The sequence below is a fragment of the Poeciliopsis prolifica genome, unplaced genomic scaffold, assembly GCF_027474105.1.
Source record: "Poeciliopsis prolifica strain line A6 unplaced genomic scaffold, Auburn_PproV2 SCAFFOLD011, whole genome shotgun sequence".
NCBI lineage: Eukaryota > Metazoa > Chordata > Actinopteri > Cyprinodontiformes > Poeciliidae > Poeciliopsis > Poeciliopsis prolifica.
In genome coordinates this window covers 369,011-657,368 of record NW_026562386.1, presented here as the reverse complement: position 1 = coordinate 657,368, position 288,358 = coordinate 369,011, and the positions used below count along the sequence as shown (strand labels likewise).

Genomic DNA, 288,358 nt, shown 5'->3' with positions numbered 1-288,358 from the left:
AGTGGCTTCAGAACCACTCTGTAATCCGGTCGTGACCAAGCCAGAGTCCAGACTTGAATCTGACTGAACATCTCTGATGTGATCTGAAAATGGCTCACAGATGTTCAGCAGAATGGAATGGAAGAAACTGCCTCAAGGTAGGTGTGCTAAAATTGTGGCATCAGAATCAAAAAGACATGAGGCTGTCAAGATGGATCAACAAAATGTTAAGCGAAGGCTGTGAGTACTTACATAATATTCACAGCATAAGTATTCACATATATTGATATACTGGTTTTGTATTTTTAAAGGGGTAGTATTATGTATCCTATAGGAGTATAGTGCCGTTTTACAGCACAATCGAATATCTTTTACTTTCAGTTGTTATAAAAATGCTATGTATCAAATATGACTTGAAAGAAATTTGAAATTGCAATTTAATGTCTTGAAATTTAAAAACCAGCTCTTTCTGTAACTTTGTTTTCAGGAAGTCATCACAGCACCGTTCTTCTATTAACCTTTCAACAATGTTTGACAACCCCCTTAATAAATTTGAAAAACTTTTTTTTAAAAAATCTTCCCACATTGTTGTATTTGGGTGTAGAATTTTGAGCTTAAGATGGGGTAAAATATGGAACAAGTATACTTTCCAGATGCAGTGTGTTCATGATTCAATATTTATCGTCTTTGGAATCCACATTAAACTAGTCTGTGGTAGACAAAATAAAGGATATATTTTTTTGGACACCTGAGGTTCTTTGGAAAAAGTAAATAAGATCTTTTGTTTTATACTTCGGTTACCGTTACTGCTTTGCATTACTGTAATACCACATGACATAAAAGCCTGTCCATTACTTTATCAAATTAAGTTATTCTAAAATTGTAGACCATGCATTCAAGACTCCATGAACCTTCCTACCATAGAAATATGGTGAAATTAGATAATGACACTGCCTCTAACCCTCACCACTCTCTGAATCATGAATGCAGATTATTGCCATCAGGTTGGGGGATACAGGGCTCTACAATTTAATGAGGATAAACTGAAAATGCTTTCATATATCAGTCAGTCCTGGATCTAAACAGAATATTTAACAGTGTGGATTCCTATTATTTTCCTCATCTCACGATCCATATGTTGCAGTTCTGTCTGTATATATGTTTACGGAACAAGTCTGCAAACACTATTCCTTTATTGTTCTGAGAGTAATGGAATATCGGGTTGTATCCCGCAGTTTAACAACATACTCTTTACCAGGACAGGGTGAGAAAGTTTTTTGGGCTGCTGATGAATCCACTAAACTTGGAGTGCATTTTTACTTTACTCCTGTTTGAGAATCTGTCCCCTAAAGACAACATTGCACAGACACTACGAAGACAATATTTGGCCTGTTCCATCTCTCTAATTCACTCCCTGCACATCCATATTTCATTCAGCTTTGGCTTTAATGAAACTCATGGCAACCTTTCCACCACTGCAGTCTCTGAGCGCAACCAGAAAAATCATAGTTTTGGGCAGTGGCCTTCACACAAAACAATACAGGAGGCAATGATTTCCATCAAAGTTGGGTGGAGAAAGTGAACGAAGCCGAGAGGATTCAGCTGTGCTGTAACTGCGGAGGCCATCTGCCTCGAAGAGATTATTTCTATCATTAGTTTACCTCAATCGGAAAAAAACTGTTTCTTTAACAGCACAGGTGTCACATTTCACAGACAATGCATCAATAATTTGTATAAATACTCATGCTTTGCTTTAACTTACTTCCTTCTTATGCATACATAGCTTATCTGTCATTTTGAGAAAAGGTTTGAATTTTATTGGAGTGTTTTTGCTTTAAAGAATGCAACTGTAACAAAGTAGTGCAGAGAGTATATTGCCATATTGAAAACATTGCATATAATTTGTTTACTTGCAGCTGTAAAGTATGGTTAAAGGATTGTGCGCACATTTTTAACAACACTGGTACAAGATCCCGAAATATCTCACTCTGTAGGTCTAAAGCTTGACTGGCAGATGATATTTCTGATGGCTGACATTATATCTCAAAGAAATTGCATGCTGTTCTTAAAGTAGTTTGACTTTTTAAAATAGTTGTTTTCTCAATCAACATTGAATCAAAATTAAAGTTAGAAATAAACAAAACCCTTCATTCGGAAGTCTGCTTAGAAACTGCAGCTCCAAGAAGGAGCTGTGTGTGAAAAGAGGGACTTGCCTTCAGCAATCGTTTTGCAAATAGAATGGCATTAAAACAATCAAAACAATACTTCAGGTATGCTTTTGATGAGGGAATAATAATATGACATGTAAAGCTCAAAAAAGCTGATTTTACATAATACTACCTCTTTAAAGTCAGGAAACCTAAACATTCTAAAACCTATAGCAAAAAAAAAAAAAAAATCCAATTGTCATTTTTATTGATTTTCACCTCAAATAAGTTATTTTGAAATTCACTTTCTGGGGACAAGTTTCCTCAAAAGCATCCAGGAGTTTTTTATGTATGGATCATCATGAAGTCTGTCATGTTCTATGGCTGTAAATTGAAAATACTTTTTTCTTTACTGAAACTATGAAATATGTCTAATAGATCTGGGGTGAACATAGTCAGCAGTATTACTACAAAGATCTTTTATGAAGGGCAATAATTAGAATATTGGATTTAAGTGAAGGATCAACCCAAGCTGAGGAAAAAAGACAAAACGGTGTTCCTGCCGCCCAGCTACTACAGACGGGTTCAGGAGGGAGTTAACAGCTAGACCACTGAGGCTACTTATAATGTTGTAGACACAATGTTTGTCAGGTAAGAAATGAGTATCCTTTCCTGTAGTTTTTCTCCTTCCCTGTAAGTACAAAAAGTCTGCTGATCACTTTAATCAGTCGCTGGTTTGTGTCTGAACCAAATAAAAGAGAGAAAGTTTGGCTTAATCTGTTGTATGATTATATGTCAGTAACTTCTATCTACCACTTGAATAGCAGTCATATTCATTTTGTGTTTCAAGTTTGTGGTCCAAAAGAAAATGCAGACATGTTCATTATCCTATTACAGCTGCTTACAGTGATATGATGTAGAGGTTGATACAAAAAGAAACACCTTAACCTATCTGAGAACATTAAATGGATGTAGTTCACATTCAGCTTTCACTGAAAGCTGGTATATTTAGTAGTATAAATTAAAGCAAAAATAAGTGGCACTTAAAACTTGACATTTGCAATCTTTTGCAAAACAAATTATCTAAAAGGTCTTTCCATTTGAGAAATCTTTCATCCTTCCATTAAACCAGTGTTGCAATTTAACTTCAGCATGCGACAAATATGTAAAGCAGGGCCATGCAAAACCCATTGCCAGTGGCTTAATCATGATTTTATTGTAAAGCTCTGGGTTGAGGAATTCATTCTCTCACTCAAAACTAGTGAAGTTTTTTTTGCCAATAGTGTCTAAAAGTGCAAAACTTGTTTTGGACTTCAGCTTCATTTTTTCACCAAATTCTTGCCTTATAAATTGCAAAGGATCAACATTTTATTTATGTGTACTCCCATTAAAAGATAAAAATCACAGTGTTTGGGGCTTTTGTCGTGAGGTTTGTTGCATTATGAAACAGAAACGGAAGACTGTTATTACTTGCAGGTGAAGAGTGCCATTTAACAAGAGAGAGTTTTCATTGAAGTTGTATATGTAAAGAAGAAAAGTAGCAATTAAAATGGGGGAGAAGCGGAAAGCAGCATCCCCTGAAGCCGCGTCTTTAAAGAAGCAGGCTCAGCATAAGGTATTCCCATTGCAGATAAACGCACTCTTTCCTCTCATGATCAAAATATACACTAATGCATCATTTTCTACCAGATAGCACGAGAAGAATGAGCTCAAATTATTTTAAGTTTTTGTTAATTACTTTTGGAGCCTGAAGCAGCCTGTGCTTCTGAATTGCCGGGAAACTTTGGAATCGCTCGGTCAAATTAGCTGACTTATAATTCATGCACTTATCACACAATTCAAAAGCAGCGCTTTATGGAGCATCCCACACTTTTATCTGTGTGTACACCTCCAACATGATCACAAGCTCAAATGATATTTCTGCCAACACTCATCCCTTAAATTAAAAAAGCAGTGGGTGTGCATTTCTGTGGGCATCACCTAATACTTCTGATCTCAATGAAGCATTTACAAAGGATTCTTATAACTCTATCTTTGCCCATTACAGTATATCAGCTGTTAGCCGAACATTGTATTGTAATATGCACCACAATACAGATTTCTCCTGTATGTGGCACATTCTATTTTTCTTAGATTTGAACTTGCAAAGACAAAACCGTAATTGGATGAATTACGATATGTCTGCTGAACTGCAAACAGGACATTTATATTTTTGAGCCTAACAGTTCTAACATTTATTTCTTGTCAGCTTACAGCGTCATTTGAGTATGATTTAATTTTAATTTGACATCAGTGGTTTATCCTACATAACTGAGTAACACCCCTACATAGTATGTGCAGTCTGTTCTTTGCCAGGTTATTTATTTCTGCATTTCTCTTCTGTTCTCTTTGCCCACATGGACTATATTTTGATATGACCAAATTATCAAAACAGCTGCTCTCATGCACATATTTGTGTTTTCATCAGGAGGAAGCAAAATCGGAAGGACATTTTTTACCTAAAGCCAGCCATTTTGTAAGTTCAGGCTCTACAAGATTGGTTGTTTGTCTTTAATAAATCAGAATAATGATCAAAAACATATCAACTGAAAATATTGTCAATTATGTAAACAAATATGCTCATGCAGGCTATGCTCACCTGTGCCAGCCCTACTGTAGTCGAATAAAAATAACATCACAAGACTCCAGTAATAACAGAATAGGGGGTGAATATCTATATGTTTTGACAGTTAAGGCAAAAGCCTTCTGTTTATTTTGTGAGGGAGAAGATATTGTAGTCAAAGAAAAGAGCATACATTATCACATTGTGTGCTTAACTTTAAACTGCAACTGTACCTGCATAATAAAAATAAATCTTTGATTCATGTTAATTAAATTAAGAAGTGAAAATTAAATAAAATGATACTAATTACTCAATACAATAAGACATAAAAAATGTTTTGAATTCACATACTTTTTTTAAAACTTTTTTTTAAAGTTCCAAATCCATTGACAAATTATTGAACCTAAAATTTAATTTGAAGCATCCGGTATGACATTTAGCAGCTTGAACCAGTCCAATATCCTCCATTTACACAAACTTCGATGGGTGAAAGATCTTAATGACCCACTAAGTTTAAGGCCTAGTTTAATCATACAAAGGTAATAAAAGCTGCAGTGCGTGTTATTCTTCACTAACAAAAACATAGAAATATGTGTACTGTATTTCTGTGAACAGATGGCTCTTAACAACCCAAGGAGGAGCTTACTGGAAAATATTGTCGGGTTCATTCTGTATGCGAGGTGATTCACTTTCTGCTGTAAAACTGGGTTCTGAGCATACCTGCATGACAATAATATTGTGTAATACTTTTCTGCCTTGCTTATCTTGTGGAAGCACAGTTTTAAGTAAATAATACTCCAGTTCTGTTGCGCATATCTATCACCAGCTACGATGTTTTTGGACAATTTGACAAAATGTGCTTCACAACTCATACTGCAAATGCAACTCCAATGTCACAGGAATTGCTCCGCCTCTCGCCCGAAATATCTCACTGGAGGTTGGCACCAGCACCCCTCCTGACAAGGATGTAAGAAAATGGATGGATGGATTATTTGATCGCTTGGGGGCTCTCAGACTACAAATAAGACACTGAACTGTTAGCAAAGTATAGAAATAAAGATGAAGATAATTACGTCACGGCAAACAATGTCATACTCCAGAGTGTTCAATGGGTTTTTTCTTTAGGGACACCATATGCAGAAGGTGCAGTCTTCAATGCAGCTGTCCCCTGTTTGATTCCTGACCACTTTAAGCATGTCCTCCTCTTCTCTCTCTGCCCTTCCTCCCATCCAGCTACTAATGAATGAAGGATCCTAGAGTCACAAAAACCTTTGAAAAAAACGTACTCCATCCTGATGCCTTAGTGGTGCATAAAAGTGACACACTTTCTTAGATTTGACAAGACTTTGTTTTACAAAATGTGGACTGAATTTTCTTATGTTTGGACTCAAGTGTGTTAAGAAAAATATATGAAACTCTACAAAAGCAGATTAAGTCGCTCCTTAAAGGGCAGTCTCGATCTGGTGAACTATAGCTACAGACTGATATAGTCGTTTTTGTCCTTTTTTTCTTCAACCACAGACACCTGTGAGTTGCTTGAAAGAATCCATGATAGGTTTCACATTTTGTTTCAGCTTTGGGTGACTTCGGTAGAGTACAGGATGGATAGGTCACCAGTCCATCACTGATCAACACAAACACACCGGACAAAAGGCCATGCATGCAACACTCAAACCAAATGGGAATTCAGAAAGATTAATTGACTGGATTGAGAAAAAAAGCCAAAAAAAAAAAAAAAGAGAGAGAGAGAAAATCTGTGTATGAAGGAGGGAAACATGTAATCTCCATGCAGAAAGACCTGAGGCCCGGAGTTGAACATTGCTGCAAAGCTACAGTGCTACCAACTGTGCCACTGTACTGTATCTTCGCAATGATCAGAAGTTGGCCTACTATGGTGCAGCCACACCAGCAAGAAAATGATCTCTTAATCTTCATATTCTTACATATTTACGCATATTTCGGATTCTAGGGGTTTCCAGATGAAAAATGTATAAATGTGTTTCAATTAAAGACTGTATGACAAAGTATTTACAGTACTTAATTTTAGCCATACCTCTTTTGGCAGAAGCAGGCCCGTTTTCCTTAGTCTAATACTGTGTTTGATGCACACACAAAAGGAAAATGACCAGTAGTCGATTTTCTCTCCAGTCAGCTTGGGTTCTGGTTGTTGATCCATGGTGTGTCCCTTCACATTTCTTGTGGCATTTTTATATTGTAAGTGACTTCTTTTTTATTTTTATAGTTTTAGAAAGACGTTATTTCTTTTCACTCCATATCTTTTCACCAACATTTACAACAATATATCCAGCAAAGTTCTACATTATTTTGACTGATCCTGGAAAATAGACACAGGATGGCAGCTGCACTAATGTCAAAAGTTGTATAGCTAATAAATAGAGCTTTCTCACCCTTCTAATAATATTGTTGAGCTTTAAAATAAAAAAAATGTATATATTTTGCCAAAATGCCAGGTGTTTACATGTATACCAGCTCTTTTGCTATACACTGAGTTGATGTATGATGTATTCTCTATTTACCTCTATACAAACTAAGAGGGCCTTGCAGATAGAGTAGTAAAACTCATGTTAATGTTTTGTGGCAGTACTTTGAGTGTCTTGAGAAACTTGAGGCCCCCGCCCTACATCTGCCTGCAGCTCAGCCACTGACAGAGCTGTTAATGTTCTGCAAAGAATGTGCAAATTGCAGAAACGAGTCCAAGTGTGGGCAGAAAACACTTCTGGTACTTAGAACCAGTGATGGAACAAATTTGGTCAAATTGGTAAAGTGCCCAAAGGGGGGAGGGAGATGTTCCACAGAAAACCAATTCCAAGCTTGGGTGAGCTCAGGATTGTTTGGAAACTCTCCAATCTGGGGGCCTGCATTGAATTGCGTGTCAGGCAGAGACTGTTAAATAAGATTAGAATAAGGACCAAGAGAGCAGCAAAGGAAGCACACAGAATTGTTGAATCACACTTACTTTCTAACAACCATATATCACCTGTGCCAGTACTAGAAAAATGTTACATGAGCTAACATGTAAACTCACTGGTTGTTGCAGGAAACATGAGGGGTTTTGTGCTTTTTTGTGCATTGTGAGCTCTGTTTGGAACCAGCCCTGTTTCCTGCTTTGATTTCCTCTTCATAGCACCAATTAGGCTATGCCCACTCCTGGAGGAGTTGAGAAGCTGACGATGGATATGTCATGGGATTGCATGATCAAAGCAGGAAGAGGAACAGAGAAAGAAAGGATTCTCATTCAGTTTCATATTTATTAGGCTTTCAGGAGACATGTTTTACAGCTAGTAAACGCAGTCACTTTCAAAAAATGCAGTTCAAATCATAAAAAACCTAATGCAGCCCCTAGAATAAAATGAAAAGAAATATTAGCATCTTTTGATGAGCACTCTGGCGAGCCGAAGTGACAGAGAGATCTTGAAGCCTTCAAATACTGACTGATCCTCCTGCCTTGCCTTTAGTTCAGTTCATCAAGGGCAGTGAATCATTATGTCAGAAACATTTAAAAGGTTTTACTTATGGCTCCCGTCGAAGTGTTATTCTGAATGACTTTGGACATGATAATCCCTGCAAAAAATGAAGGAGCATGGGTGATTTGAGCTTTTTTTGCCTCTTGCAATTTAAACTGGAGAAAGTAATAGGTAAGACTGTTCAATAAAAATTCCAAAATACATTGGAATTGAAAAGTGACTGTGTTCACTGTATAATTACGAACTAAAACCACTAAACAAGCAAATGTAAATTCAAATCAGCTATAGAGCTGCTTGTCTTTTTTTCAAATAAAGCTGCAGAGCACATTGAGCCATCATCATAAATGTTTCAGAGATAGCTACAAAGATTTTATAAATTTAGAACAAACATAATTTATGGGTTTAACTTTATGCAGTTAAATAGAATCTAAAAACATGCACACAACACTTTGGAATTTTAGAAGAAAAAGACAATGATTGGGTCGGAAAGATGAATGTTCTGTCTTGTGTCATCCCATCTCATTATGGTTACGAATCAGACTGGAAATTTGGGTTTTCTCTTGTTATCATAGTAGAGGTAAATACATCCACCAACCCAGAATCTTTATTTAAATTTTATTTTATTGTTGGCCACTATTTGGCCACTTTAGAGAAACTGTTTCTTTGTTTGCACAAGAAAATACTATTTTTAACAAAGGTGCCATCATTAGATATCTTACCAATTAAAATAAAAAGTCAGTTCCTCTCTTTTATTATATGCAAGTTTAGTTAATTACTTCAAACCTACAGAATACATATAGTGATGCTTAAAATTTTATTTTTTGGGATGTTTATTAACTTTGTTAATGTGGAGCTTCCTTCTAAATAAAGACTAAAAAATGTGAAATCAGAGATCATATAATTTAAAAAAAAAGAACAAAGCTCAAATGCTCAAGATGTGAAAAGATCCTAGCATTTAGTTGCATGTTTTTGTCAAAACTTTGGAAATTATACAATCCCAATACAATGCTGCAATGCCAATACAAGACAGACCAATTATATAGACATACGGTTTCAAGATTATAATTCCTTAATCTTTATAGTTTCACACACAGCACCAGTTGCTGATATTCCTAATATCAATGCAACATGTCAATGAGCACAACCGTAAAATATTTGTTTCTCTATTTATATTCTATATTTAACCAGGACGGATAATTATGAGCAAAAAATAAAAACAGCTAAAAGTTAAAGCTTGCTTTATTTGAAAATAACTGAAATGATGATTCAAAGTAGAAATATAAGTAGGGTTTGTGTGAAGTGAGTTTATGGCTAAATTCAAGGATGTGGAATTAATAGGCCACCTTTCCTCCAATCACTCCTGACTTAGTGCTATTTGACTGAGACAGATGGGGAAGGCAAATCAAGGCAGCTGAGTGGAGAGCACCAGTGACAGCACATTAGAGCCTCTCAATGAACTGTCACAAGTGCATAGTGAAAGTAAAGTTTGATCACACGTGGCTGCTGTCCTGTCAGACAACCTTAAAAGCAAATGGGGGCTAAGTGCTGCGGAGGTCTGAATGAGATGACAGTTGTAGCCGGTGCAAAGGCAGGACTTCAGCACGCCATCCTCAGTTCTACGAAAGGACAATGAGGTGAGAAGGACTCTGGCTCCATCTCTCACCATGAATTCTTGTGGTGAAAAGGTTTGACAAAGTGTCAGTCTTCCACATCATTTAGGAATGGGTATGAACTTCTCTGCCCCATCTGGGGTAAAAAGGTCATAGGCCTAATTAAATCTTCACACCTGCATTGATCATGCACAGTTTTATGGAAACATCAAAAACACATTCTGTCGTAATTTCTGTGAATTACAGGCTTTAAGTTTTGATTAACACAACCTTACAAAAGATATGTTTCTAAATGGTGTTTGCACAAGACTTTTAAAATGGAAAGTGTGCAGGTTAGAGCCTGCAGAGCCTTTTGTATATAAGCTTTATTCCCCCCCCCCATCATTTAATTACAGCTAAATCTGGTCGCCCAGATGTTATCTTATAATTTGCACATCTTCCAGACAGCCCAGTAAACTGACCTTTCAGCTCCGTCAAGCATTTGAACAGGGAAGCATATCACTGGTTTGCTCAAATGTTTGTGAGTCTTATCCATAATATATTTGTAATTCCCCATTATTATTTCATGTCATTAAGTTATGATAGTGTTCTGTTATGAAAATTTGAATGTTACATCAGACACAAAAAAAAAACAACATAAATTTGGTCTCAATGAAAAGTAAATTTAATACCTTCTTGTAGGTTGTTACTTTTAAAGGGTACTTTTAAAATATATTCAATTCAAGGCTGGTAATTAGCTGGTTTGTAAACTGTCTAACTCAGAGGAAAAGAATTAAATAACTGAAGGGAAATAATTAATTGCGTTACCAGGTAATCAGTGCAGTTCTTTTCTTGGGGACCCTGGGAGGTAAATTATCCAAATGGGAAAATTGCACATGTTCCTGCTACTTGCTTTAGATTTTCTTTTTCTGCTGCTGATGGTTTGTAACTTCTTTATTTGTTGTGGGTTTGATATTGCCCTTTGCCGGGGGGCTGTATTATTCCTACCGGCACTGACAGTAGGTGTTAATAAAGTTTATAAACTGAATCATCAGACTCAGGTTTAAAGAACAAAAGGAGTGAAGTGATCCATTATGATCAAGTATAGTCAAGTATGTTTTGGGGTTTATTGATAAAGAGCTTTGTGGCTGAGTGGGTGAAAAACAAATGAACACTGCTATATATGGACGTCCGTTTTAATTTGTTAATATTTGCTGGTCTACCAAACCAATTAGATGGTTTGTGAAACATAAGCACCTGTCTGTGCTTTGGACATAACTTGTGTTTTGAATGAGAGTGATCATGTAAGTTTGACCACATGTTGATACAATGGTTCCATACATTTAGTCCATCGCTACCGACTGACCAGAACATCTTTGTATTTCTGGTTAGACAACAAACTAGAGTAAGCAACCGCATTAAGTAAATCTGCTAAGTCTGTCATCTTTCTCTGAATCTACTCATTTGTTTGGGTGTGTAACAGAAGCCAGCATTATCTTCCATTGGGTCTGAGTTAATGGAGATGGACCTGATTTGATACAAAGATTTTAATTATTAACACGGGTGATTAACCTTCCAGATCTTCTCATAACCTAGTTGCTGTTTCCTCACTGTTCTTTCTTGGGATCTCTTTGGATTCATTCTAACCACTGAAGACTGGGAACAACCCACAAGAGCTTCATTTTTGGATATGCTCTGATTAAATCCTTGTGTTTCCTCAATTTTCTGTTTCTTACACATCTACTATGAAGACATAATCTTCACTTGTTGGCTAATACTTCCCACCAGATAAGGGGTGTCATGACCATGGAGTTACAGATGTCGTTTGATTAATCTAATAGTAGTCACAATGTAGCTCCATCTATGTATTTTGATTAAAATTGAAAGAAAAGCTTTGCGATGACATGGCTAGGGATTAAAGTCATCTTTTTTTCGAAGAAGGTCTACTTTTCTCTGTGAGTTGACAAACTGCACAGTGAAATGTATCAAATACAGAATGTAACTCCAAGAGCAGCATGGTGCTATGTGGATATCTTTTCTGATTCTTCCTGAATTATTATAATTTTTTTAAGTGACATAAATTCATCTGTTTTATTCACAATGTCCCCAAGACGTCATTACTTCTCTGTAAGTGTTCTGCTAAAAGAAGATATCGGTGTTGACACGGTTTATGACCAGTCGTGTGTGGGATCAAGTTGTAAATTATAATTCATGCTTGACAGTTAACATTTTCTTTTTTAAATATGTGAATTAAGCCCATCTCTTGTGACATACAGGATGCATCTTTATGTCAGTGCACAGCTTGGTCTTGTTCCATAACACTATGTAACAATACATTTCATCTGCCAGTGCAGTACAAATCTGTCAACATGTCTTTATATTTATTACTATTGTCACAATTTGTAACTTTCGAAACAAAGGTACACACTTTTTCAGTATGTTGACATTAAAACCACAACACCACTCCTAAATCTGATAAAAAATAGTGAAAACTACCTTTAACAGATTTAAAATATGAGCTGGGTTATGGGTTTGATACACTGAAGACATTAGGGTAATGTGACATTTTGACAGCAATGAATGGTAATGGATGATAAATAACATTGTTTTTAACTCCGAATAATGAGGAAGCTACTATTATTATTGTGAGTAATAAATATTCAGACAATATATTATTTGTGCTAATTATTCAGGACTATTCTTTATATATGGTAATAAAATATATCTATTAAAGGGAGAATGAATGACCGTAAAGACTTTAGGTAGAAAATTAATTGAACTTTTTGCAACTGGTAAAATTGTCTTTAAACTGTATGGCCTTCGTCAAATCTTGTGCATATCCTTCCACAAGACTCTTACAGTTTGCAGAAGCGTCTCCAGACAGAACTAATGCAAGTGAGATTTGTAAACCACCTTGTTCACGTATACATTTCAGGTCTGCCAAGATTTTTTATGGGACTGACAACAGGGCTTTGAGGTCACCACTTTAAAATATTGACTGTAAGCCATTTTGTAGATAATGTGGCTATACAACATGAAATGAAGACCCAGTTTTGCAAAGTCTTTAGCTTCATAGCTGATGTCTTCATATTCTGGTTCAATTTTTCCACATTTTCTTTGCTCGTCTTGTTCTTGTTTGTGAAATGCACTAGTTCTTCCTGCAGAAAAACACCAATACAACATGAGGCAGCCACCCTAGACAATTAGAACTGGGTTCTTAGTTTTTGCTACAAATGTAACAAAGATCGTTATGGCTAAATATTCAAAACTCTCTCACTGGCTTCAATCCACAACTTCACAACATCTTTTGCTTTTGTTTTTGAGTTGATATTTTGCACCAAAATATGTCCAGACCACAGGAGCAAAATCTGTCTCCTTCATTAACAGTGTGAACATTACTCTGGTGTTTACACTTATATCTGTTGAGCAAGAAAGCATGAAATCTTCATACATAAAAAGACTGTACCCAAAAATCAACCAGACGTTTGAAGTGACATTACACTATCAGTATCTATATCCTTGATAAGCAATTAAAATGTAATTGAAAAGAGGGGCTTAATTATCCCGTTCAGATAGGTATTTATGAAATTTAACCCACCACTAATTTAATCTATCACTTGAAAACATCTTTTACAATGCAATTCATGCCTTAAAACTATAAAATGGGATTGATAGAAGTAGAATATGTGGGTGATGTTTCTTTGATGAAAACTTGGTAGCCCTCAGACACTTAACTCATATCTGCACTCTTACACTGTATACTACTTCAGTCTTCCATTAGTATGTGTGTTGGGGCCTGCGCCCACTGTTTAGCCTGGCGCAGAGGCACTTCTAGCTGTAAGAATTTGGTCTCCCACATATTCTAAAACCCACTTTCATTTACTTCCCAGTGGGCCAACATACCTTATTTCTGATGCAAAAGAACACTTTCATAAGTGTCCCGCTGGAGTGCGAAAACACACAAACAACCCCAAAAAACTCAAATGTAAATTGAACTTTGTTGTTCTTAGCCAATTTGTTTGGTAGGTGGTATCGGAGACATGAGCCATCTTTTTCCAAATGAAATGTTTTATCTACTTAAAAAATTTGCTACATGGGTGAGTAAGACATGAATGTGGTGTCGTCATTATGCCATTAAAAATGTAAACATGTCTAGAGGCCTTTTAGTGTCCCCTAGTGAAAGCATTACTTCAACAGTGATGCTTTCCATACTGACCATTTCACAGTGAAGCCCCTTCTGTCCTCCAGGGAGCTTTTCCTTAACAAAGACTGTAGGCTAACTCAAACGCTCTGAACAAAGGAACGAGCAAGAGAAAAAAAAAGCTCCACAAGATGGCCCATCTCTTTCTAGTTGAATGCTTTTAACGTCACTGTTTCTCAGACAGACATCACGCCGCGTTTAAAAGTGGGTCTAAACCAGGAGACACAGCCATTAAGAGCAATTCAACTGCATGAAAGTAGTGTCTGACAGGTCCACTCTTAGTGACAGATGCCATTATAACCTTTAAAAATGTGATACTGGCACTTTAAGGTTATATCATTTTACCCTTCAACTTTGGCCACCCATCTGCTGTATAATAAGGGTCCATTCCTGTACTTTGGGACAGTCTTTATTGGTATTTATTATAATTATTTTTAGACTCATCTTTAGGTTAAATGAAATTGATTTGTTTAATAGTGTGTTATGGTCTACATTTACAATATGCATTATTTGCATATTATTTGCAAACAAACTTTTTTTATACCTTCCAAATGTTTCCATTATCTCCATTTAAAACCCCAGAACGTTGTGCACAGTGTTTGAATTTTGATTCCTAAATCAGACCAAATATACAGAATGTCTGTATGTTTAGTGTTGTGGTCTTATAGGAAGATAAATCCCCCTACCAAGTTTCAAATCTTTTGCAACCTTCATTTTCTTCTGGGATAGTTCTGTTTTTAGCTCCATCCATCTTTCTACCAATGCTGATCAGCTTTAATGCCCATGTTCAAGATCAGCATTACCACAGCAATATGCAGCAAATGTGACTTGTGAGTTTTCACATTTGTCCTATTAGCAAATTATTCCATCTGATCTTGGGATTGATGCAGTTCCTCAAAAGTGGCTCTTTGCTGATTTTCCTATATAGGTTTCCTGTACTCATCTTGTCAGTGCAGGTACATGGCAATGTTATGGTAGGTTTGCACTCATATTAGTGTTTGGCTATCTATATAGCAAAACACATATGAAATATTTCCAGAATATTTCCAGACATATTTAAAGCATATATATATTTTAATCTAACCCTGGTTTAAACTTTTCCTCAAATTTCCTGACCAGTCAGCTTTGTTTCTTGCTTCTTCCTGTTTGTTGAGTAGTGTTCTATCTAAAACCTTTTAGACCTTCAGACAACAGCTGTATTTATACTGATATTGAATCACATAAAGGTAGGCCTTATGAAAGATGACTTTTAAAGACAGTTGTTTGTGCTGGGTTTTAGACAACTACATTCATAAGAGTGGTTAAATACAAATGCACACCACACTTTTCAGTTGTCTGTTTTTCTTATGAAAAACACAACTATTCATTATTTTATCAATGGAAGTCAATATGCAATTTATTAAAATTTGTGTTATGAGAAAAAAAAAAAAGAAAAAAGGGGCCATAATTACTTTTGAACTGTACATTCTAAATTTCATAACACAAAATCTTGCTTCGGATGTCAGTAATTTCACCTTGGGCTATCTGATCATTTTTACCCAAAGCTTCAGACAGAAAGTTTGAGAAACAAAATACTCCCAAAAATGTACATTGTCCCCTCAGTTCAGATGGTAATTATGACAGCCCAAGTTTAATCATAGAATCAGGTAGTTATTTTCTCAATGTCAACATGAAACCTTGTCAAAAAATGAATTCCGTCTTTCTCTCAGGAGATAAGCAGGCTCCAGTGCACCCAGCTCATTCAGAGAAAAAAAAGAAAACTAAAACTCGCAGGTCACAAGGCAGCGACTTGCATGTTTTCTTATTTTTTTTTCACCCCTCCCACCTCCGCCCCTCTCTCAATCCCTCCACCCCCCTCTCCTTCTTTCTGAAAACCACCCAAGAAGAGATTAATCATGAAGGGAAAACTCAACTTCACCCTCTAGCTGCAGGTCACAGTTCTTATTTCGTGTGGAATTGGCTTTCGGAAAGCAGAAGGCCTGCCTGGGGGGCAGGGACCTGATATGAGAGGAATTTGAGAATGAAGCAGAGGGGATTGATTAGCCCACTTCATATCCCACACTCTGTAAGCACAGTCCAGCTGCAATCTAACACACCGCTGAGCTGAATAGACAAGAGAAATTGGATTCCTTCCTAATATTTAACCTTCAAGTCAGCTCTAACAGCTGTTGATGGGTTGCTCTCCCAGGTAGTTACAAGAGGACTTTTTACATGTTACATAGAGAGAGAACAGCAAAGTGGGAATGTGATGACTTTTCTGTAGGTTATTCAATTACAATGGTGCAAAGAGCAGCTAGGCCATTCAAGCACATCATCTGCATGCCGCTGCACTGTGGGATTTAATTTTACACCTCTACTTGTCTGAACTCACCATTTGAGTGTGTGTGAGGGCACACACACAACACCGTAATATACAACAGCGCATGTGCACGCACGCACACGCGCACAAAAAAGTGCCTGTCCATGTATGCAGAGAAAGAGCAATTAATGCCTTAGAAGTTGAGTGTGCAGCTAATGGATGGATCATATACTGCCATAATGACTTACTTTGATGTTGGTCTTCAGAGTAGACCTATTTTAGACTGAGAGCAAAAAGGGCTCTTGGAAATATCCTGTAATGCTTTCATTCTTTTTATCCCTTTTCACAAGCAGATGTTCAAACAAAGAGCAGTGCCATCACTTCCTTTCACTTAGATCTGAAGAGTGTATGTTCCATTTCGATTGCCAGCTTCCTTGGTCTGTACTCGGATGTGGATCAGTGTATAAAAACGGGATGAGTTGACGGATAAATGGTGCGTTTCAGTGACTCTGCAGCCATATTAGACACCAATGAATATTAAATGGATTCATTTATGGGCCAGTTTGATTGTATCCACCCACAATATCTTGTGCCAGTCTTGGGGAAGTGTTGATAAGAGGAGCTGGATGTCATCAGGCTCTTTTTCTCAAGTCATTAAGCCATACAGTTTATTCCAAGCAAAGTGTTGCCCATTTGAATGAGCACATTAGCAAATGTCTTATGATAATTGAGTGCTTGAGTTGCAGAACTGCAGAATTGTATTCATTAGTAGAGTCACACATTTTTTATTAGCACCTTATTCTGTTCCAGGGCTGCAGGCAGCATTGCCTGACAACATGCAGCTTCTGCCTTCGTCACAATGAGGAGAAATTTAAGCAGTGAACTTCCATAATTAGGAAAATTGTTAAAAAGAAATCTGATCAGGGACTTGAATGTCCAGAGTTTTGTGTTTCCATAAGAATTTAGGTCAATTTACCAAAGCGTACTTCAGGCACAGGAGAGCAATTCAATAAAGCAGTCTGGTACAAATCCATAGATAAATGATGCTTCACATTCAATTACACTGAGGATTTTATCTTTACATTTCAATGATTTTGTCAATTAGTCCACATGGTATTTCTTAATTCATCAAGGACTCTGGCCCTGTGTAAGCAGTTATTAGATTAGCTGAGGAAGAGGAAAGAAGTGAGAGCAAGAGCAAGAGATGGGCTTTAGTTCCTTTTACCTAAAATAAATTCACCAGTAAATGAGCTACCCACACCATGCTAAAGCTCTTTGTTATCTTACAATGATCCGTGCTATTTGAAGGTTGCACATCTAAAAAGATGGCAAACAGTCATGTATTTATATAAATTTGACACATCAACTGTCATGCAAATAGCAGCAAAACAAATCGATTCACAAGGGAGCCCATGCAGAGACCTTGAAAACATACTTGCAACAGAAATTAATTGGATAGAAAATAACTAATTCTGACATTCCCTGAAGAGGGTCTTTTATCTTATAAATACTGGCTGCAAACTTGAGTATTTGTGCTCAAGTAACACAACACTGCAGATGATAGTATTCGTATGGCTCAGCCCCAGGGGCCAAGCACGACAAAGAATACTTGTTTAGCAACTGCATAACCAAGTCCCAACATGGGCCTGTGACTGTGCCCAACCTCACCTAGAAACCTGCTCCATTTGCATTCTGACTCTCCTGACACCAACCGACACAATCGGAGGGGATACAGCATCCTAAAGGTGCCATTGGAGGTTTCCACATAAATTATTCCGCTATTCCCTGATCCATCCTCCCTCTCTTCTTCCACATGTGCTCCTCCCTTCCCCTCATCATTTGTCCCATGGCTTCTTTACATCACAGTTCATGCAAAGGAGAAAGTGAATTCCAACTTTTTCCAACTTTTGCTGCCTAATTAGAATCCTTATTTACCTTCCTGAGGCTGCGGGGTGACCCAGAGTATCAGGCTTTTAAAGTCTTGAAATCAAATGTTTTGTTCAGCATTGAATCTGTGAATAAAAACAGCATTGTGAAATAAATTGCACCCTAAAGAAAACCTACTGAACTAATAGCCAACTTAACAAACCAAAGACATGTTTATGGCACAAGGAACAAAACACCCAGTCTTCCCCTCTTGTTTTGGTTTTCAAAGTTAAGAGACACAAAGGTAGTTTGCCTCTCAATGGCAGCTAGTTTACACTGTTGTTCTGTTAATTAAGGAATGGGCAGTTAATTTACCCAAATGGCCACGTGTGTGGCTGTTTGCTACCAAGGGCCAGATCATTAGCTGATTAGATTAGATTAGATTTTCTAATTGTAGTTTCTTTTCATTAAGACTCCAGTAAAAAAAATGAAACATTTGCAAATTCTTGTTTTTTACTGTTCAGTCTGATGAGGTTAATTCAAACTGTAATCCCTGTCAGTTCCAGAGGTGGAGCCATTTGAAAATATAATTTTCAAATGGTTATGCAAAACCATTTGAAAATGGTTCAAATTAACTTTCGTATCTTCAGAAGAAAAAAAAATGATAAGAAGAAATATAAAGCCTTTTTTTGAGAAAGTCGTCATAAAATTTATTTTTAAATTTATGGCTAACTAATGTATTTTGCTTTCAGTGACAGCTGAATTATTATTTTAATTTTTGTCTGCTCTTTCAGGAGGAACTGAAGTCGATATTTACATGTTGCGCTGTCTAGCTGTGCCAGTCGCCACAATTTTTTATTCATACAATCTTTGGAGTCTATTTTGTCATCAAGCTAGGCTTATTCGATGGTAAATTAAGTCTTTAAGTCTTCACTAATAAATATTGTAATAGAAGATCCAATCTAAAAAAAATAGCAATTTATTCTGACTAAATTTCCGAATATTCATTGCCAAATTAGATTAAGATTATGTTTATTACATGTAAAATACTGACTGCTTACAGTTATCCAACAACAAAATGTATTCTCAAAAATCCAAAGTATCCTATTTTCTCCTATCTTTGTATCTAACTTAGCAAAGGGAATACATGGGGTCTTGGATGGCACATCCTTTTCTATGGCCACAAATTTGATCATTAATTTACTTTTCCTAGTGAAACTTCATATACCCATGACACTTCTTTTTTCTTTTGTCCAATTAAATATAATTTTGAAGCTCTTTAAATCAGACTTCATCCGAATGCACAATCTAATTTTTCATTTGCTTTTGTACATGATATAAGACATCAAGTCAATAATAAATTAAATTACTTTTCCCATTCATTTTCTTCTATCTATAATTGATCTCTTCAGTTGAAATTCCGTTGTTCTTTTTATTCAGCCAGTCTGTGGAGAGTCTGCGTGACATCACTGTGAACAGGGTCTTTCCCTCAAGATGCCCCTGCTGGAAAGTATTCACACACACGCACACACGCACGCACGCTGACGCACACATATCCTTGTACTTTTATTCAAACTGAGGACTTTGTGTTGACTTCCTTTCATTTTAGTAACTGCATTTATGCCAAACTAAGAAATATTCCCCAACTCTTAACCATCACCAGTGTATTCCTAACTCTAGTCTTAAAACTTGATTCACACCATACATCTAAACCTAACTATTAGAGCACAGTAGACCTGTAAAGAAAGTGAGGACAAGAAAAAGGTCCTTACTTTCCACAAATGACCACCTTACGTTGGTAAATGCTGAAAAGCCTCTGACACACACACGTCCGCACACACACAATTGAAACTTTTAATATATAACAATTTGTTGTTATTGACTTCTATTTTAGCCTTAGTTTCTAAGTTTTAATCAAAGCATATTATTTCACATACACTGGAGAAGACAACCAAATAATCTAGAACACATGCTTAGATATTTTTATGTGTTTTGTACAACATAAATATGTCCAAACTCAATCGACAACGCTGTCCAGAGAGACAATAGAATTATTGTGATTTCTGGGACATGCAATTTTTAAATATTACAAGTTGGTGTGTTCTGAAACACAACAAACAAATCTAACTATGTAGCAATAATAATATTATTCAAGTAAAAGAAAAAGGTACAGTGCAGTAAAAGTACTCTTATAAGTACCCTTTTTTTCCCAAATATAAGTTACTCAAGTGAATGTACTATGCTGTCAGGCCTACTTACTGGATACCAGGGATCATGAACCAGTTTGACTACATAAAGATAATCAAGACAGTCATGTTGCCTTATGCCAAAACAAAAATGCTTCCTAAATGGCTATTCCAATAAGTCAACAACCCAGATCAGCAAGAATAACGTTATGGAGGAGCTAGTTTAACCCACAAAATGATGTAAAATGAAACTTGCCTGGTGACATAAACAGAGCTGTTTCTAAGACAAATCTTAGGAATGCAGAGGAATCGTATAATGTAGTCAAGTTGTTTTAGGCTATAATACCACTTCAGAGGTGACTGAAGTTGATCAATACAACACAACACAGATCTGAAGAATTTCTCAGAAACTGTAACTATCCAGCTAAATATCAATTCAGGGATTTACAGGAAAACACAACACAATAAGTAAACAAAAAAGAGACATTACATTACAGTGGCAAAATAAAGATAAGTAAGGAAACATTCCAATCCAGACTAGAATATGACTGAAGCTGTGTGCTGACTCTTGAACATTCTTACAGTGATAACAAATCTTTTTTTGTTTGTTTTGTTTAGACTGAAATGTGCTGTGTCCCAATGCATTTATCTGCACAAAATAAAAGCTACCGTAAGGATTTTTGAATATTACGGCACTTCCCTGCTGTCATTTTGAAGACAGTGAACAAGTTTGAAGGTTTGGAACTTATCTTTTTTCTATGTGGCTTTTTCTCCTCTGTGAGATTTGCAAAACATAAGGAAAAATTTCTGATTCAGGCTACAAAATATTACCAAACCATTTCTGAAGCTGAACTAAAATCTGAAAAGACGTTGATTTTTATAACTGTCTAAAGAGCAGCTTTCATTTACAGTGTGGCTGCTGTTGGATTTCTTTCCTAGTACAATTTTCTTATTCTTAAAAAAATACTTGGCATGATTTCTACAGTGTTCCATGAAAAGTTGAAGGACAGAAATACTGGACGTTAGTCAAACAACAACAATAACAAAATAACATAAAAACAACGGAGAGCTGTTAATGACCCATCAAGCAGATGCTTCACTGTAAAGTGGAACTGACTTGTGCGACACTAAATACCAGACCCGTGCAGTCCAGGTGTTCAACAATGGCAGTTTCAATTTTTACACACCTTTTAGGTTTATTGGCAACAGCTCATTAGTTGGTCCTTCACTTCTCCTGTGCATGAGTTGCACAAGGGTTTTGAGCATCTGGAGAATAATCTCTAAATTGTCACGTGGATAACATCTTAGCCCTCTCCCCAGCAGCAAACATGATGTGATGTGCTGGAAAAATCTTGTAGGTGTTTACTGTTTGGAATATGTTTCTACTCAAGAACAAGAGTTTTTTCAGTCACTCAGTAGGGAAATGCTAAAACGTGGCCACACATTGTCATAACGCTTATATTATTTATAGGGCACAGAATAAGACGAAAACAGTGGCAACTCTATGCTTCTGTATGATTCAGTAAATTTCTTTTTCATTTGGAAAAATGTATAAAGTTACTTCTCAATGGTCTGTCTTTAATTATTAAGTCACTCTTCTTTGTTGATATAAAACAAAGAATTTTCTTAGCGCTTTTAACAAACAGACTTTTGAAGTGTAATGTTAAGTCAAATAATATATTTTTTTTGTTTACAGTGTCTTATTATTAAACATTAGCAGTGGATATGAAACGCATATGAGGGGTGGCTACATTGGCACTGTTTAAAGATCCAGGTTATAGTAACCAGAAGAATATAGATTTGTTTTTTCTTTTTAATCAGAAAGCAAACTTTCTGCTTTGGAGAATATAGAAATAAGTACTAATGTGTCTACATTGGGTTGCAATCAGAGTGAACATCTGTATGAGTCTGTACAGAGCAGTACAGACAGTCAGGTTAATATTTAACATGTGGGTTAAAAAACATATACAACATGCTAAATGCTTGAAGTCATGAGGAATGTAGTCATTAGAGAGACAAGAAAAGGAACAAACAAATTGTTGTTGGCTAATGTTTACATTATTTTCAGGTCTAAAAAGATTTTGCAAGTTTTTATTAAAAGGATGTAGTTGATGGATGGACCATAAGTCCAATCAAACAAAATAGTGTACAAGTAACATTTTTGTAGTTAAAGAGAGAGTAAGAGGGGAGAAAAACAAAAACCGCTCCTCTGTTAGACTTGAATTGCATAGCATCTTTCTCTGATAGGCTGTTTCCCCTCCCAGTTCATCACTGTCAGGTTTATACAGTTATGTCATAGCTGACATGGTGACAGCCTCAGAGAGTGATCTAATATATGAATCATCTCAAGGCAATTTGTTTCAATGGTATGTAAAACAATCTATCAAACACATGCACATTGTAGATAAAAGAAGATTGTGCCTGTGATTGCAGCTTCAAGGTGCCAATTTAACTTGCGTATACAAATAAGGAGTATGTTGTCATTTATTTCAGAAGAGCTATTGTATATGAGGAAGCCTGATGTTAGGTGAACTCAGCAATGGTTACCTTACAAACAGAGACATGTCTGCATCAAACGAAAGGCACTTGCATACTTAAGGTCATGTTTTCCTTAGCACTCTTCACTGAAAGAGGTGCAAGAAATCAGTCAAAACACAAACACCTCTTTGTCAGGCTCTTAAACAGTGGTCTGAAACTGCAGTTATTGAGAACCAGAGTCCTGCAACTTTTAGGTGTGTTCCTTGTCCAGCACACTTGAATTAAATGACAAAACTACCTCACTAGCAGTCAGTCTACCTCCACAAAGCTCTTCTAATGACTTGATATTGGAGCCACAGAGGCATCTAAAAGCTGTAGGACACCAGTCCTAGAGGACTGGAGTTTGAAAACTGCTCTAAAACCTTGGCTAAATAATATGTAAATCATCAGAATTATCCCTAACTTGCTCAATACTTCAGGAAACATTTAAACCTGCTTTTACATCATTTTACACTTTGCCATTTATGCTTGCATATTGAAAAAAACCCCCCAAAAAACTCATTGTCTGGATGTCAACATGAGAAAACCAAGTGGATTTTGTGGAACAAACTGTCTTGTCTTTGGAGTATCAACTCGGGGCCAGTTTTTGCCTAATTATGTCACTCTAGCAGGGCATTCCGTTCACAAAAGTGTTTTTTGATTCACTGTTACCTCATCAGTTTGAGACGAGGAAGGAGTTCATAAAATAAGAGCTTGGATTTGTCAGTGGCCTTTGACCTGCACAGCTGACTCATTACTGTTTGTCACAGGAGAGCTGAACATTTCTGACAAGCATGTACAGCAGAAGGAGATCAGAAGAAGAAATAGGTTGTTTCAATTTTCTCAAAATGCCTTTCTGCGGTTGAAATGGACTGAAGGGACATCAAACACTCTTGGCTGTGTTGCTCTCAGAGGGGAAGACAGACAAAATTGTTTGATGCCATCTCAGACTCACCAGTGTTGGGGTTCAAAATGTAGCTTGCAATGATTATTAGCTTGTAGTGAGTATTTATGGCACTCACAATTATTGTTGTGGAGAGACTGAACAATGGATTTTCTTCTGCAAAACAGTGAATGGTTAGAAGTTGTAACATGTGCCAAAACAATGACCCTGTGCAGTTCTTTCAACAAAAGGAGAGGAGGGAGGGTGTGGATGTTTCTGCCTCCCTTGGGTGCAATCTGACTCGGATAAATATTTGCTGTGTGGTCTGAACATCACACAAAGCCATTGTGATGATCTTGTGGAGTTGTTGTGATCGGTGTAGGCCACCAGAGAAATGGATTCTAGTTTTTGAAGAACTTTCAGTTGAAATTATTATTCCTTTTTATTTCTATTGGCCTATTTGTCTCATGCTATTACTAAAAGGTTGAAATTCAATAAGAGAAATAAATGGAAAATATTATTGAATTATTTCAGCAAAAATATGATCTAAAAATTTCAACAAGCATTCAGAAATGTAAATCTGTTTTTAAGGGTTGAGATTTTTTTCACAAAATACTGCAATAGTAAAGTTTATTCAGAGTTACCACAGTCAAAAATATGTCAATTTGTCTTTAAAAAGTGTCACAGAAGATTTTCTCTGAAATTCTGCCCACTGACCCATGTTAGCTTGTGTTTTACCATCACACACATCCATCACAGCGTCCAGAATCATATCAATACTTGCCCATTTCCCCAGCTGAGTAGATCAATTCATTTAAAAGGAACCACAGCCAGACATCCATTGGAGAGATTAGTGCATATATTGGCCAGTCATCTGATGGAGGGTTGAAGGTTCATTAAGTCAATGGAATCCTTAATCAATAGGCAAACTTTAAGTCTAGGCTTTTATGGGGGACTTTGTGCTTCAGATGTATTTACACTGGGATGGCATGATGCACTGACGAGCCAGTTTCTCATTTCCATGATGTTTATATTGTATTTCGGTCTGTGTATTTTGTCCTTGGCAAAGAGTGGATCTCACAAAATGCTTGAAATATTTGTAACAGGATATTTCAACCAAATATTTGGAAAATGTTTACAGCTATGTTTCATAACCTTGCTGCTGTTATGAGATTTTGAACTCCTTTGGGTATCAGATGAGACTTTGTTGGCGTTCTGCTCTCAAAGCAAACTGGAGATCCTTGATGGTTAAACTCAGTTTGTAAGCATCAATTTCATGGCTTCATTCTTTTTCAGCATGGTCCAAATGACAGTAGGTGAAAAGTCAGCCCAGCTGGAGGGGTTTTGTAAAATCCAGGAGCTCAAGTTTCTTGCAGTCCGGCATATCGCTCTCCAGTTAAATCACGGGGCACGCTCTGGCTGTGATTCTTAAGTGTCACTTGTGTCCACCTGAATTATTGTTTGTGTGTAATGCAGGGGAAGAGCTGGGATGCAATGAGAAGTGGTTGTGTCCTCTGATTGATTGTTAAGTGTTGTCCAGGAGCCATTGCCAGACTCCACTTAACGGCCTGCACAGCAGAAAGCAATCAGTGGTTGTTACTAAGGGTCTCGTGGGGACGGCCCCGGTCATGATTGATCTTCAGTGGATCTCTAAAGATGTCTGAGAGAGCTGGGTTTCACTGGAGTGGTGTTCAGGTCAGGGGGAATGCCCTCCAACATCACAACTGAAAACTTTTCTCGGCACAAATAAAACTCGACTTTCTTTTCCCCCCCAATGTAACTTTCCTTCTGTGGAGAAAATGAGACATGCCACGAGTGCCTCTGCCATATGAGGTTTTTTAATTGGCATGACAAATGGTGGACACTTGCATACATCATTCATAAGGCATGTTAATGGCAAATTACTGCATGAAGCAGTGGATTATAGTCAAATAGTAAATCCCAGTGGATATATTGAATGTCTCGAGGCACTACCTGAAGACACAGAACACACACGCACACACACACGCACACACACAGCCAGCTGTAACACCAGGCAGCAGAGCCGTCTGCTCTCCAGTGGTGTGTCAATGTGTTCAGTGACCACAACGCCTGGTGTTAGTCTCATTACAGAGGGATCAAAGGGACATGAGCTTCATAGCAGCAGGGATTCTCTGCAGCCCCCCCTAGAAGTAACTCCTCCTGTAATCTCAAAGGTCATGTTTAGTCATTCAAATATAAAACAGCATCACATCACTCTCACCCATACAACCTGCTTGAGTTTTCTCCTAAGCAGATGTTAAGAGGAAACTTGGGGAAAAAAGAAAAAAGGTGTGCCTTAAAATTGAGTGTGTGTGTGGGAGGAAGAGGTCAGGATATGATTTAATTTAAACAGTTGTTAGCTTCTTGAAATACCAGCTTTTTATATGTAACAACTTTTAAAGTTGTAACAATATACATTATGATCACACTGAACCCTACATCCTACATGTGAAAATAAAAGAGTGCAGGATTCAATAGAATCACAAAGTAGGTATTACACCACAAAAAGTCTATTGTTATGTTGGTTTGATATTTGTTATGGTACATTGCTCTTGACATTCCTATTACTTTTCACACACATTTGCAGGGAACTAAACATTCACTGGCCGCTTTATTAGGAACATCATGCTAGTAACAAGTTTGGCTTCCCTTTGCCCTTGGTACAGTGGACATTTTGTTTTTACAGTTGTTTCATATTTGTCATAATATCAATTATGAGGCATTTGAATTCTTGTCATTTGGAAGTGAGGTGCTCAAGAAGTTTCCTTAGACCAGCCTGCCCATTATTCTTTGAGTCAAATTAAATAAATTCAATTTTAAGGGTCATCCCGTTATTTGTTTTAAGAGAAATCTGGACTGAATTTTATCATCATTCAATCAAAATAAGTTTTACAATGCTTAGAGCATATACAGCTGAACCACACTACAAAGATTCCTTAATACACAAGTTGACATTTATAAGATGTAATTAGATTTGTGATACATCATGTAAACTGGAAAAACATACACAATACACAAATTCAAGTTCAAAAGTTGATTTGAGCTAAACCCCAAAATAACTTTTTTTTGCAGATAAACTATAAACTGGGCGTTAAGGATGTTTTCTTAATGTTCAATAGTGTTTTCAGCTTTGTACATCATTGATGATTCATTGGCAATGTGGATTTCATTTGCAACAGAGTTGAGTAAGTCTTCTCTCTTCTCTGACTGGAGGTGGGGTTTGCTGCAGGATGACTGTGAGACTGACTAAAGTGCTCAGAAAGCTTGCTGAGCTAAAGGCAGGATTCGCTGTGATTGTAGAGCGATTGGTGGTTTTACATGTTGTTGGGCAGTCTCCAGTCACAGAAAAAAGTCACTTGACTGGTCTGAAAAGTTGCTAAATATAGGGAAAAAGTTGCTACGTTAACAACAGTGCTTTTCCTGATCACATGCTAGCTTAACAGTGTTGTGTTATTCACCAAAATGATTTGTTCAAATCAACAAATCGTCTTAGTGAACTGAAGCAAGTCACTGATTTGTTCATTTCTCTAGGTGAGGTCAGTGCCAGCATTGAATGGATTTGCATCCTGTGGCTCACAGAATGTATAATAAAGATTCACACAGGCAGTGACACAAGGCCACTCTAGCACAGTGTACTGCGAATCAGAACGTGATCCGATCATTCACTCACAGTACAGTAGGATATTGTGAGTGAGTCGCCTACTGCACACATCACGGTATGGATGGTGTCTAACCCCTGAATCAAATATGCGGCCATAATGCAAACCAATAAAATGGTTCAGTTGATGCAATATGCTTATTTTGACTGAAGACTGTGTATTATGCGAATGCATTTCCAGTCTGTCAAATAAACAAGCAAATGGTATGTTAAGATAAAGGAGGCTTGGGCTTGTGTGCATTTGCTTTTATGTCTCTTAACATAAAATTAACTGTTAGCTTGGAGAAAGAAAGTGAGCAGCACTGTGTTGGATGCAGCGCCACTCCAACTAGTACGGTGCGCAGATTGTGCTGGAAGAAGCGCCGTTTCACTCAACAAAAATCAACTGTGTGATCAGGTAAATGGATCATGCGAACTGATCATTTTAATGGACTGATTATACAGATTCAATACACTCAAATGAACATCAGCTCCCATCACTCTTGATTTTCCTCCTCCAGTCATCCCAACACATGATCATGCCCCTCAGTGTCTCCTAAAATGCCCACTTTAGTGAAACTTTTATAAAAATTGTCTGGGAGTGGGGTTATGCTTTTACATTGTGTTTAGTTCCACTTTAAGGTTCTTCAAAACAAAGTTATGATTTGTGAAACCTTTATTTGTGTGAAATGGGCATTCTTAGTCTCACTTGTTAATCTGGGGTGGCATTCTTGAAATACGTGCCACTGACCCTACTAATTAACCCTTCATCAATATCAGAAAAACAAACCGGTCAGCCCTACCTTTTAGTGTGAAGGCAGACGCCATTTAAATAGGCCCAAGTGGGCAGGAGGTGAAACAGGAGTCAAATGAGTACATAATGTGTAGCTCCAAGTTTTTTTTTTTTTTTTTTTTTTTTTTTTTTTTTTTTTTGTATTGTGGACAACAATTTAATTAGAGACGATCCTTCAAACTGATAAAACTTTATTAACAGGTTGTTTTTTTATTTTTATTTACTTTGCGTCTTTCCATTTTTATATATGTCTTGCTGCTATGCTCATATGCTATCTGCAATTAAAATTACTTGACTGATTCTTGTCACAAAACGTAGCCCTTATTCTTTCAAATGACACAGTGAGTGGACAATGATGGTGACAGCTAATAACACTGTGGTGCCAACAGCAGTTCCTCGGGATCTGAGCAGCTGTTCTGCACTCTATATTGGCCTGTTCTTCAAGGGAAGGGAAAAAAAGAGCAACCTAGATGAGAATTTTGTGCTTCAGTGGCTATTGAAAGATGAGGCAATAAACTGCTAAACTTGAGTAATCACACAGTCCCTCAGGAATTCCTCAAATGGGGATGGTCAAAAAGCTTGAAATTTGAGCCCCACGCACACGACCCGGGCTTTAACATTTGATGAGATTCATTATTGTACAGAGCTGAATACAAGTGTCTTTGATTACATGGCCCACCATTATATTTCCCTACCAGTGTGCATTTCCATGCAAGAAAGTCAATGGGATTAAAATCTCAATTCATTCCAGTCAATTCTCCAGTAACAAGATTTCTTTAAAACCAGGCAGAGAGGAAAATGGACTCAAAAGCGTTGAAACAACTAGACCATAAATTATAAAGATGTGCTATCTGTTAACTGAACACACCTTTAGCTTGCAGATGCATTATTATTTAATGTTCAGAGGAGTTGGTTTTATGTAAATTGGAGTCTTGTATTCTCTTCTGCCCCCTTCTCAATGCCAGGTACTTCCGAACCAAGCAAAGGGGAGAGATTATGCAAAGCAATTAACATATGAAAATAACGTATTAATATACTGTCTCTGAACTGTATCCAATCAGTTCCTTTTCACTGGCGTGTGTACAAAACAATTAAAATTAAATTTATACTGCTCTTCCTTAACATATTCTGCAGAAAATGGAATCAGTGAGCAAATGCTGACAAAAGTTTTACAGGCCTGTGTTTTTCCTTAAAGGCACACTGACTTGGAGAATATTTATAAGACGCCTTGCTAATAAATTCCAGTCTTTGTTTCTCCCTAATGATGTGTGCATCTGAGACAAAGCACTGAAATCCATAGCGGTAGCCAGGTGCTAATGAATGGCTTGCATTATGCTGTCCACTAATTACTACTGCACCATAAATAAAACACAAGACAATCAATTAGTGGTGGGTGTGTCTTTGTTAGTCACGGGCAGCAAAGATCCTCCAGGCCAAGGCTTTGCAACAAACCAGCCTCTTCAGGGTGTAATTCTGCAACAGATAGGATGAATTCAGATAAATCATACTCTGAATCTTAGCAAATGTGGACTTCAGGCAGTCTGGCTCAGACGGATTACAGGTGAATATTATCAACAAAAGGATAAATGAAATGTTTGGATGTGCATGGACTAGTAAGTCCCTTCCAATGATTATGACAACAGAAAACCTCTTAGCAGTTCAAATTTAAATTGGGGAAAATATCAGTACTTCTTCTCCAAGCTAACACATGGGTGATATGTTAACCAGACACCAACTGGTTAACATATCACCCTTCATCTGGACCAGAGCAGGCGAAATCAAAGTGCATTAACACTGCATGTAGACTGCACTAAATGAATTACACTGGCATTGTGTGGCCTCTGGTCCGGCCTATATGCGTGGTAGGACGCATAATTTGCGCATTAATGTAATTTACATTTTAACGCAGTCCTAAAAGTAAACTGATTAGTTGATAGCTATCTACTAATGTGCCAAAGGGACCTGCTTGTTACTTGCATCCTGGGAGAGGGCTGGGATTACGCATGACAAGGTTGGCCTTGCAGCAACATGGACAAAGAAATTATGCCTGCCAGGAGGACAGACAATGATCAAGTTTGGTAGTGTAGCATTTACTTCAAAAAGAGGCCGTTTTTCTTCTTTATTTTCAAGGACCTTTAAAAAGATCACACCAATAAGTAGTTTGACCCATAACAGTAAATCCACAGGATAAAATAAGTTCTCTGGTATAGTATCTGCCTTTAGAGCCTTTTTTGTTCCATCAACAAAAACGTGTAAGATTTCAAAAGTAGCTAACTTGCAAAGTAGTGCAGTCAACATATGCAATTCAAACCAAACGCTGCCACATTAAATGTCTTTTATCTCTGTCCCAGCAGAGTTTAAGCTCTTTCTTGGGACAAATTCTTGTCCCTGTGGATGACAGAAGTTTCCTTTCTAAAAAAAAAAAATTAAAAAAATAACTGAAAACAGTGCGACCGGGTTGCAGTCCCATGATGCAACGCTCCCAGTGGTTACATCTGCTCCATTCTTTCATCTTTCCCCATTGTTAGGTGGAAGCTGTCACATTAGGAGGAGAATCGTGGCTCCTTCCCACCCCCAAGTACCCCTCATTTCCCATTCCAGCAGTTGGCAGGGTGGCAGGCCTATACAAAGGAGCGTGCACCAGGAGCGCAGAGGGGAGCACCGTTAGGAGGAAAAACAGTTTGGGAATTAAGGTCATTAATTTTCCACTTTCAAGGGCTGCCACACAGACGGAGATAAAGTCAGCATAAATATTCTGCCGAAGTTTCTCCTGTTTTTCTCCTCTCCCCATTTTCATCGGCAGCCCATTTATCTCCATGCTGTCAATTAGAGGCAAAAGCAAAGAACTAATTAGGAACTGTGCAATTTTAATTAGCTGTTTTGATAATTAAACTAATTGGTTCCCTTGTGTTTCTGCAATGTGTGCTAAGAACTTTTTGATATCTGGGCAGCAGATTTTCTATCCGCTGGTTAATTAGTCACTTTTGCATTAAAAAGGAGCCTTCCTTAATAGCCTTAATTTGCAGTTGAAAAGAGAATCTACCATCAATAATTTGTGTAATTGGTAACCGTTTGATTGTAATTTAGAGGCATGGCCGGACAGCTCTGCATGTCTAATTCCTAATGACTAGGATTAAAGTTGGATTAGCTGTTTGGGAAAGGGATTCACTCTCCCCTCTTCCCTACCCACCAAGTGACACCTTGTCGACATTTGATTGGTCATGAAATTCAAATTGACTAGATTGAACAGCGGGGCTTATGCTGGTTTTATTACTTTCTATATGGTGAGCCTGTCAGGTTACATCAAAAAGATTGCAGTGATTCTTATTTTCCACCCAACACGTGAGCAGCTCCATGAAGAGGAGAAGGAAAAGTGGTTACAATTTATTATATTATGTGGTAAATCCCTTCTATCAAAGGTATTTATGTACAGCTGTGAGGGGGAAATATAGTCAAGATCAGCCACTAGGAGGAGCAAAGCTCTCAGTGTAACAAAGTGCATCAGGTCTCATTCCTACATGAAACTTCTTCATGTATCTCTAAGCTTACACTCTAAAACACAGGTGTCAAACTCCAGTCCTGGAGAGCCAGTGTCCTGCAACTGTTAGACGTGCCTCTGCTCCACCACACCTGAATAGAATAATTAGGTCATTAGCAAGTCTCTGGAGAACTTACACAAGAAGGAGGTAATTATGCCATTTCATTCCAGTGTGTTGTAGCTGTGGTGGCACATCTAAAAACTGCAGGACAGCGGCCTTTGAGGACTAGAGTTTGACAGCCCTGGTCTAAAATAACAAACAACTAAGTACCCCTCTTTTACCAATGCATTTTTTGGTATACATTTAATAAATGCTTTGTAAAAAATGACTTCTTGTAATAGCAGAAGCACAAAATAGATGCTTACAGGTGTCAGCAAGCATTTGAACACAGAGACTTGTATTAAAAGCATATCATTCAGCTTCTTGACTGTCAGACACAATCTCTATACTTTTACAAACCACAACCACGTCAGTAGTCTGATTAAAAAGCACGATTCATCCCACTTAGCCAGAATACAATTAAGGGACATGGCTTTAAAAGCCCAGCCCTGAAGCCTCTCCCTATTCCACATAAAAGGAGCACTCTCCACTGAGCTTTGCTTGTAAATATCATGTTTGATATGAGGTTTTAATCTGCTTAGCCATTCTGAACTATAGAATGGGCTCATCCTCTCTCTGGAACCTCTGTCCAATGGTTGTGTGCCTGAGGACGAATGGGAACACAACACAAGTGCGCTATCTGATTAGTTGGGGTTAATTACAGTGCACTGTTTTGTAGTGGTTGCATTTGAGAGCAGCCCATAAATAGACAGGCATGGCTAATGCATGCTCAGAAATGAATTCTAATTAACTGTGCATCAGAGGAGCCCGCTCAGGGCTTGTTGCTGGTATCCACTGACCCAGGTGTTGGATGTAGGGGAAGAGAGGGGGAGCACCCTAAGACACGGCAAGGAGCTTAGGCGTAACCCGCAAAAGCACAACTTATTGTGACTTAACACATGGGTAATTTGTATTGATGAGAACTACTTTAATAAGGGACCCTGTGAAACCTGTTCATGTGCTCTTATAATAATAGTTGAAGCAGTACACTGAATGGTCTCCACTTTCAAATGTTAAATGGTTATTTGAAGCCAAGCCCTGATGACACTGAACCATTGTTCCCTTTACTTTTTCCAGTTTTCTGTGTGATTGGATTAATTATGTGTCACTCACTCAACGCTATAGGTCAGCAGACATACATTCTCGGTCATAAGTCATCAATCTATGCGACCGTGGAGATGAAAAGTCAAGCGTGTCAGCCAGAAAGCGGTACAGAGAGGGATCAGACCATTGATTTCAGGGCCAAACCAATCTTACCACAGCTTGCTGCCTTGAGAACTGAAATTATCCCTATGGGCATGGTACAAGAGGCTTTGTGTCTTAGATTTGTAGAATAGGGCACACAAAATGTTAATTTGGGATTATTATCAAATGACTAAGTATATGCACTTTACACAGCAGGTCAAACTGCTGAAACTAAATTGCAGGAAGATTTGAAAAAAAATAACTTTTTTTGTTTTTGCTTTTTTGAATTTTCATCCTTAATTTAGACTGAAATGTCTTAGGTTGTGCAGGTAGAGTTGCAGAAGCTTTCTGCATCATACAGCACTGTAAATAAGACTGTCCCCTATTAATATTTTTTTTTTCTATTTTGCGTTATTTGTCTGACCAAAATCTTTCAAACATCTAACTATTTTAATATGAAACAAAGGTCATCTTTGCTCTAAAAATAGAATTTTCAGATTTTAGGGGGAAAAAAGCTATTGAAACCAACCTAGTGCCGTGTGAAAGGGTAAGGCAAGCCCCATTGCTACACTTTACATTGTTTTATTGAAACAATGTAAAAAATCTAATTTAAGCATGATATGTTGACACAAAAAGGACTAACAGATCGCAAGAGGAATTTCTTCATGCAAAACCAAGTAAATTCAACACCTGATAGGAAACCATGTCTTTGAGATTGGTTTGTCTGCAAGATTAAAAAATATATATTTCTAAGTCTTTGGGGCTTCAATAATCTAGAGAGAGAGCTTCTACACACCAATGGAGAAAACATGGACAAACTTGTTTCACTTTCAGGAGTGACAAGTTTACCAAATTTACTCTGAGAGCAAATCAGTGGACTTTTCCTGGTTACAAAAAACTCCATGTCATCATCTAAAATACTGAATGCCTAGCTTGCCTTGGTTAAAATCAGTTTGTATGGAGGCACATTCCTGCCATCATGTAAAGCAATCACAACGACAGTGTTAATATTAATTGAGAGATCACATAGCTCTGATCAAGGCTACATTTCCACCCACTTGTGGGCCCATGAATGTTGCACAGCGAGTGGTAAAATATGCTCCTTTGCCCCATCTGTATGCTCTCTCTCAAAATTGTGCTCACTCTCTGTTTTGTGTTTGTCAGTTCGAGGGAGTAACTCTTCTGATTGATGTGGTTGGCCAGAGTTTCAGTTGATGACAAGCACAGGACTTTGTCTCAGAAGAAGAGGAGGAAGTGGAGAAGGACAACGATGGCGTACTTTTAACACAGTGGCTTGAGATTCACAACACATTGGTGTGAAAAAATTGCACATCTCATATACAGATTAGAACGATATTTCTCATTATGAGGTTCTTCGAAGATCTGAAACATCTGATAGTTTTAAACGGTGTTGACAAAACAAGACAGGCAAAATAACACCTAACATAGTGCTGTTTATGTAGTGTGCGAGCAGCAACAATTGTTGCCATATTTACTCTGCTTGTGATTAAAAGATCTATGCAGGGATAAAAAAATTTCATTATGTATCAGTAGAAAGTCACTTAAGGAACACTGTCATAAAATATTTTTGCTATATTTGCATATTTTACCAACTTTCTCTTGTGCAAGTTTGAGACAGACATTTACCTCCCGAAGAGCAGGCAGGAAGTAAAGAAGTTTGGTCATGTGATCAGTCGCACCAGCTTTATAAAATTGACAGAGATATGTTATTTTATTTGAAAATTTAAATTAGCTTCCCATAACTAAAACACTTTTAGAGCTTGCAGAAGAAAAAAAATGTCTTGCAACAATTTCTTTTGGTGGAATTAGATGATTTGTTTTGGGATGAATGTGATGAAAGTTTATTTTAAAAAAAAGTATTAAAATAAAACAAAACACATAAATGGATGAGTTTCAAGGACAAAGCAATGCTGTTCAAAAGTACAAAAACCCTTCTCAGATTTGCCAAAGAACATTTTGATGATTGACCAAACCTTAAAGAAAACATTGTGTTGAAAGTTCTACTAAAACATTCAAGAGAAAGAACATCACAGTTAGAGTCAAGTGTCGTGGCGGTCGTGTGATGCTCAAACACACTTGGTTATGCAGTAGGCCAATGATCTGAAGTACATATGCAGATCCATCCATGACTGACTCAGTAAAAGAAATTGAAGTTTCAAGATTGACTTCAAGGTTTTAACTTAAATCTAATTGATATGCTCAAGAAGCATCAAATGTAGACGCATTTGTGGTTATTTCAAATGCCTGATGGCAGTTGTTGCCATCAAGGGTGGTGCAATCAGTTGTTAGGCTTAGGGGATCATTACTTTTTTCACATCGACATAGGTTGGTTTGGATCTGGTGCGTATCTCTAGCAGCCATTGGACAAGAGACAGGGTACACTTTGCACAGCTCCCCATCACAGGGCTCTTTGCCCAGTATGAAAATGCATTTCATTATCTGATGCATATGAGTAACAAAAGAAAGAGGACGCAAGAACTCTGTAAGAGGGTAAATCACTATACACGTGGCAGAAACGTTCACTTGTAGAGATGGAGTACTGATAATGCACTGAAACAATGGAATAACTGGTGCAAAACGTGACAGAAGGCAAGGACAGACTGAGCAGGCTCACACCACAGACAGGCAGCCTGCTGGCCGCTGACAAACCAGCGTTTTTGTAGCTCCACTCCGCTCCACTCTCCTAAATGGCTAATCTTTGTTGGATCTCACCCTTAATTGGTTAACAGTCTCCGCAGGGCAAGTGAAAGTGGTGCTATTTAAGGCTCCGCCACGAAACAGCAACACTTTCATCTTGGCAATAACGGGCAACAATTATATTACCAGATTCGAAACTGAGCCCTTCTATCGAGCCACTAATCAAAAACGCGGCCCATCTGTTGTGCTCGCCTCGCTTTGAAACGGCTGCGTGTATGATGTATGTATGATAAGTGCGTCTGGACGCTAATTAGCGGCTAAACAGACCGCAATTAGACGGTTTCAAATCTGCGGAGGAAAGTAGAAGTCGGAGAGGAAAACAATAAGCGCATTTTGTGTTGACTCAAAAGTCTACCAGGATGGAGCAGCATCACTCTCTCTCTTCCTCTCTCTCTCTGTCTGCCGACACTAACGCACACATCAACAACCCCTCCGCACGCACGTGCGCGTGCTCTCTCCCTTTCCGTCACGCGCGTCGTCCAGACTGGCAGGCATGCGCGCGCCCGTGCACGCACTCACTTTCCCTTAGCTGTGCTTTTGTGTTTTGTCAGAATTAATGAGAAAAGTTCCCTTGCCCTAGGGGTAATTAGTGTCCTTGGAGTTAAATAAGCTAATACTTAGACACCTCTGGCACAAGCAATTATGTTTGTGTATTGAATAATTGATTCAAAGAGGGGGGGAAGGGCTGCTAATCAGATCTGAGCATAATGAATTGATTTAATTAACAGGGGAATCCGAGGGTCTCTGGAAACTGCGCGCATTTATTCAGCGGCAGAGAGGCGAGAGCGCGGCACACAAACTGGGAGAGAGGCGGCGCGAGTTTGCTTTTAGCAGTTGTCAGATTCGCAATTGGATTTGTTTGAATATATAGTTGCCGCTTCGGAGCAAATGAGAAGACGAAAAGGAGAGCATTAACACCGAGAGGAGAGAGCTCAGCTGGCTCTCAGTCCGAGCGTGTGATACGTCCGCGTATGTGCACTCTTTTTACGCAGATATATTCTACTCTAAATTTATCTCGCTTTTCGTTTTTTCTTTTTTGCCATTTTTTTCTTACCTTCGCATGGAATTTATCAAGGGCAACCGAAGCGGTGTTTATTTGCGTTACAGTTCAGCCCGAAATAGGGGGTTCTCGTCGTGCTAATCGCCGCATTCCGTGTGCGAATTATTATTATTGACAGGAGGTGCAGAAAGCGATCCGTCTTTCCAGGTTTTCTCGCTCCTTTCTTTTTCTACACCCTTTTTTTTTTTTTTTTTTTTCTTTTTTCATGTTTTTTGGGAGGGGGGTTTAGCGAGGCGTAGTCTGGTAGAGTCAGCCGCGCGTTTCAAAGCCATTTCCAGGAGAAGCGGAGAGCAGACGGAGCGGTGCAGCCTGCTGGAGCCGAGGACGGATCGCCCGGGGAAGGACTCCTCGTTCCTCAGGACGATGGTGTTGGACAAGGAGGAGGGTGAGTAACATCCTCGGCAGCGGGATGCAATAGTAATGACAACAACCCGGGGGGTGACGGGGGAAACTACTGACATTTTTCACGCCTTTGAAGTCTTCCCCGGGTCTCGACCTCGTTCAATCGCGACGGGCTCCGGGGCTTTTATTTGCCCGGGCAGGGAAACGTTTCTCCACGAAAGTTCCACGAACGCACCGCCGCCTCCGAACCGCCGCTCAGTTTGGAGGAGTCGCGTGTTTATTTCAGACCACATTTGTTGTGTCACGTCTTTTTTAGGGCAGTGTGCGCCACTCCACGCACTCTCCTCTCCTCTTTGCTCCCCTCTCTTAAGTGCTTTTCGCGTCTGTGAAGTTGGCGAGGCAGCCTTTGACATCACACGGGATGGGAGATGACAGCGGAGTGCTTTTAACTTGATTGCAAATTATGGATAGCGCCGTGCGACGTTCGCTCACTTCCCATCGAAATAGGCCTTCTTGCATTACTTATCTATTTCAATGTATTCAGGTTAATGGGTGAGGCAGTCTAATTAATTTTAATTTGAATCAAACTTGCCTCTAATGACGTCCCATTTTGGATGAAATGCTCAGATGCACTTTCATTTATTCAGCATGATATCCACAGCAGCCTCACTGAAGGTTTTTATGTGTTCTGAAAGGGGGGGGGGGGGGGGTCGGACTCTCTTTATTCTGCACCTCTTTAGAGGGATTGAGTGAATATGGACCACCTGCTGGTATACACAGTCACAGCCTTCATGGACCATATACCACATCTCAGTATATTTCTGCTGCACACTGAAGTTTATCCGCCTCATATGAAAGTAGTGGATGCATTTGGAACACATTATTTATGATTGAAAATGGATATTTCATTTGTCTTAGCGCTTCATCCTTACACTTACACATCTGAGAACCAATAAAAGGATTGCGGTGCAGACATAAATTGGTCCGTCTGGCTCAGGCTATGTTGTGCTAATGTACTCAAATTAACTCAACTGTAAATTGGCCCCTTCTTCGGATGTCCATCTTGCTAAAAGTTCCCCATATGATTCACGATTCGGATTGCTTTTAGCAGTTATTGGCTAAGCAATATGGTAAATGTACAAGGTGATGCAAATGGCATTAGTGGGGAAAGGATGCACAGGAGCATGTAATGCAGTCAATACTACATTAACTACTGATGCCCAATTACAGAAGCAGGGAGAGAGGCTTTTAGGAGCATTAGGACTTGCAGAAAAGCTGAGATCACCTGCTGCTCATTGCCTAAAAGCTTCACCCTTTATTTGCTGGGTACAACCCAGGGCTTGAGCATATTTTCTCTTTTTGGCCAGGTTGTCAACACAGCAGGTTGGCCCTGGTCTCTTTCACTGTGGTGCCCTCTTAGCATTTATTGGCTCTAAAGTTGTAGGGTTGTCAATTCAACCTTCTTGTCTAATGTATCCTCTAAGTGCCTGCACAAATACACATGTGCAGCGAGGAGGGCGTGAGTTGGTGTTTTTGGGTGGCCACACAGGTGTGCGATGGCTCCGCGCTTCTTGATTTTCTCGTACACCGGTTTGTGTTTACACAAGCAACTTTTCAATTCCAGTTTCAGTAGTTTTCAGGAGAGAGTTCGCGGGGTATTCTACTGGTGTATTCAAAACTGCGATTTTAGGCCGCTTCAGTGTATTAATGCTGCTTGTCTGGTTTTAAACTTAGCACAATCTGCAACAATTTGAGCTGCAGAGGCCATTACTAGAAATTCAACTTTGTGGGACAGTTTTAGAGGAATTTGGGTTGATAGTTTATTGCTGGCCAAGACAAAAAGAACTCAATACATGAACTGAAAACTGCAGACATGCATCAGTTTCACACAAACTTATATAGAGCCAATGTGCTGCTTCGTAAGCTAGGGAAGTTTTTGACATTTTGAATGTCGTTTATGGCACCCTTTGCATGCAAACTGCTTGCTCTTTTAAAGGGTAATTAAAGTATGAACTTATAATTTAAACAATTCTGGAGAGAACTGAGAGCACTACGGATGACTGTAGAACGAAAACAGGCACTGCTCTTTGAAATGACCTAATATGCGGGCCATAGTCGATAATGAATAGCAACACATGTTCCAAAAAATTCTGTGTCAACATTTTACTTCACCCTGTGATATCAGGCTCCAATTTGCCTCTAATTTGAAAGGAGAAAAAAAAAAAAGCAACTCAGCCATTTTCTCCTTTAACTGTGAGAGAAGAAAGTGCGTGCACGCTGGAGGCGTATTTTTGCTGAATATTAACAGAACCACAGTTTATTTCCCCTTAGAGAAGGGAGCAAAAAGGAAAATCCTCCAGCTGCTGATAAGTTTCTGGTCACCTTTGTGGGTTAATTTAAGATCCCGTTATCATCCTGTCCACTGGAATTTCTACATTCATAACACATGTGATTGAAAAGCAATGCTTCAGCTGAATACAGGCTTGGCAATCTGTCGGCCGCTGTAATAAAAGTCGGGCTTCAGGCTCCGATATTTATTTTGAAATAATAAGAATTGCTTCATTCTTTACCAGTGTTGCCATGGCAATACTGTCTCGTAGCGATGTTATATTGATTTAGAAAGTGGACAGTAATATTTCTTTTCTGTTATTCAGTTTCTGAGGGTTGATTTCTAATTTCCAGCTGGAGATTACTTTTATATGTTCCTTAAGTCTTTTTTTTTTTCACTTTTTTTTTTTTTTACAGAGGAATGCAATTTGCTCTTTTCTATTTGCCATTTTCTCAGCTTATTGGTTCGCTCGGGCTTCAAAATTAAACTTGCCCATTTCAAACAGTGAAATTACGTCTCATTTTTCTGCTGTAGGCCTTGAACAGTATTAAAAACACACAGCTTTGTTTGATTTTTTTTTTTTAAGTCAGGAGCTATATTTCTTTATTTGTTTTTTATTTTCTTTTTAAAGGTAACAATGTCAATTTGCTCTACTGTAATTTTAGAGTAACACTGATTATTTTATATAGTTTTAAATTTAATCTGTGCAGATCTCTTATATCCATTGCATTATATTTATCTAAATCTACATATTTTATAGCAATACATGTAATGGATTGACTTACTACCAATGCACTTTTCAGATAACCCTAAAGCTGCTTCGGCTGCTCATTCTGGCTAAGCTCAGGAGAAAAATGTCCTGCAAAACCATATTAATACCATTTTCAGCCCTGAGTGTTTAATTTAATCTAATCTTAGTCTGATATCTCACAATTGCAGAATTCTCACTAGAGACAATTTCATCTCGTCACTACTAAACCTCTAGATCCCTATCAGCCCTGATCGTTCCACATTTTACGAGTGCGGCAGATCCGTATCATTTCCGTGATCTAAAGTGGAATTCAAAGGGACCGAATTGAGACTTGAGAGACACGTTTTAGTGTCTGCACCCACCTGCCTTGGATGTAAATGGCCGCACTCATCAGCGCTCTGCACAAACTCAATTATGCATTCTTGAGCTGCAAGAGCATCTTTTTTTATTACAGCTAGAAGCCACATGCTGGTCATATTATAATATACAGAGTCCCAGCAACAAGATGTGTGGCTGCAACACAGGTGGTGGAGAGCAGATCATCGCTGTTGGATCCTTCTATAATCTGGCCTACTGTTTTTATTCACTCTGAAGGATATTTTTAAATATAGAGGAAGTTTGGGTATTGAGTGAAAGAACATACAAGTAGTAGAAATCTTAAATAAAAAGTATTAGTCACATTACATCCTGACAGGCGTAAACAAATGTTTATATATAGTTAGTTACTGCTCTGCTAGAATCCGTTGGAAGAAGGTCTGACAGCTACCTGCCACTGAAAAGCTGACGCATGAGTTATGTTTGACAACACACTCTTGTCAAAGTGTTAAAAAAAAAGTAGAATACACAGACTGATGCTTCTACAAATGTACATATACACATCTCCTTCAACATTTCTCCATCTTTTTGTTACACGCTGTTAAGTTATTTATTGACTGCCTTCTGCTCTGACTGGGAGTTATGATCTACTCTCTTAAGGTTACTCTTCACTCCGTGAGAGATTTTTTTTTTGTCTGTCATCACAGGGGAAGAAAAAGAAAGCATGAGAAAGAGGGATGACCTGTTGCAAAGTTACTGAGGTGATACGTTGAGCTGATTCTTTAACTACACTTTAATCAGCAATGATTCATCAGTAGATGAGACATGTTTCTCAAATGGTGCTATAAGAGCATAATTCATATCTAAACTGGATCTTAAATCTTCTTTGCCCTGATGGGTCTTAAAAAAAAAAAACAGTCTATCTTAGTGATTTTGTGTACAGTATTGATTTGCTTTTTAAACAGTGGCCAAGAAAAATTGTGGAGTTTACACAGTCTGAAAACTTGAACTAACATGGTTTAGATTCACAAATACAAGGTATGACACCTTTAAAGGTGCCTGTGGAAATTTCTGTTTTGAGGGAAATGGTAGGAGGTGAATGTCGATCTTGAGAAAACAATATGTTTTGAAATCCAGCAATGGATATTTTTACAAAAGTTTGCCTGTTGTGACAAACATATGATAAGCCTTTGATAACATAATTATTCCAACAAAAGCCGAGGTGTTGTAAGTGTTTCATGTACCGCCAACATTTAGGTTGGCATGTTTCAGTAGGCGTTCTCGTCATTGCCGAAAAGATTTGTGAAACAGCAAAAGAGAACCAGACAGCGTGTTAGTATTCAGAGTTTTGTTGAAGTATTTTGGCTGAATTAGACACATGGCTGAATTATAGCAGTCGACTCTATTGTGCAATGTTTGTTTTAGGTAAGATTGAGTTCATTTTATGTATGTTTTGCAGATTATTTTTTGTACATTGAAGTGTCAAACAGTTTATGACTGAATATTTTCTTTCCATTTTCACAAGTGCAATAGTTTATAGCAGTTCAAAATTATAGAGGCACCATTCCAGTCCATGTTTGACTAGTTCATACATAGTGACACTATGTGATATAAGTAAAATATGACATTGAGATATTATTGTTAAATGTTTCAGTGACATGACGTTCTGTAAAATACTTATCAATTTTATAGTTACAAAAAATTAGTTTGTGTTGTAGTCCTACATTTTGACTGCTAAAGCCAACAAGTAATTAAAATAAAAACAGGAAGTTAACCAATACAAAACAAGCAACATTAACTATCAAAAATCTAAGTTATATTTTTATCCATAGCTCCTCTTACTTTTTAACCTTAAATTTTATTTGCTATCGCCCATTTGTTTTTGTATGAAACAGCTGATTTTTCAAACCAGTAACATTCTCTTGAAAAGAACACAAATCTTATCGGATTGAGATATACGACTGGCACAAAATCCCGTCAATGACAAGGACAAATCCCGTCAATGACAAGGACAATAACCAAAGAATTATTTTTCCTGACGATCAAGTCCTCCAACAAGATTAGCTATTTTGATGATACATTCAGTGTAATTGATCATTTAAAGAACGCATTTCAGGACACTAATTAGATTTTTCTCAAGATTATACACACTGAATATTTCACAGTATGATTTTATTTATTTTTTTGCATTTGTAATTTATTTAAGTTTCTTAAGGTACACTATGCCACCCACTGCCATAAATAAATTATTCTGGCTTAAATTCAGAGAATTGCAATCTGTCTTGTTTTGGCACACTTCAGTATGACACATCCAATATGGCCGTCATTAGATGCACAACAAAAGGTGCATTGCAATACGATACTGCCGATATGCAATTCTCTTTACACATTGTAGGATTTCCCAAAATACATTTTGGCCTCAAGCTTCATTAAAAAGTTAGTTTTGAATTTCTCACAGCTGAGTATGTCAACCTCCTGAACCTTCTGACAGTGTGCAGGTTTGAATTAAACTGTTTATTTTCTTAGCAAGCGTCCAGAACTGAGAGAAGATGTGTCTGGTAAGTGATTTTCAGCTAGCTTTACCTTGCTGGCCAACAAACTCGAAGGTGAATCAAGCAGCAGTAAATGCATGTTTAAAATTTATAGAAAATATAAATAATATTAATAGTAGTAGAACATGGCTAAAGTAGGCTTGTGTTGCATAGCCACTACATACATAACATTTTGAAACAGAGGTGAACAAATACATCCTAGAAACCATAAAAACAGAGTCTCAGCCCCATGCAGCTCCAGTCCTTGAGGGCTGCTGTCCTGTCAGTTTTAGAAGTGTGTCTGCACCAACGGATCTGATATTAAACTTATTCAGAGGCTTGCTAATGAACTATCATTTGATGGGGTGGTGAACCAGGGAGAGACCTAAACCATTCAGGAGACCAGGCCTTGAGGACTGACTTTGGAAACCGCTTGGTCCAACTTCACATTAATGAAAATTATCTTGTCCTTTAAGCATCTCATTCATTGAATCACATTACACCCCTGAGTTCAACTAATCTTTGGTCCATGTTCATCCAAACAAAAGAATAGTCAAAACAAGCTTAATAAACATTTATGCACCAGTAAATTACATGCAGGTGGTCACTAGTTTGACTGACACAGGTACCTGTGGACTAATAAAGTGTCACCTGCAGATAAAGTTGAATCTCTGTAGAGTCTTTAGAAACTTTGACAGGGAATACATTTTGTTCTGTCGTGTTCAGAATCTGCTCTCAGAAACCCTTCCCTTTGCAACTATTGTGTTTTCAAAAGTCCCCATCCTTGCTTTCTGTTTGCTTCTATGTCTGTTGTGATGGTAAATATCTCACAGTATGACAGTGTTAGCTGAGCAGCAGCACTTTGTTTTAGTGTGTATCAGGAGCTGACAACCTCCAGGGGTTGCTAGTGAGACTGTAAGTGTCACAATCTCACTCTGGACAAATGAGTAATGCTGTGTTCAATTTTCCTGGAGGTCAATTTAGTACTTTTCTTTTAAAACCAATTTAATTATCCTGGCATACAATTTAATATAGTCATCTTTACTTATCCTTACCTGAGCAGCTTGAGATGCAGGTCAGTGTAATTACACTTAGCCATAAGCAAGAGATGTATAAGTTGCATTTGTCTCATCACTTGATCATTTGTAATTAAAAATCAAATTAATTAATTAATTAATGTACACCATAAACAGCAAATTAAAATCTCCTTTAAGCTGTTTCACTCTTTCAACCACAAGAATTAAAAGCAAGATGAAGCTTTATGAGATTCTTGAGGTCTTATCAGTTATCTGGGTGGTAAATAGAAAAGCCTGGGGTCCCTTTTCATAAATAAGATCCAAATTGCAGTGGAATAACCTCTCCTAGCATGACCTTCAGTAAATAAAATCTTAAATAGCTAATTAAGACCTGTGTTTAAACCAGGTTTCTCAATGTCCCTGAGGTCTAGTAGATGAGGTTGCGATCATTGAAGTTGAAGATTTCATCAGCGATTAAGTGGGGTGTTTGTTGCTAATAATTTGAGTGGGTGATGCCATCCGCACACATTCCCAGTTAACTTAATGTGAACTTTAAACTTGTTTCATGGACATTCAGCTGCTCTTCCTCCATCCTGTTCTCTCTACTTTTCATTTTATTCCAATTCATTACACCAGATTTTTATGGCTGAATTACCGTCAGAGTTTGACCCGTAACAAGAATTACTCCAAGAGGGGAAAAAGTAGAGTCATTTCTTGTAATTAAAGATATAAAAACCATAATCATAATTGCATTTTGAATGTCATGAATGGCATTTCTTTGAGTTAGTGGAACAACAGGAAACAGAGCATAACATAGATTCTTTATAAAGGCCCTTCTGTCTAACTGTGCACCCACCCAGCCACCCTCATTATTTACCCTATCAGCTGTGGGAGTGGGATGCTTGAATGATGCGCTGCCAAATAACTGCCCCCTGTGGGGAATTTGCATTATTCACGATTAAAGAAGCTCACACAGTGCGTCACAGTATGGTGTTCCTCCTTCCCCTCCATTTTCCAACATGCTGAGGACCCTGAATGGCACACCTGTCTCCTGGCATATCCTTTGAAATAATAAGTGCATGGTAATTGCTGGGGAGTGGGAAGGATTTTGTACATCACTTCCTGACCTCATGAGTGACAAACTTTTAGAGGGGCTGCATTTATTCCTTTCTCAATGCATTTTTAATGTGGAGTAAAAAGTGTTGGTGCATTTTGTTCTGGACGGCAGGAAAGTGGCTATGACAGGTCTAATGGTTTTAGATTTATTTTTTTATTTTCTCGGGGATTGAGAGGATGGCAGATGTGATTACCTCTCCCCTCAAGAAAAGTTTACAAAGGCAAAGCAAAATAAATGGTTTCAGAATAAATTAAGTAATATTTAATTTATTTATTTTTTATTTTGACAGGGAGTTAAGGATGAAAAATTATTTTAGCATATTTTTTGTGGCAAATGATAGCTGCTGTTGACCAAAATAATGGCAAAAATAATTTTATTTTTATGTAGACACCATGCATTAACAAGAATGAAAGCCCTGAAGCACCTCCACTGATGATTGGATGGAACAAATCTTCCTTTTGCTCTGCCAGCACTCTGACAATCTTTCTTTGCTGTAAGAGCTCTCATGGGTTTATTCGTGGTAAAACTGCATGATAAAAATCACAAATGTTTTGTGTCCCGTCTCCTCCTCCTCATTCATCTTATTACCTCATTTTCTTTGCCCCATCTCGCTCCTTTTAACTCGGGCTTCGCTGTTGACAGCTTACCTTGCAGAGCTCCCACTGTAACCTACTACTGAGCAACCAAGTGCTGGAACACGTTGCCTTCTGTAATAATTTGGAATCTCTGCCAGTTTTATGTCTTAAAAAAACAGGAGCAATGAATTTAATTAGAAAGCTGTTGCATATCTCTGTGATACATTTCTTTTAATTAACCCCAAGTGAATAAATTAAAAATAATAGGGGGCTGAAAAGTGTGGAAAAATACCCTAATGAAGTTTTCCGTTAATTGGGATGAAGTCTGAAGCCAAACCGCAGAGAGCAGTGCACACCAGGAGCTAACAATGCCGTCTGTAAGCCCCAGAAAGAAAAAAAAAAACAGGGCCCAGGGCCTTCATGCTGACTTGAAGTGTAAGAAATGCACCTCTGACGTGATGGAAATGACTGTGGGCTGGGAGAAAAGGCAGTCCTGTTCTGGGCCGCTCTGCTGAGACTCCCCGTGCCGCGCTTGAAGCCGGGCCAGTGTTATTGCAGTCCTAATGCGGCTGACTCATTTGGAGCGGATCAGGAGTAATTATGGTAGGGAAAGTGGCTGCCGACCGTGGGGGTCAGGACACTTGTAACATGTGAAAAGAGCAATTATTCCAGGAGACAAAACCCTCCCTTATCCCGGCCGGTGCCAGGGTCAATGCAAGGGACGGCTGGGCTTCGTTTCAGCGAGGCTTATTAGCCACAGCAAGCTGCAAAGTTTGAGAGAGTGCATCTTGTTAATGAACAGCCCCCCTGCACCATTTCTGTCTGCTTTCTCTCCCACTTACTGTGGGTGTTAATTATGTCATAATCATAGCGGGCATACAGTCTCAGAAATCACCTCACAGACCCCAGCATTCATACACAACCATCTGGAAAAGCAGCATGCTGTACAGTAATAAAGAAGGCTCTTACAACAAATTATAAGGGGAACACAGTCAGCTTGAAATGTAATATTGACTTGGGCTTTTGTAAGAAACTACCTAATTTGAAGGGAAGAGTGTATGCATGTGTCTCTTTCTGTGCCCATGCATAGCTTTTCCTTTACGCCTTCCATATGCTCCAGCTAACGACAGGAACACGAATCAGTGGTCTTTGTTTATCACAGAGAACATTCTCATCAGGCTGCTTTCATCTGACATGTGTATTCCAGCTGATATTATTACCAGATGTCTTGTATTTTGTCTTGCAGACTGAAAAACATGTCTTTGGTTGAATTGCAGAGATTTTGGAAACTGATTTCCACATACAATAGCGAGACATCTGCATCAGATCTCTATTAACCATAGTGGCCGACACCTTGGCCCCGGGACAACATTTTATTTGGGATTGCCATGGCCACAGCACTTACAGTGGTGGCTGAAACACAAAGGACTCGAGTAAATCGGCGCCTGAAGGCTGTAATCCCATGAGGGCCGATTAGAGTTATAGTAATAGAGAAAAAACAGATAATGTTTTTACCATTCTATACAGCAATGAGTATTATTATTATTATTATTATCCAATATAATAATAATATGTGGATGCCTTAATCAGTTGCACCAGAGAATGGACTGTCACATTTTTCTAATCATAGGTTATTTGTACATCAAAAATCTGATTTTCTTTTTTTTACTTTTTGTTTGCTTCTCTAATAGTTTTTACTAAATCAAAACTAAGAACTACTACTTTTTTGTATATTAATGTGTTGACCAAAAGCATGTAACTGGATGCAATTTTTTTCTCCAGAATTTCATAAAAATTAGATGGTATAGGATGAGCTTTGATGAATAAATCGAGTTAATCTTGTAATAATTAAATTTTCAGTTGGATTTAAAGTTACTCTCAATATGAAAGAACATTTTCTTCTTATTTAACGCCTTACAATCCTAATGAAAATTCAAAATCAGAGTTGGCAGTTCAGACCTTAAAGGAAACTAAAATTGGAATAGGCCAGGAATAAGCCTGCTCTGTGTATTTCTGTAATTAAATTGTAACAAAATACAGAGACATGGTGATTTTGAGTCAAAAAGTATTAGAATTTTGCAAAAGCATTGCCTTTATGAACATTGATTATTACTCTGTTCTTAAGCAGAGCTAATTTTATCTGTTACTAAATGATTTAGGAAAACAGAAAAACTCAGTTTTATTTACCCAACATACTGTAACTCAGGAGCCAGTAACTTATTTTTTCATGTGTCTGTCCTCTTCACGCATCTGACTTGTCATTCACTTGAAGTGACCGTTGTGGCCAGAAGAAGAACCACACAGATAACAAGCAACTTAGTCCATTCCCACCACCTTGTGTTGGTCTTTTAAGTTATATTTATTATTATTGCCTGGAGCCAGTTAAGAGAAGACGTATCTAAACAGATATTGTTTAGAAAACATTTGAATGTTTGAATTACTGTTCAAAACTTTTACAAAGTTCCTCAATATAATGACTAATGTTGGCAAGGTTTTTGTAGAGTTTCTAGTTCATACATCTATTGTAAGATTTCTTTTGTGAAGCACTTATTTCAATTAATAGTTGACTGATGAAGATAATGATGACAATAATGAGAAGTGCAAGTGCTCCAGATAAATGCAGTCATTAAGTGAGGTGGTAGCCAATTTTACTGCAGATCTAGGTTTTTGTGTCTAACACTATAGTGGCTAACCCTGTCTCATTCAGTGCAGCTGGGGATTACAAATTATGAGGGGTCCTTCAGAGAAAGGGCCACCCAGGGCCAACTTCCACCTCCCTCCTAATTTGTCAGGAGGGGTGAACAGTTTTCGTAAGATCCTTTACCTCCCAATGAACCTGCAGAGTAGGCGTCACACCATGGAGTCAGAGCTTTTAACTAATCATAATGAAACACAGAAGCAGATGTAACTCTTTGTTCTGCTGTGAAAGGTCAAGATGACTTGTTGCATTGGCAAAAGGGACATTGGGTTCTGATAAACGCCATAAATTACTCAAACCCCATAAAAGATGCAGAATATTGCATAAACTGTTGGTGATGAATTGGTTTTGATGTTTCTTTAACTTTTGAAGCACAGCAGCAGAATTTCACAAGCAATGTTATGATTATTGTCAATGCAGCAGCAGATGTTGAATCAATAACCAGTCTTAAACAACTGACAGATAAGTAGTTGATTGTTCTCTCAGGATACATGGGAAACCTGTGTGTACATGATTGCAACATGAAGGTAAACACGTGCTTGTTTTAAACATTGGAGCCAACTATTCTACGAGGATGACACAAAAATGTGGCTTTGAGTCTTTTTACTTGTGCGATATCGCTGCAGTAACTGCATTTTCTTTTTCATTTTCCAAACATTTCTTTGAATGATCTATGCTGTGTATTTTCTCTTAAAAACTTCCAATATATACAAAAAGCCTACTGGACTGATTTGGTTTTTCTGATATCTGCAAAAATGGAAGTGTAAATAGGGTAAGAGAAATCGGATGCTATCTATAATGAAAATACATGCTCTGACAGGCCGCTTGGGCTGAGTAAAACTAACTGTACATATTCTTTGAAGATGTAATCTGGAAGAAAGAGAGAGATGACAGGGCTTTACACACAGCACTAATGGCAAATTAAATTCCCCCCTCAGGAAGGATATTTGGCAGGGCAAGTGCTGTCTCTCCACTTTGAGGGGTAAAATGCATCCCTGTGTTGGAGGAGCGAATTGTGATGTGGAGAGGCATGCTTTTGGTGACATCAAATGACACCGGAAGGTCAGTGGCACTTGTATCTGTTAAATGGAATGGATTAAGTGGAGGCTGCCTCTTCCTTTCATAATGCAACTTGGTTTTTTTTGTTTTTTTTGTTTTGTTTTTTTTGCTTTCTGGGAGTTGCCAGAATTTGAGGTTCTGTTCTACTTCAGCATTACGCAGAGCGCCCGGAGTGGTGACAGGTGCAAGAAAATGTCTCATGGCATTAAGGGAATTGAAAAGACATTTACTTTACACAATCACTTCCCTTCCTGTCACTGCTTTTTGTTTAGTAGGTTTTAGCTCCTGCTTGCTACACTCCTGTTTTCCAGAGGCTGTTTTCAGGGAAGACATAAAACTTATGTTTGTTCCCAGCGATGGCTCTTCAGGCAGTGTGCAAAAAAAAAAGAAAAAAGAAGTCTCTGCCACACTTCGGAGCAAAGAACCCAGCACGTATGTGTGTAGAAATAAATGTCAGACTAACTGCAAACACAGAACCTGGGTCATATTAGACACAAACTGTAGTGTCACTTTAATGATGCTGAGCAGGGTTTTAAACATCTAACGCCGGCTGTGAGCGGCACTCTGTAACTCCAGGATAGGTTAAGCTTTGTCCTTTTCAAACTTGATGTAAAACACACATGATATGTTAAAGGAATGTGTGGTGGGGCGGTGGTCTCAGCCAATTAGGAGTTGTTCCTCAGAAGGTGCAGGAACGACCTTTTTATATAATTAGTTCTCTTATTTAAAGCAAAGATTTTGAGTAGAATAACTAATTAGGTGTCATAAAAGGCAAATTAAAGATTTTTGTGATCCTTGAGGGAATTGCAGCTACCAGTTTTTTTTCTTCTTGCTGAACACAAGCTGAATCAAACACACACACACACGCATGCACACAAGCTCTTCCTCATTAAGTCTGTTTTTAGTTCTGTAGAAGCTTGACAGGCGAGCGCTGTTGGCATACCTGCAGAGAGCTCCCCTAACAAGCCATGAAATACAGGTAGGAGAGTCCGTCCTTATCCAGTGTAGCTTGAATTTGAAGCTTTTTTAGCTTCATTTACTCTGAACATTGGTATTTATGGCAGGTTTTGTGATCCTAACGCAGCAGCTTTAAGGGGTTTGTTTTGGGGTGGCAGGAGGGGAGCTGAAGAGCAGACTGGACACTAATTGATGGCTCCCATCACTAGCTCAGGACCAATTAGCCTCTCCTTTCTACTTCTGATAAAGAAAAAGAACAGCTCAACACCAATCTATTCCTTTCTAACATTTTAAACCAGTGCCATAAATTTGACTAATAAGCTCTACATTGCAATTCACTTCTTATGTGAAAAGGGAGGTACCTAATTAATTTGCTTTTCCTGTAAAATTGATGTGAGAACAGGGAATAGCTGCAAATCTACATCCAATAATGCATTTTTTTTTGAGTCCATTTAAGTGTACGTACAAATGTGAAGGAGTAAGAAAAGCTAGCCAGAAATGGGATTTTCCCATTCCAAACAGGGTTTTGGGAAAAGCAGTGTAAGGTCGTTTTGAAAGAGAGCAAACTCAATAAACTTAGCTAAGAAAAAACTGCAAGGAGAGAGGCAGTCCATTCGTATCTGCCGAGGTTGTTTCTATCTTTCAACAAAGCAAATAGTAGGTCTAACTGCACAATACATGCCGTCACTGTTGCCATTTCTTTCCTGCCAAAGAGATGCAAATAAAAACTTTTATCTGGCCCTGCACAGACTAATAAGTCAGTAACATTTTATATAAACTTTGAATGACGTATAAAACAGGCCTCTGTAGCCACTCAAACGTACAAAATGTTAGCCTAACCCCCCGTCACGCAGATGTCCTGCCCTTTTTTTTCTTTTTTGGGTAGAGAGAGACAAATGTGTTTTGAAAGTAGAGTTGCAAGTGGCATCCACTGTGTGTTCTTTTAGACGGATCAATAGCTCAGTGTGTGAGAGAGTGTCTTAAGAGCTGTTGTCTTGTGCTTTCAGCTGTGGCAGACCTGTTAGTGCTACAGAGGGGAGCTACGCACCCCTGCCTCCGTACCAGCAGTGGCCTGAGGGGGGCTTTTAGTCCAAACACAAATGTCAGCCTCACATAGACTATTAGTGTTTAGTGCAGTTATTAAATGGACTTTATTTGTCCTTTAGGAGGCTAAAAGGCGCACTTAAAGGGGACCTGCGTGACAGCAGGGCAATTTGCGAGTTTGGTAACTTAGGCTCGCTCATTGCGGACACATGAGTACAGATAAGTGTAAAAGGAGGAAAGGCTGTTATGCTCAGAGCACAGAGAGGAGAGAGCATTGTGTGTTTGGGGTTTGTGTGTGTGTGTCCCTCTATGAAACACAGAGTGAGTGTATGCTAAAAGGCACTTAGGCCATAACATATCTCACTGGGGTCTGGTAGCAGCGTTTTTGTGGTCAGAGGCTTTTTAAAAGGTTAATGTTAATCTATACCAAACAAAGCCCAAGAGGAGCTTTTACAGCCATGGACAGTTGAGTGAAATGGGTTTTGATGAAATGGTAGGTAAGTAACATACTGCACATCTTGTTGTAAATACCACAGTAAGCTAAACAGGCGTTGTGTATTTTATTCACAGAAATCTGTCCCTCTTCCTCTGTGGCCCACAGCCAGTGATCGTGTAACTTTTGTATTACAGCGTGTTCGTAGTCGAACAAGTGAGTCAAGGCGTTGTAGTCCAATGTGACCTGGGTGCCTATCTACATGGAAGAGTGTTTTCTTTAATGCATATGAAGCAGGTAGGCAGTGTGCCGTGGCCATGTGCGAACACCAGGCTTAGACGCCTCGGGAAGCAGCTGGCTTATCAAAAAAAAAAAAAAAAAGAAGAGAACACGAAAAGTCACTCGTGTTCCCGGGCCGTAAATCACGCGTGGCTGTTTGTCTCCTTATCGCTACAGGTGTGCCGATGCTCTCTGTCCAGCCCAAAGGGAAGCAGAAGGGGTGTGCTGGCTGCAATCGCAAGATTAAAGACCGCTACCTGCTCAAGGCCTTGGACAAATACTGGCACGAAGACTGTCTCAAATGTGCCTGCTGCGACTGCCGCCTGGGGGAGGTGGGCTCCACCCTGTACACGAAAGCCAACCTCATCCTCTGTCGCAGGGACTACTTGAGGCAAGAAAGACACACAATCACTTTTCTCCACTCACAAAAATACAAAAGGCCGTGTCATTACAAGACTCTGACATGTTTAAGTCTTTTACAGCTTCAGAACTATGGTCTGCATTTAGTAAAAAGTGATATTGGTAATCTTATTCATTAGTTCTGTTGCAGCTCAGCCCCAAATTGTTCATACACCTGGAAGATTTGTATTTGAAGTGATCTTTCAATTTATCCTTCATGATTTATTACTTGAAGTTAAATTGAAGTTTTGGAGTGGGCAAGCGAGAGTCCTGACTTGAATTTGATAAAGAATAAATAAAAAAGTAGGTGTGATGGCAAAAAGACCTTCCAAACTCAAAGCTCACCAACAAATATAAATCAGAGTACCAGTGGAAATATGCAAAAAGCTGGTTATTCTTTATAAGAAGGGATTGATATATCAATACCCTATAATATCAATAAAGATTTTCCTATTTATTATTTACTTGCACTTTGCTTATATGCAAATGATAGCAGATCTTTTTTCTACACTAATATTCCTTTTTTATTGTTCTTTCCTACAAATAAGTTTCACTTTCTATCAAAAAAAGCTCTTGGGTGAATACATTGTTAAAATCCAAATCTCCTTGTAGCATTAGTAATTTTAGTCTTAACTGTGCAAGTTATCTGTGTTAACAGGCCATCATATCATTGATTGTGTTTCATTACCTATTTTTTTTACATATCTGTTTATAATGGAGATATATTTAGAGAATCAATAGGATTTGTATATGTTTATGCCACTCAGGAAATCCATTATTATAATTGAGAATTCTTAAAAATTATTAAATCTCTATTTATATATATGTCAATTATGTTGACATAATGAAGTTATTTTAAATGAAATAATGGTCAAATAAACATGGCAATGGAAAATAAATCACTTATTTTTCATTTCTGTCTTCCACCACTGACAGCTGCACTGTAAAAGCATCTCTTGTTTGGTGGGTATTGTTTTCATGTATGTCGTTGTTTACGTGAACATGAAGGACCTCTGTCATGAAAGCTCTCTGTGTTGTAGAGGCGCTGAAGGCTGAGAGAATCCTCCAGGCAGGCTTGTTGCTTCACTTCCCGCCCCCCCAAACACACATACACACTTCTGATGCCCCTGCCATCTGCTTGTTAAATTAAACATGACCATTTCCTGGGCGTTAGGTCACATTCCCCACCATTTATCTGAGAGGGAATCCCCCTGGGACCGACTTAGGGATGCCGGTGCCCTGTGCCCCCCTTTTTCCTCTCCTCCAAACATCCCTGGCCAGCATTGTCTTCCCCCTCTCTGTATTTTCCTTCTGTCTATTTGTGTCTGAGCTATCTGGTTGTTATCTTTGACTTGCTCCTGTTTCCTGGTTGGCTTTGGATCTACAACTAATTTGAGAGCCTGGATTATTAAGAAACTCAATGATTTCACATTCAAACCAAAATTCAGCCAGAGGCCTCGTCCGCTGTAATATTATTATTTGTACTTGTGGTTCTTATCCCCATAAAACAATTTTGAAAGCCATTTTTTGGGATATCCTTGTAGACACCAGAAAGTGTGGAAATCCCAGCAGCCTATTTCAAGCAAGACAACTATTCCTTTGTATGCATGACACACTAGGTACCATTGACTTGTTTTTACAGGTTATTTAAGCTCTGTAAAAGCCTGTAATAGGACTTGCACTAGCACCTTTGTCTCTTAACTTTACATACTTTGGTGATTCTGAGGATAATAGCAAATAGTTGCTATTTGCTCGTTCACAAGAGGAAATGTAAATGTACAGTTAGGACTATTTTTAAAAATTTGAGGTGAACAAAAATTCAAAACAGTAAAGTGGAAATGAGAATCTATGCAGAGAATGGTTAGCTAGTGTACAAGAGTAGCCAAAATGCCATTAGTTAAAGGTGGTACTTGGCCAGCCCACCGTGAAGTGTTTAAAACCAACTTCGTCATACAACAGAACAAAAAATGAAGAACTGCTTCCTTACTTCCTTCAAAAGAAAAAAAAAGTTTCAAAGGCAAAGCATTGAGCTTAAAGCCCTCATTTAGGGCTCACAAAACAATCTAAAAACAAGACCCAGATGCTTCACTTTGACCTGAAATATTACAACATTTTTATAGTTTTCTGATATTGTACTAAGAGGTTTTGTTGTAGCCGTTACTCATTGCTGTGTCAAAGTAACAAGAAAACAAACCACAGTCATTTCGGCAATCACTTGTAAAGCTTGGAATAATTTTTCTTTTGTATCATCTGTGGTTTTTGATGTTAAAGTGCAGCATTTTCAAAACTTTGGTCACATACGTATTCTGCTAAAAAATCTATTCTTACACTCGCTAGGCTTTATCAGTCATATTCCCATAAAACTGTGGTCAGCTCAATAACATATAAACACATAATGAGAGGAAAAAAAGGAATTCAGTAAATAAGTAAATCATTTACAAAGAAATATGCTGCCAGCCAATGACAGTCATGTGGTGATTTGATTAAAACTCCAAAAAGTCTCAAGTTTACAGTGATAACTTAAGGTCGTCATTTTAGCATTGTGTTTTAATGTACATATATGCAATTTCAGGCTAATGATTTTTGTTTTTTGCCCAGTTGGATCCTGGCAGGTATTGTTTCCAGGGCAAAATTTCTACAATTTTGGATTTCAGAATACAGCAAAATCTGACTAATTTTTGAATTAGGAATTGAACTTGCATGTCTTTAATGAAGAAATCAACCCTGCTAAAAACATAAGGGATTATATCAAATGAAATTCTGACTCCAGGAACTCTTAAGATCTTAGTCTGGTAGTTTGAATGACTTTTGTACAAATGTATCCACAATGTTAAGCAAGTTAGCTAGTTAGTTAGCCTGTTGCCTCTTTAAATATTCACACAATGGTCACCCTAAGAAATCTTGCATACCTTTCAGGTTTTTCCAAAGAAAACAATAATTCATAGATGCTTTTCAGAAAAAAATGCTCTTATACTTTTATATTGTATTATGATTTCAAGAGTGTGTTCATTGGACATAAAATAAAAACTTTTCTGTGAATATCACAAATCAAACTAGAAACAGTATGAATGGGAGGTAAAAGCCAACCTCATTTGAAGGTCTTGTATCTAGTGTAGTTTATTAAATAAAAGCCTTGTTCGCTATTAAAGAAAGACAGTAAGATTTTTCCCCATCTCACCCATGGTTTTCAGTGACATTTTACTTTCATCTTAGCTCTTTTTCTGACCTGGAAAGAGCTTGTGGCCCACTTGAGAGGCGCTCAGGGACGTTACGTTGATATAGGCCATTACCATCCATCAGTCCCCACCCACAGTTAATGCTTTTAAGATGCAGTGAGAGGTCCACTAAGACCTGATGTTGCCCCCAGAAGGGGCAGATGGCGCAGATGAGGTTGTAATAAATGGGGAAATGACCAAGAGTAGGCAAAAATGATGAAGCTCTTAGTTTCACTTAGTAAAATACATCAGCTGAAAGGACAGCAACCCCAACCCCGAAGCTGTAAGTGCCTAACTGGCATAGTGAAGGCAGAAGGAAAAGCTTTCTCGCACATTAGACTGGTAAGATGTAGAGGTCAGACAGAGGATGAAAAAAAGGAGAGTGACATGTGAAATGAAAAGTTAGAAACACTAAAATAAGAATAACATTGAAAGAAGGGAGAGAAAGAGAACTTCCTGTGTGCCTCTGCTGCCCCAGATTGTCTAATGAAATCCATCCAACTGGCCTGCTCTTCAGCCTGCGACAAATGCAGAACACTTAATGGCCGAGATGCTTCAGATGAATTCTATTATGAAGCAAATTAAAAACCTTACCTTGCGTAGAGAGAAGAGGCAGTTGGAGAGACCAGGGCATTTTGAAAGTAGGTGATGCGGAGTCCAGCTGGTGCCAGTTTCCTTTTCATTCCCTCTTTTCTGAGTAGAAGACCAAGTCTACCTACACCTGCAGTAATGAAGTTAAATCTGTGCTCTGAATTAGTCTCCCGCACTTCATTAAATACAAGCAGTGGATCAAACACGCTGGTTATTTCTAAGGGGTTGGAACCCTGCCATGCTCACATTAATTTTTATAGGAGCTCCATCTGTGATTGTCCTTCAGTGGCATTAGCAACTTAAATTCACTCACCCTCTCCTGAGTCTTTCTTTTCAGCATGCACAAAAGAAATGCCTGCACATCTTTCTGAAAGTGCTTGCAGCAACTACAAAGTTCAGTTCCAAACTACACATTCTTCACTCTGTCATTTCTACAAGTATTTTTATCCAGCTGGGCAAATTTCATACTCAGACACTAGAATAAGAAATTAATTAGGTCTTTGTCTTAGAGCAATATAGTTATTGTGTGATCATCAGGGTTTGAGGACTGATATAATTTAGTCTTTCATTTCACCTACTACAAATGACATAATAGTCATCAACTTATCAAAGTGGGTTATAATTAACTGTAAGAGGAAAATGTGCTTGAGATAATGAACATCATAAGCTAACTGCACACAGATGGGGCAGCAGGAGAAAGATGATAACAGTATATGGGTGTGGCTGTTGTACAAAACTTCTTACTACTTTAGGAAGTAAAACAGTAGCTCTTATTCTTTGGAGGTGATGCAGAACAGAAGACAAAAGTTTACACTTTAGAAATGATACAATTGTTGGGGAAGGTCAGAGCATGTGATGCATGCATTAACAGCTCTCCCTCTTATAAAATCTGACAAGCCCTGCACAGTCTGGGAAGTCTCAAAGAGCTCGGAGAACACATAGAAAACTTCAAGAGCTGCAGCCCAAACTGAAGGAAGCAACGCAGAGAGGCAGCAGATACATTGCAGGAGCTTTCAGGGTTTGAAGTTAGCAAAGCGGCAAGTTGAAAGAAACAAAGAAGGCACACTTTTCTCTGAAGACCTGTTGTAATAACTCAATACCAGGCAAAGGAGAGTTGCTTTATGGTGCTGCCATCCAACATCACAGTATTTCACAGCAGTACAGGGCTACATATTTAGTTACTTGACAATGCATCTTCTAATGACTATTGTGGATTCTTATGTGTTGCAGAAAATAAATAAATAGGGACTAAACACAACCTGTTATGAGGCTGCTCAATATATCACAAATATTTCATCATCACAAAATATATGTGTGTGTTATTCATATCCATTCATATTAATTTTGGCTAAAATATTCCTAGAATTATAAACTTACATTTCTCATTCTAATGTGATGCTCAGTCATTTGGACAGAGCCTCACGGCAACAGATGCTCACACCAAACAAAAACAACATTACCCAAACTTCTAAAAGGTCAGAGAGTCATAAAAGCACAGATGACAAAGGGAGGAAAGAAGAAAACAGGCATATATCACAACTGAAGCAATCGTAGCAATAGTTACCAGTGTTAGTGCCGTAGCAAGATTTCCTAATATTACGCAGCCCTAATATATACCTTCTTGGATTTGATGTTTCAAAATTCTCAAAAAGATTCAGCCTAAACAAATTATAGTTAAAGTTTAATTTAAAAAAAAACTTTAAAAATCAAACAGTATGCATAAAGTTTAATATAATCATTCAGGGTAAAGACATTTATACGTAAATAAAGAATGTGCTACATGGATATTGGTATTAATTTCACTGCCACATACAGTATATCAAGTAGAAACGTTAACAATGGTAAACTTAACACTGTGTTCCATTTACTTTAAAGTTGTGTCACAACTAGCATTATTCTATTCCAGTTCTTTGTTGGAAAACCAGATTTGCTAAATGATGTTATTCAACGACCAGGCCAGCTGCTGTGGCCTGGTCGTTGAATAACTGAGGCAGTGTTTCCAAGCATTTTATACAAACAAACACTGCATTAAAGGTTGTATAGTTTATGACTGAATTTATGTAGTTGCTTTAATTCAATACAAACCATAAAAAGTGCAAGTAAGTAGGTGGTTACCATAGCCTTTGTAACGTTTTAGTCAAACATTAGCCAATATAATTCAAAGCTCTGTGGCATTTGAAATATTAAAGATATATAACATTAATATAACATATATGTTAAATAAATATAATATAATAGTAAAGGAAAGATTATTCAATACATGATAAAAATACCATCTTTACATGCGATGATATATCACAGGTAGAGATGGGTCCAGCAACATCGATGTGTCGGCGCGTCGGGGTTTTGTCAATGTGATACAGTTTGAAATGACAGTGGCGGTCCAAACTTTTTATTAGGAAGCGAATCTGTGAATGGGATGCATTTGCCAAAATAGTTCTCGATTTTGTACGGTACAGGATCAACTATGGAGTAGCCTCAAAGCAAATGAAAGGTTTCATAGTTTGGGAGCATTTTGATCTTGCATCAGAAAATAAGGTGTTATCACTTTGTTGTTGTTTCATCTGGTTCTTTTCAGTTTCTACTTATCTATCTGAATCTAAATTCAGCTGAAATTGACTCTTAGTTTACTTTCATATTATGTTCTGCAGGTTAAATGTTGCATATGTTTGACAGAACTGTCTTATTTAAATAAATCCACCAGGCATCAGAACGAAGTCCCAGATACACCTCGGATAAACTCAAGTATGCAGTCATTCTACAAATTACTCAGTTGCTTTTTATAAATTATTTTATATAATGTATTGCTTACCCCTTTTTTTTCCTACAGCAGGAGAAGTTGTGTCAAAAAAAACGTAATAGACTAAATTTCAAAATGTTGGAAAAACTTATTTTTTGAATGAAAATTTCTGGAAAAAACCCAGTCCACAAGCATCCTCATTCCAAACAAGTTCACTCAAATTTTCACTTCATGGTACATGTTCACATTATTTTTTGACTGCATCTAAAAATATCAAATATATTTAGAATTTAACTGAAGATATGATATAATACAATATATAATATACAATAAAATATAACGACTGAAATCTTATTGTATAGACTTGGTCATCTAATCAGTCTGTCAACTATGTTGCCTGTAGGGATTTTTAATGTCCAGCAGGTGTCAGTATTCAGTGACACAGTATCGACACAGTATCAATACAGTTTTGCTATGGGTCGAAACGCTTCATAATGCCTCATTTACCCATCACTACTCACGGGTACACACTCTGATAGATTAGGTCACATGTTTTCCAAAGCAGAATACCAACAGTTTGACATAAAAAAAATATAGCAAAAACCTTTAATAATAAGATTACGTTCTTTACTAAGTTGCCTTGATTGTATTCATTATTGTTAATTTTAACTTTAAATGCTCCATACTTGTGTTTTAATTAACTGAATAAACATTTTTGAAGAAAAAGGGGGCATAAATTTATATCTTGAAAATAAACCAAGCAGAAGCCAGTAAAAAAAACATGTTTTAAACATAGCACTCAAAAACCCTCAAAATACACAGATGTACTAGAAATTGGCGAAAAAAAAAAAGAAATAAAATAAAAATGGCACTGAATTGAAACTACTTTATGGGTACAGATGATTTTGACTTTGAGCTTTGAAATGTCAACTTCTAAGTACAAATGTGATGCAGCACAGCATGTTAATGTTATGCTTTACCTTATGGAGAAGGGTGAGCTTTGACATTAAACTAAACTTAACTTGTCACTTTCAATAAAATGTGTGTAGTTGTAATGGCTTATTATAAAAAATACATTGAAAATAAACTACTGTCCTTTTTTGACATTCTTTTCAGAATGTTTCAGGTTGTGGTGAGCTGCAGAAAAAAGTCTTTCTAAACTTTCAATTAACTTAAATTATCGACTGAAAGAATTTATTCAAAATATTAACGACAATAACTAACATATACATCATTAAAGAGTGATTAATTAGCAAACAAACTTGGGGCAGGTTTTTACACATAGCTATGAATAAGAATATTTTCAAGGATTTCATAAATCATACTTGCTAAAAAAACTGCTGTTAATTTTTCTCCTTTCATTTAGAGGAAAGTTATTCATTTAATCCAAATGACCAAAGAAATTACAGAACATGAGCCACTGCACTCTGACAATGCAGGGCATATTTCAGGACAATATGTGAAAATTCTTCACAAAGTAGGCTATTCAGGCCTCAAAATTAATTTCTCAAATGAAATGAAATGTTTTTCAAAAGCAATTTACTGTCTAAGATTCTTTGAAAGGTGCTCTTTTTATGTTGCATATTGGGGTTTGAAAAAGATTTATGGACATGCCATATTTATTTAATCTAAATCTAGACAAATCAGTCTAGTTCTTTAACATTTTAGTTTTTCTATTAACTTTTGTGAAGGCATGCATTTGTGTGTGTGTTCCATTTAGAAATGTATTAAATGAATCAAAGAGGTAGACAAAAGTCAAATAAATGTATAAAAACTATATATAGGACTGCGATACATCAGGCAGCAAATTATCTGTGAATGTGAAAAGCTGATGTGTTGAAAGCAGAAATAAAACAATCTAGCGTTGGAATCTTGAGCTGGGCCATATTCTGAATTGTAATTGCAAAAGAAGAATTGTGCAGATTCAACATAAAATACAAATATACCTAAAATACAAATATACCTAATCAGTCCACAGATGCAGCACAGTGACTCTCAGAAGGCTGGATGAAGCTTCAGTTTCTGTTTCTTCCCTTTTTTTTTTTTTATTTGCGTGGTAAGATGTAGTGTTTTCTTAGCTTTAAATCAATATCATTTGTTGTGTCACAGTCATGGCAGACCAAATGCAGCGCCCCCTCAGCTGTTACTCATGAGATTACTGCATTGGTTGTGTTTTCTGGCTGTTTATTGTTCTTACCAAAGGAGCAGCAGTAGAGGAGCTTGTTCTGTTTGAACAGTTTCCTCAGGCTGTAATCTTCTGTTAGTACAGAGAGCTCAATTGGCACATACATAGATGCCACATGATAACCCATACACCTACAGTATTAACTAAAGAGCTGCTTAAGTTCTTGTGTTTTGAACCATCTGAGTCAAATTTTTCGCTTACAATTTGAAATCAGACATTAGGCAATCTAATTTGCATAAAATAGATGGGGTTTTTTTTCCATTCAAAGTTCTGGATTATTATCAAGGATCTATACTTCAAATATTTTTATAAAAAATTTGTTGGTTTCAAAATAACTGTGGGCATAAAAACATGTAGATGTCTGCACAGTTTTGCAGTATATGTGTTGATGCTCCTGTACTGAGCTCCAAAATCGTGTTGAAAAAAGCCCTCCCAAAAAAAAAATAAAAAAACACTGTGCTGAATGATTGTAGAAGCTGCAAGGTGACAATTACCCCAAATCTGTGGCAGAGTGCTGTGTATGGAAGTATAACTTCAGCAAGCTGGACTTTCCCCATCTGGGGTTTTCACAAGTCATATGTATCAAGTGAACACCATGTCTGCAACCCAGCAGGTTGTGATAGAGACAGGTCACAATAATCTGTCTGGGTATAATAGGTGTCTGCATAGCAGTCTCTGTAACTGACCCAAACTCTCCAGGTTCTTCTAGAGCCCTTTTCCCCTGAGGGAAATAAAAATACATCTCCACTGGTCGTCCAGCTCAGTACAGTCAAGCCATCAGACTGGAGGTAAATCGAAGATACAACTAGAAACAACTAGCAGCATTCAATAAAGATGCAATTAAAGTACGTGTAATGAAAGAATTTAACAGCAGTGCTTCTAATTACTTGATGGAGCTTAGATTTTGGGGGGAATTTATTCATGTTTGAAGATATTTCAATGATGTGCAACACTCATTATATATTATAGAATTGCTCATTTCCTAATCCAAGATGTTCCAACACGAAAAAGTTCACCGACTTTACAAATTGAGCTTTTTACAGTTTATTACTTGGAAATTTGTTAGATATTTTTGAAGAAAACCCAAGATCAATCCACTTCCCCATGCTGGAGAGTTAAGTTCAACAGTAACGATAAATAAAGTTACCTTTAAAATTAATCACAAGTGACATCTAGACTTAAACTTCAATAAAATAAATCTGGTTGTGTGTGTTGTTTTTGTCTCTTGCAAACTATACTTACTTTTTAATCCAACCATAAAAAATCATAGTCAGACAGAGAAATGAGACAGGAAGAGCAGGTTTCCTGAACAAAGAGGAAGTAAGTTTTCCAACCTGAAGATTTATCAAAATAGATTAAATTATTCCTTATTTCAAAGCATGAAAGTTTTAAAGAATGAAATTCAAACATTTTGAGTAATTGGATGAGATTCAAAGTAAAATACGTATATTAATATTGATTTACTTGCAAGAATACTTACACTTGTGGGAACACTTACAAGTAAAATAAGTAACTAACTTTGGTATAAAATAATTACAATAATAACTTATTCTTGGTTTCTTTTCAGAAAACATCTGTAATAACTCACATTGAGATTATAAGAGTAACTAATAAGTTATGGTTATCATAATATTATAAATGAATGCTAAATCAAAGTAACAAAGGGTTATGAATGTGATTGTAACATTGAACTTGAAATGGTGTAAAACGTGTAACTGCAATTAAAGATCACTGATGATGTATTGGAGGTTGATGGTAGGTGAAAGGTTAGGGGGAAAAGGGGAACTAACAGGAGGGCACAGATGACTAACACCTTACTTGGAAACAGATTGTTGAACAACTTTGACTTTTCAAAGAAAGGTTGTGCACAAGACATAGACATAGGAGGACCGTTGAGCAACCCTGGGTCAGTAGAACTGACATCAGGACGTAATGTCTAAGACAAGATGGATATGAGATCATCTGTCCAAGGAGACAGCCAATGAAACAAGCACAGCAATGGTGCTAACCAATGCAAACGTCATAGGGGTGGATAAACCCTATAAAAGGTGAGTGCAAAAGAGGAATTTTTGGTAGGATTCTCCAGGCAGCTTTGAGCCAAGATCAAGATGGACAAAGAACTCTGGAGCTGAAGAAGATCCAGGGCCACAGAGCCAAAGACTGTCCTATGCATGGGGACCAACCCTTCAGTCCCGCAACATGTGGCTTCAAATCGCACTTCTCTAATCAGCTGGGTTCAGACCCCGAAGACAAAGACCAAGGCAAAGACAAAGACAAAGAGAGCTCATCAGACCAACAGAGATCCCTAACTGCATCGATCAACCTTCTCCTGCTGCAACACCTTTTTCATCATCAGACCAGTTCTGGGGTTTGAAATTACTCTGTCCGTCTCTCTCAAAGATTCCTTTTTAGTTCTTAGTGTCAGTGTTAGGGAAAGATAGGCTAGATGATTGATTTTACTTATTTGATTATTTCTGCTACTGAATTAAGCTGTACTAACCTTTGCAAAAATGCTTTACTAGTAAAATACTTGGCATAAAGAAAATCTAAAAGATGTTGTGGACATTCAATTAATGAGTCACTTCAAAGTTCTTTGATGGTTGTATAATAGCTATAATGTTTTGTTCTGGGGAAGAAAAAGTAGAAAATGTTTTATTGGTTGCTTGTAGCCCAAAACTAGATGTACAATAACATCCTTGGGACTCGCCCGAGTCACTAAAACCAACCTGGTTCAGTAACAAGTGCAAGTTGTAATAAAGAGAAAGAGCGATCATTAACAGGTGTGCTCTGTGAAACTAGTTGGCTGCAGGCTGCTCAGTCTGGCTAATTCACAGGGGGAAGAAGGGTGGGACATCGGGATGGAGATCATCAGAAACCAGGTGTGTCTTTTTCGATGCCAGCTCAAACAGAGTTTACTTCAGTTCTGGACAGGGTAAATCCCAGCAGATTCAGGAAACTCAATTCACTTGTTAGAGAGCTGGTAGCACATCTCCCCTCTCAGAAAAGGAAGTAGAGAGTGAAGGGGGGTGGAGAGGGTGTTGTCACACAACAGTTTTAACCGTCATTCTTATACTGAAGATCACAGTTATTTTTCCTCATACATTAAAGTTCATAGATTAAGTCTTTTGTCCAGTTTTGTACTTCAAAAACACAGCGGTACCAACAAACAACTGCTGTCCACTTATTATTGTAACTGCCCCAGCAACCTCAAACTGTGCAATTGTTTGCTGACTCATGAGACTCGGCTTGTTCACATTGCTGGAACACTTTCAATAAACAAAGTAATTGTGAGTTTTATCTCTGTCGAGTGAAAAGTTTACATCAAACAGAAAAAAAATGTGTGTATTGTGAGTATTGTGAGTACGCTTTATAAAAAGTCATCCTTTTTGTCCTGTTTTTGACAAGTTACAATGAGCAAAATCATTTCTCCTTGCTACATGTTAAATGATTGAGAATTCCCCCCAACACATTTTATTACTTTTTGTTTCCAAGTCAGAAGTTTACATACCTGTATCTTAAGTGTGTTGAAAAGTCCAGAGATAATTTCATAGTTGTTGCAGGAGGAACTGGGGTGCTGTACAAAAACACAAGGCACCACACAATCATAAAAGTGAAACAACAACGCAAGACATGAGTCAAGATACAGACTGGGACCTCATGAGTCATCCACATACATAGTAAGCCCAATCTGACAAGCTAGTTACAAAATGTTTGGAGGACAATAAAGTCAATATTTTAGAGTGGCCAACACAAAGTCCTTATCAAATTTTTTTTTGGCACAGCCTTAAAATAATATGTGTGAGCAAAGTTTCCAACAAATCTGATTCTTCTAGTTCTGTCAGAAGGAATGGGCCAACATTCCAGCAAACTGTGATGGGATGACTGTGGAAAAACACCAAAATGTTCTACCCAAGTCACATAGTTTGAAGGTAATTCTGTCAAACATCAAGAAAATTGATGTCGGCTTCTGACTGAGGAAGGTAAAATAATAAAATAATGTCATTATTTTGGCAATAAGCAATTGGACGCAAGTTTTGCAAACTTCACTGATGTAATACAAAAAAAAGGTTTCATGTTATTGAATATCTGAGGAAAATAAATGTTAATGCCTTTTTTTTCGCAGGTTATATCAAAATCTGTTTTCAGCTGTGACTGTTTTGATACATTCATCTCAAAAATTGTTAGAATATCATGAGTCAACTTTTGTGACACTGAAATTTTGGGGTTTTGGATCAATACTGAATGCTGAGAATTTCCTCAGACGCCTGACTAAGCAGAAGTCTTTGTGTCTCACAGGAGAAAAACACATTCTTTGTGTTTCAGAGCAGCCTGCGGGTGGCAGATGCCTACTGTATGAGAACACTGAAGAGTTGTTGTTTTTTTTTTCACTGAAGGAATAACCAAATGTAACAATATCTCAGTTTAACACCCTGTGAATCCCTCTCATGGAACATAACAACCTTTCTCCCTCTGTTTCGGTCTCTGTTGCTCCTCTGGGGCAGTGGCCCCTAATTAGAAGCAGAGCTGCTGGAAATACATTTTCCCTAACAAGGTGAAAGAAACTGAATGGGACAAGCATAAACTAGGCCGAATATCAACATACTGACTCATCTGTCTGAGCCTTACACGTTTGAGGAGGAGTGTTTAACATACTGCTGGAACAACGATCTGCAGTTGTTCTTAAGCTCTCTTGCAAAGCTGTGAAGCGGACCTTCTTCTGCTGCAGAATATATAAATCTATCTGGGCTCCAAAATCTCCAAATTAAACATAAGGGCAGGCACATGGAAAATGAAAATGTAAATCTGTCTGGGAATAGCATTTGAGTTTTTAAGCCCCCCTCTTTCTTTGATGAAATAAGAATCTCTTCTGTTCATGTTTATGACCTTTATCATTTGGCTCCAATCTAATAAGCCTAACTAGACGTATGCAAGATTTCATTTTGTTATTTTCACTTTTAAAAATTCAGGCAACTCTTCATAGATAACAGCAAAGGAAATATGGAGCTGAGGAGAATGGGTTGAGCAACAGAAAACCTCTGGAAATGAATGGCCATATTCTGGAAATGAATGGCCATATTCTGCAGTTTGCCTTTGTGTTGAAGCCTGTTTATGGTTAGAAACTGAAAAGTTAGATTATTTGAAACAGGTTTTCAACAATTTCAGCTTTTCTCTAAAGATAACTAAAACATTTGATCTGTAGTCAGATTTAGACATCCTTTTGTTGTAATTGTAACAAAACTACTGATAGGATGCCAAGAAACAGGCATGTTGTGCATTCTCTATGCTCCATCATATCATATTTTATCCTTTTCTTTGCAGTTGTTATGCTGCACATTTGTTTGCATTTCACGGCATGAAGTTTAAAAGGAAAGTATGTTAATCTCTCTGTCTTTTCTCTCTGTCTGTCTTTCAGGCTCTTTGGTACAACGGGGAACTGTGCAGCCTGCAGTAAACTGATCCCAGCCTTTGAAATGGTGATGAGAGCCAGAGATAATGTTTACCATTTGGACTGTTTTGCCTGTCAGCTTTGTAACCAGAGGTAAGAACGGAAATCATACCTGCAACGACAATGCATTTCAAACAAACCATGAATGGAGTAGGAAAAAGGCTCATAATCTATATTTTAGGGCATCTTGTACAGAAAGCAAAGGTTTTCTAGTACATGTTTTTTTGTTTGTTCAGTTGCATTACATCAAGCAGCTTGTAAATCTAGAAAAAAGATAAATTTTGGTTGTCTAATTATGTTGTGCATTTGTAATACCCTGCTAATTATTTTCACTATAACATGCTGCCAGCAGTCTGTCCCCATTTGTGGCTCGATATGTAAATCTTTAAAGCCAGCGGAATGTAAAATTAGCTCTTGTTCTTATGTATAAAGTTCAGACACTACAAAGGGACACATCTTGCTGCATATAAGGAGAAAATGAGGAGTGCATGTGTAACACGGTATTTCCAGGTGGACAGCGACCAATGGGAAAAATTGGAATGAGCACAAAGCCTATGGTATGATGTACATGGAATATGACATACCCTAATATTGCCTTTCCCCATTAATATATTGTCAGTAATGGCAGCAGTATGAGAGTGGAGCATCCTTTGCATGCTTGTCGCGAGTGCCGCGACCCTGTTCCTCCACACAGCACAAGCCCATTAACCTTCTGCAGGCCAGATTCAGTTACCATAGTGAACACCTGCTGTAAGGGAATTATGACTCCAGTCTCTCTTCTCAGCTGGCAGATATATGAAGCCAGGGCTCATCTGGCACAGCATTGCCATGGCTGTGACTGTTACCAGCTTTATTTACCGTGTTACCAGCCTGGCATATTACTGAGGCCAAGCTATTTTCAGCTATGTTCTTATCTCCGCTCCCTTTCAGTCACATTATGGAGCTGTTTCCAAAGTGTCACGCAAACAAACAGCAGCGCAGAGAGGGAACATCAGTGGGACAGGCTGCTGTGTGTAATTTTCACTCTTCAATTGACTCTGACTTTTGAGGAAAAATGATTTTGAACACTGCAGCCAAACTGTCTCTGAAAAAGCTCACCCCGTGGCAGGGCTTCCTCGCAGACTCCCGCGGCAACGTCACCGTTCCACCAAAAGAGAGTTGACCTGCTTTTCATCGGGTGCCAGTTCTCCTGTCTGTTTGCTTTCAAACTGGATTGGTTTATAATCTCATTTTATTTGAAGGCCCACATTTATGATGACCATCAAACTGGCCCCTAAAAGGTGCTTGATGAAAAACATCTTCATCTGAATGCCTCTAATCAAACAAACATCATCATTACCAATCAAACTCAAATGCTGCCCTTCAAGCCACATTTATCTCATGACCCCAGCAGCAGTTGTATTCATAACCCCCTGTTTCTGTCTTCCAACAGGTTTTGCGTGGGGGACAAGTTTTTCCTAAAAAACAACATGATTTTGTGTCAAATGGACTATGAGGAGGGCCAGCTGAACGGCAGCTTTGAGACGCAGGTTCAATAGTTCATGGCAGCCACAATCAGCTCCACACGTTACACACAAGATGGATGTTCTGCTGCACTTGGAAAAAGACAAGCGTCTGTCTGCTTGCCTGCAATACTTTTTAAATCCTCTTTATCATCTCCTCTCCTTCCCCCACCGCAAGGACTTTGTTGTAAATGTTCAACTTTTTGCCCCTTCCACACCGCACCAAGCCCCCAACCCCAACACTGAGCAGTTACAAATTTTGATGTACAGTTGTGCCTGCTAAGCTGAGCACTGTATTGCTTGTATGTTTTGTGAAATTTGTTTAAGGTTTTCTGTTTTCTTTTAGAAATGGTTCACTGGAGGGTATGTACAGTCTGTTTTCTCTGTATATATAAACTGGAACATTTATTTTATGAAATGTAATGCAATTTTATTACTAGTGTGAATTAAAGATTCCTAAATGTTCATAGTGAGTTTTTTTTTCCTCCTACTGAAACCAAAGTTGTTGAGGGAAGTTGCCCATGTATTGATAAAATCAAATATCAAAGAATGACAATGTTATAGAAGCCTTGCAAGAGATGGATATATTTGAACATCTCTTGTGATGCATTAAAGGTTTTATTACATTTTGCAAGCTTCTGATGGAATTGGAAATGTTTAAAAATGAAGTAAGTACGATTTTATTTGGAATAAAAGAATGATTCTCCAAACTGTGTTGTTGTGAGCATGCAGGTGTCGGGAAGTGAGATAAGCTGAGCAGCTTCTCTGTGATTCATGCTTCACTAATTGCCATCTGATTATCAGGGTGAATTGGCCTGGAAATGAAATGCAACAGCAAATAAATTAGAGGGGGGAAAATAAACGCTCATTGAGTTAGAGCTCACTCAAACTCATCATGAGCAGAAGCGCAGAGCTGTATTTAAAAAGTCCTTTTCCCAGAAGACTCTAAATAGAGATGCATGACACCGTCTGTTTATCTGATGAGGTTATTTCTGATAAACGCAACAGGAACCAATGCACTGTCAAATAATCATGATCCATCAAAAGATAATCCACTAAGTTGGCACATTATGTATAGCTTTATCAGTTAAACTTGACTGAAAAAACCTTGCAAAGCTAATGCTAATATGATACAATTAGCTAAGTGAACCTAACATTTAACCTGCAATTTAAGGCAGGACATAGTACCTTTTCTGAAGTTTGAACTTGTATTTGTCCAATACATTTTTGATTAATTTGTAGGAAGGCAGTTAACATTTTGGGAAAACTATATCTAGTTACATATTAAACATAAAATATCCAAGGGATTCACCGAAATTTTAATCGAGGCAGTTACCTCGTAAACACACAACTTACCTTGAATGAGCTGTTAACTTTTAGTTTTTTTTTGTTATACCAGCTGATCGTAGTCATACATTAAATAACTATGTGCACATTTTGATGTAGGGTTTCCCACTGCCAATAGAATGAGTTTTCTTACTGGGTCGTGCAGTTACCTTCTTGCATTATTACATATTGCATAGAAAAACAAGCATGACATGTGACAGCCAAATGGGAAACAAAGCCATTAGCGTGAGTAACACACCTGTTGAGTAAAATATTTGCAATGTTTTTACAGTGTGAAAACCCATAACATTTAGAGAGAAGAAACAACAATCTTATTGCTGTTCATATTGAGTGTGTGCTGTAACAGTCTGGATAGGCACTAGTAGAAATTAAGCTCACTAGGATTTACAAATTTCCAGAGCTCAAACATTTTATTCACCGCTGGTTCCAAAAATCCTCAACTTTTCCACCAACAGACTTGTGACCTCAGAGAGCGCTGGCTGACAAAGGGGAACATTGTAATAAGCCAATTAAAGCACAATATAATGAACAGCCTCAACCGATACAGATTTTTTATTGGTGTTGAATAGTGTTTACATCCACTTGCACTCCACCACATTAATTGAGGTTCACTCCTGGAAATTATCTCCAGCCCACGGTTTGGTATTAAGCCACCCACAAGGTGGTCCAGACCCTAAAATCAGGATCCAATATTTTACATGAAGACCAAAAAGTGACTAAATGCAGTTAAAAGATTCCCTTCACATAGTCTGACAGTCCTTGTCAAGCAGATCTCAGGGGTAAGGTCAGACTTGTGCTGAAAACTCATGGTCAATTAATTCAGTTAATGTAAATTTGATAAAAGGACGCATATATCTGCACAATCCAATAAAAACAGGCATTGTTAAAAATCCTGCTTTTATATATTATACATATATTATGCCTTTTTTACTTCTTAAAGTTCTTTACAGTATAAGCTTCCTTTATACTGTAAAGGAAGCTTTATCCACACAAACATTCGTTTAGTTCTTTAATTCTGTGAACTGAGCTCATATCCCTTATAAACCCTCATATCTTCAAGATGAAGATATGAGGATGAAGATATGAGCTTATATACCTTTGATAAACATTTGATTTATATATATATATATATGAAATCACAAATCATTTGCCTTTCAAATAGCCTAAGAGCCTCAATCATCTATGTTTGTGAACTTAAGCTTCACATAATTTATAAATAAATGTGGGTTTGAATGTATGGACAACGCCTTTAAAATGTTTAACATCCTTTTTCTTCATCCGTTATTAAACACTATACTTTGTTGGCTTTTTTCTTTTTGGAGAAAGCAGAAAAATTTTATGTTTCAAACCAGGTGCGGCATCCTGCAGGCGCTCCACTACCAGCAGGACACAGAACAGCAATATAATTCGCTAACACATAAATGAGGTGTGCAAAGAGCATTAATTAGAAATTCATTAAAAATTCAGACTCACTGGCAGGTGTGCAAATAAAGGATTAGGCCGCCATCAATTATACCACATAAGAGAACATTTTAATTGCAATTCCTGATTTACAGAGGGAAACAATCAGGCTTCATGCAATATGCCTGATTGCTCATTTCGCTAAAAAATAATGAGGAAAAACCTCACCAGGTAACACTGTCCTCAGCTTTATGTTGATGAGAACTCAGAGCACTGATTTTTGTATTGCTCATACTATGAGTCTGTCTGTCTCCATAAAATATAACAAGTCCATGTACACATAATTCACAAAGTGCATGAGAAATTAGAAAACATGGAGCACACCTGTGTGTTCACACACATAAATACACATCCACTGCAGTTTGGCATTCCCATCTGCTAGTGTTGGTTGAGAAGTTCCTGAGCAGCAAATGTTGCGCTGTTATGACTAAAGTTGGCGAATTCTCCAACCTCTCCTGTGTTCCTGATTACTGCATTATGGCATCTGCTTAATTAGCTTGGCTGGTGTCATGTGTAGCACCCGAGGGGGTGTTAAAAAGTGCCCTTCCCTCTTGCTCATTATCTGCCTCGATTCATGTGATGTATAATCTCTCCTGACAGGCGTTCATATTGACATAGGGGCAGCTGTCAGCGGAGCATGGTCATAAAGGGTGCGTGCGGAGTAGAAACCGCAAATAGACCAGATAGGTGGATAAGCTGCCAAAATTCTGCACAAAACTGGTGTTTCTGTGTTTTGTTTTAGAACCATCAGCATTTCTGCAGTCCTAATTATACCAAATTTAATTTTATGGTTGAGAGCACTTTGGGAGAAGAAACTGATAGCAGGCGATGCATTTTTGATTACAACAGGTAATACTGAAAGTAACGTCCTGCTGGGTTCTTTCCTGAATTGGCAAAGTGTCCAAGTCTTGGCTTGTAATCAGTTTGATCATTGCCATATGCGAAATGCTGATAATTATCTGCAAAACAGGTCCTCACAGTTTTTCCATGCGTTTTCAGCAAATCAGTTTCTTATTGCAATAAGGAGAGTTGGCATTCTTCATATTTATCTCATTCTGTCTCAGACAAAAACTTATATATTTTGCTTTTTAATGATGTTGGTTGGATGTCAAAGGATCTTCATTTAAAGAAAACCTAATGCTTTTTAAATGACAATGAACTATTTCAGTCTTATTTACTCTTTCAAGTGAACTGAATACCGACCAAAGTCATTTTTATGTAGATTTAAAATTTTCTTGACATAATATTTTAGCATTGCTGTGGCAGTGTGGGATGAGTAAACCTTCAAATTTAATATCCAACTTTTCAATCATAAAATCTGTAAAACTGACCCCAAATCAGATGAACAAGAAATACCAACCAGAACTTTAGATTTCCAAGGACACTTTTTCAAATTACTACTAACACACAAACTGTGGTTCAAAGTGTGTACAATTTTAAAAAAATAATAAAAATTGTTGAAGTTTTGCTTTGAACGTCTCACATGGACACATTTCTACTAGTAAATGGTTTTTTGTTTTTGTAAACATTAAAAGCTTATTTTTAATATCCTTCAGAAGGTCCAGGTTTTGAACTTTGAGTATCTCAAAGAGCACTGTGAAATCCATCATCTGAAAGTAGAACAAGTATGGCCAAACTACATATTAGTAAGACTTGTACTCTGTAAGACTTGTAGCTGAAATTGATGAAATTTGATTGAAGAACACAATTGTTTTGTGTGTGTGCATGTGTTTTTATGATGTAAAGTAACTTGCTATACAAAGGAACTTGTTTGATTATTATTTTGGTAAAAACAGAGAACAGATGTTAAGGGCCGACACTATAGCTGAAGGTTGGTGGATTTAAAAATAATAAGGTTACATTCTCAATTACACTTTTATTGTAAATGGTAGGAGAAAATCGCTTGGTGGGTGTGTTGTGGTATGATACTTTGAACTCGTCATTTAATTAGTATTCAATATATATTTTTTGCCTTCAAAGAGCCACATCTGTTTCAAAATGTGAAAATCACCGTTACCTGAGATAAATGAAAATGTGTGTTCATAATGGTCAAGTGACTATTATACCTCTTGAAACTAAGCAGATTTTTATCGCCTCTCACAAACTCCAACATATGTTCTATTGATGGCTAATGGACCTGTTTGTGCTATGAGCAAGAGACTGGAGAGAGCAATTAGTTACATGTGGCTTTGATTAGCACCAATTCTGCTGCAGAGCTTGAGGGAGGATAGAAAACAAAATGCTAAATTACTGCTGAAGCTCTTTGTGACAGAATGCAATAAAATGGAAGAAACTATTTAAATTCATGGTAATAACAGGTAAATGTGAACATGTTAACTGTAGCACTGTGCCCATGGCTAAGATTATGCATATTCTACCTACAAGCAGCTTGCGCCAAGCAGTGCATATAAAACTGAAATAAATGGCTACAGATGCATGAACTTGCCTGAAAGAGGTTTGCTTACTCTGTGATCTCATTCTTAAATGAAACCAATTTGCCTAGAAATTGGTTCTAAGGCCTAATGTTGAACTCTGCACATCAGCTATACAACACACACACACACACACGCCCACAGTTAGCTTTTCACACACACACACATGCACACACACAGTTTCACAGTCACACTGCTTCCACCCTTTCCCTCGCTGCAAATCATGTTTGACTTTGAAGTGCTAATTTTGGAAGTTTAGCCAATTTTTATTTGCTGCTTTGAAATGTATCCCCTAAGCTGCTGCACCAGCAATGAAATATACAGACCTTTACAATGAGGGATAAGTGACCAAAATGAGAAGCGGATGGTTTTCTTCCCAACATTATATAACTGTGAATAATCCCCACATGGCATTTTCTCCTGTGCCATCACAGCCTCAATTTATTTTTGGAAATATTATGCTTTTTTTTTTTTTTTTTTTTGCTTTTTTCTTTTTTTAATTTTTTTTTTTTAACTTTTTCTTATTCTAATCTTCCTAAAGTTGGAGCCAATTTAAAATATGCAATGATTATTACTAACACTTTAGAGTTAGTATATTGCAACAACAACAAAAAAAAAATACTTCAAGGTTAGGAGAGAAATCTAAGGGAGCTGAACTTTTGCTGAACCTCAGAAACAAAATTTACTGTGTATTTATTTGCATCCAAAGGTTAAATATAAGGTATTTAGTGTAGTAATTATCTTCAGAATTTCATGGATCTCTTTATGGAGAAACTCTTTAAAACAAATTAAGTAATTACAAGTATTAAAGACATTGAAATTACAAGTATACAGCTAGAGACTACTGAGCGTTATCCTTCATGATGGAAAACAGAGCCCACACAAGAAAACACCCTGTTATTGTAATAGTTGTATTTACCATTGTAATGGATGCAGGGGTGACCTCAATCACAAGCCTTTTTCACTACTTTTATTGGGAGCTGGAGCATTGTACAGTAAAATAAGTTGATCAGATTGGCTTCTCACCAAGCAGCCCAGCTTAATAATGTGGCAAGCAAAGAGCTAGAGGGAGAGAAGATTTGGAATGGGGGCCCCTTCACTTTCCAGCGCTGCTCTGCTTTAAAATAGTCCTAGAGTTGGCAATAAATTGTTTTTGTAATCAGCTTTCTGAAAAGCTTATTTACTGCTTGTTTTGTGTTTATTGTAGTTCTCAGAATATAATATAAAATTGGATTTTATTACATGTGCAGTTTTCTTCGCTCGTAAAAGAATCAGCAGAGCGTGCATCACCACATTGAGTGTGGATGATCCATAAAGACATAGGGTGTTATTATCTTGATTTTGATTCTGTCTTTCTATGCTCAGGATAGATCAATAGGATTGGACTGGACCATTTCATGGGTAGAAGTTTCAACAACAGCAAAAGAGTTGAATGTCTGTGCAAAAGAATGATAGAATTATGGTATAAATGGCATGTTGGTTGGATTGTGAGAATTGTATACAGCAATACATTTTATGTGAATTAAATGATTTGTAAAAGATATATCAGAAGTGCTAAATGAACTGGTGAAATGTGCTCTATAACTAGACTAACACTGGGTTTTGTAGGGTAAGGTTTGGAATAAGGTTCTTAATTAAATATTTACACCAGTTATACACACAATAAAAAAGATACCCAGCAATTTTTCAGACCAACATTAGCTCACCAGCAAAAGAGTTTTTGTGCTTCCAAAATGTTGTAAATCATAAATAGTTAAAAGTTTAGCTACCTTCAGCAAAGAATCAGACTTGGCGAGGTATCTGGGACAAAACTTTCTAATTGAAAAATTTCAGGTTAATGTTAAATTAACTTAATGGCTCCTTTTGATTATTGGAAAATGATGCACCAGTTGGATTTGAACTGTTTTTAATTCATTAAATTAGATTTAACTGAATTGGATTTTAGTTAGCTTAAATATCCTAGACATAAGCCGAACCTTTTTCTCTCCTGTGGAGCCTCAAGATAAAACTTGATGCGAATTGTAAGTAAATGAAACAAGGTGGATTAAATTGTCAATATGCTTATACAAGCAATGCAATACAAGCTGGATGTGCCCTCTTTTTATTCTCAATATGCGTCGTCTATGATTCCCAAAAAGACAGAATGGAAAAATTTATAAGACAACCAGATAGTTTTCTACATCATCAGTTCAGTTTAAATGAGCCAAGGCCTCGCTTGTTTATGACTCTTTGTGTGGTTCAGCTTCAACTCTAATTTATTGGTGTCGATGAACTGTGTTCACTGACATCACTTCTCCAAAGTGTGTGCACCAATAAAATGATTTCCACAATAGCTCTGTGAATGTTAATAATCCAGCCCTGGCTGTGGGCTCTGAAGATCACAGCCGTTCGGAGATGGTTTTCAGTCATGTTGCATGCCTACAAAGATTTCTCTGAATTTTCCAATTGCTGTGTCATTCTTTGTGTTCAAAATGAATTTAAATTTGTTGAAGTTGCATGCTAAAATAACCTCATTATTGATCTCCAAAAAAAAAGTAAGCTATGTGGATGTGCTCTGATGTGGTACGTCTCCGTGTTTATTCTTTTCATGATATCATGAATCTTAATAGCCTCAGAAATTTGCTCCCCTACTCACACTCTTTAAAAGCAAATGAAAGCAGCATCATGGGCAAAAAAAGAAGAAAAAAAAAGACTTTGATTCCTAAAATTTCACTCTGCTTCACTGACAGTATAATCACAGGGAACAGTGGCTCAGTTTTCTGTATATTAAGTTCAGAATAACTTCCTACTCATATTTAGCCATTATTGTGGCGGCAAACAGTGACAATGAAATCCAAATTAGCTCTCAGTAGCACTGACATACTTTCTAGCAGCAAGTACAGGACGCCTCATATATGATTAATTAATTGCGGCAGCCTGCCATCTGTGTTTTAACTGATTAAATAGCTCACAAAGTGGGATGCACCTTTTGATGTGAACCTTTGGGGAGCTGGTTCTGTCTTTGTGCTTCCACCTTGATTAAGCACAATACTGCTGCACTTCCACTGGCCCTCTTTTTCAAAGTCTCTTTAACATGGAAGGAAAGGACACAGAGACATTTGGGGTGCTTTAAAATGTTGCCCATTTCTAGTAGTCAAGGCCCTGTCCACGTTGTTTTTCTCCTTTTTTAACAAAGTGAACGTTTCACAGTGTTGTGCTGGTGAGCATGCATCGAGCTTTGAGATAAAAATTGATTCCAGTAAATTCTCACCTGAGATCCATCACAGTGAAAGGCTTTAAAAGGTCACACATGTAATAAGTTCCTATGGTCTCAGTCCCTCCAATAATAGGCCTTTAGTCTGCCATGGAAGGCTGGTATATAGAAATAATTGAGTAATCTGTGGACCATTCAATTCAATCGTGGGACTCAGTGACAGTGCAAGGCCTGCTGGGCTGTGAAGAGGTTGTTCTGTGGAGTCTTTCTGTTGGCAGGGAAATAGTTTGTCCCCTAAAGCCATCCACCACCATCTTTGTAGCAGCACAGGGGTCCTCCAAGCTCAAATTCATGTCATGATTTTTACCAAAAGCAAAAAAAAAAAAGTACAACACATGAGAAGAAAAAAATGTCTAAGGGCTTTAATTAAATCCAAAGCTCTCCAGTTAAATTTAATGAATGCATGTCCACAAAATCTACTGAAGACCAAAAGAACTGCAGGGTAAGATTAATGAATGTTTTATATACATAGGGGTCATTTAAGAAAACAATGTTAAAAAAAAAAAGACACAAAAACTTCTGCCATTGGTAATCTACATTGAAAACACAAGCTATGTACAATCAAGCTTTCATTCCTGCAGAATATGAGCTACTTAAAGTGTTTATTCAAATACAATTCACTTAAAACATATTTAATCTTAATATGACAATTAAATACGTTAAGCTTTGCTCTAATTTATAAATGACCCTACAAAGTAACATTTGTTATTTCATGTGCTCCTTCAGGCAAATAATGTCTCTTCTCTGGTTTCTCCACAGTTATATGAAACAACTTGTTTACATTTATAGAAAATATACATGTTTGCACAATAAGTGCTTAGAATACTGCTTGGATGAAATATTTTGTTGCATGCCAAATATGTGCACTGATAATATATTTGGTAATTTAAAATAGATGCCAGCTGCCCTTTATTTCCACACCTAAGGTCAAATTTTGGTGCCCATGATAATAAAGCTCATGCAGAGGAACAGGAACATTGTGTGAAGAAAGAGAAGTGACACTTTGAGATTTCCCTTTTTTACCACTAGTTGCATTTTTTTTCTATTTTTTTAAGTTCTAACATAGAATAAGCTTGAGATAAAATTTTCTGTCTGAGATTTGCCCCTCATAGTGCTTATGTGTTATGAAAAACAAAACAAAACAAAACAAAACAACAATCAGAAATTTCTGCCATGGGTCTATAGACGGAGCTTCCTCCTGACGGAACAAATTTGCAGTTCCAAATCCAATCAAAAATCATTTTGACACAAATTCTGTCATCTGCATCACACTGAGGGTCTTCTTTGTCTGAAACCTTTGCAACCTGCAAACAAAGACTGAATGTGCCAGGACACAACTTCCATTTGGACGTCTCCAAACGTACAAAGAACATTAAATCGAACCGCAAGCTGGAGAAGAAATGAAACAAGGACTACTGGTAGGAAAGATTTGTTTTGGAGTGGACATGAAACTAGCATTATGATCCCAGAGGCCATGGTAAAGCATGCAATATACTGAACAGTAGTAAGGGAAGGCAAAATCCAATGTCCATGCTTGTTCATTTAAACATATTTATTGCGCTCTGACAGCTAACTCATATTCTTGAGATTTCATTCATATTTCTCTCCCAACTTACAGAAGTATTAATGCCTGATTCTTGTCTTTCTAAAGAGGAACTTGATGGAGCTTTCTCCATTGCTAATTTATATGATGCCTCCTCTGCTACAACCCTTGAGTGAAATCACAAGCTTCATCTTTCTCCACCGCTGAGGTTTTCTCTCCTATAATACATTTTTCTGAAAGAAAATGGGACAAACCTTGCAGTTGTGACAGCTGTCTTGAAATTAAAATACTTCAGGGGGATAATTTGATTATGACACGTTGTTGTATTTTACCAAGCAGCTAATGGCAATGAGAGAAAGTCTGGAGACGGCACCAGCCATTCATACAACTTACAGATGTCACAATAGTCTTTACACATAATTTTATACTCTGCAAAAGCTGTTGCCTCCCATCAAAGAAGCATTCTGCCCACATCCACAGCCACACATGCACGACATGACAGATTTAGAAAAATGAATTAAACCAGAACAGATGGGCCTTAAAAGTAAAACAAAGTAATTCAATCTGGCTAATGGGAGGAAAGCCACAAACTACTCAATTCTCCGACTCAGAAGCTCGGCTGAATTGCTTCTCCAGCTTTAATGCTCAATCCCTATGTCATAGTGTGTTTCTGTGTTCCCCATGCATATTATAAGACATTTAAAAGGAAAACACTGTATATTTACAAGACAAGCCCCACCATGTGGACAGACAGGAGCTATTAGTGCCTAGACAAAGGGGGAAATGTATCGTAATTGATTGTTACAAAAGATTGCCCTCCTCAGGAAAAAAAAAAAAAACATTAAGCTATTCCAGAAGCGCATTTGATGCCTTAAAGTGCTGTGCAAAGGAGGCTCTTTCTGCACTACACATTCATGCTGACATGCAGTTTGCAAAACAATTACCATCCGCTCTTGTTTGATCTTTGTCCCCACTTTGGTTCTTTATAAGTGTGAGTACAACTCACTTGCCAACCATGCGTGCAATAATGGCTTCCATCAAGGGATGTCAGCTGTCAGAAAATGGAATACGTATTTTCAACACAAGTTTAAAAACTGCATGAAGGAGTTGCTTTTAACACCAAAATGATATTCCTAAAATAATAATGAATTGCCTTTACATGTTTTATCTGTGCGGGGCCTTTTTGTCCCAAAGTTGTTGCCTCAAAATTGGAATTTGAGTGTTTGCAACGTGAAAAGGCAAATTCTTAATTGTAGAATAGCCATAAAAAATGTCGTTTTAGTAATACTAAGATATGAAAACCAATTCATTCAATGACGCATACAAAAATCTGGCTAAACATCTGCATCTAAATGACAGATTTATCACGCAAGATCTTTGCATTTACATCAGAGAAGAAACTTAAAGCATGTTGTGTCATTACTACACATTTGCACAGTGACAATGCACTAGCTGGCTGTGTTTGCATACATTTTCTCAGCTTATTGGATGCTTCCCATTACCAAATGACTCACTCAGTTCTAGCTGCAAAAGTGGTGTAGGTGTATAACTTTAGCTTGTGAGGTGGTAGGAAATAAATAAATCTGATGAACCTTCAAACTGAAGATGTGTTAATCATGCGCATTTCAGAGAGAATAAAGAGAACAAAGTAAACATGTGAAATAGTGACGAGGCTGTTAAAGAACTGAACAAAGAACATTGATGGCCTTAAGGACAGCAGAAATTAGTGGCTTGTCAAGTGCATAAAAAGTGTGGCTCAAAGGAAACCTGCTTTGTTTAACTGGTCAATGAACATGTTTAAAATCTTTTTTGTCCAAAAGTAAAAGTTATAAATGCATTTCTATTCTTTACAACAACAATAAATTTAGAGATACAGAAACAGGCTGGGCTTATTTCAAAATCCAAATTTTCTTCAAAATATTTTTTTTGTCATTGTGTAAATACCTGGATCAAAAGTCAATAACCCTTAGGAAAGGATAAACTCTGCAATGTGCATTTATGTATTCAGAATATGAAAAACACTTTGTTGTGAAGTTGATGAATAAGCAGCAACTTCTACAATCACACTTTCTGCAATCAACCATCATTTAAGTATCTATATAAATGTTCATCTTGTTACACATTAGATACTTCTCTTGCTAGTTCCAAAGCTGAAAATAATACCAACAGTCCTATTTTCCTTCATTTTCATGATCTGACAAAAAAGATTTACCACTTAAATCTTTTTAAGTGGTACAGCGCAACTATAGTTAAATAATTTATTTTCTTTCCCATTGTGATGGTAGCTATTTGTCATGTCATCCAAATAACCAAGAAGTTGTAGATTATTCATGAATTTTTAATGAGCATTCTAATCAAGTATTCATAATATGAAGTAAAAGAAATGTTAGAAAACCTCATTTTTATTGTCTTGCTGTATGAAATTCTTCCAAAAGTCAGAACTCCATTAGCTTGACCATTACCACTGCAATTCTCATCTCCCTTCACTGCTCCATCTGGGCTTTCTCACGTCCAGCTGGATTTCTCCGGTAGAATTTCCACTGGGTCGATCAGCAAGCAGAAGGAGAAGTTCTGAATGATGACGCAGATTTTCTGCGCCGATTTAGAATTGTACTCTGCCTACAGTAGAGAACATAGCTAAAAATGCCAGTGCTAGTTTTAGCAATGGTTGCAGAGGAAGTCAAACCATGTTGGCTTCTAAACATTGAATTAGCAACAGCCATCTTGTTCTGCTCAACGCGTCTCTCTTCACAGTGGGGTATGTTTGTTTACGGTGCAGGCACTGTAGGCAATTTCACTGCAGTATGGTTGTAATGAACCAGCATCAAACTTAGCAACCGAGTAAAATTTCAAACTTCACACAGTCCATACCTCCAGCAAGCGATTGTTTCTCAACAACTGAACATAAGACCCTCAGTACAAACCAAAAGGTAGAACAAGCAGCTGTTTTTTACCAAGCTGTAATTCCATACTTGTAGATGCGAGAGCTTGTCTCAGTGTCCAGACTTATAGATCAAACTTGTGTGGGATTCTTCTATTGTACAACACGTATGACTGTTCATAGTAGAACAAACTATTTTCCTGTTTATGGATTTTACGTAATTGTAGCCTTACCTTTCTGTATTAGTAAAGAAATATCAGAAGAGCCAACAACTACATTTGGATTTTTGAATAAACCTAAAAGCATCTCACGAACCAGTAGTAAAGGTTAGTCTTTAAAGAAAATATATTGACCTGCTGGGCTCCACACAAACTTCCCTACCTTATTGTTGACAGTTTTTATGAGTCTAATGCACTTTGTGATGTATAGCATAATAACCCTGGCTATGACTTTAGGGCCTTACTCTTAATATTGGCTGCCGAGTGGATCAGGCAAAATTATTGTAATGAGACCAAATTTCCATACAACAGCAAAATGAGTTCATTACTCTAAATTATATTGGTGGAGTAACCAAAAGATATTGATGGTTTTATTAAGCAGGAATTGAGTTTCAGCCTTAAACAGAATTAAGCAAACATGCAGACTGCAAAATGTAGTAATAATTACATCAGGTGCTTTTGGAAAAGGTTAGCAGAATAGCCAGCACTCATTCATACTCATGAGGAGGGCTTCAACTCCTGGAAGCTTTTAGTTTTCTGACATCAAAAAGCTCCATGAATTTTGCACAAGTGACTATCATCCAAAAAAAAAAAAAAAAAAAAAAAAGACTGGAAAATTACAAATAACACTCAAATTTTTTTGAAACACATTAGCTTATTAATACTGGGCTTTTGTTTTACACACTAAATATGGAAATAACTGAAGAGAGAACAAATACATTGACTCTTGAACTCTTGCAGGCAGTTTCTGTTGTTCCAAGCTGAACGTGTTAATATCGAGGGTCTGTCTGTGAAGCTATGGATTTGAATGTTTTTTTAAATCAATAGCAGGCATGTGGAAAAATGAGGACGTCATGACAATCTGTTCTATTTAAAAGACCCATATTATATGTTGCATTAGTGCCTTTTTAAAACACAGTGAAGAAACTCTCACTTTTACTTGTTACACATAACTTAAAAGAACATTGACTTTGCAATTTTACGCCTCTGAAATTGGCCTCTGTCTCTTTAAGAAGCTCCTGCTCTATGTGACACTGCACATCATAACAGTACTAGTCCATGATGCAGTTTGAAATCTGCTGTTTTACTGCATGAAAAATGATCTACAAGTTTTGGACATGGAATTGTAAACATGGCTATGCAAAGAGGTCTTCTCTGAAAAGAGGCCACTAGGGTGAAAGAAGCCTCTACTGCTGTATTGCGATGACATATTGTTGGGTTGAAAGGGGGCATACATGGAAGACACCAGTGAAACTCTACAGCTGAAAGAATAAAGGTATGGGTAGAGGGTTTTTTTCTCAAACCAATGTCAAAGACAGGTAGATGGCTTTTAAAACAATCTCAATAAAATTATTTCAGCAAAACTGGAAAACATTAGCTATTTGGTGTCTTAACATATTTTTTTTGTTTCTATTTTTTGTTTAGTAAGAACAACAGGGTTGATTTGTTTCCATTTCTAGAGATAAAGAATTAGATTAAACATGGATATGTGGTCATGTTTTTAGGAACTCTGTATTCAATTTGGTGTACTTTTCTTTTCATATCATGGATTAAAAAAAAATAGAAAAACATAAACCTTGTATTTTACACAGTTAAACACCCAATTCGCTCATTGTTGATTCTGAAGCTGTCGCTCACGTATTGATTAAACAAATTAACACTACTCATTCATCCCAAGGTTACCGTTTCTCTCAGTGGCTGGGTGTGCTCTGCAGCTGTCCACAGAGGACTGCTTCAATGCATCCTCTACATCAGCTGATTATGTTATCTATCAAGCCCAGCTGCCACTGCCCATTTAAACCTTTGTCAAGTCATGCATTCAGCGTGGCTCATAGCAAATCACATAATTGAACTTTTGTATTCTACCACCTGAACATCATACCTTGATTTTTTTTTTCTTTCCTTTGGTAAAAATACAGAAGTAAGACTGTTGCACATAAGAAAAACAGAAATCGGCCACTGTGCTTGAACTGATAGAAGCTGGCGTTGTGCACACTGGTGTCGAAGAGGACATTGTGTTTTCCTGTTGTGGTTAAATCTAGCTAAAAAAAAAAAGGAAAAAAAAAGAGAGAGAGAGAAACAGATGCCAACAGCTTTTTTTTTTCTTGTTGCCAAGGCACAAACAGGATGCTGGCAGCTACAAAGATTCAATTATAAAAAGTACAGAAAATAATTAGAAAAATAATAGCACTTGAAAAAAAATGCCCCTCCAGAAATTGAGCATAACAATAAATCCGTTAATTAGCTCATTAATATTCAATTGGGGTCAGTGGACTTAATGGAACCTTTTTCATGGGCCAAGGAAATGTTTAACACTCAGTTTTTCCTGTGCCTGTTCTCATTATCAACTATGCACAGGCGGGCCTTATCAGCCCTCCAGATGGCAAGGAACAATGCAGCGCCATTATCGTCTTACAGCAGCATGTGTGCCTTGTAACCGGTGTGTGCCTGGGACAGTGAAGTATAGATACTGAGGCATTTAGTGTAATTGATATGTGGTATATATCGTATTGTTTAGGCCTGTTTGTTTGCTCCGCCGGTATTCAAGGCGAGAGGAGAGGCAAAGATTGATTTTCACCGCAGCCACTCCCGCTCTCAGCACAGGTCACAGATAACTTGTCAACGCAGTTTTTTGGGGCTGGTGTAAAATGCATCAAGGCTAAAGTCTCTGGGGCATTGTGCAGGATAGGGAGTTTCATCTCTGCAAACACAAGCCTTCTTCATTGTCGTTACCTCGTGCATGAGACAGATGTTTTATTCAACAAGTATCGCAATATGTCCTGAAACCTTTTTTTGCTCTGTGAGGTTATGCTTGTCTGTTTTTGATAAAAAAAAATTAATTTAAAGATGAAAATATTTATCCTTTAAAACAAAAATGGACTGGAAGCTCAGCAATTTGGTTCCAGTTCTACTACAAAAAAAATTGAGTTTCTGAAATTTGGACAATGATAAAACCACTGTTTTATTTGCACACTATAATACTGAAAATATAAAATTTTATTTCAACTAACACCTTTCACCCAAAGATGCTTTATACGGAAAGTCCAAATTGGATTTCAAGTGTCGGATGAGACCTGATCAAGGAAGTTCTTGAATGATTGGGGTGGGGGGTCACTGAAGATACCCTCAGACTCCAATCTCTGTTATAAATTAGCTGCTGCATCAGCAACTGTCTGTGTGATATTGTCCGCATATGGCTAATCACATGCTGTCATTTAAAAAACAAAAATAACTCCTTGACGTTACTGAATTAGTATAAACCTGGAGAGATTGATATAATAAATTTCTACATTTAAAGGTGTGGAACATTTTTTGTCATCCTTTAGAACAATGACGAAACAACAATTGCCATACTGTGTTATAAAATAGAACTGCAATTTTCAAATTGTGGCAACAGATGTCAACGGTGAGTGTGAGCCGCTACATTTGGGATCTTGAGCTCATCTCTAAACATACAGTTGAAACCGGAAGTTTACTGACACCAAATAAAAAGACATCCACATTTTTTCTTTGTTTGATTAACTTTGTTGTTAAGGGGCTTTATAACCAGTTTGGCTGTAAGGTTAGAGTTATTGTCCATTTTGAAGGCCAAAATGGGACCAAGGATTAACTTCCTGGCTTTTCTAGATAAATTTTCTTTCCTTGTGATGGCGTCTATCCTATGAAGTGTGTCAGTTCCTCCTGCAACATGATGCTGTCACCTACATACAAAAACAGTTAGGATGGTACAAGCAAGTCCTTGTCCCTATGCGTATTTGCAAACGGCAATGTGGCTTTTTATGTTTCCTTCCAATAAAAGGCTTCTTCCTCGCTAAAAGGCTTTTCGGTCCATGTTGGTACCAGACATGTTTCACTGTGGACAAGGACAATGTCTTGCTAGCTTCAGCCAGAATCTTCACTAGGTCTTTGCCTTTTGTTCTGGGGTCAATTTGTCAATTTGCACACAATGGATCAAAATATGTTCACAGAACTTCCTGAGTACCATGATGACTGGACATTCCCAATATCTCAGTACTTGCATATCATTGTTTGAACAGATCAATGTGGCACTTTCAAGCATCTGGCAGTTGTTCCGTTGAACCAGACCTGTGCAACTCCACGGCTCTCTTCCTGTGATCTTGACTGATTTCTTTTGACTTCCCCACAATGTCAAACATGAAAGAGTCATGTTCCAGGTGTGGCTTTAAAATACATCCACAGCTGTGCCTCCATTTAACTCAAGTGTGTCAGTTAACATAGAGGTTTGTAGAAAGAAACCCAAGAGGTTTGACTCAATTTATACAGCTTAAAAGAAAATCATCCCTGATTCTGACCAAATGTATGTCAAATCTACAAAAAAGAAAAAAAGTTCTAAGTGTTCTGGCATTTATTAAATAGCAATAGTTTTGATAATTGTAAGCGACCCAAAACAGTTTAGCCTGATTTAACTTCAGACAGTGAAAAATGTATATGTCATTTTATTTGGCGTATGTAAAAATCTGGTTTCATAAAGCAGATGTTCCACTAATGAGTAAAATAAATAAATATGTTTGGCAAGTAGATTTGCTTTGGGTTAATAGTATGCTCCTTACTCAAAACCTTAAGGCCAACATGCATCTGTTCTCTATATTTTGACTCTTCAGTCCATCAGTTTACCTGAAGCCATCTTTTAGAAAAAATCCAACTAAAATCATCACCAGAGCAAACAAAGGAGCAAAAAATATTTAGGAAAAAAAGCTCTATCAGAGTGAACAAGAAGGTATAATTTAATTAATGCTGGTGGAATTAAAGCTAAGCTGTAAATGCCAAGTATTTTTTTTTTCCTTTGTTGGGATTTTTTACCAGAATGAGTGAAAAATGCTTGGATTTAACAGTTTGTGAGCAAAGGAAGTCTGCTGGGAAATCCTTATTTGCTCAGAGAAAAAAAGGGGGGGAATTGATACCACTTGTAACAAATTGAGAGAGCATTTATTTTTTTTATCAGCATTTTCCATGACACTGTTGGATTAATGTCCCTGAATTCAGAGGATGAACCATGACACTTATTTGCCATTTACGTGTTCCATCTTGTGTATCAATCATAATGTCTACAACATTTAAATGTCAACCTTTTTGAAATCCAAATCCAATTCTGGGCAGCTCTTTAAAAAATAAAGCACACACATGAAAGCTGAAGAGTTAAATTCTGACTGTTTGAAGCAAAGGTTGTGGATTTTGTTTGAATAATGCCTTTAGCAATAGTTCTTAGCAGGTCAGTTTGCTGACTTTTTTTTTCCCCTTGGCATAGAGATTATTCAAGTAAAAGACAAGAGTGTGATCTCAACTTTGAATTTTCTCACTTATACTTAAATAAAACACAAAATGAAAAACAATATTTTCAGGTCATATGCTGACTGTACAGAGAAAAGGCTTAACGAAGTGTTTGAAAATACTTGAACACAGTGAGAAATAGGCTACCTGACTTAGAGTAAATGTGCTGAATGTGTTCAGGCTATCCCACAAATAGAGGTGATTCTAAATCATTGGCTTTAGGGTTGCAGCTTGAGAGCCCAGGTGTCATGGATAATTCCCACTCAGATATCCAGAGCCTTCGCTATCTCACCCCACTCCTCTTCTTTTGGCTTACTTCACCTCTGTTTAAGAGACAAGCTGCCATCCCATTGATCCCCCTCCCTCCAAACAGCTACCGAATGCCACCCCCATCCTCAGACCCAGGTACAAGGGCAGACAATGAACTTATGGGTAGAAGGGAGGGCGGCACTTCCCGCTGAGTGCAATTGGGATTTAGGAAAGTTAACACTTCTCAAGCACAAAATTCCAGCCTGGGCAGCAGACAGGGGATTCTGTCCTAGGCCATTCCACATCCACCCGATCAGGAGGTCAGTCCCATCATCGTACTTCTTGCCCATTTTGCAGTCTCACTACTTGTTAGTAACTCTGAAATCTCTCTCATTTACTTCCAACAGTGCTGTCGACAGTTTTTGGTGCTGGCTGAGGCTCTTAAATCACAGGCGGTTCAAATTTTAAGAGCTATACAATCCAAGAGTAAAAGTAACAAAAGCAACAAGAATAAAGACGAAACAGTTTATTATGTGTAAACAGGGACAGCAGTCACCTAATAATGACTGGGTAGAAGTAGATTCAGATATGAGAGAAAAGCACAAAGCTTCAGGTGAACCAAATTTTTGAGGACAATTAAACTAGGCAAAAACCAAGCTAGAATGTGTAGATTCGACAGCTATAATGAGCACTGTGGTATGTAATATTTATTCTCCTGCCACACATTTGTGCATCTACCTTGTCCTTAAAGGCAGATGTGCAGCCTCAATGTCCAGTGGTCATTTGGCATCAATGACCACTGGACATTCCAACCCACTTTTTGATTATTTTCACTGTCTTGCCACCCGGGGAACTAATGCACTATTTGGCATTAAACTTTAATCTCTAGATCAGTGCGCTTAAACAGGGAGAGATGTTGACATCACAACAAAAGTAATGTACCCTGATGTGACGCAGCAGGTCACTAAATTTGATTCATCTCAGTACCCACACTGTGCACCAAAAGTGGCACGTATGATTCGTCAAAATTCATGACAAGAAAGAGAACCTTATGACCAGAGGCTTCTGCAGCATTCAGCACACTGACGTCAGTGGTCAGATATTTGCACAGAAGCTACAAAGAGATGGTTACTTTAGTGACTTACGTAATGTACAAATTTAAATTTCAATTGTGCAAACAAATTGGACTGATCTAAGTTGGCAGTAAGTCACCAGTTTGGGAATAAAATAGACTTTATTGATCCCCACGGGGGAACTGCTCATTATTGATAAGCTTTTCCAATTTAAGGTGCTAAACATTAATAATACAAATATAACCATACAAGATACAATGTAGATATATAGATAGATAAACGGATAGCTAGATGGAAAAGAGTGATGTAAGTAATTCAATACAACTGAAAATAGATGAAAACATTCATATTTAAATCTTTAAATAAATAAAATAAATCAGGCAAACAAAAGTTGCACAATATGACGGACAAAAACTGACTTAGTAAATAAACAAATAATTGATGGAACACACCAAAGCTCTTTTTACCGTTAACGCTAAAAAGCTTAATTTATAATGGTGGCCACAACAGCTTTGTGGGTCAAATGTACAAACACCAGACATTCACAAGTAATGGAACAAATTTTGCTGGGGTAAATTGTGGAAATTGTATTTTCCAAAGAATTCAAGAAGAACTCGACTGAGCTACACAGTACAACCAGAACCCCTTTGTACTCTGATCCATTAGACTAACTGAAAATGAATTAACAAAACCATCCCCATGCAGCTGTGCATTTACTTCAGCTCCATCAGTGACTGTTTTGATTCGCAAGTCTTCTGCTTAATAGATATCCAAACCAAAGCAAAGTGCATTAATTACAAATGTAGAAATACTTCAAAGTGCTTCAGAGAAACAATTTCCAAAACATACTTCAAATACAAAAAATGGAGAGATTAGTAAAATGTAAGGATAAAATAAGAAAGTGAAATGCATTCAGATTCAGAAATGCTACTGCTCTCCGGGCGCTTTTACAGAAGATAAAGAAAAATGAACACAGTTTTCAGTCAAACTAAAACCTACTGTTCAACAAAAAACACATTTTGAGAGGAAGTTATTAGTGGAATGGCTTCATCCATATTTTTAGATTAAAGGTATTAGCACCTTTGTTCATTTTTGATGCAAATTTAACAAATCCCCTCTCACAAGTTATTAGGCCCCTTCTTTTTTCATTTGGTTTAAAACTAAAAACGCACCCGCAGCAGGGCTATGATGAATGCTTCGCCGTTAAATTGATGACATCAGTGTTAATAGATGCTTGTGGGAATGGACTCACTCAGAAAAACGATAGGTTTGCGCTAACTCTCCTCTCTGGTTCCATTAAACTGTGGGAAAGACGGACCACAAAATGAAATAGTCTAATTATAAGAGCACAAGTCCAAACACAAAAAAGCAGTGACAGAGATATGATAGTTCTGTTAAATCCATCCTGTTATCTTAAAAAGACAAAATATTGCAAAAGACAATAATACACAAATTCCTGATGATCAGTAGAGTTCATTTTAATTGGATGATTTTCTGGCCTGGACCCAGTTTTTTGTAAATCGTATGGTCCGTAAATTTTCAAATGGATTAGGGTCAGGGATTTTAGAAGGCCTTTCCAAAAGCTTGATGTCAGCCTGCTTTCACAATTCCAAAACCAGTTTAGATGAGTGTTTTGGATCATTGTCCTGGAAAATAACAGCTCAAATAGATCCTTAAAAAGCTGTCCTACAGCCATCATGTTTTCATTTTTTCAACTATCAAGAGACCAAAGAAAATACTTTGCTGCCTGTTTCCCAATGCATGTGTTTTATACTCATTTCTTTTTTTGCAACAAAGCTGACAGGCTGAGTTCCATCGATTCTCTTTTCTTTAAATGATTGTTTTGGCACCAGTAGCCTTTATTGAATGTAGATAGAGAAGAAGAAATCATGTTGCAAATGGCCAAAGATGGGGATTCGAACCCAGACCAGGCACATCAACCTCTGCACATGGTCCGCACATGTTGCAGACTAAGTAGCCAAGCAAAATGACAGCTTCCAGCACAGTCTGGGCTTTATCCCTGTCACTTGGATCGTCTCATGGCCAGTCAGTGAGCAGAAAAGTTTGTGAACAATGGCATTGATTTTCTGAGCTGTTTTAGACTTGTAGTCTGCCTGTATGTTTAGCAATGGCAGAAGAGAAAATGAACGAAGCAGTTTGGTCCGTGTTGGCCACATTTCCAGATATCGTATTAACATTAGGTCACCTTGTTTGGATTGGTATTTCTCTCTGCAGTGGAGGATGGTTCTTCTGCAGTGGAGGATGGTTCTTTACAGCGCAGGAAATTTCTGGTAAACTTTATAACTGAACTGGCGCATCACATGCATCAGAGGCAAACGTTGGCAATTGGGTAAAATTGAAAACCTCAACACAGTCCATGCCTCCAGGAAGCAATCGTTTCTTGATTGCCAAAAGCTCAGATCCTGCCCAAAGCAAATAGCGTGGGACAAGGGGCTGGTTTTTAACCAGACTACCAACTAAACCCCATTCGCCCATTTTCCATACTCAGTCTGTGCAGAGGAGTTGTTGTGGGGTAACTGTGCTGCTCCTTATCTCATCGATGGGTGAAAAGTGCATCCTAGACAGGTCACCAATTCATCCCAGGACAGACAACCACTCCTACACAGAATCACACCACAGTCCAAAAAAATGCATGGCTTTGAACTGTGGGAGGAAGGTGCAGTACCCACAGTTTCCTTCTTGCATGTTTTCACAAGGAAAACATGCAAATTGTGTGCCAAAATGCCCTCTCAGGGATTTGAATCCAACTCTTTCTTGCTGCAGAAAAACTGTCAGCAACTGCTCTGATATGCAACACAAGTACCAGACACAGAAACAGTAGAAGGATAAGAGGAGGATCTGAAAAATATCAAATAAAACTGGGAGCTACATCACTCACTGGGTAGAGTGATGGACGCAAGGTGAAACTGAGTGGAAACTGCTTAGAGGGAAGAAGACTAAGGTAATGAATGTTCAGGAAATGAATGGAAGGGAATGACTGAACAAAATTAATGCAAAAAAGGGAACGCATGATGCATGTAACTAAATAGCTATAGACACAAAATGACTCACAACGTAAAGGTGACGAATCTCTTTTATTAGGATAATGCGACCTTTTAGAAAAAGCTCTGAAATATAATTTGTTACAACTTTGACACACATAATATTAGAAAAAGTAAAAAAAAAAAAAAAAAAAAGAAAATCTCAAAGACAATACATGAAAGTAGGGTCTGATTCTTAAACCAGATTAAACTTTCCACATTTTTAACTATGATACAGAAAATGTATCTACTTGTGCAGTCCTCCAGGCTTTTGAAGGTTGCATTTAATGTTAGCATCAAACAAATACACGAGGGAAGGTCAACAGCAGGCTGCCTGGATTCTCTGACCACAAGTGGTTTGATGACCCTAGCAAACACGCCGCAACCTACAATTGAAAGAGTTTTTCTTTATTGTTGATACCATGTTGCCCAAGCTCCTTTTTATCTATTAAAACATGCGAGTCTCCAGGAACACGACCTGCAAAGAGGGGCGTTTAAGCATATCAGCTCTACAAAAACAGCCACATGTTTACAAAGACAAGACAAGCATGTTACGTCCTAACAATGCGACACTGCCTCCAATCCGCTGCTCTCTTTCACTTACAACATTACATACCCTCGGGGTTAGCAGACCTTCCTTCATGTTCAAAGATTATCTGTTAATCCAAAATGTGCAGGAGCATGAGACGGCAGGAAAGGGACCAAAACTCTGGGGGAGGCGGGATGGGGAGACGGCGGGAGGGAAGGATGCGTTGCTTTATTTGTTTGTTGGCTTTCTTATTAATCCATTGGAACAGAGTGAATTTCCCCCTCTTTTCTGGGCATGTGTTAATGTTTTAGAGCCATTAAATGGAAGATGAAATTTTCAATGGATAGCATGTAAAAGTATTAATTGTAAAGACCATTATTTGGTGTCCATGAGGCTGAATCAGCTTAGCCACTCCATTCCCCCATTTGCATACAAAATGCTTTATTTTGGCAATCAATGAAAGTGCTCCACTGTATGTGTGGCTTATCACATGCTTGCAGGAAATGGATTCCTTAGCCATCTCGTTAAATTCTGTTGATGCAGAACAATTTGAAACATGGCACAGGCAGCAATGACATTTAAAGATGCCTTGGCTTAATTATATTTTGCAAACATTCGGGCTGTTTGTCCTCGGGGACAAAGCGCCTCCACTACAAAGTTAACTTGTTAATAATTCAAAATGAATCTCTCTTTTTGTTGAGCACCAATCATTATCTCCTATTAGAGCTGGTTAAGGGCATTCAAGGTGCCTCAAAGGCTCAAGGGAGACATGCTGCTATTTAATACTTAAAATGAAGTGCACGCATGTGCCACAATGAAGTTTGTAAAATTCAGCGGAAAATAAAATGCTTACAGTTTCAAGATATTAGCTTTAGACTTCCAGAGGAAAATATGTTTAGTGTAATGAAGAATTGATGTAGTTAATTCGCTGTCTGGAATAATCTCGTCCTGCAAATTAACATGGGAAAATTAACATTCTGGTGAGTGACAGCTGGTCAGTCTGCTAGTAAATGCACTTTCTACATCGTTTAATTATGTTTGCAGAACAAATGACTCATAAATTGTAATATATTTGCTGCACTTCCCCGGTCCGAGCCCAATGTCTTAATGTCCGTGCGTACATAGGGAAAAAAATTGCAATCACAAGGTAGAGCACACAGTCAGATTCTCCTTACAGAGAGGTGAGAATGTTTTGTTCACGTCAGCCCACAAAGGCAACACAAATTTAAATTGCATCCCTTGGTGATAGTCCGTCCTCCTCATAGACATAAATTAAAAGGCGTGCAGACTGGAAAACGCACAGCTAAAAAGACAGTCAAGGTCTGGCCCATATTGTGAAACACATTTCAACTCCATTAATCCACTTCATTCACTTCTCACAGCTGGCTTTCTTCTTTGAATACGCTAAACTAGAAAAAAAAAATGTGACAGTGTGTCCTTCGTGACACTCAAAGCCAGGTGCATCCCCATCAATATCAGCCAAAAGAGGAAAAAAATTAAACCATCTCAAAACATATACTGTAGGAGTGCAGTGATTTAATATACTGCCATAAGCCCTTGCTCCTACACTCGACATGCAATTTGGAAATAAATTGACTGATTTAGATAGAGGCACAGGGAGGAGAGGGGAAAAAAAAGAAAGAAAAAAAAACTGATGTAAACCTGGTTCGCTACTATTGAGTAAGGTGACATTGCGCAACAAATCACTTGCATGAATAGAGAAAGAAAACGATTTCTATTTCTAAAAAGTAATTTTGTTTGGGGAAGGTGCGTTGATTGCCATGTGTGTGAATCTATTCCTTACTCGGCTCGAGGAGCCTGAACATTTTACACAAGTCAATGTTATATTTTGCTGTTAGCATAATAATCAGAAAGGCCAGACTTTCATCCAAAGAATCTCATTTATTCCAAGTACATAATAGAAGGCCAACTGCAACAGCCTATCTCTCCCATTCTTTGCATATCTGTCTGTGCGGGGAGCAGAAAGAGTTGACTTTTACAGCTGCAAAGTCCATTGTGTTTTAATTGTGCCCAATGAAGAATAATTAAGCAATTACAGTGTTGATAAGAGAGAGGCATAATAAACAGATAAAAGACAAGTGCTTGTACACTGCAGAGTGAATTGGACATACCTCTGGTATGGCGTCACCCTGAGGAGACAAAGGATCAAAGGCAGCGTCCGAAAAGGGCCAACAGCCTGAGTTTCCTTCTGTTTTATAAAGCCTGTGGCTGAATGTAGTGAAAATGCTCGTGGTCAGACTCAAAATTTAAGACTTCCCAGCTGGATTTTGGGAATGGGAGTGCACTCTGATATTTTCTTCACTCTGACATTAGTGGGTTTTATTTTTTGAGTAATTGCACAGCTTGATGTGTACTCAGGGGTTTCCATGAGAACGATGAAAGTCTTACTTCAACAATGCTGCAATTATGGGGGGAAATATGGAAATACATTTTGAGCCAGTTCACAGTTGAGTTGGCTGGAATAATAGGAGCAGAAAACAGAAACAGTGAGCAGGAGTGAAAATGGCAATTTGAAACTCAACTGTCTTTAAAATAGCAGTCCATAATGAAAAGTAATCCTTACATCCAGAATCCCTAATACCCTGGATGTGTCGAATACTGCTGCACAATTCATCTTACCTTGAAATAGTCCATGGTACCACAATTTTCCAAACAGTGGTATCTGTTTTATTCAATATACAGCAGCCATAATCTCTGTTGGCATCATATGCTGGTTGGCAGTGATAATCTATAATCCATTCATCCAGAGAGGGTACACAAATACATATTTGTTTCCTGGGATTAAAAGCTTATGGAGGGTGTATGGCATGGCCAATAATGCTCATCCATGCCAGCTATGACAGCATTTTCAGCTGTGTTGTGGATAAAGGATTTGCTTTTAAGTCACAGAGCAGTATTCAACAGTATCTGAACAAAAAAAAAATTAAAGACAGAGAAGGTACAAATATACATCTCTCTTTAAGATTTAGGAGTTCCACATCTGCAAAAAGTTGTACACGTTTAAAATGGTCACTTAATATTTGTGCCTGTGGTTAGGAAAAAGGGTCACGAACCCCAGGCTCTTTGCAATCCAATTCAAACATAAAGCCAATTATTCTCAGCATTAAATCTGTAGATGCAAACGCATGGAGCCTTCTGTCAGTCGCTTTCATTCATTTCAGGAGTTTTCTTGTCAGTCAGCAGGAAGCATGACAGAACAATGCCACTGGTAATCGGAGGGGGGGGAGCAGTATAGCTAACATGAGATCAGTGAAAGACACAAAGAAGACGATGACAGAAATGGTGAAACATCTTCGTCCCAGTGCCGCAATCTATTTAACAGTCACAAAACAACCTTCACTTACTAGAGTCTCTTTTGGTTGCTTTTTTTCTGAGAATGCATTATCAAAATTTTCACCTTTTTGACATTATCCTCTGAACTTGGAAGCTGACAGAGAACCTTCTATTGGATACAACAATGTGCATAGTGGCACAGTTAGTAGCACTGCTGTATAACAGCAAGAAAGTCCCAGGTTCAAATCCCAGCCTCTGACCTTTCAAGAGTTCATAGAGCCAGCATGTTCTACCCATGCATATGTGGGTTTTCCCCCACAGTCTGAAAACATGACTGCTGGATTAACTGGTCACTCTTAAGTCCCCTTAGAGAGTGTGTGTATGCATGGTTGCTTGTACTGCAAGTCTTTATGTTGGCCTGTGATGGATAAGCGATTTGTTCTGAGTGTACTTTTATGTTGTTGCATTAACACGGTGCTGTGTACACCCATGAGACAAGTGACAATGGAAAAGTCTCCAACTCAAAATTAAATTAAAGATTTGCAAAGTGATTTATTCAGGAGGATACTTTTTTCTGACATCAGAAAATAGTATCAGAGCAGTGGATCGCTAACATATATAAAAGCGCTCTACCAAGAGCTCAGTTTGCCAGTATTTCACCATAGTGACAAAAGGAGATGTAAACACAAAATCTAGAGTCTGAAACCAGCTCTGAAGTTCTGGCAGCATTCAAAGAGACACTGTGATTTTTGCACCTGCTCTGAGCAGCGATTTTACACTGATGTCCACAGGGGTGCATTGGCATGTTCCATTTAACAACTTCATGTTATGGAGTCATGCTGTGGTTGTGAAAGGGTCACTTTTTGCTACATAACCAATCAATGTTCTCAAATGTCATTTTAAGCACAAAAATCACTCCAACAAAGTTCTGTAAATCTATCTGCAGTAAGTTTGTTTTTTTCCACAATATGTTGTTAAGTCCTAAAAATAAATTTCAAGGTAAAGCTACACATGCAGCTGGTGGGATGGAAGTTAAAATCCTGATGTGCACAGCTGCAACTGTCCCTGCCATGCAAAACATATCACTTTGCCAATGAACGCAAATGATCAAGCAGAATTTTTTATATCAACAAAGAACACAATAAAACTATGAACAGCTTTGAAGGAATTGCTTTCATTCCCAATGAGGTTTATGCTCACAAACAGCAGTTGTGCCTACACATACTGGATTCACATTAAAAAGGCCAAATGACATGACATTTAATGACCGATTACCCACATTTCACTTCGCACACCAGGTATTTTGTTTCACTGCTAGATCTCCATGATTTATAAATGATTTCAATAGAACCTGTCTGACAACACGATGGAGGCCAAAAGCTCTTGAAAAGCAACTGATCAAGAGCTGCTATGAAGAAGTTATGGACACCGCAAGGCACTGTCCAAACTAAAACCTTTCAATAGCCCGACTCCAACTCAGAGATCACAAAAAAAATCCAGAACTGAAGCAGAGTACATCAGTTAACACCAGTGTTTATGATTCAACAATAATAAAGACTGAGCAAAAATGAAATGTAAGGCAGCATTCCAAGGTCAAAACTACTGCTGACTGAAAAAGAACAAAAAGGCCATTTTACGTTTGTCAAAGGTGCCAGAATATCCAAGAATTTTGAAAAAAAAAAAAAAAAAGTGCTGATGACAAAGATACAAGTTGTCATTTTAAAATGTGTGTATCCTGGTACAGTTTGAAATAAACTAATGTTTTTATGAAAACAAAGAAGCAAACGAGTGTAGATCAAAATTTCTTCATAGCGATGTAAAAGATTAGTTGACTGTTCTTGCAAACACCAGAACCCCCTTAGAAAAATCTACACTGCTTCTTCAAGCATAGCCGATTAATACCATTGACCAGCTCATAGCATCCAAACATTTCCACAAAACTGTTTATGCTGTCGTAGCATTTTGTATTTCACCATGTCTGTATAAAAGCTCTACTAAGAAAACAATTTCTGATGTACTTCACTGAGATAAATTAGAACCCATGTGATGCAGTACAAAAGGCACCTTTTGTGGTCAAGAGTTATTTATTTTTGCAGGATGGCACTTCACACCGTTAAAATCACCGTTCCTGTCTACAGCGGTAATACTTTTATTTCCTAAATTTGAAAGACATTTTGAAAAAAAAGAAAAAAAGATAGTGAATTGAAAATAGAAAGTACACAGTAATCAGCAAATCAGTGAAAACTCTTTTCAGGTTTTCTGTAAACCTGTTTGTTTGTTGTCACCATATGTAGTAAAGCTAATCTGAAACAGGACAAGTTAAAACAGTGACATCTGACCAAAAGGTACAATCTTGGAACAGTCACACTGCAGCACCAGCTTCACAATCACTAGATTTCTAATCTCCTTTTGAAGTTTTTTTTTTTTTTTATAAATAAAGGGTGATATTAAAAAAAAAGAAAAAAATAACTGTAAACATCATTTAAAAATTAAAAACCAAGAATTTGGGTTTTAACTGAAAGCTAATGGATCGTCTCATCTTAAAAACAAAAACATTAAATAAAAAGCTAAGAATAATTTGCATGTCGCTGCTCAAAAATATGAAGCTGTCTACCTCTGACTGAGAGTGTTATGACAGTGAATCCCTGTGGGTTCTGGGAATTGCATAATAAGTGGAGTTGCATTTCATTATCTGCATAATAAAGAAATTATGCAATGGTTTAAAGATGGCATAAAAGGCAAATAGAAATGAATGTGACCCTGGGGGGACTATGCAAAGTGTCCTACAATATCTATTCCCAGACTAAATGTTTTCAGAGCAACTGGCATGTCCACATCATATACATATTTAATTGTGCGAAAGACAACTTAATGTGATGGATATCAGAATGGTACAAATTAATTTGTATTTCTTTATAACCCATGAAGTACATTAATTTATGAAACCGTTATACCCTTTGAATTTTTTATTATGTGTCACATTACAGTCAAACCTCAAAGTATTTTCCTGCAACTTTCTGTGATAACACAAAATAGTGAATAATTAAAAAAACAATTCTGATGTACATTTTCTTTAGCCATCCTCCCTTCCCAAGTACTTGAGGAAACTTTTAATCACAAACACAGTCACGTGTTTTCTACCAGTTTTGAACATCAATGTACCATTGCAGTGAATCTGAACGGTAAGTTTCAAGTCTTATTACAAATTCCTAATTGGATTTAGGTCTCGACTTTGGGCCACAGTGAAGCCAAAAATATTCATGCTCATAAAAAATTTATTTCTTCCTCAAAGATTAGTGGAAAATTTTTTGTTAGCATTACAGCAATTAAGTCATTCTTATAAATGCTAGTCAGTTTGTTGGATGTTTCCTTTAATATTTTTATTGAAGCTTGGAGTATCAAGCTCCAAGTTTTGGAGGTTGAAAGGCTTCCTTGCCATCACCATAATATTTTACTCCCTTCACAGATTCTCTGTAAAAATCAAGTTGAGTCTCAGGCTGTTGTCCAATATCAATGTTACTTCCAATCAGAAGAAAAATGTTGGTATACTTAAAAGATTACTATAAAACCTTAGCCTTCTAGTGGTAGGTAATGTTTAACTGAACTGCAATTATCTGTTCAATCCACTGGCACCAGCATTCTGCATCCAATCATCTGATCATCAAAATGGATTTATAAAATGAGCTGCAAACAATTACAATTTTAAGCTCATTTGATTGTTTTAGGTATTTAAACAATTTCCAAGTTCAGTTGATTAACTCGGTTTGTAACATTTAATCAAAACTGCTGTCTGTGCGATTCTTAAAAGAGAAAAAGTGCAAATGACTCTCCGACACATATAGTACATTTTTAGACTAAACAGTAACGCTCAAAGCTTTTTTAAAACTGTAAACACTGCTTGTTAGATTCATAAGCTTTTTTGTTTTTCACAATTTATGCACATTTTGTGTGAAAAATATGCAACAATTTCACATAGCTCATCAGAAGAGCTTAAATATGCATAACATTTTGCTTTCACAGTGAACCCAATAGCTACACAGGCTTTGCAGTATTTCCTTGTCTTTTTCTGCCATCGCTTGCTGTGATTGCCTGTACCACACTTCTCTTTTCACCATCACAAACTTTTCAACTTCCCATCCTCCATCAGTTCTGGACACTACAGATGGGCAGACTGATCAAAAATATTGGTAATATCGATACCAAGTCGATATTAATATCGCATCAATCCTAGCAGGGTAGGAACAATCCTTCAGTTTCATTTTGGAAATGTTTTCCATTGTAGTTTCTCAGGTCTGTCTTATCCATTTATCTAAAACATTTTTTTGATTTGCTTTCTATTATAATTTATTTGCACTTTAAGTAAAATGCACACAAGTTTCCTTTGTTTTTCTGTTCATCGTATTAATATTTTGAGGGCACCTAGGACAGAATTTGTTTGTAAATTAGAAACAAATTCTGTCCTAGGTTTCAATTACATCATTCAAAGTGGGGAGCTAGCAGGGGAAACCACAAAACACCTGACACAAGTGTGATGGTGTATAAAACTTGGATAGTAAAAACTATTGATATCTTTATTGGTGATGACATGTTTACTTGGTATTGGATTAGTACCAACATATACTGTATGACACACCTCGACTGTACACCTTTGTGACTCTCTAGGCTATTTTGTCTGTTGGGTTGAACAGGCAGCCTGTTGATTAGTTTGAGCACTGCTGCCACCTAGTGACTGGAGGCTTGTTTATTATTCAAGTATGAAAAAAGACAGCACTCCAGAAAAGTCACCCTGCCTCTCACACCCCCCACTCTTTGACATGTGCTGCTATAAGCGTACAACTGAGTCTTGAGCCTTTTGCACTCTCTTGCCTTTTGTTTTCTTCTAGGACTGCCTGTATCTACCTCAAGTATATGCAAGGCACAGTAACAATAATGTTCCCAGCTTCATTATTAGAAATGAGTGCTTCAACTAGTTTAAATGGGAAACAGTATTGTTTGTGTCATATATTCACATTCTGTCCCATCTGATGGATAGTTACAGTTTGAAAGTTTTTTTCCGAACAGCTAAAGTATAGAAACTATAGTGAGACTCATGACAGTTTTTATTCCAACCATCTAAACATCACAAAATTCTGAAGCTATTGACAATAAAAAATGTTTTCCATGTTGAAATAAAAAAGGTTTATTATGAATTTACAGCAAGCAACCAATTTATTAGGTACATTTGTCAATTTTCTTATCTAATGACATGGAGGAAATTTTGGCCATGTATACCTAGATGTAATTAGATTTACTTGCTATGTTCAAACTATGGAGGTATATTTAGTGCAAAATTATATGTGGTAAATATACCGTCATGCTCATCCAAGTATTATGCTGAAACTGTCTGAGCCTGTCAATGTGGACCCAAAACTACAATTTCAATGAACTACTTCTTGGTTCTCCACAAGCCTCTCTCCCTTTCTCTTCCTGGGAATTAAACCAACCATTACAGCAAAGAATGCTCCAAAATTCAATTGGAAACAGATGAAAAGTCCTCAAATTAAATATCACTTAATATTAGTGATCCAATAAGTTTTCAATTACTAAAAGTACTTCTGTTCATTTACTGGTGAATAAAATATGCAGTAGATCTGTAAAACATCAAGCTTAAAGGTTGAATTTCTACTAGAACCTTTAAGTTTTAACACATGTGCAGATATCTAAAAAAAAATACCAGAAAAAAGTGAAATTCAGCTGCTGAGGAGATTTGCAACAAGGAAAGTCGCAACAATAAGGTTTTTAAGGCAAAAACCTCAGCAAAGTCACATGCTATTTTTCAAAATGGCCATCTTCCACATTTTCTGAAAAGCAGACAATAAGAACCCAAGGAAGTTTCTCCAATGGAATGTGTTTGAGTTTGTGTAACAATTCAAATGCTTTTAAATAAATACCTTTTTGAAAGTTTTAAAAATTTGTCATTTTGGTATAAAAGTAAAAAAAAAAAAGTTCCAGTCAACCAATGTTTCTATCTGGCATTCAGATGGAGTCTAGAGCGGAGTAGTTCACTCAGATTGACATCTGTGTGTGTTTTAAAAAGCAAGCTCACCATATAAAATCAGCAGTGATAATATGCTGCCATTTGTAAAAGCAGTATGCCTCTGCACATCACTTTCAACTTAGAATATGCAGTACGTCTAAAAAAAAAAATTGAAAAAAAAATATAAAAACTTTATGAAAAGGTTCAATATTTTTTCTAACTCGCTTCAGAAATGCATTTCCTACCATTTTTATGATTGCAGCTTCTGAATAATAACACCCAAAATTCAGTGCCTCAATAAGAAAGAGTGTCTTAAATCAAAAGATTAGGATTCTAAAAAGTATGTTCATTTCTACATCCCCAATACTCACTTGGCTTCCTTTAGCTTGAATCAGTGTGGTTTAGCACATCGGTGATCAGCCTGTGGCACTGCTGAGGTGTGATGGAGCCTGTTTTGATAGCGGCCTTCAGATCATCTGCATTCCTGGTTCTGGCGTCTCTCGTCTCCTTCTTGACAATACTCCATAGATAATTTGCTGGCCAGTCAAAAGCAGGAACACTGTGGTCATTGAACCAGTTTTTACATTTGGCAGTGTAGGTAGGTGTCAAGTCCAGATAGAAAATTAAAAAAAGGAAAATAAAATCTGCATTTCCATAGAGCTTTTCAGAAGGGGGAAGCATGAAATGCTGTAGACTTGCCTGGTAGAAGGCTGCAGTGACTGTGGACTTCAGAAAACACAGTGGGCCAACACCAGATGACACAGCACCAACAACCATCTCAGACAGTGGAAACTTCTCACTTCTCCACTTTACCTCCAAATCCTGAGACCTTGCTCTCCAGATGAAAGGCAAATTTTACTTCCATTTTGAACTACAGATCAATAGTCCAGTTCCTTTTCTTCTTAGTCCAGGAATGAAGCGATTCTGATGTTGACTTTGGTTCATGAGTGTCTTGACATGAGGAATGAGACATTTGCAACCCATCGGTAGGATTTGTCTGTGTGTAGTGGCTCTTGATGCACTGACTCCAGATTCAGCTACTCCTTGCTAAGACACCCCAATTGTTTGAATGGATTTTGTTTGACATTCCATTCAAGACTGCAGTTGTCGCTGTTGTTGGTGCTCCTTTTCCTACTTCTTTTCTTCCAGTCAACTTTCTGTGAATGTACATGGATACAGGACTCTGTGAACAACAGGCTTCTTTAGCAGTGAACAGTTGGGCTTTACTTATCTCATGGAAGGAGTCAGTGATCGTCTTCTGGACATCTGGCAAGTGTCCTCCCTTTTATTGCTAAATTAAACCTACCACAGCTATTTTCCTCTCTCCAGTGGTAGTAACTACTCCCTCAGCATGTTAATGTTCTGCAGAGGTCTGCTAACGAGTCATTGTTTGACCCAGGTGTGTTGAACCAGAGAACCAACTAAAACATGCAGGATACCAATTCTACAGGGCAACAGAAGGACAAAATCAAGATAATGGTTGTGTGCTTAAATATAAAAGTCAAATTAAATCAAGTTTTATATGCATAGTGGAGAATTACTTCAATGTTAAATATCTAAGTTTTAGTCGTGCTCATCGAATGCAGAGGTTGCTGTAATATTAAAACAGGTTTTTTGGTAAGTTTATCAATACATTCTGCAACAAAAACCCAATGAGAACGATCCTAATCTTGATGTGTCCCTCAATGAAAATGAGTTTACACCGCTCATCTAGATGCTCAAAACACCTCTGGAAGTTTTTTGAGTTAATTAGCTGATTAGAGTTTCCCTAGTTGAATTTTTTCACATTCCATTTTCCTAAAACACTGAATATATGGTAGTTGCTTTTTTGTTTTTTTTGTATGCTATAATCATCAACATGACAAGAAATAAAGGCCTGAAATATTCCACTCCATGTTTAATGAATAATATACTCTTCAAATATTAGCTTCAGGTTCTGAAATATTAAACTTCCTACTTTTTTTTTAGATGTGCCTGTACAATACATAGCAACTTACCTCTATAAAAATTCCCATTAATAGCTCAGAAACATGCATCAAGCTTGACTGTTCTGTCTGTCATCATCCTCACCAACAGGAAGCTTATAAACAAACAAAGGGCCATCAGTCATCTTTTGATCAATAAAGTTTGGGGTAATATTATATTCATATTTGCTGAGCAGTTCATAAAGAATGATAAAGAAAACGGCAAATTACTTCTTTGAATTGTAGATGTTAGGCCTTCATCGCAATAGTTTAACATAACCACATGAATGAAATATATCCTTATTTTTTTTTAAAAATGCATCTGCTTCAAGGTGATTAGGAAAAGTTATGTTTGCTTTTGGTGCCTTACTAACCTCACATGAAATGTGAAAGAAATACACTAACGTTACAAAACCTAAAATATAACTTTAAGTCAACGTAATACCAGTATGACCTTCATGTTTTCCTGTAAGTTCTGCACTGCTGTGAGGGACTGGCAACCTTTCCAGGACAAAACCTGATGAACACAGGACTCTGGCACCTGCACCTTTATGACCCTGCAAAGACAAGTTACTAGAAACAATGGATGAGTGTATGGAAATAAAAAACTCAGATGTTAAACGCTAATGGCAATGTGATCTGAACAAAATTGATCTTGTGTCTTACTTTCCATGTGATGTTGTTAAAAAACTCTGACATATGTAATTATTACTTAGACCATTTCCAGACGCATCTATATTTAGCATATCTACATTAAAAAATAGAGTAAAAATTACACAGTTACTTCACTGTCAAGTTGATGAGCGCTTGCCTTGATTTTGTAGTGTTTTTGTACCTGAATCTGTGGTGCCATCTGCTGGTCTTTGACATGAAATGCACTCTAAAGAGTGAAGCGTGAGGTTGTGTTATGTTCATATCGCCTCATTCAATATTTGTATTCAAAGCTAAAAGTTCAGTAACATTTTATGCTAACATAATAAATATTTAAAGCATTGTTGGCTATCACATTTTCATCACAGACAGTTTAACACTCAGAGTCATCACTGTTTTGATTTGATTTTGTATTGTTAATGTGAATTTTTTCTTCTTTTTTTGCTTCTTTACTTGCTTTTAAGTCAAAAGAGAGCATTTACCACTTAAATGGACATTTTGAAAGTGTGGTCATATATCACTCATTAAAGCTAATTTTAATTTAAGTGCTTCTTAATCAGTGTCACTTGGTTCTGGACATCAGACCTCCAGCACTGCATGCTATTAATGCATCCAACACACATGATTCCAATGAGTGTCTCTTTGCAACGTGAAAATATGAGCTAATCCCCCAGAAAATCACCTGAATCTTGCAGAACAGAATTTTTTAAGAGGGAGAAGACCCTTAAACCTGAACATAGTCTGAAGATCATTTTTTGAAAGTGTGCTCACATCTGATTTATGAAAGTTTGAGAATATAATTCAGCTCAGTCTGAAAATAGCTGAAGGAACATTTTCATTATCCAAGTGTGGCATAAGTCAAGCTTTGAAAATCTGTTGTGATTTCTTTGAAACTTGTCTGTATTGACTCAGATGTGCTGTAAATACATTCAAGACTTACCACTGAGAGCAGCCACTCACTTTTAAAAAAAAAATTGTATGACCTAATGTGACTATAAATTTCTTCCAATAAATTCAGAACATTATTGACTAATGAATTTATAGCACCTTTCAGTGGCCTTAGACTTTGCTGAGTTTATGACTAATTTAATGAATTCAACTTGAAGCATTAAATCAAGGGCTAGATTGCTTTATTATCCATCTTCATACTGTGGTAGTTAAAAGTCTATAAAACTATACAACAAGCAGCCGGTTTCTGTTTACAGATTTGCAGCCCATATTTCAGACAGCGCTTGAATGCAGCTTCTCTAATCCTCACTAATCTGGATGCAACATCGTCACATGAGAGCTCACATCTGGGGACAGAATCTCGCTCATCTAGTAACGACAAAATACTGGATGGCAGTCATTTTCTGAGACAGGATGGCCATTACAACTTGCCAGAAGGTTACCCTCATATCATGCTCTGTTCTCTGTGTGTCTCTCTTCCTGCCCAGGATGCTTTTACCCAGAGGAAAAAATGAGAGGGGCCAGTCTGAGGGTAAGGCATTTTATCAGGTCATCATCCAACCTACTCCATCTTGAGTCCCTCTTTTGTTGTTGTCAGCTAGCACCATACAGAGAATTTTCAAGGGTTAAAAATCCACCCTACTGTAAATGTGTTTACTGTTTTTAATATACATTCATGTGGTAAGGGAAGTTTATGTGCAGCGCTGAAAAAAGAAGAAAGAAAAATGTGCCACCTCTCATGTTTAAAATCCAACAAATTTTATTATCCGACAACGTTAACTTGAATCAACACAAAAAGGAGTTTCCAAATGACAGTTTTATTTAAAAGATCATCCAAACTAAATCGGTGAATTGGAAACCCGCCGCCAACGAGTGTGAATAATGTTTCAGTTTATACCTGTCACTACTGGGATTGATTATTGCTTGATGAGTATTCCATTTAATAGAACTTATCTGACATGATGAGGGCAAAAAAGATCCCAAACAGCAACAGATCATGTTCTGATGTATAAAGAACATATTAAAAAACAAAGTCAGTCACCCTGGAGAAGATTATGAAAAAGAGAGTCCAACTTTTAAAATAACTCAAGATAGCAACTCATGTAGGACCTCACGATATAACTCAAATCAATATTTAACACACAACAGACCTAATTTGTTTCAGGTTAGTTCAGAGTTCATGATAAAACAAATAGAAATAGAGACAGGGGAAAAAAGTTATTAATGGGAGTCCCACCCAAAAAATTAATTCCCAAAAGTTTTGGGAATTAATTTCTAAAAGTAGATTTGTTTTTTGTTTGCTTTTTTTTTTTTTTTTGCAAGGTGCACATCCAATTACCTCTGTTGTTACAGGGGGAAAGGTCGTTTCTTTCTTGATATTTCTGAAACTATGAATTTAAAATAATACGGCAGCACATCTTTCATTTTGACATTTTGTATTTTAAATAAGCAGCTCTTATTTTTAATAAAAATAAAACTAGAAAAATGTGGCTTGGTCTTTATGAATGACATTACTCCTACATATACTTTATTAAAGGTTTACTGCAAAACCTCATTTCAAACATGCCTGAAAAATAGGATAATATAAATATGTGCTGACAATGAACAAATCTGCAACTTTCAAATTAGCTGGTTCTGCACACAAAAATCATTAAACATGATTATTCTTTTAAAATGAGTAATATTTGTTAAATCAATTCAAGCAGAGTTTGAGTGATTATTTTTCACCTCCTGCAGTTGGACCTGGGTTTTACCCTCCTGGGATGCATCAGCTGTCAGTGTCAGAAGACCCGGAGCGCTGGGACGTGGATTCTTCTCGCTCCCTCACACACACTGTTGAAGCCAGGGTTAAAGTTCAAAGTATTGGGCGGGGCAAGAAATACAACCTGATGGCTCAAGTCATACCCACATACGGCTTTGGGATTCTGCTTTACATCCTTTATATTATGTATAAGGTAATCAGTGCGACAAACCAAACAACTAATTGGTAGATTATTGTGTGTGGGATGAATACACCTTATAATGATTCTTATATTTAGTTAATGTTCACTCTTAGTTAAATGTACTCTTTGCTGTCAAGGCGATTATGAGTTTTATTTAAACTATAAAGTATAACAATTAAAAGATGCTGCAGCCTTAGTAATCATAACTGTGTTTGTTCACAGCTAACATGTAAAGGAAAGGTGAAAAAATCTGAGATCTACTCAACAGAAAAGACAAAAACCACATCGAACACAAGTGGTAAGTTCTTTCAGACACAGAAAGTGTTTGCTGGCATTGAGTGTGGCTCAGACTTTTTGTTTTGTAGTATGATGGTGTAAATTTCACATGGGAGAGTTTTGTGTTTGTTTTTATTATTTTGCTCTTTTAAGAAACATATTAGGAAAAAACAGGAGCACGGGAAAACCGGCAGAATTAATTTTGAAAGTACATGAAAGTGATCTTGATTTTCTTTTTAATCATTTGAAATGATTTGTAAATTATCGCACTGTTTATTTATATTAATCACTTTATTTTTATGAAATGTTCAGCTACTGATCATGAGCTTGCCAGGCTTCAGGAGAAACTTCTGCAAACAGAATTAATGCTGGAGAGGATTGTCTCAGGGAGGAGTCGTTGTTCTTCAAGGTAAGGAGTTTCTATTCTATGGTACCTATTGCAACCGACATCTTGAAAATGATTGAAACATATTATTTGATGGTAGACTAGCCTAAAGAGAAAAAGCAAAAATTGAGAATGAAAATAACTTTAAAATAAGTAATATTTTCAACTAGAAAATGAGCAAAAATCTCAAAAGAAAAAATTTCTCATAAAGTAGCAGAGCTACTGTGCCAGTAAGCGGTGCACTTTCTATGGCGATAGACATTTAAAAGAAAAACAATAAGTGGGCAATCATTCCCTCATGAGCCTCAGAAAGATAAGATTGATATTTCTACAATAACACACTTTTGGGAAATCCAAATGTTGAAGAATTCATGAGCAAAAATGCAGCTTGTGTACCTTTTACTGCGGTTTAGTAAAAACCTGACAGCTAGCTTTTGATAAAAAGTAATTTACTTGCCTGATATTCTCAAGTTAACTTGTTCCGCTTTATAGTGGCAGAATGCGAAAGAGTAAAACTTCAACATCAAAGAAGGAAGAAAAACTCCTGAGGCAACTCCGACAGATCACACTGCTGATGCAGGAGGGCCGTTTGGAGGGAGCCTCTCCCGAGATGGAGGCTGAGCAGGTCCCCTACGGTGCAGATTGGGAAGGTATGTGCTCAAGTATAAATCCTCAAGCTCCTCTAATAATTTCAGAAAATATGTTTGAGGAGCAGGGCTTACCTCCAGTGGAACCCTGAGCATTTTATTTATGTAAAGCTGACTATTTCCATGCTCCATTAACACAGGCTATCCAGAGGAGACTTATCCAGCGTATGATGATTCCTGTGATAGACATAAGTACGAGACCATTAAGCTGGAGGAGAATCCCAGCCAACCCACTGCTGAGGCCCTTGCAGAGAGGATGGAGCAGGAAGAGGAAGAGATCATGGCCAGGAAACTCTCCATTGTGGAAGAGGAAGACGAAGAGGAAGAAGAAGAGAAAGAGGAAGAAGATTTAGATGAGGAGGAAGAAGAGGAAGAATTAGAAGAAGTTGGGGGATTAGAAGAGGAAGCAGAAGAGGACAAAGAGCTTGAATATGTGGAGGATGAAGAGGAGGAAGAGGAGAAGAAACAGTTGCTCATTCCTGCATCTCCTGTTATTGGCAGAAAGCAGCAAAGAGTTGGTTTGGAGGTGAGCAAAGAGCTGCAACAACACAGCGGAGGGAAGAAGCAAATAACCTTCAGTGAGAAGAAACACGTGTTCCACTACCCCAAAGAGGATACCTATGAGGAAGAGGAAGATGAGGAAACAGAGGATGAGATGGAGGAGGACATAGAAGTAGAAGAGGAGGAGGAAGCTGATGATGATGATCCTCTGATGGAGGCAGAAAGCCTGCAGTTTAGTTGTGAAGGCTCCTCAAACCCAGAGGAACAAGCAGAGGAAGATGAAGAGGAGTATTTGTTAACTTTGGCACCACTGGAAGATGAACATCTGATTCATGCAGACGCCCCAAAAGAGGTCGGGCAGAATGTCCTGAGGATGAGAAACAGAAGAGAAACTTTTACAGTGACCTAATTCTGCCCATGAAGTAATCGTTATCCCTCACATGTTTAAACCACCAAAAATCAAACTTATTTGAGAAACATCATCCAATGATAAAAGCATTGCAAATGTTTTTCTTTTGTTCACTGTAGAAAAGTGTAATCAAATGTATTGGTTTATGATGACTGAGCTTAAAGACCTGACATATAGGAAAATGTATTTTGTTGTTTTTCTAGTTGTTTGTCATTGATTTGAAGAAATTCAGTCTGATTACTATCCATTAAATTCTTCACAATCTGTCACTAAAAAGAAGAAGAAACATGTTACATACGTGCTTTCTATATTGAAATACTTCCACCTCCGCTTGTTTTATGTCACTTATCACTTAGTTGAAACATTTTTAATTCGTTCTTTCACATACTGAACAGTAATAACAGAGAGCAAAAGTGTTGCTGTCAATGACACTTATCAGGCAAGTATCATCGCTAACAGGGAGACTGAGAAACAAAACTCTTGCAAAAATGCAACACTGTCCTGACAGGTACAGGTGACACATTTCATAAACAAGCTTAATTGCATAGGATTTGAAGTCGACATTATAACATCATAACAGAAAATCCAATTCAGCCTAGATTGCTGACATCTTGACTGATGTTCCTGCTTTTTTGGGAACATAAGATGAATATTTGGCTCCCTCTTATGGTTTGATTTAACTGAGCAGCGTTAAATACAAACATGATGAGCGCCACAGATTATCCCAACTCCTCACTGAAATGACGGCCATGCAGGGAAAAACTATCAACAGCAATAACACCAAAGACAATGGCCACGACTTAGTGAGAAATATACATGATTTTTTTTTCCTCCAAGTGATGTCCTAATTCTCAGCATGGAGGATAATATTTTTATAAATACTAAAATAACTATTTTGTTTGCTTACATTTTGTTTCTTAAGAAAGATCTGTTTTGTTTGTTTTAGTTTTGTGTCATATTTAGGTGTGTCTACTGACATTTACAATTAAATCTGTAAGTGTCCACCAATTCCCATTGTGCACCCTTAAATCATCATATTCTCATCTGTGTTCTTCATACTTAGTATATTCACTTGTCCATCTTTTTCCTAGCCCCCATGAGGCTTTGCGTGATTTATGGGCGCGACGTCCGCCGTAAACCGGAACTGCCATTTGTTTACATACTATGCAATCCGGTAACCGCTATTCGTTAGAGCTTTTAGGCTATAAAATGAGTGGGAACACCAGCTATAACAGCTTAAATGTGGCAATATTGTTTCACTGCTACCTACAACTATTGCGGCGAGGGATGGCGACTTGGAGAAATGGACGCAAAGAACATGAGAGGTTTGAAATTAGGTTACAACAGTGACTATGTGATTTTATATGATTGGTTTAAGTCGAGCATTGTTGTCTCTGGCATTTCTATAATCTGTGACATAGTGAGAGTGCTCTAGTTTTTACCAAACAAACAAACAAAAAAAAAGAAAACAGGCAGAGCTTTGTGATTTTACTGGTATTAAGAAATGTTGCTCTCATACTTTAACTGCTTAAAAGAATTATCAACATCCAGGATATTTCATTTGACAGACTGTTTATTTTTCTCATGAGTAAAGGACTTTGTTTATACCAGAGTAAAATTGTACACCATTCACTGTACATAATGATGACAGCACTGAAACCGGAAAATGACAGAACCTCCGAGTCCTGGACACATATGAGAAAAGCAGATTTTACAGCAGGATTATCAACCATTTGGAAGTAGAAATTTCAAATATAACACAACTGAATACAAGAATAGCACATTTGGTAAAGATCTTCTCAGAACCCACAGTAACAATAGCAGAATCAGCGATTGTTCTTTGCTGACATTCAGCATATTTTTCCAATGGTTGTAAAATAGAAAATCTACTACGTTTGACAAAAAGAGGTTCTGTCCCAGAAGAAGGAAGAGGAAAAATATTTTGAGTAAAAATGTGAGCAGTGTGTGATATATTGATTTACTGCCAGTGAGATGAGGAATGTATTAAACTCCTTAATGGAGTATGAGGCTCATGAAAATGTCAAGAAAAAGATATGTGTTCAAACAAAAGATGGATTCACCTCTTTGTTTGTTGGCAGTAGGTCTTGCTGCGTTAATAAGGAAATGAGCAGAGTGAAGTTGTGAAACTAACTATAATTTACCTATAGACGCACTGAAACTCTGGAATAAAGTATCTTGACTCTTCTGTAGCCAAATGTGTTCATCCATTCTGAACATACTGTATGTACGAGCTAAACTAAAATTTAGAGAAATATCTTCAGTGAACGCGAGGACAGCAAGAAACACAAAGATTAATTCAAGTTCAAGTCATTTTGTGGCCAAACTTCAAATATGGAGTTCATCTTCAAAGGCACAATAAAGTATGTACAGCAATATATCTTTCCATCACATAATTCAAAGTAAAGTGCACCATCATCCTGTACATTCACATTGAAGAGTGTGACACAATATGTGGTAGACAGCACTGTGTAACATGCCTTTACCCTTTTCAAGTTGGAGTCTCTAATTGATTCTTTTGGAAGTAAGTGATTTTCTTTTCTTTTCTTTTTTTTTTTTGCAATGACGATTAATGTTTGCAGCACCAAACAGCCAATACCGATGAAGTAGTTACAAATGATTGCAGAAAATTAAATTACCATGCATGAAATGTGGAAATAACAAAATACTCTGATCAGAATGTTATCTTTGATCTACCGGGAAGAATTCATGCACAACAAGGGTGTGTGAGACTGTGCTGTAGACTGCGGAAAGAAAATACACAGAGTGATTCAAACACACTTTTGTGTGCCTGTTAGTTAAAATGTACAAGTAAGGAAATGTTAAACTTCTAAAGCTACTACATAAAGAAACAGTGCAGGTTTTTATAATGCAGTCGTAGTATACAAAATTACAATATAAGTCGAGACCAATTCCTTTGATTTTACCAGTGGATTACTTTTTGTGCTTGTTTTCTTCCACAGATCATGACCATTTACCCCTTTTCCACCGCAGGCACACACAGACACCGAGGACTTGAAGCCCACAACGTATTTCGCAGTATGCAGGAATTCTAGGGCATCGGGTGATTTAAAGATCTCAAACCAACCCGAGGGATACACAAGCAGCCCTTAAGGACAGATAGATCAGCTCTTCTTTAAACCTCAGATTCCAGTTTATTCACAGGCAAGTTTACTGTCAAAGCTGGAGAGGGCAATGGCAAAGGCTTGCAGCGCACACATTGGGTAGTTATAGTCCATTGTGAAGACGTCCTCTGCCACACGGCCGAACTGCATCACAATGTAGTCAGCTGTAAAAGAAAACACGTTTTACTCAATCGACACTGACATAAAAATTTTATTTTTGTCCTAGGAATTTCAAGCTGTCAGTGACAACAGTGAGTGAAAGTGAGGAGACTTTGAAGTGTCCTCTGTCTCCAATACTTGGGCTTATTAAGGGATGTAAGTTGCATGAGGATGGGTGATTGTGTTGTTCAGTTACTTTGCATATGGTATGCAGATGTCCTAGAGGCCCCAACATGGAACCAACTGGTTCCAACATGGATTCCATGTTGGAACCAGTTGGTAAACAAAGACACCCACACACCTTGTGTCATCTCACACTATGTTGTAAAGATTGAGCTCCATGTGGTGGACAAATGCAAAGCAAGACAATCAGCCATGTGTATATCCAATCACTATCAAACTCTGCAAAGTGTTATGCTTTATTTTATTTTTTCTAAAAGTTACCCTTTGTGTCTGGTGATCTTTCCCTTCTGCTTGATTGATGCAGTTGCTCCTTCAACTGCATGTATCACATTGTTGAAATTACGTTGCCACTAAGTTGCCACTAACCTTTATGTGCATTGTATCCATGAAAGCATCTTCCAAAAAATCTAAACTTACTGTATAATTTCGGTAAAAAGCCTAATTGTACACAAATCCCATCAGCTTGATAAACTAGCTCTTAGTTGTAAACACTTGACATTTGTATTTCTTGATCAGTTTCTAAGATTTTTTAAATTGCAGCTCTTTTGATGTCACTCCAAAGAAATTCATTTTAATTGTATCTGATGTCATGAAATTGAGTAAACTATTGTAGCACCTTGGATTATTTTCTTCTGGTCCAGTTTACTATTGCACTGTATTGGCCAAGTTTGGTCCAAGGTTTAGCCAACAATAGACTGACTTCCCAAACTTTCTCATACAGTGGAGTTCCCGGTAACCCCAATCATGACCCCTCTTCCACCATGCTCAACAGTTGTCACAAAATGTTTATGTTTAAACTGCATTGATTTTAGCCAAACATTGTGGTGTGAACAGTAAAAAAAAAACTGTTTTAAATGCAAACCTAAGCTGTGCTGCCATATGCTTTTCAGAGAGAAAAGGCCTTCTCCCGGCAAGACACAAAAGTTAGGAAACAAAGTGAGGACTGTCACGTTTGAGATGTGTAAGAACGAGGAGATTTAGAGAATTGTGCTACTTCAGGTTACTTGTGAATTATCTTTATCACAGCAGAATGCTCAACCTTGCTGAATTTTAAAATAACCACACCCATTTTTACAGATTGAAAAGTGGTTACAATGTCCTTGGTAAAGCCACATAGTTAATAACCACTAATCTTTTCAAAGGTATAAACAGCGTTTTACAGAGCTGGTCACTTTCGCTGATGATTCATTAATAATGTGCATGTAATTAGCAGCATTATGCTGCTTCTTTCCCTCTTGAATCTGATGGAAGAAGTGATGCTGTGATTCGTTTTTCTCATGAAAGTTACTTTGCTCACATCTTTTTTTATTTTGCTGATATCTACACTTTGTTCTCCTCGGCTGTCTCACAAAAGCCCCAAATAACTAATTGATAAAACCTTTCACAGCTAATAAAATGTTCTGTTCATGTCTATTTCTTTACCTGTTTAACAATGTTACTTTTTACAGGAATAGCTTTGCTGACGTCACATCTTTTTAATTTGTTACATTTATTGCCCTCATTGCTAAATTTACTCAATTAAAATGATTTGCCTTGCGGTAATATCCGCTCCGTAAAGTGAGCCAACGAGAAGAAAATCAGACTCTGAACATTATGCTCTCAATGCATCACTGAGAATTTGTATCAATCCCCAAATGTAAAGTGATGTGAACATTTGGCTCTTACGGTCATTGTCATGAATGATTTGAAAGTTTTTAACAGAAGCCTGCGTGACTCTGCCGTGGAAGTTCAGAACGTAGGACTGAGTGTCATCATTCCACACAGGTGTTTTGTTGTGAAGCTCAATCACGCTCTCTGTGTTCTTGTTCTGCCACCTGGCCAACAGTGACTCATGCTCCTGAAATGAACAGCAAACAAACACCTTCAGCAACAGCCATTTCAGTTTTATGACCAATTATAAAACTATTATGGGGAGTCAGATAGTTTAGCACATATGCGGCAGTGAGACCTACGTTACGCGGCCGAATGGACACCCTCTCATGGTCCATGTTCATTCCCGGAATGATGACGCTCATTTTGCGAGGCCCTTTGAATCCTAAAACATTGGTTTCCTGTATCAAATAGATGATTAACTGGTAAAGATACAATAAAATCATGCTTAAACAAAAATGTGCTCTGTTTATAATGTAGCATCCTTCTTAATATCAAAATACTAAAATAAAATGTATAAAACGATAGATTTAGATACATGATTCATTTTGCAAATATCGGCTACATTAAAACTTGGGGTAAAGAACAAACAAAAAGAACATGTAAATAACAATACATTTAAATATGTTCATGATATTATATGAAAAAGTTATTTTTGCACAAATAAAGATATTTTTGGATTAACTTAACATAATGCAATCTTTTTCACCATACATACCCGTACCTTACCCTCAGTATAGATATATACCTATTCTAAAGATATATTTAAGTTGATCATAAGAGTCTCCTTTAGTTGCATAACAGTAAAATCATAAACATGTTTGCAATCTCACATCCCTCTTTTTCTGCATAATATTAAATGTTGCATAACTGCAAATCAGGTAACCATTGCATTTCATTCTCAGAATGTTTATACTCACATAGCAAATGGCAGCTAGTTCTTGGCGAAGATTGCTGGCTTCAAGGCTGGTGGTGCTCTTCATGGGGTTTAGGCCATTGTCATAAACAGTAAACTTGGTTCCCATGAGGTTTGACCTGCAAAAACAGCACTTTGCATTCATGTCTAATTCAAGATTGAGTGTGTGATTGATGTGAACTAACATGTAAAGAGTAATTCAGGTGGAAATTGAGGTGGGATTTCCTAGTGGCTGTGTGTAACTAGCCCTTCCATGCATGACTTATGATTCCTTATGTCAGGATTTTTTTCAGAACTGTTTTTTTAAGGCGTAAAAAAGGTGTGGACATTAATTGCAAATATAACTTTTTTTCTCAATTTATTTTTTTCTAGGTGATCAATTGTAATTTTCTCCAAATACAAAGTTGTTATTTGGAAAATACATCAGTAGTATTGATCTTCAGGGGTCACTTGATGTCAAAATCTTTTTTTATATCTCTACAATAGAAGGAGGGACTGGGTTGGTCGGCATGCTTTTTATTCTGTCAGCCATATTGGATTTAACTATAATTCTAAAATTATAGTTCATTATATAATCATAATTCTGTAATTGCAGAACTATAATTCTGCAATTATAGCTGAACAGCAAACAACAGAGACAACTTCAGAGGCATTTATAACATAAAAATTCACAAAAATCCACAAAAAAAAAAAAGACCAGTTGGTCAAAAATGATATATATATATATATATATATATATATATATATATATATATATATATATATATATATATATATATATTCCAAAGCTAATAATCTTCTGTGAAAAGGAGCCTTCATGTTAACAATTATATTAACATCAGCTTAGAACATCATTTCTAATTTTTTTTAACCTAATTACCAAATCTAATTTAGTTGTAACTTGTAATTAGCAGATTTGTTGTAACATTCCAACAAACTTCAGTGTATTTTACTGGAATTTGATCTGAACGCCCACACAAAGCCTGAACTAAATCACATGAAGTGTTATAATCAAAGTCTAAAAATTTGCATTCATATCCACAGTCCTAAAAGTTGAGTCTATGTCTCCTTTAGAAGGCACATCTCACAAGAACCCCTGAGAAATTAGATGCAACAGTTCATAAAAGTACAGATCTCAATCATTTAAGAAGGATTGTAGTTCTAGTCTCGAGGTTTGAGCAGCGGTCAGGCCGCCTCTGAAGATGAAAATGCGTAAAACTATGACTGAGTTTCTATGGAGCCGCTGGACTGTTGTTCTCTCTGAAGTTCCCAGCCCCATCAATCCAAGACTGTAATAATTACTTTTAATCAACAGGTCATTGAACATTTTAACTAAGAACAATGACTTGCAATCAGTCACATTTATCAGAGTTATGCCGCTTCTTTGATAAAACCAAATAAATGAGAAACATTAATCTCCACTAATGAAGGGTTCTTAAAAATGCTATGTTCTATTGCCATGATCAAAAGCTCATTTATATCAGCAGAAGAAGATCTGAAATCAACCAGGTATTAGTTTTCAACATTCCCTGCTTTTTCAGACTCAAACGTCAGTATATAAATATGAAAACTACAATAAACAAAAAATCCTGTAAGGAAGGCACACAAATGAATGATAAACAGAAGAATGGATGAAAAGATGGATGAATAAAAAGATTTATGAAGGGATGAATCTTTGGAGGAATTGTTTGTATGATTGCTGAAACAGATAAATGGACAGATAGAAATACAACATTTTATTTTTAAAAAATATTATGTTGACAGTGCAACAGGAAATTAAGTCTGAAAATAAAAATACCCTTTCAGATTCTATTTTCTCGTTATGCCATACATGCCATACTTTTCCAGTTTCTCCAAAACCGCCCAGAAACTCTGGTTTTAAAAATTGCACCATTAAATGCAGGCTGGAGTGCTGTTAATGTAATGACAATGTGTTGGTAATTTTGTGTGATACTGCAAAACATCCCCTTTGTAGTGCAACATGGTTTTAAAGAATTCACCTCAGTTTTCCAATGAAGCTCTCTCCTCCACGGGACAGATCAGTGGGATCAATGGAGATGAGGTAATTTGAAGTTTTACTCTTTTTTCTTTTCCTTCCAGCTAACAGGAATACCTGAGGAAAATGGAGCCAGAAACCAAAAAAAAAAAAAAGAAAAAAGAAAAACTTGTAAAAGATACAGTCGCATCAACGCATCTTTTAAATCCAGGAAGTAGAATTACATGAATGTTGTGAAATGAACATTTACCACAATTTTCGGCCAAAAAAACCCCCCCAAAAAACTGACACAATCCTTCATGAAATGCTCGTCTCACAGCCGTCTCACCTTCTTGCCATCCTCCCTCTCCAGGTGAAGATAGTAGGTAGGATACATTCCTCTGTCCATGCCTTTCTTGTCCCTGGTGATTCTGCATTTTACTCTGACACCCTGTGGTGCGGGTCGCAGAGAAAACTCCTCCAGATCCTCAATGTCAATGGCAGGTTCATTTGTTGGTGGAGTGGGTGCTGAGGCCACCTCCTGTGGAAGACAGTAGCCCACTGAGGGTGAAATGGTGGTCGGGTGAGTGATATGTCATTAGGGGGTTTTGTTGAAACAGGGTAAGGTGGCATAATGAGTCTGAAGATCAAACTGTCCACAGGGACAAAAAATGAGCACGCTGTGCCTAAAAATAAAGATCCAGTGAAGGAAAGAAGATTGAGTAGACTGAAGACGAAGATTAGACTAGCAGAGAGAAAATACGGAAAGTGAAAGCTGTAAACACAATGTCCAGACATTAATCATTTTCATTTACAAATGATGAAACATGCAATTTATTGTTCCAAAGGAAGTAAATATCCTAGCGCTCACAGATTATCTGACTACATGATTTTGGATAAACATCATCAATGCCCTGCAACAGACTGGCGACCTGTCCAGGGTGACCCCGCCTCTCGCCCGAAACGTTCGCTGGAGATACGTTTCGGGCGAACTCGGCACAAGGGCACACAGAAAATGGTTGGATCGATTATCAATGCTAATGCCAATCACTTTTACTCACGTCACGTCGTCTTCTTCTCCTCTAATGCAAGTTTTAGTTAGCCATTTAAGCAAAAATAATTTAATTATCTACTTATTCCAGTTATTTTTTTTCTGAAATTTCAGTTTTACTTTTATTGACTGACAGACTCTTTGTCTAAGAATCTTCTACTTTTACATGATAAGGAAGACTAAGGAAACTGAATTAAATTATATATACATTACAAGGTAAATATCGTTAAATTATAAGATCTCAAATATGCTCTGCATTTTAACTGATCTTCAAAAAATAATTGTTTTGAGTCAAACATTTCTGAAGGCGGGAAATTCATGAAGCGACTCAATCTCCATTTTTTGCGACTGACTTCCTCCTGGTATTTGCTGTATTTCTGCCCTGCATTCACAAAGCAGGTTGCACTAAACACATTCTCCACAGGTCCAGCAGATGGGAGCAATTTGCTCTTGTTTATATGTCAGCATGTAGACGACCTCCTTTCAGCAAGAAGCTGAAGAGATGCAGGGTAATGATGAGAGCGATGAAGAAAACGTTTTCCGACTACAGTGTGATGCATCCATAAAAAAAAAATGCTTGATGTAAAAATTTAGCAGGTTATAAAATTATCATACCTATCCTTTAGAAAAATATTGCACTCGTTACATGTTTCCACTAGTTTCCATTACATGAGAATAAATAAATAAAAAACAGTTGTAAGTGACGTCATTGACCTGATTTAACATAAGAAATGAAGAAATGATGTGCTTCTTCTTGCATTTGGTTTCCATTACTGGATGCTCACTTGACACCTCTGTGTTCTCTCAGTCTCAGTACAACAGGTAAGTGGGACAGAGATCCTCAGTGCACCTTACTTAATTAGCGCAGTAAGGACAGATCTTCTTCAGAGTGTGTATATTTCACTTCTATTTATTAGCCTGCAAAAGTGAAGACTCTGTACTTAAGTGCAATTTACGCAATTTGTTGCAGACAGGTTTCAGTTGAATAAGGGATTGATTCCACCTTTGTGACATGTCTTCAGTAATTATTGTTTCTGTGTTTTCTGCAAAACTGAAACAGCTCTGCTCTTTGTAAATCCAAAATTATTTCATCTGGCAATTTTTTATTATTTTTTTCACAGAAATTAGTCATAAATTTGAGAAGACCTTCCACTTCATACTTACACAAAGACTCATTTAAATGTCGGCATTTAAATGAGTCAGATCACCCTTTACATCTACTCTCATATTTACAACACGCACGCTGTGGATTAACCATTTTAAGTCTCTATTATGAATTTTCTCTTGCGGTTTCACCCGTGCAGTCCAGCATCTTTTAGATGTGTCCATGCTCCAACATAGTTGGATTAATGACTTATTTTACCTCCTTATTGTGTCTTTAGGTTCTGCAGGAAATCATTACTATGTTTCCTGAATCACTCAAAATCTAAACAGGCAGGATTCAGGCGGTTGACTTCTATGGCTGCACTCCCTTGGTCTAGTCAAAGAACAACTTGCCAATTTAAGGTTATGAAAGACAGGGAGTGTTGATTTAAATTGTGATGGTGAGAGCTGTTTTCAGGAGTATGTTCCCAGATTACAGTAATCTCAAAGGGATATTCTTTCCAGGGCTCAGTATTTCAAGTCTCTTTCCTGTACCTAAAGACTACTTTATTTCCTGGAGTCACACAATTATGGGGTTATTAGTAGCTGCAAGATATTGCCAATTGATTTGAGAAAACATCAGTACAGCAAATAAACACAAATGATGGGTCCAGAAATTGTAAATGACTTTAATTACATTAAACTTTCATTTTCAATTTCTTGAACTTCAAGCATCAAACTGCGAGGAGTGAAACTGAGCAACGTAATAAACTTGCATTTTCTCTGTTCATTATTCACAGGTCTATGGTAAATGTGCCATAGTTGACAGGCAATCAGAAGACATGGAGGATGTGAAGAGGGAAATTAATTTCACCTTGCATGACTTTTTGCTGGTGGCAGAGCCTGGTCTTGTGTTGCTATTGAGCTGTGAAGAGCTTGAGCTAATTTCATCGTCATCATCCTCTTCTTCATCAAAATTCATACTGCTGGAAATACCTATGGAACACAAACAGGAAAGAAAAAAAAGATAAATGAAAGAAAAACCACCAGCAGGATTGCACACTCTAGTCTTATTGCTGTGGGGAAGATTTAAAATTGAAAGCATCTAAACAACATTAAAAAATATTCTACCTGCTTTAATTTAAATTTGGTAATTAATCAATCAAATTTATTTATATAGTACATTTTAGAAACAAGACAGTTCAGAATGCTTGACATCATAAAAATACAATATAAAAGTCATAAAAGACGTTACATACTGTAGTCAACAATTGAGAAAACCTGTAACAAACATTATGTTTTTGTGACACCAGCAAAATCAACAATACACATCAAATATGTTGGTCAACATTTCATTTCTTATGGTTTAATAGCAACAATAAACAGATGAGTTTGTAGTTGAGATTTAAATGAAGTCAGTGTTTCAGCTCTTTTGCAGTTCTCTGGAAGTTTGTTGCATCTTAGTGGCACATAGAAGCTGAAAGCTGCTTCTCCATGTTTGGTTCTGGTTCTGGGGATGCAGAGCAGACCAGAACCAGAAGACCTGAGCGGTCTGAAAGGTTGGTACAACAATCGCAGATCTTTCATGTATTGTGGTGCTAAGCAGTGACTTATAAACTAACAACAGTATTTCAAAGTTTATTCTGTGAGCCTCACAAAGCCAGTGTAATGTAGAGCTGGTGTAATGTGCTCTGTCTTCCTAGTTTTAGTGAGAATGTCATCGTTCTGGATCAGCTGAAGCGGTCTAATGGATTTTTTATGCAGACCTGTGAAATCACTGTCGCAGTAATCAATTCATCTGAAGGTAAACACATGGATGAGTTTCTCCACATGTTGCTAGAAAATCAGTGAGTATCTCTCAACACCTCAGTTAGCTAAGTTTAAATGCAAACAACAAATAACCTCCACTTTAAAATGTGTTTTATTTCCAGTGTTAACATTATTTTAATATTTCTATCCAAGTTGCTTAATTTAGTAAAAATAAGAGAAGCACAGACTTATGTTTTCTCAGAAGACCAAAAGAGACGGAGCGTTATTTACCAAGTTATCACTTGCTCCAATGTGCCTATGAAATACTTTTTTTTTTTTTCCTGTGACTTAATTATCACATAAAAATTAAAAAGTTACATTTAGTTTTGGTTGACTTGCTACTGCACCATTTCCCTAATGAGAGCTGGAGAGTGGAGATGAGGAGTGTGACTGACAGATGAGAGAAAAGAAGAGCAGCAATTATCATCAGACAGACGTTTGAGGCCGAGTTAATGCAGTTCGTCACACATCAAGAGTGGAAACCCTGAGTTGGTAATTGCTCCCATTCATTTCAACTTTATGTGTCAGCTGTATGTTTAGCTGAAAAAAATGTTAGGCTTCCCTTCAATCCTAACAACCTGAAGGAGATGGGGTTTTATCAGGTGCTCATTTGGACACGTGACAACTGCAGAGACACAACACTTAATTCTGCACATTTATTCCTCATGTTAAAAATTGCATTGAATTTATAACTGTCTTTTTTATTTCTGTAAAAATATGAATCTTCGCTGATTGCTGCAACTTAGATCAGAGGTCAGCCAAGGAGAAATTGATAACTCAACATGATGTCTAAGAGTCCCACTTTAATTTCACCTGCTCAGTCAATGTTTTTGTAGACTTTAATCCACTGACTATAACCATTTATTCTTGCTGGGCCATGTGGGGGACTGATGCATATTTCCAGTGGTCCTTTGAGTGTGCTAGGAATTACAAAATGACAAATAATTAGAATAATCTCCTTTTTTGCTGGATTTCAACAAGCAGCATCTCCCTTCTGTTCAGAGATTTAATGTGAGAGTGTGTTGTGAGGACGATGACCTGTCCAGTATTTCAGTGAACCACAAAGCTGTGGATGTCATTAAAAGACTTTTCAAACAACAGAGGTCTTACCTTTCTTCAGCATTGTGACACGAAGGTCCTGCTTACTCTGTGACTGAGTGCAGCTCATAACCGGCTCTGCCTCGCCCTCCTCTGCAGCAGAATGGCCCACCGTCAGGATCTGGATCTGACTGTCGTCCTGCTGGGCAGCCGGGCTGTTGATCGCTGCCAGGTCATCATTCACCAAGAACAAACTTTTGTTAAAATGCTTCTCAGTAGTATAATCTGCTTCACATATCAAAACACAACTGAAATACAGATTTTCATTTCACCCAGGAAATCTGCAGAAGTGTGTCAATGCTTCTGCATTGACATGCTGCAAATGATAGATAGAAGCAACAAGAAATTGCAGGTACGTGATCTTGGATGTACATCAAATCTACAAGTGACATTTGCAAACTCGTGATCTTTGATCTGCATAATGTTTCAGCCTCTAATGAGACTTCCTGTCACATGTCATTGCAGAGCTTAGACACAGACAATAAAACAGAAATGCTACATTGATCAGGTTTGCTGCCAGGAGTAGTTATTTGAACATTCGGCTCTTCGACTGTGATTGTTATCCAAGGATCCAAGGATAACAATTACAGTTGAAGCAACAGGATGAAAATTACTTTGTATTTTCTTTCTTTTCTGTTGGACACTGCAGTGAATTGTATTAAGAAAATGTTTTAAGTGTTAGTTATGATGTTATATATTTCATGGCTTGTTAATTTGAATTGTGGTAGGCTAACCTTTATGTTTGCCCTTCCTCTCCTTCTTTTCACTGCCTGTCTGTGGAGTGGAGCTGGCCGAAGCTTTGCCCTTTTTGGCTGAGCGAGGCAGCTGAGCGTCCAAAATCACCTTCACCTCCTCCCGTTCGGGATCTTGCACTGGAAAACATTCAGGTGGAGAACAGAAATGGACAGAAATTGATATTTCAAACAAAGAAAATTAGTTTATGTCCAATATTTCTATACAAGTAATATTGTTTTTGTTTCTCATATGTCAGCAAAGCTTAAAACTATTCACTTCTTTAGCAGCACTTTTACAATTTATAATTAGATTTTCTCTGAAAGTACCAGGCAAGTATCTGATAGCTGAACTTTGGTTTGGATTACGCTTATTTTTGTAAAATTCTTGCAATTTCTTCATTATAAGAAAATCTGCACCTTTACATCTTGAGGTAGTCTGTGATGGATTTTAATTTTAATAATGTTGTGATTTTTAGTTTCCCAATTTCCCTGTATGGCAATGAATTCATTTTTCTTTTGGTCAGTGAAAACTTTCCACTGCTGTTTCTCAAGGACAAGGTCTGATTGTTCCAGACCTTCCTCTGCTTCCATCACAAAGTTTTAGTTCTTTCCTCCCCACCCCAAATATTTTTTTTTTCTTTTCCTGGCATGGTACGTTAAAGTGGTTTTGTAAGATCACAGCATACAACATCCTTAGCCTCTTTCAAAGTTTCCTTTCACATCACTGATGCTAAATTTCATGGTCAGGAGACTGGAACATTTTTCTACTGACGACATTTCAACCAGATTCGCATGTGCATCCTGTTATTACAGTCAGCTGCCCCAAAAGTTTGGAGATCATTTCTCTAATTCTACAAGCGAATCTTTCAGAAATTAGAACATTAATTTTCCAGGTAATGTATTTCTGTTCAGAGCTATTTGATGCTGCTTAATAGACTCTCCATTGAGGTTTGCCAGTTGTTATTATGGAAGACGATGTGAGAACTGTTTGAAATCGTAGTTAATCAGCCAATGTCCTAACAAGCTACTTCAAGATGTGAGACCTTGTTAAAAATAATCAGAGCACAAATCTACTGATTTTGTGCTATCCGTCCTTCCATTTTAACTTAACTGTTCAAGTTTTCCACATTTTTATTTCATAGAATGGTAATGGAAGTAAACAGCTTTACATCAATCTGTATTCTGTAATTTATGATCTGTTCTGTTTTCTAATTCTATCCATGAAACTGGAACTGATGATCTTTTCTGGCTTAATTCTAAGCAGGAGAGTTTCTGAACATTTTGGGGTTTCTCACCATGGTAGATGGTGCTGCTGTTGCTGCTGAGGTACGATTCGACCAGCGGGGCCTGTTCTTCGCTCTGTTTGGTCCGACGAGCGCGGGACCTCCCGTCCACATTGGACTGGACCATCAGAGGCTCCTGCCTTTTCTTCTTCTGCTTCTGTTCAAGGAGGGCTCGCTGAGGTTTTGAACACAAAAGCATCGTCAGACGGGAAGTGAGATTACAAAGGAACAATTTAGGCCAATAACCCATATTTTACGAATATCAACATGCAAATGTATAAGAAAAGTTTTATAAATAAAGGTGTACGGTATGGCATGCAAAGAAAGAAGGTTTCAAAAAGTTACCACACCTTAACCTTCTGCAAAAATAAATAAATAACTTGTGGAAGTTATTTTAAGCTGATATCTACACATCTAAAATTCAGAGTTAGTCTTTTCAAGCATCTTTGTGAAAACAAAAGCAATCCTTGGAGGAAGCACCTTGATGTGTCTTAAAAACACCTTCAGCAGTATTGTGAAGTAAATACTTTTGTGCGTCAGAGCTTTTTGAGAGCCACATAAAAGACCTTCCCAGTTGTATGCAAGAGGATTTATTGCTGTCTATCAGTGTTTTCTGGTGAGCTGTTTTAGTTGCTTAAATGGAAGCTGGAACAAATCTATTAAGAAACAATGAAACAATGTTATATGACTGGAAATGTGCTGTCAAACCAAATGATCTGCTGCTAAATGGATTCTATGGCTTTTATCAGACTAAATATACCCAACAAGAACACTTTAATTATTAAAGGTTTCCATTAGAGAAAAAATTTGATTTTACTGTAAGACTATAAAAAACCCCACTAAATCACATCAAAAACTAAACAGAAATAGTTGAATGAATATTTAGTTTTCAAAAATGTATCTATAAAAAGACACATAACCATTTCTCCCTCTCTCCCATGACATTAGATTAAAATTTACCAAATAAGGCTAACCAAAATTATTTCTAAATGCCAGAATAATGAAAAAGATTTGTTATTGCTTTCTTTATATCAGAAGTTTGCAAACATAAGGATTATTTTTGTCATTAAGCTACTGATGAAAGGCCAGGTTATGATGTTATAGCTTTCCAAGTTTCCTCTTCTGATATATTTGAGTTAAAGAGAGAGACGTGTGTATTTGTTTGTCTGTGCTCTGTCTGCCAGGGTCGCCAGGCAGACAGAGCACCAGCTGCTCTACACCGTCCGGCAAAACTCTTTACAATTAAATTCCCATTGGTGCAATTTAAAGAGCGTTAGCATGAAAAGCAAAAGACACAGTAGGCAGCAAGCTTTCTATGGCTCAGTTAGAAAGTTAATAGTCAGAATGGAAAGGAATTAAACTTTATACCCAACTAGAACACTTTAATTATTAAAGGTGATACAACTTTATCTCTGTTATTCAAATAACAAAATCAGCTTGCATAAATGCCAAGTGAAGCAGCCGCGTGCAAACCCATCAATTAAATATGACAAAACCAAAAGAAAATTCAGAGAACTCAAAATGTACTTATTCAGTGATTTTCTCTTCCCTGCTAAGGAAGCGTTGATAAACAAAGCTCCTTACTTTGTCTATCAAGGAGCTGAGACAGGCAGCCTGAGAGCGTGTTAGGTTACAGTGTTGCTCACAGGAAACAACAACATCAGTGTCAGTTTTCTGACTGCCAAACATCAGTTTGACTGAGGATTCCTGGACTCTGCAATTCTGACTCATGGTCCTGTTAAAATCTGTTGTGTTAGGAAAAAAATGCCTGTTGAGAAAACATTTAAAGAGAATGAAAGGCTTAATGTGGGCAGAGGCTCAAGACCACCTTGTGTGTTGTTTTCTTTCTGTGCTGAAGAAGCACAAACCATCCCATCAAAAGCCCGTGAGGAAGATAACAGAATCCACAGTGGGTTTTGACTGGAAGTTGACTGACGGAGCAGTAGCAGCTTTAAATCTGTCCTGCTGTGATTGACTTGTTTTTCCTCTTTTATCAGAGCTGTGAGGACATCAGAGGCTCACCTGTCTGTCCAGTTTCTGTTGTCGGAGGTTTGTCCCCTCATCGTCTAAAGTGCTGCAGAGAAATGAACGGAAGAAAAAAACATAAGCACTTACTAAAAAAAACAGAGATACCTTCATGAACAGTGATGTAAAAAAAAAAGCATTTGTCCCTTTTAATAACTTTTTTATGTTTTATGTTTTTAGTTTTCTGTCACACGAAAATGTTTCTGATCGTCAAGCAATTTAAAAATCTTCCAGAAGCTAATTTTGGAAAATGTTTTCAAGGATACAAATTATAAATCCTGGTACAAATGAAACAATGTAAGAAAGTAGATAAAAGTAAGTAAAATATAAAAAAAGTATAAATACAGAGTGGTGCATATGAGTGAATAAATTAAGGTGAACAATGCAAATACAAGTTAAAAAAACGTATTTACATTCACTAAATACATTACCTATGTATGAATGCTTCAAAAATATCTTTTCAAGAACAGAGGGAATAGACAAACTTCAGATTAAAGGAGAGCACACAGGCTTCAGTTCAACCATGACTCGACATAACCCCTCATCTTGTGTCTGCTATCGCTCTTAAATCTAATTCTACAATGCACTGGATCAATGACAAATACAATTTGCTGACTCAAAAAATTAATAATTTTTCAGGAAGTATGGCATCAGCCACACTGTGATGAACTGCCCAGAGTGTAACTCTTCCCAGCAGTCCTCTCGAAAAATTATAGTTTTCCAATAAACCACTTGTGCTATTGGCATTATTTAATATCGAATGCATTGGAAGGTTTCGCAAATGTGTCAAGAAAATTAAACGCATGTGGAATATGTGACACGTATTAAATCTGAGCTCTGTAAAAAAAAAAAAAGGTTCTGTCTTCATTTGCATTTGACTGAGTTTTTATTTACTTTACACAGAGACAACTTTTATTAACCTATTAAAAACCTGAAGAAATTAGCAGGAAAAAAACTTGATTTCTGCAAAGTCTCTGGACAGGGTGATGGAAATCAAATATGATTTGAAAAATTACGAATAGATGAAAAGTGAATTGGTGACCACCAGTGTTGGCTTTTCTGCGATAGTTATGCTATTGTCAGCCAAGCATAACAACCTTCTAAAGGACTTATATTCACACATAATTATGCAAAACAGAAAGTCTTTAAATGCAGAGTTGATTCATTTGAGCTAAATGCTGCAGCTCTTTGCCTTTTTGACTTTTGACGAAGTAGACAGTTTGGAAGTGGCTGGTAAATTTGAGAAAAGAACACCTACTGATTTACTAGAAAAAATTATCTCAAATGCAAAATTTTACAGGATATCAGCAATGCTAATGAATCGTTTTTAAATGCTTTTCATTTGTTCCTTTTGTTCAAACGTTTCCCATGAAGCAACACACTATGACCATTATTTCCTTTTTGCTTTACAATTCTCCATATCCTGCACTTCACACACTAACACAAAATGTTATCAACTAAATAATGACAACATTTACAAACCCGCTACTTTCAAAGACAAAATGATGACAATTCATAGCTGAAAACAAAGACATAAAATCCTTGTACAATACCAAAATGAAGAAAGTTTTGTATCAAAATGGTTATGAGAATCTTTTTCTTACTGGTTAGGTTTAATTTCCCTCATTTAACCATCCACAGTTGCTTCATGTGGCATCAGATGAAAGAGTTGTTAAATATATTCCACATAAATAGTGATTTTCACAAGATTCTTTCTGTCATCCTCTTCATCGTTTGCACTCAGCCTCGATTCCTCACACGCAAAACACTCTGACATGCATAGGAAATTAAAAAGATAAGGATTTCTTTAAAAAATTATGTTTCTTCATCTGTGAGCACAGCTTGAAAGCAGAATAGTTGAGAAAAGTCCCATTTACACTGAAGTCCCTGTAACACTTTATTTGACGGGTTGTGAATAAGATTGTCATGAAACAAAGACGTTTTCAATAATGGTCAACTTTGTATTAAAAGTGTCATGATTCACCACATGACACTTTATGACAGCAGTCATAAATATTCATGAAGACTCACTCATGTTCATGACAGGAGTTATGTCATATTTATGACGGTGTCATGACAGTCTCATTCACAACCCGTCAAATAAAATGTTACCGAAGTTCCTTCATGACGATGGAAAAATATGAGGAGCTCTGATACTTTGACATTTTGTCTCTGCCTTTTAAAATGCTCCCTGTCTGAGCAGCTTTTAATTTAAACTGTCCACTAATGTGTCTTTAATGTTAGAGTTCATCCACATGCCTGTCTTTGCTGCTGGCACATGGAGCATCAGGCTGAAAAAAACACAGATCAAGCTCAACACAATAACAATGAAATCTAATTATGAACGTATTTGTGACTTTGTGTTTTCCACCAAAGCTTTGACTGATGCCACTATAATGTTGTTAAAGACTCTCCCTGCAGACAAGAACAGCATTTAATTTATAAAACTTTGTGCTTTATCTTCGTAGTTATTAAATGTTTACAATAGTTGGTTTTTTTCCCCATGACAAAGTCTATTCAGCTCTTGCATATGAAAAATTTTAGACTTTACATGAAAATGTACAACCAAATCCTGCAGAACATTTTAATTTCTAGTATTCTGTCAAAGTCAGCATTAGGTAAATAGCACAGTTGCCCTCATTAATGAAACAACAGGATATTTATGGAGCACAAGTGATTTTTTTTTTTGCTTTTCGCCTCCTTGCATCCAGTTTTCCCCTCAGAGCTTTTCACTCACCAGCGACAAACTCAGTCGTTGTTCATGCAGAGGCCTCTGAGAAAAAACCCTCAGTGGCTTTAATTAAAAAGATTTATGCAGAAGATTCAGAGGGAAGGAACCAGAGCAGGGGAGAAAAGATGAAAGACTGTGAGGTGGAGGTGTCCCTTGATGTGTGATGAATGGCGAAAATTATGTTAGGGTTTTTTATTTTTTCATCATCAGCTCCATCAGAATTGGCTTGTTTTTAACCTATTGAGGTTTAAAAACAGACTTTTTACATCAGGTTTACACGTTATCATAGAATTTATAATTTTCTTTAGTTAGCTTTAGCTGGTTATTTTTGCTTTATTTGCTATTCAATCTGGCAATGCAGCTGTAGATGTTGCTATTTCTTAAACTATCTTGGTGTTTAATCACGACCCTTGGTTTTAAACAAATATATTTTGCAGATGTCAGCCTGCAGAGGAAAAATACATCCAGATATATCTGTAAAAAACAATCCGTGTCTCTATAGCACAATATGTTCTGTTTCTCCTTTAAAGCGATTGTGAACTGTTTTTAATTAAATGTTTTGAAAAATAAAATCCCTCTTTTCATTAGCCTGAGATTCTGTAATTCAAAATGAATTGAAAAGGGCTGTAATAACAGCAAGCATGCTTCTGTTTTCACAAACCTCTAGCAGACAGAGAAAATCTGGAAAAGTATGAAATGCTGAACTGAAAGCAGAGGAGTTAGTGTCTGTTCACACCCGTCCTGCTGAATCAAACCCCAGTGTGTTGGCTCAGAAAGTTTGGTTCACTTGGACAGGTGTAGAGGTGTATTCAAACTCTTGTCTGTCAAAAACTCAGACGACTCCAAGTAAACCAAATGCAGAAAGCAAACTATAAGGCAGGGAATTGTGAATAAATGCAACTAAAGGAAATGCTTGTGTTGTTAAACGGCCTAGATAAATGTATTGTCGCCAATAATATACACAAATACGTGACATGTTCAGATGAAGCAGCAGTTCAGGAGAAGAAAAGGACAGTTTGTCTTTACATGAAGAACTAGATGCCCTTCCTAGCATTCTCAGCGCCACTACAGGCAAAGAGGGTAATATGTCATTCTAAAGGTCTAGTTCCTTTGATTAACTGTATTATGAAAGAAAGGTCAAACTGGCCGAATATAACAACCCCATTTGAACTGAGTCTCCCGATCTTACTGGGTCTTTGTTGCAAAAGCAATCTTAGTTTTCTTAGCTGTATGGTTTACCAGGCTACTAAACTGGTTGCATAAGAATAATGACTTTCTGCTCATTCCGTCGATTTCAAATAAATGCCAGGAACATCTGAAAAACCCCTTTAGAAAAAAGATTTATTTATTAGTTCTTAAGAATGGCCAAAGCATGAAAGAGGCGGTGGAGTCTCTCAGGTGAAGCATTGGCCAATAAATAGTCGGCGTGTTGCAGACGACAGAAGCCCACGCAGTCGCAATAAAAATGTGTTTACTGCCCACTTTCTGTCACACATGCTGGAAAACAAAGGGCTCCGTTTCTGCAATTAGAGCAATCGAGAGTGAAAATGGGCATCAGACAGGAAGATAATGAGACAAACGTGGCTCCACTGGTACAGGTCAAACCACTTCTCACTGTGAAAAGAGTCTCTGGTCACTGGTTTTCAGGTTTATTTAAAGGATCTGGGAACGGAAGCTGTGCATGGGCTCTAACACCAACTGGACACGTTGAGTATACTGATGTGAAATGGCGTTGACAGACGAAGATTTATTTGTTCTGACTGGGCCTGCGGAACAACCTGAAAGTTTCCAACCGAGTATTCAAAACATTTAGACTAGTTGACTGCGTTCAGATGCAAACCTTCTTATGTGCAGAATGAAACTGCATAAATGCTGAGAGTTCTGCTGCAAGGGGAAGGTTTCTTTAATCTGAAGTAAATTAAACACAGTTTGGTTGATTTGGACGTAAGAAATTATTCTGAATCCATTAAAAATGTAATTGAAATAGTGGAAGTCTGACTTCACAGGCACCTTTTTAACAGTCCTACCTACATCACCACTTGTCACACATTATGTGTCACTGCATGACTCAAAAGTGGTCTTAATTTTTCATTTGCATGGTGCAAGCCATGAAATTTGATGGTGTAAAGAAGAAATGAATCAGATGAGGATTGCGTAGATGTAAATTGGCCTGGAAGGAGAGAAGGCATAAATAAATGGGATTTCTTTCAGAAAGTCACATTAAATAATTATTTTGAATAAAATATGACTAGAGGCATGTTTTTCAACAAAAAAAAACAGTCTCTTCACTCCTGTCCTTGAAAGCTGGGAGTTCATCTTCCAAGACAAGAGATTTAGCTCTTCAAAGCTAAAAACGCTGATCTTGTGAATTTGCAGTGACTGGCCAAAGAGGACTCTTCTTTGTGTGCCTTTGTCAGATATGCATCCATCGTTTCGGTCAGTTCTGTGAATGCATGTTCTGTGTTTGCAACAGAGTGCTGCTGCTTCCTTAACCTCTGTACAGAGGTCCGTGCATTTTTAGAGGCAGCTCCAAATGAAGCTCAGTGAAGGTTAACAAATATCTCGACGTAAATATAACTTGCATTATAGTTACATAAATTTGTTTTTTTCCTGTTTTGTATGGTGCTTGCTTAAAGACAGATTTGTACACAACCTTAAATTCATACAAAAGTCACACACACTTATAGCAACCACAAGCCAATGGCATCAACGCAAGCAGGGGAAACCATGGCAATAGATTCTCAATCAGAGCAAAGAGTCAGCAAACTGCACTTGAAATGATTAGAACAGTTACGGATTTGACAGCAGGAGGCTGTGAGCTCATTAGGGCTCCAATTTGTTTGTCATTTCCAAAAAATCATTTTGTTATCAGGTACAAATGGCAAGAGTGCAACATTTGCAGTAGTAAAACTCCAGGTGGCACATACAACACACACGCACACCAACACACATCTCACTTTTCTGCAAAATGGAAGGAAGTTACCAGGTGATTTAAAGGACAAAATAAACCAAAGATCATAAAGATCGATGAATATAACGCTGCGAATGAAATCCATGACACCTCAACTGAAATACTCCGGTTTAATTAGACATGTTAAGAGAAACCCAAGATGAACATTTTTCTGGCAAATCTATTCTAACTTATTTCATATTGATCGATTTTTCACTAACAGTAAAAAATAAATGAATTAAATGTCCACCACTCTCATCATTCCTGGACGATCACACAGATGCACAAAGATTTTCCTTTAGCAGACGAATGCAGTGTTCCTTTCACATGCTCTAGAGAATGTGCTACAGTACCTGTAGGGAATCCAGTCAGAGGAGTGCTTGGAGCTCATTCTGTGTCGACCGCTGCTGCCGTCCCTGCAAGGCTGACGGCCTGCAACAACCAGCTAGAGCGGCTACGAGGTCTGAGCACGGCGATCACAGCCACAGAGCCCGCATCTCCTGTTCATCCTCTGCGCTCAGCTCTCTGCTCCCAGCCTGTCTCTGTATCTCTGCTTCTCCTGCGACTGTGGAGCGGTGGACGACTTACAGAAAAATCCACTCTGACGGGTGCACACTTCCCTTCAGGGCTGCACGCCGAGCACATGAAATAAATTCTTCTCGTCCATGCGTATGCCTCCAGTCAATGCCTCCCCTCTTCTCTTCTTCCATTCGCTGCCTCTTCTCTTTCTCTGCACTGTCTCTCTTTCCTCGCTCTCACTCTGTAGTCTGAATCTCCCTCTGCTCCTTTCCCTTTAAATCTCCCCTCCTCCTCTCCTTTATTCCCAATCCAAATCCAGCTCTCTGCCTGTTTGCCCCGATCAAACTCCCGTTATCTGTCTTGCAGCATCACCTGCAGCAGGAGCAGTGAGAGTGAAGACTTTAGGGGTTGCAGGGAGCAGAGACCATCCTCTGCTTTGCTTCTTTGATAATCCCCCCACGCTATTTCTGTACTGTGCCACCCAGTTATTCTCGTGCTACCCTTTCTCTCTACAGTCTGCATCTGACTTGCATCCGATCTATGCCGCATAGGGCATGTGAAGCAGGGGCTGGGATGTGTTTTCTGGGCCATAATTTATTTATTTGCAGCAAAGAGACATTAGCATATGAGTGTGCTGACCAGTGCCAACAGCCTTTAATTCAGCACTTTCCACAGCCAGACAAAGGCACTCTGTGATAGTGCCACAGCTCAGAACCTCACTCTGCACACATCTGCTTCCGCCCTCCCTCTGCCACCCCTCACTGTCTCTACACAAACACACACTCCTGACTGTGCTCTCCGGGTTATTCAGGAGTCCATCCATAGGCAGTTGAACAGAGCGGCTTCCCTGCAACGACGCTGGATTACAAGGAGTCAATTCATGTCAGATCTGTAAAGCAAGCAAGCTCATTGTGACTGTGTCCGCTGTACGTATTGATCTTTCTCTAGTCAAAAAAACATAAAAAAAAAACAGCAGCAAGATCTTTCTTACATAAATAAGCAGATGACTCCACTGATTACTGAGTTCAATTAAAAATTTCTGACGCAAACACAAATCACCTAAAAGAGTGGAGCTATTTCTTGTACTGCAAAATTCATTTTTCCAAGGTCAGATCAGTGGAGATCAAGATAAATTCACGCTATGATGCTAAATTTGGAATGCGACCTTAGTTGTTCTTCAGTTCTTTGTCGATGCTTTAAAACAAACATCGCTTGTTGAGTCTAGAGGTTGAGTGCCAAATGAAACCAGCAAGAAATTAAAATAGCTGTGAAAGCCAGGTGAGCCCTACACCAGAGCCAAATCCTAATCTGTTAAAGCTACATAAATGTCCCCCACAAATTCTTAAACATGCTGCTGGGATTTTCACAGAAGACTCTCTTCTGTAAAATAAAATATAATTTACCTCAGGACTCTTTATGAGACTTACAAATCCTTCGATGGTGTTGCAAACTGGTAAAAGACATAAATTGTGCGCTTATTTAAAAGAAAAAAGAACTAAGAAACCTTGGTAACATAACAAAACCTTTGATATACCATAATGATGAAAACCAGTACCAGTTTTTATATTAGCTTTAGCTTTCTGCCTGTTATGCCCTTATAATTTTTTCTGTTTCTTATTGGTACGTGTGCCAAAGTTCATGCATGTCTTGAAACTTATGATTCGATGCAATGTTAAAGAGCTATTTCTCTGTTGTTCAAGGAGCCTGGGCAGCATCAAATTAATAATAATACGCTGAACACAGATTTACTTTTATTCAAATTATAAAAACATAAAAACTAAAATCCCTTCTTGACGTTAGAGCCTACATTTATTCAGACATGCTGTGAATTATGATCTATTAAGCTGAAACAACTTGTTTTTAGTTTTCTTAAAAACTACTGTTGAAATTCACTCATAGATTGTCACAAGATTTTTTTGTTTTTTTACTTTTTTGGTAAGTGGTGACATAAATATTTTTGGTGCCTTTTTTATTATTTTATTTTATTTTTTTCTGGTAAAAGAGCGTGTGCATGTTTGGCTGGGTCTTACCCAAAAGTCTGCCAATGACCAACACTGGATAAAGCTGTGGCCTTCTCAAAAACATAAGCAGACAGCTGAATGATTTTTGATGCATTGTAATAGGTTTTCCTTAATACAAGGGCTGAAAATGGGGATTAGATATTGAAGGGGATTACATTTTGGTACAACACTGGATTTCTATGCATGTTCTACAAGAGAGCTCTAAAAAAATTGAGCTTTGGGACAAGAGAGCTCTAAAAAAATTGAGCTTTGGGAGATTCAGATTTTAAGGTCAATGACTGCGCATGTTTTTAGATCCAAACCACAGCTGGTAATGTCAGGGAAACTGAGCAGAGGCAGTGTAACATGGTCACTCTTCCAGTCAAATTTATATATCTATGGTCTTTATCTTGGCAACTCGACTTCCTTTCTTGCAGAAAGGTGCCATTTTTCCATGCTTTTTGCTTTCCATCCCTTTTCTTCTCTGCTACAAGTTACAGTTTTTGACTGGCTTTTTGGTTACACTAGAGGAGGTGAAGAAGAAGCATTAAAACTACAAATTCACTCGGCACAAGCACATGAAGCACTTTCAAATTGTGTGGCCTTAAAAAGAGGCTATTTCAAATTAGATTAAAAAAAAAGCAAAGTGTTCAAGAAACAGGGCAGTATAAAAAGTAATGAGCTCACAGACTAATTGTGAAAGGTCTCATTCACTCCAGTAACCAGAATTCATTCATTTTTTATGCACTACATCCTGTTAAGCATCCTCAGTCCACCACCACAGAAAGTAACAGCAACATGAGATTAGAAGTTTAACTTCTTTTTGTGTTTGTTTGCAACCCTTTAAAACTCTCCAACAGTGCATTTCCGGTCAAAGTCAATGTTCAATTCCTCATCCTTTCAAGAAATATATTGTGGTTCTTCTAAAAATTTAAACTAGTTCGTCCTCCAGCTATTTGCTTGTATTTCATACCTTTATTCCAAGGACCACTGTTTGAGAGATTAAAAAAATACAAACCATGTATGGCAAGTTAAAAAACATTTACACCCTTCACTAAGACTGTAGCAATGCACTGATCTCAAGATGCAATACAATATGTGATATTCTGCTCATGATACAATATATATCACAATATTCAGCAAACAATGAAGCAACTGGTGTAATAAATGTTGTTTTTGTTATAAATATGTCATACATTTGCTTTGTTTAAATGTTAATTGTGTGGCTTTCCATACTTGGTTATGCAGTAAAGGAATCTTTTTTGTCTCATTCGTTTGCATTAAACAATGTAATTTATCGATTTCATTTCATTATTTAATTAATTGTCACTAGTTGTTTCATTACATGTCATTTTTACTGCACATGTGCAACTGGGTAAAAATGTCATCTAAAAATGTCATTTAATTAATGTGGATTTGACGTAAAACTCAAAATAAGATTTAATATATTGATATTCACGAATGGAAAATCAATATTTTCTGAAAAAAAAATATTGATAGATATTGTTGACTTGATAAAATTACACAGACCTGCCCTTCACAATTATCCATGAAGAAATCTTTTCATGACTTGCAGTTTTTTGCATGTTTCTCTTGATATTTGGATATTTCTTTGCTAAATGTTTTTTGACGTTGGTTCTCCAGACAACGGGCTCAAGTTTTTATTCAAGTCAAGACAATGACCAAGTCACTTCAAAATTGTAAAATTACTTTCTGTGAGAAGTTTGGTAAAATTGAGAGATTACTTTAGAGCTACACCTTAGAGGGGTATAGAAGATTTTAGATTGAACTATACTTCACTTGAACTATACTTCAGCCTGGTGACCAGACAACACATTATCACATCACTATCTCTGAGTCACTGGAGACAGTGAATTCATAGTTAAGTTTTAACAGGCGCGGTCCGGGAGCAATCACTTTTTCACACAATGCCAGGTAGGTTTGTTTTTTTTCTCCCTTTATAATAGATACCTTCATTTAAAAACTGCATTTTGCGTTTACTTGTGTTGCCTTGACAAATATGTAAGTTGGTTGAATATTCTGAATCACTAAAGTGTGGTAAACATAAAAATAAATATAAAATCAAGAGGAAACGCTTTTTCACACCACTGTATATGCTGCCAATAGCACGCATGCTCATGTTACATTTGTCTTTAGTAGCTTTTGATGTAAAAACAGAAGATTAAAAACTTGAGCCCATTGTCTGGAGAACCAGTATGAGCTCAGCCCCCCATTTAATGAAGGTCTTTGAAGTTGGCTGGAGTTGTGAGAGAATTGTAAGTGGGTGGAAGACCATCTAACTTGCTTAGTGACTCTCATATTTTCTTTCTTCTTTCCCTTCTGTCCCTCGGCTAACCAGCCTGAAACAGCAAAACGATAAGATCCTCTTGACAAATTACATTTTTCCAGGCCCACAATTTGTCCCCTGTTTTCCCAGAGGCATTTTACTGTTTGGTAACAAGAGGGCAGCAGGACCATTAATTATAATAATGGACCTGGCATAAAAGACACACTGATGTCAAAATTGATTTCTGGCTTTTGTCTGCTTGTCTCAGTCAGAATGATTAAAACACAGCTGCAAAGCACAAAGCTTTAATAATACAACAACCTCATGAGTGAAACTGCAGATGTACCAACTGATGAGGGACTTTTTCATTGCTAATAAGTATATTTTATCCACTAAAATCATTGAAAAAACCCCTGCTATGGCCACATATTCACAAGCTGGTAAAAACAGAAAGCCTGTTTCCTGCATTCAGAACATTTTATGTTCCTAGTTAAACATGGCAGTTGTTCTCTGTCCTTTTGAGTGTACAAGTTGTACTTTGAAAGAATCCATTCTACGGCTTTAAACACCACCAACTCAGGAATCCTCCAACAAAAGCTAACACAGCAAACTGTGCCCACCATCATCTGTCAGTGGATCACCAGCCTTCTGACTGATAAGCAACAGCAGGTCAAGCTGCTGAGCATCTGCTTCTGCACAAGGACCATCAGCGCCAACGCCCCCTTGGGGTGTGTTATCTCCCAGCTGCTATTCTCCCACAAATCACTGAACCTCGGGGGACCCATTTGTGAAATTTCTAAATCCTGCAGATGACACCATTGTTATTGGTCTGGTCCAAGACAGTGATGAGCCTGCGTACAGGCTGGAGGGCGATGAGCTGGCCGGCTACAGAGATCAGAACCACCTGAAGCTTAACCCACTCAACACTGCTGAGATGACGTACATAGAGTATTTATGTGCATTGACATAAATAAATTTAAAAATGAGGAATACACATCTATCGTTTTGGAAATGGTTAATAAGCCATTTTTAAGGCTTTGGGATTCCAGTGAACCACAGTTTGAGTAATTATTCACAAAGTAAAAGAACATGGAACCTCGGAGATTCTTCCCAAAAATGTCAGACATATCACAATTACGCCAAATGTTCTTCAACAACTAAGCTAGGAAGTTACAAAAGAACCAAAAATGACATCTATCATTATGAAGATCCAAAGAACATCCACAAGATCACAATGTCTAAAGAAAAATAAGTAAGGGATTGGAAATGGTACAGTAAAATTCTTTTATGTGTAGAGAATCCTAGTTTAGCTCTTAAGTTTATCAGACTTTTTCAGGATAAGATTCACTACTGAGTCACATCTCAGAAATGAATGAGTTAAGAAAAAGACAAAAAAATAAAACCTCTGAAAATTGTTATGTACTGGAGTGGCATTGTGAGAAGGAGAAACAAATGTTTCTAAACCTTCACAAAGCCTGGAACGACTGATTACTTTCACATATTAATTTACATAAATCTAATAGAAAGAAACAAGGCATTTGCACAGTATTGCATAAACTTCTTTGATATATTTTCTTTGTTTACATATTTCTGTTTCACACAATAGAACGCAAGTACTTATATTGGTCCATAGGCAATTGTGGAATAATTTACAGGATTATTTACGTATTTGCCATTTCAAACCTAATTAGGGGAAATATGCCTTTCTCCAGTTTTTCTGGATTATTGAATATGTTTCTTTTTCTCCACTTTTTCCTAAAATATCTGTAACACTAGATTAATTAAATAGAGAACAGAAAAATGATTCAAATTAGAAAATAACTCCCAAAAATAAAAGAAAATATCATTTCCTAATTGACATATTACTGAATTTAATTTTGTTGTGATGCCAATTGACTATGTTCTGTGTTTTGTTTTTATTCTGAAGACATGGTTCTTAATGTATACCTACTTGTTTGTTTGTCTTGCTTGTCCTTTTTATTTGGTTATTGGTTTTCTATTGTTATTCATTCTATAATCTGGTTAATTATTTCGTAGATCAATGCCCTTTTGTGTTTTTTGTCATTCTATAATGTTTGTTGTACACACAGCTGCTGGCAAATAATAAATATATGTGAACAAAAGGAATATATGTTTAGGTCTAACCAACAAGGTTTTGGGTGAGGCCATTAGGACTGAAAGAGTGAGTCACAGACTGGATCCACATTACGTCACATCATTCACAGGAGCTGCTACACTTCAGCCTGGAGGAAAGCCAAGGGATCAAGATAGTGGAAGTAAAGAGAAGCCGGCATGCATCAGAAATTACAAGATTGATGGCATTTAATAAGGCTCACCTGTTAAATTATGCACAGACATAAAACACCTGAGAAAGAGAAGCTGGATTTGCCCACAGTGGATATCAGATGGTGCAACATCTTGTGAATAAGTGCAACTTAATGTTCCACAGAAATAAGAGGTTTCTGTGTGCTCTCTTCATTTCACCAAATACCCAGCTTGTTGAGTTACATATTCCCCACAACCTAACTGATGAAAACATATTTGACTTTAACAGCTTTCCTGTACAAAAGCCTTCAAGGATTTTCACTTGAGTACATGATTGGCAGATGAGAAATACAATGCGCAAACATATGTCATTGCAGCACTCACTGAAGAAAACAGATTAAAAAAAACTGAAAAAGGCAAAGAAGCTTTTGTTCTCTCCTGTCCTCAAAAAATGAACAGAAACCTGGAAAACTGTGATAAGACTGTGCACTCAGGCTTCGTCAGTCTACTCGAGAAAGTTTAGTCACAATTAATCTACATCAAATTAAGTTGAGCTGATGTCCATATTCATTGTACAAAAAAATGCATTGCCCTCTTTTCTCACTGCCAGACATAACGCAGGTCAAGTGTCTTTTTAATGCAGTAATGCAGTGTATGTAAATATTTGATTTCAACTATATGCTATATAAACTAAATCCCCGGTACACTTTGAATAATGTGGGGGCATCTTTATTTTAAGCAGAGCTGTAAATTTCCAATTCAAATAGAAACACAGTGTTCAGGGTTAGAAGTGAAAATTAAATCTTACAGCTTCAGTGATAGAAAAGGGTGTGGATTTATTCTTGAAAAGAAAAGGGAAAGACTGACCTCACAATTCTGTACTTTAATTAAATGCTAAATCACATTTTCTCTTTGGTTATTCCACTGATCTATCTAATTAGGCATTTTGCAGACAATTGTGCACCTTAAATGTAATGATGTTTGAATTCATTGCTGAAAACCAAACTTCAGAAAGTGACTGACTTGCTGCCTCACATCTACAAACGCATGCAAATACAAATACACTCTCACGGTTCTTGTATCAACATAAATCCCTGCATGACACTGCAGGGTGGCCATCTGAGGGTATGCATAAAACATGATTTGGGTTAGAAAATGTCACGCTGGATAAAAGCGCTTCCCAGAATCCCACTGAGACAAGCAGATTGACTGCTTCAACACACCAAAGTTCCTCTCTATTTCCCCATTCAATAATGCAGCTTTATGTCTACATGAAGCTACATTCAGTATACAGCTTTCATATGAAATAGCAGAGAAAAAGCACATATTTGAATCTTTCTATAAAGACTTTTTGCAGGTGTTACCGTTTGCAAAGGAAGAACTAAAAGTAAGCTAAATGGAATAAAAGACAAGACTATGGATGTTCCAATTATGTCTAATGCAAAACAAGCTGAAAACTAAGCAAGAAGCCCATCAATGAGGACAACATGTTATCGATAGGTTTTGTCTAAATAGTGTAAAAACAACAACACTGTAGTGCTAAGAGTACAAAAAATTAATGAACTCTGCAAAACTTTGTCACAATTTCAGAGATCACAATTTCAAAAATTGTAATCTCTGGCAAAATATTGATTATTGCTAGATAAACTGATACCGCAATGAATATCTATGATGATGTCTTACTCAAAATTTCTGCTTTGTAGCAATGTAGCAAACATGTAGAGACTTCACTTCAGGTCCTTATAAATATCCAGTTATTTGTACAATATATACAAAGGTGACTTAGTGTTGAGTAACTGATGGTCAGAAACAGCAACAACTGCTGTCAAGCATTTACAATAAGTGGTCCAATGTTTTGTGAGGCCACACCATTTCTGTTTTTGTTATGATTTTGATCATTGTTCTGTTACATTAAACAAGTCCACTTGAATTTAAAAGGGGAAAAGGGCACATCAACAAAAACAAGTACCTCTAATAGTCTTTTCGCTATCCTAAGTAAAGTTTCTACACGACAAAGTTACTGGATTAACTAACTATATGCAGTTAATCTCTGTAATCTTCTGAAAAAGGGAGGTGTGATTAAAATGTGTTTCAAGTTCAAACTCACCAAGCGAACACCTGACTGGCCCTGACTGGCAGGTTACAATTCCTTAATTTTATAGTCCTTATAATGAGATGCCAAAAAAAAGTAACAGATTATAGAATATGCCCAAATCTGCAATTTACATTGTTACATTTCTCTCCAGCTTATCGAGGCTTGGAAAAATTTGCTCTGCAGAAATGGTGTGGAAAGGAACACCACCAATCATTTGTATTACTGATTTAAACAGCTGCAAGTTATGAACAGCATATCGACAGGCAACTAATTAATTTGTTAACATCTGTTAGTTTGATATTCCTCTGATGTTTCTCTGTGAAGCATAGAACAGCAGAAAGTTATGATACTCTTTACATTTTGAAATTTCTTTAGTTATTTAACATTATTGTAATATAATAAAAATATAATGAAAAGCAATCGCGCCATGTTTCATAAATTACTTTGAAAGATGTTCAAGAACAACTATAAAAACTTCTAAATCCAAATCTAAAATAAAAGAGAATGACTTTAACCTTAAACTCTAGCTATGGTTTTATTTTTATCCACATCTGTCCTTTCAGTAATCCAGCTAAGAAACAGACAAACAAACCCAACCATGTAATCTCCCCAGCAAACGTAACACGATATTTGCTAAACGTTACGTAACACTGCATTAAGAAGACTCAGATCCTGAAATCAATACCTCTGTGCGACAGCCAGAACAACGACCATATATCTTGGGTGTTGTTAAAAAGGCTGTTCACATTTAGTATCCAGGGGCAACAGACCGAGGCGACATACCGAACATCTCAGTCTAACCAGAGGCACAAAATCCTCTGTAGAACGATGAATCATCTTTAAAAGTATCGCTTTGTTTATACAGATTGGTCTTGATCTAGACAGACAAATTATTGCTTAAAACTTGCAGCGACGCTTTAAAACTCTCTCAATTGCTGGGAGTAATTATATGTCTTTTTGTTCAACAAGGAGAACAGTCCTCAGTCGGATTTGTATTACTTTGGCATAAAGAACGCTTTATCTGATTTTATTGGTTCAAAGGATACAACCATATCCCACACAGACTGACGCATGATGAACATCCCTAGCACCTCACTCACAAAAAGACAGCAGAGAGCGACGTTAAATGACAGCGTCGGCTTGTCTGGTGCTATTCAGTGAGTCCTGCATCTATCTTTAGAGGATTATATACATGTGACTCACTCTTTCTGCTCATATTTTTCTTGGTCTTTTTCATCTTATATTATTACGGGCAGTTCCACACACAAACATCGTCATTAGACTGGAAACCTCCTTATAAGTACATAAACCAATTTACATTTGGCAATCAGCAGAAAGCAATGACTAAAAAAACGGCTTGTCGTGCCTGTGACTCTCACAATCCTCTCATACATGCCATTAAAACAACAATCAGATTCCTTAGGAAGATTAAGTCCACGCAATATTCTTTAAAAAAACAAAAACTATTAACATCATTTGGACATTTTTGTGAGCAAGCAGAGCTGATGAATGTGTTAGATCCAAATGGATAAGCAAATATATAGAGGGTGTGAGATGGATGTGGTTGGAGCGTGAGTGAGTGTTGTCCACGTCACTTCTGAACTCAGCATCTCTGTGAGGAGGCTGACGTTTCTCCCTGTAAGTCACACTGCCTCATCTGCCGGCTCGCTCTCATGGCAACAGCTGACATTGAACATCATTTAAAAGCTCACCAGTCGGCCATTTATCTGCCGGTGGGGAAGATAAAAACACGCAAACACACACGTGCTACTGCACTGTCAGTTGCCCCAAGTATGATTAATTAACATCTTGCTTTGCCTGCAGGGCGCATCACTATCATGCAGCAATGAGGAGAAAGAAAATAATAAATCTTTTCTTAGCCTGATGGGGGTGCTGTTGAGCTCTGATAGAATCAATTGTAGTAACTGATGATGGACACATGGCTGTGCTGTAAGACAGCATAGCATTTATATTCCCTGCCAAATAACTCAGCAGCAGTTTGAAATGGGAGCATTTCACAGCTAACATTTACCTGGAACTGATTTAAAAAAAAAAGATGTAGGAGATCTGCAAAGTTCTGTCAAGGGGCATTTTTTATTTTTAATATTGCTCTCATTTTCCAAAGATCTCTTTAATTTTAGAGTGCTCGAACAGCACAATAGGACAGCATAATAGGAGTGCTGTGGTTCTAATAACACAAGAAGTTAACGCTCCACTGCTTTGTTCAACTGTGGCACTGAAAATCCCATCAGAATGCTTTCATCATGTTCATTATTTGCTTTTTAAATGTGTGCGTGTCGTCAGAGTAACATGTCCTGGATGTGTCCATTGATGTACAAACAATCATACATGTGGGCATCCCATTATGATCAGGCTTAAAGCCTTCCTCTGACGGGATTTTTGACTTATACAGGAGATCAAAATATGATTTTCTAGTTCAAATAGAAGACAATTTGTCTTCTATTCTTCTCTACACAGTACAGAAGAAGTTCATCCCAAATACGTCAAAATTTTTACATAAATCCAGCCAGAAGAAATGGCGCAATGGATGGCAGATGTGACACACTGTTTTTAGAGAAATTACAAAGAACCAATACTTGTTAAATATCAAAAAGCCTTCAAAGTAACAAGTATCACGCAGTAAGATCATGTAAGAAATAAATGCTTGAAGGATCACATCACAAACACGTCACAGGTATCAGTCTTAATATTTTACCTATTAGATTCACACCATCGTGACCAATAGAGAGGAAAAGCAATGTTTGCAGGCTATTGTTTTTCTACATGCTTTTTGCAAAAATGTAGTATCACTTCACAATTTATGCCACGTTGCCTCACCATAGCAACAGCTCGAGAGGCAGATCACACACATGTCCACCAGAAGTACAAAAATTTATGCAGGGAAGGAGATTCATAAAAGATCAGCGAAACGGAGTGGAAATAATGTATTTTTTGTATCTTAGCCTTTTCTAAAACATGCACATTTCCACAGAAATCCACAGCACAATCGTTTTTATTCTGATCCAGTGACTAAAGAAGACATTTTTAATGGATATAATGGATTTTTAGGGGTTGTACTTTGGAGAGTTCATTGAGACACTTTTTGATAAGAGTCTCTGTGAGTGCAAGCGAGGTTCTATTTAAGCCTAAGCTTCTTCTCTCAGTTTGTTTACCGTGCTGACTTCGGACATTATCTTAAGGCTCCTGGTCTAAAACTTATGCAAAATCACCTTTGAGATTTATAATCAGGTCATTTCCTCATCAAAAACATAGCTGGAATGTTGCTTTGATTCCTTCAAGAATATTTGAGGAATCCTTGACTCTCTTGTGGCAGTTATTACGGAGTGCCTAAATTATTACTAAAAACATGCAACTTGATCCTATTAATCAGTGCCATTGATTTTAAGCTATTATGTAATTGGTTTAAACTTGTGCATATGTTGTCATTTGTTTTACTTTTGTGTTGCAGAGTTCTGCCCAGGTCCCTCTTGAAAATAAATAAATAAATAAGTAAATAAATAGTAAACATTTCATATTGGATGTACTTCTCTGTTTTGTTGACCTGCCCAGAACAACCACTAGATTAAGACACCAGCCCCCCTGGGACCTGCGAGGACAAGTGGATATAAATTATGGATGGATGGATGGATGGATGGATGGATGGATGGATGGATGGATGGATGGATGGATGGATGGATGGATGGATGGATGGATGATGGATGGATGGATGGATGGATGGATGGATGGATGGATGGATGGATGGATGGATGGATGGATGGATGGATGGATGGATATAATCAGTGTACACTAAGTGATTTAAAAATGAATATTGCATAAAGATTTTGTGTTCACCCATAATGGGACAAATGCTGCAGTTGCTTTAACTGCCTGCCTCTGTCAATCACAGTCCCTACTAATGTGCAACAATCAACAGAGCCAAACGAAGTGAATAAAGATGTGTTTAAATTAATTTGCTTTTAGATTTCTTCCTGCAGTTGGCAGAATGTCAGAGGGTATATGTGGAAGACCACTTGATGTGCTGCCTATCTCCAGCGGTCATTCAGCCAGAAGCCAGATGTAGGCTACAGCCTGCGCAGGATAAAAATATGATATATGGATATCGATATGCCTGAACACTCGCTTAATCTTGCTGATGGGAGCAGCTTAGCAAGAAAACCGGTCTTTATCGTGTATTTCTGATTTCACATTAAGAAAAAAGGGACAAACCAATAATTGTAAACCTGTAATTTAGACAATGAGAAAGACATATTATTAAGTAAATAAGAAAAATACTGAGAATAACTGAAAAAACATGTCTGGAAAACAAATATAATACAACTACTAGTCAAACATCATTCCCCTGTATAGCCATCAAATTTACAATTTATCACTTGTTTAGGTAAAAATGTCCTGCCAGACCAAGAATTTGTACTTCAAACTTAAACCAATATTACTATTTTTTTATTATTTCTATTGTTTTCTGAGTCTGTGTTGATTCTATCTCAAATCAGCCATATTTCCAGACACAGCTGGATTACCATGTCTCCCCAGATTCCTGCTCTAAAAGCACGCCTGCTGCTCAAAGGGCAACTCGGAACTAATCCACTTTGATGTGAAAGAGAACCAACAACCTTTTCTGTTGGAAACTAACAGCATCAAAGTGGCAGGGCTGCAAATGCAGTAATATCGCTTCTTTTTTTTTGTTGTCGACACTGCCTTTTCAAGTTTAAATATATAACAACTGTTTAAAAAAGCTAACTTGACAATGATTGGTTTGAGAAGAAAATTTACTTTCACTTAAAGCAGAATATATTGTATATACATATTTGAGGTTTTCCATCCCACCTAGTTTAAAAGGATTTTTTTTTACATTTGAGGTAAAAAGAAAAACCTGCTTAATCTCACTAGCATAGGGCTATTTTCAATAAATGCTCAGAAACCTGCATTCTTGCATAAACAGCTGGAAATTAAAGCAATGCATTGAAATGAGAAAAAAAGCAAAACACTGGTATCTTTTTTATGCAGTAGAAGGTAGAAATAAATCCCAAAAGCCCACAAATCAAACACCTCCACATCCTTCAACAGCACACTCTTACAGTGCAGGAATCATTATCTCTGACTCTTAAGAACCAGAAATAAAAAACAGTGTTACTTAGGGATGCTTGAGAGCTTTCTAATGGCCTGGTTGACATTGGCATCTAAAATATTTCAGTGTATTGCAGAAGGGGGAAAAATAAAATCTTTTGGCACTGTCTTGAGACAGTCACTCTCCACTTATTACAAGTGGAGAGTGACAAAGCAATGGACAGAACAATACATTCAGTTTCACGGAGGACATGTTGATCTACAGAATTAAAGGATTGAAGAACGATGCTGCAAAGATTCCTTTATCAGGAGAGAAAGGCAATCAGTTTTAACCTCTTCTAATAAATATAATCTGTTAGCACCACTGGAACATTACGTTAACATAGCAACAATAATGTTAATATCAATAGACATATTTACTAGACTCATGTAAGAAGGTGAACAACATATCTCTACATGTTCAGGATGAAAACATTTATTTCTGTTGTACATTCTGTTGCTTGTGAGTCAAATCTATATGTCCAGTAACAAAACCTATGCAACAGTATATTTGTCCACCATCTCATGAAGTCAAATGTTCCAATATCTAATAGACTCATGGAACAGTTTCCACAGCAGGCAGAGTGAACACTCTCACACTCACACTGTCTGGACATAGCTGTTACTTTAACTACTTTTCTGGGCCAGGCCGTAGCATCCACAGTACCAACCCGCTAGCATACGCACTGCACTAAAGCAAAGCTGTTGTCATCAAATGTAGTGAACAAACAAGTCCGAGGATAAAATATTTTAGAAAGAGTCTAAGGTAAAATACCAAGCTTTGGCCAAATATGTCTCTTCATAAAGGAATGACATAGCCCAACCATTGCCTTTCTATGCAATCTTGCTTCACAGTTCAATCTGAGCTTTCTCCCATTGCCTTGGATCCCTCTGGTAAAGTTCCCACCAGCCCAATCAGTGGTGAAGTTGTAAAATAATTACATTGATTTTCTGTGCTGTTTTAGAATCGCCTGTAGTTTTAGCGGTGGCAACGGATGAGGTGAACAAAGTCAATCAAGTCATTCAGTCTGTGTTGACCACGCTTCCAAATATCAAATTAAAATCAGCAGCCGCCTTGTTCTGCTCGGTATTTCTCCCTTGTTAGTGGAGGATGGTTGCTTACAGTGCCGGCAATGTCCAGATAAGATTCATAGCGTCAAACTGGCACATTACATTAAGGACAAACTTTAGCAACTGGGTAAAATTTCAAACCTCAACACATCCCATGTCTCCTGAAAGCAATTGTTTCTCAATAATTGAGAGCCCATTCCCCCTGTACAAAAGCAAAGTGTAGAATAAGGAGCTGGTTTTCACCAGGCTAGGAATAACAGGGAACTTATCAGTTTTTTAAATTAAAGTTATATAAAATAAATATGACCAATTAATATCTTAATCACATTTTCAGTCTAAATTACTCTCTGAAAATTTTCACATGGTAATATGTTTATATAAAATGGTAAAATGGTTATAAAAAGTGGATTCAGTTAGCATATGCTTGAGGGTGAAGGAAGTGGTGGGATTCCAGTTCTACATGTTCTCCACTTGCACTAATCATATGGTGCCTTAAATCAACAGTTTAAAAATACAGCAGAAAAAGTCTTTATTGTCCTACCGGCCTTGAAAGAAGACATTTAACAGAGAAGCGATCAAATACAAATGGTAGTCCAATTTTAGTTTATGTACAAGTTGACAGTAGCATTCTAGCACAACTAGTTCACACAGGAACTTCTTGAAGTGCCATTTAAAATTTTGCATTGCTCCAAAAGTAAGAAAGAACATATTTTATTGTTTCACGTTGACAGATTTTTACCTAAGCAGATAATCATTCAACAACATATGCTTTAGTGTTGCTGAACATGTTGGACTACTTTTGGCAACTATAACCCATGTGCCACCATGAAATAGTTCATTTGACAGGCATGGGCATCAGGGAAAGTTAGAATCCAGTCAACAGGCCAAGTCTACTAAAGAGATGCAGAGTGTTTATGCCTGATTTATGCTGTTCCTGTTTCTGCTGAATTACAACATCCCACAAAATATCCCAGCAAATATCTCAGCATAAAATAAGCAGAAGATGGATAGACAGACGGACGGACAGGCAGACAGACATGGAGTTATGGCTCCCAGCTCTTGAATCCCTGCCCTGCATGTTTTAGATATGACTGTTCTAGAACACCTGATTCAAATGGCTGCATGACGTCCTCTGCAGCCACCAAATGCTACAGAAGCCTGTTAATCACCCATTTGTTTAAGCCAGGTGTTTGAACGCCAGGAGATACCTAAAACCAGCAGAACTGGGCTACTTAAGGACCAGGTTCAGAACCCACTGCCTTGGAGTCCACAATGGAGTGAACAAGTGAAGAATTAAACACAGTGCTTTTTGGGGGATTTTTTTTTTTCTTTTTTTCAGTTTGAGTCAACTTCTTGGCGAGCCACTTTGTTTCAAACAGCTCTACAAAGTTTTATTGTATCGTCATTTTCTGTGACTCATATTCAGAAACAGCCTCCACAGTGGCCCAGATGGACAGTGGGTTCATGTTTGATGAGCATTTCATTGATCTTTGAACTAATTCAAAGTTCTGCATTGGATCAAAATCGAATTCAAGCACCTGCAGAACAGCAAAAATATTTATCTGGAAGGTGCACGATGAAGAAAATGTTACGAATTCAGAGACAAGAAAACACAGGTCTAACAGTGAGAAAATAAATAAATAATAAGAATTAAAAAAAAACAAACACTGACTAATAGCCCTCCCACACAATGCCCAATGGCTATTTGCACAAAAATATTAGAACACTGGAAAAAATTAGTCTGTTTTTGATTCTGGATGGATGGATGAATGAATGGACGGACGGACAGACAGATGGATGAAACAGATAACCTTTATTTTATTAAAAATAAAATTTGTAATAAAATAAAGTACAGCGAAAGCAGACCTGGACCGTGCAACATTGCAATGATCCAAAGCTTACCAGAAAAGCAACCAAGGACAAGCCAAAAATTAAGACATGAAAAGTCCTCATGTTGAGTCAATCCCCAAATCCTGACCTCATTGAGTTGCTGTGGGGTTAGGGCAAAGTTGTGACCAATGGAACAGCCCACTCAAGTTGTCTCAGGCAGAGGGGACTAAAATTTGGATTTCACCTTGATATTTTTTGTTTAATGCATAAAAAAGGTGGCTTTGTAAAATCAGCTTCCTGGATGTGAGTAAAAGAAAACATTAAACATCAAGTAATGTGGAAATTTGTCAACAGATATCTAAAAGTCAGTAAGACTTTTAGAGCTCAGGCAAAAGTCTTTGTGATGCCCAAGAATATAGTCAGAATATCAATTAGACTGACTAGGCCAAAGTATATTTAACATTGCCAAGGTAAAAATCTGCTCTAGTAATCAATGGAACTGCAGCTGCATTTCACAGCATCTATCAATCCGGTCTCCTGCCTGAGTCAATGAAAGGCGAGGAGCCTTCTCTTCTTTAAAAAAAAATGTTTAAAGAAATGTGCCATTAGCCGCTGGGTGAACTCAGAGCAATCAACCTTCACTTGAATGTGTAGCCATAATCACGCTGACACTATGCGTAAAAAAATTAACATTGCTTTTAAATTCCCATTCAATTTATCATAAGAAGTTGCATTTTATGTTATTGACAAATATCATTAACGTCTGGAGATGTTCTGCAAACTTTCTAATAGATAGATAGATAGATAGATAGATAGATAGATAGATAGATAGATAGATAGATAGATAGATAGATAGATAGATAGATAGATAGATAGATAGATAGATAGATAGATAGATAGATAGATAGATGGTTGGCAATGGAGATTTCTCAGTTCTCAATAACATATTAACACATGCAGACACTGAGCCTTTCATCTACCAGCGACAAGATGTTATGATGAAACCTCTCATTTCCCAGCCCACTAGTAAATACTAGGGGGGAGGAATTCCCACTAAGAGATGTCGCTTCATCTTTGAAAAAAGAAGAAGAAGAAAAAGAATCGGCCTTTCCGGCTCATGAAAGGGAAACGGAGCAGACCTGAGAGCGGCTTTAAAAGCGCACACAGCCCAAACCCGTCATAAAAGACGCCGCTTACCTGTCGTAACTCCATCTGCTGTAAGACATGCTCCTGTTGCTGCTGACTCCCTCCATTTCAACCCGCGGGGACGTGGAGCCGTGGGAGCGGACGGTAAATAAAACCACAGCCTTCAAGCCGCGGAGGGTCGGAGTGAATCTGGAAGCGCCTGTGAGTGAATGGCAGGGAGGCTGAGCGCAGCGAGACCTTCTTCCATGGGCTATACCACCAGAGAGGGGAGCGCAGCTGAACGTGTCGGAAACCTGCAACACACAGACTGATGAAACTGAATAAACAGGTGGTTCCTAATGTCGGGGTCGGGACCCCACAGTGGGCCGTCCTATACCAAGTGGGGGGTCACTTTAAGATTAATGCAAGGTAAAAGGCTGTTTCAAATATTAACTGCACAAAATGAAATAAAAACAGTTGGTTGTTTTATTATTGACATATAATCGATATAACTATGCAGAAAAACCCCAGGCCTGAATCAAACCCAGGAGAGGCAACAGTGCTACTGCGCCACTGTGCAGCACTAATTGGAAAATACAAAGCTAAATTTGTAATTGGGATGCTACTTAACAATAGCAAATATTAGATGCAATGGATGTGAATACTTCAAAAACAGCTAATTGTAATATTAAGCCAGCCAAAAAAATGGGGAAAATATTTACATTTGTAAGAACAAGTCATACTCCTTTATTTCCAAGTGAGAAAGATTTTTTTATTTGTATTTTTTATTTACAGCATAAGGAAATTTGCCAGAGAAGTCTCTTCAGGTGATGCTGGAGGCCTCTGTATCAAATTAGCAAAAGACTAACTAGCAAATGTTTGGGGATTTCAATAACTTCAAATGAATTTTATGTACAATAAACCTGTCTTTGTAAATAGAATAAATACTTTTCTCCTTAAAACGATCATTTACTTTCTCTAAAATGATCAAAGCATAAAATCCTGAAATAGGCTATAATGATAAATTAAAATGGAGAACATTCCTTTAATAAAAACCTTTTAGCATAAACTATGCCAATAAACATCCAGTAGACCAGCTTCCTGAGGCATAATATTGCCTAATAGTTGTTTTCATCTCTGAGTGGTCTGACAGCTGTCTGCTTCTCTATAAACCCTCCAAATGGAGACAATAAATGTCCATTTGTTGGTAGTTTGTTTTACTTTAAACAGGTTACCATAGATTTAGAAGAGTGTTTGGCTATGTGGATTATTACTTTGGAGAACCCTTAGCGATGCTTTCAATATCACCATATATTCTAGGAACAACTTGAAAAAGCAGAAATTTTGAAAAGGTTGTAGACAAGATGTGTCTTAATAAAAAATAACATAAATAAAATGTATTCATTAATTTTACTTAAAACAGTGTAACTAATATATTTATTAGGCACAGAGAAATATATTTGAAGTTTTTATTTCTGTTTATTTTGATGACTGTACTTAAAGTCTTCTATTGCATTTCTTGGAAAATATGAATTTTAGATTAATATAAATACATTGGACCTAAACTAGCAAAAGACACAGTTCCCAAAATCCACTGTGGAAAATTAACTTTACAAATCTTGTATGTTTAGTCTCGGCAATCTTTCTCCATACTCGGACACTTGATTCACAAATGAAATACAAAACGCACATTCATCTCTGAAGAGGTCTTTTTTTTATCTTAAGCCAAGGAAATTTGCTTGACATTGTGTCTAGAAGCAATGTATGTTCTGGATACATTTATGTGAGAAGGCTTTTTAAGGACTGACTGCATCCACAGTCAACACCGCATAAACCTTCATCAAACTGTTCCAATAGATTTTGCTTCAAAATCTTCTCAAGGCTGTACTTCTTGGGCCTTTTCCTGCTACACTTTTTTCTTTCACTCAACTTTCCATGATTATGTGTGGATAATGGATTCTATGAAGAGGAAGCTACATCAGCAACTTCGTTTTGTGGCTTCCAATCTTTGTGTGCAATAAATTAATGTATAACACTACTGTACTAAATACATTTCTTTTTAGATGAACTGGTATTTGTGCAAAACCTCAGAAACCTCAAAAGATATAAAACAAAACAGACTGTTTTCAAGTAAAAAAAGAAAGACAAAAAAAAGCCTAAGCAAAGATAAAGTAGATGTGTTGCAAATAGAGCAATTGTAAATACATACATTTAAAATGAGATTGCTTACATACCCACGCTTAATGGTTTCTGAACAATAAGAACTCATTTATGGTTCACGGAATCACAATCGGCTCTAGAAGCAATTTTCTATCTTTTCTGGCTCAATAACAGATTTTATTTTAGCAACAGAAGCTAGACACAGAGCAAAAGACACCAATGTGAAAGAGAAATCAAACAGAATGATGCAGATGCACACTTAAGATTAGCGACAAGATGAGATGTGGGCATTTAAATCTTAGTGCCAGAAGGTTGCATGATCTAAACAATCATTTCTATGACCTCCAAATTTAACCTGACATTTCACAATCAGAACTGGTGGTGAACACCTTAAGATAAATATATTCTTATTTTGACTCAAAATGCAAAAAAAAAAAAAAAAAAAACGAACAAACCTTGGTTTCATTTAAGGTGAAACATCCAATTGTTCATATTTGGGCCAGCAATCATTTTCACTTTAAAAATAACCAAGGGAGATAGTTATTCTTCTTTACATATACACACAGCCTGAGCTGTGAACATGTATTTACTTATAAACATATAAAAATACTCATCAACTGGTCTGATAAGAAAATAATGTATAAAAGTAGTAAATATTTAATCAAGTTCATTAATCATCATCCGATTTTCTTGTTATAATATAAGATGAAGGTATAATATAAGGAGAAAGGAGACGGCGGATCGCTGTCCCGTGTCTTCAGTGATTACAGATCCTGCTGCAGACGGCCGGTCCTACGAAGTGCACCTCCAAGCTTCGGCTTGTCCTGGTTTTACAACCAGCAACCAAAAATCAAAGGAACAAACTGACTCCAGGGCACAAACATGGTTGGAGGTGCAACAGCAATGTGAGCGTAATGAGAACTGATGAGAATGATTGGAATGATCTGAGCTGAGGAGAGCTCTCAAAAGCCTTTCTTGGTTTACAACAAGCTGATTTTTTACATTGATTTACCAGTGAAAAGTTAAGTACAGAGCAAACAGTTTCAGTTTTGTCTGAAACCATCCGAGTTTGAGGCTACAGTTTGCGACTGATAGTTGAAACCAGACATACAGTGTACAAAAAGACCTACCATTTTTTCCCCTCAGTGTCTGGTGTAGTGAAAATCTTGTCATTTTTTACATTTATTATTCTGCCGCCTAAATGACAGACTAATTAAATACTGTATTACTTTCTTTAAATTCAGAAGTTTTGATATGCACATATTACCTTTTGAATGATCAGGTCCAGTTTGACGTCATAGCTTTGTAAGCTTCGAACACATCAATGCACAACATTTGGATTAAATAGAGGCAAGTTCTCCTTTTGCGACACCTTATTAATTTTAAAAGAAATTATCCACAACATGAGGATGAAATTATAGAGCTTCCCCAAAATCTGGTTCATTCATGGATACAATATTCAGATGCTTAAAGGTCTCATTATATGGTTAAAAAATCCTATGCAAGTATAAACACCAAGGGATTGTCGAACCATTATCTTGCTCAGGAAGGAGACATTTTCTGTTTCCTTTAGATAAATTAGTTTTGGTAAAGAAAATGTGTATCAAATGGAAAAGAAACAGAAAAATGATCTGACAATGATGCTGGTTGAAAGAAAATTGTGCCAAAAACGGGAAGTAGATATTATCAAAAAAAAAAACATTAGAATATGCAAGAAAAGGGTGACAAAGACCTTAGTTTTTTGAGACTGTGTAGTCTGACTAGACAAAAATGTAGATTTTACTCTATAAAGATCATCATTACATTTCTAAGAAAAGGCCAAACAAAATTTATTAGTGGAAAGGTTGTGTTCAAAGTTGAAAAGGTTGGTGCAAACAACGTGGCCTGTAAACCTGACACAGTTACTGCAGTTGTGTCAGGATGAATTTGAAAAAATGTCAAAAGTTTCTCACCTAAATCATCGAGTTTAAAAGACAATGCCATCAAACACTAAGAAAAGATAAAAAAAAACTTCTCAATTTAAAAACTGAAGATTTTTTTAAAGTTCCATAATTATGGAAACAGAAATAACTTTGGTAATCATAAATCTAAAATAGACTTAATTTCTATCATGTCAGACACTGAGACAAAATGGTCATGTATCTTTTCAAGCAGGTGTGGAAATAACTGATTTTAACAGAGTTGAAACCAGATGTTCATAATCATCTTAGAAGATTTTTCAAGTTTACTGAATGAGGCCACACCTTTTGGGAGAAAAACTGATGCGTTGTGTATGTCAAGAATATGATCAGAATCATTCAATCTATGGGACTTGGGGGGTATAATAATACAACAGATAATCCATATTTGGCAATTGAACTGAAAGCATAAAAAGGGGAAAGTTATCCACTGCAGAATGCCAGAAATATGTCTCAATATATCATTAAAGGATGTCCAGGAATTACATTTATATACATACATATTCAGTTTCTTATATGTAAAACCAAACTCAACCTCACACACTGCACTGTGGTGATTTAATAGATCATTAGAAATACACTTTGAAAACCACAACAAATGTCACATATGTACAGTAGCAGATTAGCACATGGGGAGTAAAGGTGGATATGGCACAACATACACAAAGCTTCGTAAGAGAATCTCTCTGCTCTGGTCAGACCCTGGAAACTAAAGAAATGTCATTAACATTCTTGATATAGATTTCATTCAAACTCGGTAGCAAGTACAAATGTCACTACAAGGCAAGAGGAGTCCTTCAGAGTACAAAACATTTAATTTGTCAGGCTGATTTAAGAAGGCAATGTTTAGTGTTGGTACTCTCTCATGTGGATTAGATCGCAGCTGAAGGTAGAGTGGTGTTAAAAATTTGGCATTGTCAGTTGTCCCATAGCGATGTCCTGGAAACAGCGGTTCCTGGTCCAAGTTAACTCAGAAAAGGCTGTCTGAAGTCATGCACATGGAGAAGGCAGCGGTCACTCATCCACTTAGGATGTAATGTCAGGCAGAGTGGGGGAGGGGGTGGTTGTAGATTAGCTGCATGAGTTAACAGTGATAAGGCAGACTCAGACGATCACACAATGGCAGCCGGTTTTGTCTTTGTCATTTCTCGGAGGCTCCGGCGACGGTGGACATTCTTGTTCTTGGAATTTCCTGTCAGGGATAAAAAGGTGAAAACTGGACTGAGAACTTTTGGATTGTTTCTTTTAGAAGATGAAATGGCATTGATGCTTCACACACTGAAGAACATTTGAGATCAATTTATAAATCTACCACCAATGAAGCATAAATGACAAAAAATAACATGGTGACTAAACTTAATATTATTAGTTAACTTAACTCAAGCAACTTAGTTATAAATGTGTCAATCTAAGTTGATACGTTTTGATTGTGTCATGCAAAAAAACTATTGCTTTTATGCAGAGGTTACAGAATGTGAAATTTTCTTACACCTGTAGCGTCACAAATGTTGAAGAAATCTGAACTTGAGCCTTCATCATAATCTTACATTAACCGGTATATACATTAATACCGGTCACATAATCCTGCTTGAGTTAAACCTCAGTGAGTTTTGAGCTGAATGTGCTCGTTTCCCTCCTCATACCTCGAGTTAAACATTGCTCCCAGACAGCTTCATCATTACTGAAATGTCATCACATGAAAATTACTAGAATATATTTCCAAACAGCTCCTGAAACACTGCAAACACTTCTCTGTGGCTCATTATTGTATGCAAGATGGAAGATGACAAAAGAGAAGACCGATTCAGAGAAACCCAGATCCTGAACTAAGAAGAATAATCATCATCATCATCAAACTTGCTCTAATTGATTTTCAAATTGGGCTGTGTTTTTCATTACTTCAATATTCCTAACATTTTTGATTGGCCTGAAACTGTAATCAGTCATCTGACCCAAATTTAAGTTTAGCCGCCTCTCATATCAAAGCTATGTTGGGCATTATGGCCACTGTAAGTTTTTCTGCTATCAGATCTTGTCTCATGTTAGAAGACTGTCTTCCAGATGACATTGAGCCCGATTGTAAAAGAGATCAATACTTTTCACTGGGCAAGTAGCGTCAAAAAAACAAAAAACAAAATCCACAAAGAATGCGTTTGTCACGAGGAGTCTGGCTGTAACACCTCTGCTGCTGACATGTAATCAGTGGTGCTGGAAAATTAGCTAAAGATACTGCTACTAATTACAGCCAGCTTAAATCAGCCAGTTTTCTGTCGGCTGTAATCAGGAAAATAACATAATAGTAGTTATGCAATGAAATAGAGCTGCACAGTATCAGAAAATTACTTGATTGCAATACTGTTGCTGAAAACTGTAATGAATGATAATATTTATTGTAATTTATTATCATTATCATCATAATTTACACCACTTTTATCTCTCATAATGTACCCACCAATGCCTAGAAGACTCAGCATTTAAAATATGCATCAGGTGTGGCCATCTACCCAGAGGCCATCTAGTTGGATAGATATCAGGATTTGATTGATGTTGTGACCAAGATTTGGTCACTTGTTTTACACAATTATTCAGCTGAAAGAGCTGATAAAAAGCAGATCTGCTGGTTTTTATTGAATATTTCCTGGTTCTTCAAAAAACATCAAAGACTCTCCACCATCCATCAGGTGCCTGAGATAAAGTATAAATGAAAAATGATTAAGTTGGATTTTTCTTAGACTTTACAGTCGCTGATGAATTTTCGTCTTGTATGTAGGCCTTTACAAAGGGTATAAATATGCTTGGAGAGCCCTGTAAATTTGACTGAACACTAGAGGGCCGTGAACTAAACTTTCACTGACCTCTGCATCAATGGTACTGGAAGAAGAAGGGTCAACTTACCTGATTACCCTAACCAGCTCGTGAAAAGCCTGGTCTACGTTCATACGAATTTTAGCTGAAGCCTCCATATATGTGACTTTTAACTGTCTGGCCAGCTGCTGGCCCTCTTCCTGGGTTACCTGAGGTGAGAGGCAGAACAGAAGATTGAAACTTCCAAGAAAACAGCACAAAAATCCCTCAAAATAAATATTACAGATTCCTCAGACAAGTAGATAGTTCAACAAAACATCTACAAATGTAAATAAAAAGCAGATTTTAGTTAGTTTAGACAATTGTTAAACTGTTAACCTGACTAACTTCTACGCAAGTATTCTTTAGAGCCACCTTTGTATTTGAATGTTCAAAAAACAGATATTTATGTGAGGTTTTTATTACAGATGTGTGTTATATGTATACATGGGATGCAGGTTATTAGATGGCAGCAGTGATTGGTGCAATTCCAGTATTTAGAAATGGATAAAAGTCTGGCAGCTATGCTCTTTTTAACCAATAGGGGGTAGTGTGGATTCACCAGAAGAAATGATGATTGTCAGAATACCAACAGGGAAAAGATTCATCATATCATCACACTCCGTTCTTCATTGGTCCTCCCTTCCTGACACCAACGTCTCAACAGAATCTCTTAACATCCTGTTGCATCTCTGAACCAAGCTTGCAGCTGCAACACTTGTGCTTGAGAGCCTGCAAATCCGAATCCCTCAAGCCACATCTCCTCGGATGATAAAAGCACGTGCGAGTTTCAACCGTAGGCGGGTTCAGATCTCTCCAACCTGTTGGACTTACTTGTCTCTGCAGCTCCAGATCTGCCTTGTTGCCTATGAGGATCATGGGGAATTCATCTCTGTCTTTGACTCGCAGAATCTGTCTTTGGAATTTGTAGATTTCTTCAAAGCTGTAAATCAGATTACAAGGACTATTACATGTGTGTGTGAAGGCATACATTCATCTCCTAACAATGCAACAGTTAAAAAAAGAACAAAAAAGAAGAAAAGAAGAAGCATCCTGACGCACCACACGCACGCACATGTACACACTCGAACAAAACCGTCGAACATGAATGTGAAGTTATCTGTGCAGGGTTAAACATGCCAGTCGAGAGGGGAAAAGAAGTCTGCCTGACTATTACAGCAGCATAAACTATTTTTATCCAAGGCTCTGCCTCCCTCTGCCTTACCCGACTGTTGCCCCACTATAATACAGATGGCATGTGATGGCGGGCTTTCAACTTTACAGCAAATAAAAATGTCAGTCTGGGAGGGGGAAAAAAAAAAGAAGAGCAAAGAGGCAAAATGTAACCACAAAGCCGAGACGGCATTCCAGTCGTGTTGAGCACATAGTAAATCTGGTAAGACTTGACTAATATAAATGGAGGAAGGAAAGACTGTTTACAACATAAACATTGGGAGGGTTCAAGGGAATGCAGCTTATTGTGCTGCTGTGCAGCGATACAAGGGATGGGCAGCGAGAAAATAAAAGAAATAAAAATATTTAAACCCAAATCCCGAACAAGTAGAAACTCTTTATTTGTTTTACCCGATCTAGTGTCGACAGTAATTAAAGCCCTCAAACAGTGCATGAAGGATTCACCTGAAAACAGTTTGGCCATGTATGTTTTGCAGCCGACGGCAGCCCGTTTCCTCCTCTCGCCTCATTAATGCTGCCCGAGCTCGTGCGGTGGCAGCGTAAACACACACATTGGTGTCACAGCTGTCACATGTGCAACAAAGCAGCAGGTGGAATAAGTTATGCTTTCGTTTCAAACCCACCTGCTGCTGCCGAACCAGGCAAGGGGTGACAATGACGGTTTCAATATGATGTGTTTTGTATCTTCGGCGACCTGATTTCAAAGCAGCTTAAAATGAAGGCGCCTGACACAAAGTTTAGCAACAACCGCATGAGGCTTTGAAGGGAACTGTTTGTGCCAGACAGTGTTGTCAGTATATACATACATACATGTTTTGAGTACATACAGCGCCGGCCATATTTATTAGGACCCCTGGTACAACAAACATGTAAAAAGCCGAAATGTATTTTTATATTTTATGGAAGTGGAGTCAGATCCAACAGAACTATCTAGAAAACTACAAGATTTAATTTGAGTATAATTATTTACAGAGAAAGAAAATCTCAACATTAAGAAATATTTATTTTTGACAAAATCACGCATAGTACATTTATTGGTACCCCTAAAAACATCTTAGTACATGTAAATTAAGTATTTCTAAAACTTCCTGTTTTTCTGGGGTACATTTAGTAAAAATAAAATTTTACTTGATTTGATTTGGTAAAAACCAAATAAGAAATTCTGATGTGACTCTCCTTTCAAGTAAATGTGTTCAAGTCAAATTTTTAGCAGTAAAATAATTGATTCTAATGTTTTTTCCACAACTTTATGAGGGTGTGAAATAAATGTGCAAACTGACTCCCCAGTCTTTCCCTGTACCTGAATTTGTTTCCATAGATGTGGACATATGCTATTGTTTAAGCAGAAGGCAGGCTTTTAATAGAAATCTAAGGTAAGCGTGTAGGTGAATTAAACGAGAGCAGGACGAGGGCAGGAAGTGTTGAGAACAAAAAGTGAATGACAAGAACAACAGCGAGGTCCGGAAGCACAAGCAGCAAAAGCTGGTGTCTATGCCAAATTTATGGTTCTTGTAGTGGAAAGAGTGTGTAGATGTGAAAAGCTCACAAAGCTTTAGAAAAAGAAGGAAAAAAAAGACACCAACAAGAGTGTGCGTGTGCTTGCTCAGAGTGAAAACTGTCACCTACCTTCCTCTGTCGGTGACTGAGAAGACGAGCAGGAAGCCCTCCCCTGTTCTCATGTATTGTTCTCTCATGGCTCCGAACTCTTCCTGTCCAGCCGTGTCGAGGACTGCACAGCGGCAACACGTGCACACACATTAGCAGAATAACTTGCAGCAGAAACAAAGTGCTCAGACCCAGTGCCTCATTAGAAGAGGTAACACAAAACAGAAACAAGCAAATGGTCGAATGTGCATCTTTGCATTTACTCTGGCTGTATTTGTTCTGCACTTACTGTCCAGCCTGGCCGGCCTTTCATCAATCACGCACTGCTTGGTGTAAGAGTCTTCGATCGTAGGATCATAGTCGGTGACAAAGTATGACTGTGTGAGAGAGAGGACGAAACAGAGCACATGATTATTTAAATCCAGTTTATATAGCAGACAATTTTCAAATTACAACATCAGAATGTTTCATTTTTTCAGCGAGTCGTTATTATTGATTTTAATTTATTCCGGTTCATTTTTTATGGATTTGGTTTACAGAGCATAAAATAATAAGAATAATAATTTTCTCAAAGATTTTGCATAGGTCCAACAAAAACAAATATTTAATACAGAACTGTCAGCTAACTATAAAGCATCCCCATGTATTGTATATGATATTTACTCACTACCTAGTCCAGAAGCTCTTTTTGCAGAAATTACTGCATCAGTAATTTCTGGTCAATGCTTCAGCTTCTGAAGCATTGACCAGAAACTGGCTGATATCACAGATGACATCACTGCTTTGCAATAGTCAAGTTAACGATCTGAATGACAGTTAAATGTAATAAAGATATGGAGAAACTGAATCATAGGTGTCATTACCTGTGGACCTTTATTACCTAATTTAATCTGTGTAATGAAACTGTATAGCATCAAAGATTTGCTTTTTGAAAACTGGATCACTTTACTAAATACATTTTCTGAGGATATTCTGATGTAATTTCACCATGTTTCAATTGACCTTCTCCATGGTTATATACTTTTGGAACCTAAACGTCTGATTTCTGAGGAACATACAGTTGTAGTTATCAGATGAGCAGATCTTTGTTCTGAGCTCTTATTCTTCTGCTCCAAGCAGACATAATTTTGTTATTTCAACTAATGCAGCTTAAAATGACTAACCACATGGATGTCTGCATGGATGGCTTCAGAATGGGCAGACGTGGGAATAAACAGCCACTCTGTGCTTGTGTTTTGGGTTAAAACAGCACAGACAGCCTCACTGACCTCTACCTTTCCTGGATCTCTCCAGGCAGAAGGCAAACATACTGTCTGCAGCCACCTGCAGAAACAAATGTGAACTAAATATTCTGCTACACAACAACCACATGCTCTGCTTTTTCCCATCACAGGCCGGTTTTAAGCAAATAACACATTTACAAAACGGTTTGCCGAGCTTCAAGAGCCACACAGCCTGCCTGATTCTTCCAATTTGGGGCCAGTATCTGGTCTTGTAGTAACCTCAGCTGAAAGGGTGGGGCAGGGCAGCAGGGACGAGGACATGAAGAAGAAGGAGGACTCATGCATTTTTTACATTTTTCCCATGTTTTGTTGTTCTCGCTCCCCTCAGGGACTTGTTAAGTGGTGACAGCTGAAGGGAGTGCTCAGGGAATGTCAAACCAACACCCGAAGACACGGGGAGCAATCAGTGCAACGTAAAAAGAAATCCAGACACAATTCACACTTGGGTCCAAAGAGGAGTCAAATTGAACTTTCCCCAGTCACACTCCAGTTGTCTGTGTATAGAAACTGTGTGAAGTTTTACAACAGAGGCAGCAGGATGCTTATTTGGTGCTATTCAGAAGCCAAGGAGACAAGAAACAGCCTGCCCTGTGTCTGCAGGGCAACAAATCTGATGATCCTGAAAATGGGTGAGGCAGATTAAAACAGGGGGAAAAAAGCAACATGCCTAAATTTAGCAGTATATCAACTATATTTTCATAGAAAATATAGTGTCAAAGTTTGCCTCCTTGAATATCTCTGCTATTAAAATCTTTCCAGACAAAACTTTCAGATCAAACTCATTTTAACTTGAGACAAAGATAAAATGAGCTAATATAAAATACAGTTCTTAAATGCTTCATTAAATGACTATCCACACCAAGGTGGCATTGCGTGAAAATGTAATTGCTCCCCAAATCTAATAAGTGATTTTGCAATAACTAGCAGTGAGTCTGAATTGTGGCCCACTCTTCTCTGTTGGAGAGTTTTCAACCCTGAACAACCTGCTTAAAGTTGTGCCACTTAAATCAGTCAGATTTACGTCACTTTGAATAGGATATTTCAAAACCTTCAGGGCTTTTTTTTTTAATCAGAGCTGTACAAGCTAATGAGGAGTGAGTCACTGCTCATTACTAGGTCAACTTCATCAGAAAGTTCACCTGCTTTCTCCCCATTTGTTGATAATTTGCTCCAGCTGTGCTTAACTTAAGTCCAAATTTGTTTCTGATGTGATCTTGAATTTCAGATTTTGATGCATATGCTTTTTGAGATCGTCCAGTCTACTTCATGTTGTCAGAGATTCTATTTAGGTGAATTTTTGGTGTGGCAAGAGGAAAAGGCACAAGTTATGATATTAGATATCAAATGCAATTGAGATTGAAAGAGCTGGTGCAGAACAACTTCAGTTCTAAGCTGTTGGCAAGTTTACACTCTGGTAATTACGAGTTCTTCTAAAACAATCCTCCCCGGCTGAAACGTCTTGTACCTTCACAATGACTCCATTTTAAGCCCCCATTATAGCGAAAGTTGTGATAGTCTCACTGATATGCCTACTTTCTGTGGGGATTTTGTTCTCAGACAGATGTCCCTACATGCCTGCCCATTTGAATTTGTTGATGCAATAAATGACCAGATGTTCTGATGCAGACCTCGCAGCGAAGGACAGGAAGGGCATAATACTACCACTACTGTGCTCCACATATGGATATTTAAGCTCACGCTGTTCATTTATAGAAATAGATTGATTTTGAATACTTCGTTGAATAAATATTTTTAGCCATCCGTGTCTCAGTTTGTGGTCTTCAGCAAGCAGCAAATTAAGTGCTGGTTTCTTTCTTGAAGTCTAGCAGTACATAATGGTTCACTGAGCTAACATTAACCACGGAAGACTAAATATTCTGAGTGACGTAAGAAAACGAATGAGCTGCAATATTTGCGAACTCTTCTAACACTATTATTTGCACCATTAAGAAGAGTTTCCATTGACCTCGATGTTGATTGTAAATCTGAAATCAAGTCAGAGAAATAAAAGCTATTATTGCAACATTTTAAATCACAACTCTTTAGCTTTTGTAAATTAACAAAATTGAGGTTTCACAATAATTACAGGTGTATTAATATCTTAGTTAAATTATAATTTAATTACTGTTTTTTTTTTGTTCATTTGTAGTTGCTAGCAACAACTGCATATTGATTCCTTCTCCCCCACTATTTGCTACTCTGTTGTTGCATGAGATGCAGTGATTCTCTTCGTCACGTTCTCCTGTCATCTCTGCTGCCTGTAAATACGCTTGCCTGCGTCACATTCATTCATTGCTGTTCAATAATTCAGAAGTGTTACTTTGCATCCTTAAATGCACTGTACTGCACTGCTACCGTGCCTTCAGAGTCGACAAGTCAGACAAAAAGAAGAAAAAAATCCATGACATTTTTTTTCCCCACACATTTACGTATATCACTATCGATACAACTGTGCTTCCTGTAATATTAGTGTCTGACCCCTTATGGTCTTCTGTTAACTTCTTGATCATATTTTTCTCCCTGGGTGGAGCTGAACATTTCTCTGGCCTCCTCAGACCTCCCTACCCCACGCCTCAGAGTGTTTGGGTAGCTTAGCTGCAGCTTCCTGCTCTAACCAAAGCAATTGTTTCTTTTCTCCTAATAGATGACAGGGTTTCTGCACCGCTGGCTGCATCGGAGCTCGCAATATCGAGGGCCGGAGTCCAGCCTGGCTGGGTTTCAGCTGGGCAGCGATGGGCTTGGAGAGGCAAACATGACTCGAGAAGACTACCAATAACTGAGTGAGAAATGCCAGTTTGAATCAAATCCAGTAATCTGACCTATAAAGTCTCATTTGGCTACAAATCTAACCTGGTATAGAAAAAGAAGGAAGTTTTAGACACTGACATATTCAACATAAATAATTTTTAAAAAATGATATTGAATGAAGTGATGTGCAAATAATTAAATTTGTGTTCAATGAATAAGGAGGATGTTCTAGAACAGTTTTGAAGTTGTACTTATCTGCTGTTGCAGCAGTTGAAATAACTATTGCTTTGTTGGCTTTAAATAACAGCAGTTAAGCTGCTTTTTTTGTGGTGATACCATGATACTGTGACACCTCTATATAAAGCATTTTACTTGATGCTGTCAATGAAAATCTGATACAGACCAACTCCTACTTAAGTTCATCCTTCCGGTGGAGCATCTAGATCTGATAAAAACACAATTGAAAAAGTTTTTTTTTTTTGTTTCACATACTTGCAACTGAACCAGATGGCATTAGAGTTCTCTTAGTAATCTGTAAGAATGTATCACATGCACATACCAGTGAGGCAGACAGATTTATTAACACATTTTCAGGAATACACTGAACAGCGTGATGAGATTAAAAATTCACAGAACCAAATTCCTTCTTGTTGAGGAAAAAGGAACAATCAACCAACAATAAATACATAAATAAGTTTAACTGTCATTCAAACTGAGGAAGCAATCACAGCTAAACACATTTATTTGAAACACTGCCAACAGTGAAACAAACCAGGAACTGAATAATTAGGCAAGAACCAGACCAGAGCAAGGATGAACAGGTTTGTTTGTGCTTTTATAAATCCATAATTATTATCTTTGAGATTTCTCCTCTCGCTAGCAGCAGCAAAGTCAAGATAAAGTACAATCACCTTAATACAATCACAAACGGATAAGCAAGAACAAAAGCACACAAAAAAAATAATAGTTGGGGAAAAAAAATAGTTGCAGCAAACCATGTTACAGTTTAGATGTCAGTGGGAAGGTGGGTCAGGCTACACTTGGGTCCCCGTCTGCTTTGCAGGAAGGAAACTCCACCTCTGGAGCCGACTGCTGGCCCGGCTGAGCCCTCGGGTAGCACATGATGTCACAGATGACATCATGTGGGTGGGTTCTCCGACCCCACCCACCAACAGAAATCCGAACATGGTACTTTTATATCACATGTTCTCAATTTTGTCCTAAATACATAGCCTATGGATCACTTACTTTTTTGTAATCAGGACATGAGATACTTTTTTATTTTAAATATATTTCTGATTACTCTTCTTCTACTGTTTATAAGATACTGAAGGAAGAGCACACATATTTCTACAAGCCTATTTTCTTTCTTAAAAAAAGGTTATTGGCTATGGTTTTTCATTTATGCTGGATTTATTAAATGTCAATTGAATGAATGGGGGTTACAACGTTGTATTACAGTTCATGGTAGTTTTCTTTCATCTATATAAAAAAAAATTAAACTAAGTGCAAGATGTCATCAGCACATTTATTTAACAATGCTTCAAATAAAAGATTTTCTAAAGTACATCGCATTTAAAGATTAGCAAGATTTAGAGAATGTATTAGCAGCTTAACAACCAAAATTGGCATCAAACCAATGTGTTTGTGTATAGGTTCATTAAACTCAAATCAAATATCAGGATTGGGAAATCAGGTTTCACAAAACCAGCTATTGTAACTAAATAAAACTTCTACTTGCCAGACATGAGGAAAGCAAGAATGAGTGACATATGCGGGCGTGTAATCAACATCACGCTTGCACTCCTATGCACCCACTTCCTCCCCGCACAAACAGCTTCACCAGCACTAAATATAGATCGTTTTCCATCCCTGTCAGTTATCCCACTTAGTTAAAACCACAGCTTTGACTTCAACCCAATAACGTCCTTACCTTCAAAGAAGTCTAAATCTCAGATTTATCACAGACACAACTGAAACACACCCCTATGGTAGACAGAGGAGTCTGCCTACGATGCTTTCGCAATTAGCAGGAATAGCTAAAATAAGCGGTCGTGGACACAGATGCGAGTTACACATGTTCAAATGTTGCATGAAAACTCAGAAAACTTCAATATCAATTATTCAATATCATATTTTATTGATATTTAAAGGTTAAATAAAAAAAGATGTATTAAAATGCATCAGTTATAGAGAAAAGTACATCTATGAGTATCTGCAGATTAAAATAAATCTAAACACTTCCCAACTTCATTACAGCTTTCTTTCAACTTACTAATTTACAAAGATACATTTTTGTTTTTTTTTTACGAGTGAACATAGCAGCTTGTCAACTTTAACAGTTTTCCTCAATGCTCTTATATATACGATTAATGCACCTCTAAAATACAATTTTGAAGACTATATTTTGAATCTTCAAAATACAAAGATCAACTGGTCATCATCAACACTTTCTCTGGACAACTTTGGTTTGGCTCTTGTGATGTCCAAAGCATGAATGTTTTATTATTGCACAGGTCTCTCTTTTCACTTTCATGTTAACGGAGATAAGAGCGTGCTGTTGTTCCTGTGGCCACATTTTCTGGTTGCTTGAGCGTATTGCGGTCTGCTTTCAGGGTAAATCTGTATGGAAGGCCAGATCTGCCAATTGTGGGTGAAAGAGCAAAAACAACAGGATGTAACTTTCCAGGAACACGCAAATTTGTTTTGAACAAAATGTTGAAACTGCATAAAATGATGAGAAAACTGAACTTTTTTTTATGTCGATTTCAATTTCTTTTATAGAGCACATTATAATAATAAATCCTCACCAACCTGCTTTAGAGCAAGTACACAAGATGGAAGTGTAAAAACAAAGCACAAAACTGTAAGAACATCAGACCGTAAGCCCAACACAACAGAATCACTGAATACATTTTAAATAGATTCAAAAGCCAGTGAATAAAACTAGGTCTTTGAACGTTTCTTAAAATGATCAATATCCTGAACAGATCTAATGTGGAGACGTGGATTAAATAAATGAATCAAATAAATTAATTAAAGATGAGCGTCAAGTCTCATGCACACTCTCGCAATTTCTACTGCTTGATGCGCCAGTCCTACAAGTATGTTTTGCTCCAATCCTTGATTTCAGTGAGTTCTTCAAGCCACAGTACCCAAAAATGTTACAATGTGGTTAGAAGTAATATTCTGTAACACAGATTGCTCTGCTTCTGTCACTAAACGGGGCCCTTGCTGTTGGTTCTGCTGACAGAGCAATTACAAAGTGCTACATACTGAGGCATCAGCACCAAAAGGCAGAGTGGTGGGGGCAGCCACACAAGGCCGGAGATGGTGGGGCTGCCCCCTTACTGACAGGTGAAACGTGCCATATGTAAAACAAGTTCAGGGGGCCAGAGCCAAGTGCGGCAATTTCAATTAAGGACCCAAAGTTCAAGACAGACTGGAGCCTTCCAAGTTGCTCTGTAGGCCAGACTGAAAAGGAGTGGAAGACTGCGCTGATAGCACATCATGGGCCAAGCAAGTCAACATTCTTGGTCAAGCTTTATCAGTGCCAAACAGCAGAAATATCTGCTGTTTTAGCAGTGCACTATACATCAACTGGTAAAGTAGGAGGTTATGAAAAGAGAAATCTGTCCAGAATCAGCCATGTATCACTTCTTGTTTCTAAATGTGCATAGCTTTAACTTTCTGGAGCAGCTGTCTGTAATCATGCAGCCACCATCAGGGTCTAATGCTAAACAGATGAAAATAATGACCAATCCCTTTGTATCTTTAACGTTCTCCTCCTATTGCTTCATGAAGTTTCACACGGGTGATGCAGGAACAGGCGCAAGGAGTATTGTTTCGTTGAGTACTGAGGAGTACTTGAAGTGAGAAATAGGGGGGAAAAAATAAGGCAGAATGAAAGGTTTGAGGAGGAGTGAGACTCAAGGCTCCATGGAGGAGAGCAAAAGAAAAAAGAGGGGGAGGGAAAAGCATCAACTTCCTGTGGAAACACCCACTTTTCCCATGAGCTCATAGAAACGAGAAAGGTCACATATTCAATACCTAATACACATGGAAAGAAAGGGAGAGCAAAATGTGTCCGCCGCCTTGAAGAGCCACCGGGGAGCATTTAGTTGTAGCTGCGAGAGATTTAAGACTTAACACAAAATCATAACAAAAAATCATTTTCAAATCAATCAAAACATTACTGTAAAGCTGAGCTATGCGTCAGCGGTAATAACATTCTCACAGGATGGTTACAGCGACAATGCAGTTTGTGTATAGCACCTTAATTTGGCCTGATGCCGAATTAAATGAGACCATAACTCCTATAAGATTGCTTCCTGCTAATGTGCAACAGATCAATAGGCTTTTCCTTTAATTACGGCCATGTCTTTGGATGCCAGCAGCCTAGTGAAACTGCCCCTGCCGACAGACCCTTGGCATAAAGCTCACATCCATCCAGCACCAATTACCTTACTAGAAATTTAAATCCTGCAACTGTCAAATAAGGAGACAGTTTAATTTTTCTGTAAAAATATTTTAAAAATGTGTTAAACAGATTGCAAATGTATTTTGTCTTGCAGGAACAAGTCTGTTATATGTTTTTCAGGAATTGGCAAGCACACACATTCAGTTGCAACAGAAAAAAACAGGCACATTGTATTGAAGCTGCATTAGTCCTACAGCAGTCACAACTGATTCTACAAACCCAATAATGCAAGTTATTCATTTTGAGTTCGAAGCACATACAATGTGGCCGCTTTGTTATTCTTCAGCGTCTTTTTCTTCTCAAACAGAAGAACTGAAGGCTCAGGGTTGTCTCCTTTCAATAGGACCAGCGCATTGCAAGAGATACATTTTTATGACATATTTAAATTTTGGTACCAAATCAACAAGTTAGAAGGCCTGAAATATCAATGTCCAGACCTAAATTAGCAAGCAGTAACACAAATGGTTAAAGTCTATAGATATAGCAATAAAATGTAATCAATTCAGTTCTCAGGGTTTTCTAACCTCATTCATAGGCATTTATAAGTTTTTATGATTAATCTAAATTCTTAGGATCAGAAATGTTTCAGAAACAATGCCTACTTCTATCTGGACTTCTCACTTCCAATGCACTGAAAATATATTGTACCATGAGGTTCAAAGATACAAAAAACAAAAGAGACTTTTGGAATTATTTGTGATTAAGAATAATACATATTTGTTATTTGATTATAGAAAGCAACATTGTTTGATAAAGTACAAATATGGACAACTTCCTTCTACTCATGCACAAGGGAGCGACATTTGCAGTGGTAGAACCATAAGCAAAATACTGTTGCATTATAGTAAATCAGCATGTTGCTGGATGGCCCAGTAAGCACAGACACCAATAAAACTGGTGATAGCACTCATGTGGAGAATAAAGTATGGGCTAAATGTCCCAGCAACCAGGCCAGCTCTTGGCACCATCAACCCCCTGCTCTCTTCTAACCTCTTTGGCATTAAAACTTCAATCACGCTGCTAAATATCAATGCATGCTGGACTCTGAACACTTCTGAACCCGCTCAAAGGCTCAGAATCAAAGAAGTGCCATTTAAAGGCCTTTCTTCCAACAGATCACTGGGCTTAAAACGGCTTAGTTGCACCATGCAAGTCACACAACAAACAGTATCTTTATCTCATTTTTATGAGCACATTTTGTTAAATTAGGGGTAGAGGATAAAGGAAATGCTTCTCTCACAGTGTATCAAAAAGGTTACATTGACAAAAACATAAACCCTGAAAGTTGCTGATGTTACTTCACAGATGATGCCTTCTCTAAAGGCTCAAACACTGATTGGCTGTCACAGGCAAAGTATCAATATTCTGAATAGAAGTATAATGTGTTCAAAAGAAGAAAGGACTTTCTATGCCAGATCAGGATTTGACTCATTGTCATGGTTGAGCAGCTTCTGACATTTTTGGCTAGTACAAATATCAGTGCATGATTTACATTTTCAACTGGCCAGGTTGAATTTACAGCTATATTAGGAGAACAATGTGGATCCACGTACAAAACCTCAAGAGAACCCCACTGACTTCTACACAGCATTTTCTATTTGACAGATATTAATCCATACAACTTCTTCCTTGCACTGAAAAATGAAAATGGCAACAAAAAAAAATCTGTTAAAATCTTGTGGCCAAGAGTAAAACCCCTTTATTTCCCAAATTAATTAATACAGTTTCTACATACTCCTTATCCAGGTAGATTTCTGCACTACTGCAATACTGCACCCAAAGTGGATGGAAATGTGAATGGTCTTTGTTTGGATAATCTTAAAGTTGCTTAGCTATCCCCATTTCTACTTATTTAGAAATGACTGGAAATAAAGTTTTCTGTAGTCAAATAAGTTTTCCTACCAGATTTGAAAAGAAGCACAGCCAGTCTCTCTGTTGTTGGCACAAATATTGTGGCTGATAGACAATTTAATCAGGGCTGATTATAGAACTTTATTCTTTAAAGTTGCTCTTGTATATTTTACTTGTATTACTTTTTGTGGAGCAGATGTCCAATCTGCATTGAAACCACAAGAGAATGAACAGTTACTCCCTGACCAACAGTGGGAATTTCCCGATGTTTTGCTCTTTAGTAGCTCCTTGTTAAAAATCAAATCCAAACCAACACCAAAGTCGCATGATTATAAAATCTACAAATGAATACAAACAAGTTGTTATGCTAGAATAACCCCATCATGATCCTTCAAACTAGATGCAGTAAAAGAAACAATGAATAGAGAAAGCCCCTCTTAATGCAAACACTCGCAACCAAAACTGTGGTGTTAGACAGAATTGCGCTTTGTGTTTTTGGTCCATTTGGCGCTTTATTCAGCTCTTCTTCCTCTGCTCGTCTTTGTGCAGAAGTGCCATTGCACACGCTCTCAATAACAAAGCGGCACTGTGATGACGGCCGACTGGAAGGACACAAACTACTGCAGTGGCCGAGTGGACAGAGAAACTACTGTGTGACTTTTAAAACCCATATAAAGTCATTCAGAGAAGTGTGGCTGGCAGCCTCTGGTTTTTAGGAAGACCGTATGACTGACCGCATAATGGGATGCTGATCGGCTCTGAACAACAAAGCAGTCAGTGAATGCAGAAGTTGTTTCTCGTTTAAATGTGTCACATTTAAAGACGAAACAATACGAACGAAGCAAAAACCAACATGCTTCTTTCGCAGAGCTCATCACAAAGATCAAAATTAAATTAACCATGCAGCACTTATAATGATTAATCCATGTTTTTCCCCTTCAGGTCTCCTCTGGTGAAACCATTGAACTCGTTTTTTGCTGCAGACCAAAACTTTAATATGACGTGATATGTTTAAAAGAAAATGTGGCCACTCTGTGACAACATATCAGACAGGACAGCATTACTGGCGAGTGCTTTACAAGTCAGCGTCTGTTCAATACAGGCAGCAGAAATTTTGTTAGTTTAGCAGGCAGTTCCTTGTAAACAGACCTAATGGACACCATCTTCACTCCTTTCAGATCTGTCTGGTAACCATCGACCAACATATAATTAACACTAACATGCTGTGTCTGTCACTTTCTTGTTGTACACTTAGAGCTGGAGCTGGTTATTTGGAGATTTTGGCTGTTTTAGATTCAATTTCTAAAGGCAACATTTTGAACAAAGAATAATTTCTAATAAAAATTTTACTTTGAACGACTAAGAGTAAATCTAAAATTCAACTGTTCTAGTTAAAAAAACTAATTTTTGTACAAGTGACAAAGGCTCTCACCATTTTTTTATTTTCTATTTTGTCTGTCCTTATTTGGTATTGTTTGTTTTCTTTTTTTAAACCCCTCTTAAAACCTCTCAAAAAAAAAAATGCCCTACCCTAACTACCCGCAAGTCAAACAAAATGCTGCAGATCCTTTAGCCTTTTAAGATTCCCGCAATTTGACCTAGAAGTATGTAAGTTACTGCACATGTGATGTAAAATTGCTGAGATTAATAAAAAGTTACTGGTTCTGTCACTACATGTAAAGTTTTAAAGCTGTCAGACCAAAGAACAAACATTTTTGACAAACTCTCGATATAAAATAAAATTGCAGCTGGGTAGAAATCTGTTTAACTCTTATATGGCTGAATATATGGTCATTGCAATTATATCAGCAAGTGCAATAGTAATAAGTTTGGAATGCAATAATCATTGATTAAAATATTCCAGAACATTTTACATTGCATGCAAACTTAATATTCAGCCAGTTGGATTTTAGTCACACAGCAGCAGATGCCGACACCTGACACAGAAGACTGTGGCCAAAAGACTAAAGGTCACCAATTGTTGTAAACACAGTAAGGAGAGGAAGACAGGTGGGAGAAATCTGGATTTTATTGCAACTGGCAGCATCACAGCAATATATAGCAATAAAATTACAATATTGCAGCCCTACTCAATCTACACAGTCACATTAAAAGAAAAAAATAAAGAGTTTCTAGGCCTACGTGGAAAAACTTGCTTTCTAGTCCATGGAGAAAAACTGCTGCATTCTTAGCACTTGCATTTAAATTAAATTTTAACTTCAAGACAAATTCTTTGCCTTGTACTCGTTAACAAAGTGAGTTCCGCTTTTGCAAGCAAGGCTGAGCTCCGCATGCATTTCCTAACATCCAGCGAGGCGTGTGAGAGAGGACAATGTTTTGGTTTGGAAGAAACATAAACACTCTTTAGGTCAGCTGCTGATCGTCGACTCGTGTGCCGCCTTACAGTTTAGGCTAAGGGACACCAGCTGGTGCTGAGGACAGGGTCGCGTGCAGTTGCTTTCGGATCCCTGCTCCAACAGTTGCACAGCAGCTGGGTCACTGACTCAACTGAATATCACCGCGTCACGTATGTAAACGCGTGCTCTATGCTCGCTGAACGGCTTCTCTTGATGTGATCAACACAGGGAGAGAGCCTCAGAAGCACAGCTGTTGGGCCCACTTTCATGCTCACATTTGGCCAGCAAAGCAAAGATCTCCCGTCACCTGTTGAAGGGGGAACCGTCTCGTTTCAAGCCTCATCTCCTCCCTTGACGGACAGCAGGTGTCCTGCAGGCTTCTGGACGATGTCTGCATGAACTGAGCCAAACGACCACCAGCTGCCCGGCAGGCCTCAGCATCAGCAACAGGAACAGATATGTGGAAAGAGCTCTTAAAGGTGATCCAAACTGGATGATTGCTGCTTTACTAGTAACAAATGTGAGCAGTAGGTGGGCATGTGTTGCTAAAGCAAGCCGTCAGTATTTCAGTTTCCCATAGGTAGAGTGGTTGGTGTTGTTAAGTGACTTAGATGTGAGACCCGATGCTGTCACCAGTAATTCTGCGGACAGACGGATGTATGAACACAGGACAATAGCCAAAAACAACATGGAGGAACTCGCTGTCTACAGTCTGAGCTGACTGTGACGTGAGTCTGGAGCAGCACAGGGCATTGGAGATGTATGAGGAAGCATACAGTGGTTCTCAAAAGTGTCAACACCCTTTATAATGTAAGAGCTTTAATGTAATAAAAAATGTGACCTCGAAAAGTTATTTTAAACTCTTTTCATTTGTTTTGTAATATGCAAGAAAACTAAATGTTTTTCAATGAAAAACATAAAAAAATAAAAGTTGGAATTATCTGATCACTCAACCTTAAAATAATACTTTGTGAAGATAATTTTGACTTGATTGTATCATTAATTTTTTGTCTCTCTCCAAATCTATCAGAAAACTTTAGTTTTCCCATCACAAGGTGATTTTTAGTTGATTTGGGTCTCCTGCAAAACTGAAGGTTTTGACCATTAAACAAAACCCTTCAGGTCATTTTATTTTTGTGCCAAACATGCTGTTTGCACTAACAGCCTCAATTCAGGGTGAAGTTCAGCTTCACAAGTTTTTAACATTCTGACTTCCAGTTTTCCTTACAGTCAGTGACATATTTTTCATTTTACCATTTGGGATGTTTGCCACAATCTGCAATTTGGAATCCAACCGAATGGGAATTACAAAATCATTGGCAATTATGTGTCAATACAGATCCCCCCAATTTTTATGAAAACTCATAACCAAATTAATCTGACATCACAATCAGAGAGAATATTCCAGTCAAAACGGCAAGATAGCTTATTAAAAAAAATACCTTGATTAGTATAAAGACAAAGAATTTATGCCATAAATAGGAAACACATAAGGTGTTTTATGGAAATTAAACAAAAATTTTGTCACAAGAAGAAAAAAAAAACTCTGCACCCACACAGATTTTTGTCGTCAATACAACCCTGCTACAAGGCATTCTGCAGGCACTGCAAGAACTCCCCTGTGTTTTTTTATGTAAACAGCATAATAGTACGAAGAGGAAATGTGGCTTGGGGGCGAAACCTTGAGGCGAAGCAGAAAGCTGTGATAAGTCATAAAGAAATTAAGTCCATGGATGCCAACGTGAGTCAAACTACCATCTTTTGTCGCTAACAATGAAGAGGTGTGAATGGCTGTTTGTGCTGCACTGCACATTAATCAACTGCATGCATGCAAGTGCATCACATTTTGATTTTAAAAACACTGAAGTGAACATTTTGCCATAGTACATCACTAATGATTTTTACCAACTAGCACTGAGTGCAGCCTTCAAACTTCTTGACAAAAGATTCTTAAAAAATATTTTCTTATCCTTGCATTGTTGATGAAAACAGTTAAAATTGCAGGCTAAGTAACTACTGTTAATTTAATAATCTGCACATTCCAAAAAAGAATCATTAAAAAGTTTAAGACAGACACATCTGGCTTCAATTTTGTCGTGTATTCAATCAATGTTAATAACTCCTAGTATCTTGCTGACAACTGAGGAGATTTAAGAATGTTTCTGTCAATACGAGTCACTAAACAGATAAGCTGTTAGTTCATAATCACTGTGTGTAGACTCACAGTGTCCTTCCTGGTATTTGTTTAAGAACTAAATAGTAACTTTAAAGGCAGACTAAAAAATATATATATATATATATATATATATTTGATGACATCACAAAAGGCTCTAGAACTGGATTGTTCAGCTGGCATGAGTAAATATTATGGGTAACATTTCACTGCCGATGTCAGAACCTGGGCCACAGTTTCCATACAGCTAACAATAATAATTAAAAAAATGGGTACATCTTTTCATTGAACTGTGCCAAATACAGCAAAAGCAAAGAATGGCCCATGTCTAAGACTTGTTGCTGTGAATAGTCAAAAAATGTACAAGAACTAGATGAAAGATATATCCTCTAAAAATATTTGAAAACTGTGCGATAAAGCCTGGCCATCACTGTTTTGATGCATTTCAAAATAAACTCTGAAGCTCTACTGCATTTCATATGCAAGATGATCAAACTCACGTGATTTTGGCAGATATTGACTGATGAGAGCCAAGACTTGACAGATGCCACAGAATTGTATTCATGTTGCCAGAGAAACAAAATAATTGTGATTTTTTTTTAATCGATTAGTTTTTCCACATATTCGCCACTTCTATGATCACTAAGCATCTTTGATAGAAATATTTGACCATTTCATACTGTACTGATAACCTTCACAAACTGGTGCTGTGTTTTTTAATGGTACAAAATGTTCTTTAATGACATGCAACGCTCTCACATACAGCTCAAATATTTAGCAATGCAGAAAACAAGTTTTGTTTGTTTTCTGCTTTTTTTGAAGATAGAAGAATATAAATATCCTTTATTGTACCACACTGAGGGAAATTAAGCAGTTATAAACAGCGTACTATGAGCCAAGGGATGCCCAACTGTGTAGAATCACTTTTTAAACAAAAGGCACAAATTGTGCATGTGTATTTGTGTTTTAAAAAGATAACAGACCTGTAACAGCATATGAAAAATAACTGATCATTTGTTTTATCCTTTATGTGAAATTAGTACGGCATGTTTTCTGAGAATCCTTCCGGTAGAATTCATCTAAATAAAATCATTTCAAACAAAACACATAGGGAAACTTTTTATGATATGTTCTGAAATTGAAAAACTTTGTCTAAAGTAAGTTTGATTAACTTTACAAACATCTTGCATTAACAGTTCTGATATGAGCCACGTCTGTTCTCTTGAAGGCTGCAAATTAGTCAAAATGGTTTTGAATGTTTTCTGAATTACATTCACTTTCCTCTTGATTTGCAGGTTTAATTTGCCTTATGTTTCCCCTTAGATTTAATTATTATAAATATGAGTGTTCAAAAAGGGATCTGATCCAATTCTCATCTTTATTCTGTGGTGAAACTGATGGGAGTTATTACACAAAAACAAATAAAGAACTAGTTTTTAACCAGAAGATCGTTGGATGAGGAACCACGCAGTGCCCATTGTTAGGCAAGCCCATGTCAATCATCAAGTAAGAACCACAAAATATCACAACAACCAGATGTAACAGAGGAACAAGAATTGTCTATTCATTTTCTATTATTGATTCTGTAATTCAAAGTGAATCTAACAGAGGTTCCTCCCCCATCTATTCCAGGAAATACATTATCTTACATAAAGGCAGCTTCTCAGTTTCTCCAGAAGGACAAACTTGACACAATCTTACCACAATTAAAGATGATAATCTGGATGTACCGAACATATTGAAAACCTCCATGGTTTCATAAACTGAAGAAATCCAAACTGACAACCCAGTTCAATTTGAAGATGAAGGATAAAATCACTGTGAAAACACAGAATACCTAAAAAGACTCTGCGAAAGGAATGAAGTTATTTTTGTTCTAACACTTTAACTAAATTGATAAATTGACATTTGTGTGATAGCATAAGAATCTCCCTTCCACCTGAACTGTACTGATTCTAGAAGTAATGTGAGTTAGAAAGACAGCCTGCACCAAATAGACATGACCTCTTCATTATTCACTTTATGTTCATAGACGCCACATATTTTTAATTGGACCATTTCAGAATAAAGATATGAACAACAAATTACTTAAACACAAGAGAATGTTGGGATGGATATTATGATCCTTACTCCATGACTCATCCCTGCTGATTAACTCTTGCTGATAAGGAGTAGTCTTCCTCCCAGGAAAGTTATTTGTTCCTCATCGGCCTCGAACAGAACGAATGACCTGCTATAGTGTCAAGAATTATCCAACACAGGCAGAACTCTCTTTGTGGATCTGAAACTCCCTTTTGCATCAACATTCCTATGGCAGGCTGCAGGACAGTTTGCCAGATTCAATTGATCTGCTTCACTAACAGTACTGCACTTATCTGTAAGCAAACTAGAATTACAGTGAAGAGGGGGAAGGGTGGACCCAGCAAACCCACTCAGAGTAAAGTCATGGCAAAAGAAAAGTAAAGCATCTGGGGTAAGAATTGGCAGAGGAAAACTGACAAAGAGCCTCTTCTTACTATACCTTTAGAACAAAAACAAAAGCTATATGAGAAGAATCCATATTCTCCATTTTCAAACATTTATCAAATATTTAAATACAATGCAAAAAAGAGGTATTGTGATTTTAGACACCCCGTATGGGGAAGATGCCATACTCACATCGCTTATATTTCGCTTAAACAGTCGTAAATCTGAAAGCACTTCATGCAGTCACTGGCCCATGTCCATGTTTATGTGAGGTACAAGAGATTTTGACCTTGTTTTAGTATTTAGCATTCTGTTTAAGTCGCAGCCTGCAGAAACGCCTTTTGCATTGCCAGCAGTGTGTTTAATAGCCAATGGAGCGATAAGTCACTAAAGGCCTAGCTTTGTAAACTCCATCTTCCCTGTAGGGAGGCTACAGGTGTTCCTTATGTTGTGATCACTGTTTGACTCTCCCTTACTGCAAAGTGACAAACAAACACTGTAGGTTAATAACTCAGACTACATGTCAAAATAATAACAAAATGAACTGAAACATGAACTTATGTCTGAGAAGAGAACACTGGACCGCTTAGCAACAGTCCAATACTCCTACTTAGTTCAGAAATACTTCAACAGAAAGACTTGTCAGGGCTGCTGTTACTCCTGTGGCATGTTCATCTTTTTAATACTGCACATTTTCCTTCCACTCAACTTTTGATTGTTGTGTTTGGATGTAGCGCTGTCGGCAGCCAGCTCAAACCCATTTTATACATCTCAGTCTACTCAAACATCTTAATATATTAACACATACAGTTCACTTTGCGGTTCTAAAGCTTGTTGTGAAAACAACTCTAGGGCTTATTTGCTCAAACTCTGCCTCTGCTCCATGAGAAATCAACAGGTGAGCCTCCTACAGAGCTAGACAAACAGTGGCCTCTCATCACCTACTCTCACACAAACACACCCACGCACACTGTAAAGTTTAGACATCACTAGCTTCGCTCCGGTGTTTAAAAGAAAAAGACATCAGAGGATGAGCTACACCAGTCAGAATGAAAGCGGGTAAACAAAAGAATGCTGCTAACACAGTGTAAGACCACAGACATCTTTTACAATTTTGTCCAGAAGTTAATGTCAATGAGTACCTGCACATGTCCCCAGAAGAGCTGTAATCGTAACCTATGTTTTTTTGAATTGAAACTTTGTTCACCAAATAGGAGAAATACATGTAAAGTAGCTCTGTCTGAGAAGAGAGAAATCCACTTTATGCTTTTGCTCCAACTCCAGCTTACATTTCCCCCCCCAAAAAAAAAACTCTAATCTGTCTAGACTTGATCAGCCAGGATGTTTCGCTCTAATCCCCACTGCCGAAGGCTGACACTGCACTAACAGCGGCAAGCCTGTGAGCACACAAACATCCTGCTGTTACTCAGCAGTGGGATCATAAGAGATGTCTCATAATAGAGCGGTCTCATGTCAGCAGCTTCTCTAGTTACTGTGAGTGGACTGAGCCGCTTATTTAATTTGCCATCTTTGCCGGTATATATATATATAAAAAGTACACCCCACATGTCTTCACATGGTCATCATGAGTCATGTTTTCCCCCCCACTTGGGATGCTTCCTCCCTTACAGACGTCAAATCGTACAACGCACTGCATTCGTCAACTTTGTCATATGACTCAATGCAAAGTCATCTTGATGCTATTTCAACTCGAGTCAACCGCCTGGCAACAGAGAGGTCGATGGCTTGATGGACCTGCTGCTCTGTTATTGCTAGCAACATCATCTTTTACCTTCTGACTCCAAGAAAGCAGTCCATTTTTGGCTGTCTCAAACTCTAGTCAGAAGCCTTCAAATCAGCAGAGCATTGTACTCCCCAGGACACTCAAGTGACTAAAATGTGACCTAAGAAACAGCAATACTGAGAGTTCCCCTCGGATACTTAATTTTATGTCAGCTGACGCTGCAGCAATTTCACCAGCTACTCTGACAATGTATGATCAAACATAAAGTGCCTATGAACTGTGATTATAGTTATTAACTCATGTTTATGTAGCTAATCAATAGACTTTACCAATAACTCTATCAAAGCTATTGTTCGCCATATGCGTTTTTCTACTCAACTCAAATTAAATGACATCACAATCTCAATCTTGTTAAAATAAAATGTCTTAGAGAAAAATGTCTTACAGTAGAGAAAATAAAATGTCTTAGAGAAAAATGTCTTACAGTGGAGAATAGCAGTCACATAACTTCTTGACTATAAGTCACTGCTTTTTTCACTAGACTTTGACTTGATGAAAAGCACAGCACGCGCTCAAGAGTGGAACTGCCCAAAGAGTCAAAAGTGACATTGAGAATGACAACGAAAGAGAGACGGAGGAAGTGTGAGGCTACTTAATTCCAACACTGCATACAAATACTTTAGTGGTTTTACTGTGCAAGAGGAGGACGAAGACACCGATCAATGACTTTTTGTGGTGGGCCACTGTACTGTATTTTCTGAAGCAGCCATGTTACAGGCATTGTAGAGAAAAAGCATTTAAGGTACAGTCATCAATACATATTTTATTAAAAGGAAAAATATATATATATTTCTGTGGAAATATCTCTTGCTACAACATGGAGACCTGCAGCTTACAGATAAGTGTGGCCTATTTATGTACACTTTGTTTTTTCCTTTCAAAGTTAGTGTGTGCAGCTTATATTTAGGCGCACTCAATTGGTCAGGAATTAAGGTATTTGCAATGTTCACTTTTTGTTGTTGTCAAACTTTGCAGAGGTTTGACAAGTTATGACAAGAATTGTTGACATTACATAAGGACTCAAATTACACCCTGTGTTAATTTCTTTTTCCCCAACTTAAAATCAGCATTATAGCGCCAGGTAAATGATGGCAACACTCCTGCTACATAAAGATATAACAGTATGTAAATTCTGCATCATGATTATTATGGATAAATTTTAGTTATCAGCATAAATATAATTAACAAATCATATACAATAGCTATAGAGAATTTCATGCAGAACATTCCATTTCTGATCACTTTTTGTGGACCATGTCACTTTTGCAGTTTGTGTTCTGTTGTCACTGTTTTGGAAGAGCAAGAGTCCCAGAGAAATGTTGACTAGTTGATATTTGAATCATTTGTTCTTTGATATGGAGGTAATGGGTATTTCTGCACAATGTTTAAACCACATTGGATTTAGTTTTTTATTTGTAAATATTTATTATCTGCCCTCTAACACAAAATGTCAACATGGGATGAAATGTAAAATGATGGGATTACAAAAAAAAAGGTTTTGACTGAAATAAAATAACGTTTGTGCCAATTAATATAGCTGTTGCAGGTGAAAGAAAGCAGTTTTAACAAAAATATCTTAGTCACCAGTACCACCACTGTATTGATTAGGTAAAAACCAAATGATTAATTCCAAAATGATCAATAGTGATGCAACAAAAATTCATTCAATTAAATTTTATGAAGTGTTTTTATGTACAAATGACAAAGAACGTGATGGCACACAACAGTCAATTTTGTCAAAACTGCCACCAAATTATACACACACACATGCAGAGACACACTCATTTGTGTTATTCAGGAAGCAGGTCATGTTTTTCCATACAAGCCTAGGAGGTCCTGAGAGCAGGGACTTCCTTTGCCAAAGGGCCAAATTCCACAAGGTCCATGACCATTAACCCACCCAGGGTGACTCAGACCCCCTGCATCCCCTTTGCTTCACAACAACCATGCACTCTGCATAGAGTGAAAGTCTTGACTTCACAACCATGTGCTAGGTCTGTGTCACTGCCAGGAGACTTCTAGAAGCATCAGACGTGTCCGCTGGCTCTGTTTCTGCCAGGGATGTGTGAATTTTTCTGTTTAGATTCAAAAGATGTGCAAAGAAAAAGTGAAACTAACACGAGGGGGATGCATGCTAAAATACCAATTTCATTTTAGTTTAGTATTACTTTCCCACTTAAATTCACCACAATAGTCATATTTAAACATTTTACTATATCATCAAGGAAAATGGTCATGTTGAACCTCCATTCTGGAGAAATTCTCTGTCAATTTGAGTTGACAGAGAATTTCACCACAGAACTCCTTGTTATGTGACATTTATAGATATCAAGTATCTGATTTTAAACAAATTAAAATATGTTATCCTGGTGTTGTTACCACTTGAGCATGTTAGATCAAGGGAAACTTTTAGTGTGTAGCTTTACGTGACCCCTAGTTCAGTTCAGTACAGCAAACATAGAAATAAATCAGCACCACAGCTATTGCTCTTGACTTGGTATGCACTTAATGAGCTTTTTGAAGTCTCATTAGAATCCACACCCTGCCCCCCTTAAACTCACACGCTTTCATGAGCTTTTCACCCCCCTTCTCCAACTCTGAAACGTGTGCCAGCCCTCTATTGTCTGACAGTGTGGAGACATGCAGCTGCCTGCTGTCTGGTCTCCTGAAAGCCAGAAAGAGAATCAGCGACACACTGACACGCGAAACAGGGGTTAGTGGTGCATGGGGGTGATGGAGACACACAAGGCAAAGGCGTGGACCAGTCATAAAGAAGTCCACTCCTAAGTGTTATGGAGACCTGGAAAGTGAGTCAGGCTGTGTTTGGAGTGTGCTGGAATTTACATCCCTCCTCTGTTTGGCGTCTATAAATTCTAATCTGGCCTATAATTGATGAAGTTATTGCGGTTCAGGTAGGCATGGGAAATTACCAATTCAGTCGACATTGATTTTGATCTCTGGCTGGTTTATTGGCGCATCTCCGTAAATCAGTCAGGCTCATCTGCTTAAGAAAATTCTGGACTTCACGACATAGCAGAGATGCCACCCATGGCTTTGACAATTCTAGTTTTAGAAATGCGTTACCTTAATGAGAGTGATGGTTGAGGCTCCTCGAGTTTCCAAACCATGACTGCTCATGTTTTGTTTTTTCTCTCGTTTTTTTTTTTTTTTTGGAAATGCTTCCAGGTAGCTGAATTTGCCTTTCTTGTGTGGAACAAAAAGAAACCTGGTTGGAAGTGCACAACAACAGGTGTGTGAGGCACAGACAGACTCGCTTCTATAAAGCCAGAGAGAACTCTGCGCTTATTCTGGCGGCTCGTTAAAAGAACTTTAAACTGCAGGAAAAGTACAATGAAAGATTTAAGCAGATTTGACAATGCAAATTTATGTCATTGATCAATACCTATTTTTAGGGGGTGAGGCAAGCTTTAGTTTGTCCATGCTTCACTACTTTTGCTAACTGGAGGTGCTTGAAAACAAGTTAGTCAGTAGCTGATTAAAGTCTGGACCCTATAACAAAAGTTAATCATCCTTAAGTAGGCACTTTGTACTGACTCTTTTACTCATTCAACCCAAATCAGTGTTGTTCCTGGTTGGCAGCATAGTGTGGGCCTCTCACTGGCCCACATCCAACAGACCACAGAGGAGGGAAGACAGCTCTGCCCACGAATGGCATGAATAATAGCGGACATACAGTGATCCATGTCCAGGTACACCTTCAGATCTGTTCTGTTCTCGGTCCCCACGTGGCTTTCTGGTCAGTTTCTCAGCTCAATCTGTCCTCCAGAAAAAAATGCACCCGAAACATTTTTGACCAAATCTGGCCAAACCCGCTGAATCAGAGCAAACCTGGGTATCAAGCAGTGAAGTGAAGCCACACCGCAGCCAAAAGCATGCCGACACTTCGCGTCAGCTGCACGAATTTACCGCAATTTCTTGGATATAAAAATGACCCGAAAAACTGCGCCGGTATAATACGGTTTTAGTCTACTTAACTTGTAAAACAATAGGGGGCGGGGGGAACATTTTAGAAACTTTAATTGTTCTTGCTTATTTTTCTGTCCATTTTACAAATTCATACATGAAGTTATCGGCCAGGGGATGAACTCAGAATCTGCTTCTTTGTGTAAACAACATTGTTTAAAAAAAAATGAAAAGAAATAGGACATCCACCGAGCCCTGCAGACCAGTTCTCTTTCTGTTCTCACTGAAGCCTGGAAGAACTGCAAACTGGAAGTAGTGCTCTCGGAAACCATCGCGTTAAAATGACAGCCGTCTCCCCGTGTTTTAGTCTTTCCCACTGGTGTTAAAATCTTGGCGTTGACCCGCATCAGGCCTCGGTGAAGTACTGAAGAGAACAGACCCGGGATCTTTACACTGGGTCCCCCGTGCCTGGCCTCCTCCAATCCGTCCCCGTTATTTCACCGTGTTTTTTTTCTTTCCGGGTAAAATAATAATAAAAAAAACAGAGCCAATGCTGTTATTGCTTAAGCTTTAGACGCCACTCACCTGAATAAACTGGATAGTCAAGGCTGATTTCCCGACGCCACCGCCTCCGACCACGACCAGACGGTACTTCTCCTGCACCGAGCCGTCCTTCCAGCCAGCCATTGAGGACACTTCGCGCCGCCGCGGCCGAAACACCAGTGAGCAGCAAACACCCACTTTCCCCTCGCACGCTGAAGAAGACGAGGCCCTGCAGTGGAGGCACCAGAAGAGGGGACAGGCCCGCGTATTGCGCTGGAACAGCTGGTCAGTGTCGTCCGTCCACTGCTCGGGTGGTGGTCGGAGAAGGATGAAGGAGCGACGGCCGCCTGTCCATACGCCTGACCGCTTTCCAGGCTCGACAACACTGCGCTGCTCAAGATGTGGGTCCGATACTAGGAGTAATCAAACAGGCCAATACTACCGTCTACCGCTAGGGGCAATGGCGACTCCCCCAGGCACACTTTTACGCTCAACGACAGCCCTCCCAATATCACGCACCTATCAATCACGTTCTCGCCCCCAGACATGTTTTCTTACTTATGTAGCCTAGTCTGCGTTCATAATTAAAATCTAAAGCAGAGTAGTCAACTTTTGAGCAGAGGTTGGAGTGAGACGAGTAAAAGGAAAATGAACAAATTAAGACAGAGTAGTTTAACTCTGCGTCACAATGGAGGAAATGCCCAACGGTGCAGTCAACAATGATCATTAAAACACCCCAAACTCCGAAACATGAAAGCTAAAACATAATTTATAAAACTAGGGTTTTACAAGTTGCTTTTCTCTAATAGTTATGTAACTTCTCACTTACGTTCATTCAAATTAAAAACCACATCTCTTAGTTTATTCTAGGTATCTCCAAAACACACGTTTCATTTCATTTTCAGCGACTTATGTTGAACTCGAAACTTACATTGAAATTCTTATGCAAGACTAACTTTACAGTGTTCAAAAGCACTTTGTATGCCTTAAAAAGAGTCATGTGCTAAGTTATGACAAATCATGTGGCAGGTCCGAACTCGTGTCTGCTGCAGCGCCACCCAGTGTCGAGAAGGGAGAAACTCTGCTGTACTGATGCTTAGCGGTCAGTTTAGAAATTTGGTTCTTTTTTTTTTTTGTAAATTTATGTGATTTGTATAAGCATTTCCAATCTAGGTATAAATTAACTTACATGTTTGCTTAACTTCTGGGCAACAGAATAAAATGCAGTATTTCTTGTGAAGAATGTTAATTATCCGTTTTAAAGTGTAAAATATTTCAGAAAAACAGAAGCTGTTTCAAACGGATCAAAGCAGTTTGCTCTTCCTTTTTGGTAGCAACACTCACCCTAAGATTGATATGCACACTAAATAAATAAAAATAGAGACTCCACTTTGAACACAGTAGCTGGAAAGCTGCAGAGCTGCCAGACGGCCCACTGTTTATTTTCACAGCTGAAGTTCTGACCTCAAAGCAACCTTGCCGCCTTTATCTAACCCCCTGTAGGAACAGATTCTCCAGATACTTTAACTGTATGAGCAGGACTGTGACCCTGTGGCCCATTCCCAGAAATATACCTTTCCTCATGAATTATAAACAGGAGGGCAAATGAAACATTGACGCCTGCGCAAAAGCCGTCTCATTAATACAGCAATTTCAAAACTTGTAAATTGCTGATTATATTCTACGCAACTGCTTCATATTCTACGTGAACTACATGTATGCCTTGGATTGGTGTTTTAGTCCCTATGGAGGTACTGATAGGACAAATACCAACTGGCTTCAAACTGTGCAAGATATCATGAGAGGAATGTGAGGAATTCTAATTAGTACCTGGAGGTATGAAGCTGGACACAGAGTCCTCTTAAAGGGCAAAACCACCTTTAGGCAACTGAAACCATTCTCTGGAATCCGTTCTAAACATTTATTTAATTGGAGGCACTTGTAACTTCAATATATGTTTATTCAAAATTAACAAGGACAGGAAAAAAGAAAACAGATGTAGCGTTTAGAGAAATGTAAAAAATAAATGGGGGGACAAACGCAGCAAAGTATTAACATTACTGACTTCTTCTTAGGGAGATGCAAGGGTGGCAAGACAGATGTCAAGAGAAAAGCAGACATATCAGATATTAGCCTTTTTTTGAGAGAGGTTGATCTTATCACCGAGGCTCAGTGCCATTCCCTGTGGAAAGAAAAGATTTATTACAACACAGACAGAAAACAGGAACATAAAAAATAATGTAAAAATAGGTAAGACATTCTCACATTCCTTATTTGTACCCATTTCTACATTGAATTATTACTTTAATATTAAGCTACAATACAAAGCAGCCATATGGCTTGAATTCAGAATCAATAAATTCAGTCGAGCTTTTAGTTCCCAGATTAATACCAAGTTGATGTACAGCAGTTGTGACCCACCTGACTTTTGGCCCTAATGCGTATGTGTCCGGTGACCGGTGCATCGGGCCCCAGGTGAATGGGCTTCTCGATGCTGACGTTAGCCAGGGCATCTTCCCCAAAGATGGAGCGAGCATACAGATTAGCGGCCATGAAGCCACAGAAACCGGAGAGTGCCTGATTTATTTCAGAAAACAAAAGAAAAGAGAATGTGAATAAAATCTTTTTGGGAATAATGAATTAATAAAACTACGTAAAATGGAGGGATGACAAATACAAGAAATTACAAGCAAGCAAATACACAAACATCCCAAAAAGTATTATGTTGTTTAAAATCAAGCAGAGGACAAACAGCTTGTTGAGTCTTGTGTTTATAGTAACTCACCTTTTCAGGAGTCAAACACTTCATGTTCGTGGACTTAAGGATATGCTGAAGATATTCATTCAGATCAGTGATGTTGGTGTTTACTGTGACCTGCAATCAAGACAGGTTTTGGAATTACTTGTTGTTAAATGGAAACAGCATTTCTTTAAATAAGGGCGGGAAACACTTGAAATTCCCAGATGCTGTTGATCTATTAGAAACACAAAACTTACCTTGTTTTCCCATTCAAACTCTGCCCACATCTGTCTGAACTCTGCATCTGTGCAGGAGGCTGGCTGGATGTAATCCATGATGTCAATATGAATGTCGCTGAGGACAACACAGTTTCTGTCGCTAGCAGCTCCGGACACATCATAGACTGCGGAAAAAGAATCAAATTAAAAACACACACTAGCAAAATATAAATTAACTTCCGGACATTCTTCTCTTACCAATGTTGCCAAATATAATCCCATTCTCGGTAGAAGCTACCTTGACATTAGCCTTTATGTTTGCAAAATCATGAGGGGCCAGAGTTAGAGGGGAAGGTTTTTCAACCAACTTGAGATCCCCTGAGGAATAAAATAAAACACTCAATTTAGAAGAATAATACAGAAAAAGGAAACAAAACCAGATCAGAAGGGAGTTAATAAAACAAACCTAAAGTGGCCAACTCAAGAGTGCAGTTCTGAAGAGTGTCGCTTGTTTGGTTGACCACCAGCACATCCAGCACAATGTCATACTGGTTAACATGGACATAGGCTTCAGCGTACACTGGGTCTGAGAATCCAGTCAGCTGGGTCACCTAGTTAGACAAAAGTGTATTTAATCATCATGTTTGATGCAATTACTGGCATTCATTTAGAGCAGAACAGCACAACAATATATCCAGGAGCAAGTCATTATATATTTCATAGAATAACCTATAACTTGAAAAATATAATCATGTCTCAATAGTTGTGTACCGGTAATTTTTCTTAATGCCCAAAAAGTACAGCACCCTCCTGGTTAATGAATAGATAGGTGAGCTTTTCAAACTCAAAGTGCCAAAGTATTGTCCTCTGTATGCGTCTCAGCAGGGCTTTGTGGCTTACCTTATTGAGTTTTGATGCAAGTGGGTCAGCAGCCTCCTTCCTCTGAGTGTTACCCATAGCAGCCAGCAAGCTCAGCTGAAACTGGTCCTCCTTAGAGGTCATCTCATTTTTGGCTGTGAGTTGCATGAAGGAGATCGGGTCGTCTGCTTGCACGGTCACGTTTCGTTTCTCAGATTCTTTCTGTGATCAGGATTATTATGGATCATCCTTTATCTGCTTCATGACCATAGCTTTGAAATGTGTTGTGTACTACTACTACAGCATAATTCAAAAATATCTGGAGACACTTGCTCATTTTATGTAAATGACAAAGTATGTGTTCAAACTTTGGAATGATGCAGAAGCTACGTGAATGGTACTAGGTGAAATATTGCTGTTATCACTTTCTATAAATCCATACTACCATCTGTGACTATAATTCTATGTTATGATTAACAACATGAGCAAGAATAGAGGTGTCAAAACAAACTGGCTACAAATATTGCTTTTGTTAAAAACAAGAAATTTCAGTGATCTTCTTCCTGTCATATCACTGAGAAATGAATACAAATGATTTACAATTAAAACATGAATCCAAATGATTGTAAGTTCTTATATTGTGACCAGAACTGTTAAAGGGCTCTAGTGGCATCTTTGTTAATGTAATGAAATAGGACACACAGTTGAAAAAGTATGATGTTCAACCAGATTTTGGCAGTCTTATCAAAATGTTGATCAAATTAGTATGTTAATGCCCATCTTTTTATTATTATTATAAAACTATGTAGAAAAAAAATATTCAGCTAGAATAAAGCACCTCCATGAAAGAGCAAAAATGTTCAACATAAATTTCCCTTTAAATCTACAACTAAGATGACGCTCCTCTTCTAAATCTAGTTTTAGACATTTTTCCTTTCTAACATGTTTTTATTATTGCACCTCTCTAAAGTTCAACACTTTGGTCTGTCCTTGCTTTTTAAAAAAAAAAGTGTATGACAAATCAAGTTGACTTCACGTAAAAAAACAAAACAAGAACATAAAAATGTGATTTCTTCCTGAACCTATGATTCTGAGGTTAAATACAGCGTTCAGCCCAGTGACTCAACCACCATTACCTTCTGTGACAGCTTCTCCTCCTCCAGCCTGACAGTGAGCATATGCGACAGGGATCTGCGGCATTCCTTGTTGAAAATGTCATTCATAAGTGGTGAGCACTCTGACAGGACCTTCAGGCACAACGAGATGCGGTCCACATCATCATCTGTAATTGGCTTCTTGGGCAGTGAGGACTTGCCCAGGTGAAGCACTGTGACCATAATCAGCATGGCTTCAGCTACAAATGACTGAAAATTCACAGAGAGGGGGAGGGATTAGAGAAATAAGCAGATGGCTTTGAAACAAATAAAGGGTTGTACAAGTCACTTTATCGGCGGAATAACTTACATTTTGTTTCTGTTTGTCTTGAACAATTGAAACGTAACGCAGGGCCAATTTGGTGAGTGTTGTGGCTAAGGAAGCCGCCACAAAGAAGTCTCCATCCATTAGGAAGCCTCGGAGTGGTGGCCTGGGAAGAAAAATAAAAAATACAGATTGAGACATATGGGAACTCAAGAAAAACAACCAGTTCTAAACTGTGGATTTGTAATCCAACTCCAATGTGCAAATTTTACCTGTCCTCTTCTTTCTTTGAAGGCCTGGAGGAGCTCAGGGCACTCTGTGTCACGTAGGTTCCCATCTCCGTCACCAGCTTCTGAGCTGGAGCGGCGCTTACTTCATCCTCTGGTTTCAACTCACCCGTCTCTTTTTTAATCTCATTCTCCACTATTGGGATCTGTCCAGTATACATGTAAGAGATTTAAATTGACCATTTTAATAAAATTTGCCATAATCAATCAATGACAACGTAGAGACATCACTAAGCACACACACCTCTCCTAGAGACCTGCGTACTTCAGTCATCACACTCTGGATGTCCTCCTTAGTACTGCAGTATTCTCCTAAAATCCAGAGTGCTCCCCTGTAAATCCTGGAATAAAGCAATTGTGACAAACATGTACAGTGAAGCTTAGATGTTGTGAACTAAGCTGTATTTAGTATTGGTCTAACACTTGTTAGGACGCTTTAGACATAGTTTCTGGCTCAGAGTCCACGACTTGTCAATCTCCCTTAAACTACTGAAAGACCACGGATTCACACAATCATCTCAAGGCTTCCGGTGTCTCTATGGCATGTGGGCCTTTTTTTCCACATCACAATTATTCCATTTTCAACTTTCCATTTTTAAGCTTTGACAACAAACTTTCAACACTCAGCCTTTTCTAGGTTTATGCTCCAAGTGGACGGTATGAATGACACTCCACTTGAGAAGGCTTCCTTGAGATTGAGAAAGTCATGCCAACATTCTGTATACGTTTTTATTGGTTCTTTAATATTCAAACAGCTGATAAACTTGGGAATTTCATTAGCTGTAAGATATAATGATCAAAATTAACAAATAAATCCTTGGAATATTCTACAAGAAATTCAACACAAACAATATCTGACGCATCCTTTATAGCAATCCCATTATTAAAAAAAGTATTTAAGGTTCCAGAGAGTAATAAATAAAAGTGTTTCTGAAAGCTTACTTGACTGTTTTAATGGCATGAAAAACCTCCAGCATCTTCTCGATGATCAAAGGTCTTAAGTTGTCGAACCTCTGGATGGCCTCCCTCACAAACTCCAGCACATCAGCAGCAGCTGCCTCATTAGTGTCACTCAGGAATTCCATCAGCTGGGATTGAAAACCATCAAAAAACATATACATTCATTCCAGCCTCTGTTAAGCTAATTATACAAACGGAAAACAGTTTAGAAAAGATTTTCTCATGGTGTTAACATAAAAAACTCACCACAGGTATGACATTAGCTGCCATGTCAGGGAAGCGCACACTGCACGAGTGGAGAGTGCGAACCAGCAGCTGTCTGTACTTATCAGTGTCTTCGTGCTCCGTTACATTGTTTGTTTTAATCACCTCCTTCTTCAGAACAATCACCAACTAGAAAGCAGACAGAAGTCGGAATATTTGCAAAGCAGTCAAGCTCCGTCAGAGAAAAGACACCGAAAAAATAAAAACACCTGAAAAATGGTAACACTTCATTTAAAACCGACCTCTTCCACATTACGAGAGGAGACGAGGTCCAGGGCCAGCTGTAAGGTCTTCTTTCTGACTTCCAGATCAGGGGTGCTGAGGACGCGCAGAATGTCCATCACTAGATCCTGGATAAATACATAAATACATCATTAAACTGATTACATCCCAACAGTCTCACATAACTAACAATAAATTGAATATTGAAAACATTTCAAAGTAAAAGATAAAGCAGCCATGAATCAACCTACTTGAAGTACGCGCTCATGAGTTGGATGGTCCTTCAGTTCAATCAGACGGTCGAGAACGATCAGCTTGACATTGTTGTCGCTCTCCTTGATGATCAAATCAATGTAACACTGCGCAGCAGCCTGGGATCCAGAAAATTATATGATAGTCAGAAAAAAATATCAGTCCAATTCAACAATGTATCTGGTGTGCAACAGCAGTAGGGTAAAATATGTACCTTAATGGCTGTGGGAGCACTGGAGAGAGTAACAAGAGTCCCAGCAGCTTCATACTTAACAGCTGGACTCGAAGACTGCAGCAGATTGTAGATGCATCGGATAAAGCGGGCGCGCTCCGATGGATTAGCATGGCAAACCTAACACAGAGAATAGAAATAGTAATAACAAATCATTGGGTTATTTTATTGCGTTCTTATTTAACTCAGAACCTGAATTATATAAATCTGCCTATTTCCTACCTTGTATATCAGCTCCACAATGACCAGCTGCAGGATGTCACCGAATGTATGAACCTGATCTATACATGTGCTGAGGTAATCAAGGGCTCGATCCTGCAGGAACAGATGATGTTGCTTAGGTCTGCATAAACATCACAGCCTGCTACAAACAGACTATATGCTGAAATGCAACAAACCTGATCTGCATGAATCAGCATCATGAAGGCATTTCTCTTACAGCTGGCATCTTTTTCATTGACAAGAAAATCATGGATCAACTCTGGAGCATCTGGGATGAGATGTTCGAAGTTCCTAAAAAATATAAAGTAGCTCATTACTCACAAAAAAATGAACAAATGGCATAATGTGGATGGGTAAGAAGATATTCCCTTGTTGGTACCTATAGATAGTATAAATGGCAAGGACAGCATTTCGGCGGACGTAGCTGTGGCGGTGCTCCAGGCAAGCCCGGATAGCTGGCATCAGAGGCTCGAGGAGCTCAGATTCCTTCAGCTTGCAGAGGAAACGGAGGGTGGAGCCACGGATGAACTCGTTGGGATGCTGCAGGTCCTGAAATTAAAAGAAACATTTGCAATAACTAAATGTGCAGAGAACAAAAGCAAACTGTTCTTAGAACATTGTAAAAAGAAATATATGAATTTTGATGCAATTACTGAAATATCCTTCTAACATAAAATTTTGAGCAAATTTTACTAACAGCACAACAATATATCCAGGAGCAATTCATTATATATTTCATAGAATAAACTATAACTTGAAAAATATAATCATGTCTCAATAGTTGTGAAATTTTTCCTAATGTCCAAAAACTACAGTGCCCTCTGGGGTTAATGAATAGATAGGATGCTGCAGGTCCTGAAATTAAGACACACTTGCAATAACTAAATGTGCAGAGAACAAAAGCAAACTGTTCTTATTACATTGTAAAAAAAAAAAAAAGTGAATTTTTTCAACTCGAATGTTAATTTTAACTAATATAAATATATTTTCCAAAGCTACAACTGAGGCAGTATCTTTAAAATTCTTGTTTTTTTAAGCCAAATTTAGTCAAACAGTTTATGAATTCTATAAGTCACAAAAATGACAAACTACTAAAATCTGGATATTATCTGATTTTGTTCTCTGTGACTGAATCTTTTGTTTGACTGAATGTTTGTTTGACATATTGAGGTCACAGTCAGCTCACCTTCCTGTAGGCATCACAGACCAGGATCATCTCCTGCAGCAGCTTGCCATCTGGAGTTGTTTTGGGAACAATCTCCCAGAAAACCAGCAGAAGCTTTTTTATGGTGTGGTCTTGAAGTGGCAGCACAAAGCGAATAATGGTCATCAGAAGTCCTGGCAATTTCTCGCCATTCAGGATCATGATGATGACCTTCTTCAGGGCTTCAGTTTTTGCTTTGATCTCGCCCTTTTCTGAAGAGAAATGGTGTTCATATTAAACTCTATCAACTACTAAAAGAGAAATAGATACATAGGTTTAAATTTCTGTATTTTTACTACAAGTAAATTAGGATCTATGAACTACAGCAAAAGTTGGGGAACTAGGGGTCATATTAAAAAGTCTTACCCAGATCAGTTTTTAAGCTGACTTCAGAAGGGGGCTCCGAGTCAGAGGTTACATTTATCAGAGTGTAACAAACATTTTCTGCAGCTGTCATTTTGCTGCTGAGTTTTCAGAAGAATCCCAGTGGAAAAAGCTGTCTGGCATATACCTATATGAGCAAGACAAAAGTGAGAAGGTCATTAAAGGGCAGAGAAAATGCTAGTGCAAATGAGCTAAATATTCCAAAAGAAAGCATCAATATTAACTGAGCAAAGTCTGAACAAGGAAGTAAAACAAATACAGAAGGCTGATAATTAAACAGAGTAAAGCACTGTGTAGTCTTACACAGCAGCAGCTTGGAAATACAAGGAATGAAAAAATCAATAATGTCAAGAACTATTAATTCAGTGGCAATAGAATTGACACAAAATACATTTCCACAACCACATTCTTGGAATTATACATGGTTCCTGTGAGAGATTACATATTATATAACTAACATTTCAAAGAATCTTTTATAGTTAAATAGTAACCCTTTTTCTAAATATTGCCATTCTCTTTAAGAGTTTGTGTTAGATTTCAAGAAATGGAGGAAAAAAAACATTCCAGTGAAAAGAGCTATCAAACAGAAAAAACAAAAAACAAACCAATAGCACAGCTCTACCAACATTCCCGGGTTGAGTGTAGAAATATATTTGCATATACATCAAAAAGTATGAAAAGCATTAGCTCTAAATTTAACAATAAATATAAATGTTTATTAAGTTTCCTTTTTAAGCTTGGTAGTGTTACTTTGTTGTGCAACTATTTAAGCTCGGGTCCTGATTATGCTTTTTGATTGTTTAGGAGGCACTGGGTTGCTGCTAAGGCTAACTTAACTCTTTTAATCAGATTTATTCACTATAGAGCAGAAAAATGTAACCTACACGTCATTGAAGGTTGAACTTGGATATCCGTCTAACGAGAGCCGTGGGGAAAAAATTCCCCAGTTTGTGCTTTTGTACTTAGGACAAGGAGAGTTCTCTTTATCTGAGATTGTTAATGTGATTCCAAACTTTCCCATGTGACAGGTCAATGTGACCTTGGCCCAGCTGCTGCACCAAGCATCACCCTAGAATCTACTGTTAACCTGTAAGCTGCTTAAAATAAAGCTCTGTCTAAAAATGTAATCTAAAATACAAGTTTGAAGTGCATTATTTTTACTTAAGCTTTGGTGACTGTTGCTTCATCTGATGCTTCTGTGTTGAAAACGAATCAGTGAATGTTAAAGATGAATGGATACTTGTCTGGTTTACCCAAGGGAACTTCTCGTAGTGACACTGGAGAACCACATTGATATAAAATCATAAACTGCCTTTTGTGACTAAAAACTAAGGGTTTTTAAAATGAGGGGGGTGGGGGGGAGGAAACAGAGCCAGTAAATGTTACCAGAATTTTTATATGTGAGTTTTGAAGTATTGTATTAGAAGCAGTTAATGGAGACAACAGAATAAAAAAAAAAAAACTTCCTCACTTTCATAGGAAAAAAACAACAATTTTCACACTTGCTTGAGATGTTTAGGTATTTCCAAAAAAAAGCTAATGCACAAAAGGAAAGATGTTTGATGTGCTCCAAATCAGCAGATGGAAACACACCTAATTCAGATATTCATTTTTGTTTTCCTCTATTAATACAAACGTTTGCTTAAAATTTGAATGATGATGGGATGCAAACATAGCTGTGTGCATTACAGATTATAGCTTTAGTTTATCTAACATAGGTCACTAACATATGAAACATATTTTGCAAAGAGGTCTATCAAGTCTTGAAACTTTATTTTCAAATGGTACAATTATAACATGTAACATAAACTTCTCCTTTAAGTAACCATGGGATGACTGGTCGTGGCACTGGCACCAGGACTACTGTAAGGTGGCTCAGGTGCCACATAGACAAAACTGTGTGGTCAATTTATTAAATCTTCCATTGACTTAGGATGTTTCTATATATCACACTATGGCTGACATTAAAACAGTATCAGATGAAATATCTCAACGAATCTTAGTGTACATACTAATGTTTTAGTTGCTTTGCTTTCTTTTATTTTTCTGTGGCAATACGTTTTGCTACGGTCTTACACATGTTCAGTTTGCCGGGGTTGTGCATTAAAGATCGATAGCGCCACGAATTCTGGCACAATTTCATTAAATTATCTTTCATTTTTCGCTAACAATAATTTTAGCGTTGTTCTCATCGCAATATAAGGCGATCCAAACCAGCTAAACAGCTGCTAGCTAAAGCAGCTAAAGTCACAAAAGTGCGATTTGCCTTCTTTGCGACAAATTGAGTTGTTTGCGTCAAAAACAAACAGCTGGGTGAGGGGACATGCTAACAAACAACCTTAAATTATCTAGTTAGCTGGTTACACATCTAACATAGCTATGGTATAATACAAAATACACGAATCCGCACCCCCTGTTAGCTAACAGTAGCTTAGCTTTCGACCAGCGTTGTAATGAAATGGAGGACGGTAACATTAGCTTTCTGTGTTATATGTTGAGATATGCAAAACAAGCAATATCACGCATGCTTATGAAATATAATAATATAAGCGTTACAGCTATAACATATATCTAGTTCTTAAAGGTGGCTACCAAAATCAAACTTTAGTTATTTACTTGTGTAAAAGCCCGATGAGCCCCCAGCGGTGAACTGTCTATCGGCTCTCTGCTTCTTCCTTCTGACGTGGAAGACAGCTTCCTGAGCCACATCACTGCTACGGTGCCGCGGAAGGCTCAAACGCGCAAAGAAAATCAAACTCAAATTTTAAAAAGCTGAATTTTAAAATATATCCGAAGGTTGCGCTTTAATTTTAACGTTTGTGTTCTTCAATATTCATTTTCTGAATGAATATTGCAACATCTAAAAGGAAATAAATAGACAGAACATAGGAAGAGAAATTGTACTGTTTCATTCAATACTTTTGTTGTGACTGGAGTCACAACAAAAGTAATCTTAAGATTCTTAAAGATTGAAGTAGAACCAGCTAAAATCTTACGACGCTTAGTTCAGCCAAAATCAATTCATTTTATTCAAAAACATAAAAGAATACAAAAGTATTAGAAATACAACACTTAGAATAAAAATACAGAGATACAGAAAAGTACAAATAAATGTTAAGTTGCAACACACTGAACAAAAATCTGAACTCATGAATCAATGTAGAAATATCACAATTTTTTATGTTACAAAAAAATTACTGTAACTTTGTCATTTCAATTTCCAGAATTGTTTTACTTTCATTACAACCGATTAAAGTAGTTTGTAGCATCCTCTAGTGGAAACTAACCTTAGTGCCACAGTGGATGCAAAAATATGTGAACTTATAAAGCTGCATGTTTCTCCCATGTGGACTGAGATGAAAAGCATAATATTAGTTGCTGTGCTCTGGCTGTTGGGATTGTTCTCCTGCCTGAAATGTCTGAAATTGTCTCATTCAAAAGTTTAAGTTCTTTGTTACATAAAAGGCTTCCACCAAACAGGACCTGGGTCAGATGTTACAGTGAAAAACAGCCTTTTAACCAAATTTCAATTGGACTTTATTGTTTAAAGTTATTGCACTTTAACTGATTAAATGAAGGTTATTTAAAAAGTAACAGTTAAAAATACTACATGAACTACTTCAAAATGTTTGCCATTTCCAGTGATTATCAGACTTGGCATTAAACTCTGGCAGAAAATAGAAAACAATATTAATATGTGATTAAAAAACACAAACAAGCTGTGAGTTTCAACCAGTTGTGATAATTTCCAAAAAAACAATCACACCCACAACCCCATAAACCCTTACCAAATTTATTTGTATTCGAGGTAAAGGTTATATTGATTTGTTTTAGATTCACAGTTTCATCCAATGAACCTAAAAATCTAAAAACCCTCTGGGGCTCATAGTGGAGAGCACTGTAGCCTATACTGAACACAACGCTTTACTTTTCTCTTTCACTTACCTGTTAGCCGACATTTGTTGTAAGAGCATGTGCAACTAATGACATTAGAGGTAGCTCTTTTTAATTAGTGAGAAGGACTCACAACTCATGTTGTTGTAAGCTGATGTATTAGCAAGGATATAGTGCCAAATGATTTGTTTTGCTGAGTAAATTATATCTTTACTTCAAAGTGTTGTTGTGTGTGATATATGCAAAACACCAAATTTGCTACTGATTATTGTCTTCCAGTAAACTTGTCAAAAAACAATAGTACTAACTTTAAATGCAAGTTGCCTGTGAGCTACTTTTAGCGTGACATAATTCTTAGAGGCAGACCTTAGAGGTAAGAGTTTAAGGTAAGAGTTTAAGCTCCTGGAACCATCCTGGCTCCATTCTGGAGAAGTTTTGGCCATGCTCATATTTATTTCCTTATGCTCAGTTGTGTAATTCTGTTTTTATGAAACAGTGTGGTCTTCAGTGAAAAAGGGTCTGGTATTCTGAACAGATACACCATGCACAAAATAAAAACGCAGAATGAGAATGTGGAGATAAGAGGTTGAAGCACTGTTTTCAAACTTTGACAAAAGAGGCATAAAGTTAATTTGGAAAGCTATCTGTTATCAAGATAGCTTTATGAACATGCAAAGATATGCAAAATCCATCTGTTTATTGACGCACTATTGCGTCAATGAAATTATTATTTCCTCATATGCTGATGATGTTTTGTACATGCAGTTTCATACACAAAATTAGTGTGAATCTGTACTAAACATTTTCTGTGATATTTGAAGATTAAGATTTTATTATTTGATCAGTTTTATAGCTTGCTTAACAAAGTGTGTGTGTTTTTTTTTTTTTTTTTTGCTTTAAAAGCAAACACATTTTATTGATATGATTCAAAGGTATTTTCTGCCTTAGTCCGTAAATCTTGTTTAAAGAAACTGCCTGTGCTTTTGATCCAAACCAAGGTTCGCAGTTCTCCAAGTCGGTGACATTGCTGTCTCAGGCTCCCATACAGATCACACCTCACACACTCTGGTCCTGAAGTACTCAGTTGTGGGCTGTAGGCGGCGACGGAGAGCCCAATTTCTGTAAAAACAACATCTCACCTTCTTTCTTTAGTCCAAGTGCTGGAACACGTTTGAGTGACCATGGAGCGCGTTTGCTGTCATGTAGTTCAGCGTTAATACGCCGTGAATAGTTGCACGCAGGCGACCTTTGAGAAGATAACGAGGAGCAGGACTCGAAGCTATGGCCGCACGGGAGGAAGGAGAGGTTTTGCACGGTAAACTAAGGCACCACGACGGGACTGGAAGTGTAAACAGCTCAGAGGGCTTCAGGAACGGCTATGTGAAGAGCTGCGTCACCCCCCTGAAACAGGACCATCAGAGAGGATTTTTGTTCAGCGTGTGCAGGTTTTGTAACGAAGACGTCCTCAATTCCAAACTGCTGAAGGTGTCTGCCCTATACGTGGGCGCCTTTGTTGTTTTCGCCGTCTCTTTCCTCATTTCCAGGAGCTTGCAAAGTGACTCGGTGTGGGATCTGCGGACTTTTTTGCTGGGCTTCTCCCAGTCCATCTGTCCCCTGTTCAGCATAGGATGTGCGTTCTTCTTCCTCACCTTTTACCTGAGGAGGAAGAAGAAGCAGAGCAGCAGATCGTGGCTCCTGTCACTGCCAGCTTCGTGCTACCTCGGGGATTTTCTGGTTCTGCGGTTCTTGCAATGGGGAGAGGACCAGCACCAGATGCAAATGGTGGGCAGGTTGCTGTTCGTGTTGGGATGCGTGGGTCTGCTCACGCTCATCCCGACGCTCAAACTCAAGCACAGCGTCCTCGTCCTGGTGTTCGCCAGCGTGGTGTGGCTGCTCTCCCTCACAAGTTTGAGCGCTCTGCCCGCACTGCTCAGACCGCTCCTGGCCTGCTTTGCGGGGGTTTCTGGCTCCCTGCTGGGCATCTGTTTCGACCGCTACTGCCAGACGAGGGAAGCGCCGAGTGGGGTTTCCAGCGCGGAGGAAAAGGTCCCGGTGATCAAACCGAGGAGACGGTCCAGTTGCGTTTCACTGGGGGAAACGTCGACCAGCTATTATGGCAGCTGTAAAATGCCCCGCAGACCCTCGTTGCCCTGCATATCTAGAGAGCAGGTAGGTCACCTCACCCCTATCCCATCCACCCCCCGCCCTCTGCAGGACCAGGGTTTGTTGTTGTAGTCGCAGAAATAGGCCCGCAGATAATCCACAACTGCTCGCCGTGCACGCGAGTGGAAAGCACCCATGTCATGACAGAAAGCAGCTCAAGCCCAGCAGAAGAAAATGATCAGTTTTGCCACTACGATAAGCAAATTGTCAGACAACTTCAAGTCATGAGTCAGTGTCATGTAACTATTTGACATCAGCGTCACTGAGTGTGTAGTCTAAAGTGACTGAAAGCAGCATTGCATTTCTAAAGAGTGACGTAGAAGGGCTATCTCTGTTTTTGTCGAACTTTATTCACATTCATTTAGACCATTCATTTAAGCAAAACATCTGCCATAAAAAAAAAGTTTGCAAGTGCTTTATGTGTAGAAAATTAAACCTATCATTTTTCTTATAGGTTTCAATAATATAACTTGTATTATTGAGCACAGCTGCTCAATAATATATTACCTTAACTGTCATCACTGTATTACTGTATCCAATATTGATGTTGAAAAGAGCTGCTTGGAATGCAGTGATAACAATTTTGTATCAGAAATTGTCCAGGAGTATTAAAACTTTGCATGTCAGTGAGATGCTTACCCTGATTAATGGAGTCTGGCTTCAGAAGATGCACATAAACGATCTGACTTAAAGTCATAGTGCCAGAGATGCTAGATCACAGAATGTTTTGGAAACACACATGAGAACGATAGGAGGGAGGACAGCATGTGGATTTATTAGATCTGAAGTCATCGTAGCAACATTTACCAATAATATCACCTTAGGATAACTTTCTAATATTCTTGAAATCTTAACACAGTTACAATAAGCAGATATTCACTGGTTAATCAGTGTTGTCTGGTTTGATTACTGCTTGAAAGACATGACTTATAGCTACATACATTATAGTTCTACCACACATTTCATCAGTGATTGTGGTTTTCAAAATATTTCCAAACAGAAGGTTTTTCTTTCTTGCGTAAAGACAGCATGAAGGGTCAAAACTTTGTTTCAGCCACCTGACTGACGGTATGGAGTCAGCTGTACCATGCTCTTCCTTCTCTGACTTCTCATTAAAAGCATTTACAACCATAAAAGCTGCATGTTTCAAAGCTAGCATTTTTGAAACTAACAAAAAGCCCTATGCTTACTTTCCTAGTAACTTTTCTTAGTTTTTGTGTTACGATTGCAGTCAGCTCCGTGTATGAGAAGAATATCACGTTGTCTGAATAGAAAAGATGCATTGCCCATTTTAGCTTGGCAGTAGCTATATTGCATTATCTAAGTCTATAAGGTCTGCTTCACAAAGTCTTTTTCCATCTTCTTGCATTTCCTACATTTCGTAAGGTTTGTATCAGTTAAAAATGAAGAAATCTGAAGCTTGTCGGCAGAATAGCAACACAGTCAACAGTACGACCAGTGATGTGGGCTGCAGTTTCACATGACTGTCGACAACACATATTGACGGTGAGCAGCTTAATCAGTCCCTAGCTGTCCTCCTGGCGAACATAAACTTGTACAATCTGTGACAAGCCTTGTTGTTTACATTCATAAGATAATGGGGACACTTTCCATTGTGGTGTCGGCGGGTTTCATATTACATGCATCGTGCCTCGACTTAAAAGCTTTCTGTACACAACTGTTGCCTTCATCTATACGTAAAACACGTAGTAGATATAACTGTCAACAACATATTTTAAAAACAAAGCAGGCTATTCTGAAGTAGATGCCAGGCCATCAGATCACGCACATTGTTTCTGTGTCCTTCGAGCTTTGGGAGGAATGATAAGAGAACTAAAATTGCATGTCTAGATTGTCTCGGTTGTTCTGTTTTCCGTTTCAACATATGTTTTTCTCCATTTACCACATTGTGTTTAATTCTATTTGTAGAATAGCATGACGTGCTAAAATAGTCCCTACAATTCTATAGAAAAAGCTTTATCCAATGAGGTACAAATGTTTTAGATCCAAAAGGGATCTTTATGCATACCAAAAAACCCCGTCAGATCAGATGGATTTAAGTGTATTACTAAGCGGAGAAAAAGAAACTAACATAAACTAGAGGCATAAACTAAATACACAGAGGCAGTTGCTGTTCTATTTTATAGTTAGTTTTTGTGATGCTGTTTTTAAGTTCTTCACCTGATAGTAATTAGCCTCTAATTTACCAGGTACACATTTAAAACAGTCAAGGCCCCAAAAGTCCTTTTTGTTTTGTTTATCTGCTCAAAGCTGAGACCGGACATCGTTTTTGACAAATTATTTGAGCCAGTCGTAACAACACGAATTAGCTGGTTATCAAAATAACCTAAACTTGTGGGGAGTTATTATCAGTTATGCTTTGACATTTTACTGACTTTTCTGTATTTTAATTAAAGTTTTTCTTGGAAACCAATGGAAGATAATTTCAAAAATGGGTTTGTCTGAATATGCTCCAGTGATTTCCACTTGAACTGAATTCCTATATGTACATTAGTAAAAAAAAAAATGTAAATGCTAGCCTTCTGATCCTTCATATGGGTTGCTTATATATAATCCTGCAGAACACTTTTAGATGTTCGTCATAGTTGTTTTGTGTTCTATCTACCGCTCTTTGTTATCTGTTTGTCTCCCCTGTAGGACACAGAATTACTCTACTGGGAAGGATTGCAAACTTTGCACAAGAAAGTATCTTCAGTAGAATAACAACTCTTTGTTATATTGTGTGATTCAATTGCGATATTGCTCAAAAATGGACAGCCTTTGCGTCAGAGGCAGGCAAAAAGCAAGTACAAAGAATCATTTTGAAAGGAGTCACTCTGGGTTCACTGGTAATGTCGTACATGTTCTTCATCTTCACACACGTTCTGCACACAAAGCAGTCCGTGCACGCTCTGCCCCCCTCTTGTTTGACAGGGTCACTGGTTTCTGTCTTTCGCTCGCAAATACAGGAGAATTGTTCGTCCATTAACAGCAACACGTGGTTTTTCAGGCACTGAGTTCATCAGTGTGGTAGGCATAGTTTAAGCGTCACATTCGTACAAGAGTAAAATATTTGTTCAGGATGGCACGTAAAAATGGACCATATTTGAAAGCGCTTATAATTTTAGGATCATAACCGTCTTTTTTGTAAGAACTTGTCTTGACCCTTGGTTGTGAAGATAACCTTCTAACATATATAATTTTGAGACATATTGTCACAATTTAAAGATATTAAATTATGTTCAATGAGTTGTCTGCAAAGTTATATCACTTACAGTCTGTGACATGATTGATAATGTCCCCCTCTCTCAGTTTCAGTGCTGGTGGAAATAGCCACTCCTGCTCTTAGCACATTGACACCATTGTGAACTTTATAACCTCTGTGGACAACACGCTCTCCTCGGAAAACCTCTGTGCCAGAAGCATAAACAATGTGTTCCCACAAAAGGAAGGGATTGACAATGTCTAGCATGTAGATTGCCTTTTTTTTTTTTTTAAAGAGTGATAACCTGCACGTCTTGTCTACAGTGGAAGCAAACTTCAGAGAAGGCGTAGAGTTCTCTAGAACTGCCAAACGATGGTTCCCAGACACTTGTTACAGACGAGTATTATGGTTGTAATAAACAATGGAGGACATGTGTAACGGATGTCTGCGGAGGTTGACATTGTCCTGGTGGGGAACCTCACCGATGTGACGCAGAAGTTTATAATGGACTTCTTCTACAAATACAAATAGACCTCATGATTCATAGACCTGACATCAGTACAGGAACATTTCTGGATAATTTCATAAGTTTCTGACGTAGGGATGTCCCAACCAGGAAATTTTCCCTTCTAAGACAAATCAGAATCTGTTATAAATAGGCAAGAGAGTCACTTTCTGATTATTAATAACATTTATTATATTTAGTGCCATATACATGTTTGAAAATAACATTTGATCAACAGTAGATCTCACTTAGTATTCATATGTTCTCTAGCATGGATTACTTTATTCAAAGTTAGAACTGCATGTTATATTCAACTGCCATTGCTGTATTACTATATGCAAAACTTAAGTTATGAAGGACTTCTTGGACATAGCATTTAGTAAAATATAATATGCAAAACACTGAATATCTCTAAAATATTTGGACAGGTGGATGAACTTTAAACTTCCTTCTCTTCTCAAACAGGGGATACAGTTTTTATGGCTGAGATGCTGAAGCCCACAGATAGTGATTGAGAAACACTGTCGTAATGTGTAAAAAAAATTTGAAAACGCTGTTTGATTGTATTTATATTGTCATCAAAATTTTCAGCAATACCACAGCAATACATTTCTTTTATCATTTATAGCCCAGCCTTGATAGGTGAAAAGTGGCTGTGCAGCTGCGTATCTTTTTTTAAAATTTAGGTTGAATGCCTTTATTGTGTGGTGTTTGGTTGTACACACATAAGAATTACAACAATAACACCTTCTTGTTGAGTTTGTTGCTTTTGTCCAATCAATTTCCAAGTAACTACAAGACCTGGAAAAGCACAGGATTGTACCATTTTTGATGCCCGATAGAAAATCACAAATTTCTTCCTCACTAGCCATACTTTAACAAACTCCAACTGATGAGATGAGTTGATAAAGCTGGCAGCCTCAACTAACCTAACGTCGACAAGCTTAAGTCTTCTGTGAAAATGGAGATTACATAAATGTTTCTGGGCTTATTTTGGTTTTATTTGTACTGACAGGAATATGTTTGCTCTAGCCAGTGCATTAAATGAAATGCAACATACTGAAGTCATTTTACAGTTCATACCACGTACCTTCACTTAGTGTTTCAAGCATGCTGCGTGTGCACGGAGCAAGCAGGCAGCAGCCAGGATCAGTTGTGTGTATCCTTTTCTTTACATTTAAGCTTCTGCCCTAAAATAATTCTGCCTGGGATTTATCACACTGTCGTGTCCAGGTGCTGTTTAAACTTAAACTTAGCTTCTTGCAGTTTGTTCACTGCTGAGGCTATGTTGCAGCTGATTATTTGGGAGAAAACCATAAAGTAGAAGAGTATGACAGACAATTTTATTAATTTATTTAAATATAAATCTGACTCTTCAACAAAGCGGCTAACTTTTTGTTACATTTCAGAATAATGGATTCCTTGTGTGGCGATTGATTAATGTGGCTGCTGTAGTTCAGACTTGTGCCCCCAGCAATGCGTACATGTCACAGAGTCTGATGACAGGATTGCCTTACTGGCTTGGTTGTAAAAGGAAAAAAAATAATAAAAATGAGAGTGGTCATGCAGACATGGCATTCACCCACCGATGGTTACAGCTCACAGAAACCTGTGTCACTAACAGGTGTAATTTGGTATAGTCATCTGAAAATAATTTTTGTACTTTGTGTGCCACTAGTCGTTGCCTAATATTCACAAAGTGATAAACACTGAGGGAAATTGTTATCCGTCAGGCTACAGTAGATTACCCATGCTTGAGCAAGAGATGTTTGTTTTTCTTTTTATTTTCCTGCATGACGCCTGTCAGTAATAAAAACCTGAAAATAATACTTTTATTTTTTTGCCCAGCACATTTCAGTAGAAATAACTATGTAAACATATCAAAGAAAGGACTTCTGTTTTCATTTTTACGAGCTTGCAAAGAACATGCAAATATCAACAGGAATTAAATGGAAATTTGAAAATAGATTTTTTTTTCACCTGTGCATTCTGAATGTCAATGACTGAACAGCACAGGGAATTTCACTAAAACTCAGCTTGATAAGCCCTTATCAGCATATATTTTAGAGAAAAAGAATAATATTTCATTATCTTTCATTTCATTTAATGTCTTTATTTAATGTTGTTAATTTAGTTTTTTCAAATATTTATTTTTAAAACTCTGAGCTTTAGTTGAGTATAATATTAAAATCAAGCAAGCAAGTATATTTTTTTTACATGCAGATGATGCCAAAAGGCTAATTATGAATTGTGTAAGAAGACTAATCAAAATATATCAATAGCTAATTTTCTGTCTGTTGCATGTATTTTATAAGTCTTTCACAAAAACAATCCTGTCTGCCATTGATATGTCACAGAAAAGGAAATAAGTTCAGCTTGTTCCAGTCACTCATTTTTTTTTCTTTTTTCAGAAGGTGTTATTGTTGTAATTCTTGATAAACAAAAAGTCGCTGCACCAGTCTGAGCTCATAAGTTTGTATATTTATGTGTACAGTGCGTGAAGTTTAAACTGCCTGGGAAACAACACCCATACTTGTTTCTTTCCTTTTCCATTCTGGTATCACAGTTAATAGTGTGATATCAGAATACGTTTCAATCAGGTTTCTTTTATTTTTATTCTTTAACATTTCCAAGAATGCATTAGGGTTACATCAATCTGCCTTTTCCATTTAGATACTGGTTTTCCTTGATGTTCAAAATAGATAGCAGCATATAATCCAATTAAATACGATGACATTTCAAGTTTATACATCAACATATTTGTCCTTATCCGATTTCTACTCAAAGCACCAGCAAAATGCATCCAAGTACATTCTCTATTGCTTATTTCAATTACAAAGTGAAAATGGAGGGAGTTCTGTGTTCTGGTGCATTTAATGAATAACTAATCATTAAATAATGATCAGGGAAAATTTTGCATTTTACCTGATGATTACCAACAGAGCTGATAAAGAGACAATTAGCCAATTTCAGACTCTTGTTGATTGGTGAATTTCTATTGCCAACATGAAGGGATGAATTAAGTTTGCATTTATAAAATATACCAACTTAAATATACTGCTAAATTGTTGAAAGTAAAACATTCTGCTTGTTTAATATGTTGATAAATGAGACAAATTATTTATGTAAAATACCAGAATAAAGAATTTCACACCGGAAATACACTCTCCAAATTGTGTAAAATTAGAAAGAGTCAGCTAAATATATATTATTATTTGTTAAAGAGTATTTTGTGTTCACGCTTCCAGGGTAAAAATATTCAATTAGATTGACACGGAAGACCTCAGAGGCCATGCTGCGAGCGCTACGCAAATTGAAAGATTGTACACTGTTTTCGTGTGGCTCCACTCTACAGGGGCAGGCAGGGGTAAATAAAACACTTAATCCCCCCTCTCTTTCCCCTCCTTCCAAAATATAGACAAGAACAGAGGAGCAGACTGTGGAGGGGAAGGCTGCAGGGAGAGCGGTGAAAGTACAGGGCAGCTCTCAGCTGTCACGTTAGCTCGCTGTTAAGCCATGTGGAATGATATAACATTGACGTCACAACCGAGTGACGTACTACGGGGTGATTGCAAAGAGGAGGGGGAAAAAAAAAATTAGAAGAAGTCTTATTAATTGCCCAGCAGAAAATAGTGCCTGCCTTGAGCGATGATGAGACGGGCTGAAAAGATGGTGTACAAAAGGAAATGTTGAGATGGAATAGGGAGAACAGATAAATGGACTTCAGGTCGGTTTATGCATCCTGAAAATAATAAATAGAACGTAACAGGCTTTTCTTAGTTTGTGTGCCAGAATCCTTCATTTGACTGTTTTACAAATTGATTATATTCTGATGGAGGTCTCCTCCATTTCATGGTTGTCTTTATATGAGCACAGATGCGTAAGTATAGCAAGCTGGTTATGTAACCTGTAACAACTCTTATCTCATGAGGATATTAGTGAAACTTTCAGTTTGTAACAGTGACAGTAATTTGGCATTTTATGAGATAAAATCTCAGCATACAGTGTGTCTATAGTACTTTTATTTGTTTTCCACATGTTTTAATTTGATGGTTTTTCCTGCCTTTTAATCAGAGCTGAAACGCCGTGTGAACAGTGTGCATACAATTCAAGAGAAGTGCGTGTGGGTGTGTGTTTGCATTGAGCAGTTTTATTTTCTAGCGCAGGCAGTTCTCCTCATTCTGGTCAGTGCATGTCTTAAACTTGAAAGGAAACTAGCCTAATTTGAGTAATTATGTTTCTGAAGTGTGTTATAAACATTCCCCATTTTTTAATTATAACTATGTTTCTGAAACATGGAGGTTGCATCTTACGAACCTTTTATGAATGTGGCTCTTGTGTGGCTGTATATTTGCGTTTATTTTTGAATAACTAAGGAATCTAAAATACTGACACATGTTTTTTTTTTTTTTGCTTTAATTTATGAATTGTATTTTCTTAAAACAGTCTCATGTTCACACAATATAAATTATTCTGAGTGAAGGAAAAAAACAAACATTATTGTTTGTTTCTGTAGAATTTTTTATTTTTTTTTGCAGAAACTATAAAACTGGAATTTTAAATTTCTCTTCTGCTCAGCGTTAATTCAGATATTCACAATTTTATTGTTATTTTTATCTCAAATACTTAGGGATAAATTAATAAAAAATAAAAGTGTCTCCATGTTTAGTCCTAAACAAGGATTTGATAGTTTTTTTTTTCTTGTCATGACTGTTTGATGAAATGTGGCTTGAGCTGAGCTGTTTAACTGATATTAACTGAAGTTAACCTCCGGGTTTTGTAAACTTGTGTAACAGCCACGAGGTTGAGACGAAGATGTCCCAATTTATTGCTTAGCAATGCCTCCTTGAGACCTCGGGTTATGAATATCTTCTCAATTTTAGATCAATATGTATTTTTTTTTTGAACAAATCTTTAAAATGTTTATGTTTTTATCTTGTGGCGACTGCTGCTGGTTAAAACTTGGCTCCTGTTACTGCGCCCGGTTGGTGGCAGCTTCTGTTGGCCTTTTAATGCCAGCAGTGCTTTTGCATAGGTGCTTTAAATGTTTCATTGCCACGGCGGGGCCAGGAGAAAGGGTTAAGCTGAGCGAGCGAGACTCTGCGTTTGGCTGACTGCAGAGTGAAACAGGATGCAGCGACTGCATTGTCAGCCTGCTGGTGTGAGTGCAAACAGATGAGGAAATGCTGGAGCGGGTACGCCAAAACTCGGGTTGCCCTGGAAACGTTTTGCGTCACGATCATCAGCAATTAGCTTGCTGCTCTTTAGTTTTCATGATAGGTCTAGCAGAGCTTAGCCTAATGACTCCGGTGTCAGAAGGGCCATCTTAAAAAAAATGGCCTCATGGAATATGTCTGCTTCGTCTTATCTTTCTGTTTTTTTTTTGTTTTGTTTTGTGTTTATTTTTTACCTTTTGTTTGCAATATAGCTAAAAAGTTAATCATATTTGGTCACACTTTTAGAGCTATGATAATTTTAAAATTGAAAACAAAATAGTTTTACATGCCTCCTATATGTCAATTTTTTTCTAATGCGGTGTAATGCACTGACCTGACATTGTCTTTGCTTATATGACTATTTGAATTTTTTCTGGAATTTTTTTTATCCCTATAATTTAGGTCAGAGAGGCCGATCCTTCGCCATCAGCTAAGTTTGAACCAATTAGACACAATTCTAATTTTTTTTTGACACATTAAACCAGGTGAATTAAAGCTAAATAAGTAATGCTGCAATGGTCCCAAAGCTGCTCGTATTCTGTCTCTTTCCACATAACAGTGGAGATTTTCTTTTTCCACTAAAGGCCACCAACATTTCAGACAGGATAACTTCCAGACTTAGGATGTGTGGACTGTTTTCTTAGACCAGTGGAATAAGTGGCTAAATCCGACTGCTATGACATAGGTGGGAGAACCTTGGTTAAATAGCCTCTGTGGGAATTTAAGTAGATAGCAACGGAGGATGTAGTAAATTTAACTTGTATTTAAATTACGACATACCATAGCGTTTACAGACTGTTAATTGTTTCCAGAAAACTTTATGGAAATGACATAATCCTTCCCCTGGTTTCTCACCAAATCATGACTGAGTTAGATTTCTGAAAATTTGACTCTTTCACTCTTTAGTTTCTTCCCCCGTTGGTCATTTGAGTCGCTCTGTGTCTATCTCCCTCTGAATTTCTGTCTTTCTCTGTGCGCCTCTTTTGAAAACGGTGTCAGCGCTGCTGCTTTTACACCAAAAGGCTGTTGCTAAGTGACGGTTGACGTCAGCCGCAGCTACAGAGGAGGGTTTGTGTGTGTTTAGCAGCTGAGGGCAGATCCCACTGAAAAGGGCAAAACTGTGAAGCACTATTAGTCACTGCAATGAAGACCCAAACCTGGCTGAACAGGATTGCCATTTCCAATAACTGCACAATTTGTTTGGTCGGACTTATGGCTAATGTAAATCTTTTAAAGGGGAAAGTTTTTTTATTTATTTATTTTTTTAATTTATTGGCGAAACTGTTCTCTGCCAATTCCCACCCCCTTTTCTTCACTTTTTCTTTAGTCTGTCTCCCTTTTTTCTCTTCTTAACCCCTCCCCCAACACATATGCACTGAGATACACACACACACGCACACACACCCCTACACACACACACACACACACACACACACACACACACACACACACACACACACACACACACACACACACACACACACACACACACACACACACACATTTCCTATGCTGTTGATTTCTTTTGTCTGACAGAGGTGTCTGCATAGCAGGTTGTTTTCGACATGATTGACATTGTTTGAGGTAATCACTTGCCAGGAAATGTACCTTGTACGCCGCTGCTCCTCTTCTTCTCTTTTGTGATGGTGCTGCTTAAATTTGGCCAGTTAAAGTATACTAAATAGATTAAAATATAACTTCAACTCTTTTTTTGTAGCACTTTTAAAGTGCAGTCAGCATGAGAACTGCTCATACTGACTGTTGCATGACTTACTTAATGCGATTTGACTTATACACATTAGTAGTTGTTGGAATTGAAAAAGAAACAGTAATGTGGTTCACATAGAGTTTAAGATACCTGCATGTTTTCAGTAAGTAATGGTGACCTAGGAAAACCAAGCAGGAAGTTGAAGTCTATGTATAATCACTCCATACAGGAGCAGCATGATTATAGTGAATTATGTAACTGCTGTATTAGAAATGCATGCATTGATGAAGATCTTTGCATGCCTCCCATATGTAATTTTTTTTTCTAATGCAGTGTAATGCGCTGCCCTGACCAGTTGTGATAAATTAACTTTTTCCTAATTCTGCATTTCTTTGCTGTCATTATCATGCTTCCAATCTCCCTATAACCTTGGTAAACCTTGAATTTTAAGTCATTGCTTTTTCACACCTTAAAGTCCTTAATGAAAAGCCATAAAACTGTTGAAGTGGCCGGAATCCTGCCCCTCCCCCACTCGTTTCTCAGTAAAGCAAGTCGGCCTACTAAAAGATGGCTGCTACACTTTTCTGTTCCTTTCAAGACAAATGCAGTTGTTTGGAAATATTTCCAGTTGCAAAATATGCTGCAGTGAAGGGGAACAAGGCTAGCACTTTTCATAACGTGTGTGGTCTATTTTCAGGAGACAAGTTATGAAATAGTTTAACAAATGAAAATAAGAAAAATAAAATCTATACCCGCACAATGTATTGAATACCAGCCACAAAATTACACATGATGGATTCAATATTTGGTAAACTAATATTTTTATGGGACCATGTATTTAAATTCTTTTTTTATAATTGGGCTTTTTATTGTGTTTTATGGACCTTAAACTTGATCTTTGTCACCAAGATGCTGTTGCTCATGGAGCGTGATGGAGTTATTGTGATGACGAAAAAGAAAGTAAAAGCTATGGAAAATTTGGGTTGAATGTTAACAAAATTGTTAATGCAATATTCAAAAGTAGTATGTTTCCTTGGTAAGCACTTACATCAATATTATTAAATGCACAAAATGAAAAAAAGCAAAATAAAAAGCAGCTGTTTTATCCTGGACAGTTGTAACTTTGTAAGGATACAAATATTGGGGATTCTTAGAAAAGGAATGTCAACATTAAAGATGGAAATAAATACGCTTATTTAGATTTTCCATGTTTATACTATGGATGCATTAATTAAGCTGAGTACATTACATCAGATTAAGATTAAGCTGTGTACATTACATCAGTTACAGTGGTTAAGTTCAACAAAGCACATGGCTAATTAGCATATCATCACAGATGCCACAACTGAAGGATTTCTGAATGCCTTTAGTTTCTGCATCACAAGTCTCAATACTACACATAATGTCACTGTGAAAAAAGTGTAAAGATTATGCTGATTTTTACTTATTGTTGTTTGAAGGTTTTTTTTTTCATAGTACTCTATTTTTATGGTACACTGATTTCACTTGTGGGGTTTATGCTAATTTAAATATGATGTCTATTAGAAAACAGCCTTAGTATTCTTTTTATAAAACAAAACAAAGTCAAGGTGCCTTTAATTATGTTTTTAAGAGATTTAGAATAATAAATTTTTATTTAAGTTTTTTTTTTTTTTAAATACATACATAAATTGTACTTTTCAATGGAGTAAGTATAAAGTTATTGAACTTGTAAGATCTTGTAAGTATGTTATTGAACTAACTACATTGAAGTGCAAAATATATTTTTTTATAGAATCTATTTTTAACCTGTATATAGAAAAAATAACCTAAAGATACATATTTTCTCCTTGGCTAAGGTTTCCTTGTATCACACATATCAGGGGACGTTTATTAACATAAAAGCACCTCCTCAGTTACAATTTATTTGCAGATGTAAACACACAATAATTGTTGTTTGGTTAAATATAAAAGTAAACGAAATAGGACTGAGGCATTTAATTAATGCATCAAACAACATTCTTATTTAAGCAGTTAATCCTGAAATTATGTTGCCAGCTGCAGTTTGACCCTCTTTGTCCTCACCTATCACAACCCTGCATCCAAGGATCAGCTGAGTCAACAGTGGCTTTGCTGCCACATACTGACAGCAGGCATGCTAGCATGGCATCATAGGCGTTGGGCTTTAGTTTACTGGGATTGGGGATTGTTAAAATGGATTAAAGATGCGGTATGTGTGTCATATGGTCAACGCTTAATGCACAAAATGATCATACAGAAAGTTTCTTGCCCTTTATATGTCAAATGTTTGCAAGTAAAAAAAGAACACAAAGCTTGAAGGAACTCAAAGTTATTAGCTGTCTACTTATTTTGGCACAAAATGCAAAAAGTGGATCATTCAAGCTGATTTTTGACAGTTACTCAATGTGCTATTTTCTGCATTTGCAGACACATTTGAAGTGTTTTTGCTGCTGCATATAAACATTTTGCATATAGCTAGAGCTCAGTGCCAGCTCAAACAACATGTTTCGTAGCATATTTGATCTTCCAGAATCATTTTTACACCATACTTTGAGTTAAGTTATGCCATGATCAGAAAGTGGAATCAGATGGTTTTCCCTTTGTCACCTCTGATTGACAAAGGGAAGATAAGATTAGATGAGATTTTCTTCCTCTTATTCATTAAATGCTTATAAACAAATAATTACCTCTAATTTATTAATTTATCAAACAACCACGGGTATTTTGCAACTTTTATTGAGTTTAATAAAAAAAAAAAAGATACAGTTAAAGTGCTCCGTTGCTTAAACTTACAGATACATTAGTAATTCCTTAATTTTCTGTTTGGTTTAAATTTACCTCCTCTATCAAGAAGCCTGCAGCTTATTTGTTATTGTCCTCAACATGGTAATCTAATTAAGTACGCCACACAAAATGCTTTCATCTCGTGATTAAAATGTCACTGATGTAAGCACTGTGACATTTTACATGCATGAAAGTGAACAATGGGAACTGCAGCGAATCCTCAACAGTTTGTTCTTCAAGAAACACGTTTGATATATGCAAAGTTATAATGGTAGAACTGGTACAACTGGTACAACTGTACAGCCATAACACTAAAATACCTAGAAAGTTGTTGAGAGAAAAAAAAAAAACATTTCTTGCAGAAACATTTACCTAGAAATCCAAATGTGGACAGGTAACTTTTTTTTCTCTTTAAGTTTGCTTAGTAAACCTACTTAAAATTTGTTTGTGTGACTCACTGGACAGTCACTTCCAGTATTTATGCATTTCAGGTGATGTAGGGCAGAGCCCGCTGAGCGTCTCTTTTCAGGTTTAAAATGCTGATCCCTGGTGGTTCAGAGGAACTGACCCAAATGCTATCAGGACAACTCGCTGATGCTGTTCTTTCCTAAGATGGGATATTGAGGGAATAGTAATTAAAGCTGCTGTTAGTGGCAGGTGACTGTGTTTAAACTTGCCATCTGCATCTCAGGAAGAGTGACTTCGTTTACTAAAATGAAGACAAGTGCATGACAGTATCTTGATTTAACTTTCCTGGAGGATTTTTCTCCACTTCCTGTCATGTAACAGTTTATAGCAGTCATTTGAAATGCACTATGCTCATTTAATCAAATGGACCAGGCTGGGTGGGGATTTGTGTTTGTTGAACACAACAATAGCCAAAGATTAGTATCTGCAAATAAATGAAATATCCTGTGCTCAGTTGTTGCAAGAGGAATCATGTGAGTGATGCTTCCGGTGATGAAGGTTGTCCTTGAATAGCCTTCCTGGAATGCTCTTGTGCCAAAAGCTTGAAATATGGATTTTATTTCAATTTAAATATTTTGAATAACCATTGTGTAACATAGTTTTAAATATGTCTTTGTGATTAAATAATTTGAATGCCCAAAAGGAAAGTGTGTCTTCACTTGCTGTGATTTAGGTTTGTGGTTTGTTTCATACTATAACTATGTCATAAGAGCTTAAAAATCAGAAAAATGAAAGAGGAACAAACAAGGATAAACAAGAGTAGGTAGGTGTTATTGAAAACTGCAGTTAAACTCAAAGAGCCTGCTCATCAGCTAATCATATAACGACATATAATAACCTCAAAAAAATCAAAATTAGCAAAAATGGCTTTCATGTCATTTTTTTGTCTGGCTCTTAAACAGTCTTGAACTCTTGAAGGCATGGGCAATAAGGCTTTCTGTGTTTGAAAGAAGCTGGATTACTGAACTGCACAGGTAAGTCTTCATAAAGCAGTCCATTACTACAGATTCTTTAAAGACCTCAGTAAAAAATCTCTAGTGGTAGAACAAAAATAATTATACCTGTGTTGAATTAGATGACCTGATAGAGTAGGCGTGTCAAACTCCAGTCGTCAAGTGTCCTGCAACTTTTCGAAGTGCCTCTGCTCCACCATACCTGAATAGAATAATTAGGTCATTAGCAAGACTCTGAAGAACTTATCCACACAAGGAGGAGGAAATTAAGCCATTTCCAATGTTTTGTACCTGTGGTACATCAAAAAACTGCAGGACACCGGCCCTTTAGGACTGGAGTTTGACACCTGTGTAATAGAGTGTCCATGAAGACAATGGCTGATCCTTGACCAAAATTAAGGACTTAATATGATACCAGCTGGTGTCCAATAACTTTAATATGGCATGTGTGAGAAAAGGACTTAATGGGCAAAAAGTTTCATTGGAAACCTCATCTCCAAAAACACTACAAACCTTCCTGTTAGGACTTTGCAAGTTAGTATCAAAAACAGGGTGTTGTAATGGGAAAGAAGTTTTTTTCTGGGAGAAAAATAGTGTGGACAGTCCTGACGGCTGAAGAGACATCTAACTGCCAGTGGGTTTTTGCAGATGTTGGTCTTGTTTTAGGGCTCTCGTCTTTGTAGTCCAGACTGGATCTTTCAACAGCACAATGCTGCAATTCATCATGACTCTTCTAACAGTCTGGGACAATAATGTCCCTCTTCTGGATCATCTTGCATATACTCCTGATCTAAGCCCCACTAAAAACATTTGCGGACGATGGCAATGGAAGTTTACAAAAACAGTGGTCTGTTCCAAACGAAGGCCTTTTATGAAATCATCTTGGAGCAACATTTCCACCAGCCTCATAGAAACACTCGCATCAACTGTGCCTGAACACATTTTCTAAGTGATCAACAAAAGCAGTGAGGCTGCTCGCTACTTAATCCTGTTTCAGACTCTTGTAGTTCTGTTTTGGGTTTGTTGCTACCTAATTATGGTAAACCTTTAATGAGCTAACAAACAGCCTGTCTGAGTCAAAACATAGTTTGCAATAAATTATAAACTTTGTTTTGTCTCCCACTCCTGTTTGTTCTCTTTTTTTCAATTTGAAGCTCAACCTATAACCTCTGCAAGATATAAATACTTGCTACTTTTATCAGTTTTGATCAAACTGGTAAAATCCTTAAAATTGTTAAGTGTATAAGACATTAATTTCTCTCTAGCCATGTTTAATTTGTGCTTTTCCTCCTCATCTTTTGTCATACTACTTGTAAGTTAATAGTTTGGTTTGTTTTTTTAAATTAATTTTATGTCATGTTCTTCATGGTCTGTCCTCCCGGCATGATGATAGTCTCTCTTCGTCTTGTGTGCACCAAACACAGTGGGCTACATGTGAAATACCAAAATACCCCACCCATATACCAGGCCGGAGGTTTTCATGTTTTTGGATGTCTAAACAAAAACATGTAGAGTGTTGTATTCATGGAGGAGGGAAAGCATTCGGTTGTTTGGTTATGCTGGAAAACTAGATACGTGGATCCTTTTTTGGGTGATTAGCCATTGTTTTTGCAAACTGATGTGTGTAAGCACATTATTAAATAGAGTTTCATGTGGTCTGTCTTCAGGAATTTCACATTTGTATTTCAGCAGAAATGCAAAAAAAAAAAAAAATCATGTGGAATACACTGAAAGAACCTGAGTTAAATGCTGTAAAACAAATGTGTTTGTCAAAACATTCTATCTTGATTCTATCTTGATTGTGTAATCTCATTGCTTTTTATTTGTGACAATACATTTTTGCACTATGTCCTAAAATTCCTAACGATACTATATAGTCATGTGCCCCGCAACGATAAATTGTTTCCTGTGAGACATCTTTATGAAGGACATGATCCTGACCTTTATTTCTATGATCCTGCCCAGACCTTCGCATAAAGATCAACAGAGGAAAGAAGAACAAGCGGAAAAATGTCTGCAGTTACTATAGAACAGCCAACCAGCTTCTTGCTGAGAACTTATCCAGATTAATGAACCAAATTTGGTGAAACGATTATCATATTTTCTCCCTGTCGGATTATTTGTTTTGATTTAACTTGAATTATCCGACTGATTGACTTTGAGATGAATTAGAGTGTCACATTTTCCATTGAGTTTAACCTTTAACGCTGCAAGTGTCTAATGTGAGGCCCCCTAATACTACTTTTGTAGCAACTTTGCAGATTGCGACATCTGAGGAGGCAAAACAAGAAGCTGTCTGCAGCCTGTGTCGCTCACTGGCTTGTAAATGATTTACCTCACCTCTGTTGTGGTCTCTTCTCTCGCTGTTCCCATTCGTTTCCCTCTCTCCCTCTATCTTTCTCTCTCCACTTCCCCGTGAACTCCTCCTGCTGGTGCTCGGCCCTGATGGATGGGGTTTGTGTTCACATGCTTGTTATTGGCCAGAGCTCCAGGGCTCAGGCGTTAGGTTGTGTTTATGAGAGGAGCCTGCACTGATTCCATGATAAAACCAGATGTTCCCTTACAAGGCTTCGAGCCTTTCCACGTCGAGCTCTCATGTCCATATCAGGTATAACCTTCCTGTTGTTCTCAGATCTACCAGCTGCTGAAGTATATGTTACTCTGAAGCTCCTTCGTAGTCAAAAAAAGTTTGTGCAGAGGGCACGAAGTATGTCAAGTGTGCTGACCCAGTACAAAAAAATCATCTTTTATTGCAGTTACATAGACGGATATTGAGCTTCTTTTTTCCCCTTTTACATCCTCTTCAGTATGTGTGATAAGAAGATAACATTGGGTCCTTGTCCAGACTTGTTTGTCACAGATCCAGTTGTTTTGCAATCTGTAATTGCTTTTACGACTGTTACCATAGGCACTTTTAAACTAGTAGCTATTTTCTTTTGGCTGTTTGTTCTATGAACATCTACACATGTCCTTTGTAATCGAATGGAATGCTCTTTTGTGTTTCTCATTTTGGAGAGGAGCTAAGAGAAACGGCCCTCTGTGTTTTATTACACAGAACTGTGACGATAATAATAATAATAATAATAATAATAATAATAATAATAATAATAATAATGGAGGAACTGGGTTCCTGTATAAGAAAGGAATTCAAGTAATTGATCTCCAAAATAATAAAAATAATACCTCAAAATAATAAAAAACCAAAACATTAATTAATAACAAAATTTCAAAACCACTCTGAATTAGCTTAAAAGCCCAGAATTATTAATTTTCTCACAGATTGAGACTTAAACCAGTAATATTTTAAAATTAACAGCATGTTTCCTCTGGACTGGAATAATATTATTCTGGCCAGAGTCCCGAATCTGCTAAAGAATCTATGTGGGGAACTAAAGATTAGGGTAATGGCAGGGAGGCCTTCCAACCTCAAAGGCTTGCAGTCCTTCAGAAAAAAAAAACAATTTTCAAATTTTCTGAAGGTTATAGCATAAGGCTATAGAAGATTTCGAATAATGTAAAAGAAACCAAACATTATTTCCTCTCCCACCCCCAAATTTTTTCTCCATTTGTTTATCTTTTTATAAATACCCATTTTATTTTCTACCAGAAACAAATTTTGTGTTTGGATAAAAATTTTAATAATTAATAATCTAAATTTGTCATGGGTCTAAAAGAATTTGGGCTAACTGTAATTAAGTGTTGCTTCAGAATTGTTATGCTTTTTTATTTTATTTTATTTTTTTGCATACTTTTGCTCAAGGAGGTATATAAGGTGCTTTATGCTGGTAATTCAAACTTTCTGTGGTTGACATAAAGTCATAGATACCAGTTCCTGGATTTTTCTTCCTTATTAATATAAATAGTGTAATTTTTAGTGTTCAGATAAAAATGTTTAAGTTAATATTTATAAATGAATAAGTTATGTTAATCAGTTATGTGTAACCCAAACCTCTCGATAAAAGAAGTTGCAGTCTGACATTTTCAATCAACACGCGAGTAAAGGGTGATGCAGCAAATCTGTGGTATGAATGTAATCAAATCTTATCGTTTTATTTTAGCTGGCTCAGGTTTGGTTGGCCAGTTTATTGTGTCATTGTATGACTTGATTGTAAAACTTAACATTAGTATTATAGCAGTTTTCAAAGAAAAAGGAGAACAAAAGCGCACAGCTTAATAAACAGACTAAAACCTTAACTTCTGATGGAATCACCATGTCTGTTGTGGGCGTCTATGTCAAATAGACTTAAATAAATAATGTGAACAAACATCTCTGTATGAGTCTTAACTGGGTTTATGATTTTTACTTGGAACATGAGAGCTTGGAGACGGTTTAAAAGAAAACTCTTGGATTGAGATGACCTTTGTCCCCTGGCACATACTCAGGCTTTGATATTACTAACCTTCAGTGCTTTAGTGTAAACAAAACCTTGGATTGACGTCGACAGCAGGAAGTACAGCTTTAAGAAAAGAAAAACAGGCTGCAGGTACATGCTGTACCAATAAAATAAAACTCATTTTGTTTTCCTCTTTTCATGTCTTGAAACAACACTAACATTGGGTCACCAAGTGAGCACCCATTTTATTAATTTATAGTTGTAGTACTTGGTAAAAACTTTATATTTTTTTTATGACCTTGCAAATTAGTGTCAGGAGAAAGAGCTTTTGAGAAGTAGCATTCTTAGTATTCTTACTTGGGCTGGATGCCACCGATCTCCAAAGGTCACACATGCCCAATCTTGTGCGATAGCGATGAATTGCTGCATTTCAGGTCATCAGAAAATGTGGACCCAGATAAAATGTAACCTGCCTGCACAGCCGGCACTGCTCACTGTCTACCACTATTTATAGTGGCATGATTTACTGAGTGGTTTCTAGTAAATGTGGGGCCAAAGTCATGCATGGATGAAAACCCTTTATGTGTGTTATATGAAGTGACAGAATTTTTTTCTTGCTTAAAAGATTTTTGAAACATCTTAAAGCAAATCTGGCTCCCATCTGCAAATCCCCCTGGGTGGTTGTTTTTTTAAATCATTTTCTTAAAGCAAAACACAGAGGTGTAAAATAGAAATGGTGACACGGCCAAGACACCAGAGTCTACCTGACAAGCGACTGCGACTTTAACAGGCACCCTTTTAAACAGTACTTCCAAACAAATCTTCAGCAACTGTTTCCTATCTTTTAACAGTTTATACATGTGGTTAACATTTTCTTACTCTTACTTTAGCACAGACTTTATAACAAGAAGGAAAAGGAAGCAGAAACAGCCACGTTGTCACTCACATTCAATAGAACTTCATTTGTTTTTCTTCTTAAGTGGTATGCAGACTGTATTTTGCCAGCATTTGGTAGCTTCCTGGTGAGTTTGGGTGTCTCAAACAGTTAAAATAAAAAGTTTCAGTCTGTTTGAGCATGAAACAAACCATTGTGGGAAAAAGTTCATCAGTGACGCACTGGGGTTGACCTTACTCATATTGTGGCATTTTTTGTTGTTCCTGCATGTTGTTTTTTTTCTCGTTGTGAAAGCTCCACTTTGTATGATCAGCAGCAGCAGCAAGCCTACAGAAATGCACCATATGAGCCAAAGCTAATAGTCAGGCACAGACATTTTCATTAATAAGATAACACTTACTTATCTTCACAGTTTGTCTCATTCTTCAGGTTTAAATTTTTATATATAATTCTGTCCTCAGTCTCTAACTCTTCAGTCTCAAAAACTATTTCATGTTGTTTGATGTAATTTATTTTTAAGAAAAATCTGAGAAAAAATGTATTTAAATATCCAGTCATTTTGATGGGTTGTTTGTGTTATGTGGTACATCATAGGTCAAGAAGGTGTTCCTGCACCATGACCTCTTATCCTCCCTCTGCTTTCTGTTTAGTATCCCCAGCATTAAGAGGCTATTTTTTAAAATCTGTTTTTTACTTCCATATTGCAATTTAGACATAATATAGAACAATCACACAAGTAAAAAAAAACCCTCTAAATCCTCTTAACCTTGATTCCGAATTTTAATGGTGATGCATTTTAGTCGTATTTGTGTTCATGTTTCCTCAAGCTGGAAATCATAAATGCAACTTTACAAATTCATTTATTTTGTTTACTAATGAAATAATCAGAGTTAAAATAATACAGTTTGATATAATAAGATAAACCTTCAAGCAAACTCAGAATTGTCAAAATATCTCACTCACTTAATGTATAAATTTTTGGCTGTATTTTGTGTCTGTTTCCTCATCAGCCCCAGTTGGTATATGTGAATTGACTTTACGCAGATTTTTTATGCTTTTTTTTTTTTTTTTTTACTAAATTCATCGGTGCTGCATTCTTCCTATGAATGTGCATCTAGAGACTCATCATTGACAATAAAAAATGTGTTGCTGACAGATCTCAGGTCAGTGCAGCGTGACCTCAAGAATTCTTTCAAGCAACTACCCTGATAACCATCTTTCTACTCTTGAAATGTTTACCCGGATTTATTGACTTGTCGACATTGTCCTTCCTTTTAACCTTCTTACTCTGACTGTTTTACAGCTGTAACAGAGCAGGGACTCCTGTTCTACTCCAGCTCGTTTTCTTTAATTTAGATTCAGTTGATCTAAATGTTACTCTTTGAAATATTTAGTGCAGAACTACGTTGCTGAAGTAAAACAGCTACAATACAGCATCGGTAAAACTGAAAGTAACTGCAGCAGCTTTGGTCCCTGGCTGTTTACCGATATGTGCCTCTCTTTTTATTGGAATAGTCAAAATATTCTTTGAAAAATAAAGAAAAGTAAAAAAAAACTCCATATAAATTAAAAAAAAATCCTTTGGCTAAATTTTGTACAAAAGTATATTTATATACCAGTAAATGTCACGAATGATTTGATGGCTTTAATACCATGATTATTGAGAAGGGTATGAAAATGGTCATTTTCTTGACCATTTTTCAAGAAAATGTAAAAAAAAAAAAAAAAAAAAAAAATTTTTATTTAGAAAATACATGAGTGCTGGGGTTTTGCAGGGATTAAGCGCATAAGGAGGCATCAGTCCTCGACTTGGCCTTCACAGGTTCGATTCCCTGCCTGTTTACCTTTGCCACATGTCTTCCTTCTCTCTCATTACCCTATTTTCCTGTCATAGCACTTTCAAATAAAGCCCACTAGAGCCCCCAAAAAAGTAAATAATAATAAAAAAAGAAAATACTTGTCATTTCTTAACCAAAACACATTTCTGAGTTCAGTGAAAATGATTTAGATCTGAACCTGCAAAGGCCACAAATAATTTTGATCTTGTAAGTCTTTACATTGGAGGCAGTAAAGGCAGCAGGAGCTCAGAATTATCGCTGCAGGAAGCACAAATGGTTGTAGTTTTGGTTGGAGGCCTAATAAACCCAACATACAGTAAAGTCTGCTTATATCAGCTTGAGTCTTTAAGTGTCTTTCTCCATTGTTTCTCAAAGCAGAGACAATGGAGAAAGACACGGTCCTGCAAATGGGTCTTTTTCCAGCAAGGATTTTGCTCCTCTGTCACTGTAAAAGCATAGCAGGACTTTTAAGGGACATACCACAATTTCTTGGACAAAAGCAGCGCTTTCTGATTGTATGGATAGCAACCAGTATCATGCAGGTGTATGTCTGAAGGCTGTGTGCCGCTCTTCTACTAAATCATGTAAACAAAGTGCCCTAGTAAAACCACATGCTGTGCCTGTGAGACAGAAGATGAGAGAGCTGCAAGCACCACTGTTTTTGTAGCAGTAAACTTTAACTGACTACAAGTTTACACTTCTTCTTTGTGGAAAGAAAGCGTTGTTGATGTAGGCCAGACGGGGTTGGATGTTGGATCACTCCGGCAGCTGATCAGTCATTTAGTCCTATCCAAATTCCTTTAGCTTCCTGTTATTTCTGGTGCTATTTTTAGATGAGGTTTCAGTTAGATTTAGTTAACTTCATAAAAATTCACATTCTTGGACAACACAGAGGACAAAGAGTTCCAAAGTTTACTTTAAAAAGCTGCATAATAAATTCACTTGGTGGGATTTTTAATGTAATATGCCAACATGTTGCTAACAAAGTCCACGCTGAGAAGCGGAACTTTTCCACTAACAGATTGGACCTCATTTGCAAATGAAGTTATGTAAATCTTAACATGTCTACGACCAGATACGAACCAGTCCCTTGTTTTATGCTTTGCTTGTGTCTGGACCCTGAGGAACAATTGGTTGCTGGAGGTGTGGACAAGGGTTAAGTATTAAATTTTACCCTATTGCTAATGTTTATCCATGACATTTTCAATACATCAGTTCAACGCATTGAAGCTTACTGGAATTAAGATACAATATATTGAGAATCTGTTTATTGGAGATGCAAACTCTGGAAAGGTTTGCCGTGTTTAACTTTACATTGTGACAAGGGTCAAGTCAGCATTCAAAGTTTAATGTGTTATAATTTAGCAGTCTTTGATTATTGGTCCAGCCTACATGTTGGTAATGCCCTTATGTACTGTAGTGTAGATGCGAAGCTGTGAAGAGGAAGCAAATGATTTTTCTTGCAAACTGCTTTCACATGGTGTAACAGTGAGTCACTGCAGGCGTGTCAAATGACAAAAACTCAGCAACAAGTTGAATAAAACATTTAGACATGCAACACCTGGATAGCACAATGTGTTTCTGCTCTACAGACAGACTCCTCTGTTCACATTGTGACATGTTCTTTCAGGTTCACATTTAATGTGCAATATTTGTGTCGCTGGGTTCAAATCCTGTAGGGTTCTGACGATTGTTTTTGAGTACTAAAAATAAAAGCATATAGACCATAAAGTAATTGCTCATAATCACTAACTCAAAGTGAACTGCTGCATCTAATCACTTGTGCTCATATTTTTTCTTGTCTGTCAAGGATAGACAGCAATAAGTCTCAAAACATTCTGAATAGCGTATATTTTCAGACATGCTTGCAAACCCAATACTGGGGTGTATTATTGCAATGTTGAAGAATTATTTTTTTGACAAATGTTTAATCTACTATCTTTAAATTACTTCTTAAGTCCCTAATTCTTCAGGAGAAGACTTACTGTGTCAGAAAATTGTTACAACTCTGTCAGAGCGTGAATGGTCTTTACAGGGTCATGGTGAGGTCTTTTGGAACATAGTGATCTCTCCATTAAACTGCTGGTGTACCATTGTGCACCAGCTGCTTTTAGAGTCTTTGGATGTGAAAAACATTCATTTTCTTACATCTACATCCACATATTCATTCATTGCCTATACCCACTTATCTTTGTGGGGCGACAGGAGTTCTGGTGCCTGTCTCCGGTGGTCATTGGGTAACCAGGAAGGTACCCCACGGACAGGTCAACAATCCATCACAGGGCAACAAAAGGGATACACAGGACAAAGACCCATACACACAGTCATACCTTGGGCTATGCAACTCCAATCCTCAAGAGCCAGTGGCCTGCTTCATTTAGATGTGTCTCTGCTTCAGCACACAAGTCAAATAATCAGGTCATTAGCAGTACTCTGGAGAACTTGAGACAATACTTAGAAGGTAATTCAGTCATTTGATTCAGCTGTGCATGGGGAAAACATGCAATCTCCATGCAGAAAGATCCCTTTGTAGAATTTGAACCAAGGGCTTTTTTGCTTGAAAAGGCAACAGTGCTACCAACTGTGGATTTGTGCAGCTTTATATCTATATATATGTAGCTATTTACCTCAAGTACTTACAAGAGCTAGGGACCAGCGGCACTTGTGAATAGATAAACTCCTTGAATACTTAAGAACTCCTCTATAAACGCTTATGACTGCCTATTTTAATTGTTCAAATATCATATACACCATATCATGCCTGAACACACACAGTGGAAGCTGTAGCTGTCTACTTGTCATGGAAGCTAACATTTACAGTCTTTCTTATCTCCTCTCTTTGGGGGTACAGCCAGTCAGTGGTTGGATAGAATTTTGGGCAGACTGTTTAGTTAAAGAATATTTCCATATTTTTGCCAGTTTGCCCTGAAGACACTGAGATAGCCTCAAGTGCCCTGTTCCCTTGTAATTACCCAAGTGGGCCTGTTAATCTGTGAATGGCTGCTATACCAGGAATCGCTGTTGCAAACTATTTTTACAAGACTTTGGACCTCTTGATTGTCTGCCTGATTTCACTGAGGAACTGAGAGGTTTTCTTCAACATGTAAAATGGCAAGCCTGGTCCTCAGTTATATCAGCTAGAAAATGTACTGCAAGCAAGCAAATTTTTAAGTGCATCCCATTTGCCTTTTAGAAAAACAAACTCTTAGGGGAAACTTCATTGTGCATTATAACGAGGAAATAATTTGTGCAGTTTACGTTGCCATGATGAGAACTTAAACTTGATGTGTTTGAAAATCCAAGAAATTGATGGTGAAATAGAATTGCTACCTTTGGAGTTAAAACTATCTATTTGTCCACAATGAAAGGATCATGCTGCATTTTTGTCTTAAAATATAATTAAGTGCAATCATTAATAACAAGTGCTCTACCAAATTGGTGCTGTAAAGAAGTAGAACACTGTGTTCAGTTATATAATGGGTTTTATTGTCACTTATATTATGATTGCAATAAAAACATCATCTGTGTTTGGTTCTATATTGCCCTTCCCCTGCAGACACAGAAAGTTAAATTTTTTAAAAAATATTTCAGTTTCCAGAAGGGTAAATCTTAATTGTTTTGTGTGTTTGCATCTTTAAAATGTCACATTTAAAGGGTGTGTTTGTGTTTTTTCTCTTGAAAACTTTGGCAGTGTGATACAGCCACAGAGCTATACTGCTTCCATAACTAAACATAGTCTCCAGACGTCTCCTCTGCTTTGCTCTTCTTCGTGAATATCACATGTATAAAGATGTCCTTTCCCTCCGTCTCTCTTTGTCTGTACAGTAGATCATCTTATTTTCACTGGGTGTCTTGACAGCCAGGAGCCTAGACCTCATCATCAGCGTGTGCATGTGTGGTGGGCTGCTGCTGACGCTGTATGTCGCTGCAGATTGACGTCAGCATTGCTGTGCTTCTCTCCATACAAATGAGCTGCCTGCCTACATGGCATTGATAGGTTCCCCCACCATCCCTCACCCCGACACTGTCTTATTAGCATGTTTTTATCAGTTCTCGCACCTCTCACACTGCAGGCGCAGGCTAATATGACACAGGGGTGTAACTAACTGGCCGTCTAATAGCTTGCACAGGTTTATTGACTCCAGTTAGGAAATATTTACGATCCATTTCAGATTGAAATATTGTGCGAGTGAGGACTTTTTATAGTGCATACCTGTGTTTGTTTATTTGCATGTGTGTGTATTTTTAAAGTTTTTAATTTGGTTGCTAAACTTGTGCCTTACATTTTTTTATGCATACAACTTCTGACTCAGTTTGTCTGCTACATATTAGAGAAGTGTGCATAAATAAATGGTTGGGATTTTTTCTGTCTGAAAAGATATGAGCTATAAATCACATTTATGTACATGCTCATGCAAGTTTGCCCACGGTGTCACAGAATCACAAAGGCGTGAGATATGACTGGTTGTAAATGTTTTAAAATTGAAAAATTCATATAAAAACAACTTTATTTCCTTCGGAGCCATATAGATATTTTGTAGGACGAAAGGGAGCCATTGAACACACTTTTATTCTTTAAAAATAAGGAGGAAAGAGATGCCCCACTCAACTGGTTGTTTTGTTTTAAGATTAAATCGGAAAAATTATGGAAATACGTGAATATAAAGATGCCAAACTGTTGATGTTAAGCCTGCTGTCTGTTTCACGGCTGCTGTAGGTTATAAAGGACACCGCATGATGTTGTTTATGAAGATTCATGAGCACAGGTGTCTGAGTCTCCTGAGTCACATATTTCTTTGTTGTGTTTTTATGCAATCTCTAAAGAAAACATCTGATCGTTATAAGATTTTATGTCACCGTTTGCAAAAGCATCAAGCCTAAAATCTGAATGTCGACTACAATTGTGGAGACAGTTGTGGCTGTTCCACTGTTTCAGCCACCTCTTCCTGTGTCAGGGCTAGTTAAAAAAGTTTTCTGTTTAGTGTGCGTGTGTGTGTGTGTCTTGTGTAGCGATTGTGCAGAGGTTAAATGAAATGCATGCTAGGATGGCTGTGCAGATTGTGCACTTGATGCGCTCTATTGTGCGACAGCAGACATTTGAGAGTATAGCTGCCTCAAGATCTTATGTGGAATCTAATATCTACCTGTATCTCACTTTCTTCTTCTCTATGTCTTCTATTCTCGTCCCTTCTTTAATGTCTGCCTCTGTTTCAGCTCTTCCGTCTCTCTCTCTGTAAACAAGCAGAAGGCCAGCGACTCTGTCCTACGGCCTTCTCCCGCCATCTGGTTGCCATGGTGTGCGGACCATTGTTTGTTGGCCTCTATGTTGGGTTGCCATGGCAGGGCTTATTTGCCATATTAAATGTTTGGCAGCATTGTACAGATGCTGATGACAAACACCCAGCATCCCGCTTTGATCAATGAAGCAGGTACTGATTAGAAGGAGTGGACTCACTGATCTATTTAACAAATGTAGTTATAGATTTGATTTGCCCTCTTAGAACTACATGTTTAAGTTGTGGTCTTTGTAAGTAGAGTCCATAATAGTGATAGCTCATAAATAAAATTATCTACCTATAAGAGATTAGATTTTTTTTAACATTTTGAAATATATGTAAAAAAAAAAAAAAAAATATATATATATATAAATATATATATATATATATATATATATATATATATATATATATATATATATATATATATATATATATATATATATGAAATCTGTCCTATTCCCCTTGTGGCAGAAATTAAAATTACATGATGGCTTAATCCACTGTTAAAGTATTGGAAGTTCTTGCATGATTTGAATAAATAGGCAAACTTTATCTGTATCTGACCCATTTCTAATTATAGATTCACAAATAAAAATATGTATTTTGTTAGAATCTGTAAACAATGTCAAATCAGGACCTGTCAGGTTTCTTTGTCCATTTGTTTGCCTCTTTCATGCTTGTATCAGTCTCAGGCAAAAATAGAGCTGTGAAAAAGATTGAACATAGCAGAATAATTAATTTCAGGTCTAACCATGATATTTTAAATTAAAAAAGACTAAATGATATTTGCTTAGTAAAAGTGAAACTATCATTTGATACCTGATAGTGAAGGATTACTTCTGATATTTAAATTCTAAATATGGAACCAGTCTGGTCTTATTAGCTATGCTTCCATGTAGTACTTAACCTTTAACAACATGCTTCTCATTATTAGATATGCATACAGGCAATAAAACAAATTCTTTTGAGGTGCAATTAATTCTTTTTTTCTTATTTTGCCACCCTCTGATGTCATGGTGCCCTAGGCAGTGAGCCATAATAACAACAGTCAATGCATTACAACTTTTCCCCTTTAGTCAAAGACAAAGAGCTAAATTTAAAGCCTCCCCCCTCCTTTTCCATTATATGTATGGCAAATAAAATAATAAAAACATGCACAAAACCCTGCTTAAATGCTATCTTGAGCAATTAATATCTGCTTGATTTATATCACCATCATACTTGACACTGGAGATCAGGTTATTTCAGGTTCACCAGTGTAGTGTTACACAACCTGTGCCAGCTTTGACCGTGCTGTGCTGTAAAGTGTGAGAGCTCTTGCATGGGTACCAACAGATAGCATGGAAATGCTGCCGATTGACGTAGTCGGTGCTTGATAAGATCTCATAACTCCATTGTAGACGCACCGTGGTGGTTTTAGTGGTTTGCTTTTCTTGTGTCTGCTCTCAGTGAAAGGCCTCTGTGTGCAGTGTGCAGCCACACAGTACCTGGAGAGGAGAGAGTGCATGAAGAGGTGCAGGAAATCCTTAATGTGAACTTTTACTACACTGTGTGTTTAGATAACAGGCAGAATAAACTAGCAGAGGCCGTGCAGCTCTGCTCCTGACCTGCCTGTGCCCCCTTTGGAGGAGGCTCAAAGTGGAGCACAGGTCGAGGCCTGTGGATATTTGCCATATTTTCTGTAAGCATGTATATGTTGATGTTTGACTGACAGTTGTACTTGTGTCTTTCAGATGATCTTGTGGGACTGGGATCTGAAACACTGGTACAAGCCACAGTATCAGGTCAGTACTGCATTTCCTTCAGCTCAGTTTTTGAGTTTAAAGGTCAATCAGGAAATATTCTTCTTTTCAAAGAGCTGAACTCACCTTTAGCACTTCCTCACATTTTTACTCCACATTGTGTAAAACTCTCCATACAATGACCCTTGAATCATGGCACATTTTTTTTTTTATCTCACTCAGACATTTACGTGTACCGTTTAAACTATTTGTGTAATCTGTCAAAGAATCCAGCTGCCAGAGGCCAAAAGTCGTTGTTTGCTTGTGTTCTTGACAAAGTTGATCCAGTAGGAACATTTTCTGTTATGAAAGCTGTCCAAAAATGAAGGATTACACTGTGGTGGATTTCTATTACAATTTATGAGATTTGACTTTTGATTTACGCAAAGCTCCCTACTTTCAAAATGGAATCTAGATTTCTTTTCCCCGAAATCTTGTTTTTCTTTTTTATCACTTCTGTCTTATTTTGTAAGAGCCCAGAGGAAGAGACAGAATGAGGGGAATGAACTTGGAGAGGAAGTTAACAATGATAATAAATAATGAACTCTTCAATGTTTTTCTCAGTAAATATTTTCCTATGGCTTTTGCCCTAAAATTCTCACCACATGTTGCTTACAACCTAAGTTATTCACACATACAAAGAAACCAAGTGGAGCCAAAATGTATGCAATAAATTTGAACAGCAAAGGGAATGTTTATTATAAATGAAATGTATTAAATGCATCTCAAACTTTCTTGTGTGGAGAAGGGTTGACTTTGATTTGGCTTTAAGTCTGGTAGTTGACTGGGCCTTTCTAGGATCATTTTTTAACATATGTAGAGAATTCTTGGGAACATTATCTTGCTGAAAAAGATTGTTTTATCTCCAGATTCTTATTAATCATTTCTCATTTTGTTACTGACTACACATTTATCCTCCCACTTATAGGGAGTTGTATTTGCTGAGAAATAGCTCCACCCCGTGATGTTCAAACTTTACTGAACTATGTTTTAACACTGAGTTTCAAAGAGTTAAACTTTTGACCCGTCTATATATTCCTAACACTGCATTGGCTTAACCAAATGATCTCTAGCAATTTTTAAATTGGCTTTAACATGAATTTTCTTCAGCAGTGGAGTCTTGTTCAGTGAGTAGGTATGAAGGCCATTGTGGCTGAGTGCATTGCTTGTTGTTTTCATGGCAAAACTGTACCTGTTAACTCTGGATTTTATTTATTTTATTCTTTTAAGCAACTCTTCAGATTATTTCTTGACTTCACTGTCAGAAATTGTGCAAAGAGTGCTTTGCTGTGGTTAGTTTAGGGTAAAATAATGTGCTGACTGAAACATTCAGAAGTTTAGAAATATGTTTGCAACCACTACAATTAGTTTGTTTTGTTGTTTACTTTCACCTACCTTGAGGTTCTTCTTGTGCAATACCTTGGTAGCTAGCAGTGGTAGACAAAATACTCAACCCTAGTACTTGAGTAAAAGTATTTATAGTCATGGGCATATCTGACTCAACTACAAGTAAAAGTTGCTTGGTCAAAAGTTTACTCAAGTTAAAGTACTGTATTACTTACTTTTGAAAGTCCTTAAGTATTCAATAATACAGATTATTATTTCTGACATCAGTACATTGATGTATAGTTTTCTCAGGTCTTTACATTTGGGAGCAAGAATGCCTTTAAATGGAAAGCCAAGTTTCTTGGTTTTCTATTTCTTTTTGGACATCCTTTCTTTTCTAATTTTCCTCCCTTACTTTGTGGATTAGTTCATTTTGTTTTTTCTGAATGTGTTCATTGTGAGAGTTTGTTATTGTCATCTGGTGTGAGTTTCAGGTTAGTAGCCCCATTAGGACAATATTTACCATAAAAATCATTGAAATGTTTTACACTTTTGTCCCTTTTGCATTTGTGAACAGAAATTAAATTGTTGCCATCTACATCTGACTGGGTTAGGGGAAGCAAAACCTTTCTCTCAACAATAGGACCACATATGGCAATAAATAATGCTCATCATTAAAGTTGCCACCCCGCCTCTCACCTGGAACGCAGCTGGAGATAGGCACCAGCACCTCCCGACCCCGTTAGGGAGAAGGGTGACCGGAAAATGGATGGATGGATGGATGGATTAAAGTTGCCCCCCCGCCGCTCTCTCCTTTTTAACGAGTGGTTTTGTTTGGGTTCTTGTGGCAGGGTGCTGTTAGTGGAAATGGGGTGGATCTCTCAGTCATCAACGAGGCCAGAAACCTTGTGTCAGAGCTGCTGATGGACTCGTCACTGTCACCAAACACTGCTGCGACTCTGCGAAGCATCTCCAGCCTGATGGGGACGTTTTCAGGCTCGTGTCGCCCCAGGGTTAACCCCTTTACGCCCTTCCCAGGTTTCTACTCTGTAGAGGCAGATGACTCTGCAGAGAGGAGCGACAGGAAAGGCATGAAGGTGAGCAAAGGTTTTGCCATAGCTATAAACCTACCTCCTATCTCTTTTAGCTGTCCACATTGATGATTTATTTCTTTAGCTATGGGTTTCAGGCATTATTATGATGCATAGCACTGATAATATTAAGCAAATTGTGGAACAAAGTACAACTGGAGCTCCAATCATGTGCTTGATAGTTTTGGGGAAGACTTTGTCTTATAAGGCACTTTGCAATTCTGTAATGTATTCAGTAAGAATTTCTCCCATGATGTGTCTATGTTTGTTTTGCCTCATCAGACATTGTTTGCCAGATACTTATCTCTAATACATCTGTCCTGTGCCTGCCAGGGTTTGAGTAGCAGAAACAGCCTCCCTACACCTCAGCCCAGGCGGAGTTCAACCTCCTCCACACCGTCTGCACTCCCTCCGCTAGACTCTGGCTCTTCTCGCTGGGAGCGTAACAATGGAAAGAGACCCCACTGTGACCTCAGTCTGACCAGGTAGCACAACGCAGATTTATAGCAGGCTTATATAATGCTGATAAAATCCAGTTACATCCTCCCCAAAAGGATGTTTGTAGTTAATTGTTTTTAGCTTCATCTAAAAAAAAAAGGTTACAGATAGGACAAAGTATTTTACTAATGTGGGATCTATTTTATTGTGTTAACAAAAGTACATTAGAATCTTTCAGTGCAGATTGTTGCACTGCACAATCCAGCTTTATGAATTATAACAAATGAGTAAACTTGGTTTTAAGGATATTAATGCATATTTTAAAAAGTTGGACCCCTTATTTTATGGTGTTACAGAAATATGAGAAGAGATTGTTCGATCCTTCATGAGAACACAGGGCTATCTAGATATATATTTCATCCCCCTGATCTTAAGAAATTGAATTAAAAAAACAGAAACAAAGTAATTGGAATCTGTCTGGAAGGGGTTACAAATCGATTTCTAAGCATAATGACACCAGCAAACCACAGTGGGAGCCAACATGCACAAATGGAAATCATGGAACTGTGGTGAACCTTCCCAGAATTTAATATCTTACGAAAACGACCCCTGACAAGTCAACAGGGTCATATAAAAAGAACCCATAACATCATCTAAATAACTTCAGGTCCCGCTTTCCCGAGTTTAGCTGTTTTCATGATTCAGTTCTTAATATCTGATGAAAACTTAATCAGTGGAAACGCTCCAAGGTGAAAACAGCTGCTGTCCAAAGAGAAAAACAAAAGCCTCTTACTCTTTGAAAATCTTTTACAGAATTTTGAATCTTCTGAAAGATTAAAAATATTTCACAAAGACAGAGAGAAAGTGGAACTTCCCTGGTATTTAAAAAAGCTACAGTAAAGCATGGTGGTGACAGTGTGATGGTCTGCTGCTCTTCGTTGTAGAAAATTCTGAAGGTGAACATGTAGTGATCAATTTCTATTGACTATCTTATTTCTGAATAGCATGACATAGATAGCTAGACAATGGCTGCCTCAACTATAACGATAGTCGTCTGGTTTTCACATTTTGTTTTGATTGAGTTGGAGTAAAAAAAAAATAAAACTTGGCTGATGTGAGTTGCTGTGATATACATAATTATTCATCAAATGTCATAGGAGATGAGATTGTTTGAACTTTTTGATGACTAAAAATGGGTTGCACTTTCAGTCTTCTGCATTGTAAACTAAAACATTTTGTGCAAGTCAAAGATTGAGACGATAGGAGCTGCAAAATTATCCACAAAGCTCCATATTTCAAACTGTTCCCTGCCAAACTTCAGTGATTACATATAAACTAATCACTTTCCAGGTCTGGTTTTATTTAGCAGTCTGACATTTTGGAATCGAGAAATAGGGATCAATTGGTGCTGTAATTTATTTTTTCTTTAACTTGAAATGTTCCACAAATCACACCTTAGAAAAGAAAAACTGATATACGATTTTTACTGCAGCATGTAGAAATAAAATTTTGGCTTCTTACTTTTACAAAAATTTGAAAGAGTTCTCAGAAACTGCCGTGGGGTGGTGTCTCTATAGCATGTTTCCACTAGATGGCAGGAGAGCTCTTCAATGTTGAAGGATAGATGAGCTTTGCTGTCCTCATGAGCAAAAACATCTGAGTTTGTGACTTTTTGTAACAGCTCAAGCCTGACCAACGGTCCCAATGCAAACCTGCTCACTATTCCCAAACAGAGGTCTTCCTCTGTCACCCTAACATACCACGCGGTGCCCAGAAGAACAGGTGAGACTTAACTTCCAGAACTTGCATATGTTATCAAACGGCTGTGCTTCAGCGTTAACCCTTTATCTATCCCCACATTCTTATTCTCCTTTCTAGGCACATCTCCCAGCCTCAGCCCAGTCACCTCACCAAGCCATAGCCCCCCCACACTAAATACAGGTTCCTCATCATCCCTCACCCCTCGGTTGCCCGTGGAGTTTCCCGACACAGCGGACTTCCTGACAAAGCCGAGTGTTAATCTGAACCTCCACAAGCCTTTAGTCAGCTCCACTGAATTCCAGCAGGCCTTTCGTAGCTCTACCTTCTCTCTGTGCACCAGGTAAGACATGAGCTGCGGAAGTTCCATGTTGACTTTGTCTCACTTTATCCCAGTTTTGTATCAATGAATTTGCAGTATATATGCCAATATGATCTGTCGTTGTCTACTAAAGCTGTGGTCGTCAGATGCTCAAGGGAATTTCCAGCAGTGAGTCTGGGGACTCTCATCAGCTGTTCAACAACGAGGCTCAACGCAGGCGCTCAGGTACAAACTGTCATGCCTACTGCACGTCACAGAGTGGAATCCAGTTATGCAGACAATCTCGTTTGGTGACCAAGGATAGTGAAAGAGAAACCCCTCTTTGGGTAGTTTCATATACTAATGCTGCCCTCTGCTGGACTCATTAAAATACTGCAATTGTTGAGAATAGACTTACATTTTAGATTAAAGCTCCATAACGACATAACATAATCACCAGCAACTGCACTCTTTTATTCTTTCACACTAGTGTTAACATTATGTTCTCATTGTGTTTTATTTGTGTTTACAGTGGTTGAAGGGCTGGAGTATTCTGGGGGGGATTTTATCAGGGAAGAGCCAGACGTGACTGGAGAGGGGAAGTTAGATGCTGAAAGAGATCTGGGTGTGGTAGAGGAGAACGAGAAGAGGTCCATCACTGAGCTGCAGACTCAGAAAGCAGAGGTGAGCTTGATCAGACTGTTTCGGCTCGACACGAGTCACCTGGGTGATAAGATCAGAAGAGAGGGTACTTTTAATATTATTCCCTCTGGCCTAAATAGTGTTTTAAAGACTGGTATGTTAACTCATGGTGCATATGCAAGACATGTTTTGTTATTTCTTCTTCTTATTTTGTCTTAAAATTATTATTGTTGTTCTTCCTTCTTTTTATGTGTTTGCTTTGTTGTCTTCAGGGGGAACAGGAGTTCAGACTTGATTCCATGCTGGAGGACCACGAGGGTCTCATGGAGAAGATGGACACCTGGAATTTCCAGATCTTTGAGCTGGTGGACACAACAGGAGGGAAGACGGGAAGGATCCTCAGCTACGTTAGTACCAAAGCGATAAACTCAACATTTACAGTTCTATTTTCTTTGATTATTTAAAGTTAATGACCTTATGAATATACATGTCTGGACTTGCAAAGGAAAGAGGTTGTTGGTGACCAAAAGAGAGCAAATTAAATTATACCAATGATGCATGCTGTAACACAGTTTCCAGTTTTTATTTAAGTTCAAGTTCATGTCTTCCCAGGTGACATACACGCTTTTCCAGGATATGTGTCTATTTGAGATCTTCAAGATCCCTGTGAAGGAGTTCATGTCCTACTTCTGTGCTCTGGAAAGTGGCTATAGAGACATTCCCTGTAAGTGTCAAACTGTGCTGAGGACAAAACATTTTACATACTTTTTTTTTTTGTCAAACTGATCGCTATGTGTAGTTTCCAATATATTTTTTGAACAAATATTGTTGTTTGAGTTTGATTTTAGTGGGATAGACCTTTTTGGGGATGCACCATTTTGATTGATATTGGTATTAATACTGCTGTTATGACCAATAACAGATATTTACCTATCATATGTTCATAATATACAGTTAGGGCCAGAAATATTTGGACAGTGACACAGGTTTTGTTATTTTAGCTGTAGACAAAAATATGTTCAGTAATACAATTCATATATAGTATGGGCTGAAAGTGCACACTCCCAGCTGCAATATGAGAGTTTCCACATCCAAATCGGAGAAAGGATTTAGGAATCATAGCTCTGTAATGCAGAGCCTCCTCTTTTTCAAGGGACCAAAAGTAATTGGACAATGGACTCTAAAGGCTGCAAGTAACTCAAAAGGCCTTTCCCTCGTTAACCTATAATCAAGTAAGTAGTTAAAAGGTCTGGGGTTGTTTCCAGGTGTGTGGTTTTGCATTTGGAAGCTGTTGCTGTGACCAGACAACATGTGGTCAAAGGAGCTCTCAATTGAGGTGAAGCAGAACATCCTGAGGCTGAAAAAAAAGAAAAAATCCATCAGAGAGATAGCAGACATGCTTGGAGTAGCAAAATCAACAGTCTGGTACATTCTGAGGAAAAGGAATTGACTGGTGAGCTTGGGAACTCAAAAAGGCCTGGGCGTCCACGGAAGACAACAGTGGTGGATGATCGCCGCATACTTTCTTTGGTGAAGAAGAACCCGTTCACAACATCAACTGAGGTCCAGAACACTCTCAGGGAAGTAGGTGTATCTGTCTCTAAGTCAACAGTAAAGAGAAGACTCCATGAAAGCAAATACAAAGGGTTCACATGTAGATGCAAACCATTCATCAATTCCAAAAGTAGACAGGCCAGAGTTAAATTTGCCCAAAAACACCTCAAGAAGCCAGCCCAGTTCTGGAAAAGTATTCTATGGACAGATGAGACAAAGATCAACCTGTACCAGAATGATGGGAAGAAAAAAGTTTGGAGAAGAAAGGGAACGGCACATGATCCAAGGCACACCACATCCTCTGTAAAACATGGTGGAGGCAACGTGATGGCATGGGCATGCATGGCTTTCAATGGCACTGGGTCACTTGTGTTTATTGATGACATAACAGCAGACAAAGTAGCCGGATGAATTCTGAAGTGTACCGGGATATACTGTCAGCCCAGATTCAGCCAAATTCTGCAAAGTTGATCGGACGGCGCTTCACAGTACAGATGGATAATGACCCCAAGCATACAGCCAAAGCTACCCAGGAGTTCATGAGAGCAAAAAGGTGGAATATTCTGCAATGGCCAAGTCAATCACCAGATCTTAACCCAATTGAGCATGCATTTCACTTGCTCAAATCCAGACTTCAGACGGAAAGACCCACTAACAAGCAAGACCTGAAGGCTGCGGCTGTAAAGGCCTGGCAAAGCATTAAGAAGGAGGAAACCCAGCGTTTGGTGATGTCCATGGGTTCCAGACTTAAGGCAGTGATTGCCTCCAAAGGATTCGCAACAAAATATTGAGAAAAAACTTTTTTGTTTGGGTTATGTTTATATGTCCAATTACTTTGAGCTCCTAAAATGTGGAGTGTTTGTAAACAAATGTGTACAATTCCTACATTTTCTATCAGATATTTTTGTTCAACCTTTAAATTAAACGTTACAATCTGCACTTGAATTCTGTTGTAGAGGTTTCATTTCAAATCCAATGCAGTGGCGTGCAGAGCCCAACTCACGAAAATTGTGTTACTGTCCAAATATTTCTGGCCCTAACTGTACATTTCCCTACCCTTGTTGAAACCATAAAAAAAATTACAATGCCACTGACTTTGCTTACCTGTTTCAAGTAAAACCTATAATCCTGCGCTGCATTATTATGAGTACATATGTTTACTCTCACTAAAAATATGTCCAAGCTATTATCACAAGGCCGTTTGTACTGTTCTGCTTTAAAACAGATCATAACCGGGTCCATGCTACAGATGTGCTCCATGCTGTTTGGTACTTAACCACTCGACCAATCCCTGGGTTTCAGCAGATCCACAGTGAGCATGTGACAGGAAGTGACACAGGTAAATACTACTGAGTCATCAAAAACGAAACATCGTAATTATCCAGCATGGTTATATGCATCGTGTTTTGATAAAAGTCCATTAACCACGATCTCCTCTCACCTTCTGATGTAAGATTTCTGTTATGTAGCACAATGTTTAGTTTACATTATAAGTTTTCTTCCTTATTTTTTTTTTAGTTAAACTACTTTTTTGTGTCTGTCCGTAATGAGAAGTTGTCAAACTGTTTTATTCTTTCCAGATTCAGATAGTGGAATTTCCCCGGGCAGGATATCATACGCCACCTCCAAGAGCTCCTCCATTTCAGATGACAGTTACGGCTGCCTGGCCTGGAACATACCTGCCCTGGAGCTCATGGCCCTTTATGTAGCAGCTGCAATGCACGACTACGACCATCCTGGTCGTACAAACGCCTTTCTAATAGCCACTAATGCACCTCAGGTAACCTATTGGTCTTGTACATCTAAATGTCACCATAAATAATGAATGCATTTGCTGATTAACTTTTTCCTTTTAAAGTTTTGCACACCCCAGAGGTTATTGACAATATAGTGTAAGCATTTACTTCACTCTCTTGTGAAAATTTATACTTATCAAATGAGTTCTTTTATTGCAGTAGCATATTTTGAGAGATGGGTGATTGGCCAATACTTACAGGTGAAGTCAATCTTGTCTACCTCAACAAAGGTCTGAAAATCAACCAGTGTCCTTTTCTGCTGTGCAGAGAGAGACAGGTTTGACTGACAGACCGGGCCACAGGTTATGTCTGCGTGTTTGTAGTTAAAAATAGTCATCCCTCTGTTGCCAACTCAGCGACTTTCTTGTTATATTTATCAACATTGCCAATTTGATACTATGTAACCAATTTGATAGCAAGTTACTTTGGGTGGCTGTGGCTCTATGGGCAGAGTAGTTGTAGGTTCGATTCCAGCTTTCTCCTGCCACATGTTGATGTGCCTCTGGGCAAGGTACTTAACCCCAAACTACCTATCTGCATATCAGTGTATAAAAGTGTTTGTATTTGTGAGTGTAAAGCACTTTGAATGGTCATAATGATTGGAAAAGCCCTGTTGAAGTTCAGTCCATTTAACATTTATCACCCAAAAATGGAATTGGTTGGTCAGGCTTTTTAAGGACAGGTAATCAGTAATCCTTCCTGTTTTCAGGGGTGGTTAGAATAACTTGGCCTCTTGGTCATCTGTAATAACCCACTGAAGAAGAAAGTTATGGATTACAAATTAAAATTTCTGTGACACCACTCAAGTGAGACCATTTTGTAGAAATTGTTAGGGTCACCGCCAATGATGTCACCAAAAAAATAAATACATAAATACGTTATTATAATATTTTTCCACATATATTTCACAAATAAATGCATTCAAATTAAGTGTTGGATTTTTTTTTATATTTCAGTGTAAGATTTTGTTGATAAAATGTATATTTTCTAGGCTTCCTCAACATCTTCAGCAGCAATGTTAATAAATGCAGAGGCTGATATAGTCCTAAAAACCCTAATTTTTGTCTTTTTAAATTGGTAGAAATATATCATGGAGGTTTTACTCCCACCCTCCTCTTTTATTTAACGCAAGGCACCTGACTTGCAACAACAGTTTTCCAATGTTTCTGTCCTGCATGAAGCACATAATGCAACCTCATCCATTATCTCTGTCTGGCATCCACTGAGCACATAGAGGGTCATTGTTTGCTAAGCTTTCAAACTGACCTTTAAAAGGATTTTTTTTTTTCTGAAAACCATCAATCGTAAAGCAAATATCAACTTTGGCATCTGGGCTCGAGGTCAGGTGAGTGAGATAATCACATGTCTGGCTCTCTGCTGTGTTCTTTACCAAAATCAGTGGATGGGTTCATCAATTACTCTTAATTTGAGCAAATGCTCTTTAAAGTGTGCCAATGTATCCCTGCCAAGATTGTACAGAATGTTCATTTATACTATTGTCATAAAATTAGCAAAAAGTTTATTTTTAGCCTCCACGGTTTCTCTGTCTCTCCTTGCACACAGATCCTATAGTTTTGTTTGTGTCCTTGTGTACTTCATCTAGCAGGTGTAATACAAATTCAAATGAATTTGAATATGTGGTGTCTGTAGATCAGCACAATGTGACACTAAAATGTAAAATGCCCGGATTTTGAAAAGTCTGTTTCAGATGCAATAAACTTAAGTATAAGCTTAATGAGGCACCTGGAAACAAACAGACCCCAGTAGGGAGAAAAATGAATCCTGGTTTTACAGCCATAAAGAAAACATACTTCATTTTCCCATATAGTTACAAAATTATTCCTCAGTAATGCTGAGGAGAAAAGAAAAGATTAAATGGAGAGAAATATAAGTTCCTTTCTTTTTATTTTGCTTTGGTGGTATTTTGTACACTTAAAATAGCTGATAGTCTTCCAACATGTTTAAGTACATATCTGTACTTACAACATTAAAGTTGCTCTATGTAACTTGCATTAAGAAATGTCTTTTACATATTTGCTCCTGGTCAGAAACAACCAATCAGAGCCAGGCGGAGGGTCTTAGCAATGTGAATCACTTCTGTGTGCGCTTCATAATGTGCTTCTCAATGTGCTTCACAATGTGCTACTGGTGGAGAATCAAATTACCACTACAGGGAAACTTTATCCATCATCATCAGCTGTCATGCTAACTAGCCTGAGCATTCGTGGCAGGCTCCGATGTGGCTCTAGCTGTAGCTGTAGCTGTAGCTCTAGCCTAGCATTGGGAAAGGAGGATGTGAGCAGCGTCATGCACAATAACAATGTATTCAGATCTGTATGCATTTAACACTAAGTGAACATATTTACAAGCTTCCATTTAGAAATTCTCTCCCAAGTTGTGTTTAACAAAAAACGTCAGACTCTAGACGTATAATTTTGGTGGACACAGCCCTCAAAAGGCTTACACCTCTAATTGCATTCTTGTTCTTCAAGACCTGCTTTTATTGAGGCTGAATGCACACAAATGCCACATTTTTCTGAATTGTATGTGTAAAACAAAGAATTTAAAATTTCACAAGGCCTCATATAGTTTGAATCAAAGCAACTAATAGTCCATTTTCTTCTTTGTACTTATTGTTGTAATTTGATGAATAATGTATGGAGATGTCTGTAAAAGACAGCAGTGTTTGTTCAACTGTATCTTATTTTCTATAGGGTGTACTTTTCCTTTAGTTTTTCTGGTTAATATTTAACTTGAGTGCTTTTCCTCACATCCCTTTTCCTTAGTGACTTTCTTTTCAACTGCTTTCATGTCATCAAGCAAATGTAATACAAATCTGGATCATGTGCAAGATTAGATACTGCTCACGTAAAAGGTTCATCCCATTTTTCTCTTTAATGCACAGGAGAGCAGGAAAAAGTCACCACTTGTTCCAGTTTTGATGTGTTTTCACAACCAGTGATAAGACTCTCACTGTCTCTGTTTAGTCAAAAAAAAGGTCAAAAGAAAGGAGATGGACCTTGAACCGGTTAATTACTGACTGTGTGGTGAACTACCGTCTGCGTCAAAAGACTGCTACATTTGCCATTGTGTTCGCCTTTAATCATTACAGTATTTATACTAAAATATGTCTAATATGTCTTTCATAACCATTTATCTTTGTGCGTTTTTATCTCTTTTATGGATTTTTTTGTTGCTATTTTTAAATCCTTCACAAATTGCTATGTCTTTGCAGATACATTATCTAAAAAATGCATTAGTGAAGCTTCTTAACTAAGCATTAGAAACCACCTTACTCTGCAGTTCTTCACTTGTTTGTTTTGTTTGTCCTGTCAATTACAGGCAGTGCTGTACAACGATCGCTCAGTCCTAGAGAACCACCATGCTGCATCCGCCTGGAGCCTCTATCTGTCCCAGCCCGAGTACAACTTTCTGACCAACTTAGATCATGTTGAATTCAAACGTTTTCGCTTCCTCGTCATTGAGGCGATACTGGCCACAGACCTCAAGAAGCACTTTGACTTTCTGGCTGAGTTCAATGCCAAGGTGCACTATCACACCAGTCATAAATCACATCATCATTGATCTCCTCATTTCTGGAATCTGTGTTGTGGTAAAAGAAAAAAAAGGCATCCATGTGTGTTTGTTTGTTAAAAGGTAAACGATGTAAACAGTCCAGGAATTGATTGGACCAATGAGAACGACAGACTTCTGGTGTGCCAAGTTTGTATCAAGCTGGCAGACATCAATGGACCAGCCAAAGTCCGAGACCTGCACCTCAAGTGGACAGAAGGCATTGTTAATGAGTTTTATGAGCAGGTACAGTCTGTACAATAATAGAGCAAAGTTTACTCAATGGTTATTTTATTATCCATGTGGCATGCATTCAACAAAGTATCAGAAACATTCCTCAGACATATTGACATGATGACATCACTCTTTCATTGTCTGTAGATCCAATATTAGAATCTCTTGTTAATCCAAAGCTACTCTTTTGGATTAAAGCGACTGTAGGATTACAATGAACTCATTGTCATGTTCAAGAAATCCACCTGAGATGTTTTGAGTCAGTCGCCATCAGTTACACAGTGGTCAGCAACAATAAGTGGACTTTTGTAAACTGTTTAGCTAGATGTAGGTAGAACATATCTCCCACAGCATTAGAACGCCACCAGCAGAAACCTGAACCGTTGATACAAGGCGGGATTGTTTCATGCTTTCAGGTTATTTGCTCCAAATTCAGAACCTTCTGTATTAATGTTGCAGCTGAATTCAAAACTCCTAAGACAACCCGAGTTGTACAAGACAAGGCAACAATTTGCAATCTGTCATGATCCAATTTCCTCTGATGGGAGTGGCACCCATTGTGGTCTCCTGTTGATAATCTGTTTCAAGATTCAGCTTGTTGTGGGTTTTCATTGGGTTTTTTCTATAAACCAAGGAGATAGATCAGCAGACCAACCCATTAGTTTTGTGCCATTTTCGAAGTGGATGGATGTGAAAAGATTAAAGGCTCAGAAGGTCCTCAGAATGGAGTGGATCATGGAGAAGAATTATAAAATAGATTTTCTACATTATGTTGCAGTTTCTCTGTTTCATATATCCCTCCATAAAACTTTGTAATGACAATACTATCAAGATAAAGATGTGGTTGCCTATAGCTTTGGGAATGTTTGGCCTTTTCCTTTTCCAAAATACCTTCTGTTATGCACAATGAAACTCTAGGAATTGTTTATGAACCTTTGGGTTGAATCAGTTTTTCTTAAATTTCAGACTTTTTTTCTGTATTTAATTTCTGAATTGTAGGAATGAATGCATATTAACAGACATGATATACTTTAATCTCAGCGTCCTCTGCTATAGAGAAAAAGTAGCGGAAAATGCTTCTTTTTTATCTTTTACCTTTGCACTCTGCTTACCATTTGAACTTTTGGAGAATTGCATTAATATTTATTGTCTTGATCTATGAGAGTACAACCACCCCCATCCCATTACAACTAGCATTTTTTCTGAATCAACCCTTAGAGAAACCTCGTCATTATCTAAACGTCAATGTTGCTACAACAAACTGGAGCAAGCACACGATTCAAAAAGAAAAACTTAATAGAGAAAGTTAATGGACATCTCTTAATTCCTCTCACTGTTAGAAGTCATTTTAAATCGGCCATGTTTGACCCCCTCTGTTTGATTTCATAGTCTTGATGGACTGAGCTAACTTTTCTCTGTACTTCATAATGAAAGCACGAGAATATGTAGAACACATTTCTACATATTTTGGTATTTCAATGAAAAAAAAAACAATAATCTACTGTAATTCACAATAGTTCAGAACTAGTTAAGAACTATGTTTTGATAGTTTAATAATGGATGGACGTATAAAAGCCCATCCCTACTCTGACAATTTGTTAAATAACACCTTAAGAGAAACCTGGAGTCAGATTGGAACAGACCTTGAACACCAGTTTTAATTTCTCACCGTATGTTTCATTAAAGCAGCTTTTAACTTAAGCTTTTGTTATCTGCAGGGCGATGAAGAAGCAAAGTTAGGATTACCCATCAGCCCCTTCATGGACCGCTCTGCACCGCAGCTGGCCAAGCTACAGGAATCCTTCATCACCCATATTGTGGGACCTCTCTGTAACTCCTATGACGCGGCCGGTCTGCTTCCTGGTCACTGGGTAAATGAATCGGAATCAGATGAAGAAGATGATGAAGCACAGGAGGACACAGATGAAGAAGAAGATGAGGAAGATGAGTTAGAAGTTGATCTGGCAACAGGTTAGATTTAACAATCACTGCTCTTTTTTGATGCTCATTTGATTTGAGGGGCAACTTAATTTTAAAAGTAGCGGTGTGGATTTTGTCGCATTCATGCATTCAAAGAATATTTTAATATATATGGCTACGTCTCTTGCTTTTTGGTAACGCCGCTAAAACAGAGTAAATGAAAATTCCACCTAAAGCAATCTAACTTTAGTCAGTGATATCCAGGAACTTAAACACCGACCTGCTTCATTCCATATGAAGCTAATGTCATGACACTGATAAGAGTCTGACATTTAATTCATTTTGTTTTATGTTTGTTCATTTTTGCACTGGGAGAATTTTTTCAGTTCTCACACCAGCACGTATTTCCTTTAAGATGTTTGCTTCTGTTACTCACTTGTAGGAAGGACGAAAGGTCGTCGCAGGTTGTTCAGCTGCATCATGCAGCACCTGACGGAAAACCACAAGATTTGGAAAAAGATCATTGAGGAGGAGGAGAAGAACAAAGAACTTGGCAAACAGCAGCAGCCGGACAGCTTGCCCACCTCCCCGTCAGATGACATCCAGGTCATCCAGGAGGAGGAGGAGGGGGAGGAGCGTCAGTAGCAGGAGGACAAAGTGAATGTGCAAAGCTGCACGGAAAAGAAAAGGGGAAGCTGTGGAAGGACTGAACTTCTTCAACCGTCTGCCTTTTACCGACACAAAGACAGAGTCAATAGATGCACATAAAACATACTTTGTTCCCGCGCTATCCTGAACACACACATTAAATGATTCACTGTGCAGACACTCAAATGTTAAAGCAGTCACGTCGTTTTTCAGAGAAACAAAAAGGCCTTACTACTGTGAGCGGATCCTTACTGCAACGGTAGGGGCCCAACCCCTATGCACTTTCATCCCATGGAGAGTCAAGTGCAAACAGACATAAAAGCACCAGAACCAAGGGTAAAGGTGCAGAAGAGGACTGTGGACGGGGTTCCAGCATTAACTTTTCCTCCATGGTGAATTGGCTGTGATGCTGCCTTGAATGCAAAGCGCTTAACACTTAACACCTCCTTTAGGTACTAAGTAGTTCCTGTTTATTTAAAAGAAAATTAAACGAAAGGTAGAGGAAAAGTACTGAAGCAGGTGGTATCCTTAGCCCTTACCAAAGTGAACAGTCCGACAGTCCGGAAGACAAGAGACTGAAACTGCTTCAGCCTCTGTGTCTATATATATATATCTATATCTATATCTATAGATATAGATAAATATATATATATAAAAAGGAGAATCAAGAAATATATTTATTTTTTGAGTATATACATAAGCTGATGTGCCTGTCTGAAACTTTACTAAGTCCATTTTGGCCCAGAGTTTCGGCTTGAGAAGTTTCCTCTCCTTGCTGGTGACACGAAACACTGTATCAGACTCAGTCACAGAGACTTTATTGAAATGTTGACTGATTAATAGCATTATATCTGCATCGTTTTTGATGCTTTTATTCATGTGTACCACCGTACTTCCCCCAAATCCCCCTTAACTCTCTGTTCTTTGTTGAGTTTGAGTGTGACTATTTCTGACCGGAATGTGACAGAGAGAATGAGCAGGGAGAACGAGAGCACATCTTTAAACATGTTAGTGTGTATTTTGCGTGTCTTTGTGTGTCATTTTAGCATTGTTTGATTTCAAATCAGTAAAATGTCCTCTGGCGTTTGACGTGTTGCATTCAGATCAGGAGTGCTGATTCAATGAACGGATTCTTTATGTTCCTTTTATTTTGTTGATTACAAGTATTTTTTTAAAGGTTACTCAGGATTCGTGCAAAGTTGATTAATTATTTTGCAAGAATTTATGTCATTCATATGAAATACACTTTAAGGAATTAAAAAAAAAATGGGGGTGATTGAAGTAGTTTGTAATCTCTTAATTAACTTTACTACAAACAAATTCAAGCAGATGAAGTCCTCTGTGGTAGAGGGACAGGCAGAATGTGTTGTGTCTTGGTTTAACTCATACACTGTTTGCAAAATCGTTTTACAACCTCACTGGAGAAGAAAATAGTTATGATTGTCACCAGACTGCAAATCTCTTTTCTGCAGGAACATAGCAATCAGTTTTGCAGGTGTCGAATAATATAGTAGGTTTTTGTTTTGATATCACACAGGCTAGGATTGTTTTTCTTTCAACTACTTCATATAAATTATCCTTTTTTTAGACTTTTATCCAAACCCACAATTTTGCCAGTGTGTAAAGACAAGATGCCCTGTTTTAATGTCTCTTTGGTTTTGTTTATATAGACAAATATATATATATATATAAAACATATAAAGTGTCACAAGGCAGGTTAAAAACATAATAGTTCTCAATCTGTTTTTCAATTTCTGTCTAAACTCTTGGCATTCCACTTAATATGATATTTTATCAAAGGGAAGGCAGAATTGTTACTTAGGTCTTTTATCACCTTATTAACTCATAATCCCTGCAGAAAATGTTAAGCAAGCTGAATAATATTTAATGACAGAAAATAAATACCTTTGTGCACATTTTAATACCAAACAAGTGTTTCGCCACTGTACAAAAAAGTATGTGCATATAAATATATATATTTTTGAAATAATCGAATGAATGCATCTGTTTTCTACACGCAGCTGACATATTGTACATCCTGTAATTATGACCTTTTTGTGTTTCCAGAGTGTTCATCTTTTTCCAAATGTGAAACTTGTGTAGGGAGCAAGGTTTTATTTTCCTCTCTGCTCCAGCCTCACGCCTCGCTCCCTTTTCTTTTTGTACCATAACCACTCTTGTCTCCTCTATTTACTCTCTCACTGTTGTTTCGCTTGATCCAACTAGTGCCAAACTTTCCCCGCATCTCGTCATGTGTTGGCTGTGACGTGCCGATCTTAGACGTTTCTCCCGGCTCCATTGCTGTTTGTACAAGAGCAACCCATAGTGACCGAGGCGAGAGTTCTGACGAGCCCGGTTCCAGTTCTCTCACGTGGACCCGAGCCGGATCAGAAAGCCGTGGTAGCTCCTGACCTGACATTCTCGCTCATTGCGTTGTAAATGGTTGTTGACTTCTCACTGTGCAGTCTCCCAAACCACAGAGTCATCTGTGATTGTGCCATAAATACATCTATGAACAGTTGTGACCCTTATGTAGCATCAGTATACGAGCGTTTGTCTAATGTAACCATTCACCCGTATCTTTAATGTGGGACAGCCAATTTTTGTTGTTATTTATAGATGCCATAAAACTACCATCCCTAAAGTATCAGCTGTCCTCATTGATTTTTAAAAATTATTTTATTTGGGGTCTTTTGGGTATTTGTGTGTCTGTGAGTCCAAACTATGCATTGTTTTGTTCTTTTTGTTCCACACTACCTCAACAAAAAAGAAGCTAATAAGCAATCAAAAACCACAGCCACATATGGGGTTTCACATAACATCATCTGTTTCAAGAGGTTGCGTGAATCTTATCTTCAATTTATCAGATTGAACAAGACCCGAACTGTTCTTTTTCGTCCCTTACTTCCATTCCATGTTGTCCCATTCAGTAGTTATGCAGAATGTCAGACAACTAGGAGCTGCCGCTGCTGGAAAGTAAGCAAAACACTGAACGTAAAATTTCCAGTTTCTGGAAGAAGACTGCGCATGAAAGAGACTCAAACTTTTTAGGGTCTGACCTAAAAAGTCACAGAGACTACAAATGTGTAGACAGCATTAAAATTCAGAATCATTAATGGCAAAGACTGTGTGCACAAAAATAAGAAATCTGATTACAGCTTCTTGTCCTTAGAGCATATAGAAATTATACATAAATATATGAAGTTTAAAGGTAATAAAATAAATGATAAAAGGAACAGTACATACAAGTGTTTACAACCAGTTTTCTTTTTATTATAACAAAAAGGGGGAAGAAAAAAGAACAAGAGTTCAAGAAATGCATTGTTTTAAAATTATTTCAAGAGTTTGTTTTTAATAATTTATTTAGTTTTGTTTTGCATTTAGAGCTGCCAGGGTTGAAAATCTGACACTCCTCATGCTGTTGGTGTTTTGTGGATCCTACTGCTGGATACAGAAGTCGAAAGAGGATTGTTGTTTGTAGTTTTCAACAAGTTTCTGACACGCCTCTTAAGGAATCCCAGCCCACTCCTCATTGGGAATATATCCCAAGCTCATTCATATTTAATAACTCCCTGAGATCAAGCACGACTTGCAGTCATGTAAGTCAGGGTTTTGACCAGGTTAATAGCAGATAATGTTTGGAAATAATGTGTTGGGAACACAAAGCAAAGACTAGACTCAGTTTTGAGAATACCTTTCCTTGTTAAATTTTCACATCTTTCTTTATGATTCATTTTAACGCGACATGATTTCCAGTTGCAACAACCAGATTTTACATCTGCTTTTTGGTGTATAGACCTCCTCCTTTTTTCTCCGAACATGCAGTGTCTGTAGCCAAAGAGCTCTGGTTTTGTCATATCCTTGGTAAAGACCTGTTTCGAGGATGGATAATCTTTCTCTCGGATGTTCTTAGGAAGATGTAGTTTGGTTTGAGGTGTTTTTTCTACAGAGGTGGAATTCTTCCTGGACTGCAGTTCATTTCTGTGCAGGGCTTTAGCAATAGTTTTCATTGAGGTTAAGTCATTCATTTCTGTTTTGGCAGATGTTGTGGGGTCTTTAGACACATCTGTCACTAATTTTCATTAAAGGCTCTTTCACCTCTGCGCTCTGCCAAACTTGTTCTGTGGTTTGCTGCTTTCTTTCAATTTCTTGACAATACATTCCTTTAGTTCTTGACATTTGTAATTGCCTGTTGTCTGATGTTTGAATCCTAAGAAAGAACTAAAAAGCAATTTGAAGTTGGCCTATTGATGGTTATGAAGTCCAGTTGTGGTCTTTTTGTCATTCTATTAAGTTATTAACATTGTTGTCCAACTGTAGTTTGGTATCCCAGATTTCTAGAATCTATTAAGTGTTAGATTCTAGAAATAATTTATACTGAACAGTGATTTTTTCACTTTAAAAAGAAGACTTTTTTTTCCTCAGACGTGACCCCAAAGATGTTTGAGTTTTCTTCGGGTTACATTCTATGAAATGTTTCTGCTAGTGATGCATCAGAACAGTTGGGAGTTGTGAAATTAATAATAACATAGAAAAACACAAAGGCTCATTTGGGGAAAAAATAGCATTTAAGAATAACATTTTTGAAAGAAAAGGAAGGGCAAATTTATGAATACACACACAAAAAATAAAATGAACATGTACACTACCAGGATTCCAAAAATACAACAAACATGTTACATATAAACAAAATATATTATTTTGTTTATATAAACTGATAAGCACCATTTATCAGAAACCAGTCTTGCAAAGTCAGTTTCTAGAAATTCATCAGGGTTGCATTTGCTTTCTAAGAGAAAGATTTTCCACATAGCACTATCCCTGGAGAAAGGTTCAGAGTCAGTCCAGATGACGTAAATCTTGATCTAAAGCCAATTCCAATACACAGTTCAGAACTTTCTTGGAAAATCCATTAGTCCCATTTGGCCAGACATGCTGTATGAATACCTGGTGTCATTAATCTCCCCAAAGCTGTCCTACAACATCACTGCTATGAACCATCATTGGTGTACATAATATAAATCATTGACCTAAACCATCGCCGCTGCGCCAAGGTTTACAGGTATTTTGTTTCTGGTTGCAGGAGCTCAGGGAATTAAATCGATAGCCCATCCGTGCTCCCAGGATGTCCATTCAGATCCTGGTGCCTCCCCTGCTGTTCAAAAGTACTGTGCAAACATGCATATGTGCTTATAAACAATATATCTATAGCACTTGAATAAACTATAGCACTGTGTTAAGATGTCAGTGGGCATATGGATCACCAAAAGTCCTTTAAAAGATGAATATGCGCAGGTGATTCTGTGCACTGCAGCCAACGAACCTACTTGTGGTAAGGAGTTCCTTCAGAGCATTGGAACCTCTGCTGCCTGCGGATAGCACAAATGGAGTAAGGTTTGGGCTGTAGGGTCATTCCAAATTGGGGAGTTATAGTTGGAATGGTTCGTGGAGGGAACTGAAGATGAAACCTCTGCAGCAATGTGGTGAAAAATAGGAACATTTCCATGCGGGCCAGCTGCTCACCCACACAGTGACGCCTCCCTGAAAATACAAAATGTGCTCATTTAAACTCATGCTCACGTAGAAATAACTGAAACATGTGGCTACCATGTCCTTAAGTCCAAATAAACTAAAGTTCATAAAGACATTACAGAAGGGAATCATGTAGGTTTTCAGAGATAAAGAATGAGTCCAACATGTAAAAAAAGTTCTCCACATGTGGACATGAACATATATAATATAAGCTGGATGCACAAGTACACATAAAGTAGGCAGCATTTACTTAATGAGTATTCACTAACTAGACTGAAGGATGAGCAGAATACTGAAGGTTTGTAATTGAAGTTCAATTTTGAATTTTGTTGAGCCAACAATTGTTAAATTATAATCCCACTGAACCCAAAATTACAAAAAAAATACTGAGATTTAAACAAATTTTAAAGACTAATCAAAATAGAACAAAAGTTTAAAAAAAACTGAGTTATTGTTTTCTAAAAATAATATTCTGACTTTCAAGCGAAATAAAGATTTGTTTTAGAGAAAAAAGAAATTTAAGTAAAAAGAGTGATGCAAATCTAAAAGTTGTTGGTTGCCAGGTGTAACATGCACCTGGCAAGTACAGTAAATTGAAGGTAAGAACTAACCTAAAAGATGCTTTTCATTCATTTTTTATTTTTCCTTTACCTGGTTTTAAGCTAATAAGCAGAGGAAATTTCACAAGAGGCACTTAAGTATTTTCCCCAAATTGTAAAATGGTGACAACGTTTTAGGTGTAATTTACTGTTTAATAGTTTCAGGTAGTTAGTAAACCGTTTTTAAATCAGAATTTATAAAAAGGCATATTTGAATGTTTCTTTAACAAAATCTCAGTTTTTATTTCATAGGAAGAGCACAAGAACACTGACCTAAAGAGAACGGAAGGAAGGCCTCACGCCTTATGAAGTTGCCACTGCTGTCCAGAAACCTTTCTGGTAAGAAGACTCCTGGGTCGCTCCAGTACTTCTCATCAAAGTGCACTGAGTAGAGGTTTGTGATCACCATGGTTCCTTTAGGAATCTTGTAGCCATTGACTTTAGTGTCCTGGGAGGTGGAACGGAAAATACCAAGAGGCACAATGTTGCAGAAGCGAAGGATCTCATGCAGAACAGCCTCCACATAGGGCATCCTGTGCTTGTCCTCGAGAGAAGGTGGCCTCCCATTGGTCAGCACACTGTCGATCTCTTTGTGCACCCTCTCTTTGCACGGCAAAACAGGGAAAATTACTCATTTGTTCAAAACAGAGAAATGCATTTTGATCAAACCCACTTGTTTTAATGATGGTTCATCTTAGACTTACCTTGTATATTGGGGTAGAGGGCCATGTACAGCATGGCCCAACGCAGGGTGTTGGTTGTGGTCTCTGTGCCGGCGATAATGAGCTCCCCCACAGAATAGATGAGGTTCTCATAAGTAAAAGAACTCCTGGGATCTCCTGCGTTCTGCTCCAACTCGTCCAAATAGGCATCGACATAGTGGCGCGGTGCATGGGGCACCCTGCCTTGGGAAAATCCCATTATAACCTTCTGCAGGAAGTCATACACCACAGCAGCATTGTGGAACAGCTTCTGGTGTTTTCCAAAGGGCAGATATTCAATCCAAGGAAAGGCGTTGTAGAGGAGAGCCCACCCGCTGACAGCCAACTCCACGTTCTCACTGAAGATCTCAATCATATGCTGGAAGTTGCTGTCATCGTAGGTGAAACGCTGGCCAAAGATGATCAGATTGGTGATGTTTGACACGGCGTTGGTTACGAGGTGTTTTGGGTTGAAGGGCTTTCCCTTGTATTTGTCAATTGAATCAACTAAGAACATGCACTCTTCTGTGATTCGTCGCTCAAACAGTTTCTGGCTGCTGCCATAGTAACGGAAAGAGTTGCAGGCCAGCTTGCGATGATCAATCCAGCCTTTCCCGTACTTACAGTTTAGAAGACCTTTGCAAAGTGAGAAATAAAAACAAAACAAGTTGCATTATTCAGAACCCAACCACTGTCTCGTTCTATGAACTTGTGTATGAGAAGCATGAATCAGCAGCTTACCACCCATTTTGGTCATTTTATGAAATAGTGGCAGAGAAGGGCGATCAGCAAAAACCTCACTCTGGTGATAAAGGCATTCTTTTACACAATCATAACCATTTAATACCACTGTCATTATGCCTCCCAGGTCAAGACTGAAAATCTGAAAAAGAAACAGGAACATGAAGTCATTTTTTTTTCTCCTTCAGTCACACATATTTAATAATAGGGCTAAATTTGCAATAACTTTGCACACTAAATGCAAGCTTGTTTTCTTTTGTTTTTGTTAGTTGTTATTCATATATAACAAATATGCACGCATCAAAAATGCACGTATATTTTCTTATGCAAATATACATGCATTGTCAAATAATATTTAACAAAATCTGCATGGCTTAAAGGACGTCTATGTGGCTTCTTGGGAGGAGATTTTCGTTTCTCGGAACTCCTGATTTGTCAGCTGTCCTGCTTCAATCAAATCCTCCGGTCTGCCAAATGTTAGGGCGAGTCTCCTTTGTTCGTTTCATAGCTAATCCCAAGACTGTGCACGCTCGAAAGCGCGGAGGAGGGTCTTGCCCCGCACGGTTATCGAGCGGCGCGCCGCGCCGCGCAATGCGCTCCAGGGAGTTTGAGTCTTACCTGCCCGTGTACTTCGCTTTGCCTCTTGAGAAAGACGTGCGGCTCAGTGGCGAGAGAAAAAATGTTTCCTATAATAGGAATGGGAGACGGACCGGGAGGAAATCCAGGGGGTCTCCTCTGCTTGACGAACTGGCGCACCAGCAGGAATGCGAGGAGAACGACAGCCAGGCAGCTCAGAGCGAGCAGCGCCTCCGCGCGGGTCACCGGCATCAGGGACGGAGATTTTAGTGAAAACATATTTGCAAAATGCTCTCCTGCCTGCTAAAACACTCTGAACCGACCCCGGTTTCTTCTCCGAGGAACTGAAGCGCATATGTATCATCTTGCATTTATTCTATCCCCCGCCTCTAAGCCCAAGATTGGCCAGAAAGTTAGAGTCAACTGTTGATGAACTTTGCTCTGCTCTTGATCAATAATCTCCCTCAGTTAGATGGTTATGAAGTGGACTTTTTAAAGGTCATTTAAAATTACTGACAACTCTTGCAGTCGATACAGGCACCCAATGTGCAAACTGTTATTGATAGTAAAAATATTTTAGATCTCAAAAGCTGTCACATATCTATGAATTAGTATGACTTAGACAAACATGCAGGCAACAGTGCATGTTCTAAGATTATCAATGGCACATGCCATAATACACACCAGACAATTAACTGCAAACTTAAATCTGTTCCTGAGAAAGAAAAAAGGAATTACCCTCATGTGCATGTTAAGCAATCCCTGTTTTTAGGATACAATAAGAGCAAAGGACTTTGCAAGGACTTTGGGCGCAGCTTGCTTGAGGGAAAAATGCTTGTGTCAGAAGAAAAGGTGACATAAAAGTGAATTTCAAAGGTTCTTGCTGCTTTAAAGTTTTTAGGTAAGCAAGAAACTGGTTTCACGCCCACATTGTTGTTATGTTTGCTACCTTCCTAAAACCACAATAAGTGCAGCAAAACAAAACAAAAGAAACAAGAAAACCTCAAAAGCAATAAATAACTTTGTAAATTTTTCATAACTTAAGTGTTTAAATGTTTTGTATATGTCAGTGCACAAAACTTAAATAAACTGGTAATGAACAAAGAAAGTACAGGTTTTAGGTTGCTTACAGGAAAGCACTTGTGCAAGCTCCAGTTTACTATTCTGAATTTATTATACTGTCAAAAGCAGTTGTTGTTTATCGCTACATTGAAGTTGAACAAATTAAATTCCCAATAATTGCAAAACAATAAAAAAACAATATGAGCAACACTTTGCTTTAGCGACCAAATATCTAGCTGGACTGGTAGTTCTAGGAACTGGAGGTAGACGTATTTTTGGCTAAACTAAACAGCTGTTGGCAAAACACAACAAGGTATTGACGAAAGAAGAGATTTAGCAAGAGTTCTTTGGAAAAGCAAAAATAAACATCGAAATTGTGCCTGGACTTTAGGGGTGAAGTCAACATTTTAAGGTCGACATGACTTTCATTGGAAAAAAAAAAGGTTGCAAAACGTTTTGATATCAGTGACTACAATAAAACCAAAGACAAGTGAAACACATTTATCCTAAAATAATTTTTTGAACATGGTGTACTTATGTTGTGCTCTTCACAATCTGGCAACACATAATATTTTTGCAAGATTTTAACTAATCACTTAAATTAAATAATTTTGAAAAGTAACAGCATTTTGGAGAATATTTTATTTATAACTGAAAAGAAAGAACAAAATGGTATGTAACTCTACCTATCTACATTCTGAAGTCTTGCTACTGCTGCTACTGCACATAGCTTTGTAATGAGTTCCTGATTTAATGTAGTTTTGAGTAAGTCTGGTTAAATGTTGCCAAGATTTTTGCAAAGATTAGCCCAGTATTCTGCTGCAGGTTGTTTCACCCCAACAAAAAAGAGGTTAGTTCAGATCAAGCTATACATGCAAAGGTGAAAGGTGAAGGCATGTGCTGCATTCCAGTCTTACATGACTATGCTTAAGGCCAGCAACTCTGCAGAAATGTGAGGACAGGACGGCGCTGTCTTAGTAAAAATCAAACAAAAAAGTGGTGATATCTGAAAAATGCATGTTTTTAAGCAGACAATTTAAACTGAAAGTGCTTGAAAGGTTGCACACCAAAACTTTGCCATGCACTGTGGTTCATTATGATTAGTTCCTTATTAGACGAAGTTGCATCTTTCTGCACTGAGGCAGGTGGTACATTTCTCTTTTTCCATCTTTTCAGATAACCCAAAAGCTCCTGAAGACCTCTCAGTCATTCAGATTTGTAAAGATACTTATTTAGCATATTCTCTCAAATGACTTAGGTTTCTGCCAGCTCTCTGGAATAACATCTGGTTGTCATAATGTGGAGCCAGTAACCAGAGCCAAATGCTGAAACAAGACTCTGAGACAAGGATATGACAGAACATAGTCTAGTTGTGCAGTAACTCTCTTCAAGCAACGGCTGGAGATCTTGCTGTGGAGGGAAGAGAAGACTCAGTGATTATTACTGTGGAGAAGGTATTTGGTGGAGCGTCTGAGAGGCAAGTGAGAATGCTCTCTTTTACCAGAAAAACAAAAGCTCCAGTCCGCAGATTTATGTTGCTGAATCTATAGGTTGCAATTGAAGAGACAGAAGATCTTGAAGGAATCAACCGGGAAGTATACATCACCTTCCTGTGCAATTCCACTCAATTAAAATCTCGCTTCACATCCAGTCTGGGCCTTCTCCCATTTCTAATCCTTCTGTTCACCAAACAGAAGGATTGTAATGTTGCAATGTTGTTGTAACTCTGATTTTTTGCGCCGATTTAGAATTGTAATTGAACAAAGACGTTCAATCCACGTTGGCCAAAAATTTTATTAACAGCCATCTTGTTCATTCACTTCTGTCTTTACTGTAGAGGATGATTATTCATAGCACAGGCAGTTCCCGTTAAACTTCATACCGCTCAACTGACACAAGTCAAGCCAGCCTGGTTATTGACCAGGTCAAATTTGAAACTTCAACAGAGTCCAAGCAATCATTTCTCAATAGCAAAGCATCTAGACCCTCTGTGGAAAGCAACTAGTGAAGAACAAGGGGCTGGTTTACAGTTAGGGCCAGAAATATTTGGACAGTGACACAGGTTTTGTTATTTTAGCTGTTGACAAAAATATGTTCAGAAATACAATTTATATATAATATGGGCTGAAAGTGCACACTCCCAGCTGCAATATGAGAGTTTCCACATCCAAATCGGAGAAAGGATTTAGGAATCATAGCTCTGTAATGCAGAGCCTCCTCTTTTTCAAGGGACCAAAAGTAATTGGACAATGGACTCCAAAGGCTGCAAGTAACTCAAAAGGCCTTTCCCTCGTTAACCTGTAATCAAGTAAGTAGTTAAAAGGTCTGGGGTTGTTTCCAGGTGTGTGGTTTTGCATTTGGAAGCTGTTGCTGTGACCAGACAACATGCGGTCAAAGGAGCTCTCAATTGACGTGAAGCAGAATATCCTGAGGCTGAAAAAAAGAAAAAATCCATCAGAGAGATAGCAGACATGCTTGGAGTAGCAAAATCAACAGTCTGGTACATTCTGAGGAAAAGGAATTGACTGGTGAGCTTGGGAACTCAAAAAGGCCTGGGCGTCCACAGAAGACAACAGTGGTGGATGATCGCCGCATACTTTCTTTGGTGAAGAAGAACCCGTTCACAACATCAACTGAGGTCCAGAACACTCTCAGGGAAGTAGGTGTATCTGTCTCTAAGTCAACAGTAAAGAGAAGACTCCATGAAAGCAAATACAAAGGGTTCACATGTAGATGCAAACCATTCATCAATTCCAAAAATAGACAGGCCAGAGTTAAATTTGCCCACAAAACACCTCAAGAAGCCAGCCCAGTTCTGGAAAAGTATTCTATGGACAGATGAGACAAAGATCAACCTGTACCAGAATGATGGGAAGAAAAAAGTTTGGAGAAGAAAGGGAACGGCACATGATCCAAGGCACACCACATCCTCTGTAAAACATGGTGGAGGCAACGTGATGGCATGGGCATGCATGGCTTTCAATGCACTGGGTCACTTGTGTTTATTGATGACATAACAGCAGACAAGAGTAGCCGGATGAATTCTGAAGTGTACCGGGATAACTGTCAGCCCAGATTCAGCCAAATGCTGCAAAGTTGATCCGACGGCGCTTCACAGTACAGATGGATAATGACCCCAAGCATACAGCCAAAGCTACCCAGGAGTTCATGAGAGCAAAAAGGTGGAATATTCTGCAATGGCCAAGTCAATCACCAGATCTTAACCCAATTGAGCATGCATTTCACTTGCTCAAATCCAGACTTCGGACGGAAAGACCCACTAACAAGCAAGACCTGAAGGCTGCGGCTGTAAAGGCCTGGGAAAGCATTAAGAAGGAGGAAACCCAGCGTTTGGTGATGTCCATGGGTTCCAGACTTAAGGCAGTGATTGCCTCCAAAGGATTCGCAACAAAATATTGAGAAAAAACTTTTTTGTTTGGGTTATGTTTATATGTCCAATTACTTTTGAGCTCCTAAAATGTGGAGTGTTTGTAAACAAATGTGTACAATTCCTACATTTTCTATCAGATATTTTTGTTCAACCCTTTAAATTAAACGTTACAATCTGCACTTGAATTCTGTTGTAGAGGTTTCATTTCAAATCCAATGCGGTGGCATGCAGAGCCCAACTCACAAATATTGTGTTGCTGTCCAAATATTTCTGGCCCTAACTGTATATCAGGCTAAATGGGAAGGAGAGTTTCCCCAAGAATCTTTGAGTGATCTGCAACGAAACCCGGAAAATAATTACCAACATAACATCGACTTAAAGGAACTTACTCAATGAACTTATATGCTAGGATACAAAGGCTAAGAGCGCCGTCAATGTAGGTCAACAGTCTGCAAGTCTGAGTCCAGCTTGAAAAGCTTGCAGGAAGAGATCTGCAACTTCTGTCCTCAAATGCCTCTGCACTGCAACCTTTAGGTACAGGCTTGCTCCACCACACCTGCATCAAGTGATTGGGCAGCAAGTTTTTCCAAAAGTCTGGTCATCAACCATTAATTTAATTTAGGTGTGTTGGGGCAGGGACGAATCCAGAAATTTCTGGACAGTGGTTTATGAGGACTGGAGTTGCAGACGCCTGGTTACAGGCAATCAGAAGATAACGTCACCAAGAAAAAAAACCTCTGCTGAGGGCCTCAACTTAGCAAACCTACTGTGGATTTCGCTTGTTGGGAAGACAAAATGAACAGAGAAGAAAACAAATCTGGAAGGGAAAAAGGTGCAGATAGAGAAATGAAAATTATATATAGAAAAAAAATCTACCAAAAACCTAAATATTAACTCTAGTAAATACAGGTTGGAAAAAAATGGCATAGTGTTAGCAGTTTGTATAATTGACACACCTTCACAACTTGCTCTCAGTGGCGCATGGACTATTTGTCTTTGAGAAACAAATTCTGAAAAACACCTTTCGACACAACTTCGAAGGTTTCCAGCAGGATTCAACACTCTGTTACCTAGAAATTGGAAAATATAAAAAAATGTGTTTAAGTTTTTATTTAACTTTCAAAACTACAAAGGAAAGAGGCATTACATTGTGGAATCAAGTAAAGACATACAGATAAAACAGGAATAATAAGTCGTGACTGTCCTTCTCTGCGTTTGACGTTGAATCAAAAGTGTCTTCTATTTTAGATCTGTGTAGTTTTACCATAACCGTGTGTTAAATTCCAGAATAATGAAAAAGACTGTTTTTGAAGAGTTTTTATTATTCTATTAAAGTTCAAAAGTGTGTATATACTGAGATTACGATTCTTTAAAAATCATTTCTGAAGCCCAAGTGATGTCCTCACTTTGTAAGCTTTTAAAGCATTTGACTTATAAGGAGCTAAAGCTGTGGATGAATTTAACAACCCAGTCATTCTGTTTGCCTGAGTGACATCAGGGAGAAAAAGAAAAAAAGAGAAAGTAATCAAGGATTTCAGTAAAAGAATGTGATTTCAGACAAAAGATTACAAAGAAACACAGAAAGGGGAGCAACTGGGAATATGAAGTAAATATAACAAACCTGAAGGGAAGGTATTAAAGCTAATACAGAAATTAAGATTTACAGTGACAAAGTTTAAATAAAGACTGTAACTCAGAGCAGTCTTTATTCAAACATTGTTGCTAAAAATGTTTGCATAAAACCTTTGACCAAAGCAAAAGACCTTGGTTGGAGCTGGTGAGTGAGTGATACCCACATCGAAACAAATCCTATACCAATATGGAGTAAAAGGCCTCTTGGAGAAGAAGAAGTAATCACTCCAAAATCACCATAAAAGGCACATTGCAATTCACCAACACACACAACAAAAAAGATTTTAATTGTTGGAGGTGTAGAATATGTTATGATGGAAATAAAAGTGATGTGATTGGTCATACGTACCATTGTTACATTTGGAGCAGAAAGGACAAAGCTTTCAGACTGACTGACAAATTGTCCAACATGTAAGGCAACCTGAGCAAAACTATATACATCTTTAACATTCGTCAGTTTTTAAATGGCAACAAACCTCTTCTGTCAGAAGATACATTCAATGCATTCTGCTTGCTGACTGCTGGGACAGGGTTCAGCTCACTGTGATCCTAAATGAGGTAAAGTGGACAGCAAAGAGATTGATGAAAGGAAAATTCTGTCTTTTGGTGGTTCCAGTCTGAGGAGTGATAAACACGGCATACCCCACCACAAATCTGCCGCCTACCCCGTAGTTTCACAGGCTGAAACTGGCAGTGGCTGAGCAATGACTCCATTTAGAAAGAATTTATTTTCCTGTTTTACTCCAATTTGGACTAGTTTTATTATATGGATCTTTTGACAGCAGTGCCTCCCCAATAAATTCTTTCCTATCCAGGAACACTGGAATTACTAAGAGCATGGGGTAAATCTCCTAACATCTCCTTTCTCCAAACAGATGTGCAGGCCAGAGCCTTTTTTCTAGCAACTTAATGGCTGTGGCAGCAACAACAAGAGGACTAGTAATCCCTATGTAACTTCTCGGCAGGTGTTTAAATATCAGGTTTGTAATGGAAAGCAGCTGTAGCATACTTCACTGGATGACTATCTATCACTTATACATAAGTGTCTATTACAAAGTGCTCTCTTATGTCCCCTAAACATAGTGGGTACAAGTCCCTTAATCACTTTAAAGCTTTGCTAAATACTTATTTCCTGTTTAATCAGCTGGACAGAAATACAGCTCCTTTACACCAGAATTATCTTCCACACATATTCACTTTTGTAATAAGTGAATAGGCTTTGGTCAGTTTGACCAAATATAATAAAAATATTGTCTCTTTCTTTATGTTATTTTCATGATCTCCTCAAGCATGTGTCGGTTCTCTAAAGGTACTCTGGTTTCCTTCCACAGGCCAAACACATGCTATGGATGGATGGATGGATGGATGGATGGATACAATTTATTCTGTTACACAGACTACTGCTTTTACTCAGAAATTCAAAGCTTCACAATGGAAACAGTTTATGTAAAAAACAACAACAACAAAACAATTCTACTTACAGTACTTGTTATATGCCCTTTTATCAGATTTAGGCCTCATTCAACAATTCTGGATTCTTAGAGCCATCAGTTAATTAAAGGACCTTTGACCCTTGTTTTTCCTGCTTCAGTGTCACATATATGTTCTGAAGCCCTTGCAAATCTTGACGTTGTTTTTGTTTGGATGAGTTGCCAGTGAACTCAACTGAGACTGTACTGACACGTTTTGCAGTGAGTGACGCTGCCCTCCCTGTCAAACCTGCTCTCTTGTGTTGCAATTATTTTTCCAAGCCGATTCATGCCAAACTTCCGGATATGCGAGAAGTGAGAGCTAATTGCAGACGGCTCGATACTTTTTTCCCTTTGGAATTAATTTTCTGTGCATCAGTTGGTTCTCATTGGTTAGATTATTCAGTGATGAATAGTAGCATTGGAGTAACATTAAATAAGTACAAAATTCATCTGACTCATTAAGGAAATGCATTACATTCTTGTTTTGTAGCTGCTTCTGTGTAGTTCTGCTGTGCTGTAATTACATTAAAATGTCTGAGCTCTTAATTCGACTGTTTAGTTTGTAATTTTGGTTCCAGAGTTGTTTTGATTCCAGTGTGTCAATGTTATTTATTTTCTCCCATCACAATTTTTCTTTGTTAATCTTTTGCTTAGTGAGAAGGTTCTAAAAATTATCTGTTAAACTTTTTGCCTGCAACTCTGTGTTGTGAGCACGCTCAGATGGAAACAAGACAATTACCAATCATTACCAATGGCATGTCTTGTTTTGTTGCCTCTCACAATCAGGTTCTAATAGTGTGTGGAGGAGCCAGAGGCTACGTTAGTGCTTTTTTTACGTGGCCTGCAGGTCTGCTCAACATTACTAAAAGGCCCATCTACTGAAATTAGTTTTTATTGTGACGTGAAAACTAACATGGAGCCAAAATGCTTTATGAGACATCCTCCACTGTTGTTACATAAGGGGAATTAGAGAAAGGCCTGAAACCAGCAGCAAAGCAATTTGCTTGAAGAGCGTGGATCGACATCAAAGTAAGGAAAGGGGTAGTTTAGTGATGAGACCTCCATGTGATACTATTAGCACACAAATAAGCAAGACACAGCAAATTAACTCAGCCCAGCAATTACTATTTGACTGCCCAACTAATTGCTGTGATTTTAGTTAATAAGTTTTCTCTGATGTGGCACATTTTACTGAATCATGTGCACATGTTCAGTTCTGGAGTCCAGAGGTGTTTAGTACAAAATCTAAATGATGGGATTATTTTCTAATCTGTTTTTTTTTTTATGTGCTTCAGAACGACAAGAGTTTTTTTTGGTCATCTTTCTATAGCTATTCCAAAGGATTTAAATGCTTGTCTTTGGACTTCGGCCCTCCTGTCCAAGTACCTCAACATTCATGGGAGAGACAAAGGCTGCTGTGGTTTTATTCACAAGGTCAACTCTGCTCTGAGAATTTTTTTTTAGGTGTATGAGGCTCCTGTAATGAAGGGATTGCGTCATGTCTAAAATAAGACTCACAAAAACATGTTAAAAAGAGTGCTGGACAAACAAACAAAGAACACATTTTTCTTTTCTTTTTACCAGTACATAGGAATAACACACAACCAATTTAGCAAGGGACCAATTTCAAATTGAATATCTCTGCACTTGACAATAAGACATCTGTCATAAAAATACAATTTGTCACGATCAGTTTTTTTTTTTTGTTATTGTAGTTTTGAGTTTTAATCTATTTAAAGAATAGATTTTTTTTTCATCACCATCAAGATAATTTTCAGTCATTAGATGAAGCATTTTCAAGCAGTAGCTGAGCAATTACATCTCTTAAATCCTGTATGGTCTTAGATTTTTTTTTTTTAGATCTCTTTGAAGAAAGGAGTTTCAGTTCCTTTTCAGCTCAGAGTGACATTATAGCCTCTTTTATCTGAACATCTTCTCTTTTACAGTTTATTTTTAGTCCCTTTGGTGCATTTCTCAGAACAGAATAGGTATAATCAAAACTACTTGTTCAGTCTTCAAATCGTTGTGTCACTTGTGCTCATCAGAAAAGCAGTTTATCATTCCTTTGAGCAAGTTGAAAATGCTTTTGTACATCATGCAAGTGATTATGTGCACTTCTCTGCTTTTTCTTACAGTTTAAGTTTTTTACGCCATGTTGATCAAAATGTATTTTATGGGTCTCTGAATTATCTCAACCTCCACATCATTTAAGATTGTAGTATAAATCTTTGCGTGAAAAATGCTTGTATATTGACAAATAATATGTACATACTTGTACAGCATATACAGTTAGGGCCAGAAATATTTGTACAGTAACACAATATTTGTGAGTTGGGCTCTGCATGCCACCGCATTGGATTTGAAATGAAACCTCTACAACAGAATTCAAGTGCAGATTGTAACATTTAATTTAAAGGGTTGAACAAAAATATCTGATAGAAAATGTAGGAATTGTACACATTTGTTTTACAAACACTCCACATTTTAGGAGCTCAAAAGTAATTGGACATATAAACATAACCCAAACAAAAAAGTTTTTTCTCAATATTTTGTGTGAATCCTTTGGAGGCAATCACTGCCTTAAGTCTGGAACCCATGGACATCACCAAACGCTGGGTTTCCTCCTTCTTAATGCTTTCCCAGGCCTTTACAGCCGCAGCCTTCAGGTCTTGCTTGTTAGTGGGTCTTTCCGTCTGAAGTCTGGATTTGAGCAAGTGAAATGCATGCTCAATTGGGTTAAGATCTGGTGATTGACTTGGCCATTGCAGAATATTCCACCTTTTTGCTCTCATGAACTCCTGGGTAGCTTTGGCTGTATGCTTGGGGTCATTATCCATCTGTACTGTGAAGCGCCGTCCGATCAACTTTGCAGCATTTGGCTGAATCTGGGCTGACAGTATATCCCGGTACACTTCAGAATTCATCCGGCTACTCTTGTCTGCTGTTATGTCATCAATAAACACAAGTGACCCAGTGCCATTGAAAGCCATGCATGCCCATGCCATCACGTTGCCTCCACCATGTTTTACAGAGGATGTGGTGTGCCTTGGATCATGTGCCGTTCCCTTTCTTCTCCAAACTTTTTTCTTCCCATCATTCTGGTACAGGTTGATCTTTGTCTCATCTGTCCATAGAATACTTTTCCAGAACTGGGCTGGCTTCTTGAGGTGTTTTTGGGCAAATTTAACTCTGGCCTGTCTATTTTTGGAATTGATGAATGGTTTGCATCTACATGTGAACCCTTTGTATTTGCTTTCATGGAGTCTTCTCTTTACTGTTGACTTAGAGACAGATACACCTACTTCCTGAGAGTGTTCTGGACCTCAGTTGATGTTGTGAACGGGTTCTTCTTCACCAAAGAAAGTATGCGGCGATCATCCACCACTGTTGTCTTCTGTGGACGCCCAGGCCTTTTTGAGTTCCCAAGCTCACCAGTCAATTCCTTTTTCCTCAGAATGTACCACTGTTGATTTTGCTACTCCAAGCATATCTGCTATCTCTCTGATGGATTTTTTCTTTTTTTCAGTCTCAGGATGTTCTGCTTCACCTCAATTGAGAGCTCCTTTGACCGCATGTTGTCTGGTCACAGCAACAGCTTCCAAATGCAAAACCACACACCTGGAAACAACCCCAGACCTTTTAACTACTTACTTGATTACAGGTTAACGAGGGAAAGGCCTTTTGAGTTACTTGCAGCCTTTGGAGTCCATTGTCCAATTACTTTTGGTCCCTTGAAAAAGAGGAGGCTCTGCATTACAGAGCTATGATTCCTAAACCCTTTCTCCATTTGGATGTGGAAACTCTCATATTGCAGCTGGGAGTGTGCACTTTCAGCCCATACTATATATAAATTGTATTTCTGAACATATTTTTGTCAACAGCTAAAATGACAAAACCTGTGTCACTGTCCAAATATTTCTGGCCCTAACTGTATTTCTAATAGGCTTCTCATGAACCGTCATTTGGCATTTATATGACGTTTGTAGCCACGATGGGATGTCACATTTCTGACAGTAGGATGAGGATTTGGACGGGGTCAACAGTCAGAGAAAAGAATAAGCAAACTACTGTGGCTTTTGCAAAGGAGTTAGCAGGTAAACAGAGGAAGAGACAGACAAGGCTGAGGATATCTGCTAGTTTCTCTTAATCTAATATAATCAGGATTTGGTTTACATCTCACAACACACTGCTGGTAGACTTTCTCTCATCCTAGTCTTCAGATTTGTGATATTTTGGAAATCCAATGGAGAATTTTTCTCAGCATGGATATTGACCTTGTAGGAAAACTGCATTGTAATTCCTGCACCACTTCATGTATTACTTTCCCAATGTTTCAATTTCTACTTTTGTGATGTGTTTTTTGTATTCTGTAGTGCTGTCTTTTCCTTTCTAGATTACAATGACAGGGTATGCCAATAAATCACAGTAAAAACATTCATTTGAATCTTGTCAAGTCTCTTTCCACTGACCTCCCACAATTACAATCTAGAAAATCAAAACCCTACCCATACAGTATAAAACAAAACATCCCTCCATAGTTCACTGTTATATTGACAACATCACTAATCAATTTGACTGTCTTATCCGAACTCAGTGAAACAAGGAATTGTCATTCTCAGACTCTGACATGTTCATTGACTCAGGTATTTGCTTTCTAAGTATGTTGAGGAAGAGACTGGAGTTTGCAGGTAATCCATTGTGTTTTGCTGTTTTTACAAATTGTTTTGAGAAATTGAATTACTATTTTGCAGATATTGAAAATTATATGAGAAATGGACCAAAGTCACTGGGGGAAAACCGTAGATCATGGTAAATACATAAATAATTAAATCTAACCAGCATTATGAAATCATCCAGAATTTCACCTCAGACTCAAACAAACTTACACATTTGCTTCCAACTTCCTCATCTCCCTGCTTAGTTCCAGTTGTGCACTGATATCTACTAAAAGAGCTTGGCTTTCATGACTGAAACTTCTGAAACTGGATTTCAGATTACCAGTACAACGGCATTTATGAGTTTATAAACTAGGTGTTTATTTTCACAGGCATACACATTATTATTTTCCATCCCCTCTTATTCAAAACACTGACACACCTTTGTGATTTGAGACCATGCAGCAAATTGTATTTGCATACCAGTTCTCATTTGCCTGCAATAAATTACACAGGATCTCTGATTGGTTCAAAGCTTTGGGGCAAAGCATTGGATTGTCCAATGAGGCATAGTCAAGTGATTACTCAGATATTACGGAAATCCATGTGGGACATATATAAAACCCTGCACTGTGGGAAAGCACAGCAGATTCACAAGTCAGCTCATCGGTTAAGACTTCAGACGATCTATAATCACAAGGTCAGTAAGAAGATAAGATTGTTTACCTTTTGTAACTGTTTCTATCATTTGTCGTTTTTACAGTGTGCAATTTTAAATGTGATGCAGCATATTTTGAGGAACTTGAACTTTCACTGTACGGCAAAACAAAAGGAGGGAATACAAAAACAGAGCAACCTAGAAATCCAGACAGAATGGAGAATCAGATTAGGACAAAATATTAAAATATGAAGAAGCACATTTGAAACTGAAAAAAATTATTAATTTTTTTCTTTCTCCAACCAAGCTCCTATATGTATATTTTAAATGTCTGTGCATTGGAACAAAGTAGAGTTAACGTCTTCTTTGCGTGCACCAACAAAACTGATTGTTTCTCTTTCCAGGGAATCATGAGCATGCTTAAACTCAGGACACTCCTCCTTGGTTATGCCCTTTTTTTCTGCCAGATGTCCTCGGAGGCGGCACCATCCAGGTGAGAACTGGAGCATGCTTTCTGCAACAGTTAGACATTTTCAATTAAGTAACTCTGTCAAAAGAAAGTTAACACACACTTTTGGCAATCACTGAAATGTCAAAACGCCTTCATGGAGACGTAATTGCTTATGTCTTTGAGAGTACAAGTATCACTTAAAGTGGATTATCTTCATTTGAACAAGTTCTTGATCTTTTTACCTAGTGTTTGTGTCAGAGGCAGAGAGATCAATGCACCAACTGAATGACTATTTTCTCAACTAGTAAGGAGTCCATGTCAGACGGGGTCACACTAATGAACAAGGATGCTGAAACGTTACTCAGAGCTATCAAAGAGTTCGTGCAGATAACCTCAGATGAACCATCCAAACAACCAGCTGACGAGGAGAGGTATGGCTTGAAAGTTGCAGCTCATCTTTAAATAGTCAATCCTTTCTGTTGATCTAATGAAACATAACATGGTTCTGTGTACAAGTCCAACAGTTTGAGCTTGGTGATCATTTTGAAGGTGTCCAGTGAGTTTCTGAAACGTGTGGGAGAAGTCAGATGGAATGGATTGGCATTCATTCATTCATTCATTCATTCATTCATTCATTCATTCATTCATTCATTCATTCATTCATTCATTCATCCAGTCAGTCACATCATTCGTTGCTGTCACATCAGTTTCACACAGGTTGTTTGCAGTTCAGCATGAGTTTAGAATAATAATGTTTGCATGATGTCAAACATCCCAAAACAGGCATGACAAACAAACCACAGCTTAAAAACTAAGCTGTTTCATTTTAGTTAGCATCATCCACCTTTTAGATTTGTCAGCATGCCTGTATAATATCATATCGAGTTATTTTGTAAACGCATGTAGCCAAAGGTCAATATCTGCATGTTACTGTCCTATAAGCCTTTGCATGTTTCTCTCCATCTCCAACAGCTGGAATAGACCCATGTCAAAGCGCTGCACCGGCTTGAGCACATGTGTGCTTGGCAGACTGTCCCAGGATATTCACAAACTGCAAACCTATCCTCGCACTGATGTGGGAGCAGGGACCCCCGGCAAGAGAAGAAGCCTTTCTGAGCTCTATGAAAACTACATCAGCACATACAATTGAAGTTCTGAGTTTTACACCAAATAATTATTTGAGTTTGCTTGTTTGTCTCTGTCCATGTGTTTGTGCCACCAACTTAAAATGATAAAAACTAATTCAAAACTGTTGCAAATATATTCAAGACAATAAAAAAAAGTTAACAGCTATTATTGTGCCCAGTAGTTATTTTTTTCCTCTGTTGCAATTTGTTCATTCTTGATGAATTCAACATTCATCATCAAGCTGCTTTTAGTCCTAACAATGTTGCTGGACATCAAGTTGTATGAAGAATGAAAGGAAACAAGAAAACATGTCATTGCTTGCATTCATTTAATCCCTTCATAAATATCCTAACTTTTTTATCTTTATCCCCCACCCTTTTTTTTTTTTTTTACAAGCAATTCGACAGCACAAAAACGGGCATGCAACACGGCCACCTGCGTGACGCACCGCTTGGCTGACTTTTTGAGTCGCTCAGGTGGACTTGGACACAGCAACTTTGTTCCCACAAATGTTGGCGCACAAGCATTTGGCAGAAGAAAGCGGCATGGCCTGATGCAAGACCAGATACACGGTATGTTAGTAATATATTTTTCCTAAAAGAGATAATCATGCAGTGAAAAGAATAGGAAATTTCTCTTCTTGACGTTATGCGTGAGTTTGGATTTATTTATTTTCTGGTTGCTATTCTTTTTTGGACTTCTATGACATCGTCCTTTTGTCTTTTCCAGTTTGAAGAGTGGCAAGCTAAATACTATTAAAATAAATATTTATTGTTGCTTCTTTTAAATCAGATATGTTTATAAACATTTGGCCCTAACCATCTAAAATGAACCTAAAAAAATGACAAAAATCGACAACAATATCCTGACTTTTCTTTACTTTTACAACTCACTTTATGGGTGCTTTTTCCTCAAACTTTTTCCATCAAAAATCAAAAATTTTCTTCTTTTTTTCCCTCTCTTTAGCTCAATAAATCAGACTTATCTTCAGAGACAAAACTCCGTCATCGTCTCGTCACGGTAGAAGGACCTTAAGAAGAAGCAGCAGTTCATTCCAGAAACTATCCTTCACAAACATGGAAATGTGTCTTTCTTTTAACTAAATGCTCTGTTGTTAGTGATTAGAAAACAAAGCTGCTCAGTGACAAGAACTGACTCATTTTCTCTGCCTTGACCTCTGGCTCATCTGCATTTCTGACCCCTTGCTGCCATATTACAGTGTGTTGAAATGGAAATACTAAACTTTGCATCTGACACAAATGTTGACAAATGTTCTGTGGCTGTTTCTCTTGCATTTCACTGTGGATGAGATAAATGATCTGTGAAAGATAAATGTTGGAATAACTGTAGCTGGGGAGTAGGAATAAATAGTGTTTTAGCTACTGTGTGACCTGTATTGTATGAATTTTAGATCTGATTTAACAATTTATGCCAATTCATATTGTAAAGGTACAAACAGAGAATGAAACAAAGAACATCGACAGTTAATATATGTTATGTGCAAACTTGTAATGCAAACCTTGGACTGTAGATTGTAGGGAAATGAACATGTCTCTCATTTTGCTTTCTAGTGGTTACAGTAAGTTACTACTTTCATATTAAATTCCACTGTGATGACTGCTATGAGTACTAACAATAGTAAGAAAGTCATGTGGAAAAGAGACAATGCAAAAATCAAAGTTTGACCTCAACATGAAGCCTGAACAATCAAATTCCGCTTCACTCAACTTCAAGCAGATCAGCAAATTTCACACAACCCCCATTAACCGAACAACTTGTGGGAACATATTTTTTTCCACAAGTTAATCACTCATTGACAAAGACAAAGGTCTACATTGTGACAAGAGACATTTCTGATTTTTAGCAGACAATAGCCACCTCTAGCTATATCTGTATACACACTTAAAAGTGGATATCTCGATCAGGCTAAAATCAGGTTTATCACACACAATGACCTTTATCCTTCAAACCTTTCAAACTGACAAACTAAATAAATACTCAATAATGATAAATCACAGCTGGAATCATGTGGCTTGTTAAGACAACAGTATAAAGTTCAGTTCTTTCAGTGGCTTTAATTAATCTATACTTAAACCCTTTTTATTTCAATTTTTTTTAGGATTGTGAACTCAACCAATCCAAATTTTACCCAATCAATAAAATATTTATCCTCCAAATGCTATATATTGTTGCACTGACATACAGTTCAGAATTTAATATGTGAGACTAAAGATAGAGACGATCACTTATAATGTAACGGACGCAACAATCATTCATTATGCACAATGTACTATTTTACTGAAAGTAAAGAAAAATGCCTTTTGAAATTTCTTCATAATGAAACTTATTGTTGAAACAATTTAATTCAATCTTAAAGCTGTTAGCAAAACTTATTATGTTATCTTAGAGATGAATATTTGCCACTTAGTTCAAAAAAGCAAAGTAAAGTAGGTCATAGTTAATTATAATTAAAGGTAAAATAGCTTGTCCAGAGCACAAGCTATTTGTCATGGTGCTGTAAACAGCGTGATAAGCGTTGTAACCACAGCTGCACTGGTGCACACTTATAGAAACACTTTCACACCACTGGCACCAAACAAGACTGGTGAAGTGTCTTGCACAAGGAAACATATCTGAGTTCAACAGAATAGGGATTTGTATTAACAACCCAGTCGTCACAGGACAAACTCCTACCTCTTGAGTCACTGATACCTTCAGAGGAATTAACATTCAGTGTTGTATATTAACAGCCTGAAAGTAGTATATGACCTCTCACTGTTTTATTTCAGTTGTTGCTGTGACTTAGCATTACATTTTCATGTTTCAGATCATTAAACAAATTCAAAGATAAATATGAAATGTGTGGGGGTTTTGCTGGAACTAAGTAAAATTCATTGGTCCATCATTTATAGCAAGTCATCTTATTCCTGAAACTGCCAGTCTGTCCCAGTCTATCACAGTACCACCACTATGGTGGTGCTAACATTTTCTCCTGAAATGTTAGTTTTATATCAGAAGTAAAGAGACAGATCTCTTCTTTCTCATCTATCCACAGTGCATTTCCACAAATATTCAGATGTTTTTTTTGGCAAATCTGAGTTGGGACTTTGTGTTCTTTTTGGTCGGCAGTGGTTTTGGCTTTCGAACCATCCTATGGAGGCCATTTTAGCCTCATTGTTGAATCGTGTACTGTCTTACATGTCTTTGGGGGTTCTTTTGTGACCTCCTGGGAGAGTTGAAGATGTACTTTCGGAGTCATTTTGATAGGTCAGCTGCGCCTGGGAACGTTCACGATTGTGCTATTTTTTCTCCATTTAAATATAATAGCTGCAAATATGGTTTGCTTGAATCACATAGCTTTAGAAATAGCTTTGTAATCCAAACTGATTGAAGGCAATTAGTATTTCTCATCTGTTCTTTGATTTTTTTATATCTAAGAAACAAATGCTGCTTTTAGATCTTTCACACTTGTGTTGGCCGACAGGTTCTCTTTATGACATTATGGCAAAAAGCATCTAGATTTCAGCAGAAAGGTTGATTTTCATAACTTTTGTAATTCTAAAGGTTCAACCTCTATGATCTCAAAAGTGAGATTGTAAATTATATGGGCAATGGCTTGTAGATTTCTATGCGACTGGACTGGTTGGCTGACTTTTAACATTTTTAGTGGCAAAGAAAAAACATGCAACATAATTTGCAAGTCAAATAGTCTAAAATATGCATTTCTGGATTATTTAAATTAATTGAGCTTTGGCAAGTTGGACAACAGAAAGGTTACTCTGATGTCAATATTCAGACTGGCCAGAGGACAACCAGAGCTCAATATACTCTTTAATTTTTGCAAATTAAAAAGTGCCTCAGTCACAGTTGTGACTCTTTCACAGTCACAATTGTGACTGCAAAAATTACAACTGTTGATTGGTGGCTGTATATTGCGACTGAATACATGGAGGAAAGCACAATATGAAATATCTGTTCAAAGCTAAAGCCGAGATGAACAAAAAGAAAATATTTATAAAGAAAGGAGTATAAAACAGCCCCTCATTTAATCTACTTTTATTATTATTACAAAGACCTATTATTTTGTAGATGTTGCAGGTAACACTTTTTACATTTGCTGTTTCCTTGTTTGGTTTTCGTCTTTCACAGTTATCAATTTGTAACAACATAGTCTGGAACGTTCCTTCATCCCCATGAGCTGGTGATGACAGATCTGACAGCCCTCCTCATGGTTGTCTCTATTTCTCCCGGGTCCATGTGTAACAGACCTCAACCTTCAAGGTTGCAAGTTCTGCTTAATTGATATGTTTGATCCAATAGTCAGTTTTTGGAGACCATCTCTTGGCACGTCTTGTTTGTTCCCCCTGTTGACACATGCAGCATCTGGCAAGTACCGACTTTTTTAGCCGCAAAATGTCTCCTATTTTTCCAGCCAAAACGGAGACTTGAGAGGTATGGCGAGTCTTTTTACTAATCAAATAACAACAAAAGCTTGAAAAATGTTGTCTTGAAGATTTTGTGAGAATGTAATAACAAACCTTAAATGGGCAGTGTTATGTATTTTCCAGACACATAATCCCATTCCATAGCACAATCAAATAATTATGGTAGTGGCAGTCATAAAAAAATAAAAATGACTTAGAAAAAAATTGACTTTGTAATTTGATTACTTGAATTTGGGCCTCTGTCTGTTTCTCTGTTTCTCTGCCAGCGAAGCACTGAGAAATAGCTTGTATAATGAGCTGAACAGATGCGCAGTTCCACGAGATGTTTTCTGATTGTTGCTGGCTAGTCTGAAGGAGCCGTTGGGAGGAGTGGCAGTGAGGCAGAAGCTTAAAAGCTGCAGCTCAGATGGGGAGCTACGCCTCCAAGGCAGCATTCAGACCACCCAGGTGTTTTCCACAGATGAGTGGTTACCTTAGGAGACTAAATGATTTCTCAAAGAATTAAAGCAACACTCCAGGTATGTTTTTGATGAGGGAATAATATTGCAATATGATGCAAAGCTCAAACAAGTTGATTTAGCAAAATACTGCCCCTTTAACAATTTGAAACATCAAGAGACAAGTCTTTTTAAGATTCACTCTTCTCCCTCCCTGAGTGACGACAGACAGTATATATTTCTGATTAAAAGGAACAGAATGGAGTTATTTTTGAATGCAAGTATCCATGTGCAATTACCCCAAACACAGTCAGTGAAGGAGATGAGAGGTGGCAGAGTTGTTCATCGATCTCAGTGGAGTTCTTTGACGTCCTCAAGAGGTTGTCAGATTTCTGGAATGTCTGGAGACAAGCATCTGTCACTTTTGTCTCGTCACCATCTGGGTGCCAGACTAGAAATAGCAAGAGAGCAAATCAATTTTTTGAATCTTATTTTGTTAAGAAAGGCCAAAAACGTTGTTTGGCAGATTTTAAGTTTTAAAAAAAGAAAAAAATGATGTAAGATAAGGCATTTTGAATTAATTTACTGTAATTTTGGAATAGTCTGGAACGTTCCTTCCAGAACGTTCCAGGCTGGAAAGTTCTGGAAGGAACGTTCCAGCAGCTGTCTCTGCTGTCTTGCTGTTCCAAGACAGCAGAAAAGGACACGAAGGATTCTGTCTATTATGGCTAATGATTAAACAGAGTTTTGCTAATCTGAAAACTGATTAATAACTTATGCAGCTATCTCAGGACCCTTTTTTTTTTTTTACATAGAAATAGAAGTCACACAGGTGATATTTTTTTTATGCTGCATTCACATACACTATCTCACCCAAAGTATTCACCAACCAGTCCAAATTATTGAATCCAGCTGTCCAATCACCACCGCTGCCACAGATGTATAAAATCCAGCCTTCTGCAAGTATTTGCAAAAGGATGTGTTTCTCTGGACCTTTGTGACTTTAAAAATTGTAAAGTGATAGACTTATGCTTCAATAGGCTGCTGTCCTTTTGTGAAAACTGAAAGAAATTCTACAATCAACGATTAGTAATATAAAAAAACGGAGAGTGTCAGGCCGCATAAAATTACAGAGTGAAGTCAAAATGCTAAAGTGCGTGACGTGGACAGGTTGGCAGCTTTCCATGTAAAAACCCACGTGTGGAGGCAGGCGGCATCAATGCAGGAGTCAAAGGAGAGGCTTCGGAGGCGTAGGGACACTGGGGGGCTTAGGAGTATCAGTAGCGAAATCAAGTGCCCTGGAACAGGTTATGGATGTGTCAGCAATGGGCTTTTCCTACTCTGGTCAAAACCAGAGGGTGACAGCATGTCACAATGAGCTGGATCCCTCCTGAAAATCTGTCTGGATCTGAGAAGCAGACTAGGGGCGCGTCAGCACAGGACTTTTCTCATCCTCATGGAAAGAGTGTGGGAACTTACTGCGTGGTACCCAGTCTACTCCAGTCTAATAGTCTAAGTGAACACAGGAACCAGGGATGAAAGAAATCTGAGGACAACAGACAACCAGGCCACAAGTGAACAGAAAACAGACTTAAATACCTTTGGGATCAGTTGAAAACAGGTGAGTGCAGTTAAACAGTTATCGATCATGACAACATTTTGATCAACATTGCGTAAGCAATTGAAATGACACGTTGATTTGAAGATTGAGCAAGTAGTTTTGAGAGTCTCAATTTTGTTCTGAGAAATGCACCAAAGCAACTGAGAAAAACTAGAGAATTGGGTGCCCTTAAAGTTCATATGGGTGCAAAAGCAAGTGATTCAGTACTTTTGGAAAAATGATGCAGATGGATAAGAAAAAAAATGATGCAAGAATCTGGACTCCTCTGGGGTGTGCAGGAACAAAATGTGAACTAACCATGAAACCTCAACAAGGGAATTTTGTATTTGCCATTTAAAAAAAAAAATCTTTTTTTTAAAGATTACTTTCTAGTCTGTCAAAAAACCTTTTAAAGGTACAATTAGTAGCCTTCAAAAGTGAATGGAAATGCCAGGGGTTAGACAACTTCTCAATTTCTTCCAATTTGTTTGCTGTGCTGAGCAAAGGTGTTGGAAGTTATGGTTGTTGTCTTGTTTAACATAGCATCTGGTGATCGTTTCATAAAAGAAAATCCCAGCAGTGGTGATTGCTACCACATGTTACACTCATATTCACCAGTCCAAGAAATTTACTGGATTCTTTCTGGTTCCAGTGATCCCAACTCCCACTTTTAAAACTGGCTAAAGATTTCATACATGTCTTAGTCCAGTGATAAATAGGACCCAAAGGTCATTGCTAAAGTAGCTGGCTGTACACTGAGCAGTCCCACTTTGCTGTGTGCAAGTGTTTTGACTGAAAGGTCTGATTCTGCTGGAATCAGGGTCACCACACACAGACATATATCTAAATGAAGTAAAGTTGTGGTATTCATTTTGTTTAGCTTCTCTTGACCTTTAGTCAATTTACCTGGGATGCTGATTAAAAAAAAGGCTGCAAGTTAATCAGCAGTCAAAGCTCTACTTTTAAAATTAAGCATTTAATTTGGAAATGAAGATCACAATCTGGAAGAAGAGTTTGGAAGCAACGATTCCAAATAGCTTTAGGATTCAGCATAGAATTTCCACACCCAGGTGATTTTGGGATTTGTATTAGTGGCTGGTTTGATCTACTCATTTTTTTTCATCAAGTTCAAAATCAGTGCAAGCATCTATCAGAAAATTTCAGTGTCCTCCCTGATTCCACTGAAATGATTACATTTCATGGTGTGACAGCTGTCCCTGCTGTCACAGAATAAAAGTAATTATTTTCTGTTCTTCTTTAATATTACTTTATATATTTGTTTGAATAGTTTAGATTTTTATTTTTAAATTTGTCTTCATTAATTTGACCAATTTAGTTAACTATGTGTAGTGCACCCATTTAGTTAACTTTATTTGTCAGTTCTTTATAATTTTGTTAAATGCACTAAATTTCTTTTGTTTGAGTTTACCAGTTTCCCCTGGAGCTACAGATGATTTCCAGCTGATGCCCACTGGTGGTCAACTTCCCAGTGGGCCATTCCATCTGCTCACCAGGGGAGGGGGAAATTTGGTTTTTTAGTTTAGTTTCATTATTTCTTTAATGGTTTTTCTTTTGAAAGTTAGTTCAGTTCTAATATTTATTTAATTTAAAGATTTAGTAATGTTTCTTATTTGTTTGTGTTTTTTGTGTGTGTTTAATTATCCCTTTTGTGTTTACTAGTGGTTTGATCACCCACTATTTAAGTTCTCTTCATGTCTTGTTAGGGAGGTCAGTTTATTGTTTGAGTTCTTTGTGTTGCTACCTGAGTTGTAGTTTGTTATGTTGACCTCAGTTTTGGGCCCGATTTATCATTTTGAAATTATTTGTGGATTTTTTGTAATAAATTAAAATTTATTTTGAACTTTACTCAATACTCTCTGGCTGGTTTGTGGGAAAACCTCACATTTGGTGTCAGAAGTGGGATTTTTGCCAGCCAGAGAGTATAAAATTTTTTTTGGGTTTTTTTTTGTCCCCCATTACCAACCCTGACGACTGGAACATGCCGCGTGGTGGAAGGAGTAAACGAGACAATTTGGTGGAATTTGAAGGAACAGCAGGCCTTGATGAGGAGACTGATTGCACTGAAGGAGAAGCATCTGGAGGACCTGGTGGCACTGAAGGTGAAGCAGGAGAAGAACCAACATATGCAGATCTGATCAGCATTCTTCGTACCCACATGAGCCAGCAGGAAACACAAAATAGAATAATGAGAGAGGAAACAGCTCGTCAAGATGAATGGTTCAGGACTCTCCAGCACCAATTCAGTCTTTTGCAGTTAGAAGTGCAGGCTTGTACTTCTGCCACACCCAAACCTGCTAAGCTGGAAAACTCTGATTCGGAGGAACCAGAACCCTTTACAAGAACCTGCCATCAGGAGATCATAAAGCCATCTCTACTTCAGGTCAGTTCCGATCCTTTTTGGAGCCTAAACTGGAAAAGTTAACAGAAACTGATGACATTGAACATTTTTTAATGACTTTTGAGAGGATTGCAATTTCATGCAATTGGCCAGAGAAAGAATGGGTCTTTCGGCTGGTTCCTTTGATGTTATGTTCCAAAAGGACATCTTACCTGGCCACACAGGTCAAAAGATCCAATGCCTGCTGTAATGAGCATGGTATCACTGTGCTTGAATGACCCCCAAACTCACCTGACCTAAATCCCACAGAGAATCTATTGGACCCAATACTGGAGACAGACCAAAGGCTGCTATTAAAGCAACCTGGGTTTTCAGTGCCAGTGGCTTATTACCTCCTTGCCATGCCACACTGCTGCAATCATTTATGTAAAAGGAAAACTATGTAAGTACTATCCTTTAACGTACTTCAACCTACTTTTAGGGGGACATTCTTCAGTAAAAACAAAACAAAAAAAAAACCCTGGAAATCACATTTTTAATATATTCAAACTTGTTGAGAGCTTCTTGTTTTTGGCTGAATAAGTATGCTACTTATGGTTATCAGTCGATAGGGTAATCTTTATGGAAATTAAAGAAATTTACTGAAGAGATTGAAATAAGGAGAACAACTTGATTAAAACAAAAAGCATATATGGCAAACTCTCAGAAATAAAGGGAACAAAACCACTATAAATATAAAGCAATACCAACTGGTGGCTATATGTGTGGGGTCAGTATGAAGGCACATAGAGATAAATCTCTATTGCATGGATTAATCCAAGAGTTCTTGATGGCAGCAAGGGTGAATTTTTATTTTAAAATAATTACTCAAGAACTCCAGGGGTTTCGATTTACACCTATTTAATCATAAAGCTGCAGGAAGCAGCCAAGCATTTGAAGGAAAATAAATGTCTTGATTTGTTTGTTAGGGAAGACTTTCTGTAAAGGACAATAACTAAATGACAAAAGTGCTGGTAAATGACCTCAATTTAAAAAAAAAACTAAACAAATAAAAAAAGATTGACTGTCACACAATAACTTCCAAAATACTAGAGAAATAACAGGTTTATTAAAACCTAAAAGAACAACCTAAATGTTTATTTACATGCTTATTTACATACTTATTATGCAGAAGAAAGTAATTAAACAATATATTTAAGTCTTATAGTGGTTTAGTGAATTTGTAAATCATAAAACATTTCTCATAAATAGTATTTATTGTACTCCAAATTTTGCATTTTCACTTTTGAAATCCATCGTATGAGAAAGCAGGGTTTAAAAAAATAAATAAAAAATTTATCCACGTTGTGCAAGGTGATATATGCTGAACTAATGTCACTCTTTCACTAGTTGTTTGGAATAAAATAAAAATTCAGACCAACACTGATAAGTTTTCTCAGCTTCATAAACACATTCTGCTGCCTTGAAGAGCCTTTTCAATAATACAACACATTCATTTTATATTCATAATGTTCTGCAGTGAACACTGCATCCAAATCTACTGGGTTTCAATTTAATATAATTTCACAGCCTAATTTGGCTTCCTGCAAGTCAATGGTAATGAAGTCTTTGTATTTGATGTAGATTCCCTCCAGTTAGATTTGCCCAAATACTTTCAAGATTTCAAGATGGTGTTGAATTCAAAGAGAAAAAGAAAATCCCATGGCTTTCAATTGTGTAAGAAAAGTGAAGAATTTGATATCAAAGAGCTAAAACACATACAATGTCTTTCAAAATTCAAATAGTTTCTTATGGTCTTAATGTTTATTTTCAATTTGTGACACACACACACACACACACACACACACACACCACACACACACACACACACACACACACACACACACATATATATATATATATATATATATATATATATATATATATATATATATATATATATATAAATATTGTTTACAAATCTTAATTTTTTATGAATGTATCCACTTGAAATAATAATGAAGAAAGTATGTTTTGAAATTCTGTGTTTGTGCTTCATGTCCAATGGAAAAGGTTTCATTATAAAATATACGTGATATTTCTTTACATCCCCTAGATGGCAGCAAAGAATTAACCATCTCAAGTTGTTATTTCATCAATTTTCATCCTTCTGTTTTCCGTCTGTCAGGATTTTAAATATGCTACATAATCCTCCCATCTTCAAAACTATTTACAATCAAGGAAAAAAAAAGAGAAAAAAATATATTAATAAAATAAAAATAATAAAAGTAAGTAAATAAATGAATCAAGTGTTTCAAACTATCTAACTAAATGAAACTGTAAATAGAACAATGAAGCCAGTTCTTGATATGTGAGCCTTTGGTGAACTAATTTAGCTTCAACCAACAGCATGCTTCATCATTGAAATCCTAAACACACGTTTGGACTTGTTATCTAAGGTCTTCATTATGTCAATGTACAATGGAGTCAAAACACCAAGGCTGGTTGTTCAGCTGGTTATCCATGTTTTATTGATTTCACAGTTCAAAATTTTAGCAGCCATCAAGGATTAAAATAAATCATAGACTGACATGGCCAATTTACAAATTAGAAACCGCTCTCAAAGCACACTGTAACTTTCTTGTGTGCAGTGTATCTATATTTCCAAGAGAAGTATTAGGATCTCTGAGGTCTCCATTGTGCTCTATTTTCCTGTAATTTTTCTTAACAGCCACTATTGTAATCATGGGAATATTTCTGAAAAAAATAAAGGAAAATCAGATCTTTCTTTGCTGATGATCTGATTAATTGGAAGTGACGGAGGAATTTACACAAAGACATGCTTGATGAAAATGCCCATCTGATTTTCTCTTAAAGGAGTCACACAACATGCAGCCCTAATTGTTATACTCTTTATTAGGCCAGTGCCTTGGGAGCTTGCTGGGTAATGAAAAAGCTGCAGGCAATGGCACCAACCTGATGTACATTCTCATCAATCAGGCATGTATCTTGAAGAAAAAAGCTTCTACAATGTTGACAGCTGGCATAAAAGGAAATGACTAAATCTGGCACTCTAAATTGTGAGGACGGTTTCAGTGGTTGCCCAACATTGGAAAGATTTGCTCCCAACAAACAGAAGTTATTTTGCCCTGCTTTCAGGCCTTGAATTAGTTTACCATCAATCCATCCGCCCATCCGCCATACCCTTTGCAGGTTTGTGAAGAGCCTGGTTCCCAGCAATCGTTGGACAGGCAGGACTAATTATGCATTTGGGTGTAATTGCACTTATACCCAAATGTAAAAAAAAACTACAAAAAAACAAACACACAAAAAACAATAAAAACAAATAGATACTGTAAGTAAGTAAAGTAAGCCCCTTTTATTTCATATTTTTCCACCTACTATGTAAAAAAGGTAAATAAATAAATATAAAGGTAAGGAAGTAAATAAATGAGAAAAATCTGTTAAAATGAAATCCTTTAAAGTAGTGTTTTTGACTTGCAACTTGATGCTGTATCAGACATCCTGGTTTAGTCCACACATACGGTCCTACACTCATAGTCAGGACATTGTGACAGATACCGTCTCTGCTCTGACATTACTTTGCACACACACCACAGATAAGATGCTCACATACAGCTCACATTGTCTTCCAGCCACACTTTTAACTTCAAAGGCTCACTGGCCCTTGTGTCTCAGGAGGAATTGAAGCACGGCAGCAGCCAGCCCTTGCTGCTCTGCCACGGTTAACTATGGCTGCGGGCTGCAACACCTCCCCATGCCTCCTGATACCGTAGCAGGGCTGATGGTGAGGGGAGCCACTGTCCTGTAACTCCACAGCACTTCTCCCATGTAGTTTATCTTGTGCAACATGTCCATTCAAAATCGGTCATTATACACCATGATTGGGATATGTAATGGTGGCATCAGAAAATAATGAAATTAGGCTAACCCTAACCCTAACCCATGAACATACTTGGAAACTAAAAAGAAAAAAGACTTTAGAAAAGTTAAGTTAGAAAGGATCATAAGAAAGAGACCAAAATGAAAATATTTCTTCTTTGGATTTAAAAATGTATCAGTTCGTGTGATGAATTTGTGGGCGCATTGATGCTTTTGCTCAGGTCTGGAAAGAGTCCATCCTGTTGAAATGGTGATGTTCAGCTCAAAGGGAACAATGTGCTGGATTTACTTTAGTATGAACAAAGCCTTTGTCTGAGGTGCTCCCATACTGAACGGGGGTCCAGAGTCCAAGAGCAGCTTTGAACTATCAGGTCAAAGACATCACAGAACCAACGTGCTGTTTCACATTCATTTTGTGTCTCACACAGGAGGTCTGTCACATTTGTCCTTTTGATTGTCCTGAGTTTCTTTAAAGCCATCCCTGGAACCATAGGTCATCTAAAGGCTTTTATGTAGAGAAAAACAAACCTTCTCTTCTTCTTCTTCTTCTTCTTCTTCTTCTTCTCCTTGCTCTTCAGTTTAAGGGAAGAACTTCAGAGAGGCCGGCTGTTTCCACTTGTTAGCACGCCTCCCCGATGCAGCGAAGAACAACTGAATCAGCCCGTCAAATCAAATGAACAGGTTGAAAATAAAGTGAGCTTTAAGTGGAACACAGAAAAGGTCTTTACACATATCAACAGAAAGGTGGGCAAAGATATGAAACCTTCTGTCATGAAATATGCAAAGCAAGCCCACCACAGAGAATAGCTAAAAAACACAGGTTCTTTTGATGTTAAGTCCTTTGGTTGTGCATGTCTTCATTCAACTAGCCCGTGGATGTTTTAGCCTTCTGTAAAACTTGTTCCAGTGCCGCGCTCCCTCCCTCCCTACATCAGAGTAATGTGGGTCTGCAGTTCTGCCGGTGATTTTTATTTCATGAACACCATAGTTTTCTTTGCCAGGTTTTCTGAGCACCCACCAGAGGTTTTACTGTTCTTTTTCAGTATCCTTTCATAATTGTTGCTAACAACATACCAATTGGTGTGTTTTCTCTCACAACGCAGCAATGATCTCAGCAGTGTTACATTTATTGTTCATCTCCTTCACTGAAATTTTCTTAATTAATAAAGGCTTTATATTCCCCTCACAGACAGATGCTTCTTCTATGCTCAGTTTCAAGCTAAAAGTAATACAAATGGGACTAATAATCAATCAACCGTGGAACACGTATCCTCTGACTCCAGGCTATTATTTCTTGGGTGAGCCTGTGTGAGTTGGGCCATATCGACTCTGAGTTTTGATGATCCATTTTCAGATGAGAGGAAGCACATCAGAGCAACAAAGTGGGTGATGAAACAATTCCTTACATGCCAGAGCAAATAATTACAGGAAAATTGTCTCCACCCGGTCTCCCCGCGTCGTATTTTACCGTGTGATGCTGCAAGGACCACTTGCAGCCATCTGACCACAGTTGGTCTAACACAAGCAATCCTGAGGAGAAACTCACAATTGCTTAGTATTCATTGGGCATAACAAGGCCTTTGATGTAGGCAGCATTCTTTAATTTTTTTTTTTTTCCTCACCGGGAGATTTAACATTTAATGAGACCTGACATAAGACTGTTTAGAAAATGTGAATATTTCAGATAAAAGCAAATTGTGTTCACTGGAGTCAACGCTCTCTGAGGTGGTCAGACATTCATTGTCACCTGTGTGCTCTCTCTGATGCAGTGCTGCACCCTGAGCCTTTGTGTAATGGGGCATGGTCATTAAAACGGACCCATTTCAATCCCTCTTAATCAGCACCGCACGTGTCATGGGGAGAACAGAGCCTGAAGCAAAAAAAAAAAAACCCAAAAAACGAGTGCATAATTTATAACTGCAGGTCGACCCATGCAATGAGTGCCTATTATCTCAACAAAGATACATTACTCTCATCATTCCTTATTTGCTTTATCTCTTGATTCACAGCTCTGTTTTCACGACAGTGCAGCAATTCTCTCGATGCGATTTTGACGTATGGAAGTTGGCACACAATACGTATTTACCCCACACACTTCAAGATGTATTCATGGCAAAGAAGAGGTTTTTTTTCCCTTTTCTGCTTCCGTTGAACAATCCCTCTGTCTTTGAGTGCATGTAAGAGACACACATGAGTGTGAGGGAGCGAGTGAGAATCTGCAGGAGAGTGTCACAGCGAGCTGTGACTCTGCAGGTGTTTAAACTGTGGTGATGTAATTGGTCACAAGGGGAATAGAAACAAGAGCTTCACAGTCCTTGATTTGATCCCTTGGTTATTGATTTCTCAGTCTGCTTCTAACAGAAATAATTGCCACATGTAATGTATTATTCAATTACAAGACATTGCTCTCAAGTTTGGGTTTGATGGTCCTTTTTGATTCACTGAGACCTATAGATAATTCAACACTGTCAGCCTATTAAGAGGCGCGAATATTAAAAGGTGTGCGTTAATCCTGCCTATTTATTAGCAACTGTGACATTCACCGGCTCTCAAAGTTTCCCATTTTTATCCTTTGTATAGTTGAAGGGAGTGAGCTTAACTTTGGCTCAGACATTCCTTTATTGTAAAGCTCACATGTCTTATATTATGGTGTGAAACATTTTCACAGTTTCTTTCAAACAGAATTGGAATAGCGCAAACTATACCTGGCAGCTTAAGACAGAATCCACAGCCAAACAAAATACATGCATACTTAAAAACTCATTGTGTGTCAATTCTGACCTGTTTTGGTCATCGTTAAATGGAAAAAAATATTCATTTAAATATTAATAGTAATCTATTTACTGTACTAAATGAAACTGTATGCTTGAATACAAATGTATCATGTCAGGGAGGAAATTCCACAGACGTCTCAGAGAACAAGTTGTGTTTTGTAGATCGATGAGTTCTTTGAGTCACGTTCATAGATGCATAGGTGTGTGAGGAGGGAAATCTCATATTCATCCTGATGGAGACAAACAACAGTGGAGAGAATTGCTGCCTCATGTTTTCTTCATCGCTCTCTTTATTGTGCCATGGTTGATGTATAATCCAATGGAACATCTTGAAATGTTTATCCTGACTGATACTTTTATACAATGAGAATCTTTTTTCATATGTCTTTTCCCTCAAGGATACAAATTAGCAAATATTTGTATTTGCTAATTTGTATTCAAATTAGCACATTTGAATACAGATGTGGTATAACTCAAGAAAACCCAGATTTTACCCCAGAATCTCTTAACAGTGAGGCAATAGTGCTGACTATCAGGACTCAATTTAGTCTTGCCTTGTTAGTTTCCCGGTCCAAACCACATCCCTGTAATTTCATTGATATATTCCTTATTTTAAATGCACTAAAGTGTCCTCATGAATACTGACAAAATATAAAAAGTATAAATATTTTCTCTAATTTTTTTGAGTTTTTGATTAAGTAGCTCAAAAGTTGGTCAGTGCTTATTCTTGCTGCCATGCTCATTCTTGTGTGACCCATCTCATCCCAGTTTTCCTCGATGACATGATGGTTAAATGTGACCTTTACAGTGGAGCAGCTTCTGTTCTGCCGACAGGATAATAGTTATTGCTTCATTCAGCTAAAAGGAGGCGTCAGGTCTTGTATTGAAAACACTACATCTTCATTCTTGCGCAGCACAGTGTGACACAGTTTTAATAATCAGCCATCCAACACTTGTTTACATCTTGCTTTCCAAATCATGTTCCGTTAATACCCACTCCTTTTAATATTTATCATCAGTCTTAATTGGTTTGATGTCGCTACATTGGTGCCGCTGTTGTCTTGCTTGTTGAACTGGCCCCTCTGTTGGTTCAAAGTCTTTATTATCTTGACAATCAAGTCCGTTTCATTAAAGTTTCACTTTCCATTTTCATCAGAATGAGGTTGATTCTGTAAGTCCAAAGGAGCCGTTGAAGAGTCTAACCCTGCAAGTGACCACAGGGGACAGACCCGGTCTGTATAAATTATCAGAGATGTGAACCCGATCGAAGATGTTAATTGCTCCAATGGTTCGTTATGTGGGGAATGTTCATGCATATCATGCAATGATAATAAAAATGAATTTTTGAACAAAGGGATCTTAAAATAATATCAAGCCTATAGAGAATACCCACATCAAAAGGATAATTCAAAGCTTTGAAACTTTGTGGTCCAAAATATTAAGCATTAGCCTTGTGAATATTGTATTCAATTCAAGTTTGTCAAAGGAAAAAAACAAAACCAGAGTTAATTAACGGTTATTACAGGCCTTTTCTACCTAAATTTGACTTTCAAATATTAGCTCTTATCTATAAACTGTGCTTCTGGCATCTGCAAATTAGCTTAGTGTATCTCCTCTAATTAGGTCTCATTGAACCCATAGCAACCCACACTCACTATAAAATTAATAATTCAGCAACATAAGATGCAATAAGTGTAGTCATTATATGACACTTTATTCACATTGTATTAATTTAATACATATCACCTTTGTAATTTTATAAAAGCACAGGTGAGATCTTAATTCTGTGATGAAGTGATCATGAATATTTACATATGAGTGTTTTAATAGTTTTCACTGGAGTTTGGGATTCATAATTTGGTTTTAAATCAAATGGGGTTTCATCATTGTCTCATTATCATACAACAAAAAAATATCATCTTCCACCCAATAAAAAAAACAACAACTACGTTTTAAGCTATTAATCAATTATAAAATTAACCTTGTGCTCTTCAGTAAAAGGAACATTTTATCCTGTCTGTGGCAAAACAAATAAATAAATGATTTATCAAAAGCTGCCTCTCAGTCCTCACACTTCTCTTTCCTCCACCCATTTTCCCTCCCATCTCCATCCTCCTGCCATCTCTCTCTGTCAGCCATGATATTACCGCTTGCCACTGATCAAACGCACCTGCCAAGCCCTGCTAACATTTCTGAGCATGTTCTCTAATTACCCACAAAGCCTTTGCACATTTATGCTCTTAATAGGGGATTTTCATAAATCGGGGGCAGGGTTGTGCTACATTACAATGGTATTTATTTCCTCATTTGGGAGGAAATCTCCAGGGGTAATGTGCACTACAAATGGTTGAAGGCAAACAAAGTTATAATTCTTACACTAATGTGGTATTATGTTTTCCCTGTTGTATTCCTCATTTTAGAAATGCTAAACAACTGTACTTAAAAGACTCAGGGCCCCAGATAAAGCCTTTATCCGTCATCTACAGGGTTAACAGAAAGAAATAGGCCCAATCTATTGTCTTATTACAGACTGGTTTTTAGCAGAGCCTATGCTGTTGCATTACAGTCAGATGCTCCTGAAGTGCACCCTGAAACTTATATATTATATGATATTAACCGGGATGTTATTTTCTGTTGCAATAAAAATCATATGCATAATGTGCTAATATCACTATAGATGGAGACTTGCATTTTGATTGTTCCAATAAGATCTACTGTTCTCCGAAAGGAAGGAGAACAGTGAATCTGAACAATGACCAGGATTTTTATTGCAAAATTAAATGGACCACTATTTGGGATGGACAATGGAAACCAATCAAATAAAATAAGGTTATGAAAGATGTTTTGGGTTAAGTGAAGAATATAATAGAAGCGATATCAAGCAAAATAAATGATTTGTCTCTAAAGGAACAGGTAAACTTTTCTGCAACTTTTCTGACTTCCTATTAGTGCTATCCGTGCTGCTGTGGTAAACCTATCTTGTATGGAAACAAGATTAGTGGAGATTCAGTTTGATTTTTAAAAAATAATCTTTTCACAGTTTTCATTTAATCCAGTCAGAATAGTTTTTTTTTTTTTAATTTCTCGTGTTATCTACAAATCAAACATTCTGAATAAATGTGGGGATATTTTTATTCTTTAGTCTTGGAATTTCCAGGTACTAATGACTTTATGTATTTTGACATAAATTCAGTTATAGTGTTTTTGTGTCATTTCATTTTGTTTATCTTTTCTATTTCAGCACAAAACAGCCTCACTTTCTTCAAATGAAGTATTTTGTTTTAGTCTACTGAATTTGTCAACTTCCAGAGCTCTATCTGCAGTTTCCACATTATGGAAATCATACAGTCCCATATGAGAGGCTGTTCTCAGAAATGTACAAAATGAGTATTTTTTATTAAAATATACAACTCTTTACCATGTGGTTTAAAAGAACTGATGCAAATAATGTAAAGTGAGCTAAATAATTAATCTGTTGGCATATGATAACCTTCTAACTAGCTACTTTGAGGTGTTTGAGGCCATATAAATTGTTAGATGTAAACATTTATCTATCTAAATAAAAGTCCAACTGAGCCTTCACTCCAAGGACTCCAAGGTCTAGCTTCATCTGGGCTCAGTCAGTTTTTGTAAGCATCAAATATCATTTTTGTCGACAGAGAGCATTCACTAGGGAGGGTGTTTACTGCCTTTCCATTTAAAACAGAAACAAGTTTTTCCTTAAGCTTGCTGCTTTCTGCATGGTTAGTTCCCCAATGTTCCTCTAATGGAAGGCATCCCACTCTTCGTGTTCTGAACTGCAGAAACAGCGATGTGCTACATAGAAAAGAACAACATATTATGGAAGTGCTTGTCTCCTCCTCAAAACAAACAACCTTTACCGTTTTCAGTCTTTCATTTCATATATTTCCGTTTTATGCACAAAGCAGTTGGATTAATGTGACAAAAGTGCTGCTAGAATTAGATTTAAAAGTAAGGCAAAAGGTAAAAAGTATTAAAGTCTTGTTTAATGTAAAAACTTCTTTGAGTAAAAATTATTATTTTTTTCTTTTTTAGAATTTACCTCAATTTCAATTTCTCTGTTATTCAAAATAGGCTGCGAAGTCAAATGATTCAGGCATAAACCCATTCCCATAATTTAAGTATATTAAGTGTTCTTTCTCATGCCAGGTTGATACAAATGATATAATTTTGCTAAACTTAATTTTTACATTTAAAATTTACTGATGGAGTAATGTAAACAATCTCACTTAAAACTGATAATATAGCTCCAATGTTAACTGTTAAAATTAAAATTTTTGACAAATAAACACTTGTAAAACCTACCTATAAATGACTGACACTCTGAGCTGAACGAAAAAAGTATTTAAGGATATTATGAGGAGGAAAATAAGCAATGGAGACGCCACGTCTCTATTGCTTATTCTTGGGGGATCAGTTGTGTAACCTGCCACATCTGATCCCCCCAGCCTGTCTTCAAAAGCAAATGAAGAGCCTTAATAACAGCTGCCATAACATGAGCTCTGTTTAAGAGCGACGCCCTCTTTCCTTTACCAGTCTACCCCCTGCTGAGTGAAAACCCTCTCTCCACCAATCTAATTTCCACCAATCAATAAATGTAGACTTCAGAAGAAAAACAGATGAAACCAAAGCTAATAGCAATTTTTTATTGTCCTCTTTTCAAATTAGACACAAGCGTTCAGCTTTTTGTACATGGCAGACAGAACAATGCCTCACATCCATCACATTCTCCAGACTGTTGGAATAATCGGTCTGCATACATTTACAGCTTCAAAAGAGAAATCTTGTTTAGCCTGATAGAAGACTAGTATTTAATTTGTAATTAATTAAAACTGTTATTAATAACATTCAGATTTTAACAAACAGTGTGGTGCACATCACAAATTTATCATTTTTCTTGATTCTATGTGATAAACAAGATGTAATTCAGACAACTTGTCGAAGTGTTGGATTTTAAGAATGTTGTCGATGCAGACCAGATGGTGGAGCCAAAAACTCAGAAGTGAACATTTCTGATCTCTCATTTTTCCTAATGCAAGTTTCTTAAATGGCTCTATTGAGGATGTGCACGCGCGTGCATGCGTGGGTGGGTGGGTGAGTGAGTGTGTGTGTGAGCACATGCATAATGTGTCAGGGCATGCATGCGCAAAAACATGCATGCATGTGTGTTTACCCTCTCCTAAAAACACTCTCTTAGGAAACAGTGCACAGGGCTCATTTTCTAGGCTAACCCTACTGGCTGGTTCTGGGCTATGGGTGAATAATGGTTGAATTCAACTGTGAAACAGGAACACATTCCACACCCTCTGGAAAGCTAATAGCCAGAGCAAAACAACCACATCTGAACATTCAAAATTAAGGAAGTTCAGTGATAGAATATCTGGGTGACTGGCATAAGTCACGCTTTGCCGTTGAAGAAAATGCAGCTCCTGGATATTGGTGAATGCTTCACAAAACCCTAACTATGTTTTAGATGTGCCTCAGTAGGAATGGGAAATAAGTCAATTTGACAAGCAAGCAGCATTTTGTTTGAGATGAGAATGCATAGGAACATTGGCAATGACATTTTGAGAATAAACATTTCTGTGATGGTAATTCTGGGTTTAGAAATACAACCAGAGAGAGATTTCCGAAGTGGAAACTGTGGATTACTCATTTTAAATTTTTTTGAATACTATCTGTCTCTCTGTTTGTCTTTCTATTCTTTATGGTAATATACATAATAATTACATGTCAGCTTATTTTTCAGATCTGGCAATATGAGGACATCAGACTTTTCTGTGTAATTTTTGATTTCTCTTTCATGTATATTAAGGCAGTTTTTGCTGATGTTATGTTAAAAATGCTTAAACTACATTTAGGGCCTAAACAGGGTGAATCCATTGAAATAAAACATATATAACATATGTTCTGCTGGATAACCCACATTTTATCATGAGTAATGAACACCAATTATGTGCAGATGTGGCAGCTGTAATAATATACAAATAAAACAGGAATTTATTAGAAATGTATTGATCAGATTTTTTCTGACTGTTTTTCTTTTACCTCTGATTTACTGCTGCTGATTTGAACTGACTCCAATTTTTTTCATCCTAAGAACTAAAATACATTAAGCGTGAGGTACAGATTCCTAGATGGACATAGCAGAAAAGTGTGTATTTAAAACCTTTATCTGATTTTTGCCCATCTAAGAAAATGAGTGTCAAGCGGTTTATGGTTGATGCATGTAAATATATAAATAGTGGAAAAATCCTAGATTTAATGCGATCTTTGAATAGAAAAAAAATTTCGCCTGGTGATTCCCAGACAGCAGAGACGAGCCATTGTTTTTAAAATCACAACATTTTCCAAACAGTGCACACCTCCTTTTACAATGTTATAGTAACAACATTAGATGCCAGGTTTTTTTTTTCTAATTACACACTTTCTGTTTCATGTAATGTTTTCAAGTCAAAGGAATCAAGTCTAAGTGAAGTCAAAAGTCATTGACATGAAAGTACAATTCTAATCCAAAGTCTTTTCTGAAGTCTTGCAATCAAGTCTAAAGTCTTCACATTTGTGACTCGAACTGAGTGGACTTGACTCAGTTCCATGACCCAAGTCTACAATTTTTCCAATGAGAACCAATCAAGGGGAAATTGATTAGACTAATTGGTGAACTTCTAGAATTTTTTTACGTTTCACACATAATCCAGTTTGCATAGCAAAAGAAACCTAGAATATTATTACATTGCTTCAGCTCATACATAATTGTAATTTCACTGCACATAACTTATAATAAGATTTTCTATATATTTGTTTTCTAAAAGCTAACTTTACACATGAAGGCCCAGAAAGTTAAGTCAGGCAAACAAAGTGTCACCACAATAAGCTTTGTGAAGAATGTGAAGAGAAACATCTGTGAAGTCATTCACCTGTGGCCTCATAGATTGCTTTGGCCATCATGAGGCCTAAATGGCTTTACCTTATGGCCTTTTATTCACATTGGTTGACATTTCATATGCTTAAATTTGGCTGGTGTTCATTTTGCATAGCGTGGATATCTTACTTTGCCATTTTTATCAGCCCCAGGTCAGAGAGCTGGCCAGAAAATAATTCTGCAGCAATTACCATATGTTGTGGTTGTGGTTTTGCAGCAGCCACACAACATCTGTGTTATACTGGCATCTGGGGCACCCTGGAAAAAGTTTTGCTGGTCCACATTCCTTCCTTGCATCGTCTGAACAGGTGTTCACTGCAACACTTGCTTTCCTTCAGAGGATTCAGCCAAACCACATCTTTCTTCCCAGATAAAGCTTTTATGTACTGGAGCATGTTTATCAAATAGTAGTAATTGATATAGAGAATATTCATTTCATTCAAATCTTTTACAGTGAAATGAAACTTATAACCCCTGCACTCAATTGTATACAGCAGACACAAGAGTCTGTGGATTGTCACACACTTTAAAGTGACACAGTGACACTATAAAACTCAGCAAAAATAAAAACATGTTGT

General features: G+C 37.6%; 8 protein-coding genes across 10 annotated transcripts; 4 read left to right on the top strand and 4 right to left on the bottom strand.

The window, feature by feature from the left end:
* The first annotated feature begins 36,484 nt into the window (after positions 1–36,484).
* Positions 36,485–68,795, top strand: lmo1 (LIM domain only 1). Its single transcript, XM_055036436.1, has 4 exons — positions 36,485–37,191; positions 52,430–52,643; positions 66,796–66,921; positions 68,261–68,795. Exons 1-4 carry the CDS (start codon positions 37,170–37,172, stop codon positions 68,364–68,366), a joined length of 468 nt encoding a protein of 155 aa, XP_054892411.1. The 5' UTR covers positions 36,485–37,169; the 3' UTR covers positions 68,367–68,795.
* A 36,058-nt stretch (positions 68,796–104,853) lies between these two features.
* Positions 104,854–109,831, top strand: ric3a (RIC3 acetylcholine receptor chaperone a). The gene is made up of 6 exons (XM_055036427.1): positions 104,854–105,051; positions 106,257–106,474; positions 106,685–106,760; positions 107,051–107,147; positions 107,616–107,773; positions 107,911–109,831. The coding sequence occupies exons 1-6, from the start codon at positions 104,934–104,936 to the stop codon at positions 108,678–108,680; spliced, it is 1,437 nt and encodes a 478-aa protein (XP_054892402.1). The 5' UTR covers positions 104,854–104,933; the 3' UTR covers positions 108,681–109,831.
* A 404-nt stretch (positions 109,832–110,235) lies between these two features.
* Positions 110,236–150,091, bottom strand: tub (TUB bipartite transcription factor). 2 transcript variants are annotated; one of them, XM_055036425.1, is made up of 12 exons: positions 149,859–150,091; positions 125,787–125,838; positions 123,777–123,939; positions 122,482–122,619; positions 121,760–121,912; positions 119,715–119,836; positions 117,056–117,247; positions 116,732–116,844; positions 114,736–114,850; positions 114,118–114,216; positions 113,831–114,002; positions 110,236–111,987 (listed from the first exon to the last, which is right to left on the bottom strand). In XM_055036425.1, the coding sequence occupies exons 1-12, from the start codon at positions 149,912–149,914 to the stop codon at positions 111,854–111,856; spliced, it is 1,509 nt and encodes a 502-aa protein (XP_054892400.1). In that variant the 5' UTR covers positions 149,915–150,091; the 3' UTR covers positions 110,236–111,853. The 2 variants fall into 2 exon arrangements, with proteins under 2 accessions (XP_054892400.1, XP_054892401.1); XM_055036426.1 differs by lacking the exon at positions 149,859–150,091 and adding an exon at positions 131,824–132,479.
* Positions 150,092–151,483: 1,392 nt separating this feature from the next.
* rras2 (RAS related 2) lies at positions 151,484–183,604 on the bottom strand. The gene is made up of 6 exons (XM_055036434.1): positions 183,219–183,604; positions 159,837–159,924; positions 159,569–159,671; positions 157,583–157,691; positions 156,800–156,918; positions 151,484–155,096 (listed from the first exon to the last, which is right to left on the bottom strand). The coding sequence occupies exons 1-6, from the start codon at positions 183,318–183,320 to the stop codon at positions 155,009–155,011; spliced, it is 609 nt and encodes a 202-aa protein (XP_054892409.1). The 5' UTR covers positions 183,321–183,604; the 3' UTR covers positions 151,484–155,008.
* Positions 183,605–185,083: 1,479 nt separating this feature from the next.
* copb1 (COPI coat complex subunit beta 1) lies at positions 185,084–195,139 on the bottom strand. Its single transcript, XM_055036424.1, has 22 exons — positions 195,055–195,139; positions 192,421–192,565; positions 192,037–192,266; positions 191,230–191,399; positions 191,027–191,141; positions 190,851–190,943; positions 190,611–190,748; positions 190,396–190,515; positions 190,165–190,272; positions 189,905–190,051; positions 189,641–189,786; positions 188,943–189,039; positions 188,684–188,844; positions 188,457–188,577; positions 188,129–188,356; positions 187,035–187,214; positions 186,601–186,745; positions 186,393–186,512; positions 186,174–186,319; positions 185,962–186,051; positions 185,598–185,753; positions 185,084–185,358 (listed from the first exon to the last, which is right to left on the bottom strand). Exons 2-22 carry the CDS (start codon positions 192,509–192,511, stop codon positions 185,299–185,301), a joined length of 2,862 nt encoding a protein of 953 aa, XP_054892399.1. The 5' UTR covers positions 192,512–192,565; positions 195,055–195,139; the 3' UTR covers positions 185,084–185,298.
* A 2,214-nt stretch (positions 195,140–197,353) lies between these two features.
* On the top strand, positions 197,354–245,389 carry pde3b (phosphodiesterase 3B). Its single transcript, XM_055036437.1, has 16 exons — positions 197,354–198,501; positions 227,414–227,464; positions 229,639–229,884; positions 230,212–230,363; positions 231,998–232,098; positions 232,195–232,417; positions 232,530–232,621; positions 232,908–233,059; positions 233,290–233,424; positions 233,630–233,741; positions 235,797–235,910; positions 236,152–236,351; positions 239,710–239,913; positions 240,025–240,186; positions 241,893–242,145; positions 242,537–245,389. Exons 1-16 carry the CDS (start codon positions 197,614–197,616, stop codon positions 242,737–242,739), a joined length of 3,288 nt encoding a protein of 1,095 aa, XP_054892412.1. The 5' UTR covers positions 197,354–197,613; the 3' UTR covers positions 242,740–245,389.
* Positions 245,390–247,291: 1,902 nt separating this feature from the next.
* Positions 247,292–251,261, bottom strand: LOC129364044 (vitamin D 25-hydroxylase). Its single transcript, XM_055036438.1, has 5 exons — positions 250,934–251,261; positions 250,316–250,457; positions 249,578–250,210; positions 249,147–249,476; positions 247,292–248,283 (listed from the first exon to the last, which is right to left on the bottom strand). The coding sequence occupies exons 1-5, from the start codon at positions 251,168–251,170 to the stop codon at positions 248,066–248,068; spliced, it is 1,560 nt and encodes a 519-aa protein (XP_054892413.1). The 5' UTR covers positions 251,171–251,261; the 3' UTR covers positions 247,292–248,065.
* Positions 251,262–263,740: 12,479 nt separating this feature from the next.
* On the top strand, positions 263,741–268,095 carry calca (calcitonin/calcitonin-related polypeptide, alpha). Of its 2 annotated transcripts, XM_055037013.1 has the most exons (5): positions 263,741–263,803; positions 264,166–264,254; positions 264,518–264,643; positions 265,737–265,912; positions 266,307–268,095. In XM_055037013.1, the coding sequence occupies exons 2-5, from the start codon at positions 264,172–264,174 to the stop codon at positions 266,312–266,314; spliced, it is 393 nt and encodes a 130-aa protein (XP_054892988.1). In that variant the 5' UTR covers positions 263,741–263,803; positions 264,166–264,171; the 3' UTR covers positions 266,315–268,095. The 2 variants fall into 2 exon arrangements, with proteins under 2 accessions (XP_054892988.1, XP_054892989.1); XM_055037014.1 differs by lacking the exons at positions 265,737–265,912; positions 266,307–268,095 and adding an exon at positions 265,185–265,729.
* The last annotated feature ends 20,263 nt before the right edge of the window (positions 268,096–288,358 follow it).

Coding starts and splice junctions, on each gene's coding strand:
- lmo1 (XM_055036436.1), top strand. CDS start 37,170: ATGGTGTTGGACAAGGAGGAGG. Junction 37,192..52,429: donor GGTGTTGGACAAGGAGGAGG/GTGAGTAACATC, acceptor TTATCGCTACAG/GTGTGCCGATGCTCTCTGTC. Junction 66,922..68,260: donor TGTCAGCTTTGTAACCAGAG/GTAAGAACGGAA, acceptor GTCTTCCAACAG/GTTTTGCGTGGGGGACAAGT.
- ric3a (XM_055036427.1), top strand. CDS start 104,934: ATGGCCATTACAACTTGCCAGAAGGTTACCCTCATATCATGCTCTGTT. Junction 106,475..106,684: donor TCCTTTATATTATGTATAAG/GTAATCAGTGCG, acceptor GTTTGTTCACAG/CTAACATGTAAAGGAAAGGT. Junction 106,761..107,050: donor AACCACATCGAACACAAGTG/GTAAGTTCTTTC, acceptor TGAAATGTTCAG/CTACTGATCATGAGCTTGCC.
- tub (XM_055036425.1), bottom strand. CDS start 149,914: ATGGAGGGAGTCAGCAGCAACAGGAGCATGTCTTACAGCAGATGGAGT. Junction 121,913..122,481: donor GAGGAAGGGCAAACATAAAG/GTTAGCCTACCA, acceptor ATGACCTGGCAG/CGATCAACAGCCCGGCTGCC. Junction 119,837..121,759: donor TGTCACAATGCTGAAGAAAG/GTAAGACCTCTG, acceptor TGTGTTCCATAG/GTATTTCCAGCAGTATGAAT.
- rras2 (XM_055036434.1), bottom strand. CDS start 183,320: ATGGCTGGCTGGAAGGACGGCTCGGTGCAGGAGAAGTACCGTCTGGTC. Junction 157,692..159,568: donor TCAGTCACCGACAGAGGAAG/GTAGGTGACAGT, acceptor TCTGATTTACAG/CTTTGAAGAAATCTACAAAT. Junction 155,097..156,799: donor GAGCTGGTTAGGGTAATCAG/GTAAGTTGACCC, acceptor TATCCCTGACAG/GAAATTCCAAGAACAAGAAT.
- copb1 (XM_055036424.1), bottom strand. CDS start 192,511: ATGACAGCTGCAGAAAATGTTTGTTACACTCTGATAAATGTAACCTCT. Junction 190,052..190,164: donor CCTCTCGTAATGTGGAAGAG/GTCGGTTTTAAA, acceptor TCTGCTTTCTAG/TTGGTGATTGTTCTGAAGAA. Junction 188,578..188,683: donor TCAAAGAAAGAAGAGGACAG/GTAAAATTTGCA, acceptor TTTTCTTCCCAG/GCCACCACTCCGAGGCTTCC.
- pde3b (XM_055036437.1), top strand. CDS start 197,614: ATGGCCGCACGGGAGGAAGGAGAGGTTTTGCACGGTAAACTAAGGCAC. Junction 198,502..227,413: donor CCTGCATATCTAGAGAGCAG/GTAGGTCACCTC, acceptor TGTGTCTTTCAG/ATGATCTTGTGGGACTGGGA. Junction 233,060..233,289: donor TGCAGACTCAGAAAGCAGAG/GTGAGCTTGATC, acceptor TGTTGTCTTCAG/GGGGAACAGGAGTTCAGACT.
- LOC129364044 (XM_055036438.1), bottom strand. CDS start 251,170: ATGTTTTCACTAAAATCTCCGTCCCTGATGCCGGTGACCCGCGCGGAG. Junction 250,458..250,933: donor AAAGCGAAGTACACGGGCAG/GTAAGACTCAAA, acceptor TTTCTTTTTCAG/ATTTTCAGTCTTGACCTGGG. Junction 250,211..250,315: donor TAAAATGACCAAAATGGGTG/GTAAGCTGCTGA, acceptor CACTTTGCAAAG/GTCTTCTAAACTGTAAGTAC.
- calca (XM_055037013.1), top strand. CDS start 264,172: ATGAGCATGCTTAAACTCAGGACACTCCTCCTTGGTTATGCCCTTTTT. Junction 264,255..264,517: donor TCGGAGGCGGCACCATCCAG/GTGAGAACTGGA, acceptor TTTCTCAACTAG/TAAGGAGTCCATGTCAGACG. Junction 264,644..265,736: donor CAACCAGCTGACGAGGAGAG/GTATGGCTTGAA, acceptor TTTTTTTACAAG/CAATTCGACAGCACAAAAAC.